The 284,182-nt window shown below is 39.8% G+C and overlaps 4 protein-coding genes across 10 annotated transcripts; 2 read left to right on the top strand and 2 right to left on the bottom strand.

The window, feature by feature from the left end:
• The first annotated feature begins 34,489 nt into the window (after positions 1 to 34,489).
• On the top strand, positions 34,490 to 51,716 carry PDX1 (pancreatic and duodenal homeobox 1). Its single transcript, XM_063304453.1, has 2 exons — positions 34,490 to 34,987; positions 50,775 to 51,716. The coding sequence occupies exons 1-2, from the start codon at positions 34,567 to 34,569 to the stop codon at positions 51,161 to 51,163; spliced, it is 810 nt and encodes a 269-aa protein (XP_063160523.1). The 5' UTR covers positions 34,490 to 34,566; the 3' UTR covers positions 51,164 to 51,716.
• A 19,520-nt stretch (positions 51,717 to 71,236) lies between these two features.
• Positions 71,237 to 89,896, bottom strand: CDX2 (caudal type homeobox 2). The gene is made up of 3 exons (XM_063305739.1): positions 88,917 to 89,896; positions 78,695 to 78,840; positions 71,237 to 71,908 (listed from the first exon to the last, which is right to left on the bottom strand). The coding sequence occupies exons 1-3, from the start codon at positions 89,413 to 89,415 to the stop codon at positions 71,708 to 71,710; spliced, it is 846 nt and encodes a 281-aa protein (XP_063161809.1). The 5' UTR covers positions 89,416 to 89,896; the 3' UTR covers positions 71,237 to 71,707.
• A 28,915-nt stretch (positions 89,897 to 118,811) lies between these two features.
• Positions 118,812 to 199,516, bottom strand: FLT3 (fms related receptor tyrosine kinase 3). The gene is made up of 25 exons (XM_063305737.1): positions 199,390 to 199,516; positions 198,807 to 199,047; positions 174,079 to 174,200; positions 166,068 to 166,276; positions 164,530 to 164,645; positions 157,391 to 157,505; positions 156,046 to 156,188; positions 152,633 to 152,772; positions 150,962 to 151,115; positions 149,166 to 149,331; positions 141,818 to 141,924; positions 139,988 to 140,096; positions 138,595 to 138,770; positions 137,778 to 137,863; positions 137,557 to 137,689; positions 137,363 to 137,467; positions 131,698 to 131,808; positions 130,567 to 130,720; positions 129,557 to 129,678; positions 128,430 to 128,554; positions 127,123 to 127,245; positions 125,562 to 125,673; positions 124,771 to 124,870; positions 121,679 to 121,784; positions 118,812 to 120,126 (listed from the first exon to the last, which is right to left on the bottom strand). The coding sequence occupies exons 2-25, from the start codon at positions 198,859 to 198,861 to the stop codon at positions 119,995 to 119,997; spliced, it is 3,021 nt and encodes a 1,006-aa protein (XP_063161807.1). The 5' UTR covers positions 198,862 to 199,047; positions 199,390 to 199,516; the 3' UTR covers positions 118,812 to 119,994.
• Positions 199,517 to 204,165: 4,649 nt separating this feature from the next.
• PAN3 (poly(A) specific ribonuclease subunit PAN3) lies at positions 204,166 to 276,964 on the top strand. Of its 7 annotated transcripts, none has more exons than XM_063305730.1 (19): positions 204,166 to 204,935; positions 220,437 to 220,558; positions 226,512 to 226,578; positions 228,672 to 228,742; positions 236,681 to 236,842; positions 244,567 to 244,717; positions 247,124 to 247,371; positions 248,395 to 248,499; positions 251,068 to 251,125; positions 253,816 to 253,977; positions 254,291 to 254,407; positions 254,500 to 254,601; positions 258,754 to 258,919; positions 259,707 to 259,794; positions 267,470 to 267,609; positions 269,087 to 269,216; positions 270,861 to 270,925; positions 271,803 to 271,941; positions 273,571 to 276,964. In XM_063305730.1, the coding sequence occupies exons 1-19, from the start codon at positions 204,497 to 204,499 to the stop codon at positions 273,709 to 273,711; spliced, it is 2,673 nt and encodes an 890-aa protein (XP_063161800.1). In that variant the 5' UTR covers positions 204,166 to 204,496; the 3' UTR covers positions 273,712 to 276,964. The 7 variants fall into 7 exon arrangements, with proteins under 7 accessions (XP_063161800.1, XP_063161804.1, XP_063161801.1 ...); XM_063305734.1 differs by lacking the exon at positions 273,571 to 276,964 and adding an exon at positions 271,317 to 271,411 and having other exon boundaries at positions 271,803 to 271,925; XM_063305736.1 differs by lacking the exon at positions 204,166 to 204,935 and adding an exon at positions 233,666 to 233,684.
• Positions 276,965 to 284,182: the final 7,218 nt, after the last annotated feature.

Below are 284,182 nucleotides of genomic sequence, written 5' to 3'. Positions count from 1 at the left end.
AGGTCCCCGGGCATCCAGACCAGAGAGTATCCCTCTCCCTTTTTGATGCAGTGCCCAATGGGTAGAGGGAGGAAGGGGGAATGGAGGGTGACTCTGTGCCATCAGTACCTTCTCTGCTTTTAACTAGCAGTATGTATGGATATGCTGAGCCCATAGAAGACTCAGGGTGGAGAACATCACTCTTGGGAAACTATGAGCATATCTAGCAGCAGTGAAAATTGGGTCTAGGTCTCCATCCAAATAATCACTGGCTATGCAGATTTCAGGAGGCTAATATCAAGTTCCCCACCCCCACCCTCACCCCAGTCTGCTTTTTGCAATATCTCTCCTGATGAAGGTACCTGAAGATCTCAGAAGCCTGCACGTGTTACCTGTCTTTTTTTTTTTTTTTGGAATATGCCTCAGAAAGATATCCACCTAGACAACTCCAGAACCTGGGGGCTCATCTTTTCTCACCTGGGAATTCTTCTCTTGTGTCCTTTGTTGAGTGGCTAGAGTGTGGATGCAGAGAGGCCAACCTTAGTTTAACTTTCCCTTGCTCTGTCCTGCCCTGCGCTTTTCCACCATTAAATCTGGACCTGCGGTGTCAGGGGGTCAGCCGATAATAAAATGTGGCATTTTTGAAACTGCTCGGCCATGTGAAAAGGGCTGTAATTGATCAGATTCATTCTGTGAAGCACATTGAGGGGTGGGGTGTCTGTGTATGTGTGTGCGCACACGCGTGCAAGAGAAAGAGAGGGGGGTGTTCTTGTAGAAGCTTTAAAAGAAATTGCACTTTGCATCGAGAGTCTCCCTTTCTGGGATCGGAAGGCAGCCCGCCTGGCTTCTGTATTTATTACCCCCCCCCATCCTTTTCTCCACGCCACTTCGCCACCCCATTGCCTGCACACCCACATTGCCTCCAGGCATTGTGAGCTTTCTGACCTGATAAACTCGCTTGGCTGGCATCAAATAGTCCAGCTTTGACCGGTCCCCATTTAAATATGTGAATTAGTCATGAAGCATGAGACAGCTTTGGTGAACTTGCGAAAGTCTTGCGTCTTCACAGAAGAAGGGAATTGGGCAAGGGAGGGAGGGGGAGGCCAGGGTGGGAGAAACAGACCCTATTTCCCTCCTCCTGCACAGCAGAATGGGGAAGGAAGGATCTCAGAAGTTCCCCTAGAATCCTAGAATTGTGCATTACACAGGTCTCTTTGGTTTAATCTTTGTCCATCATCTTTGGGCTTGTTACCATACCACAATCTTCTGAGGCAGATTGTTCTTGATGGCCCTCCGAAGGATTAGGGGTGTTATGAGAGAGACCATGAGGGACTCAACAGAAGTGCCATTTAAAGAGGGCAGAGGGGAGAATCACACCCCACTCCTCAAGTTCATACTTTAACCAGGCCAGTTACGTTTCTAAAGAGGAGCACCTAGGTCTCTATGTGGCCTACCCCTTCTAACCAGTGAAATGGGCAAGGTAGGAACAGATCAGAGACACACTACTCATTGCTTAAAGGAACACATTCACCAGTATGTTCTAGGTATGAAATACTGACTTGGGCACAAGTTCAAATTTTCTTTAGCTGTGAAAATTTTCTGAGTGGGCCTAAAATATTTTGCTGCTTTCTGTTCAGCTCCCTCACATCAAAATGCATACTGTAATGCCAAGGTGGATCAAGCTGGACATCTCTCCAGCTTGCAGTATTTGCCAGCTGACTATTGGTATTTTGACAGGATATGACCATTTTAGGTAATTTAATAAAATTCTGCTTTATTCCCTGGGAGAAGTATTTGCAGAGTTTTCTAACAGAGATTTTATTTTATTTTTATTTGTTTATTTGATTTCTATAGCCGCCCAGAGTCACTTGTTGAGATGGGTGGCTATAGAAATAGAATAAATAAATAAATAAAAATAAAATAAAATAAAATAAAATCTCTGTTAGAAAACTCTGCAAATACTTCTCCCAGGGAATAAAACAGAATTTTATTAAATTACCTAAAATGGTCATATCCTGTCAAAATACCAATAGTCAGCTGGCAAATATTGTCACCTTGCTCCACTTAATGAGATGGCTGGCCCTGAAGCTCTTATTTGGTGACCACAGCTCAGCAAACCACTACCAGCTTCACAACTACAACTTTAAAACCTACCCATTCTGTTGATCTGTTTGATAAAAAAGGATGATAAAAATAAATCGCGTCATAATCCATGAGAAGAAAATAGTGATTATATTCTTGGGATGATTCTGCTATAAGACCCATTTTTCAATATGGAAAAACACAGAGAACCATCAGCTAAACAAATGATTCAGGTCTGCACTAAACTACAAAAAACAAATTAAAGTTTAGGTTTAACCAAGCTAAATGTTATGCAAATGCATCCCTTAGGTCATTAACTGATCCAATTAAGCATGGCTGTGTGAACAAAGTCAGTGACTTTGGGCCAATCAACATCTCAGCCTAATCTAACTTCTAATGACCAGAAAATGAGGATATGCATTCTTTTTTTATCTATAAATGGTATTAAAAGTTTCACAAAGAACATAAAAACTAACACAAACCACTAAAGGGCAGAAGAAGCAAAGAAAGGAAGGAAGAAGAAAGAAAAAGTGCAGAAAGAAAGAATAAAAATAAATAGAAAGAAGCAGCTTCCGATTTCCTTTGCAGCAAACATAAGTCTGATTACAAAATCATCTCTTACTCTATGATTACAAAAAAAAGGCTATTTTTTTTCTATTATCCAGGGTTTTTTTTTCTAATCAGCAAAACCACAAGTCATAAATGCATTTTTCCCCCCATTTCATGCAAGAAATCTATAAGGGGTTTCCAGCCAGCCATAAATTTAGGTATTGTTTTTTTCTCTAATCAAAGAACTTAATTTAGCCATCTCTGCAAGTCCCACCATCTTCACCAACCTTTCCTCCATTGTGGGTAGTGTTGAACTTTTCCACTTTTGAGCATATAATAATCTGCAGTTGTCATATATAAAAATAAAGTTCCGTGACTTTTTTCTTGTTGCTTGTCCATTAGTCCCAAAAGAAGAGTCTCTGCTTTAAGCTGTACTTGAACCTTTAAAATCTTCTGAATTAATATATGTATGGAAATAAGGGTATACATTCCATTAAATGTATGTATGTATGTATGTATGTATGTATGTGTGTATGTGTGTGTGTGTGTATGTATGTGTGTGTATATATATATATATATATATATATATGAATTATACCCACTCTGGTCCTATTGTGAGTACATGTGTTTAAATGAGTCTTAATTTAGTCATGACCAAAATAAATTTCACCAATTCCAGTGGCTCTGCTTCAGCCTTTCCAAGTTGGCATCTCTCCAGGGAATGGAAACTGCAGTCCTGGCATACAGTATCTGAAGAGCGCCAGCCAAAGAAAAGATGGTTTCATTTAAAATGTTGGGAGTCTGGATCCAACTGCATTTATTTTATAATTTACAGATGCCAACTCATACAATTGCTCTCAAATATGCTGACTTTTTCCAATACAATTATTTCTCTTTATTGCACATACAGATACAAAGATGAAATCTGAAATGTCACAATAATTCTATGGCAAGAGTTAATCCAAAGATGATGGGATGTCCTTCAGTCATGTGATATATTTGATGCCTCTTTTCTCCAGATATTGAAGCCTAGAGAATGTACTCTAGGACAATGATGCTGATCCAGAGCCAGCAACACACCTAGATGTCTACATTGTGCCCACATTCACACCAAACAGCCCCATCACAACAAGTACACATACAAGATTAGAGGGGCTTTTACATGCTGTTCCTCCAATGTGATATACTGTATGTCATCATCTGTAGCAATGTCCCTTTGGAGTCTACATAGGACAAACATTCTACCAAAAAAAAATAAATGGACACAAGTTTGACATCAGGACTCAAAACAAGGACAAAATAGTATCAGAGCATTTCAGCCTCCCAGGACACTTCACAGCAGACCTGAACGTGATTGTTTTGGAAAGGCAGGACTACCAAGCAAGAACTTGTTGAACTCGTATATGTCAAAAGGTTTCAGGCAATCTCAGAAGGTCTCAACAAACACATGGCTTTTGAGCACATTACAATAGTTAATTGGTAAAGGCATTTCTAATCTTTCTCAAATGTCAACTACTTCTACAAAACCAACCTTTCTTCCCCTCCCTTTCCCCCACTTCACTCCAATTTAAATCCTACACCTGTTTAGCCACTCTGTGCATCAGCTGCAGCTCACAAAAGTTTGTGCATTTTTAATAAAATTTGTTAGTCAGAAAAGTTGCTACTAAACTCCTGATGTTTTGAGCCCTGGTACTTAACTATCCAAAGGTACAGGTGGAAGTATATGTCTATAGACCTATAAACCAGGGTTTCTCAACCAGGGTTCCGTGGCACCCTAGGGTTCCACAAGAGGTCACTGAGGGTTCCTTGGGAGATCACAATTATTTTAAAAAAAATTCAAATTCAGGCAACTTGACATTAAAGAGGTAAGTTGCATTCTTTATTTTCAGTTTAAGAACACTGTTAGTGCATGTATACAGGCCTACCCGTGAAGCGAATAATGGATTTGTAACCTCTGGCCTATATTTGAGCCTGAACGTGCAGGGGTTCCTCAAGGTCTGAAAAAATATTTCAAGGGTTCCTCGGGGGTCAAAAGGTTGGGAAAGGCTGCTATAAAGCTAACACTGTAGGCAGTTCCCAGCCTTTTTTACTGTCTCCAGAGTTCACTTCCCAAAGTGCAACACTGAAATTCAGTTACAAGGCTGGAAGTTTGATGGTCAAACATGAAACATGGAAAATGTATCTTGATTTATTCTTGCATTTATAACTTACCTTTTCTGCTGAGAGCTCCAGGATGTTTTATCTGCACATTGTTAATCCTGCGGGAATGACTGGTGTTGGTGATTTCCATCTGGGTCTCCCCAGTCCCGGCCTGACCTTTGTGTCACGATACTGCAGAGCTGCCCATTAGTTTAAACACATCTCTTTTTCTTTAAATCTTATCTTGCCCCATGAAAAAAATCCCATCCCTGCCCCCACTTCATGTATCTCATGCCCTTCTGCAGCCCTTGGAGGCTGAAAATATTACAGACTGAAAAGTGTAATCCTTATCCTAGAAAGATTGCCCACACCTATTTTAAAAACACTTGGCACACTTTGCAAGCTCGTTTTTTTGTGCAAACCCCATTAGAACTGATGGTGCAGTAGTATGGTAGACCAACTGTATGCTTCCTGTGGAATTCCCTGGAGCTTGTGCTGGAGGGAAAACATTTTAGCATACTGTCTCCAGAGTGGCAAAACTATTTTCACAAGAAGGCATGGAGACAGTTGGTTTGCAGCAAGCACTCCTTATAACTAAAATGGGCAGGCTGGCATCCAGTGACATCTAGTGGATTACTTCCTTATTGGCTGAGCCCCTCTTCTACTGAGAAAAAGTGTTAACAAGGATTTTATTTGATTTTGTGTTCGCCAGGTTCAGCTGGATGTTGCTTTGATTAAGCACTTAATTGTACAAGAGGAGAAAGAGAAAAAAAAACCTGTCTCCTTTTCAGCTAGCGTTCTGTTTCAGACCGGGTTAGCTAAAAGTTTCTGGAAAGCAAGCTCACAAGCTGGACCTAAAACTGAGGGCCTTCCATTATTTTTTTTTTCATGAGGTAGACTGGATCAGATTAGGGAACTCCCATTTAGCTATCATAGCTGACAGCTACAGTATTTATCACTAGGGATGAAGAACATGTGGCTTTCTGCTCCTGGTGGTATAAATCAATCTGGCCGGCGGTGAAAGATTCTGGGAACTGAAATTTTGTATCTGGGATCCATTCCTGATCTAGTTTTCAGTTTAACTTGATTTTTTAAAATAGAGAAAACACTGCAGGGAGGCAAATGTCAAGTCATTTACAAAATCAGACTTCTCCAGTTTGGTATCTTCCAGATTTGATAGACTGCAATTCTGATTCTCCCCATCCAGTTTGGATATGCTAGCTGAGGGCTGTTGTCCAGCACATCCGCAGGGCCCCACATCAGAAAATTATGTACTAGAATTACAATATTCAGTCTGATTTCTGTTCTTTATAAATTCCACAGAGCAATCTAATCTAAGCAAATCTAAGCATGTAAGTCTGAGAATTTTTTTAAGGGATGCAGACCAATTGGGCAAGATCAGAATCAGGATTTGTGCTATTACAGTATAATAGTACCCCCTTTTAGGGGGAGATGGGTGGTGATAGAAATGTGAATAATAAATAAATAAATAAATAAATAATGCCACAGGCTCAAATTATCCTACTTGGGACACATTATGCAAAGACCTGGTTCTCTAGAGAAGCTCTAATGCTGGGAAAGGTGGAAAGAAATAGGATGACCAGCAGCAAAATGGATGTAGTCAGTGGCAGTGGTGATGGGTGCACTGCTGGAAAACCTGAAGGACTAGTTTAGAGACGGATCATCACGGAGAAAATTGACCTATGTGGTTGCTAGCAGTCAACACTGACTTGATGGCACTTAAGCAATCAATCAATAAAATAACATGTATGTTTATTTATTAGCTGAATTTCTATCCCACTTTTCCTTTAGAATCTCAAGGTGTTCCCTCATCTGTTTTTTCCCATAGCCACCACTCTGTCGGGTATTGGGTTGATAACTTCTATGGATGAAGGTGGACTAGACTCTGGATCTCTCTAGTCCTAGTCTAACATCTTAACCACTATTCCACAATGGTTCACTTGTAATTAAGACCGGTTCAGTTCAAGACAGCTTGCTTCCAAGTATATATGCACAGAACTGCAGCCTAAGGAGAAAAATGAATGGCTGATGAATGAATGACATCCTTATCCATAAAGAAATAAAAAATTGGAATACATTACATGCATACATACTGTACATACATACATAAAAGGTAAAGGTTTCCCTTGACGTAAAGTCCAGTCGTGTCCAACTCTAGGGGGTGGTGCTCATCTCCGTTTCTAAGCCTTGGAGCCGGCGTTGTCCATAAGGACCCGTCCGTGGTCATGTGGCCAGCATGATGACACGGAACACCGTTACCTTCCCGCCGAAGCGGTACCTATTGATCTACTCACATTTGCATGTTTTCGAACTGCTAGGTGAGCAGGAGCTGGGACTAGCAACGGGAGCTCACCCCGCCGTGCGGTTTCGAACTGCCGACCTTCCGATCAGCAGCTCAGCGGTTTAACCTGCAGCGCCACCGCGTCCCTCTACATACATACATACATACCCTGTTTATTACCTTTATCTCATCCTCGCCTAATTATTTTCTTCTTCTCTTTTCCATCCCCATCGCCATCCCCATGAACCTACATTTAGATTGTTATTGCTTCAGCCAAGACTCAATCTCTCTCTCTCTCTCTCTCCTGACAGAGGAAGCTGTCTTCTACTGAATCACACCACCGGATCACTTTGCCTACTGTTGTACAATAGAGTATGACTATCAGTTGCTCCAGGGTAAGCATCTGAGGTAGGACTTTTCCAGCCTAACTGGACAGGCCAGGGATTAAACTTCAGATCTTCTGCATGCAAATATGTATTTTAACTCAAGCTGCACTTGATCCCCCTCTCCGCTTCTTATATACCAATGTGAAAAAAATATCTGAGTTTGGATTCAAAATGTCACCATCTACTGTGGCTAGCAGTCTGTAGAAAACCCCAAAGTTTGTTGATGAATCCAAAGGAAAAAAACTGAGCCACCTCTCCTCCACTAAAGACTGAAGGAGACTCAACAGAAACTGGTAAACGTGAATGTGCTCAAGTGTTGCACAAAAACCACGATGATGAAACAGAAAATTAGGAGAGAAGGAAGCATTGAATGGAGTATCTGGGGAAAGGGCAAGTCTAGTTTGGCCAGAATGCTGAATCCATTTTGTGGCAGGACTCATTGGCTGCAGGAGTTGTTCTTGCTATAGGGACGGTTGTCTATGAATTTTGGGACAATAATTACAATGTATTAGTCTCTAACTACCAAAAACTTAATCCATGGAAAGCCAAATAGCCCCAAAGCAGATGTCCTCTCTGCCAGCTTCTCTGCTCATAATCTATTGGCACTTATTATACATGACATTGTGCCACTGCGGTTAAATTGATGGACTAAGAGCAAGGAGATCCACCTACCTCACAAATTTGTTGTAGGGGAAATAAAGAAGGCAGTAGAATATAATAGGATGATTTGAGTTTCTCAAGGAAAGATGAGGTATAAATCCAATAAACAAATACATGCCCTCTATTAATGCGTTGTTATGACTTGGTAGTTTATTTCTAATATCAAACCTTAAAGTCCTCATTTTCAGTGCAGTCTGTCACATTAGTTAGGCAGTGATATCATCGGTGTCATACAATAGCAATTTTTAAGGACCTGACAGAGTGTCACACAGAAGAAACTGAAGGCCTGCTGTCTATCAGCCCAGAGTGGAGGAAATGAAGCAATGTTTTTAAATTATTAGGCGGATGGATTCTTTGAATATTAGGAAAAAATTCCCAACAATAAAAGCAGTTTGATAGTGGAATCAATTTCTCAGCGATATGAGGGGCTCCTCTGCTCTGGTAATGTTCAGGCAAAGGCTGGATAGCAACCTGCTGGGGATGCTTTAATCTGGATTCCTGCAATGAGCAAAGGGCTGGACTTGACAACCCAAATACACTCTCCAGCTAATTGAAGGTGATCCTATCAGTGATTGCCTGACAAACGCTTGGCCTGGTTGGGTTATTACAGATAAGCAACAATACAACAAGGAGCCCAATGCTTACTCAGAAGTAAATCCCATTTAATTTTTTGGCACTTACTTCCAGGTAAGTTTATATAGGATGACACCCAAGTTAGATAAATCATTTGGCTTGACAAAGGCAAGCCAAATAAGTATGCAACTTTTTCTTAGATGATTCACATGAGTGCCAAAGAATATTGCTAAGGCTGTTGATGTCTCTGACACATCACTGACATATTGGCACTATGTCACTTGTAATTCTACCTTTATAATCATTTTTGCAAATTTTGCTGCCAGGGAAAGCACAGCTAAGGCAAGAATGTAGAAGAGTGACCCTAAAAATTGTGAAGTTACACCGCCCCCTGTCAGTTTATTTCTGCTATGGCAGCAGAATGATAACAGATGCACAGAGGTCCCCTTTCTTTACATTAGTTTTGAAGTTAATAAGCAAACCTTGAGGACGAACCAGGCTTCTAATGGAATGAACATGTATCCATGATTTGTAATGAAGGTAATTTTATTAATGTCTTTCAGTGCAATATAGATGCATGGACACAATCATAATTTGTAAAAGCATGCTGTTATTAAATAGTTGGGAAAGAAATTTACATTCAGCCTCAGATTAAATGTGCAACATGTAATTTGGCTGTTCTGAATTGCAATTCATAGCATTCCAGAGCTGAAAGGGACCGTTTGGGCCATCAATTTCATCTATGCAATGATGGAATCCAAATTAAAATATCCCTGACAAATGTCTGCCCATCATCTCCAGAAATTCAGCCAAAACTATGACAAAGAGAAGAAAAAACACATATATTCCCCAACAGAAGTATATAATAATCAAATATACAAAACATGTTTTGTTGACATGCAAATTAACAAGGATTATCTCAACCAATTTGTAGTAGGCCCTCCAGAAAAGAGGAAGTGTGGGAGAAACATTCTCTTTCTAATTCTGGAAGGTTAGGTGTGGAATAGCAAAGGAAAGATGAAGGAATTCTAGGATATCACATTGACCTGAGAATCAGCTAAAAGTAACTATTAAAGGCTCAGACATATTTGAAGGTGAACTGGTGCCATCTCATTCATTTTCCTCCAATCCCCTTGAGAGTGGAGTAACTAAAAGGGATTTTACCTGAGGGACTGTCTCATCCCCATTACATCGGCCCGCCCCACCCATTCATCCAGAGAGGGCATGTTATGGATAAGAGAATTTCATCTGGTGGGGTCCAGGAAGCAGGCTTTCTCTGTGGTGGCCCCCGCTCTCTGGAATATCTTGCCCCCGGAGGTGAGGCAGGTCCCTTCTCTCCTGACCTTCCAGAAGGCCCTGAAGACCTGGTTTTGTCGTCTTGCCTGGGGTGGGAAAGGGAATAACCATTCTTGGAGATGGCTCGCACCCTACAGTCCCTCCCACCAGCCTGGATTTTACATTTCTCTTGGATTTTATTTATTTATTGGGTTTTATTATAATTGTTTTATGTGATTTTAATGTTTATGTTCTATGGGGAATTTTATTGTAAACCGCCCAGAGTCCCTCTTCTGGGAGAGATGGGCGGTGGCTAAATATGAGTAATAAATAAATAAATAAATAAAATAAAAGAGAGAAAATTTTGCAGTGGATTTGATTTGGGCATTCTGTCTGCAAAGGCCCTTACTAGGGTAAAATGTGGCTGGCTGGTTTATGGCTCAGTGTGTTGGGTAACTCCAGGCAACATAACTGGTTTAATATTCAGTATATTATAAAAATGCAACAAAACATTTAATTGAGTAGATCATGGTTCAGTTATTTCATGGGTTAGAATGCTACTGTGTGAACACTGCTGAAGAGTGCTCTCCAAGAACAGCCCCCCAGAGAGTTAACCTGGGTTTGTTATAGATAAAACTAAATAACCATCAAAGAGATCACACTGGGAGAAGCAGATGTGGCAGAATATAACCCCAAGGGATAAAGTTGTATGTGCACAGGGGTAGGCAAACAAAAGCGCAAACAAAATCCCATACAACCATTGTGGCCACTGAATTCTGTGATGGGGCATATCTAAGCACAGCCTGAGCATTGGGGGATTTCAACAAATTAACAAACAAAATGAAAGGAGAAAAATAGGTATGCTGTGTGTGCATGAATTAAGAAATTAATATGTCTGATAAAGAAACATGTAGACTTCAGGGAAACAAGAATGATTTGTAAGGATAGAAAAAATATAGTGAATGATTTTGGTGTAAACTAGATTTAGATATCTTTCTTTTTCTTTTTTATTATCTCCTTTCTTTCTTTCTTTCTTTCTTTCTTTCTTTCTTTCTTTCTTTCTTTCTTCTTTCCTTCTTCCTTGTACTTTGAATACTGTCACTTACTTTGGAAAGGAATAGCATGCTGCAAATATATGAATGTATACTGTTTGCCCACAACCTGGAGAATCCTCTCTAGAACTACCCAACCATTATTAGAATCACATATTAGAGCACCATTTCTACAGGTGGCCAAACACAAATTTATCAGTCAACAGAAAAACTCAGTAACCCATGATATCTTACAAGCCTGAGTACAAGGCAGGCCACTGTTGATAGATCACAAGATTACTGTATGAATGAACTAAATGTGTGTATGACCATCATTGCAAGCTCTCCAATTTGTGTTTAATTAAGAATGTATTGAACTACAAGTCCAGCAGTTCTCAGCTAGCTTGGTCAAGGTGAGGGACCTTGGAATTGCAGTTCATCAGCATCTGAATGGTCATGGGTTTTCCATGCCTGCAGTACTTCTTAGCAAACACTTGGGTTTAAGAGTCATTATAGTCAACATGGCAAATGAAGAATTATGTTTAATATAGTTGTTTTGTTTCTTTGAAACTTAAACATGTTTTATTATATTAAATCATAACAACATTCCTTTAGGATGAAGGGAGTTCCCTGGTCTATTTGCAGAGGCAGCCAGGTGTCACCACTTGGCAAGCAATTTTTATCACAAGTGTACTGAATGCAGCATATTATCGGGATTTATCAGCCAAGACAGTGTCAGGTTTATAAATTAAAACTCAGACACAATAAATCATATGGTGCCCGAGGGTTGTCGTTCTTTTGATAAAAGTATTAGGAATATCCTTTGAAAAATGCATGGGTTATTGGGTTTTGGTTATGTTGACTGATTAATTTCTGCATGCATACATACCCAGCATGCTATTCCCTTCCAAAGTAAGTGACATTATTTTCTGATTATGAAACCTGCTTTTAAATTGCTGCACATATGCCCTTACTGCTTTAATAAAGGAAGTGGACATTGCACAGGAGCTTAAATGCTGATCTACGCCCTGTATTAGTCTGAGCATACTTACATGGTAAAGCACACACACCGAAATAATTAAATAATAGCATGTGATAAGAAAGATATCCTCTGCTTTCTGCTAGAGATAATACACTGAAAATAGAAATGTCATGACAGTTGCCCAAGAGCAGTGTTTCTCAATCTTGGCAACTTTAAGAGGTGTGGACTTCAACTCCCAGAATTCCCCCAGCTAGCTGAAGTCCACACCTCTTAAAGTTCCCAAGGTTGAGAAACACTGCTCAAGAGGGACACAGACAGACAGACTGAATGACTTCCTGGGCTGTCCTTCCGTCTGAGAGCATAAGGGAAATGGCAGTCTATTACTAGACAAGACTTTGGCAGAGCCAATCCTGCCATCATGGAAAAGAAGATAATAGGGCAGAATATGAAGGCTCTTGTCAAGCCCTACAAAGCTGGCAAAACCAAGGAAGCAAGAATGACCTGGTTTTTAGGAAGATGTGTTTATTGCTACTCTAGGATGAGTACAAAAGCTTGAAAACTGTAAGAGGAATGTCTCTACCTCAGAGTGAGTTAATTAAGGCACAGTCCCCTTGAAATTCTTTTTCCCACATCCCTCAGTAGCTAGACTATGATGCCTCTTCTGAGATAAACATTAAAACATCTCATCTCTCACTTTTCCACAATCTGTCATACTTCTCAGAGGTGAAAGAGGGGGAGGTTATCAGAGCTGGGATGCTTCTGAAAATGTCCTCTGTTGGAGAAAAGGTCCTCTGTTGGAGAAAATTTCAAAACTGGGTTTAGAAAAAAATCTACAAGTATCATTTGTATTACTTGGAGGAGATAATAAATCATTTTGCCATATCTGATCTGCAACCTATCAACAGTTGACAGCAGGTGATAACATTAATCCAACCTTGGTTGATCCCAGAAGCTAAGCAGGCTAAGCCGGGTTTAATCTTCTACTGAGAGATCATTAGGAAATCCCAGGGCTCTAGACTAGACTGGAATGTCAGAAAAGCATCCCAGAATAAGGCAATAGCAAGCCATTTGGGTATTGTTGCCAAGAAAACTACATGGATGTATACTAATTGCGAGTCAAGTTTGATTTGACTAAGTCTTCCTGAGAAACCTGGCTGACCTTGTTTGGGCTGAGAGACTAAACTTGCTTGGCTCTACTTCAAGGAAATCCCATGAATATAGGCTAGAATGGGATGCTGCTGCTGCTGCTGCTGCTGCTGCTGCTGCTGCTGCTGCTGATGATGATGATGATGATGATGATGATGATGGAAGAAGATAGTGGCAATAGCAAACAATTTCTGTATTGTTGCCAGGAAAATTGCAAGAACATGTTCATATAACCACCAGAAGCAAAGCTCAACCCAAGGGTATCTTAATCTTTTTTAAACCTATGACAAGCTTTTTCCATTTGTTGGGTTGAGTAGATTAAGAACTAGATTATGTCCTGTTAACTTTCTTCCAAATCTATATCTACTTCAAGCTGTTGTAACTAGTTTTATGCTTGGGGTAAGAGAAACAAATAGACCCTTAATAAAATCCCCTGCCATTGGCATGTATTAGTGCTGACATTCAGTTTGTAAAATAAGTTTATCTAGCTCTCTTTATGATACCAAATTTAAAGCTACAGAGAACAAACTGACACGCACCACCACTGTATCCATACTTTAGCTGAATGCTGTACAAAATCGACTTAAAAAAAGATTTAAATTTGATGTAGATGCTTCTTTGAAAAGTTTGGCACAGAGATTAGATCAGAGTAGACTACACTTTATTTATTTATTTATTTATTTATTTATTATTCAAATTTAATTACCACTCATCTCCCCCAAAAGAGGGACTCTGGGTGGTTCCCACTTTAATTTACATGTTATTTTGCAAAATAGTATTGAAGGCAATTCATAATGCATAATGTAAATAAGCAGAGCCTTGTGTTTTGAATACTCCAAAGATTTGTCAGCTCACACATCATCCCTATATAAAATTATTTCTCAAGGAGTACAAGTGTTCCTTGTAAACATCAGCAGCATCACAACATCAAAAAATGATGAACAAAAACACAACATGATCTGAAGTTATCTAAAGATTTATACTGGCAAAAGGTCTCACAATGTGGCCCTTGGCCAACAATTATTTTGCAAGCATACTTTTAGTCTAACTTAACCATGAATAATCAGGGTAATATAATCCCCCCATTTGATGTGAATATCAGAATTTGAACTCACTGAGTAGAAAATCTCATGTTATGTATTTAAATATATACTGAATCTTGATCTTCCATATAAGAAAGATACTATGTGCATTTTCAGGTGATGCAGTCACACAAGGGGATGGTACCATATACATTTTTTTCATGTCACCAGCATCCTTCATTGTCTCTGTTGTGTCACATTCTTAATCTATCTCTACCCTGTTAGAGAGCGCTAAGAACAAGTGCATGAGACTTGCTGGACTGGAGATGGAGAAGTCTTTTTCCTTCACTGAACTAAGAATGTTATCATTTATTCTAATATCTGCATCCCCTTTAACTTAACATGCAAATGCTGCATAAGTCCTTCAAAAGTCCTCCAGAGTCACTTGTTGAGATGGGCGGCTATAGAAATTAAATAAATAAAATAAAACAAAATAAATAAATAAAATTGCCAGCAGAACATTTCTTTCACCATAAAGAAGAAATTACTTCTGGTTTCACCCACCTGGCTTTCTGATTGCTTTTTCCAAGGCCTAAGTCCATAGATACTGTTAAGGTAGCAAGACTGCAGCATCAAACTGTTATTCTGAAAGTGTTGCAGTTCCACCCAAGCTTAATGTACATTTCTAGGGCAAAACAGTGATACTCTTCTATCACTCTATAAAAATATTTACAATTTACACACAAGGTGCACTAACAATTTAATGGAACATTATGGCTTTCTGTTTCAAGCTTGAGGGATTTCAGCGGACGGATCCTATACAAACCATCAATGCTTTATTTGCTTTTTTAATGCTCTGGGCTCTTTATAATATTTATCAGGGTATGGAAATTTATGTAAAAGCATCATAAGGCTGTTGGTTTACTCAGAACTTTGCCCCCATCAACTTCCTGTGCCTCCAAGTAGCTTCAGCCAGTCCCCAGCTTTGCAGTCCCCAGCTTTACCTCTCCTCCAATTGGTCCTGATCTTGGACTTTTGATTGAAACTTCTCTTCCTGCCCATAGATGGTACAACAAAATGCTTCTGGTAGACTCTGTACCTCACTTTGTTCTTTTTCTGCTCCTTGCCCCTAACTGGACCACTCCCCTCTGACAGCCCTCTGACTCACTCTTCTCTCTTTCCAAAGTATTTCCTTGTGACTGAAATTGGTAGGCATCACAACTGCAAATCTGAGGCAACCAAAGTAACACCAAAGAGTGTGCCCAAGTTTTTTTCCAATTTGATATTCCAAAAACAGGGAGGAAGAAAGACATGAAAAAAATATTACATTGTGTGAGGTTGCTGTTTTACTCTTGTTTTAATTTGCCCCCCCCACAAAAGCTATGAAATTGGAATATTGGAAATTGTAATGAAACGGAATTTGAATTTCCTCCCCTAAAATTTGATTGCAAAATGCTGAAATTTGGTGACATGGTTTTGTTTTTTTTCTGCAACAAGAAGTAAAGTAGGTGTATTAAATTTAACCCAACTATTTTACTAGCCAAGAAACAAATACTAAGACTTCACACCCCAAAAAGTAAAAAAAAAATAAGACCAAATATTTCAGCCCTCCAGGGGAATCCTCAGTCATTTGAAAAAAATGCAGTGCCCACCACACCACAACCCATAGCTTATAAACCACCATGGTTGGGTCCACACATCACTGTCGGGGAATTTCAACTCCCTGGTCCCTCAAAAGTCATCTCTAGCTGATCAGAGATTTACTTCACTTCCACTCACCTTGAAATTCTGAGGACTTGTTCCTCAACTGAGCCACCAGGGGTGGATCATGAGGAAGAAGCCTGGCACCGGGGTGAAGCAAGAGTTCCAGCCAATTTGAGAAAGGTTGCCCACATGTTGGCTGCAGCGTGTCAGATGAAAGGACCAGATTGGTAAGCATAGGCAAGGAGCAAGTGATATGAGTCATCATCGTGTTATGCAAATGATGTGAATTATCATGTGACATAACTGATACAGATTCCATAATTCATGTCTGTGCTGGTCATTGATCAAATAAAGATTGCTTATGTTGTCATAATTCATGTCATCTGCATGGGCAATGACATCATGATCCCATTGCATTATTGCCCAGAGTTGATTCTGAACTGGTGCAAAACCCCATATGACACTGCTCCTTGATCATAATCAAGCAAAACAAGTTTGGCTTAGTACAGTACATATGTGAACTTAATATAGAACTGAGGGAGAACCCTAATATTTTCTCATTTTTGCAGAAATCTAGTCTTGAAGCATTTCTGTTACCCTGCAGTATTTGTTTATATCAATATTTAGAGACCACTCACTTCTGAGAACTCAAGGCAGTTTCCATCAACCAAGATAACAACGAAAGAGATAAAACAGTACTTCAAACTGATCTAATTTAACTAAGACAGCATGTGTGTGTGTGTGTGTGTGTGTAGCCATAATATATAAGGGCAACGTTTCCCACGTTGGGCAGTAAGTGAAAAGAGGAATATTGCAATGTATGGGTAGTACTTTATTTACCACTGAAAACAGCCAGCTTTCAAATCTAGTTACTATTTTCTCAGACATGCAGTTATACAGACAGGCTTGACCTAGAGTAAATTAATATAAAAATATCTAAATATTATTCCAGAGATTGAAGTTTAATTCTTTCTCTCTTCTTCCACCAATTGCTTACCATAAAATTTAGTTCAGCCACTTGAATTGCTGCTGCTGTTATTCAGCTAATAAAATGGCATTGTTTAATTCTCAGAAATTCTCAAGAGTTCATTGTTGTAAATTGAAAGGCTTTGGGAAGATATTCTACTAGCCTTTTCCAAAGTAAGGAGACAGGCTCTGTTTTTGCCACTCATGAAAGAAGAGAAAGGGTTGCATATGTGTTCAGAATCAAAGTCCTGTCCTGACATTTTTCCCCTCTGGATTTGGCTCTGCAATATTCTCCTAAATCTAGCTAAATCTGATTGCATGATATGGAAGAGCAAAGTGCTGAGTCTTCACACATTTTTAAAATAAGGATTCCAGTCAAGCAGGTAGCAAATCATTTCAGATATTAATAGTTTGGCTTAACAGGCACTCTTTTTTTGTTTAGAAGCCAATCCCTCAGTTCAGACAGGAAGCAAAAAATGACCACATGAAAACCAGGCGCTGCTATATTATGATGTGAACTCCCACAACAGCAAAGACTATGAATGGATAAGAAGGTTCAAAAGGGAATTGTGATTGAGTGGTGGGGAAAAGAGGAAAATGGTTGTATCTATGATAATCTAGTTTTCCCCAAATAAATGTTGGGGTTAAATCTATCTGTTTGCTCAGATTTTTGATTCCCCATCTCAGATCTCCATTATGAATTTGGTCATTTTCTTTGGTCACATTGGAACCAAACATTGGTCATTTGGGGTTTTGCATAAACATTTCCTTGTTAACTCATTTTTTCTTAATGACAGCATTTATTTGAGATCTTAGCCAAAATATATGTAGATAGTATTATGATACATGCAATTAGCTACCTGATAAGGTCATGTAGCTAAAACAGAATGCAAACATGAAATGCTGTCATCATGCTGGTTATGACACACAGTCAATCAGTGTTATCTACATCATAATGACAGAAAACCAAATCAGAGTGAGGGCAATGCTTTTGTTCTTTCATTTTGCATAGGGGAAGATTTTGATTGAATTGTATTTTTCAGAGGAACCAATGGTGAAATATATCATCCACTTCCTTGAAGTATGTGAAACTTCTTTGCAAAATAAGTCTCCTCAGATTCTATTCATTTTGGTTCACATCTATTTTTATTCTTTTTTTTTCTTGGAAACCAATGTAACAATGGCATGGAAAAAGAAGAGAAGAAGATAAACACATCAGTTATATTTCATGGATTAAATTAACCATGCCATATAATTTATTACCTATGACTAATTAAGGGTAAGTAGGAGTCAGTAAGTAATGGGAACTCTCATAGTTCACAATCAACTGCCTGAAATTATCTGATTATACATTCTCCAGATGATTCCTAAATGCTTCTGTTTAAAATAAAGCTTAATCATGGAATGGAGGATTCAAACCCCAAATATGGAGGGATGTGAAATTTGGATCTACAGATGTATAGTATAAGCATGTTCTTTGTTCAGATGTATATTCTAGAAAGGAAAGGGAAAAGATTGGAACTGTTACACTTCCATTAGTTCAAAACAGTAAGATAGCCATGTGTCTTTCCTTCTCATTCTGTTGATTTATACTGCATCTTTGCACCAAAGGTCTTCTCTCATGGAACCCCCACTGCAGTCATCAAGTGATGTGTTTGTGAGCTGGCCCTGAGTCAAAACTACTTTGCCCATACTGCACCATTGGTGAAAACCATTCTATTTCCTTTTTCAAGCAATTACAAAATTTGTGTTCTATCAAAAGATACAGAGATAAGAGGCAACACAAGCCATTGCTATGACTTCCAGAATGCTATGCCATTTTAATTTATCCAATGCCCGGATACAAGGTTTAAAAAGAATACACAAAAGCTTTTTTCACCCTCCTGAGCATTTGTTGCTGTTAACTAGCTTCACATTCCCTTATCACCTGCTCATGCAGGCAGAATTAAACAGAATTAGCTGTAAATCGTATAAAATTCATGTACTTTTAAAGGAAACTGTTTGTTCTACTTAGAAATGCTCATTAGAGAGAGTGTCTCACATTAGGATACCAGCTAATGGTGCTCTCCTGGAGAAGAATCAATTTACTTTGCTTTTTATTGCCCTGTCTTTGTTTGTCTGGCTTGGCTATGTGTAATAGTCACTGTTGCAGTAAATGTGTCTCCATCAGCTCTACGCAGACCACATTTCAGAAAAACAGCTCAGGTGAAAGTAACACTGGATTTTACAGAATAAGCTCTCTTCGCAAGAACTTCTGATGGTGTCTATGTAGATACCATGGTGGTTGGCTGTCTTGAAGGGTAAAACAAACCCTACAAAGAAAATGAATTAGTTGATACCCGTCTGTGCCCCAAACCATCCTTTGGTCTTATAATGGGAATTTCATAGTATTCTCTTTCTTCAATCAGCGATGAACAACTTGTGACCCTTAGGCTGCATAGGAGTCCAATGCATTTTGTGTTCCTCTAAGGCTCTTCTACATTCCCCCTAATTTTGATGATAAATGATTTGAAAACAGTTTTGGACTTTCTGAAGTGATTGGAGTTAGCTTTATAGCTGCAGGGTGGTGGTGGTACAAATGGCTGGCTGGGGAATTCTGAGAGTTGAAATCCACACATCTTAAAATGGCCAAGATTGAGAAATATGCTATAGAATAATGCCTCCAGTTCCTAACCCTTGCAGGAGATCACAGTGAATGGTACTGAATGCTCCTTAGAGATTAAAAGGACCAGGAGAGCTATACTCTGTCCATCCAGGTGTTGTTGGAGGTCATCCATAAGATTAACCAATACCATTTCCCTTCCATCTTTGGGCCTGAACCCTGTCCATGATGAATCAAGTTAATTGATTTCTTCCAGACCCCCTGCAAATGCAGACCAACCATCTTCTTCAATGTCTTCCCAAAAAGGGAAGGTTGGAGACTCAGCAGAAGTTGTCTACTCACCCATCTTTCAAGCACTGATCACCTCCCAAATCTAACTACTCACCCTGTCTCAGATTTGGCCTAGGTTATGCTACAGAGGACTCTCCCTGCCTCTCTCATCACATCTGTAAAGCCACCCAAATTCATAATGATTCTCAGAAGCATACAAATGAAAGCGTAAGGAACAAGAAGGCGATGACCATGGAACCAACTAACTCCAAAAGGATAGCACAATCATTCACAGGGGACACTCAAAATTGATGAGCTCAAAAGAAACAAGAAGACATTGACACAGTTACTTCATTTTGTCTGATGATGCTAAGTCAAGATCTGAAAGGGTATAAGCAATTTTATCAATTAAGTATTTAGACAACCTATCACAGCAGTGTCTATTCTTTCCCAGGAAAGAATATTTTCCCAGGAAAGTACTTACTTGGTTACTTACTTCCTTTATTTTATTTCTAGACCAACCAACTTCAATTACCTCTGGGTGGCTTCTCAAAGTTAAAAATAAATAAATAAAAAACCAAATAAAACAACAAACTTTCAAGGGAACAAAACCATCCTTCCACATGCCCCTTTCAGTTCAAAGGAGCTTAACCATCTTAAACCATGACCTGAGGGAAAAACCATTTTTTTTAAAAGAATACTCGAAGGCAGGCAAAGTAGGGACCATACATATCTCTGAAGAAAGCTGTTCCAAAGGGCAAGTAAAGCATGTTCAGCAAACATGGCTCCTGAGCAATATTCCGCTGATGCAATAAGGGCAGATAAATACTGATTCTTTGCCATCCTTATCACCATAGTGTATGACCAAACATTGGCTTAAAGCTGTGGTTCGCTGTGTTGATTTCTTATCTTCCTCCACCATTTCTCTAGGTGTCACTTCTGTCAGTTCCTCTTCAAAAGTTCTGTAGTAAACCATGGAGCCCCTTGGAGCAAACTTATCCAATGCCCTTATGGCCTCCATAGCCCAGGATCAAGCAGGGACATGGTAAAACTGCTCGTCATACTCTAGGGCAAACCCCAGGCATGGAGGTTGATGTCTCCCAGCACCATCAGCCTGAGAAACACAGATGTCACCACAGTGTCCATGTGGAAATTTGTTGCTGCATATGGGGCCTAGAAGGATGGCCCATTGGGTCATATAATGCCACTGTCACATAACTGGTAATTTGTAATCCCCAGAATTCTCACAGCCATGAGGCCTGGAAACTCTGACAGTTGAAGTTCAATACATTTGGACAGCCCCAGTCTGGGGAAGATTGGTTTAGTCCCTTCAGATATTTATTTATTTATTAGAGTTATATTACTGCCCCTCTTCCCCAATGGGGGACTCTGGGCGGTTAACAATAAAAATGCATTTTCTTATATTGTATTTTTAAAACTTTTGTTAGCATTAGTGAAATGAGCAGCCATATTTAAGTAAATAATTAAACCAGGCTCAAAGTCATTAAGAGTCCCGATTTGGATCAAAATGAATCTAAATAAGGATCAGGGAGTGTTAGCACTATCCAGCAGCTCCCACAATCTGATGCAAGAAGGATGAACCCTGAACCTGGGCATATGTCTACCTCATATTACTTCCTGGAGATTGGAGGGTAAAGGCAGCAAGAAAGATCTGAAGGTCTATTTCCATCAAGGAATACACAGACTTCTGGAAGGCCAGGGGTGTGTGCACCTTCTGTCAGCTGGAGGTCTGTATCAGGCTTCAAGAGATGTACTCCAAAAGTGGATATGTCCAAAGCCTATTTTGGGAGGGGATTGGGAACTTTAAGTGTTGAAATGAGTACAACCATAAGCATCTCCTTAAACAATTCCTCAGGCCACAGAATGGATGCTAGAGGGCTGCAGCCCTTGAGCCTCACTTTCTACATCCTTATGGTAGACCCTGTGGTGGTCATGCTGCTGTGTATGGAATTATGGGGAAAATACCATGGGCCGTGGCTTTTTTGAAGAAAAGTCAACACTAGGAAACTTCTTCTGCCTGGGGATGATTGGGAATATAATCTAACCTACCTGGAGGTAGGCAAGTCCTGAGAGAAAATAATAGATTGTGTATCATAAAACCCATTATTGCATTTCTTTCAAAGGCAAGAATTCTGTAAATATTAAGATTGGGAGTGATAAGCTGAGATTCCACATCTTGGGTATGGCTCTCCAATTTTTGGAAACTGTCATTGTAATTTTGAACTGAACAGAGAAGAATAGTTAAAAACACAAAGGGTATTTATCTGTGTTTAATTTAATTGTATGTAAGATGAATTTTAGTTTTTCTTTTCCAGTCCTGCCCATTTTGAAGCATAGCTTCCAGCGTGCCATTTGAAGGCCAAAAGCAGCCTTTGGCCCAAAGTGTTGATCCTGGATGAAGACCCTCCTGTTTTGCCCTCCAGACATAGAGCTGGGCCAAGTTATTTTATTGCCTGAGATAAAGAATGAAACACCCAACTTTCTGCAATAACACATACAGAAGCTAATTGGAATGACAGCTTAATCTTACTTTAGCACTCTGAAAGATACCAGTTAACACTGGTGCACTGAGCAAGCTTTGTGGGAAGCACAGTAATGTCCACCAAGACCTTACTGCCTCCCCCACCCCCACCCCTCTACTGTCATCTGAGATGGTTGCCTCACTTTGACTTTGTGTAATGGTAGGGCTAGTCTTGTAAAGATTCCACTGAGATAAAATTGGTGACCTGGGCAGGTACCCCTGTCATGGGAATATCAAAATTGCTCCTGTGCCCAAGGCAACAGGAGAATAGAAAAAGAGGTTTGAATGATTAATTAGCATCATAGAGATAGGTGACTGCTGAGCTTTTGATCCTGGTTTTATTCCAGGAAATCCTTTCTCTCTCTCTGTTTCTCCCTGTGGAAAGAAAAGGGTTTTCTCAATAATCTAGATGTAACCATCTATCTCATTCCTAGTAATAGAATGGATTTTCACTGTCCTTACCCTAATTGCTTTATTACCCTTTTTGTTTATTTATTCATAAGGACTGCTGTTAAATGACTTGGGAGAGCAATTGCTTAATGGGTCAGTATTAAACCAAATGTTCAGTGGATTTTGTATGTTACTGAGAAGGAGAAGACCTGAAAGGAAATTCCTGTCCAGAGAAGAGGATTTGATGGGTCAAGGTAATGAATCTATATTTTGGAGAAGACATCCAGTCAATACCCATCTCCCACAATGTGATTATTATTTTTAATTTTATTTTTAGTGTTAACAGGTTGATTGGTTTGTTTAAAGCATTTATATTTCACTTTTTAAATATTTAACAAACCAGCAGGCCAAATATCTAAAACTTGTATCACAGTAATAAATGAAAGTCTTGTGATGTGGTCCAAATTCATTCCTTTCTTTCTCCTTCCTTCCTTCCTTCCTTCCTTCCTTCCTTCCTTCCTTCCTTCTTTCCTTCCCCTGCTTCCAAGGCAGTTTATAATATAATCAAAGTAACATCTACAATAATTCTAATAAATCATTACAATAGCAGCATAAGTCCACTGTCCACAGCAAAAGGAAGAGAATGGTCTTTACTGCTCTGCCAAAAGCAAGTAAGGTGGGACTCCCCCATTCCTCAGGGTGGGTTCCACAGTGTGGAGGCCACCACCCAGAACTTCATTCTTTTCACCTCATGTGGAATGGAGGAGACCCTCAGTAGTATATCCCAGGATGAACAATGGGAGATGGGCAGCAACAAATTTGATCAATCAATCAATCAATCAATAAATCTGGGCAAGAGAGATAAACTTGTAAGTCTACAATTAAGTTAAAACCAGCACCATGAACTGGGCCCAGAAGCTAACTGGAAATCAATGCAGCAATTGGAGGACTGGTGATCTGCTAATAAGCCTACTCCTCTCTATTAGTAGCCTGGATTACAGCTTCTGAATTGCTGTTATTAAATTGAGAAATATCTATACTGCCTTTCAGGGCCAACCAACATAATATACAATACTATACATCTGTTATTAGTAAAACAGCAATATGAAATGAAAATATAGCTCTATGGAGCCACTTCCATAAGCAGGTGGCTACTAGCAAAAAGACCTATCTTTGGTACTCACCAAGTTTAAAAGAACATTGCAGTGGCCAATTCCTGGCCAATTCATCATTAAAAAATTAAAATATCATAAAGATCTTCCACTGTAAAAGAAAAGTTTACAGTGGCATGTTAGATAAATATTTCTTCCCCCGGCCCTTTCACTACACTAATGCTCAGGTTCATTCAATTAATGTATTTGAGTGGTCAACAAATTCAGGACAGAGAAAACGAAATACATTTTCACAGAGCTCATTGTTACTGAGTTGTAACATAGCATAAAACTGTAGACTTTAATACAACTTTGGAGATGACTTGGTCCGACTTCCTGCTCAATGGAAGAGACAAGAGGGAATTGTGTGATGGGGATGAATACGTCAAATCATTCTGGTTGAGAATTCCAATACTTGTACAATAATGGAGTCCAAAGTCTTTGATTTTTGCTTCCTTATTAACATTCCTACTATGTGGCCCAAGTTGTGGAGATTCGAACTTCATTCATACTCCCTATATGACCAGATCAGGTCAACATATTTTTTTCATACTGGTTACTCACAGCCTTGGTCTTTGATACATTAATTTCAGATCTGTACTCCCAAGTTGCATCACAAAGACAGTCTAGCATTTGCTGAAAATCATTTGGGTTCTCAGTCAACAACACCTACATACAAATATATGTACCCTCACATCCCTACTAACAAACCTGTTTCATTCACCACAAACATTTCTTACATATTTATAAGGAAATACATACATTAGTACATTAAGTATATGACACAACCAAAGGGACATCACACATTCTTGTCTTACTCCATGCTCAGTATTGAACTGTTCATTAAGTACTACATTTATTCTCATTTATGATTTAATTCCATTATATGCCACTCTTACCACATTCAGCAACCTAGCTTCAACTCTATATTCATGCAAAACATTCCATAATCCAAACCTATTCACTTTATCATGTGCTTTCCCTAAATAAAAAGCTGTACAATAAGTTTTGTTTTTCACCTTCATTTCTCAGTAACTCACTGAAGAGCAAAAATCTGGTCTTTCTACCTGGCTTAAACCTGCTGGTTTAAAGCCACATTGTATTTCCCACATTTTATTCATTGTCACCTTTTGTACCTTTTGATCAGAATTCTGTCAAACACCTTCCCAAGCACAATTAACAGAATAATCCCCCTGTACCTTTTGCATTCATTCTTACTGCCTTTCCCTTTATAAAGGGAATGATACCAGCATTTTCCAATTGTCAAAAACACATGCAGTCTTCACACACATGAAGCATGGCCACTGCATAACAAAACCATATCCATATTTTGACATTCTCCAGTTACATCATCTATACTTGCAATTTTAGCCTTTTCCAACATTCTCATACCCTTTTAAAAAAAATTTCTTGGATATTAATGTAACATTCAATTCAGTTCCATTTCTCAATATATCACTATTCCCATAAAGATCTCAAGGTACTCCTGCTGGTTTCACTTCTCTTCAGTTTCATCCAAAATCACTGTTGAAAGGAGCAGTTTCTTCACCCACGTCCAAAATAACATCCATCAAAATTGCTCAGCAATTTTGCTTCCTCTTTAATCTTCACCATTCATTGCTCTCTTTGACTACATTCTTTGTGACTTTTTCTTTATATGCATGTTATACAATATTATGGTCACCCTAATTTTTAATGAAATCATTCTCTTATATGCGTTTTCTTTCTGCACAACCACTTTCCCATCATCATTCCAAAAAACATTCTTTTTCATACTTTCCATTCACATAACACCATACTTATCTGTGGCGCTCTATAACATTAATTGTTTACAATGTTTATATCCTGCTGCAATCAAAAACAAATCCCAGCATAAATTTTAGCCTCTGTTCCAAGCAATTTCCACATCCTTTCTCCTTATGTCCATTTTTTTTTCATTCTGCAGGGAGATTAATTTATCTTCAAAGCCTTTTTCATACAGGATTCATACCCTCACTTCCTATAGTAGCTCTTTAACTTTAATTTCTTTCACTTCTTTCCTTTTTCTTCCATATCCATTTTTTCCCCAAGATAGGCTCTTGACTCTGTCAAGAAATGCACTGTCCTACATGCAACTTTTCCTAAAGAGATATTCACCAAAGAATTATCATTCTCCTTCATTCTTGGGTTTTCAAATGGCCCAATAATATTTTCTGTACTCTCTCACTCATTCCCACCCATATATTAATGCTACCTATCAGTGTATTTCCCCTCTGGATTCCAAATCATTCAGAACATTGCATACTTTTTCACACACTCATATATAGTTCTTCCATTGTCACCATCACCATTCACTGCACCTATAATCAGCCTATGGATTTCTACAATCTAGATGACACTAATACATGCTTTCTGACATACACTGTAGCCCTATCATTCCTAAACCTACACCAATTCCTTCCCTGCATGTTTTCATCAAGTACACTCCATGAAATCAGACCACTTTCATTGAGATCTATTGAGTCCTTCCCCTCTCTTCTATTTTCACAGACATACCTATTTTTTTTTATTTCAATTCATTTGTTAATTCATGTTCTTAACCATTTACCCTTCTTTTATTCCAAGGTGCAATCTTGCTTATGTCACTGACACCACAAAAAGAACCCATAGATATTCCCCTCCATTGCCTATCATGGATCTGGTCAACTAATGTTTGCATTTTCATTAAGACCAAGAATAAACCTTAGTCATACTTGTAGCATATTCCGCATTCCCTGCCAACAATAAAAACAGTCAGTTCTGACAAATGTTGGGCAATATACTTGTACCACAAGTATCACCAGAGGCCAATGTTTACCCAAGCGTGATCATACTGGTTTATGCAATCTGGGGGTCTCTAATCTAGAGACTAACTTTGCAAGCCACTATACTGTTGTCTACATCCTACCAACAAGGAGTTAAGAACAGTGCACTGATATATTCTACCTATAAAGATCAGAATTGTGCATGCAATGGTTTTCCCTGTGACATTCTATGAAAGTAAAAATAGGAGTTTGAAGAAGCAGGATAGAAAAAGCATTGATGCTTTTGAACTTCAGTGTTGGAGAATATCATGGACAGCCAAAAAAACAAACAAATTGATCATCACACAAATCAACCCAGAGTTCTCATTCAAGGCACAAATGACCAGGCTCAAATTATCAATTTTTGGACACATTATATAAAGATCCAACTCCCTTGAAAAATCCAGAATGCTGAGAAAGGTGGAAGGAAAGAGAAGAAGAGGACGACCAGCAGCAAGGTGGATGGATTCAGTTACAGTGGTAATGGGTGCACCGTTGGAAGACCTGTAAGACTAGTTTAGGCACAGACTGTAATGAAGAAAATCTATGTGGTCACTAAAAGTTGCTACCAACTTGATGGCACATACTCAATAAATGAAAACTGATGTATTCAAGATGCACAGGGTATGGTCTGCCACAGAAAATGCTTTTTTTAATTGTTAGAATAGTGAAATACAACAGAAGAAAGCCTACTTTAAATAGTGGCGATAGACAATAAAATAAAACAAAAAGAAACATCTGCTTAACAAGGTTCCTCTTTTCCAGTGTTGTGCCAAATTGGTTTTTGCAGCTAGGAGCATATTGTAAGAATCCAACACACTTGTCCCAGTAATGGTCTGACTCATGCATCAATTGAAATGCAGAATTCAGATTTATTGAAGATGTGTACAGAAGAGAAGAAAAAGCCACGACTAAAGATTCCTGCTCAAACTACCTAATTAAAGCAAACAGGCAAGCCAGAACCCCCCTCCACATTCCTTCCCCCCTTGCACCAGCAGTCCGGCATTCCACTTCCAAGTATCTTCGGTTGATATGACCTTGACTCTCCTCATTAGCCCAAACATGATTCTTTCACACTCCTGTTGAATCCCCCCTCCCTTCTGGTGCTTGACACACGTTGGCTCAAACTGGCAGATGAACACGATCAAACGATCTATCAGTTCTTTGATCATGGATTCTGCCATACTGCCCCTCCTGAAAAAGATAACTAACATGATTAACATAAAATAAATGCAATAGTATAAAGAATAGTTAGAATTCCAGTTATTTAGGTTTGTTAGGACATTTTGCATAATTTTTTTTGAGAAGATCTGGAGCTTTAACATGACAACTATCCACCCATTTGTGGTCTGGGAAATGTTTCCACTGAATTAGATACTACAATTTGCCTCAATGTTTTCAGGCATCCAGGATTTCTTTTGCTTCAAAATGTTGTTCCCCATCAATCATCAGGGGGGCAGGGGGAAACTGCTCAGGATGCCATTGAGAAGTCTCTCGCACTTGTTTTAAAAGGCTGCAATGAAAAACAGGGTGGCTTCGTTCCAAATTCTTTGGAAGTTTTTATCTAACAGTTACAGGATTGATGATTTTTTCAATTTCAAATGGCCCCAGAAACTTTGGACCCAATTTCTTTGATTGTTGCAAGGATCGTAGGAACTTTGTGGACAAATATACTTTTTCTCCCACTTTAAACTCCCATTCAGGAGATCTTTTGCTGTCAGCGTATTTTTTATAACTTTCACGCACAGCAGCAAGGGTCTTTTGAATTATTGGCCACTTAGAACTTATTTGTTTCATCCAATCACTGGCAGAATGGGACTCAGATGGTCCAAATAATTTTCTGTTTTGGTAAAGACAACATTATACAATTCAGCTGCAAAAAACTTTAATACCAATTAACTCCTCAACAACTTCCCAAAATTAAAACTCTTAAAATTCTGACACATATATCTTAGTTAATTGTGATATTTTTTCATTTATGTTTTCTGGGATTATACCTCTAAAAAAATTTTTTTGCTTTCAGTTCAAATTTTATTTTAGGGTTTTCTGAATATTTTGATGTATTTCTTTCCAGTATTTTTGAGAGTTTTTTACATAACCACCACATGTGACAAAATGTTCCTTTTGTCATGACATTTCAAGCATTTATTGTTATATGATTTGTCTATCTTGCTAATTATTGACAGAGTTATATACCATCTATAAAACATACTGTACCAATTTTCCCTTAAATTATTGATTTTTCTTCTGTAACTTTTCCCATTGTTGGTACTGTGATTATTTTGCTGAAGTTTTCTATCCACATGATCATACGACTTTTGATTTGTCCCATCTCTGCATCATATTTCAGTAACAATTTATATATATCCTAATAGGTGATCTTGGTTTTGTGTAAAGGTTTTAAATTGTATCTTCTTTTTCAAAGTCCCTCCTTTTTTGAGATCACTTTTTATTCTTCCAGCAATAGAGGGGAATAGATCTACATGGGGATGGTTGCTATAGACCACTCCTCCCACACTTGGACTGTTTTAGATTCTTTTGCCATCTGGATTCTTTATTTTTACCTTTATTTATATTATTTATTATTGTATTTTTATACTGTGTATTTTATGGTTGTTGTTTTTAATCGATGGTTGTAAACCGCCCAGAGTCCCCTGATGGGAGGAGATGGGCAGGGACAAATTAGATAAATAAAAATAAAATAAATAAATAAATAAAATTTATAAATACATCAACCAAGGTAAATTCCTACTTTTGTTAAGCAGTTCTTGTTGTGTCTTTAGTCTGTTTCCTGAGTCTGGATATACCGTCTGAGAAGTTTTGGATTGATAGAGCCAATTAGTCCTGAGACAGAAATCCTCCTGTGTTTTCTTTGACAATTCTAATTCCACTGGTAAAAGAAAATTTGTTTTAGAAATTTTCAAAACAGAAGGAAATCTCAAAAGCAAATTTTCATGGATGGAGTGTACAGTTCTTGTACCCATTTAGTTGTGTGGTGGCCAAGAGATGTATGAATTTATCCTGTCTTTCACTGTACAATCATCTCCTCAGCTCTCTGAAGCCTCCTTAAGTAACTGCAACAGTTACTTAACAGTTTACCCACCATACAAATATGGGGCCTGAAGCTGAGAAAACTGTTGGCTACATTTTATATATACTTATCTGGAAGTATGTATCCCTGAGTTTGGGGGTGCTTACTTCGGTGCAGATGTAGTAAGTTGACTTCTGGGTAGACTTATAAAGGGTTGTTGAATAAGACATTTCTCATCTTACACCTCTTACTGGCTCCAAAGAATTCTTCCAAAAAATTTCATCTACAAAGTTTAATGTGAGAATATTATTCTTTAAACACACTCTATGTAAATATTAAGTGAATATTTTATAATCAGAATCAATATATGGCATCTGAAGATTTTGCAGGGAGTTAATATTCAACAGGTCTGACATGCATCATTATTTGGCAATATTAGACAACTGCTGATGTAACAAATAATCTTTGACAGTATCCAACAGATAACCTGCTGTATGAAAATTAGTTACAAATTATACCAACTCCAGCCATTTATTTTTATATCAACATTTAATGAACAAATTTCAGGAATTTTATTTCAGCTCTGTCATGTGTTAAGTCTGTTGCTACACCTGTGGTTTCGGTTTGATGACTAACATGAATGAGTGCCCCTTGTTGCTGCTTGCCAATCACCATCACTTGTGAACAGTACCATCAAGGAATGATTCATTCAGAATGAGCCAACATAGATCTCACATCACAGACAGAACTTTCACATCACATTAAAGCTATTGCTTTCCATAACATCTGTTTCTTACTTGTGAATGATTGAGTATGGGATAGCCAAATAATATTGTTTGCAAATGTGAGATGGGCTTTAGAATAAAGGAGAAGATTAGGGACCATCGAGTAACTAAAGGATGGCAAATAATACAGGATGTGTTGGAGAAGGGCTTGTAGTCCTCTTCTTCCCAAATATATTCACATACACTCTCTCCAAGAAACCAGATGCTATGTGGGAACCTCATGAGATGGGTTTAGTTTTAAGAGAAAAGTGCAATTAGATAAAGAGCGCAAAGTCAACATGAATAGTGTCTGAGTGAGAATTGAGTGCAAGCGAGCGAGCCCAGGTAAAGGAAATGATCTTTGTCCTTTGAGCAGCTTAACGCCCCCTCATAGCCTCGTCGCCAAGTCAACCAGTCCCAGCTGGGAAGAAGCAGATTATTTATCTCCAGAGGTCAACCTCTTTCAGGCTCCTAACTAATCAATGCACTCAATCCAGAGGTAGTCCTGCGGTATCCATCATACAAAGAACTCATTCACAGATGAGGTTCTACAATATCAGTTCATAGAAGGGGCCTACTCATACCACACAGAGCAACCCTTTCCTGTGTTGCAGTTTATCTCCCTCACCTCCCTCCTATCTTTGCCCAGATGCCATTTCCCCTGAGAAAATCACAAGTAATCTAGAGCTCTACCTTTAGCTATGCCCAAAGACGCATATATCCTCTGTTATCTATTCTCCATTCATCCATGAATCTCTTTATTGAGTACAGATATGATAGTAAAAGTTACTCTCATGAAATGAATGGACCTAAGATAGTTAAGATAAGATCCATTCATTTTAAAAGGGTCAACCTATAAATGATACCATAAAGAGGGATGTGTAAGAGCAGTATCTTTTTTATTCATATTGCAAGCAGCACTAAAAGACTTTAGTAATTTTGATAATATATGCCAGGAGAGTGATGCTGGAGAAATCCTTACCGTGTTCTGCAATTCCAAGGTATTGCATGGTATTCCATGGAAAACAGCTCTTCATTGAAGAAGAATATGTAATTACATTGAATCAATATGCAGGCTGTGGATTATGAATTGTAATCCAGCATATCTGGAAGATATCACCTCAGGCAGTCTGCTTCAGAATATTCTAATTTGTCTTTCTACTGATTTAGGGTTGAGTATCTGTCTGTTAATATTGGTAGTTTGATGCAGAACCTCCATGAAGAGGTTTTCTTTTTTATCTGTTTTTTTTATGATGCTCCTATTTCAAGTGTTGCACCTCCCAACAGTTTTGATCATACTGCATGTTGTATAGATTTAGTTTGGAGCAATAGGAGGAAGGGGATCATGAGTGAGGCAGCAGATTTCATGCTGGTACTGGTGCGAACTAAAGGTTGGATGGAGAATAGGGCTACTAGATGTAGGATGAAAAAAATCTGTAGGATGACTAGATAGAAGCAATAAATCCTGATAGATGCTATAATGTAGTGGTTACCTGGATTTCTGCAGCCCCCATTGACATTTTTAAAATGTATTGTTATTGAAAATTCTATTAATTATTTTACTGTTCTGTTATTGCTGTTTATTTGATTATGTGCCATCATAAGTTGGTGTTGACTCTTAGCAACCACACAGATAGACCTCTAGAATGATCTGTCCTAGCCTAGCCTTTCAGGTCTCCCAATGGTGCACTCATTGCCACTGTAATTAAGTCCATCAGTCTTGCTGCTGGTTGATCTCTTTCCTTCTACCATTCTCAGTATTTTAGATTTCTCAAGCCAAGTAGGTACAAAATATGACAATTTGAGCTTAGTTGATTGTGCCTTGAGTGAGAACTCTGGACTGATTTGTTTTATGAAGTTCTGTCAGATTAGTGCTAACCATCTGGTGGCAACAATGAGGGATTTCTGTTTAGCTTTGCTGACATCTAGGTGTCATCCAGATTTTTACACTCTGTATTTTGTAGTGTCTTCTAGAGCTATGCAACTATTATTGTGCCAATATAACAGTAATGATTATGGGCTTCATATTGCCTCAAGGGTGGCTAATTGATGCATAATTAAATGTGGAATTTATGGCCACTAAAAAATTGAATGGTTTTAAAAGGGTATTGGATAATTTCATGAAGGACAGGTCTACCAAGGGCCAGCATACTTCCAGCTGGGACAGCATGCCTCCAAAAACAATTTCTAAAAAAATTAATTTAATTTAATTTAATTTAATTTATGCCGCCTGACTCCAAACAACTCTGGTCAGCTCACAATACACAGTTGTAGGAGAACAAAGGGGGAGAGAGGTATGCTCCCACATTCCGATTGCAAGCACCCCAGCAGAATATGCTTGGCAAGTGTAGGAATCACAGTGCTGGAATAAGATGAGTTTTAGCCTGAACCAGCAGGGCCCTTCTTATAAGCAAGATGAGGGGAAGTCGCCTGGGACAGAATATATATGTATGTGCAGATGTATAAACGTGTGTGTGTGTGTGTGTGTTGTGTGTGTATCTATCTGGTGTACTCCATGCTATAAGAGCTATATAAAATACAGAAGGTATGTTTAATAACTCACAGTTTGCCAGTGTGAACCCAGTTCTATATCTTAATACAATAAATGAAAACTTAATTTAATAAAGAAAAGCTTAATTATATATATTATACACAATATTAATATATAATTATATTAATATTAATGAATTTAGTAACTGTACTAACACTAAGATAAATTACATTAATATATAAACATCAAATATCTTTTTTGAGCTATTTTACAACGTGACAGATTGCTACTTTCCAGAGGTATTTACCTGGTATCTGTTGCATGCTATGGAATATGCTGAAAAACAAAATTAACTTGCTTTGGCTGAGTGCAATGACTCCCATTTTGTCTTGCTTTAGTTCAGCATTATTTCTAAGCACGGCCTATGTGAAACGTTTTTGGAAACGTTCCTGTTCTGTTTGCAGGCTGAACTTCCTTGCTTGCAGGAACTGTGAAAAGGTGATAAGCAGCCAGTGGCCTTTCTAATCTCTGGCTGATAGAATTCACGCAGGTCAACAGGTTTCCCAGGCTAGAGGTTTAAAATTCAACAACCCTGGACACTTGTTGATTGAGTTAGAAACAGTACCTCCTGCCTTGTTCCATAATTTGACACCCCTCCCTGCCCTCTTCTCGGGTTTTTCTGTTGCTATTCAGAAATTGAGTTTTTGCCTTTTACACAAAGCAGATTTCTTTTCTAGCAACGCACAGCAACATTTATAATACCTATTAGCCACTAGGAACTTTGTTCAGATGGACAGGAGTCCAGGTAATCTTACATCATAATACACTTCCCAGACTTTGCAATGGCAAGAAAAGACTAGAGTAGCGTTTCTCAATCTCGGCAACTTTAAGAGGTGTGGACTTCAACTCCCAGAATTCCCCACCAGAGATATCATGCTGACTGGGGAATTCTGGGAGTTGAAGTCCACACCTCTTAAAGTTGCCGCGATTGAGAAACAGTGAGCTAGAGACTTGTTCAGCAAAAATGATCGGGCTTCGTCAAAGTCTGAGTGCACAACTAACACTCCGTGCAAATTTATTCAAAGTGCATGATGATGGTTTAATCTATGTCGCTATAGGAGTGGTGTTAGAAAGCCTGAAACCTCTTTTTCCTAAATCCATATACTGAATATAGCTATTCAGCCGCAAGTTGCCAGTTTCTTAAGTGTCCGGGGAACAGTAACTATTAATAAACACGCTGAATGATGAATAGGGGTAATGAGTTTTGTGTACGCTCACAGGGTTTCTAGCTTTAACTTTCGGTGCCCACCCAGGTTCCTGCGCTGACCTCCGCTGCTCCGCGGGCTCAGGTGAGCAGGGCCACGTGGTGCGGGAGCCGCACACACCGTGCTGTTCCGAAGCGGGAAGGCGGGAAGCTTCGCCGCGGGATCCTCGTCAAAAAATGAAAAAAAATAGTATCTGGTTACGAAGAAAGCGAAAGAAACGCCAAAGTTCCAAGCCTCAGAAGCGCTCCTTCTGATTGGGAGAGGGTCGCCCAATGGGATCCCGAGCCCGGTTCACGCGGACGGTCAGCGAGCCAATCGAGGAGCCCCCCGGGATGCCCCGGACCTGGGACTCCATCCGCTGCTCGGGCAGGTGAGGCAGCCTGTCAAAGGTGCGCCCCTCCACCTGCGCCCTGGGAACGTCCTCCGCGGGGCCCCGCTCGCCATGAACGCCGAAGAGCAGTATTACGCCTCCGGGAGCGGCCAACCGCTCTACAAGGAGCCGTGCGCCTTCCAGAGATCGCAGCCCCCGGATTACAACTCGAGCCCCCCCGCCTGCCTGTACATGGGCCGGCAGCAGCAACAGCAATCTGCCTACGCCAGTGTTTTGGGGGCCTTGGACCAGGGCAGCCCGCCGGACATTTCCCCTTACGAAGTGCCTCCCCTCTCAGAGGAGCCGGGCATTCCGCACCTCCACCCCCTTCCCCCCCACCATCCCGCTCAGCTGTCTCATCCGCAGCAGGAGGCGCTTCCCTTCGGAGAAGGGGCCGAGGCCGGGGTGCTGGAGCAGCCCAGAGCGCCGCTGCCCTTCCCTTGGATGAAATCGACCAAGTCGCACGCCTGGAAGGGACAGTGGGCTGGCACGGGTAAGGCGCCTTCCTCTTCTTTCTGCCTAGGGCCGAAGAAGAACGCCTCTCCTCGGTCCCACTCCCTTGCCTTTTGTGGAGACCAGCGCTTCGCCGTCTCCAAACCGGAGACTCCTTCGGATATCTTGGACTACAATTTCCACCATCCCCTGTCAGCGCCCCGGCTGCTGGCTGAGGATAAAAATGATTGTAATCCAGCATATCTGGAGAGCGCCCAGTTGGAAAAGGATGGCCAATCAAGGAATGGGCTTTCTCACTGGAGGGGGGGGGGGCTGGTGTCACCATACAAAAAACCCCAAAGCCAGTCGTGTTTTAGTTTAGAGTGTTTCTGCAAATCCAGTTCTCAACATTAGTGTAATGTGCAAACCTGGGGAATTGGGTCGAGTAAACTATGGGTAAATGTCACTTAAGCATGCATAAACCCATGGTGCAAATACAGCCACAGTTACAGCATGTTCCTTTGCCTGTTAATCCTGAAAGGATTCTGGTGAGCTGTTGAGAATTGCCCTGAGCTGAAGCTGGGAGGAATAGGTCAGAATGCCACTGAAATTTAATGAATGGTGCCTGAATGTAGGATACTGATGTTCCTATCCAGGGTCCTGGAACTCTCACAATTGAAATACAATTTCCATCATTCCCAGAAACTGGGAGTTGTAGTACAACTTATCTAGAAGGCTGGCACATTAGCTAATAATACAATCAAAAGATACTTCCTCTAAGTTCATTGAGGATCCCACATAAAGTAACACAAATCTGTATTTTCTCTGGATGTGAAATTGTGGAACAGCTTTGTGTGATCTGCTCTACAATAAATCTTTTTTGTTTACTCAGAAGTAAGTCCTATCTCTAAGCCACTTAAAATAGCATGTATTGAAATAGGGGAATGTTCTAGAAATGTAATAAATCAGTGATTGACTTTCCAGAGATTATCAGATCAAAAACATTGAATGCTGAAAAATTAAAATAAGGTTGCAGCTGTTTTTAAAGCACCCTGCCTTTCAAATGTTAAAGCAGTGCTCTGTGAAGTAACTTTAGGCTCTAAACAACTGGAGTTTGAGGATTTATTTAGAGGTGTACCACTTGAAACCTCACAGCCCTTTGCACCCAGAAAATCTTGGGTACGCTCCCAAAGAACTCATGAAACTTTGAAGAGAGAAACAGTTAACTGGAAAGTAGTTGTTTTGATTGTACAGGAGTTCAGTTTAATGAAAGAAATGAAATGGAATTTCCATTCTGATTCCATTCACTACTCTGCAGGCCACTTCGAGCGAAGGGCGTCGCTCAGCCTGGTAAAAATTGCGCACTTTGCTTTAGTAAACTTCTCTTCCTTCAAATTGTGGTAAACTCAGCCTGCTGCATTAGAGGATTCTCCTGTTGATTCTTTCGAGTGGGGCTCTGCTCTGTTGCACCCCAATTCTGTCTGCTTCACAGAATGAGGCTTTCTATTTCCTGGCTGAGACTGGGAAGACGCTTTACAATAACAACAGATTGATTTTCTTTCAGGGAGTGATTGGTCTTGGTGGGGAACCTAGTAGAGAATGTGCACCATCGTCATCATCATTGTTGTCATTGTCATTACCACTATTATCCGGTCTGGCTCTCAAAAGTTTTACTCGTGCATTTAGCAAAATGGCAGTAGCTTTCACTTCTCAGATGTAATTAGGACGTGGAAAAGGAATGCCTGCAATCTTAATTGTAATTGCTGCAGAAATATCAGCCTGAATAAACAGTGGGACTTATTTCTGAGCAGCCATGCTTAAGATACGTGGAATCCCAAACCCCAGCAGAGCATCCTGACCTCTTCCCAGAGTAAAGGCTTTTGGAAAAAGACTAGACCACATTAAACCTTACTTTTGTGGATATCTTTAGTCCCCATAGGAGCCCAATTAACTAATAAAAAGTCAAAGAATCAGATTTGTCATTTCAAACACTGGCACGTTTATTATGGCATCGGTTTCTTAGGGCCCACAGTTCACTTTCAGTGGCATCTGATGAAGGGAAGTGTAGTTCACAAACATATTATGATATTCATTTGTTAATTCTTTTTAAAAAGGCTCATGATTCTCCGGCATTTTTGTTTACGGGAAGACGAGTTAAAGCTCTGGAAAGAATAAATTAGGCTGGCAAGATCATAACTGAATATATTTCTGTAATGTAGTTAATTAACAGTGAAGGAAAGAGACTCTTAAGGAACTGCTGAGTTGGCACTATAAACCTGGAGTGGAGTCTCATGCTAAATCCACCCTTGGTCTATGGTGGTTTTCATATCCCACTTGTTTGGGATGCGTCTGTAAAGGACCTTTGGCTGGAGTTTGGGGAGACTTCTTGAGTCCTCTTTAGTGACAATTCACTGGGGTATGACTCCAAAGTAGTTCTGTAAAATGTTTGCCCTCCACCTGGGCCTTTGCTCACACTTTATTTTTTCAAAAGGGTAATAAGAATATTCGTATTTTATTCTCTTGATTTTTGAAATACTGTACCTCTTTGAAAGTACTGCATTTTAATTACACAGACTGAGAAATATTAAGCTTTTCAAGGTGGGAAAATTCAATTTCAAGCCCTCTCCTTAAGAGTGTTGTGTGTGACATCCATGACACTATATTTTGATTTAAAAACAACGGAGCCATTTGTAAGTGAATCCCTGTATTCAATTCCAAGAGACAGAATGGTTTTTAGCAGTCAATACAGCAATGGTTTCCATTTAAATTTGTATGACTCCAGGGACTTTGCTTTAACTGATTGTGTGGATAAAAACCCTGTTTCTAATTAAATTTCAGTGCAGGGTGGGGAAGGAGAAGGAGGAGGTTTTCTCACGTGGCTTTTGCTGTCCTGAGATGTGGATCAAATTTGCTACCTGTCCTGGAAAAGGACAGTGCCGAGGGCTCCGCTTTTCTGGCAGAAATGCGAGAGAAGCGGGGGTGGGAACTGGCCCGCAAGGCAGTTTCGCTGTCGTCTCTCGCTTCCAACCTACTGAAAGGCGAGCCGACCACATGGGAGGGCAGAACTGACTCCCCTCCTGCTCCAGCCGGGGGTAGAGAGGCCACGTTTGCTCAGCTTACTCGAACCCAGTTGCATACACCTGCGGAGGATCAGACGGAGTTGCTTCTCCAAGCCGGGATCTTCTCAGGGCCGCCGATAAGACCCCCACCGGACCGAAACATGAAGGGGCCTGTGGAGAAAGACTCTGTATTGATTTTACCTGAACCGATGAAGGTGGTGCCCGGATTCTGTGAAGACCGATGCGGAAATTGGGTTGAGTCTTCACACATTTGCTAAGGAATAACCCCCTTAAATACCAGGGAGCTGCCGCTGTAAATCGACAAAGGCTTGCGCCGTTGACAGAAGGGTCAGGATCCTACCTCTAGTGCACCTCGTATTCCCCAACCTTGTAGGCTGTTCTCTGTTAATGGAGAGAGACCCCGCTAATACCTTTGGGGCGCAAATTCAATATAGTGCAGAGAGATAAAGCCGCAGGCACTGACTTTCCACTGAATCCTACTGGAATATAGTCCCGTAAAACTAAAATGGACGGATGGATGGTCCATGCTCAGAAGACACTGATTCCAAACTTATTTGCATGAAAATGACACCGCCGGGTCTCCACTTAACTTCTAACGATAAAAAATTAAATATAGCTTTAACATCTGCACTTGTACACCTGTCTGTATTCGGGGTGAAATAATAAAAGACGTTGCTGCAAAAAGAACAGGATCCCTGAAACTGCATGTACACAACGCACGTTGTGCCCTCTGCTAGGAATCCAGAAGAGGGTAGCAAGAGGCTTTACCTGACCCTTCTGGGATCACAGATGCCAAGCTTCTTCGGACTGAGCAGTTTGGATGCTAATAGAGATGCTTATGCCCGCCGAAGCACCAGCTATTGTGACTATTTGAGCAGCATTGGATTAGGATCAACACTTATAGGATCAGAAGATCCGGCGGGACCTTGACATCTCATTCCCCCAAGACATCCATCTAGGAACTATATTCCTCTATTCCCAGTGGAAATCCCTGGGCTTATTTTAGGAAGAAGGCAGCTTGGAGATTTGGGTTTTTCATAAAAGGTCTGAAAGTGGAGCTGAGGTGAACTTTTGTAACCTGCATTCATTAAATACATGTGTACTTAAAACGAAATTAAACAACACCCTTTTATAATAAATCCCATTATATCCTCCAGGATTTCTCTTTCCTAATAATTCAACTGGATTGTGGTTATTTAAAGTCCAGCAAAAACTACTGTGGGAATGTGCCTTTACACTGTGCGGGTTGCTTTTAAGAAGGACTCCTGGGATCCACCAGGAAGTTCAACCATTTCCAGACGGATAATCCGAAGCAAAGCTGCCGCGCTTTGGTAAGGAGGACCGTTGTATAATTCTGGGCACAAGCTGTTATCCACCCAGGCTGATGAGCCGCAGCAAAAACAGCAATAACACCTTCTGCCTTCAGAAACTCCTGTGGCACCAGGAAAGCGGTTGCATGTATGAACTCACTAGCCTTCGCGGATCCCAGTCCCTCCTTTCGGATGCAAACTCTAACTGGCTTTAAAGTACATTGCGCAGCAACTTTTGGAATCAAGGCGCAGAGGCCTGGAGCGCAAGTGTCTGGAAACCACCTTGATGCGACGGACTGCCGAGCCCTTCTCTCCGCTTGGGGCTAGAAGCAAGCGGCACTCTTTCCTACGTCCCCCTTCAGTTCGCCGGAAGGAACCGGACTCGCGAGACAGGCTCGGAAAGAACCGCCGCCCAGCAGATCCTGCCTGACCCCGAATGAGCGTTTGCCCTGCGAGGAGCGCAAGATTCTGCGCTGTTTTTGCTGCCGGGAGCTCACCTGCTGAGGAGCGGGGGGAGTAGCCTTTCCTTCCCGACCCGGGGAGACTGAGCCGAGCGCCAGGAAGGGCAGCTGGGGAAGCGCGGATCGGTCTCCGGCAGCACAATGTTATCGCGCCCTGCGTCCTGCGCTCAGCGGGTCACGCCTTTCGGCAAATATTGCATTAAGGGCTTTGTAAGAGCAGATAGGAGAAATGGGGGCGGGGGGGGATACCTACATTTTCTTAGCCGGGAAACCGTTCAAGCAGACTTACCCTGTGGCCAGTTCAGGTCATTAGGAACCCAAATGGAATTATAATGGTGCTGGGGGTCGAAAGAGAGGGAATAACAATGCCGCCCCCCCAAAGCAAAAAAAAAAGAGATGCAAAATAACAAACGGACGAATAAATTTAAGTGTGCATGTGGGCCTATTTATATAGTTTTAAGTCGTATAGCAATATACGTTTTATACCAACAGTGGTGTTATTATTTTTAAATAAATAAGCTGAAATGCATTAAACTGTACAGCCACAACATAACTTTTGAAAAAAAAAAAACTTTCGTGGACTGAAATGAATTTTATGAGACGCGTTAAATTTGCTACATAGAATTGGATTTGCTGCAAGTGATAAACACGAAGTTCTAAGGACACTTAACTAGAAATAAATTCCCATTGAACTGAATGGAATTTCTTTTTGGGTAGTGGTAGCTTGTAACAAGAGCAGTTTAGGCGTATCTACTCGAGAGTAAGTCCCATTGTATTAAGTCCCACTGAGTCTTGGCCTGCAATTCTCTGTCCTTCCGAGATTGCGTCCCACTGGCTTCGGTGGGTCTTATTTTTAAGTAGGCTAAAAATTGCTGCACAGGACAGCTAGACCTGCAGTAGCAAGAGAGAAACAATGTGCAAAAATTTGGCTTAGCAATTGAAGCCAGGGCAGCTCTGATCTACAACCTGCCGAGCTACTTACCACAGCTTCAAAACTTAACCGACACCAAATTTTCCTCCCGAAAAGTTTTTGGATTGGAGATCCTTCAAAACTGCGGGACAAATGAGTGCCCACCACGCTATTTATGTCCCATTTCATAGTTTTCCTCCTGAGTTGAAGTACGTGATGCTGCCTGATGACGCAGCTTCTCCCTGGGATATTTAATGTTTTGGCACAAGTTGGTAGAAAAACATGGCCATGGGGACATTTTCGGCAATATTTCCCTCAAAATCTGTGGGACATTTTCATTCGCCTTGAGGATAATACAGGACACAATTCTGTATATGTCCCTACTCAGAAATAATCCCTCCCAAGAGTGTTTAAATTTGCATCTGTGTGTGCAAATGTTTGCACCTTGGGTTTTATGCCAGCACGACTTATCAAAGACAATCAAAACTTAAAACATCGCTGGGGTCAAACCCCATTGAAAGAAATGGGAGTTGAATCAGAGCATTCTTGCTGCACTCCCATTCACTTCAGTGGAACCTGAGCTGGATTATTTTTGCTGGATTGTGCCTAATATATGTAATCTGCCGACCTTGCTTTAATCACCTCATTTTAGCCACTATATTTTTAAATCTAACTGCTTCCACAATCATCCATAGGAAAGTGTGATAATGGATTATTCTTATTGTGGCTCCATTTGACAGATATGCATGCTTTCATATCACCAACCATTCTGTCTAAGGGCCGGGATTTAAAGAACTTCATTAAATGTGCTCCTGGGCTCAGGTTTTGCCCAGCAAGATTTCGAGCTCCAGTCCAGCCACATAATAACCTGATTTTTAAGACCTCCCCTTTATTTCTCAAAATACACAATGGGAGATTCCAAAGTCACACCAGGTTTATTCTGAAAGAGGCAAAATTAAAGTGACTGTGTCTGATGATGCTTTCAGCCCGAAATGGTGTTCCCATGACATTTCTCTTCTAAAAATATTACCTGTGAGACATTGGCTAAATGCTCAAATAACAAGATATTCTTATTCAATATAAGTTCAATATATAGCCGACTTGGAATGAGGGGGCATAAAAACTAGTCTTCAATTTTTAAAGAATTTCAAAAGCATTTCCATTCAAAATCTAATAGGCCAACAGATGGGGGCTGATTTTAAATAGTTCTGGATATTCATTTCAGATGTTAGCTCCTCATTTCATGTATCTGAAAACAAAATAATAAAATAATAAAAATAATAATTTAGATTTAATATAGCTGCCCATTCCAGTGGGCTCTGGACTGCTTACAAAATATAATACTAATTAAAACGATTAAAAACAGAAATAATATTAAACAAGACAGCCCAGACTAAAAATAACAAAACAAAGCATGATAGCACACACACACACACACAACCAACACATTAAACCCAGGTCTGGGTCCAAAGCCAGTTTTAAGGGCTTTTCAGAACCCTAGGAGAGAAGGGCACCATCTGTCTGGGGGAGGGAGGGTTCTGGTCCAGAGAGTGGGAGCTGTGAGAGAAAAGGGACACTTCCTTGGTCCTGTAAGATGACAGCCGTTTAATAGAGGGGACCAGGAGTACACCCACAACAGCAGATAGCCAGGTTGTATGCCATGAAGAGCTTTAAAGGAAACAATCAACACCTTGAATTGCACTCAGAAGCTAACTGGCAGCCAATGGAGCTCTTGTAGCAGCGGTGACGCATGGGCACACCAAGAGGTGCCCATTACTGCTTATGTCAGTGGCATTTTGAACCAGGTATAGATTCCGGGTGGTCTTCAAGGGCAGTCCCATGTAGAGTGCATTGCAGTAGTCCAATTGTGAGGTGACCAGGATGTGAGTGACTGCCTACTACAGGGTCCAAAATGTATGATGCAATCCAGGCCAATTGTTAAATAATAAATAAACAAATGCTCCCCCCCCCTTTTTTTTTTTGCAGAAAAATGGAAGCAATCAATAATTCAGGCAAAGAATTGAAACATTTAAAAAAAAAAGATCTATGTACTCTACAGACTGCACTGCTGGTGACTAAATCCTCTTAATAATATGTTTGTGTGTATGTGTGCATATGTGCATGCACCATCCATTACTTAAGATAATTTACAATAACTAAAACTAACAAACTCATTAAAAAAAGTGCAATAAAGAAAAGTTATATAATGAAAACAGGCAGGCATGGTAGCTGAAATAAAACCAATGATAACATTTATAAATTAACACTTGGGGGAAAATATGACTTGCCTTATTAGTGATTAGTGAAGATCACAAGAGAAGATGTCATCCATACCTCCCAAGTTGGGAATGTCTTAATGTAGAGCAGTGTCTCCCTTGCTGGCTGGGGAATTCTGGGAGTTGCAGTCCACACATCTTGAAGTTGCCAGGTTTGAAAAACATTGGTGTAGAGGTAGCCACTGAGGAGACCCTGCAGATTTAGTAATTCACTGGGCAGCATATTGCTCCCAGGCGATTTTGCTTAGGACTAAAGCCTTAATCAATCCTGCTAATTGTTGAATCCCATTTACAGAACAATCTTATGGGATCCTTGCTCAGAGGCTTACTCAGAAGAAACTGTATCTAGGATTTCAGCCTTGTTTAGCTAAAATACATTCTGAATTCATGGGGCTTAAATAATTAGTATGTTAGGGCTGCAATATAGTGACAAAACCAAAGCCCTATTATATTTGCACAGGCACTGGTGCAATATCTGATACTGAATTGTGGTGGTGAAGTGTGAGTCAGGGAAGGTGCATGAAGTTCACAATTGTTCAGAGAGAGTCTTCCCCAACTAGATGCTTTTCAGATATTTATAGCTACAATGACTATTATTCTTGAATAGTTGCCTTACAGACTAAGGCATACTCCAAAACATCTAAAGGATACCAGATTGTGGAAGTCAGTTCTAAAAAATAAAAATGATGGAGTAGTCTCAGAAGCCTAGAGGGGAACACGATGAAGCAAAAGAATCACAGAATAATCCAGAAAATGAAAAACAAACATGTTAGGGACGTGCTGCTGGGTGAAATAATTTGGCAAATGAACCTTAACTAAATGGATTTTAAATAACATTGTGATTTATTTGAAAATATGCAAAGGTCAAACAGTGTGTTCAATTACACTTTGTAAAAAATTCAACACCTTTTAAAATCACCTCCAACTTACAAGCCAGCTCTAGTCAGGTACAGCATCCCAGAGTGCTAATGAAATAACATATTTCCCATCCAGCATCTAATGAAATTCAGCACCCATTTAGTCCAGGAAAATCTGGCTAAGGTTGTGCTGGGTCATTTTTCAAGTAACAGGTATTTTGTCATGTAATGAATGAAGCAGAATTCCTATCCTATCCAAATCAATGGCTCTGCTGTAAAGGTTTTGGAGCAGGACAACCACAATAAGGGGCAGTGTGTGTTTTATCTAGCCCTATTAATCAAAGCTACAGTGCATTTATATCTGTTTCCAATAGGAAGCGGTAAATGTGCGGTATACATTTCCAATTGCCATGAACACATGATCATTTCAGTGGCCAACCAGCTACCAAATTGCACTCAGAAACATTCAGCTCTGCTTTTATGAGAGGTTAACTCATCTCAAGGAGAGCCAATGTGGGTGAGGTAGTTCAGGTGTTGAATTAGGAGCTGGGAGACCTGGGCTTTCATCTGCCCTGGACAATAGAAATGTGTTGAGTTACTTTGGCCAATCATTCTCTCTCATTCTCTCTACTTTGTAGAGTTGTTGTTGTGGGTAAAAATAGGAGGAGGGAGGTCTTTGTAAGCCACCCAAAGTTCCTGAATAAAAGGTGGGATAGAAATCAAATAAATAAACAAACAACCCCCAACATACTGTTGGTGTGGTAAGCATGCCTACCATTTATAGCTTTAATATTATACAACATACGTGAGCCAGCCATTTCCATACAAACAAGCCCATCATGTCATTCACCTTCAGAGTAGCAAACATTATGTGAAGCACCAAAAAAGGAGTAAGAAATAGTAAAGCAATCAATGCAAAGTTAAATATCTAAAATTAGTTTATGCTGACACTATTCATTGTGTCATTCCCTCCCTTTCTATCTTAGAAACCATCTTTGCTTCCCCCGTTACCATGCCCTGATTCATACATCGCCATTTGTTCTTAGCTAACGATCTCCTGGCTTTGTGGGGTTGGCACAAACACTGCACAAATAACACCAGTCTTCCCCAGCTGGTGCCTGTATTTCTGATTTTTATTTATTCAGTTTGGAAGCCACTCATCTTCCAAATTAGCTGAGATGGTCATATTGATCAGAATGACATTCAAGTGCATGGAAATGAAATGAAATCCAACCGCATCTGTTGGTTTAATAATGAAAATAGCTACCTTCCGAACTGTTGTTGTTGTTGTTGTTACCAGTTACAGTCACAGTCACAGTCTTTTAACAGAGCAGGAAGAACACTTGTCGAAGGACATACAGGTATCTTGCAACACTTAGATTTGGGCTTCCAGCAGTGGCATCAGTGCAAAGGGAAATGCATATTTGTAGCTTTTTGTTGCATTTGTTGTTTAAAACTAGAGGAGGCATTAACTGGTATTTAAGAAGGTAGAATCATTTCCTAATGAAATTTCGATTACGGTGCAGAAAATGTTACTCTGTGTTCAGTGGGGCTTCTCTCAAAGGTTCCTGTGAACATTTCTATGTCACTGTGCCCAGTCAGGCTGGGCAAAATATATGTATATAAGTGCTTTCTTGGTATAGAGCCCTTTATGTGAATTATAGAAAAGAAACAGCACAACATATTATGGCCTGTTAAGTCATTCATTCATTCATTCATTCATTCATTCATTCATTCATTCATTCATTCATTCATATATATATGAATGACTTAAATGGTCATAATATGTTGTATTGTTTCTTTTCTATAATTCACATAAAGGGGCTCTGTACCAAGAAAGCACTTGAAGGAAAAGCCGAATGTCCAGTAGTGGTCCTTAATTATATGTACAAGTATAAAAATAGTATGACAGTGAGGATAATACATAAGTAGCTAGATAAAAGCTTCACAATCACATTGCGAGAGAGTAAAATCCATTTTCCACAAGGAACACCTAATAATGTGCTGATAATTCTGAAAAGCCTTTGATATCAGGTAGCAGAAGCACTGTATTTTTTTTTTCTGTACTAATCCCAATGGTGCCTGCACTTCAGTGATTTTTCCAGCCCAGCCTAGGTCAATCCATGTACTGCTTTGAACTCTTTCAAGAAAATACAACACAAAATAGAATAATATTGCTTGGTAGGGGAATACATGTGCCTGTGGGTGTGTTTCTGTGTCATGGAGGGAAGGAAATGGGAAGTGTTAATTCCATACTTCGCAATTATTTATTAAAATACAGTTTTAAACCAACCTTAAAAAAAATCCAAATTCAATAAATTAACATTCCATTTAACAACTTCTACTTTTGCAAATTTCAGTGCACAATCTTGCTGTTTTATGTCCAGAATTTGTCCATCAATTTATTTCCTCAAGATCTGTGAATCTTTCTGCCTTAATTGTATGTCCAAAGCTGACAACCAACTTAGATTTATTTTGATGATGGAAAAATATGTGTGTTTTCTTCCAATATATTTGGATGGTTTTAACATCTGTATAAGCAAGTGTTTTGTAAAAATTCCTATTCTTGAATTCACTTATGTAAAGCTTATAAATGAGAGCTCTAGGATAATGTTTTAAAGGAAAATGGGTCTGTGCTCTAATTATATGAATAGGCTGTGATGTAGATTATTTTTTCCAGCATAAATGTTCTGATTGATACTCAAAAATATTTGAAACCCATGAGTTATTCATAGATATTTTCTTGAAAACTGTTGATTGAAAAACTATTTTCCATATATGAAGTATTGGCGAATTATTGTTTTTCACATTATTTTAGGTCGAGGTATGGTATATCCCAAAAAAGTCTAATTCTTTTAAATTTAATGGATCGCAGCAGAGGTATGTTTAATTTTTATGTCCTGTTCATTCCAGTGGGACAGAAAACTGTTTAAAATATAGACTGCTGTGTGAATTCATAACAGCATCAAGTGATCAAAACCAGAATAAGTTGCAACTGTTTCAAGCTACTAGTCATGTTTGAGAAATAGTGTGAAGCAATCAAAATTTCCTGAGGAGTAAGCGTTACACCCGATTTATTAATTTATCCATATATGGCGGCACCTCCCACGATTCTGGGTGGATCAATTAAACTTACATCGCATAGCATACGTATTTCAACTTGTTCAAACGCATCACGAGGTCGCTGAATTAAATAAAACAACACCTCTATGATGCGGTTGCTTGCTTCCAGCACGGTCTGCGCTGCGTTTTGAAACGGTAACAGAGAAGGGGCCGTGGCCCAAACCGTGGGAGCGGCCAGGCTGCTGCAAGGTGCGAGGCCGCTACCGAGGAGGCCTGTTTCCAAGATCCCTTTTCCTGTACTCAATAGGATCAACAGGGTTTCCTCGCTAATTGATCAGATTCAGGCCGAAAATGAAACTCAGGTTTGCCGGCCAGTCCTTTCCGTTCGTGGCTTCATTGCGTGCGCGTTTCTTGTTCATTGTTTAAACGCTGGAGAATTTTTTGGCGGTGGTGGAGGGAATCTATTGTTCCGATAAATAAAATATATTTTAGTTAACTCCGTTGGTTTACGATCGCCGCGGCACCTATAACGCGGCGATGGCGAGCGGCTTGAAGAGTCTGAAGCGGAAGGCTGCCATCCCATGCCCCTCTAGCGGTGTTTCTCAATCTTGGCAATTTTAAGATGGGTGGACGCCAACTCCCGGAATTCCCCAGCCAGCATATGTAAACCCCACTGAATTCAGCAGCAATTACTTCTGGGCAGACACGCATAAGGACGCGTTGCCCAAACTCAGAAAGAGTTCCGGGCCAGAGAACCTCTAAGCTGACTTTGCCCCTCGTTTGTAGGATTCGGTCTGGCAGAAAAACTTAGCCCTCAAAAGAAAAAAAAATTAAAGGGGAAAATTAGGCGCAAAAAAGCTCCGGTTTGCGCCCTGTGTGGGTTGTCCTGGGGGCAAATGGTTTTTTGCCTCCGTATTAGTCTCTTGTAGCAAAGCCAGCAAACCAACTACAAGCTCGTTAGTTCATCCACCAACAGCAAGACGAAAATACGTGCTATTAAAGACCCCGAAAGCTTATGCCAAAATGAATCTGGTGTCCTTCGAGGTGTGATAAGATTTTTGGTGTCTTGTAAAGAGATGCTCTGCCCGGCGAGAAGACAAATCAACTCAAATATATGCATACAAAATTGGAAAGCTATGTAGCTTTCCTAATATAACAGGAGGATATTTAATAACGGTGCATCTGGATTTAAAGAGAAAGTGGGAGAGAAAGTGGTGGCGGAAGAACTGAACAGGAAAACAAACAAAAAACACCGGAGATAATGGCATTAAATATTAAAACAAGGAGCAAAATTGGAAAAATAGTTTTAATTACAAAAGGATTTAATGCATGGCAGCGATATATTTTTTTGAAAGGTTCCAATACGGCATCTTACTAAGGAATTCTGTGCAGGTTTTCTCGGATATAAGCTCTTGAATTCTTAATATAAATATCCCGCGGCGCTCCCCCCCCCCCCACGTCAATTTAGGGAAGTTTCTTTTACTCAGCAACCTGTATTCGTTTTGCTTATGTGTATTCCCGTTCAACCGACGTGGTAGAGCCGACCTGAAATACAGTTAGCAAATGGATTCATTTTCCCCAACAGGACTGTGTGAAGGCCAACCGCTATGCACTATTGTACTCCAGGATGTATCACTGAGGTATTTATGGGAAGGCAGCCGGCAAGCCAAGGTTAAGCACGGCGTCGGAATCCAGCCTCCGCCTGGCGTCAGAAGGAGAATGTGAAGCGGCTTTGCGCTTTCATCTCGGGCGCAACGCAAAACGACTTTTTTCGTTAGGGTGCCTCCGATCTGCAAATGAGACAGTGACTAGTGAGACACGGATCTACCTGAGGTCCAGGGGGCCTTAATCCCAAGGAAGCGTGACCAGAAGCATGTCACTGCAGCTACATGATTTCTCCTTGAAGAGGAACACTCTTTCTTTATTACATTTTTATGACATATATAAACCCTGGCCATAATGCAAGCACAAACCCGCTGTCTCCCATCTTGGTTTTTTTCCTTCACTATTAACCCGGGGTGAAAGAAATGTGTAAAGATTGTTCAGGCTTATCTAAATATGCCCATGTTCATGTACCTGGAGACCAAATGACATTAATCTTCCCAAACGGAGAACGGGGGAAGACTTGGAATAGGAAGAGTCGAACGGGAAGAATCCCCAAGAAATCCTAGGTGAGAAAGTGAGAAACGTTTCCAAAACTGTGTGGTCATAACGGGTTTTGGTGTGAGAAATTCAGGTGGTCAGAACTCTGCTGAACGGGCAGGGCGGGAGAAGAGGATGGAATAGTTAAATAATGGTCAGGTATGAAGGGAAGGTGGAATAAGTGGGAGAGGAAAGGAGGAGGGGGGAGGGGGAGTTGTTTCCAGGGCAAAGAGGCAAGCAGAACTATGGAATTTTTTATGTGGATCCTTTCCTGATTTAGACCAAGGACCCTTCAAAGCATAACAGCTCTGGGATGAAAGTGAAAGATGCCCATAGACATCCCAAATGGGAAATTTTTTTAATATAGAACCAGTTACCGGCACCAGTGTTTCTTTCGCACCCTCAGAAAAACTCTGAAGTTGGAAAGATGGGATGGGGAAGGGAGATGGTTGCTAAAATCATACAAGGAAGCCCCCCCTAATTCTACATTTCGTTGCAAGAGTGAAATGCATTGTATCTTGTATCTTCTGTTTATGGGCACTGGAAGATTGGAAGGGGTTCCACGGAGCAACTAATCCAGCGAATACCTGCTTGGAGGGTGAGGGTGTGTTTTAGGCAAATAACGATCTTCCCCTCTATCGGTTTCTTACAAATAGAAATACAAAGTTAATTGAAGCCGCTGCCCCGAATACCAGGGTATTTTCTGCTCGGAAAGACTGTCAAGCAGTTGGGAGTGGATGCTATTTTTATCCAGCAAGGAGGAATTTTATTCAAGGACCAAGTTATCATCTTCCTATATAAATAAAATCTATTTTGATTTAGTTGCATAACATTATTGCAAAAACAAATTAAGCTGAAAACACAGTACCAGTGCTCAAACACACACACACTCTATTTTATAGATATAGATACAATTTAATCATTAATTGGTGAAAAAGTTATCTAAGTTCTCAGAAAGAAACATATGATAACCTAATAGCTCTGCAAAGCAGGATCTGGATTTGTTTCTGAAGCGTGCTACTGAATTTGTCAAGTCCCTAGACGTCATGCTTTTATTAAAACTACAGGGGATGTTGAAGTTGCATCAGGCAAGATGGTTAGAAATGGGGGTGGGGGGGAAGTATCTAATTTTTGAGCCATAATTGTACAGGCAACCATTTTAGATGGCCTGATAGATTCAGTTCTGTTCCCCCCAAAGGATGAAGACCTTCTTAAGTCAAGCTTAACTCCTGATGACTCCATGAACACATCTATGAAGTTTTCTTGGCAACAGTATAGAAGCATTTTTTCAGCTTCCCAGTCTAGTCTACCATTTAGATTTTCCTAGTGGTATCCCATCCAAGTAACTGACCCAATCAGACCCTAGTTAGTTTTTCATGATCGAACGAGGTTAGCTAGGTGCTGCATAGAGCTAGGCTTAATCCAGTGTTTCGCAACCTTGTCAACTTTAAGATGGGTGGACTTCAACTCCCAGGATACTGCTGGCTAGGGAATTCTGGGAGTTGAAGTCCACTCGTCTTAAAGTTGCCAAGGTTGAGAAACACGGGCTTAATCAGTCAGCTAGATAGCTTCTCCTTTCGACTATAGAGCGCTGGTCTTGTGAGTGCCTTCTTGTCTTCTCGAACGATTGCAAACAAACCGGAGCTAGGGGGTCCAGAGGCGTTTCTTGTATTGCCCTCAAGTTTCTAGTCCTTAAGACCCATCCCGCGCTCTCGCAGCCCGGCGGTGCTGATTCTCGCTCTTCCCTAGGTGGCGCGTACGTGGTGGAACCCGAGGAGAACAAGAGGACCCGGACGGCCTATACGCGGGCGCAGCTGCTGGAGCTGGAGAAGGAGTTCCTCTTCAACAAGTACATCTCCAGGCCCCGCCGGGTGGAGCTGGCCGTCATGCTGAACTTGACCGAGAGGCACATCAAGATCTGGTTCCAGAACCGGAGGATGAAGTGGAAGAAGGAGGAGGATAAGAAGCGGGGCGCGGGCGGCGGCGTGGGCAGCCAGGAGCCCGAGCAGGACTGCGCCGTGTCCTCGGGGGAAGTCCCCGGGAAAGAGGAAGGGCCGGAAGACGAGCCCCGCGTCGCCAAGCTGCTCCTCCCCGTCAGCCCCACCGTCTCTCCCCGGCGGCCCCCGGAGACGCGGTGAAGGGCGGGAAGTCCCGGACAGCCCCTCGAGGGCCGGAGCGCCCCCGGGGGAGCCTTCGCGCCTCTCGAGCGACTCTGCAGCGTCTTCGGAGGGGGTGGCCGCGAGGAGGAAGACCTGTGCATTGGACTACAACTCCCATGAAAAGTGAAGCTCATGGGACTTGTAGTCCAACCCATCCGGAGAGCACCAGGTTGGAGAAGGCTGAGGGAAGCGGAACAAGAGCTGCCCTCCTTCCAATTTCTCTGTACTTTGTCCCCCCCCCCCCCATTTTAATCCAAATCTCGGGGTTTTTTAAAGTTTATTTTCAAGGCTTGCAAAGCTGGATAATTAAATGATCCTCCCATGTGATGAATATTCAGCCACTGACAGAATTGGGGAAGTGGGAGGAAAGAGTCACCAGTATTTAGCCCTTCTGATTTCACTTACATGTTGGAGATAAAATTATATTTCCTGGGTAGCCCATATGCCCACTAGGCTACCTGGGTCACCTTTAATTTTTAAAAATTCTTCTAATTAAAAACAAAATGGGAAACAAGCACGTTGCAAAGCAAAACCTCAAGGGTCATCTTGATTTCCAGCAATGCCTGAATGCCAGAGAGGCCTTCTCAGGAAATAAAGTGGTCAATGGCTGCAACCTGGGAAACTGGAGGAGATCTTGGGGAGAAAGCCCACCACTTCCCCTTCAGTTAAATCAGGGTTTTGTGACTCAACGTATCTCTGTGGCCATTTTATGAGACTGTGAAACGAAAGAGAGAAAGGCCTTTCAACTAAAGCTGCAATTCAATATGCACTGACTTGGGAGTCTGTTTCACTCAGAGGGCAGAGGTGTCTGCAGGGTGTGGTGAAAGAAAGTCAAAACGTGGGGCTTTGATGGTGCAGTCTGAACCTCTGCCTGCTTGTGTGCATGGCGTATTAAAAACCAAAAAGGTGGATCTTCAATTCCATGGTTGTGGCTGCCATCTTGGCTCTTTTCATCATATCCTGTGGACACACCTGAGGTAGATATGCATAAAATCATATTATCTTGGAGAGTGCTTAGGGTTATAGGAAATGTAGGCAAAGTGGAAAGGTATTAGGACTGGCAGTCTTCACTTCCATGGAGACTCCTCAGGGCTGACAATGGGAACTTTTCAGGGTGGTGGCAGCATTAATGGGCCTGCTTCCTATCCTGATTGGGGTGGGTGGGCCACCAACTTGGGCATCATCCCCACATCCTCCTACTTGCAGCTTGAAAATTCCTTATGGACATGTCCCTGTGACATTGCCTTCATCTCATCCCAGCCATAGCTAAGGCCACCTAACCATATTTAGCTTATGAGATACTAAAGTGGCAATTCCCATCTTTTCCTGATACGACACATGGTTTCTCACACTTCAGCAATGGCCATAGTGATGCGGCAGAGGTGTACTCAGCCCTCATTGGCTCCTACCCTTTTCACTCCTGGTGGTGGACGTGGGGTTTCATTTGCTGAAGAGAAAAGAGGGCTCAGCCTTGCGCTTCTCCTTTAGTGAACGATTCCATCAAAAAGGTCACTATTTCTAGGCCACATACATGAGCCTTCTGGTATTTGTTCCCTTTTGGAAAGTGATGGGTGCTGCAGTTCTTTTTATTGCTATTTGGCAGTGGAAACAGCAGACAGGAAGAGCTACAGCGCCGGAGGTGGGGGGGGCATGGCCAGAGAGGTGGGGCGTCCAGCTGCCAGGGCCTGCCAGCTGTTTTAAGGAGAGAGAGGAATACAGAGTGAGAGAGAGTGTGACAGAATGAGCAAACGTGCAAGAACAAGAGAGCAAGGGGGAGGTATCCACAGAGGCATCAGAGAACAAATATGGTGGCCATAAGCATGGGATCAAGCCCCGCCCTTTTTTACAGTCATTCAATGGCATGAGAGTGGCTGCCTGCAGAACCTGCCTAGAGAGGATCTACTATATGTATGAGAGTGAATTACAGAACGAAACTGTGTGAAAGAGAGCAGGAGAGAGTGCAAAAAGGCATGAATGAGTGCAAGGAAGGGCAAGTTTGCAGGAGTGAGAAAGCAAGAAAGGAGAGAGAGATTGAGTGACTGGGCAGCAGTGCAAGAAGGGCAGAGTGAGAGTGAGTGTGAGAGAGGCAATCGGTGGCTCACGCTTGAGGTGGGTGGGGGCTTTCTAGGGACATAAGAGAGACTTTTACCAAGAAGTGGAGCCCCTGCCCACCCTGCTGATCAGGCTCTTATGGATAGGTAAACCCATGAGTCTAGCCACATGCCAAAACTCACCTCCTTCCTCAGCCCCATCCTCACCCCTAACAGCGTTGTCTAACTTGTACCATATTAAAGCGGGAAGGGTAGCACCACTTACTGGCCTCAGTACTAAGACCTCATTACTAGAGACAGAGCAAATGATGCCAGCGAACTTTCTGCTACCTCATGGACTGGAGGAAAGCACATTGAAGTGACAGGAGCTGTTCAGTTCGTTGGAAGACCCATTGGATTCACTTTCAAACAAGGACAGCCTGTATTGGCTTTTAAAAATCTAGGCACATCAACTAAGAAATACCCCTCGGTGGAATCAGAACCAGATCAACCATCGGCAAGGAGAGCTGGCAAGTGTGGACAGCAGTAATGGCCCTATGAAAAGCAGCAAATTCTTACTTGGTATTATCGGATTAGGAAGAGTCAATACAGAGTCAATTTGAAGGCAGTTTGAGCAAATCTTCAAATTGAACCAGCGTTCCAAATTGGGCTGTTGATTTGGTTTGAATAATCAGATCAAATTGGAAACTTCTGAATCAGTCCAATTATTCAGTGGCATTTGCTCCCAAAAATATTTTTTTTGAATTGAATGTTCTGGATTGAATTGATTTTTCAAATCAGATTAATTTGATGATCCATTCAACAAACCAAATCTATTAATTAAATCAGATTGATCTGATGATCTGACAATTCACATTAAGATCTGACCCTTCCTAGAGATTTGTAGCGTCATCCATCCATCATTGTGCCACAATGAACAAAAGAGAAGACAGATTTTATATCATCACAGAGATGGTTGGATGATGTTATAAGAGACTAGGGAGGAAATGGCCACAGAGATATGTTAGGGCTGCTGCTGATGGGGACTACAGGCTTCTTCAGTCTAAGTTCCTCATCCAAAAGTCCAACGCACTTGGAAGGCATCAGACTGAGGAGTTTGGGTGATAGGTAAGAGGATAGATGGCTTGTTTCATGGGAAGCAAACTCAGATGCTATGTGGGGATTATGGGTGTTGGAGTCAGATCATCTGGAGGGCTAAATTGAGAGAAACTGCTCCTGCTTTGGCTTGAGAATAAGAGGCGCTTGGATGGGGGAGCATCTGGCAACCTTTTGTAGGCCTGGGAAAGTGGAACATCAATGATGAGCTTGCTTCTGTTTTCTTAAATGGAGTGGGGACTCATTTACTTGTTATTTGACTGATTGTTATGAAATAGTCCCTCAAGAATCTTCTTCTGGAACAGGCCTCATTTGTCTGGGATGGAATTTTGCACCAAGGTCAGAAGTTTCCTTCATGAGCTTCAACCACATGGCTCTATCCAGTGGCTGCAGTGCTAAACACATTTCCTGAGAGCATGAATGAGCCCTGCTGAATGCAGTCATGCCATGCTTCCAAACAAATAAGCCAGGGGAGACCCTGCAAGCCTGATCTTTTTCACAGAGGACTGAGTCTCTAAAGATGAATTTCCTAGGACTTTTCTTCACTCGCATGTAAGGATGGGATAATCATGCCCTTTTTCAACTGTGACCTTGTTCTGGCGTTAGTCCTGACCCCCCACCCTTTTTTTTTTTTGCCATGGATACAATCAGAAAAGCTTTGCCAGCCACTCTGATGATGGCACAGTCCTGGGATCCCTGGAAGTTGGATTTCTTTTAGCCTAATGTGGGCACATCTCTCCCCTCCAGCCACTGGACACTGTCCTGGGACTTTCTGGTCCTTTCAAGCTGGCCTCTCCCTCTATAACAGGGTTTCTCAACCTTGACAGCTTGAAGTTGTGCTGATTCAGAAATTTTGGGAGTTGAAATCCACACATCTTCAAGTTGCCAAGGTTGAGAAACACTGCTCTATATGCTTAAGAAATCCAAGCCAATCCCACTGCCCTACCCAAAACCCCACCCACCCCCAATGCCTGCCATTTGTTAGGCATTGGATGCACATGCTTAAAAGTAGCCTGATTTAAAGCTGAAAGACGTGTGTGTATGTGTGTGTGTATGTATATGTATATATAGTGCAGGGGAAAAGGAGACTCCCTTCACACACTGTTGGCTGCTATATCAATCGTTCGTTACTTGATCTGTTTTTGGAGCTATCCATGCAAAACACTTTCACTTCAAACACTGCACCTCTTAAGGATCTTAAGATTGCAGGTATACCCGAGGCTGCTAAAGTATCTGGGCCATATTATTTTGTCATTACATGTTTCACTTGTATATATTGCCAAGTGAATGAAATGAGTATATCATATGCAAAATGCAATCTCTCAAAGTCTTTAAAACTGCCATTATTAATCGATTAAGGTTTTGTTCCCTAACTTGGCCCAAGTGTTCCAGTAGAGCATCTTCCCTATCTTCAAATTGGAATTATTCCACAGCATTAATTTCTTGTGCAATCCTGGATCAAAACTTAACCACTTGCCTATTAACAGCTGAATATCTTTAGCAGCTTTCAAGACTGAAAATGAAGATCCCTATTTACTATACTTGGTCCCCAAAACTTGGCAAAATTTCAGAGGGGTTACAGCTTAATTTCTAAATAGGACCAAAGAGAAGGATATTCAAAAAAGCTGTCAATCCACAAAGATGATGACAATGAGGATGAGGATGATATGCCATCAGGCTAGTGTTGACTCTTAACAACCAGATAGATAAAATGATAAACCTTCTCCAGGATGATTTGTCTCCTTATGCTGGTCAATGACTGAAATAAAGTTGATTGATTGATTGTCTCCAACCTGGTCCTTCAAGTCTTCCAACAGTATACTCATTGCCACTGTAATTAAGTCTGTCCACCTTGTTGCATGTTGTCTTCTTCTCTTTCTTTCCACATTTCCAACATTATAGACTTCTTGAGAGACCTAGATCTTTGCATAATGCGAATATGACAATTTCAGCCTTGTGGTTTGTGCCATTTGAGTGAGAAGTCTGGCTTGATTTGTTCCAAGATCCATTTGTTTGTTTTCTTGGCCTCCCATGGTATTCTCAGGAGTTTTCTCCAGTGCCAAAGTTCAAAACCACCAGTACTCTTTCTATCCTACTCCCTGAAAGTCCAACTTTCACTTCCATAGAGTACCACATGGAAAATCATTGCCTGCATAATTCTGATCATTTTAAGTATAGACATATCCCAGCATATGAATATTTTTCCAAGGCCTCTATTGCTACACTACAAAGTGCTAGTCTGTGGGCTTTCTTCCATGTGCTCTTCCCATCTTTAATTTGTCTCCCCAGTCTTTTTCCCCCTCCACCTATTGTTTCTACCATTCTTGTCTGCACTACTCACTCAACCTTCATTCACCTTAGACCAATGTTTCTCAACCTTGGCAACGTTAAGATGTGTGGACTTCAACTCTCAGAATTCCCCAGCCAGCATGGGGAAACTACTTCTGAAAAACCTTGCCAAGAAAACTGCAGGGATGTGTCCAGGCAGTCTCCAAGAACCGAACAAGATTGAACAGATTTTTAAAAAAATCCCTCAAGTCCCTCACAGAGAATCAAGAAATGACACCTTTGACCAGTATGGAGTTGAAATCTGATGTATTCACATGTTACAGAAGTTTTTCTCCCCACAGCCTTCATATTGATGGATGGAAGGATGGAACCAACCCTGTTGTAGTCATGCCTCTTGCCATCCAAATGCGTCTGGAGGACACCAGCTTGATTTTTTTTTAACGAAACCAGCAAGACTTTGCATCATCATTTCTAATTCCTTTTTTTCTTTCTTGTTTGACACATGGACTCCACTCCCTATTCATTCTCATGGAAAGGTGTTACAGCTGGGTGGGAGAGGTGCCAAATAAGTCAATTTATGTTGGGAATACATCAACCCATTGCAACTTGCTTGGAAAGCTGCATTCCCACTGCCCAAGGCAGCTGGTGGTTTGACCAGCTATATTTTTGCAAGTGAAAAGGGGACAGGCTCAGCTGGGCTGAAGTTTATAGGAACAGAAGCCATCTGCTCAGAACAGTTCTCCCCAGATGTCCTGCAAATGGTTTGGACCATGCTGTCATCATCCCCAATCCAAAGTGATTCTGAGAAGTAGGAGGTATAGTACACACTGGAGAGAATTAGCCTAGAATATATTTTATTGCTACAAACTTTATTTTAATAGTTGGTATTTAAAGCATACAAACACTTGCTTTGAATTCTTCTAAAGAAGTCCTACCTGCTACATTCACACAATGTATTCAGCAGGGCTGAGTTTGCTTTCTAATTTGCTTGGATTTGGGTTTCACATTGCACTGAACCATAATATATCCAAAAGAGATGGGTCTGTAGAACTCACTGAGACATAGACAAAGGGACAAAAATGAAAACTATCTCAACTTTTCACATAGGGCAGATGGAACCACAGAACCTGGTTTAACAAGTTGTATGAAGGAGGTAACTGAACTAAAATTAGCCAACCTCGTTTTAGCTTAGCATGTTGTACAAAAGCACGCTGAATCAGTGTGTTATGCAGAACCAGAAAAATTGGGTTAACTTTTTAAGTCATAGTTAAACTGACCATGAGTGGGAACAGAGGAACAGAGGAACTTGTGGGAACAGAGCCAGTGAGCTCAGTGGAGCTTGCTGCTAGGGAAATGGTTGAAGGATTGTGATCTCATGCACTAAAAAAGGAAGGAAATGGCTAAAAGAATGACCCAGCCACTTCCTCTTGCAACCTGGAAGCTGTGTTTATTTCTTTTCTCCCTACATTCCTTCATTCTTTCTGGGACATACTCCCAAGGAAGAGTAAACATTGCCATCTACTGGTGATGTTTCACAATAGCCACATCTGAATATTTAGCCTAAAGACAAGAAACAAAACATAGGAGATAGTCTCACTCAGACTGACTTTTTCTTCATATATCATCATATAAAATCATATTCAGCTATGCTTGGGTCACACAACATAGTTGAATAATGGATGGTTCAATATAGATCATCACATGGTGCATAGTCCAACATTGGAACCCAACTTTGGAACAATATAATCCAAGATATGGTTACCGTATCTGGGCTGCAAAACTCTGGATGACCACTTGATGGCAGTAGTTGTAGTAGATTCTTCATTGTGGTTATTAGATGGCAGCATTTTCTTCAGCTCTATCTAGTGGTCATCTGGATTTCTGTGACTCAGATATGGTAGCTCTAGCCTGAAGGCAACTGATTTACATGGCATTAAAAGAGGAGTAATCAATTTGTAGACCTTTTTGGATATCAGGAAGGTGAAAGTGATGGAGTGGATGTGGATTCAGCAGGGTTTCTAATGTTCACATATATTCAATCCTATGCTCAGTGAATCTCAGCAGTGGCAGCACCTTGCCCACCTTGTCAGGCTTAGTTAGTACTTGGCTGGGAGACCACTAGGGAAGACTAGGCCTGAAGGCCAGACTAGGAAGTAAAAAAACATCCTAGAAGAAGGCAGCAGCAAACTGTGCAGCACTTCTGTACTGATGCCAAGAAGGCTGCGTGGTTGCATCCATGAAGTCATCAGGAATCACTCTCAGTCCAGGAGCTTCTTCTTTATGATCTACCAGTAGGCAGGAATCAATAGTGAGTTCACTGTTGCTTTGGACCATTAAGGATGCCCTAGCTTAAGCTTTGGTTCAGACCTTGGGGAAGCCTACTAATACTAAAATGTCGTTGTACCAAAGAATCAGAAGAAAGGATACGATATGATGGCATGCTGCTTTCCATGGAAGTGGATGGATTTAGTGTAAATGCCATAATGATGTCACCCTGAAATGCAGGCTGCCCCCAGTTCCTATCTGCTTTTTCTGCACCATGTTTTCTGAATTAATCATGGGGCAATTAGGTTAAGGGAGTTTCCAGTGGTTGCAAACGTGCACACACACACACACACACGTGTGCGCAGAAGACAGAGAGCACGATAGAATTCCACAGCCCTCAATATCCATTTTAGCAAAACTTTATTAACAATGTAATGATTTTTCATGGTTGATTTTTTTTTTTAGCATTACCTTTCCCCTGGATGAATCTTGGGGATACACCAACTCTGAATTTGGACAAAGTTTTCTTTTTATTTCCCCAGCAGGTTATGAGTTGTTCTCCAATGTATTTTTAAACAATTATTTTTGTTGCAGAATACTGAAATCATGGTACACATCATGTGCACCAGTCATGGTACTCATAATCAGAATACGTTTTGTTAAAAATCTCCTGATTACTGGACAAGGACATTTAAACCTTCTATTTTCATAAAACAATATATTTCAAAAATTAGTTGAAAACTCATAGAAAAGAATGAATGAATAAAGTAATCTTAAGGCTGTGTTCATTTACAGAGAGATCATATATGATTGTATACAGAAATAGCTATACATAATCCATAATCAGTGCAATTTATTTAGAAAAATAACTCTCTTTCCTTTCTGCTATGATCACAAATCATGTGCTGATACTGGCTTCAGTTTTAATTTCAGGTATGAGAAACTGTACCAATATCTGAAGAAAAAAAGATAAAATCGTTAAATCAGTTATTTTTCAATGTATCATTCCAAGTTGCAAAAACCTGTACGATCAACTAGAGTCACAGAAATTCTGGAAACTTCCCTTGACTTAAAAAAATGGCATCAAGAGCTGAGGGCGTTTTCAAGATCATCCATCATAGGAATCCTGCACTTAATGGGATGTTACCAAGGAACTTTTCAGGTTAATGTGGGCCATCCAACTTATCCCTCTTGATTCTCTATCATGGTGATACATCTTCTGTAAACATAGTAGAAGAAATAGTAAAACTAGAGACAAAATTATCTAGTCCAGGGAAAAGCAGTATCATGATTGCAGGCACTGATAATGTTCCTATGGATGCTTTCTATGGCACCAGCCAGGCTCCCAGTCACTAAAAAAATAACAAGATATAAGATATAAGATAAAGCTGGAATCCTGCAAAACAAAACTAAACAGGATTTGACATCATCTTTACTTACAAGAATGACCACATAAGACTTTCTCAGAAATAAAAATTGGGGAAGCAGCTGCAGTCCAGTGCTTCGTTTGGACATGGATCCACTTCCATGCCAGGAAGCTAAAGGTACAGGTACAGATAATTTTTCCACTTGGCCTTCTGGTGAATCGACATTTTCCCCTAGCCAGGCAACCATGGCAGTAATTCTGTGACTAGAACTGGCTTTTCTAGCAGCCCTGCTCTCTAAAGTCCAAAAGTGCCCTCCATCAGGAAAATCTGCCTCAGTTCTAGTCTGCTTCAGAACTGAACTGTAAGCAGATATGAATATGATTTGGCAAGGTCAGTGGGGAAGAAGAATGTAGTGCACACAAAGAGAGCCAGCAAGACAAAGAACACAACGTCACTCACTCAATTTTGAAATGAATCAGAAGCAAAGGGAAATGTTCATACATAGGTTGCTCCTAGCATTTATCCTGTACATATCACTAGGTGGCACTAGATCTAAGCCTAAGGCTGGAGTCTAAAGCATAATTAATTGAGAGCAACTACCTTGGGAATCAGTCTGCCTTCCATCTTCACCTGCAGCCTTCTGCTAATCCTTGCCACTGACTGGATTCACACTTCACATTAGGCAAGAGTGTGTTTTGTTTGTTTTCAGTTAGGGCATTGTAGGGACTCACCCATCGCAGCTTATAAACCAGTGTTTCTCAACCTGGGCAACTTTAAGATGTGTGGACTTCAACTCCCTGAATTCCCCAGCCAGCATGGGGAATGGCTGGGGAATTCTGGGAGTTGAAGTCCATACATCCTAGAGTTGCCAAGGTTGAGAAAAACTGTAATAAACAATGGCTTATATTATGCCTTACATAATGTGTGAATACAGCACTTCCATCAATCCATCTGAGTTGGATGAAAAAGAGTAGGGTGTTATGTATTTTCTTACATGATTAGTACTAAAAAATAATAAAGATATAGAGCTGGAGGCCATTAATGTATCGATAGAATTTCTCTCGGGTGTTCATAGTAAATAGAGTGCCACCTTCCTACTCTGATGTCATCCTTCCTGTAAACTATGGCAATGTCTTTGGGAGAAGAAATCGGGTGTTCTACTCTTCCAAATGGACTCATCTCTTCTGATACTACTGCAGGGGCAGTAGACAAGTGTGTTTTCTGAACCGTGGAGAAGGGGAGGGGGAGACTTGGCTCCAGTTGGAAGCTCTGAACAGTTTCCTGTGACTATGATAAAAAGCGTGATGTGGCATGAGTCAGCCCTATCATGTGCTGGCCTAACATCTTGAACCATCTACTCAGCCTAGCCTGCATTGGTCCAGTGATTAATCCCATCTGCCCCACAGATGGACAAGGAGCCTTATAAAACCTGGTGACAGATGGACAGAAGGGGTGGAAGTTTTGGTTGCCGCAGACGTGCATCTAAGTCTTGTCCTGAGAGTTTCAGAAGTAGAAGGTAAGAGCCCTTCTTACAAATTAATGTTGAGCTATTGTTTCTAACTTCCAAATCAACCCAAAAGCCACGGAAACACTCCCACTGGAGTTTCCTTGAAGTAAAAGGACCAGAAGAGTTAACAAAAGCTTCTGACATCAAAGAGCACCTGGAAGATGACTAAAGAGGCTAGAAATGCTTCCAGTGAACAAGACCCTGGGGTCTTCGAAGCTCACCATATCTGTTGCTGTCGTGTGCTCTTTCTCTGATTGCCTGACCTTTCCCCCTTCAATGTTGTCCCTGCCCTCCCTCCTGCTCTAAGGACTGGAAGTGATTGGGTACCTCTTGTTATTTGCCCTGTCTTTTCGCATTGGGGTAAAGGAGCTGGGATAGTGTGCTAATTGTACCAGATGATATATATATTCCATGACACTAATTGTTTCCAGTACAAGGGGTCAATAGATTGTAAATGGCCAGCTGGAGGAAGAAGGGCACTTCTAAAGAAGGGGAAGTCACTTCTGTTAATTAAGCAGAATTGAATGGATGGTCACTTCCATTGCAGATAGGATTAGAAATTATTTGTAATGGATAACCATCCAGGGCTAGACTAAAAAGGATAAGGTGGGGCCTTGCACTGGACACACAGGGAGACAGGCTCCCTCCATGAAGGAGAGAGTGTAAATCTCACCATTCCACACATTTTCTTTTTTTCTTTTTGGTAACTGAAGTGCAAAAGTGTTATTTATGAGCACAATTTGCTCAAGGGTACTTGTAAATTTTTTCAAATCAACAGACTCTTTAAAACAAAAAATCAACACATTTAGCACAATCAACCTAATACTCACAGAATTTTTACTTTTTGTTGCAATATGTAAACGAATACAACTGTTGTTGCTTTTGTCTATTTGCTACAAGAAATGAACACCCAACCATGATTTAAGACTTAACATAAACTATACAACAACCAGATACTGAAGCATATCCACCAATCATGTTAAGACAAGGTATGAACACAGCCTCAGTCTAATCTGGTTCTCAATTTTTCTAATTCCTGCTGTCGGCCAAACTGATACATGCAGGTAACATGCTTGCATACTTGCTTAACAAAAAGAATATTTACAATTCATTTAAAAATCCCACTGCTATCTCTAGGGAATTGATTACATCTCTAGGGGTTGATTCAGGACTAGTCCCTCCATTAATTTTTCTGGTTAGTTTGGTTTGCTTTTACCATGATCAGATTTGTAGTATGCAGCCCAATTCTTAAAATTTTTGTTAAGTCTGAGTCCCTTGTTGTACCCATATATTGACATTAAACAATGCCATGGTTTATTTAAGCATGGCTTACTGAAAAGCAACAATGGCTAGTTCTCAGAACAAACCAGAATGGCAAGGTTATTTGGCAAAGTGTACAATGTGTGATTTCAGCCATTGTCTTTCACACTTCTCGGTTTTGATTTCCCTTGATTCCAGAACATACTGTGATATTGGAAGAATTTTCATTGTTATTGCTGGAGCATGAAAAGAAAGTGGTGTACGAACAGAGGTTATACTAGACAATGAGAAATGGACTGGCGCAATGGTGGGCAAATTTTTACCTGATGAGTGTCGCATTCCCATGGCGTAATCTGCTAGGGCCCCATGCCAGTACAGCAAAAGCAACTAGGGTTACCCATTCTCTCTTTCTCAACCTTTAGTTTTGACTCTTCCAGCCAACCAGCAGATTGCAAGGGGAGCAGTGAATGACTCTTAACTGCAGAAATGAGGTAGAAGGCCAGATAAAATTAAATCAAAACTATATATGGCCCTAGGACCACCCCTTGATGCAGGGAACTGTTTATTAAGATCTTAATTGCTTGGAATCTGCTGTATATACTGAATATTATACTAAGCTGCTGGAAATTATATCTATAAAAAAAAATTCTCCAAATAGGTGCTTGTTGAAAAAAAAACCACACACGTGATAAATAATTCTTACAGCATGGAGATAAATACTATCATCTTAGGTCTAGAGATTACACTGGGATGAAAGGTACAGAAATAATAGCTGGTAAAAAAAAATTGGCATCATTTCAGAAATGTGATGTTTTCTGCAGTAAAGGCAGCCAGATTGCATCTGGCATGCACCTGTGCAAAAAAGGACACTTGTACACAACTCTGGGTTTATAACTGTGAAAGGTAGCCCTAACAGAGTTCCTTAAGCAGCACGTCTCTGTTCCCAGGTGACACAAAAAGGCCAGGAATGAAAATGCCTGGCGTCTTGGGATAAGAAAGCAATCACATCCATATACCCTAAATCTGTTAGTACTCAGCATACCAGTTATGTGACATTAACTGGAAAGAGAGAATCCTGTGTCCCTAGCAACAAAAGGAAGGGAGTTTGTAGAAAGCAAATAAGTTCTGGGCCTCTGCAACAGATGCACCTTCCTTGTGCAGTAAATCATTTCTGAAAAGATTCTTAATTCATCCTCTTGCAGGGCCTGCAGCAATTGCAGAACTGATTTTGCAGATGAGCCAAGAATAGCTGAAGGTGCTGCCTGAAGCATGCTTGTTCTATGAAGGGAAATTCCATGGAACTTTCTGTCAGATCTTTATCCTGAGTCGTTATGCTTAAAATATGCCAGACAAGGACTTTTAATGAAACTTCCTGCTTTCAAGTCTGTTGGTTTCAACCTTGTTCTATGCGTGTTTATCCAAGAAGCAAACCTGACTGGGTTTGGTTGGTCTTATTTCTTGGGAGGTGTTGGACTGTAGTCTTCTGAGGGGTAACTTGTAAACAAGAATTCAAGAAAAAGATCTAACTGGTTAGACTCAAATATGCAAAACCCAGGTTGTTAAAGGGCAATCGGTGCATTCACACAACATTCTGTGACCTAACAAATATATTATGGGTTAAAGTGATGGTCTAGTTCACACAGCTCACTAAAAGCCAAGCTACACAATCTCATTGTAGCCTAGTTTAACATACTGTGCAAACCCAGAATATGAATCCTGGATGAGAAAACATGGAGAGAAAGGGAATCTCTGCATTGTTAAAGTTGAGTAGCCCCCGGGGGAAAATGGCTTCCAGGACTGCTGCCCTTTCACAATCACACTAAACTATGGTTTGCTTAATTATATCCTGCTGAATAAATCACCATGTGCTAAGTTTAGCCATTATGCTTACATAATAGACTAGATCAGTGTTTTTCAACCTCAGCTGGTTTAAGATGTGTGGACTTCTACTCCCAGAATTCCCCAGCCAGCAATGCAGAAGTCCACACATCTTAAACCAGCTGTGGTTGAGAAAAACTGGACTAGATCAAAGGATAGGTCCCCACAGCATACCAAACCATAATGGGGCTTGCTTGGTTCTGGCTTAGCCCAGCCACTGTATCTTTAAAACCATGGTCTATCTCTGACCGAATGGGGAGTCAGTGGGAAAAGCCAAGCTATAGTTTAGCTCCATTCTGTTTTACCTGTCCGGCTTTTCTGATCTCTTCCTGCACAGCCGAACTGGGGCCTGGGGTGGTGGAATGGAAGCGGCTGTTTTGTTGATTGGCTAATTGGTCGGTCGGTCGGTTGGTTCGTTCTTCTTCTCACTGCGAATTCTGCTGCTGGTAGGACAATGCTGACTTTTGAACCTCTAACCACTAAACAAACAGACCTTGCGCTTCGCTCCACAATCCAAACACGCTTTATTGACCGCCGTTCCCTAGCAACGGAGGTATTTGGGGTTTCCTCCATTGCCTGCCTGGCGGCCACGGGTCGGGGACAAGGGCGGTTCCCAGCGCGGCCGGGCAGGATGGGTCCTTCGGAGAAAGCATTCCCACCGCCGCACCACTCGCCCGCCGCGTCTTTCCAGCTATTACGTTATGGTTACTCGCTTCTTAAAGAGGTCCCTGGGCTCCGGGCTGCCCGGAGGGAACTGAGGGGAAAAGGAGCGCTTGTCGATTTTTTCTTTCCTGAACAGTCCCAGATTCCGCTGACTGGCCCTTCCTGCTTGAAGGGGTGCGTAGGGAACAGACGAGAGACCGGGTGAGTGGCAGTTAGGGTGTCGGACGCCCGTTCAGCTCCCCGGTTAGCTAGCAAGCCCGCTGGGTTACTTTGTCCAGGAACGCTAAAAGGAAGAATGCCCATGTTCCCGAGCCCTTTGGGCCCCTTCGAGGAAAAACAAGATCTAAATCTAAAAAGTAAATAATACGGTGACTGATACCCAATTGTGCTACTAAGAAGAACAACTTCTCCAGCTGAATTTTTGTTTTCCAAATTGGGCGGGGGAGATCCTTTTGCAATACTGTAACGCAGTGTTTCTCAACCTTGGCAACTTTTAAGATGTGTGGACTTCAACTACCAGCATTCCCCAGCCATTCCCCATGCTGGCTCGGGAATTCAGGGAGTTGAAGTCCACACATCTTAAAGTTGCCAAGGTTGAGAACCACAGCTGTAATGTCATAAGCATATCTTTGAATGCATTCTGTGTCATACATCTGTGCAATATTAATGTAACGGAATTGTTGATTAATAAAAGTTTGCAGAACCTGCCTGTGCAAATTTATCTGCTGTCAATCAAAACCCCTGGGCATCATATTTTATCACTAGTGTGGGTAAAAAAGGGTCAAGAGCCAAGCTTCATATATTTGCCACCTATTAGCAGCAGGTTAAACCCATAAAATGAACATATGGGCAGATCCTTCTGGCTCTTTTCTTGGATCAGCTGTGGTTGATGGAGGAGCAGTTCAGCTTTCCTGTATTTCAAAACTCAGCTTGAAAAAAAGAGAACTCTAATCCTAGCTCAGCCCCAGAATGGTCAGTTCTACCATTTGGAAGAAGCAGCTGTTGCTTAGATTTTGTTAGGGCATCATATTCATCTGTCTTTAATCGGGCTACAGACCTGTGGGTTGCAAAAATTCAGATGACCAGGAGATACAGAAAATGCTCTGGATTTTTGCAGCCTAGATCTTTAATATATTATGTTTCACTTTTCCTGTTTTACTGCTAGACAGAGAGGACAAGAGGCTTGCAGGATATTCTGCCTCAGGGGCCAAAATAATTTAGACGACTTTGAATGTGCTTTGACTTGGGCAGAGAATAGGTAGGTTGTAGCTAGATCAAAACACAGCCTAAGTCTCTTCAGAGGACAATAACAGTAGCCTCAGGAGTTGTAATGAACATTTGAGGAGAAGTGAGTTACACATTTGAAAAATAAAATAAAAACCTAATCTGAGCCACTAGCATTTTTAACAACTTCATTGTATGTTACTTTGAAGTCTAATACAATGGGGAAAAAATCAGGCTGGGGAAGATCAGAGCATATACCTTTTTCTTAGGAAAAATAGAGTCCAGCTTATTATTGTAAGTTGTGATTAATAGGATTTAGGACTGAATGCAGCTTCCAAAGCCTTGCGTATGGCCCTGGAACTCTTCTAAAAGTTGGCACTGATAAGTAATGTACAGGCAGTGATAATGGTAATAGTATTTGGTTTAGGTTTAATTTAGTTTACATTGGCTAGTTTTTGTTCTGTCTCTACCTACTTTTGAAATACACCATGCAGGCCCAGAAACCTGCTTTGACTAGTGGAGCCTCACAGTCTCTCCACCAGAAGTAGAGATCTCAGGGCTTCAGGAGGTAACTTAGATAAAGAAGTTGCTACCTTGAATCTTTGTCAAAGGAAAATGTCCCTTCTGTGCTTTGCACAACCATAATGCAGAATGTTGTACTTGAATCTCACTCCAGTGTGAAAGGAGGATCAGGTTTCCTTCATACAAGGATAAAAAAAAAATAAATAAATAAAAAATCAGAACATGAAATTCTAGTACAAGAAGATCTATCAGCATTTAAATCTTGAGACATACAATTAATTTACAATTTGAAATTTTTAAACAGCTAGGATGCATCTCTGCTTGACAAGTCTAGCAACAGGGATAGGTTCATCAGTTAGTGTTGTAATTCTGGGTGACATTTTCCCCCTGGAAATGTTGATCCTGAGCTAATAAAAGGACTCTGCAATCTCCCATTATTTAAGTTACTATTCTTGTTGTTGTCAGAAAAGACTTATTCAAATCAAAACATTTTTTTCATTTTTTGTCAAAAAGGTTTGATTATTTATTTATTTTATTTTATTTGTCAGATTTGTCACTGCCCATCTCCTCCCACCAGAGGGACTATTATGACAATGTATGTACTGATTTGCCAAATGGTAAAGCATTTGGCCTGCTGCTCATGTGGGTTTTTAAATATTACCTTATTTTTCATCATACTTGGTTTCTATCCAGGATTCCTGTTTTTCTAAAAAGAATCTAGCACAGAATCTAGCTATGATTATTGATGAAAATAATAATTAAAGTCTTTCAAGAATGCCAACATAATTAAGCTAGGTTACTGTCTAAGAGAGAAAATCCTATTTGATTAATATTTTTAAACTGCATTATTCAGATACAGTCTAAGTGATGTTAAGAATCTCTATCCACTTTACACGGAGAAAGTAACTGTGATTTTTCTTCTGAGTACCCAGATTTCCTTGAATGAATTTTCACAGAATCATGCTGCTGATTTGTTCAGAAGAAAAGGGAAGCAAGTATTAGTGTTTACATACTTAAACTCATTTCCAACTGTTTAAACAGCTGGAATTTAGGGATGTCACTAGAAAGAATTTAACCAAGAGAACCTAGATGGTTTCTCGTAACATCTAGATCTCATACTTGTGAGGAAGGGTTTTTTGCAATAAAACCTTAAATCCTTTAAGATACCTTAAAGCACTTTTACTAGAAATCATTTCCACTGAAATCACTGAAGCTGGTTTCAATTTAAGATGTAGACATAATCTTTAAGGTATTGCTGTATTTTCCCCCTTTCTACCATTCATGAAGTTTCAAAAAGCAGTATTTCCTTTTCCCCCCCTGCACTATAGAGCCTTTCTTCTAAGCTCCATCTACTTTTCTCTACAGCATATTTCCAGCTAGGTGTCCTCCAGGTGTGTTGGGTGATAATGACCATCAATACCTGCCAACATGGGAAGTCTTCCTCAGTTCTTAAGGCTGTTTTCTGAAAGTCTTTCAGACTTTCAAGAGGAATGATATTTAAATGCTGATGAGCTCTATCTTGGAAATTACACATGTGACCAAGAGGGTACTTGTGTATGGACACCACATAACAATATATATGCATGGGGTAAATAGTGTATGCCACATTCAGTGAACTCCAGCTGAGCATTAGATGTTAGGACTGAATTATATCTGTTACTCAAATTATATTTGGATAAGGATGGAATGCCACCCCACTTCATTTCAGATAGACCCATAGCCATTCCTGTTCTTTTTGGAGGATGTTGTTCATCTTGGCTAATTATCCAACTTCCTATTTCCTCCACCTTGTACTGGTCACTGACTCTAATAAAGTATTCATTCTTATTCCCTCCATCTTTTCCTCTTTGGGCAGTAATTAATCATATCTGTAAAACAAGGAAATAGATAATCAAGTATGTGTCTCTTTAATTCAAAGGCCAAAGCTATATTTATCCAACCTATCCAATATTTCCATTGCCTTCTGCTTGTCCCTCCCCAACCTCACAACCATATGGCATACAAGGAATCTGCACTGGGAGTAGAGCTAACAGACCTGGCCTGTAAAACTATGGACAACTACTAGAAGGCAGCAAAGAGGTACAGAACCCTCTTAATGCTTTGCTTCTATCTAACTGCCATTTGGAGTCTTGCAGCCCTGATCTGGTAGCCCAAATTAGGAGGTTTGGTGAAAGGGAAATTCCAAGGACTTGTGCTTTTTCATGGAAACTCGCTGAAAACTCCCCACACAATGTATGACAGATTCCATAATGCTTTTACCATAGAAGGGGCAAGTGGTTATTCTTAGTAGGTCTCTATCTATGTATCTATCTCTCATCTATGCTTTTATAAACCCAGTCATATAAACAAAACAATACAGTTTACATGTAGCTCTGTGGTTCTCAGCTGTGTCCATCTGAAGCTACATCTGAAATTCTGAGTTAAATAGAACAATAGGACTATAGTTCTCTACTTGCAGCCTATTGAAATGCATAGGTCCTAGCAAAAAGGGCAAATGGTTTCACTTCCATGAAGTTTGCTTGAGCCCAGAAAAAGTTTTCCTGGATTGTTTGTGCTTTTCACAAAATGAATTCTGCATGTTTTATTTGAAAGTCAGCTGAAACATGTAAAATTAAGAAGAGCACACCATTCTAGCTCTAAGGTAAGAGAGCTTGGATATGTATTCAATTTATAAATTGTTTCATTTATTATTAATCTATGTGGCCCAGGTGATTTTTTTTAAAGGAAACTTATCTTCAAGTAAATGGATGACAATCAAGGTAAATGGACTCCCCTGCACTTTCTCTGACCTCTCAGCTCCCAAATGAGACCCAAAAGATTCTAGTCAGCAGATTAGGGGACAAATGGAAAAAAGAGAAATCAATATCATTGGCAGATGCCAATCCACCAACATGGGCACCAGTGGATACAAATTAATGTGCCATGGATTGCAGCCTTTTGAGTTTGGTTCTGCACATTCCAAATTGGACAGACTTTTGCATGAGCATGCAAAAGTTAGGTTGCAAATGTTCTTTGGGCTCCCCTCTTGAAGTCCTATAAAATTATGAAAAACCTCCCCTTATTCTTATAAAGGACTTTTTTCTTATCAGACTAAACAGAGTTCCATTCCAAACTTGGATTAAGACTGGGATGCTAAACCCCAGTCAGGAGTCCTCTAACTATGTTAGATTTTAATAACCTGCAGCCAGTAGTACCAGGTCTGAGAAATCTAGTTTTCTCACTTGCAATTTAAATCAGTTCCAGAATGACCTGGTAGTAACCTCTGTATTCCCCCTTCTTGAGCACAAAACATTGGCATTCTTTGCTCAAGTCCATATGTTGCAAAATCTGCTCTCCTTTGTAAAAGAACTAGCTTCTGCTGTGTAATCCATCACAGAATCAAAGCCTGTAGATGTTGATGCAAGTTGGTGTAACAGACTAGGTTTGAACAGCCATTGGAATATTTTGGGAACAGCTGCCTGTATCTTAGGAGTGGCAAAAAATATAATTCAGCAGTCAATGTCCTCAAAATATTTTCCCCATCCCCCAAATATGGACAATATGTTTTGTTAACCAGCCAAGGCAGTAAGGAGTCAGGAGGGTATGTGAGTGACAGTGATAGTATAACAGGGACTAAATGATGCTCAAGATCACAAGTAAGGAAAAGCTCAGTGTGAATCTTATTGTCAAGATGATTATCTTGAAAATATTTTCTATTGAAAAAAATCTCATAAAAAATAGATTTCTTTCTGTCCATAGTGTGTTGCTTACACCAGACATAGGGAGATGGCAGGCAGGAAACTGGACATAGTATCACTTGTTTATAAGCTTGTTTCGAATAAACAACCATCCAGTGACTTGCTTCAGAGAATCTCAGCAGCTTCCTTTTTTTGCTCTTTCCTGCCTGCTGGGAGATGAATGGTTCTCCTTTCCAGTGTATTTAGGATACCAGAAAAACAAAGTAAATATGGTTTAATTTCTTCTTTTTCCCATTAACATTTATCATTAGTCCAACAACATTGGTAATTAAAAAACAAAAACAAGAACAACAAGCAGGCATTCCAGGCCCAATTCCCTGAGAAAAGGTGTTTTTCATTGCAAAGATCAGTGTCAGTTATGTGGTATCTATGGCAGCGTCCGGGAGATGATGAAGAAACAAATTAAGGAAAATCAACTCCCTTCCCTCCCCTGCCCCATCCAAACTTGGGTGGCCCACAGTATATTTTATACAAATGGGCAGAAAACCCCAGAGTGTGATGCTGTTCAGTGCAGTCCATCCTAGTGCAGGACATGGAGAGTCACCACTTGCCTCATCGGTGGCTTTCTTCCCCATGGGCTGGCTGGTGTGTGGCAGGCTGTCTCCTCCTCCTCCTTATCGAATGCAGGAACTCTTTAGTGGCTCAGTCTTTCCTTGCAACTGCTGTCACTGTGCAACAGTTGGGGTCAAGCCAGTAGCACCCAAAACGCCTCCACTGGGGCCAGAGCCAGTTGTCCCTGCCTGCATGGAGGAGACAGGACTCATGGGTTCAGATCCACTGTGCGCTCCCCCAGGCTGAGATTGTTGTAACTTCTTCTTGTTGATCTTCCTTTCTTTTGCTCGCCTATTCTGAAACCAGATTTTCACCTGGGGAGAAAGACAGAATTAGTCCCAATAACAGGGAGCTAGATATTTTCAACTTCACAATCCAGTTTGCAACCTAGAATCCCTGGTGATCTTCGAGTACTGACCAGGCCCAACCTTATTACTTGCCATCCAGACAAGGTCAGTGAGATGCCACCAACTGTCAGGGCAGAGATTCATGTCCACCTTGACTAATACTGCTTTGGATGGATTGTACTCAAGTCGGTGAGTCTGGGCACAACTATATTCCCAACAATCCTATGCAAACTTACCCATAGAGCACAACAGGATTTACTCTGAGTAAATATACAAATGGGATTGGATTAGAAAAGCAAAGCTCTTCCCCCTATCCTCTTCTGAGTGGAGATTTGCAGAAAGAGGGTGGACTCATAATAAATTCCTGAGAATCTAAGCAGAAAGATAATTTACTTTTAGGAGGAAGGAGAAGACCAACTTGTTTTCTTATAGGGAACACATTTATACCTTTTGCTGTAAAATTAGAATTAGAATTTTGTCTATAAATGTAAAGTATCTCCATTTCTCAATCTGGTCAAATGGGAGAGTGTTCAACATTATGCAACATGGCTGGCTGGGGAGTTCTGGGTCTTGAAGTCCATACATCTTAAAGATGCTGAGGTTGAGAAACACTGTTTTAGTGCATTGTGTGAACTAGGCCCTCAGGTTAACTATGGTATGGTATATTGTTTGGGCAAAGCATGTTATATGGCACAGCAAATGTGTGTTGTTGACAGGAGTTCAGCACCATCCCACTGTATCAAAAAGTATAGTGAATCCTGTTTCTAAAAACATTCAGAACATAGTCTTCCACATGCCCTTAAACTTTCCATAACAATTAAACTTAAGTTTAACTGGGTTCATCTAAATTGTGCCCTGTCATCATAAAAAGCTTGGCCCATAATTCCAGAGGATCCTAGCCACTAGGCATGTGAGTCCCCAGATTCGATAGCAAATGCAGCAGAATTTGATTATATAGAAATCTTAATAGTTGTTTAATCAAGTGGTCTAAGCTAGGGAACAGACTACTAGAAACTCCGTACCAAATGAAGATGATATATGATAATATCATCTTTAAAAAATAGGTAACAAACGGGCTGTTCCAAAATACATGTAAGGAAAAACCTAGGCACATCTTTATACCAAAATCTGAAAATGTTGATCACAGCAATGTAGCTAGTATTAAATCATGCTTTTGTTCCATCCAGCTTAGTACTGTCCCATATAGATTCTCCAGGGTTACAGACAGGAGACTTTCTTAGCTTTACAGAACCTGAGAGTCTCTCCATGCAAAGCCTGGCTTTTAGCACTGAGCTATGATTCCTGCCTACTTAAGCACTGCCAGACGTAACCCAAGATACTGAGGATGCAAATACAGCCTGTATGTACATCTTTATAAGAGTCAGTGCCATCAACCCAGTGAAACTTGCTTCAGAACAATTACACACAGCATAACTAGAATGTCTAGGTGATCAAGATCTTAATTCAACCTACACAATTTATGAATCACAAAGCTCACTGCACAATACACTGGAACACATAGTGCATGTGTTATCTGTGACTGCCTAAACAAGTGATTTCAAAACATATAGTAGGCTTCATCGACCTATAAGACAGTAGAAAGCACTCTGCTAAAATTTTAGCATGACCAAAAAAGGAACATGGTGCCCCCCAACGCTTTTATTTCATCACATTACAAAAAGGGGCACAGCGTTACTCACAAAGATAGTGCTTGCTGCCGTTCAACTAAAGCTGGGTTTCAAGTTCTCCACTACTATACAACAAACCAAAATGCTTCCAAGATTGGTTTGCATACAAAACATTCTTTGTCCACTGGACAACTACAGCAATGCCACCATACAATAGGCATAGGGAGCTTTCTTACTTGCAGGGAAAGCTCCTGCAGGTTTACGACTGAACAGAGTGTGCATTGCACATTTAATTTGAATTTAGAATGGTTTATTTGCAGTGGCAATTGCATCAAAGTAGAAAGTTGGGCCCTTTTCCCTTTTTGCAGAGCAGGAGTCAGTATTCAGGAGGCAGAAAGAGAAAAAGTCAGATAAGAATGAGTTCTAGAGGACAGACTGAAGTAAAGTATATAATTGATTTATATCCAAAATTCAACAGTAGTAGCAGCAAAAAGCTGGAGAGCATTAGAAACTGATTTTTTAAAATAATTCTCATCAAAACACCTGCTTTTGGTGGTGGGGGGGGGGAGAAGCAAAGCTACTAGTCACGTGGGAGCTGACTCAGAACAAATGCATCTCCAGGAATGCCAAGGACACCAAGGGCAAGGGTGGTTCTCAGAAGTTTGAAATAGAAGTCTATTGGACTTTGAAAATGAAGGTGTGTGTGTTTTGCAATAACAAGCAAGCAAGCAAAGGATATGCTAAGATGTCTTCGCTGATAACTGGAAGGGGATAAACAAAATCCCACTTCTGGCAGTGTTGCTATACAAAACTGGCCAATAACTCACTTTGTACAATAGATGCACTTGCACGCTTGGATTTAAGCCTTCTCAAATCTAAATGCAAACATTTAGGCATGCCTAGATTCCATGGAGATCAAAGGGACCTTAAGTCCATTCCCATCCAGTAAGATCTTTCCTTGTGATATTTAGCACTTGGGGGCATTCAAAATACTTTGCATGCATTTTTTAAAATGATCCTGATAATTTTTTTTATTTTTAATTTGCACCCCAATTACAGGAGGGAGGATAAGCAAGAATAATAGCTTGCCCCACTAGTTTATGGGAAAAGTGAAAATTGAACCAGGAATTTTCTGGCTTACTGCTTATATACTTTAAATTATTACACTACTTTGTACCATATAAGCTGCTCAAAGCACTTTTGACGTAATATGGAAATGAATGCCTCTTCTGGCTTATACAGAGCATACTTTTTTGACACTGAGTTCACAGAACCAATCCCTCACATTTCTGGGATGACAGAAGAACCACCCAAGATCAGAGATATATTTAGATTATCTTTGCATGAAATGAGGGAGAGCGACAGACACAATCTTTAAACATTTAATGTGTTTTTAAATTGCCCATGGTGTACTAAGAGTTTTAATCCATACAGTTTCTTTTTTAAGTTTCATGTTTTTCTCGGTCTAATGGCATCAGTAGGAAATAGATGAAGACTGCAAAGCACAACCCATTTATCATTGTCCTCATGCAAAACCTATCCACAGGACAGGAAGAAAGTGAAACAGACTGGTTCTAGGTAGGCATGGAATGAGACATGGCTCATATACTTGCTCCTTATTTATTCAACCTATACACTGAATATATATTGAGGGAGGATGGACTGGAAGAAGATGAATGTGGTTTTAAAACTGGAGGAAGAAACATCAATAACCTTCACTGTGCAGAAGAGCTGAAAATGCAAATGATCTGCAAACTCTAATAATGAAAGTCAAGAAGCACAGTGAAAAAAAAGGGGGCTACAATTAAATAGAAAGAAGATCAAGTTAATGACAAAAGGTACAACAACCAACTTTAGAACTGGCAGTAAAGATACTGAAGTGGTAGATGGCTTCTGATTTTTAGAATCAACTATTAACAGTAAAGGAACCAGCAGCCAACAATACTCACAGACTAGCACTTGGTAGAGGAAAGATCTATCTTAGAAAAGATATTCAGATGCTGTAATGCCTACAAAAAATCAGAATCATGCAATGGTTTTCCTTATGATGCTCTATGGAAGCAAAAGCTGGACTTTGAAGAAGCAAGACAGAAAGAATATTGACGCTTCTGAACTTTGAAGTTGGAGGAGACTCTTGAGAATACCGTGGATAGCCAAGAAACAAACAAATGGATCACAGGACAAATCACTCCAAGGTTCTCACTCAAATGGCACAAACGACCAGGTTCATATTATCATTATGGAGCTCTCTTGGGAAGTCTGTAATGCTGGGAAAGGTGGAAGGAAAGAGAAGAAGAGGATGATCAGCAGCAAGGTGGATGGATTCAGTTCCAGTGGCAATGAGTACACCATTGGAAGACCTGAAGGGGCTGGTGGGGACAGATAATCCCAGAGAAGAGCTATCTATGTTAAGAGTCAACACCAACTTGATGATAGATTATCCATCCATCCATCCATCCACGGATGGCAGGTTTTATTAAACTTCCTATACCTTCTTCTTGGGCCATAATTCAAGTCCTGGTATAAGATGAAGAAAACCCAGTTTATAAAAACAAATTATTCCACAGTAAAAACAAAGTAAAAACTAAAGGCTGAGACAGTGGCAATTATTACTGCTCTAAATTACAGGGATTTCTTCTTCTTTCCTCTTGATGTTATTCCCCAAAACCAGATCTGCTGAGAAGGTAGTAATAATGCCAACAGTGGCTCTGAACTGATGAAGAATTAATCCGGCATACATTTAAAGGGACATGTATATCAACTGACTCCATATGAATCAGTCTGAAAGTTGCAACAAGTTCTGGGTTATGGCTTGTAAAGTTTTGATTAAAATACCCAACTCATTTATTTTTAAATTTCTTTGGCCTGCAGTATAAAAGTTGTAAACCTTTAAGCTCGTTAAACACTTGAAAAGCAGCCCTGCTGTTTGCTACAGTACATTAAATCTTCAGCCTGCAGCCCTTAGACCCCTCCTTTTTTTCTGTGGCCTCCAGATCTTGCCACCAACATTTAATGGCAACCCGCAATCAGAACAGCCTTTTCCCACTAATTTTCATTTGTTACCAAAGGAAATAAGTTGCATAAGCCATCAGTTTGGCATAGCAGATACAAGTAAAATTTTAATCACCCCCCTCTCTCAAAACAGGCAAAAAAAAAAAGGAAAATGCAGGTAGACAATCTCACTTCCCTGTAGTTGTGCAATATCATTGTATCATTCCCCACTTTGATCCTTGGCCATTAAAAAGTGCAAAAATGAAAAAGATACAGAATACCATTCCAGATACAGAAAGATCACCATGTCCTGAAATGCCAGGAGGTGGATAGTTCAGGCGGAAGATTTTTGTAATTCCTCATGATCTATTTTCAAAATTAACTTTGGGAAACAGCATATTCTGCTTGGATACTGATAGTGAGATGTCTGCATACATAGCACTTTTGTTGTTATCATGTGGATACTGACAAGAATAGATAGAATGCAAAACTAGGAAAAGGATAGCTCTGACAATAAATGCAGCTGACAAAGTTGATGAAAAAAAAATGTGGGTATGCTCCAGAAATGTTTAACTCTCCCAATTTAAATTTGGTATCTGAAACCATCCCCTAAATTGTGGTATTTCAATGAGGAGATAAACAGAAATCTCAACATTATAGCTTAGAATGAGAATCTTTTCATAGCTGGAAGTCACACTTAGTATTTTTTGGTGTCCAAGGGCAGGATGATGCAAAGTGAGTAGAGACAAAGATTTTGGAGCGTGGGGGTCTTTGAGTTTTTTTGGGGGAAGATTAGGGTTCCCCCTTCCTCCTTTCATTAGATTAAGATTATTTTAAGGTATGTCCTACAGTCTTGGAAAGTTTATCACTTTGCATGGCAAGAACTATGCCACCAATTTCTAGTATATGGTGATCAAAAGTGGCTTTAGGAGCTACAGTAATGGAGCTTGGAGTCCATTGTAGCCCTTCTCTCTTCCAGGTGCAGTTTAGGGGTTTAATGACTCTGAAATGAATTACTGGACACATCTTGCTAAACCGTATTGAGTGAAACTAGGACTGAAAAGATCCTGATACAAATCCTTAGCTATGAAACTCGATATATCAGTATCCCCTCCCTATAACTCTTCAACACACCAGGAGAGTGCCAGATTAAGAAAGATGCATTAGGCAAACGTGGTCCTTTTAGTAACTCTTAGCATAGCCCAACTTTTGGGATTGTGGCAATGAAATGGGAGAGTTTTGCAGACGGCCTTAAGCTTCTGGGTGGAAAGGCAGGATATGAAAGATAAATAGCCTTTTCATCACCTATCTCTGCCACGAAATTTAATGCTACTCTCACCACCTCTGTCCGAAATTATAGCTGAAAGGAGATTTTCGTGGATAAAAAGCAGCCTCCTCATAATCAAGCCTGGTGACTTTTTGAGTAAGTTCACATATTTTTCAGCATCTGGAGGCCACCAGGTTAGGAAGGCTGTTGAAACCAAGCACTAATTCATTGTGCAAGAATCCTAGCTTTTCCACTTAGTTCATACTCAACAAGAGTAACAGTGTAACTTATTTATTTAATTAATTTTCTATCCTGCCTTTATTATTTTTATAAATAACTCAAGGTGGCAAACATACCTAATGCTCCTTCCTCCTCCTATTTTCCCCACAACAACCACCCTGTGAGGTGAGTTGGGCTGAGTCCTGGGTCTCTGACAAATATTCCTATCTGATAAACCTGTTTCATTTTTACAGGAAGGGCAAGAGCTCAGTAGCAGAGCTACTTTGCATAACAGATGCATTCCTGAAATTTCCACCACAGATTGGATAGAACTGTTTTCCAAAACTCTGGACAGCTGTCTATCATCCTACAGTGATCCTGAGTAAGTTAAAGGGGTGTCTTCTTCCATTCCTAAAACACAGTAGGTTTCATACTGGAAGGGACTTTAATTCACACCTTCTTAAAAGGCAGGTGGCCCATTTAATACAAACACTTTGGCGAATTATGATTTATTGGCCATTGTATCCTTGGCTAAAGATAATATATTTATCACTGTAAGCTAAGACCAAGAAGATTGACTGGGGGAATGGAGGGAGGTTGAGTACGGAGTGGGGAGGCTTGGAAATGTTACATAGAGCAAAGTCTTACTTGTCTTTCTGACAATCCCAGTGTGGCTGCCAGTTCAGCTTTTCTCCGAATGGTGATGTACCGGCTATAGTGAAACTCCTTCTCCAACTCCAGTCGCTGGTGGTCTGTGTAGACCACACGGTACTTGTCTTTCGTCCTGGTTTTCACTGGGAAGAGAGAGACAAGTCAGTTAAAAAAGCACACAAGCAGCATCAGTTTTTAAACACACAGTCTGAAGACAGATATAGCCAGAGGGTAGACCATATGTAAAGTGCCAAGTAGCTTCTAGCAATCAGAGTGGGAAAATCTCCTTTAGAATACAATCCAATTCAAAGTAAGATTTAGATTTCTGCTCCCAAAACTCGGCTGTTGATTATTTTCACCACCTTCCATCCCAACAACAGTTATTGAAGGTTCCTCCTTTTTCTTACCAGTTTAAACTTTCTAAACCCTCAAAAGTCTCACTAGGAGAGGAAGTGATTTTCAAACAATGCATGCTTGTAAAAAGCAAGCAGCTGCTGGATTTATGGCCCCAAACCAAACACACATCTACACAAGCCAGTGTTTGTGTATGTGTTGAAGGGTGGGTTGCACTTTGATTTGTGGGTATATATTGTAACTGGGCCTGTTATGATCAATGCTTAGAATTAAAAGCAATTTCTCCCTGAAAATGTGTTTAGGAATGCAGCTTTCCATATGTGTGATATGTAGTCCTAACAAATAAGCATCCTTAAGTAATTCTGAATTTAATGAAAGATACTTAAGTGTATGTTAATTCATTCACAAGATATCCTTGAGACCCAATCCAGGAGGACTTTCTCCTGTATGCATAAGACCCATTGAAATAAAATGATTTGCACATGGGAGCCTGGTAATTCATTGTAACAGTGCCTGGGCACAATCCTGCTAAGTTATATTTGTAGTGTAGAATATGTCAAACAGCCAGTAATTCAAAATGATATCAATTTACATTAAAACTTTTTTTCAACTTAGAATGAAGTCCTAAGAGATGCAGTATGATTTATTTCCAAGTCAATTTGTATAGAGGATTTGTATTTCTTTGGGTTCAAGTTCTGATTTTCAGGGCAAATTCCAATCAGGGTATGGCAAACTTAATTACCATATATACATGGGTAAACATAATGTTAGCCAAATATGGTATCTTTTGGGTGAAGATAGTCTTTTATAGTTACCTCCAATCTGGAAACCTTGGGTTAGACTAGTTTAACAAGCTATATTTGACAACTGTCCAGAAAACTGCAGTTAGATGAGAACACAGATGAGAGATTGTCAGCTTTGAACTAGGAATCTAGAAGCATATCAAACCAATTCTTGCACAACTGTATTAATTCTTGCTCCATTTTTTGGCACAGGTTGAAGTGCTGTTATTAGTCTTTAAAGTCCTTCATAGCTTAGGTTTAGGATATTTGGAGAATTCAAAAAACTCTCCACTTCTGTATTAATCTTGCCTATTCACCAAACTCATCCCTGGTTTTTTTTCCAGATTAGAACTCCCCCTTGATGTGCCATCCAGCTGTGTTGGTTTGCCTGGAGTCAGGTGAAGATTTACAATTTTCTCTAATCTTGAAAAAAATGAATTTGCTTAATTGTGGCACTAATTCCTATTCTGTTTGTTTATTCTTACAGATCCTTGCATTAGTAATGAGTAACATTAACATTTTGACATTAATTCTTGCACAAGTTGCCCAGAAAAAATACTATTTGACAGGTGGTTTCTAGGTGAAATAATAATAGTAGTAGCAGTAGCAGAAGTAATGATGAAATAAAATGATTGATGGTGCTTCCCCCACTCATGCCAATGGCCATAAAATCTTCACTTCTAATCATTCTGCCACAGCTGGGGGTATCCACACCACTCATAGAAAAAGGACTGATTGTCTTGGACAATCTGCCTATCTGGGTGGTGTGTCAGGTCCTTACTCCAGTTGATCTTAAATAATCTAAAATCTTTCATTTCAGTACTGTCACTTAGAGATGCAGCATCAAGAAGCAATTTCAGTTCACTGGAAGAACTGAAGAAGACCAAGAAATAAAAAACTGGAAGGTGGGACACTTGGAAGTTCTTCCTAGAACTTTCTTTCCCAGCCTGGTGATCCAGCCATTTGAACTTGATGTATTTGGACAACAGCAGCACCAGTTACCCTAACAGAGTTTTCCATTAAAGATTCTTCTCTCTCTTTGTGTGAGATTGTTGAGTCTGAAACCCTTCCTGGCTCTCTCTTTTTAAATCAAAACTGGCTCAAATCCTTTGGAGAAGCCAGCTTGCCGATCCCTTCTCAGCCTTTTCTTCTACCCCGGGCCTTTTAGCACCGTTTGTTAAGAAAAGGTTGTCCGATAGGAAAGGAAAGAATCGCGGGATGACCAGATGCCGACCCGTGGTTCCCCGCTAACTCCACCACCGCAGCCTCGAGCTTCTGCTCCTGTTTTGGGTCCCCGGATTCTCTTGCAGCGTTTCTTTCCCCTCCGCTTCCCCCCTCCCCGCCCAACCAAGATCAGAGGGCCCCCCGCCGGGCGGTCCTGTCCGTTCAGGCCGAGGCTGGCTCGACGGGACCGATAAAGCCAGGCCTCAAAGCGCCGTTGGTGCAGCCCCGCCGAGCCGAGCGGGCGCCTCGGGGGACCTGCGGCCGAGCTGAGGAAGGGCCGCCGCAGCGCCTTCCTGCGCGCCGCGAGAGCCGCCCGATCAAAGGGCCGGCTCCCCGCATAGCAGCCCCGCGGCGCTTGGCTCAGGCGGCGCTATCGTTCCACCCCCCCGCCGCCCCGGTTTTCGGGGAGCTGGGCAAGGAAGGAGCGCGGAGGCCAGCACCTTGGGACAGCTGGGAGCGATTCCTCTCGAAGAAGAAGCAAGAACTGCGCGTCGAATGGAAGATGTTTTCCTGGACGTCGAATTACGGAGACTGGGGGCGCTTTTTTAGTAAAAGAGGGAGAAAGGCAATTGCACCCGCTCTGGCGCGACACGTGGTGGCCCCCTCCCTGCAGGGTACAGTCCACGATTTAAAATAGTTGGCTCTATATTTTTCATTCAAGACATTAATACAGGTTGTTTAAAACAGCGTGACCCCAAGAGTTATGCCATTATTTTGGTTTCCACGCGCTCTCCTTTGCTGAGCCCCTGACTTCTATGGATCAAAATAATGCAGTAAAAAGGATTTTTCCAAGGTGGGGGAAATTGAAGCCCCATTTGTTAAGATCCCATCCCATTTTAGCCAAATTGTCTGAAAATTAGGGATTAAGGAGATGGTCCCAAAATGTGATCTGCTCCTCTGCACCCCCTGTGATTTAAACCATAAGGGGGGACAGCCTGTTCTATCCCACCCCCTCTCCTTTTTCTGGTAGGTAAATTTCTTGAACACTGAATTACCAGAATTTTTATATCTATAAAATAATGACTCTAAATATGGGCAAATCATACTTCCTTGCACCACCGAAAAGCTTCAGTCTTGATGAAATCAGCATAGTTTTTGACAGGATCATTGTCCACATTAAAACAACTGAGGAATTATAGGATCAATACGAACACATTCATAAAAATCATGAGGTGCATTTGGCACTTGATCTCTCTGTAGAAGAGGCTTGAAAGACAAATGATTTCTGGCTATACAAGAGTATAGGCTGCTACTTTTGAATGGGCATGTTTGCTTTCTTTTTATTTAAATAAATAAAGGCCGTTGTGCTTTTTAAACACCAGCACATAGCAAGCCCCAACTGAACAGATCCTGCTATTTTTCACTGGTGGTAGGGCAGACTCTTAGCCTTTGGATTATTTTGCCTGATAGGATGGAATACACTGAGGAGGGAAGGAAAAATCAACACGAACTAGGACTGGAGAACATGAGGACCTCAAGGTATTGTTGGACTTCAGGCCTCATTATCTTGGGCAGTTGATCAGGCCAGAAGTTGTTGAGGTAAACTCAAATCAGTCCATTTCTGGAAGATCAGAATTTTGCTTTAACAAGAGAGATAAACAGATTGAGAAGATAGATATCCATTCAGACAAAGAGAGGAAGAAATCAACTGGGTTGCAGAGTGAATCCAAAACAAACTAACTTTGTTAGGGTTTCTCAAACATTTCAGTAGAAGATTGAAGATAAAGACAAATTCTAGGAGCCCCTTCTGCAGTGGATTGGTATCTATGTGTTTACACTTAAAAGTAAACAGTCCATTTTACATGGATTTCTTTTCTTTTTTCTTTTCTTTAGCACAATCCTATGAACGCTTATTGGGAAACAAATTTCAAAGGGATCAAGTGAGTTTTCATTCCATAGAAATAGGTGTGGTAGTTGTTAGTGCCACAACAATCTCGTTCTCTTTCGGTTTGTTTGACTATTCAGAGCTAGGACTCATTAAATACTTTCATTTTAAAGGATAAAATATTTTAAAACTATAAAAACTATATTTTTAAATACAAAGTATAGGAGATACACACAATATACAATATCCATACATCTGATTACAGCAAACAAACATATATACAGAACTTGTTTTGTATGTGGGTATAGATATGCATTTGTGTACGTCATACACAATAGGATGCCTTCCAGTTTCAGGACCCTTAAGGAGAACCACTGTATGATTTGTAGGGGATGACTCTATAAAAATCAAGCAGTTCATTCTGCTAGGAGTCTGGAGGGACATGGATCCCCTTCCTCTGATGATCTGCTAAAGAGCATTTTGTGATCTACCCAGAACCTCTACAGTCATGGCACCCCCTTCTTCTGCCTAAAAAAAGTGGGGGGCAGGTCTGGAAAGGGCATGATATATTTCAGTATTGACTGTGAAAGTCTGTCTTCTGCTTTCTTCCATTCTCTTCTTTTCCGGGGAGGGAAAAATAGAAAACAATGGCAAGGAAAGGTGTAGATCAAAGCGAGATGAGTTTCCTCCCCCAGCAGTGGGGGAAGTGGGGTTGGGGATGACCAGAAGGAGAGTCTGGGCTCCAAGCAGGGCCACCGTTATCATCACAAAGGGCGCCTGGACCTCCCCCTTGGCCACCTTTTGTGTAGCATCTGCCATCACTACTGTCCTAAGTGCACTTGCTATAGGAGTCCTACCAATCTGGGTGGTAGACCCTCCCCAAAATAAGGGGATATGCTAGAGGCCTTCTATGCCAGGCTTCCAACATTTGCCTTCTTTCCATGCCACCCAGCTTGCCTTCGCCTGAGAGGAAAATCCCAGCCCATCCAGTGGAACAGAAGTTTTACTCATTCTCACTTTGCCAAGGACGCCTTCCTGGACTGGATGCCATGGGCTTTGGAAGGGAAGTGATCCCAGTTCAGGCTGGGCACCCCCGCCCCCCAAGATGGGGGAGATGGGAAATGTAGGAGGAAGTGAATCATAATTACAGTAATAAGAATTAGTTCCACAATGCCTTTCAAAGGTGCAAAGGTGTTCGGGGAACATCAGTGGGGAAGGTACCGAAGTCATAATGTCGAAGTTCACCCACTTGCTAATAGATCAGGTCTAGGGAGGAAACACTCTCGGCGGAGCAGGTAGGCACAGAAATATTTCATTTTTGCCTCTAAAGGGCTTCCCTTCCCTGGAAGGGAAATCCAGAAGAACAAAAGTTGCAACTGGACTGAACTTGAGAAAAACTGAGAGACAAGCAATAGAGGGATGAAACAAGAACCGGTCCCTGGACTCCAGCGTGCTCGGGACTGCGGCCAGAGGCAACAACAGATTCCAAATTGGAGGTTTGGTCAAGTGTCTGGTTGTTCCGTTCCTCCTGCGAGGCAAGATCATTCAAGAGTGGCCTGGCAAGGGCAGAGGGTGAGGCGGCTTTCCCAGGCCTGGTGGCCAGATCCGCAGCTGGGAAGCGGCAGACGGGAGATTCTCCGGTCTCAGCGGCCTTGGAGAGCCCCCGGTACGTTAGTCCGAGAGCCTCCTTCCCAAGAGTCGGAGCAAGGACAACAACGACAACAACATCAAGGCTGCCAGCAGGGCGCCCTGCAAGATGCAAAAGCAGCGGCCGGAGCGGCGGTGGGAATATAAAGGCATGCTCTCAAAGTGTCAGAAACCAATAGAAAGCTAACTGCGCAGTCGCCGATGATTTATTGGACTGTAATTGGTTATAAAAAATCTTTTAAGTGGCTGTAACCAGGCCTCCAGGCTTTGCTTCCCCCGAAGTCCGCCATCAACTACACCGAACGTAGCGCTCGGACAATCGCCCCTACACAGCCTTCCCTTGCGTAAAGGTAAAGGGACGGGGGAGAGGGCTTGCAGTCGGTCTCAGGGTACGCAGGCCTCCTTCTGTGTAACCCAAGCTTTCATTCGCTTCAGCGGCAAGCCTGGGCCTGAGCGGGGAAGTCTTCTCAACGTGGCACAGACCATCTTTTGGACAAAAGATACTTCGTGGCTGGGGGGGGGGGGGCTTTCTCCTCTACGCTACCTTCTGTACGCAAAGAAAGACAGGTATTGCTGGAAGAATATTTCGGCAGAGCGATTGCCGTCCCCTGGTCCAAGGTGGATAGAGCCAAAGCTTATGGTGTGATGGATTACAATCCCCATCATCCGTAGCCAGGGGTATCAGTGGGCAGGGACGATGAACACTACAGTCGACCGAGAACGAGGGATCCTCCGACTGAAAAAGCCCGCGCGCTGGTTGAGATCCACGTGCCGGTAGACTTCAGCGGCTCCTCCGGCCGTTTAACCTCGGGGAAGTTCCTGCGCGCAAACCTCGCGGGCGTTTCGCGGGGAACGGCGACCGAATCCCATCCCAGCCGTTTCGGGAGACTCCCTTCAGCGGATGCTACTCTTGGCTTCATCTCGAGATAGGTTCTGCAGGAAGGTTGGCAGCCAAAGAATGAAAACGCCATCGGAATCGGGGGAACTGGTTCCGTGGGTCTCTCGCCTTGCAGCGATTTCTACATTGCATGCTCCGAATCTTTCAGAAAGAGTAGTTCAGCCGTTTTATTTATGCTTCTTTAGTTTAAATGCTTAGGAAGACAGGATCAATGTGGCATTTTGATCGTCTGCGCATTGTATCCGCACTCAAAAGGTTTTTATTCCTCGCCCCCCGAAAATACATGGACCTTCTGTTGAAGCAGTGCTGCCTGCCTGTGTGTGTGTGTATGCGCACACACTCATACCTACGTATAGAGACATATATCTTTTTAGTCAGAATCTCGAGCTCATTGGAACTATATACAGTAACTGGCTCTCCCAGTCCCGGGTGCTTAAAAAAAACAACGGTCTGCGTGCATTGGCAGGAGTAAATCCTGCGGATTTCTAAAACACGGGTCCAGGTTTATGCAAAAAGTAGGGATTAAACCGGTTCCAATCTCAATGGAATCCAGATATTAGATTTGGATACTGCATTTAATATTAATTCTGGATTGGACTGCCCGAAAGAGAATCCCTTATCTTCCGATTCTAAATTGCAATTTGTCTCTAAGCAAGTTATGGTGATTTACGACCCTAGCTTTGCAGCCTACATGGCTTATTTCCGTGTACGCGAATTTAGCATCTTTCTTTTAATACCGAAAATGGAATGCCATATCAGAATATTCGTGCCCCCCACACACAATATTTTGGCCCTCACCCTATCCCAGCTCTAGAATTACGCCAAAGTCTATCTAGCGAGCCCCTCCCACTGCAAAATCCACATCTGGAGATGTGGGGATGGAACAATTCAGCTGAAGCAGAGATCTCTGAAAGTGATTTCTCGTGTCTCTGTGGCAGGCCCCGGGCGTGGTCTTCAGTCGCTCTCCAGGTGTCCCGCGTCCAAACGTCTTAAGTGAGAAACCGTCTAGGCCTTCCTGCTCCAGGGTTTGATCCTTGCTTCCGGAAGGATAACCTGCGCTGTCTATCGAAACCTCGACAGATCGCCCGCCGCTTCTGGCTCGGCGTTCTTGGCAGTCCTCGACGGGCCCCGCACCGACGTTTCTTTCAGGCTTGTTCAGCCTGCTCCCACACTGTCACCTTCCACCGCTTCTGGACTACAGCCCTTCTACTCACATAGATGCCCCTGGCCGGAGTCTATGGACTCTGTAGTCCGGTGGCTTTGAAGGACCAACGGCCAGAGGAAGTCCAGCCTCGGCTTCCCCGTTTTCCATATCCACCGTTGTTCCTCCGGCCCTCTTTCAGATCCGGAGCGCCACTACCCCTTCCAGGGCAAATGTTGTCTTTATAACAAAATCCACTGTGAAAAGAAGGCAAGTCGCTGCCTACGGCGAGAAAGGGAAAGGGACCTGCCGAGACCCCCGAGCTTCGTTTAGGTGCTTGCTAAGACTGGCCCAGCTAAGCGGTTGTTGCGCGGATCCTAATAGTGCGAGCTCATGAAGTGCTTGGAATTCCGTCAAGCTTCCAGAACGCGCCCTGCTGATGCCAAGGGGCATTGGATGAAGCCGGAAGTCACGCATTGCCACTTCAGCTCTTGAGCCTTTCGAAGCTGAAGCGCCTGGAAGATGTTCTCTTCGGTGCAACGCGCTAGCTTTGCTGAGGGCACGCGTGAATCAGTTTAATTGGCTTGGGCAGAATACAGCTCCGGTAGCTTATCCCAGTCTGGATCTGCCGTTTTTTAGGAGAGGCCGGAAACGGCCAGCGGAGTAAGCCAACTCCATAGCCTTTGGCGAAGCTGAAAGGGTTGGGGGAGGTCGACAGATTAGGTGATGACAGCAGACTCATCCACACTAATCCAGGTTTGTTAGGCGTACTAGCCGACCTACTGCAGCATCAGGGCCAGCTATGGTCGAACGAGGCGTGAATTCCCCACCACCCGGCCCAATAGGGAACGCTGCACTGGGGCTGGCCGAGGCCTCCAAAACAGCCAGAAAGCGATCCATGGATCTCCCCGCCGGGAAGCATTTTCCAATCTTTCGAGTTTAGGATCTGCTCTGGTAGAAAAGGAGGATGGGTAGCAGGCAGGACAACTCTGGGAAAGGCGGGATCCTATTCCTCCTTTCCATGCGAGTCTCTGACCAGCGCTCTGATTTCGTGGACTCTGGGGTGTGAGCAGCAGTTCATCCTCAAATTCCAAAAAAAAAAAAGAGAGATCCCTTTTCTGATTATTCTCCGTCCCTTTCCCCGTTTTTGTTTTTTGCTGAACTTGTGTCCGGTCAGACAGCTTAGCCTAAAGAACCGGATCTGTAAAACCGGCAAAAGCAGCGAACTGCTGCATGCGCCCTCCAGATCTGCAAGGGAGCGCTGTCTGTAAGCTCGGCACCTTCTGTGAGAAATCAGACGAAGCTTGAGTTCAGTGGGAGTTATTCCCAGGGCAGTGCGAAAAGCTTTGCGGGCAAAATTGCCGGGTGAAATCTCCCGATCAAATCCTGCTTGAGGCAATTCGATCAATAAAGCGAAAGGGCGGGGACAACGTCCTCAGGAGTAACCCCAGGATCGGGGCTCTTCATAGCAGAGATTCTAGGCACAAATATCCTTAGTAGAGCCTTCTTCCCGTTCTTCTCACTCATTCTACGTCAAGGCATTTTCCTCCCCCCACTCCTCCCCGCTTTTGAAATCAGTGGTTCAACAAACGGCGACTGTGTGTAAGGAAACCCAAATAATGGAAATTAAATTATTCTTTCACTGAGCTCAACTGCCCTGAATGATAAAACACAAACGCACATACCCACGAGTCCATCCGACTTCAAACCCTGAATGGTAGTTTGGAAGGAGCCCCTCCACGTGGGAGGGTCGAGGCCAGAGCCCTTTATCCCCCCCCTCCCGGAAAGGAAGGGCTGGCCGGGAGTTGCGAGGTTCTTGGGCAGGATCACTTTCTTTTAAGTAGGGGGTGTCAAGGAAGCTGGGCGCTAAAAGCAAACGCGCGCACGCGCGACGCACAGACGGTCGAACCTTCCGACTGGCCGCGGCGACGGTCGCCCCGCCGCATCCTTGATTTCCTGCCAAGCAGGTTCCGGACAGTTGGCCCTTTTTCTCTTTATGCGGGAGAACTGGGTCAGCACAGCTTGTGTCGCCAAAGGAAAGCCGGCGGCTGACCGTCTTTTTCTTAAAGCGACGGGCCCCGAAGCCGGTGGTTCCGGATCAGAATCGCCGCACTAGTGGAAGCCCTGGTACTTACCTCTCGCAGCGATCAGCTCAGCCCCTGCTGGCTCTCTTCGCCTTTCCTTTCAGACTTGGAAATCAGAAGCGTCCCTGCCAGAGGGCCTCGGAGCTGGTGCAGAGTGCCCTTGGCAAGGCGCCGCTGCGCGACCGAAGGCGAGGCCCAGGCGGGCGCCCGGCACCTCTCCTCGGAACGCCTCACCCCCCAGCCTGCCAGCCCTTTCCGCCTTACCGGGTCCCCCCGCCGTGGGTTTCCTCATCCAGTCGCAGAAGTTCCGCCGCTGGCCGCCAGGGGAGAGACGATCCGAGCCGGGCGGCGGGTTGAGAGGCTGCATCAGTCCCGCGGAAGGGGGGACCCCGCAGGGGGGCGCCGGAGGTCCCTGGGAGGGATGGTGCGGGTGCGGGAGGTAGTCTCCGGCGGGGCTGTAGGCCAAGCCGCCTGGGGTGGGTCCGTGCAGGGCGCTGGCGGCCGCCGTCCCCGGGGCGCCCCCCTGCCCATAGCCGTTCCAGTCGTCGCGCAGGGGCGCGCCGTAGGCGGCTGGCCAGGGCGACCCGGGCGACTGAGCGTTGTCCAGTCCGATCGCGGCGGGCACATGGTAGGCGCCGTAGTCCGGGTACTGCGGAGCGCCCACGAAGTTCTGCGCGGCGGTCAAGTTGAACCCCCCTGCATGGCGCACGGAACCGGGGTACATGGAGGGGGTCTCTTTCTCCAGCAGGTAGCTCACGTACATGGTGGCCCGAGGCGAGCGGCGCTTCTCCGCATACTGCTGCGGGCGGAGGCTGGGAGGGAGGGCGGCGGACCGGCGGCGGGGACAGGCTGCGCCGGGCTGGGCTGCGGCTGCCGGGCCTTGCGGCTGCGGCTTCCCCCGGACGCAGAGACGCGGCGCGCCGGCTCCGGAGGCTCAGGCGACGGTTACCATTGCGCGCTCGGGAAGATGAGCGATTCTTGAGGCGGCTCTCTTGGAAATGGCCAGGCCAGGCCCACGACCCGAGGCAGGTGACGTGGAGGGAGGGAGGAGGGAGGAGGGAGGGAGGGAGGGAAGGAGGGGAAAGGGGAGCCGAGAGAGAAAGAGGCAGGCGGGCAGGCACCGGGGCCGTCGCGCTGCTCCTCGCCCCCCAAGGAAGATTTGCATTTAAAAGGATAAGGGAGAGGACAGCGACCCGACCACAGCAACATGTTCAAGCATTTATTGTTTAAGAGCTTCCTTCTTCCATTGCAACCTGGTGCACTTTAACCTCCAATCACAGGTTCAAAGGACTGAATCCGAAGGACTTGCAAAAGAGAAAGCAACTGGGGGCGGGGGGGGGGGTTAAAGGAGGGTAAGGTGGGAATGGGAACCCAGGACAGCAGGGAGGTCTGGGAAGAGCGTATGCAGGACGCGCGCGTGTGTAGATGTGCGTGTGCACGGGTGGCATTTGGGAAAAAAAACAACGAAGATATTGAGGGAGACCGAGGGATTGGGAGAGAGAGAAAACCCCGCAAAACCGAACACCCTCTTGAAAAGAATTTGAAGAGGGAATCTGTCAGACTACCTAACCCACATCTCATTGCTTTCCAAGGGAAAGTTCGCCAACGCCTATTCGCGACTTCAAACGGGGCTTGCTTAGAGGCTTGCAGACGGTTCCTCTTCCCCTCTTAAAAAGTGCTTCTTCTAATTTTAAAGCCATTTGCTCATTAATAATCATTTGCCAGAATCATCCCAGAGAAGGAGAAAGTGAAGCGTTCACATCCAATAAAAAACACCCGAAAAGTGAATTTCGAACATAAAAGGCTCGTCTTAATTACTTTAGGGGGTTGTCGTACGTCAAGAAAGATTTTTTTCTCCTCTTATCGGGCTGCAGAAACCCTGTAAGAAAGTCCTCGGATTAACAAGAAAAACTGAGGCTCGTTCTAGTGCATGGAAAATGGGGAAAAGTTTCCATCTGAGGGCAGAGCTGATTTATCCGGAGGAGAGCCTGCCTAGGTTGCTGTGCGTGTGTACAGATGCCAATATCTCTCGCGCATCTCCTGCACGATGCCCGAGACGGGGTGAAAAGTTAATGCATAAAAGCAACCAGTGAATCTGGTTAGGTACTGGCGGGAGGGGCGGGGGAGAGAGAAACGGGGGAGGGGGCTTGGCGCATCTTCAAAGGGCGAAGCCGGTCTGCTCCAGGAAGCCCTGGAGGGCGGACAGAGCATTCTCATATCAAAGTCACATTTTCTATCTCTGCCGAGACGCTGCGATTCGGATCCGACGACCAGGTCAGGGAGTTAACCAGATTCATCAGGCCAGAGAAGCACCAGGCAGTCTCAGTCAGTCCACACACAGGCAGGCACCCCACCACACTGCGCTGACGGAAAGGATCGCACCCTTCCACAGCCTTTAACTTGGTTGGTGCATGCAGGAAATGAAGGAGGTCTTGGGAACGGCTTGGGAAGCGTGGTTTCTGTTTTACTGGAAATCGTTCCATTAATTTTTTTTTTTTAATAAAAAAATGGAAAATTATGTTGGTCTGTGGTATATATTAATCTGTGTGGTCTTTTATATTTAGAATTAAATATGAAAAAAATTGAAACCAGCCAGCACGTATCCTGCAAAGCACTTTGGGATAAACTGACTAGTTATTAATTCAACTGACTAGGTATTTAATTTAAAAACTAGCTTTTTTTTTTTTTTGCTCTTTACAGTTTCTCTTCCTCCCCCCCTCCCCTTTTTTTAATCCTTCAGTCTAAGTGACAGGAGATCAAGATTGATGCTGTTGCCTTGATCTCTGATGCTGTATATGAAATACCATCCAACGGACAATGTTACGTATGGATGGGTTTAGAGAAGAAAGAAAATGAATAGATTTATCAAATCTTGCTTTATGGGGAGGGAAAATATATAAAACAATCATATCTATCAATGGAAAAACAACACATACACACAGATGTTGCACACCTCATCGTAGCGGGAAAAAATATTAATGGGACCCAGTTCCAGGCAAAATTATTTATACAGTAATTCTGAATGGGTTTTAAGCTGAAAAGCGAAGAGCTGATGTTGATAATATTTATTGTTAGATCACCCACCCAACTTTATACACTTTGCATAACAATCTAGATATGCCTTTTGATTATTTGATGATAAAGATGATGTGATTTATGGGAAAGACAGAGAAGAATTTTCTTCTCTCATAAATTACATGCCAGAAAATTACACTTTTTGTATTGATTTTTGTAGCAGAGATTCCCTTGATTTTTGTGGAACTGCCTCAAATGGCCCTACTTTGCCATAAAGGCACCATCCAGATGTCTTTAAAGTAAAATAAGTAATACTGAAAATCAATATTAATATTCAATCAATATTAACTATTGATTGAAAAAGGAATGTCTCCCCGCCTTTGATTTTTTTTCCAGATGGTTTCTATATAAATGCACATTGGATTATGAAAAGAGCAACGATGAACCCAACAATAGTCTTCCTTTCAGCCCAAGTAAAGGCTACCTGCAATTTTAAACGAACACACTGAAGACAATAAAAGGCAGAGCCTACCCTCTGTGCCAGGCAGCCCCTACTGGTTTGAAGAGGGCTGCTCCAATGAACTGGAACAGTTGCTTGAATGAAGAAAGCCGGGAGTCGCTTTTATTTCAATGAAGGGTCGTGAGATGCCAAATGCCACAGAGGGCAGCTGGAGACCCCAAAGAAGCCTGGTTCCAAGACCTGCTGGTCACTGAGCACAAACTAGGATACCTTAGATCACTTTTCTTTACTGTTGCTCCTCCCCTCAAACCTTCTCTTCTTCTCCTTTCTCCCTCTTTTTAAGTGCTTTTTTTGTTTTTAATCCGTTCAATCGTGTCCGATTCTTGGAGACTGCCTGGACAAGTCCCTGCAGTTTTCTTGGCAAGGTTTTCAGACGTGGTTGGCTATTGCCTCCTTCCTAGGCAGGGCCGCAACTAGCGTCTGTGTCACCTGGGGCAAACATGGATTCCACGCCCATTTTGGCACCCCACCAGCGCTCATTTTGGCACCCCCCCCAGTGGGGTGCCCGGGGCACATGCCCTGCTTGCCCCCCCTCCCCCAGTTGCAGCCCTGTTCCTAGGGCTGAGAGAGAGTGACTGGCCCAAGGTCACCCAGCTGGCTTCATGCCCAAGGTGGGACTAGAACTCACGGTCTCCAGCCTGGTGCCTTAACCACTACCCCAAACTGGCTAAGTGCTAGTAAGATGCATCAAATAAGATAAACCCTAAATAGCAAAACTGGGTGGGGGAAGCTACAACACTGTTTGAAAAGCTCATTCTCCAGAGCACTACCTCAACCCTGGTGCCCTCTAGATATGTTGGAGTACAAGTTCCATTATCCTTTGCCAGCCATTTGGAGGACAGTGGTTTGGGGAAGGAATTTGGGGATATAGACCAGGGCTCTGGGGAAAGCAAGGTTGGTCCATCAGGACTGCCTGTGTTCAGACAACAAGCTAAATAATGGTTGGCTTGGTCATGATAAACTGGGCTAGCATGCACAGAAGGCGTAACCCAGAGTCTATAACCCTAGTGCTGGATTTCTGCAACCAGAATGTTAGTTGCATGAACCCAACCACTGGGGGCCACTTGACAGTAATGGGGGACTTCCTGGCCTCCAGATGTCTCCACTCAAAGGCTGAGTTTAATTGGCTACACCTTCCCATGCTGCTCTGAGACTGCATTCTCACAACATGCTTCTCTTGTTGACAAAGTGATGTTTTCTTCTGACTTCAGGTAGTAATCATTAAATAACCAATGGTGCTAGGTTCACATAAAATGCTAAAGCCATTCTCTCCCCAAAAGCATAGCCACAGCTGAAACTAAACAAGCTAACTTGTTGTGGGAAGAAATATTTCCCTGTCCTGCTCATGCCTCTTGGGCCAACACAGCTAAGGTTACCTTTCAGGACTTTTCCCCAGAGGATGTTTTAGGGTGTGTCACCACTTTGAGTTTTTTTCCAAAAAATTCCAATAGTTTCATAGAGAATGCAGTGCTGCTGAGCAGTTTCATCAAGCTACACTTCTTGGGGGAGTGGTTAAGCCTAGTCGGAAAGGCACTTCAGCCTGCAGTGGAGAAGGGCACTCAGAGTCTTTAAGTCGGTTCTCCCCTGCCTCTTGCTTTCCAGATATGCAGGACATCAATTCCCATCATTCTTAGCCAGCTTGTCTGGATTGGTGGGAGCTGAGGTCCTACACATCTGAAGGGTGAATTGGGGAAGGCTGCATTAAGTGGAAATGGAACCTACCTGATAGTATGATCATGAAGGAAAGACAGGCAAAGAAAGAAGTAGGATTGCCAATTGCAGGTGGGGCCTGTGAAAAAGATCCTGACTTTTGCTTTCTGTACAGCAGACTAGCCCACCAACCCCCCTTTTAGAGGCTGAAGTCCAAAACATCCGATGGACACCAGATTGTCTATCCGGATTTGCTATCCTATATAGCAAAACCGTCAGATTCCCAAGTTTTGTTACCCATCACCCACATTTTAATGATAAAATGTCATGAATAGCCTTGCAAAGTATTCATAAACATAAAAAGCAAAACCTCTCATGCCTGCCATGTGCAGACCAGACTGAAACACCAGTCACAATTTTCTTCCTTTTTCTATTTGGTTTTTCCTCCTAAATTTTTTGCTATTTTGTTGGATGATGGAGGGATCTTAGAAACTTTTTTTTTTTTTTTAAAAGAGCAGTTTGAAATCTCCTTCCTAACAATATTGCCTTATTACCTCTTGGCAGAAAGGTGGGATCCAAATCCAGCAGAGAACAATCACTACAAGAGATTGTTGGGTACGAAAGTGAGTGCTTACAGCTGTCCTGCTGATTTAAGTCGGGTCTGGAGTTCCCAGAGCAATTCCTGCATGGTGGGACAGAGCCCCTGGCCCAGCTGAGCCAAATGCTTGCAAAAGGAAAGTAGGGTGCACTGCCACTTCAAGGAGGAGTCTTGGTAGGAACCTAAAGCCCAGAGTCCAAACAAAATGGTTTTGCACTCTGTCTTATTGCCTAGGTGGGAGCAAATCCAGAGCACTTTTGAATAAATATCTGTAGAGGATTGGATTGTGTGTCTCTCCCACCAAGGAATGAAAGCAATCTCTCATTCGGAAGCTGCCCACAAGACAGCAGGTACTGCCCTCCTGGGTGTAGCTCAGGAAGAAAGGAAAAAAGAGAAAGAGGGAAGAGAAGAAAGCAGGACAATTTGTTTTCCTTGATGAAAGGGGGAAACCTTAGGGCTTTCTTCTAACTCCCCATCAACACATCACCCCCCACCCCCATCCCCGCCCTCAAGACCAAAGGCCAAGTCTTGCAATCGGTTTTCCCCGATAAGCTGGAGCAGAGCAGGTCTTAGTGTCCATGCACTGGATGATGCAATAAAGGAGAAAGCAAGGTAATTAGACTGGCAGGGACAGATTGTGTTAGAAAAGTCCCCACATGCTCTGGGCAATTGCATGTGAGGAATCCCAATGCAAGGCAATTCAGTGTCTCTGTGGGTGCACACACACAACACACGCACACACACATTTTCTACTTCTATAATGGGGGGAATTTTGGAACATGGGGGTGAAAGGAGACACTAACTTATGCTCCTGTGTACACTGAAGTCAATCTACTCAGAGAAAATTTTGGATTCCACGAGGTTTATTTCTAGTTAAGGGGGTTACAGGATGTCAGCCTGATTTCAAGCCAATTTGCACAGGCCTTTTCTGCCTATTTAGACATGCCAGGACTTCCCCCCCCCACCCCCACACACAGAGGCAATAGCTAATCTTCTGACCTGAAATCTATGGTGTGTGGATTAAGTAAGGGCGAGGAAGAAGAAAATGTATTTTGGGAATAGTTCACACATTACACTCAGCCAAAATGCTGTTTGCTTGTTGGTGACTTAGTGATAATGGGAATTCAGATAGTGTGGCATAAGCCAAAGCTCAGGGTGAACCCAGCCAATTATGGCTTTTTCAGTAAACCAGGGTTAAATGAACCGCTCCCCCATTCCCTATATATACAGCTGTTCAGTATTTCAGAGCTTAAAAAAGACTTAAAAGAAACCAAACAAATAATGAGGGTGAGATTTTACTTGGCTAAACTTCTTTTACACCTTTTTATCAGGACCTTTCTTTCAAGCTGCTCAAGGTAGAATTCATGTTTTTTTCTCCCTTGTTTACCCTTGTAACAACCCTCTGTAGAACTTGCTCAGCCAAGCAGCTTCTTGGCTGATTGAAACCTTGAACTTTCATCTGCCCTGACCAAGTCCTGCCTTCTAACTGCAATGATGCCATGCTGGACCATGCTTTACTTTAGGACTCCAGTGCTGAGCACTCATACCTGCTCAAGAGAATTCCTTTGAAATCAGGGAGGGTCTCCTCCACTCCCTCCTCCCTGAAAAAAATTAGGTGGTTTAATCTGGTTGCATCATTGGGTCACAACTGCGGTCTACAAGCAATGCTAAGATTTGCCGTGGAGAGTGGCCCAGTGAAAAACATTATGGACAGTATGTAACCTGTCACTTATTTCCCATCTCCTTGTTGTTAACTTCAGGCCAGGAGAGAGGGGTTGCATTCACAAATTGCTTTTACTGGGTTGGAGCCCACTTTGAGTGAAGCCACTGAAATCAATGGAGCTTGCACTCTAGAAAGTGTGCTTAGCAGCCTTCTTCACTGTGGTCTCCACTTTCAGACGTGCTGTGTTTCAGCACTTGTATTCTGGGGAAAGCCTTTGTAATATACTCAGTTGGAAAAGGGAGCCTAATAAATACTAAATTATTTTGAATTTCCCTCTTTGACATCAGATTCACTTAATATGCTAAACTATAAGCTGGCTTGCTTGTTTAAATTAAAGCTTAGCTTGCACAAACCCAGCAAACCTAGCAACTCTGATTCTGAAAACTGTATTCAATAAACCATGATTCAGTGGTTGTGTGAACCCAGCCTCTCTCTCTGTCCTATCATCTCTTGGGACAGAAGATGATATGACATTGGAGAACCTGCTCACACAGACTGAGAGTGGACGTACTGTATATCCTGTAGTTAGGGTCAAGTTCAAATACCATCACAGCCATAAGGCTTACTAGTTGACCTAGGACATACAGTAAAGCCTGGATCAACCTCTCTACCCAAAGGGGAGATCACACTGCAAAACCTGCAATCTTTGTGGGTTTAAGTTCTATGAATATATTTCAGGCTGTAAAGAGAGCAGAATAGAATAACTTTTCCAGAAGTACAATTCTGCATATCTAAAGCAGCTGCATTTACTACTAGCTCGACCATTTGCAGTGATACTTCACAGTAGTTTTGATTATTTTGGATTGAGATCCTCTTTTCCTTCTTCCTTCCTTCTCAGTTCAAAAAGATTTTTCTAGTTTCCCTCCAAAGGCCCTCCATAACACTGAGCATTGTTAAAGTAGGAAAGACCCAGATGTGTGGGGTCCTTGGTGCTCTCTGAGCTGAATGCACTGCTGGTGTTACCTAGTTGGGTAACAAAATGTCTGCAAGCAAACAACCAAGCTCAGCACCAAGGACTCCACAGTTCAATCCTGAGCTACAGATATTCTCTTCTATTGGACCAAGATGTGTGTTAACACACTCCAGGGATGTCTGCTGGTTATAGTAAAAAAAAAAAAAAGTCAAGATGGTGACCACGATGGTGTAATCATCAACACACATTAAAAATGAGCAGAGCTTTGATTGTGTCTTCATGGCCACCATCTTGACTATTTTGACAATATCTATGGACACTCCTGTCACACTGCTGGACTAAGAAGAAAATAACTAAGGGGAACAAAGGCAAGTATTTACTGTGAACCACCCAGAGTCCCCCATATGAGGGAGATGGGAGGTGATAAAAATAAGATAAATAAATAAATAAAATAAAGTATGCCAAGATATTCCTTTCAACTGGTCAAGCCTTTAACAGCAAGAACCCTACCATTCTTTTCAGGAAAGTTGGGAGGTGGATAGTAACAGAAGGTAATAAGAAGATCTATCTGGTGTCCTCCAGAAGCATAGGATGCCAGCCATCACTGTTTAAGGATTTCAGGAATTATTCCAACTTACTGGAAAGGCATAGTTTGTCTGGTGTACATTATCACCATCTTTATTACCTGTTGCCTTTTCATTTTTCTTTGCTTTGTTTTTGTCCAGACTTAGGTCAAGGTTTCAGAAAGTATTCCTTCAGTCAATACATTCCTGTGTCTGCACTCTGGATTGTGCTATTTTTAATCTATTTATGTAGTGACTACAAATCTTAAGTCCTTGTGAAGTAAAATGGTCCATGGGGTCCCTCAAAATTATTCAGGCCTGTAAATTTGGGACTGAGATATTGATTAAATGAAACTACCTTTCCTCACATTCTCTTCCTCTCTTTCTCACATTCTTTTTAGACTGTGTGTCGCTGAAGGCGGGGATTTTTTATTTAAGCAATTCTGTCAGGCATTTATGAAGTAATGGTGCTGAATATGTTGATGAATATATGAACAGTTGGAAATACCGTTAAGATCACCTCCAAATTCCCCCCAAGAAATCAGCCAAACAAACAAATAAATAAATAAAATCTTGGTTCTGTCTTATTTCATCATCACTCCACCCAGTGTAGCCTCCAGTCACTTAGAAAATTGTTCTACTGTTTACCCTTGATTATGGGACATCAGGCTGGTGTCAGCTCTTAGTGGCCACATCCATACACTTTCTCCATGATGATCTGTCCCTAAACCGATCCTTCAAGTCTTCCAATGGTGCACTCATCACCACTGTAACTGGGTCCCTCCACCTTGCTCCTGGACATCATCTTCTCCTTTTTCCTTCTACCTTTCCCAGCATTAGAGCCTTTTCCAGAGATCTGGGTCTTCGTATAATGTGTCCCAAGTAGGATAATTTGAGCCTGGTTGGTTTTGCCTCAGATGAGAATTCTGCTTGACTTGTTCTGTGATCCATTTGTTTGTTTTCTTGGCTGTCTATATCCAACAGCTATCAAAAAGTTGCCTAATTTATCATGCCCTTAATTCTGACATAAAGTTACAATCTGAAACATGCTTGAGTGTAAACTCCACTGAACTCTAAGGATGTATGCATAGACGCCCTGATGTTTATCCATCTGTCTTTGATTAAAGATGCTTGGCATGGAATATTCAAACAAAGCAACTGAAGTTATACTTGTAGTGGTCTTAACCCCAGGCATATGCATAGCCTGGTTTAAAAAGTGGATTTTTGATATTTCTCCAGAAAGATAGAAATGGGATCTAGATGGGACACATGATTTAATGATCAAACAAAAACATGAGAAATCTCCCAGTTGCATATACTGAATTTCACAGAAAAGGATTCTGAGTAAATCACACTTGCCTGCTACTTTATTTACCCTCCCAATGCAGTTCTAGACATACATGCCAACATTTATGCATGTATAAGGCAACACAGTTTACATTTTTTTTGCGGGGGGGGAGAGCTAAGTACAATAATTGTTAGCTAATTATTAATACATCTACATAAAACCAACATTTCTATAGTAGTGCCCTGCCACTTGAAGTGATTAGAACAAATGTTAGCAAATACATTGAACAGAACTGACTGCTGCTGCTATTACTGTAGAAGTCAAGGCCTTAACTTTGGTTTTCTCCATTGTGTATTAACAAGAACGAAAATAAATAAATAAATAAATAAATAAATGCACTGTTTAATTCTGAAGACCAACTGAAACCATTCCTTTCGTGATTAAGCCACTGAAGTTGCAAAATTGTACACAGTTACCTGGGAATAAAACCTCCTGAACTAAGATTGTTTAATGGGCTAGAAACCAGGAGACTGAGAGAGCCTTAGGCACGAAAGCCGGCTGGGTGACCTTGGGCCAGTCACTCTCTCAGCCCAACCCACCTCACAGGGTTGTTGTGGTGGGGTAAATAGGAGGAGGAAGGAGTGTTAGGGAGTCCGCTGCCTTGAGTTATTTATAAAAATAATAAAGGCAGGATGGAAAATAAATAAATAAAAAAAAGTTCGCTCATTCATAAGGACAGTTTCTTCAGCAGAAACCTCACTGCCTTCAATGCTGTTTCCCAATGACAACCCACGCCATGCTGAAACAGCCTGCTCCCCTTCTGATGAGCAGCTGCTTTTATAACAAGGCTGTGACATTTAGGGCAGGGTTTGCAACCCTAGTGCCTTCCAGATGTGTGGAATGCACATCCTATTCTCAAAAGAAAGATGACAAGGAGATCTGTAATTCCAATTTCTTTAAGAGGGGAGCAAGATTGGAGAAGGCTGCTCCAGAGTCTACCATAACCTAAAGGCATTGCTATGACTGGATTGTGGGTGATGGGTGGGGGAGGGGAAGTAATTAAAAAACTTTACACTAAATGTACCAATTTAGCAGAAGTGTGGATTTCCTTCCTTCCTTCCTTCCTTCCTTCCTTCCTTCCTTCCTTCCTTCCTTCCTCCCTCCCTCCCTCCCTCCCTCCCTCCCTCCCTCCCTCCCTCTCTCTCTCTTTTCCTGGACCCAGGCAGTTGTGAATAACAGCAGGAATGTTTATTACTGCTCACTTCCTGAGCCTCCTGGGCTAAGGGGGTCAGGACAACATAGGCCTCCCCACTTAATATAAAATGGGGCCAGCTTAGCCTTGCAAACGAACCCAGGCCGGGTAGGCAAAGCACAACCTAAAGGGTGTTTACTTTGTGCAGCCACCCTTTCCTTCCCAAAATCTGGATGGCAAATGAGAGATAAACAGTCCCAACCTTTCAGTTTAGGTCAAGAGTGAAACTGATAGTAATGACTGGAAGCCCCTTATGGACTTTTTTGTGTAAAAAAGAAAATGATTTTGTGACTTACGGTTTTGATGACTAGAAAGAATGAGTTATAGAAAGAAGGGAATTATGATGCGATCTTAGAGAGGTTTGATTAGAATTGTATGTATAACTGCCAAGAGGAAGATCGGAAGCCATTTCTTTATATTTCTTTTCATGTTTTCTGTTCTGTTCTTTTTCTTTTTCCTATCTCCTTTTTTCTTTGTCTATTTTTCCTTTCTTCTTTTTTCTATTTCACATTTACAATACCTTTTTCTTTGAATGTACTTCTTATTATATATGTAAAATGTTTTAAATAAAAACTATTTTTTATTTAAAATAGACGAATAAAACTGATACTTGTGCTACATATAGTCATTCTGTGGTTTTAATGCATTCATTTGTGGAGTCCTTGGTGCTCTCTGAGCCTTGTTGTTTTCTTGCACTGGTGGAACTGGTGGGGGTGTTGTTCTCTCCTTGGGAGTTCTTTGATTGGTTCCCAACACCAACACAAGCAGGGCAAGCCACGGTGTATAAACCGAGAGCAAGGCCCACTCCCTCCTCTCACTGAAGATGTTGCCTAGTCTGGCAATGAAACGTCTGCAAGAAAACAACAAGGCTCAGAGAGCACCAAGGACTCCACAGTTCAACGCTGAGCTACAAATATTCACTTCAATTGGCATTCATTGTCTGAGCCTGAGTGGCAGAGAAGAAGTTCTGCCCTGTTGTAGGTTCTTTGCACCTTGAACATGTGCTGGAAACATTTTTTCAAATGGTCTGGTGGGATTTTGTTTAGGGAGGCTAGCAGAATTTTTTGAGGGTATCCTTTCATTCATTTCCTTTCATTTCCATACTTTTTCTATCCCCTTAATAGTGTTGGAATATCAGTCCAAGAGCACAGTTTAATGAATGCTTCTTTGGAAGTAAGTCCCACTGTATTCTTAGGGCAAAATCTGTGGATCAACTATCCAAAGTTGCATCTCAACATTACCATCCTGTAAATTATTATTATTATTTATTTAAATTTATTGGGCACCAAACTCCAATGTGAGAACAGGATTGTCCAGCCTTGGGACCTATTAAACTAACTGCAGCTGACCTCTTATATAGATATAGTGAGTTTGAGCATCGGGTCCAAATTATGAAGGGTTCACATGTAGCCAGATTTAGCAATATTCTAGAATAGAAATAGATTAAAAAAAATTATCTGGAGCCTTGAGGAGCAGAACACAAACTTGCAATTTATACCAATAGTTGTTCAGATGAGTAATTCTTTCCATTCCATTTGTGGAAATGTTTTCGAACCCAAGGAACTAATCACTGGGCTTCATGCAATGAGGCATTCCTGCATTTGGAAGGAGCTTCTCCATGGGTTTTTACAACACAATAAGCATGAATGCTCCCACTGTGGTTTATTTAATAAAGCATGGTTCTATGTGCTGTGTGAATGCTGCCAGTTGTATTTCAATAGATACAAGTAGGAGAAAGGCCAAGGGTATATGTCATTTCCTTCCACAGAACCATTATTCTCAGTCATTCATGTCAGGGAGTCATAGGGGATGTAGTGTTGGACTAGGAGTGGGGAAAACAAGGTTCAAGTTCAACTCAGCCATGAAAGTTCATCTGATACTTACTTTCTCTCAGTCAAATCTACCTCATAGGTTTATTTTTGTGGGATGACACTGGAAGGAGTACCATTTACTTGGAGGAAAGATAGGCAACAAATTATAATCAAAGACAGAAGAAATATCCCTGTTTAATATATTGTACTGGACTCTCCCTTCCTGGGAGAATAATGGTTCGGTGGAAGGAAATAACATGCACACTTGGCCTTTCTCCTACTTGTATCCATCACTCCAAATCCCTATTGTAAACAAACGAAGGCTTGTAAAATTACAAAGATAGAGATGGTAGAGAAAATGAACAAAGAAAATGGCTATCTTGAAACAGACTGGGTGCGGACCAGAGAAGGAATTTCCTAGTGCAACTTATAATTAGCTTATGGAATTCACCACCATGAGATATGGAAGTGGTTGCCACCTCTGACGGGCAGGACTGAACGGATTCACAAAGGATGTGGTTGGATTGCAGTTCTTACTATCCAAGCTAAAATTGAACATCCTTGTTCAGGAATAGGATGCCTGTAAATACTAGGTGCTGGGGTCAAATAAACAGAGGAATAGTTATTGTACAATAATCCTCTGGGTGAGCTGGCTTTTAGATCCCCTCTTTGGAAAGAGAGCTCTCTTGAGAGATCTTCTAATGCTCCATTTCATGTTGTGCCTACTGCAGCCAACTTGGTAGGATTATGGTACTCGACCTACAAGGTGGGGCTGGCTTGCCACCTTGGGAATAAAGTGAAGGAATGTACCTGAGTTGTGAAAACACGGTGCTGGGCAGGGAAAAATCAAGGCCTTTCAGCCAGCAGGCAAAACTACTTGACTACTACTGATTGGTTGTCTTCCCATGACAGATACACTGAACATCCAATGAGCCAACCACATTTTAACCTAGTGCATTGAAGGGAACCCAGTGGGGGTGAGTGGACAGTTTATGGCTCAGGGTGGTGAAGCACGATTAAGCTAATCATGGATAAGAATCTCTTGGATATATAATTTTATTAAGAATTTTGTTTATAATAGTAAAATCTAATGCAAACTAAACTTAAACAGAAGAAAATAGAAAGAATAAAAGGTGCAAAGAAAAAGAAAAAAAGAAAGAAAAAAGTAAGAATAATAAAGAGTAAAGAAATATATAAAGAAGCAACTTCCAACCTTTATCACAACAAATATAAACAAATTTATTGACTCTTCACCCCTCTAAGGTTACAAACAATTATCTCTTCAACCAATATCCCATCCCTTATCTATAGACTAATCCATAAAGCATCATCTTTTCAGTCCTGGTGTCAGCAGAAAGTCCATAAAGGATTGCCAGAAATAACAACATATCTTGTTTTAACCTTGATCAAATAAACCAATTTTATATTCCTTCCTTTTACTTCTAACAGTCTTAATCTTTAGTTCATTCAAATATTGTTGTAGGATTTAATTTCCCATTGCCCAGCATTCTTCAAGGCTTTAACAAGCCTCTTTTGTAAATCCAATAGGAAAAAATTGTCCAGATCATGGATAAGAGTCTCATGTGAATACAACTATTACATGAGTGGAAACGTGGGTGCCTAAAGGGCTGGTGGCCACATATCCAAGTGTAGCTGGGGTTGATCTTTGATAGCTTTGATGCTGGGAAATGGGTGTTGTTTAACTCTTCCCTACTGGCAATTTATGCATTTCCTTTCAGAGGTTGTTCTACCACCAAGAGAAACAACCTGGGCTCACTGTAGTCAATTTGAAGCCAAAAGGATAACTTCAACATTGAATTAAGCTGGTCCCCAAATTTTCAATTAGATTGTTCACTGCTTGTTAGCTATTATTTATAAAGTTCTTTATGGGAGAGGAGACACTTTCTAGGTTCTTTAAACTATTGCACCAACCTGCCCCTCCCCCAAAACACCCCAACAACCCACTTCTCAAGACACTCAAGGGAGCTTCACTTTTACCGCAGCAAATATTTTTGCCCTCAGGAAATCTCATTCAGAAGCACACATAGGAACACGCTCACACAAGGCATTGTGCAATCTAGAAAGCCTAAACCAAAGAAGAGGCAGTAAAATGGCCCATATATATATATATATATATATATATATATATATATATATATATATATATATATATATATATATTTCCCCCTTAGATCTATGTAGAGATATAACTAGAAGCTAACACCTTTCCCCTTTAGTGTAACTATCTTCATTCAGGCAAACCTGGGGGAAATAAAAAGGGCTTTTGAATTTGAAAAATGTTTCTAGCCCTCATAAATGATGACAAGCAAGGCTACCTTAAGAATTCTTGTTAATACCATTACAGTTTCTGTCTTTTTAAACCAAAATCTTTCTACATCTTTATTCATCTTATTTATACAAATCAAAACAAGCAGAGTTTGTCATTCTTTTAAAAGAGATGAAATTTTAATTCTTACAGCTGCAAAGGAAGAGGTAGTTGATATATGACCTTTCCCACTTCTCTGAGATGTCTTTAGACCTACCTCTTGGCTTCCTTCCTTCCTTCCATCCATTAATGAGCCATGCTTTCTTCAATGGGTGAGAATGTACTTTAAAATCTGAAACTCCCAATTACAGGAATAAGTGTTTCAAGTTGAATTAAATTATTGAATTCAATGAAATATGAACTGAATTAAATTGTGACATGTATGACAAGGAAATAGGCTCAGATGGGTTTTAACTGGTTTTGTTTGTTTTTGTGCCTTTGACTCAGTTTTTGTCTATTGGCAACTGCCTGGACAAGTCCCTGAAGTTTTCTTGGCAAGGTTTTTCAGAAGTGGTTTGCCATTGCTGCCTTTCTAGGGCTGAGAGAGAGTGACTGGCCCAAGGTCACCCAGCTGGCTTCATGCCTAGGGCAGGACTAGAACTCACCACCTCCTGGTTTCTAGCTTGATGCCTTCACCACCACACCAAACTGGCTCATACAAGCTTCTAGGCAAGGCTTAAAGTCTTATTTTGAATATATGTTCAGAAAGCAGAGTTCCCAAAAGGCTGGTTTGTGAGCCTGTGTGTGGTGTGAACCTAGCATGTGTACTTAGCTTTGGCTCAAAAAAATTGTACAAACCCAGGCAGTGGGGTTAATTGAATAAACCATGGTTCAACTAACCATGGGTTAGCATGGTGTTCAAATATGTTCCTTAGCCTGGATTCCAAGCTTCTTTAATAAAAGTCACGGAAGGAACATTTCTCTCCCCTTTTTCTTTAGAAGCTCCTGTTTTCCAATGGACATAGCTGAAATGTGGGTTGTCCATGATGCCTCAGAGAGGCCTTTTGGGACAAGAGAGGCAAGGAGGAGAAGAAGACCTTATTTCCTTGAAGTTACCTCATGTATCTAAGTTTGTGACCCTCTTCCTGATACTCATTCTACTTTGCTGTTGTCTCCTCCAGCAATATGGAAAGGTGATTTTCCCATATCAGTGTGGTATAGGGGTTAAGACAGAGTTTCTCAACCTGGGCCACTTTAAGATGTGTGGACTGCAACTCCCAGAATTCCCCAGCCAGCATTCTGAGAGCCAGCATTCTGGGAGTTGAAGTCTTAAACTGGCCCAGGTTGAGAAACCCTGGATTAAGGAGTGGGTCTGGCACTGGAAAGACAGAGGTTCAAGTCCATCTTCAGCCACAAAAGTTCACTAGCTAGCTTCAGTGAGCCAACCTACCTCAAAGGGTTGTTATTGTGTGGAAAAAGGGAAGGGAACAGCATTATGCCTGCTGCCTTGAACTCCTGAACAAAAGGCAGGATATTAATCTAGTAAATAATTAAATTAACCCTCAATAGACAGTGTTTACCCATCATGCTAAAAGCTGGGTTAACAGTCCTCTAAAATAAACCTTATTGGGACTGAATGTAATGACTTCGTTCACACAATGTGCTAAAAGGAAGCCTGGGTTCCCACGAGGCCCTCACAAACTACCCGACTCCATTTTAGCTTATCTCGCATGCTCTGTGAATCTGGCCAGAGTGAAACCAAGAGGAAAATATGTTGTATGTGGGATTTGCATTTATCAGATCCAGATCATCCCCTTTCATTCCCCGTGGCTGCTTGGCTCCTGCTAGAAGTGCCTCCAATCTTCCCTCAGCGATGTTATTTGCAAGTTCTTCTTTTTTTAAAAAAAACCCCACTCTCTGCATGCCTTTGGTGGCCAAGCAGGAGGAGGAGGAAAAGCAAAGGAGGGACCCTGTGGGAGAGCAACCTGTGGAATTTATGGCTCCCCTTAAGCACAGGCCTGATAAGAAGTTAAAAAGCATCTTGGGCCTTTTCAAGCTAGCTACCCCGGAGGCTTTGATGTAGATTATGTTGCAGAATAAGCCAATACTGTTATCCTGGGGATGATATTGGGATGGTCGAAATACACGCTTCTGAGATCCCAGGGCCAGTTTATCGAGCAGTGAACCAAATTGGCTGGAAAAGCTGCAGAGCTGGCACAGTTGGGCATGAATGAGTGATCTCTAAACAACTGCTTTACAAAGAAATGTGTCTGGTCCAGGTGAGGGTGTCCAGGGAAGGTGAGGCTGTGTTACAGTAGCTCACTTCTCTTCATGTTCTCTTCAGAGACCGAATGCCCTCCCCTCAACTCATTGGAATTTACAGTATATAAAGGCTGACAACATACTTTGGCTACATGATGCAAACAGAGGATGGATTAGAAAAAAAAGTCTGCTTGGGAAGACTGATGAAAATAGAAGAAATGGAAGTCAATGGATAAAATTGATGGAGAGGGAGGCATGAAATTAGTTGACATAAGATCTAGTGATGACCATCAATTTAAATGTCTTTAAAGTTGGGGGAGAGGTTCTAAAAATTCATAGAGGATTGATTCATAGATTGATAAATCAGTGCTCTTAGTCCCAGTGGCTTCTCATAATCCTCTGTAAATTGCAGATAAATGCTTTGTGGTGATACCATCTTCAAGTTCTGCTTGCTGGAGGACTCTGATGGGCTAGAAGCAAAACGGATGAGGAGTTGCGGGATCAGGGACAGGATATCTGCAGTTCTCCAGATGTTGGACTACAATTCCATTGGAAGGGCTGCGTGAACCCATTGGATAATTCTTAGCTGTATTCACATAGGACGCTTAACCTGCTCGGGTAAAGCTATAGTAGCTGCATTTGCAGTAAAATACTGATGTTCTTTCATGTGAAGCTTGATTAGCTTTTGGGCCGTGGGGTGGTAATGGTAGTGTGTTGTATAAACCTAGCCTATTTGGTCAGTCCATGTTAATGCATTGCACAAAGAGAGAAAATACGATAATTTATTTTATGAATTAAAGATCAGATGGAATTGAAATGTTGCAAAAATGAGCCTCAGATAATTCATTTCTATTCCAAGTTTTGTTTGTTTGATTCATAGATTGATAAATCAGTGCTCTTAGTCATTGTGGCTTTTCATGATCCTCTGTAAGCCGCAGATAAATGCTATGTGGTGATAACCAAGTCTGCAACATGTTTGACTTCTTCTGCGGTTTGTGAAATGTAAGGTGATTAATGAAAAGCATAAACATTCATGTTTACCTTGATTGTACATTCACTTTACAACAAATTCAAGTTCCTTTTTCTGATTCAAATGGATGTTTAGTTTATAATTTCATAATGGCAACACTAGCAAGCTGTAACTCTCTAAGGTTCTATCAGCCTTGCCATCCCTGTGTAAAAACAAAACTTGGAAGAGAAATGAATTATTTGAGGTTCATTTTCATAACATTTCAATTCCATCTGATCTTTAATGCCTGGTCAAAGATCCACATCTAACTAGAAATTAGAGTCTGAGAGCTGCTTCCCCCAGGGTAGGTGCCTCCCTCCAAGAAAGATGTTCCAGGTTATTTCCTTTGGTTTTATGACATCCTGGGCCTAAACTCATTTCCCAGGAAGGAAATCCTATTGATGTCCGCTGAACTCATTTTGAATGATGGATACACAAGGAGGGAGCACAACTCAATAGCCAAGTCTTAGGAGCTGAAATGGTAGCATCTCAACACTGCTGTGCCACAGGCAGGAGAATATCGTGATAGGAAGTTTGGTATTATCTCAAGGCAGTTTGGATAACTCCTCTAAGTTATAAACTCCCTGCAAACAGAAAGCCAGCACAGTAGGCAACTAGGAGGCATTTATAGTAATTCCCAACTCCCAGGATGGTTGCAATTTATTTATTTTTATTTATAATATAATGTAAATTTTGCCTTTTTTGCACTATGTACTCAAGGCTGCTAAGAAGAGGCATAAATGAAAACAGTACCAGAAAGAACATAGAAGCAGAAATGTTAACCCTAGGAAGAATGAATAAAAATGAGTGTGTGTGTGTGTGTCAGCTGAAGAACATGTGCTTCTGGAAGGATGATCCCCAATGCTACCAATGGAAAACCAATCAGCTCCTATTCTTTTTTTTCCTTACAGATTTTTCTGCTATTGGAAAAAAGAAGAATCTGTGGGAAAATATGCATGACTTTTTTATGGGTTAAACTTCTTGTCAGATTCTGTGGAAGAGGCTGTCCCAGTGCACAATAAAAACAACTTATTAATAACAATAAATTATCTTAGGTTTCGCTAAGCATCTCTAGGAATAAGAGGAAGAGCCACTAGAAAGAGTCTTGCTCCTGCTAAAAGTGCCTCAGATGTTGGTGGAATGAGGAGAGGTGTTTTTCAGGGGATCTAGGCAGACTTTATGTAAAGCTTACATTATATCAGTCCATAATATAACCTTTGTTGTGTTAGGACAGAAGCATGAAACCAAGTAAAAGAGACAACTTTGATGGCAGTTTACTATTTGCTGTCATCACTAATGGAGAGTCCTGCTATTAAGAAACTGTTGGTGGCTTTCTCTTTCTCCTGAAGATACCTGGAGAAATCTTCTCCCCGCAACTTTTTTGCTCAGCTTTAAATTATGTAAGATACATGAAGCAAGATCAAAACATGACTGTAATGAAAAAAATGTACATAAGGTTGTAAAATAAAAGAAAGTATAGCTGAGATTTTCTACAAAACCAAGACATTTTATAACTTCTGTCACTTGCGTTTACGTCACAAGACTTCTAGTTTTTGACTAGGTTCATAAATGGCTTCCTTAGTCAAGGCTTGCTGAATAAATCACAATTATCAGAGTTAGCATAGGTCGAGTCTTAAGCCAAAAACAAACAAGTCACAGTTTGCCTTAGTATGATCTGCAACTCAGGTCCATGTTATTTGTTTGTGAATTTGAGCAATCTGTGTCTGTTAAAAGTTCCATTGAATTTCATGGGATGAAAAAGTAAAGTCAAGCTCAATTCCTGCTGACTTCATGGATATGGCTCTTCCAGGTTTTTTGGAAGTAGTTCAGAAGTGGTTTGGTGGTGCTTTCTTCCAGCAAATGATAGACCCTGCCATCTCACATATCTGGAAGGCCGCAGGTTGAAAAAAAGCTGCTATTTAGGACCCTTGGAAGATGTATAGAACCCAGTTGCCTAGGGTAAGGAGAGATCCTATTTTTATAAACTCATTTTAAAATATTATCTATAAAATGCCTGCCTAGATAGATGGATGGATATTAACCCCTCCTGTTGCAAGAATAACTTCTATCAGTGTAAAAAGAAGAAGCAATTTGTCTTTTCTCTTGCATGTTTTCAAAATCTCTTTTCTATGAAATTATGTCAGAACTCAGATCTCCCACCTGCTTTGCATTCAAAGCATTGGATAGACTGAATCCCTCCTAGGAAGTGATCCTTTTTCCAAGGTTCCCTGAGGACCCATTACCAAACAGGCATTTGAATCTGATATATGCTATCCAAAAAAAAAAAAAAAAAAGGTTTCTGTTGTGGCTTAGCTATATCATCAGTTCTCCAATTAATTTCAAATAATCATTTCAGAGTTGACGTGCGTCTTTCTCTTTTGCCTCCTGAACTGTTTTTTTCACTTGTGGAAAACATAACATGGCATTTTACAGCTCAATCGTGGGTAATAAACACAATGGTAAACATAGGTGGAGTACTAACTGCATGGAAATCTGTGGAGGAAAAAAAAACCTAAGTTGCTGCCAAGATCCAGAGGGATTATCTGCCTCTTCCCAGGAGCCTGCGGTTTTTCTCCAAAATTCCTTATTGGGAAGGGCTGCTCTAGAACCTTCACCTTTAAAACGCTTTTTTCTACATTTATTAAACCTTCACCCGCAGGACTACTTCCTGGATTTGACTCTATTCTGAAGTTTGTGCTGCAAAGTCTCAAACATTTTCTTGACTCGAGAAAGAGACTTCTTTTTCTTCTTTCTTTTCATATCGCTAAATATGTTTATTTATTTATTATTCACATTTCTATCACCGCCCATCTCCCCCTAAAAGAAAAATGTTCCCCATTTTTCTTTTCTCTAGATGGTGCTTCTGAGTTGAGTTGCTTGTTGAAGATGATGGAAGCAGCTACTGCTGATCTTCTTTTCTGTTGCACATATTTCCATGATTCTGTAGTCTTCCTGGCTCTTATATTTCTAATAATAAAAGGCCAAAGGGAGGAGTTTCAATACGATGTCTAATCTTGAGATTGACATTAAGGATGGCAAGAAGGTGCAGAGATGTTTGGACAATGAAAAAATTCACAGTAGGGTTGTGCAAGGTCTTAAAGTGGTGCTTCACACTGACGAAGGCTTGGTGGAAGCACCTTAATGAAGAGAAGCTTCTCTCTGCTTCTAGGCCATGGAATGGCTGTGCCACTTCACTTTGCTTCAAAAAGGCAGTTTCTGCACAGGAATCACTTTTCTAGAAGTGAGGCAGCCAGTTCAGGTTGATTGGCCTTGCCTTAATACTTCCAGGTATTTCTTATGCTTCTAGAAAAGTAATTTTACTTAAGGTACAGCACATTCTCTGTGAAAGGTTCCCTGTGCAAGCACCGAGTCATGTCTGACCCTTTGGGGGGACGATGCTTTCACTACTTTTTCTTGGCAGACTACAGAGTAGGGTGGTCTGCCATTGTCTTCTCCAGTTGTCACCTTCCCCAGCAAGCTGGGTGCTCATTTTACTGACCTCGAAAGGATGGAAGGCTGAGTCGACCTGAGCCAGCTACCCAAGGATCCAGCTTCCGCTGGGATTGAACTCGGGTCATGGGGAGAGTTTCAGTTGTAATGCTGCCGCCTGCCACTCTGCGCCACTCGAGGATGTATTTGTATTTGGTAAACGTTCTCTGTGCACAGCCTTAGTTCATACATACGCCTTGGCAACTTTGTAATTAAAGAAATGTAGAATTACCATATTCCCCCAATGAGGATTTCATTAAAATTCTCTTCCCTTTTGAAATAAATTCCTAAAGCAATTTCTCTTTGGAGAACAGTAGAAAACAGCATAGGACAATGCTTCTGCAGAACACCAGTGCAATATATTAACGTATTTTTGTTCCTATTTGATCCCTTATTTCAAATTCACTGTCTTAAGCTTTTTGCAGTTGGTGGAATTAATGTTCTTCCCTACTGGTTACACTGGACTGCAGGTTGTAGCAACTTGTTTGAGTGAGTATCTCTTAATGAAACAACCCCCCCCCCCCAATCTTAGGAAGAAAGCCTTTTGCCTAGTCGTAGTCATCTGTCTCATGGGCTACAGTTTTGCCTGCAGGATTTATTCCGTACAGAATAGAATTCCAAGAAGGACTGCCCCCACCTTCTTGAAATGGAGGGACCTACTGTAAACACAGCTTTCCTAATTAATTAAATAATAATAAAAAGAACTAAAGATCAAGGATGGCAAACCTGCAGCTCTTCAGTCATTTGGTACTATGATACCTAATATCCTCCTCAGCTGAAGATGTTGGGTGTTAGGGAGTCCATCATGGCCAAAAGATGCCATGTGAGGGAGGATGGGTGGTAGGTTGCAGAAGGCTGCGCCAAAGTATGGGGCATTTTCAAGATGCTATCACTTTCCTCCCCATATTGTTAGGTTGTTTGAACCAAAAGATCAATTCCATTTTTAGCTGACCCACCATCCTCCCACATGTCATATTACTACACCTGGCTAACAGCATTTAAATATTCTAAAGTCTGCAGTCCTATATCCCTTTACTCGGGAACAAGTTCTATTGTAAATGGCTTTAAAATTCAAATTCATTTCTGTTCTTTTAGAGATGAACATGGAAATTGGTGAAGAATTATTTGCTAGCATTCATAAAGCTGGCAGTGAGAACTGGACCAATTTTTCACTTTCCTAATTTTCATAGCTCATCTGAATTATTAATATATAATCTGCAATTTTGGTAAATGAACGGGAGTTGTTATGCTTTGAATTCCCCACCTCCAGCCAGCTCTTTAAAATTATCTTTGGAGTAGAAAGGGATATACAAAATGTTGATTTTTCTACTAAGCTTCCAACAACTACAAACTTAAAAAAAACAAAAAACCCCACCTATCAAAAATGATCCTACAGCACCACCTTGTGCTTAATTTTGTAAAACCAAGTGAGACAGATATGGTCCTCCTCCCCTTGTGGCAAAGTCAAGCACCGAAGAGGTCTAATTAATTCAAGTCTCCTGCTGCATGAATCGGTCGGATAAGAAGTATTAGGAACAGCTGGGATTCGAATCCTTGTGCTACCGTCTAATCTTCCAGGGATTAGATTCTTCAAGGGGATTTCTCTCTCTAGAACAGGGAGGGGAAAGACTTGATTCTCTGGATGTTAGTCATAGAATCAAAGAGTTGATGGTGGGCAGTTAGGCCCTGAACTCTTAACACGCCTGCTCAGTACAGAAGTTCAGATTAAAACGTCTCTGACAGATGGCTGGTCAAATTCTGCCTGAACACACCCAGAGATTATGAGTTCTCTCTCTCTTTCAGTTACCAGTTCCACTGTCAATATTTTTTTGTGCCTTCAAGTCAGTGTTGACTCCTGGAGACTGCCTGTACGAGTCCCTGCAGTTTTGTTGCAAAGTTTCAGAAGTGGTTTGCCAGTTCCTTCTTCCTAGGATGAGAGAGGATGACTGGCCCAAAGTCACCCAGCTGGCTTTGTGCCTAAGGCAGGAGTAGAACTCAGTCTCCTGGTTTTTATCCTGGTGCCTCAACCACTACACCAAACTGGCTAAAACTGTTATGGGCAGGGGATACCCAAGCAATCAGGGTAGAGAGTCAATCATGTGACTGGCCAATGTTGGAAGCTGCTCTGCAAGGTTCTATAGGCATGTCTGTTTGCTTTTATATACTTCTAAAGGCCCTACAATGGCTTTCAGAAATTCCTCACCTAATCTGTGGGTACAGAAATTAGGTGAATGATTTGTCTGAATTCTGAAGGCAAGGAAGAATTCTCCACCAATTTCTTAAGGACAGGATTTCCTTCTTAATGGTGACAGTAGCAGCTATTGAAAAAGTCCCATGTGAAAAGTTTCCATGTGATGTTTTCTCTCTGAACAAAACATTGATTTTTGGTGATACAGCCTCCTCTCCCTTATGACTTGAACAAAGATCAAAACAGTTGCATTAAGTTTCTGAAACCTTAAAGCATCTGTTGTGCTCCATAAAGCCACCCAAGATCCTGCTGAAAAAGGGCTGAAAGTTTCAGGTCTCACCATAATATAATGGCATCAGTGGCCATACCCATGCAACCTTTGGTAGACATATATCTTCATGAAACCATCTTTCCTACCAGCTGTAAAGTCTGTGCCATATGTCATAACTGCCTGAGTGCTGCTTAGGCATAACTGCAAGTCAAAATACAACTGACAATTGCAGTGTTCCATAGCTTATTATTAACCAACATGAATAGGAATTGGAGGAAGCTTTCAGAGGAAGCACAGTAGTGTGGGGAATTCAATACAAAAGGGATACATATCTTTTTTTTTTAAATGTCTCCTTTTTAGGACATATAGACTATCATATGTGGGCTGCACAAATACAGATGGCTGCTAGATAGCAGTAAAGAGTTAGGATTTTCTGTGTCACTTTTTTACCATCTAGTGCGGTGTTTCTCAACTGCTGGGGAATTCTGGGAGTTGAAGTCCAGACATCTTAAAGCTGCCAAGGTTGAGAAACACTGACCTAGCAGTTTTCTAAGTTTTGCAGGCCAGATATAATATGCCTAATACCAGGCTCATCCTCAGTTCTTGCTAACTGTAGCACAAAGATGCCACGCTAACCATGTCTAAAGGGTGAGTCAACACCATGTTGTCATCCCCAGCCCATTATGGAGGCAATTTCAATTTGTGTTTAGCTGCTCCAGTTTTAAAGGAGTGTTTTCCCTCTTCTCCCAGTACAAATCTTGCCAGGGACATGACCTACAACACTTTATCAATGAGTTGGTGATGAGGTACTTACAAGTTTGGATATGCCCAGCTCCTATTGGCCATGTTAGGCTGCTGCAGGCATGCCCCCTTCCCTCTGGGCACTGGGCACTGACCCCCGGCCATTTTGGCTTCAGCTGCAGGGAAGACCAGGCCTCTGGTTTTTGCAAAAGCATCTGCCTGGGGAGCGTTAGCCAGGCATTATGCGGCTGCTCGCATACCCGCTTTTCTGAAAGTGCGGTCAGACTGACTTTTAAACTCAGATTTAATGCACATTTGAAAGATCTGTGTTTTACAAACAGGAATAATGCTGTCACAAACAAGTGCATTGAAGTTGTTCCACTGTTTCACTAAGAAGGAGTTTTGAGTGTCCATATTTGTTGCTCTTTTTATTACTTGAGGGAGCACTGTTTTTGCGTTCTCCATGGGCTACTTCCCGGTGCCATTATTTGTGGTAAGTTGCTTGCAGTGCTGCTCTTCCCTTCTTTATTGTTCCCTTCCACTTCACTCTACATCGCTCAGTGGTGCCTGTTACCTAAATGGCAGGTTGCATATGCAAGGGAGTGGGGCACAATAGAGCAGCCTAGGTGAACCTTGCCACCAGCCCATTATGCTTGTGACCAGTTGTTTGGGGCATTTCTGATCAAAGGCACAGTATAAAAAGAAATGGGTAACTAGAAATGTGGGATGCTCTGATTTTGATAGTACACTTGTGAGTCTGAGTCCTGAGAACTTCATGAGATCTGTTGCATGGTCCAGCAGAGGCCCTGTTTGCCACTTGGAATAGAGAGGTGGCTGGGGCCTTGGACAGGATCGCGCCTGTGCGACCTCTCTTACCCCATCGAACCCGAAACTCCCCGTGGTTCACGGAGGAGCTGAGTGTTCTGAAGAGGATTAAGAGACGTCCAGAGCACCACTGGAGGAAGTCAAAGACCAAATCGCCGAACACTGGTTAGAGCTGCTATTAAGGCCTGCCTGGTGGCGATAAGAGTGGCAAAGCACCAATACTTCTCTGCCCTTATCGCATCCACGGCCCTGTTTAAAATCACTTGATCCCTTTGGGGGACGGTGGGCCTAGTGAGCCACCTACAGGGCCATGTGGAGGGAGGGGTTGTTTCCATCTGTCTTTAAGGAGGTGTTGGTACAGGCCCTCCTCAAGGAACCATTGCTGGACCCTACTGTATTGGACAATTTTCATCCAGTCTCCCACCTCCCCTTTTTGGGGAAAGTGGTTGAGAAAGTGGTGGCATTACAGCTCCAGAGGGTTTTGGATAAAACGGATTATCTAGACCCCTTGCAGTCAGGTTTCAGGCCCGGATATGGGATGGAAACAGCACTGGTTGCACTTACGGATGATCTCTGGCGGGAGCAGGATGGTGGCAGTGCATCCATCCTTGTTCTTCTTGATCTCTCAGCGGCTTTCGATACCATCGACCATGGTATCCTTTTGGGGCAGCTCAGGGAGTTGGGGGTGGGCAGCGTGGTTTTGAGCTGGTTCACCTCCTTCCTCCAGGGCCGGTCCCAGTCGGTGGTGATGGGGGGGAGAGATCCAACCCTCGACCCCTCCATTGTGGGGTGCCACAGGGTTTGGTTCTCTCTCCTCTCCTATTCAACATCTACATGAAACGGCTGGGTGAGATCATCCGTCACCACAGGATGAGGTATCATCAGTATGCTGATGATACTCAATTGTATATCTCCATCCCAGGTGAAGTAAGTGATGCTGTGGCTGCCCTTTCCAGGTGCCTGGAGGCTGTGGGGGCCTGGATGGGGAACAACAGGCTTCAGCTGAATCCTGGTAAGACGGAGTGGCTGTGGGTTAAGGGCTCTTCCGTATCGGGACTTGGTCATCTTTGGCTCTGGATGGGGCTGCACTGCCCCAGACAGACCTGGTGCATAACTTGGGGGTCTTCTTGGACTCACAGCTCCTGCTCAAAAAGCAGGTGGCAGCTGTGGACAGAAGGGCCTTTGCGCAGCTTTGTGTTGTGCACCAGTTACGCCCCTTCCTGGACCGGGAAGCCCTTCAAACAGTCATTCATGCTCTTGTTATCTCCCATATTGACTACTGCAATGTGTTCTACATGGGGCTACCCTTGAAGAGTATCCGGAAGCTTCAGCTGGTCCAGAATGCAGCCGCGCGGGCTATTTGTGGTGCACATATAACACCCTTGCTACGCGAGCTGCATGGGGTACCAGTTTGCTTCTGGGTCCAATTCAAGGTGTTGGTTATCACCTTTAAAGCCCTACATGGCATGGGGCCAGGTTACCTGTGGGACCGCCTCTTCTCTGTTACATCTACCTGCCCCACCTGATCTTGCAGAGAGGGCATGCTGAGGACACCGTCAGTAAGAGAATTCCGTCTGGTGGGGTCCAGGAGGCAGGCCTTCTCTGCAGTAGCACCTGCCCTTTGGAACATCTTGCCCCTGGAGGTGAGGCTAGCCCCATCGCTCCTGGCCTTTCGGAGAAACTTGAAGACCTGGCTCTGCCAGCTGGCCTGGGGAGGAGAGGAGTCATGCCTAGGGTTGGCTAGTGCCTTGAAGTACCCCTTCCACGCAAAGACTGAATGAGATACAGCCATCTGGACTTTATTTTATTAATAATATGTTATTTTATAATGTATTTTATATATTTATTGTTTTAATGAGTATTTTGTTGTAAACCGCCCAGAGTCTCTCCAGTGGGAGGAGATGGGCGGTGACAAATTTGATAGATAAATAAATAAATAAACTTCCTGAGAACCTCTCTGCCCTTTGGATTCACAAGATCTGATGGCAAAACTTGGTCAGCCACTACATGCTACCATATTAACCATCTGGTCCTTGACCCAATTTGGATACTATGGAAATAATCTGAACAGTCCATGGTCAGTTCAGTGATGGAAGATTCCTTTTAGTGAAATCTTTGGATCTAGCATGTACGTGAGCAAATCTCCAAGATCATAATCTTCCTATGGTCACTGTGGTTTTTCATTCCTCCTCCAATTGTTTTTCAGAGAATGTGACAAAGAAGCCACAATAAAAAATCACCTTTATTTTCAATGTACATTTTCAGCCTACATTTCAGAAAGTCTATACAAACGTATTAGCTTGTTAAAAACTATGTACTACTTTTCTGTAAAATGTGTACAATTGAAAGAGTCAAAATATCAAAAGCATAGATAATAATTAGATTGACAAGATAAAATTAGCACAAAGCAGCAGCAATATCTCTGTAAAACTGTAAAAAAGAATAGGTCATCAGAATAAAATGATCATCTCTGCCCAAAATAAAGAAAGAACAGATCTGAACATATTTAATATAACAGTGGGAACTGAGAATTTAAAATAATTTCACACAATACCTATTAAAGGATTTAGAATTAAGCTATTTGATCATAATGAATATCTGAAGCCACATATGACAAATCGATGATAACAAGTGGTATATTATAGAGACATACAGAGGCATCATAGCAAGCTCCCATTCAGAAATCCACAGAGTAATTTCTGCATCCTGCTACATATAATTGGCCCTTCATGAACATCTGCACTTCACAGAGACAACAGTAGCATCAGAAGAAAGCCAGTCATTTAATTCAGGTATGACTTACACTGAGGCTAGAATACATGCATACGGCCAGTTGTCTGTAGATATGCCGGAGTATCCAACAGCAACCTGTCATTCTGTCATCAAGAATCAAAGAGGAATCATCCTTTGATTTATATTCCAGCCTCAATGTTGATTATGATGAAATTAAATTTAAAAAATAATTTATAAATTTGCCCTAATCCCCAAACTATTTTCAAAGGTGAGGTCTGAAATCTGGAATTGAAATTGCCATAAAAATTTAAAGAAGATAGCATCTTTTGATTTTGGCAGGCATCAGATACGAAATATAAGGTATATAAAAGCACATACTGAAAGCAACTGCATGTCAACTATAAGAGATAGTTAAATATTACAGTAATGCAGTTGCCCACTCCTGTCACATGTTGCCACACGTTAATTACCAAGTATAAACATTGTAATAAATTTTGAAGTCTGATATCAATTCATACTGAATATTCATTCAATCAATGATTTAAATACTGAAAAAGTTATCAAAACTCCATAATACTGAAGATAACTGTAGAGAACAAATTGGCTTTAGTGGTCAACAAATATTTTAGGATTTGATTATTCCTCCCAGGGTTCTCAGTTGTCAAATGGCTGTTCCCATTTGGCTAGAATATCCCTGATCATCTGCTGCTGGCTCAGTAGAGCAGATGTTTACTTTAGGATAACAGCAGAATCGATTACTTGTGTGGTGTGAATGCGGCCATTATGAGTCACCTATCAAATCATGTCATATTTTAACTATGAAATATAAAGCAGCTAAGTTCTACTGATTTTACAGTATTAACTCTGGATCAAGTCCATTGGAGACTATAGGCGACTGGACAATCTAAGTTAGCATCTTTGATTCTCTTTCTTTTCTATTATGCTCCCGAACTCAACAAGTCTTTTGTAGATTTTTTGCTGCCCAGCCTTTTATTTAGAGAGACAGAGAGGGTGTATCACTTTGTACACCCCCCTGCTTTCTTTGTTCTGTGTTCAGCATTCCCAGAGCTTTTCTTGGTGCTCTTGGAGAATACCTGTCCCCTGCTTCTCGTCAAACAAAAGTGGCCAAGGAGTTAGATCTGTTGTAAGGCATTTCTGTGGTCTAAACCTTAGTTCCCCAAATCTTCCACCAACCTATCTGCTCCACCTGACTTACAGCTGGCATGCCAAAAACAAAGCACCATCCTCCACCATTTTTATAATTGGTAATTAAGCTTCTGGGCCTGATATGGACTTACAGCATATCATTCTTACAAAATAAAAAGGGTGGGTGGCTAAAGAAGGAAGAACAGGTGGTGAGAAGTACGTTGGAGGTCTTGGAAAGGATGGTAAGAAGCATCCTAACCAGGTTGCCTTCAATAGGTGCTTTGTGATCGGCCACATCTGCCATAGCAGTTACTGTATTTTGTAATAGTGCCTGCAGTTTGCTCTCAAAATCCTAAACATATTTTGACCCCAAAAGTTTGGGTTCCCTTGTTTCGATTTCACTTGAAATTTTCTTGCATTCCTCCCCAAATACTGTTTTTCTGGATTTTACCAGTCTCGGTAACAATACATAAAGAGCTCCAGTTTTTTTTGCTTGATAACACCTTTTACTTATCTTTAACTTTGCTATGAAATAGTATTAAAGAAGCATGTGGCCTGCAGGCAGGTTCACAAATAATCTACCAAGTTCACTGTTTCCATTAATATCCACACCTGGATGCCTGTCCTTCTTACAGCTGACATAACCCTTTGGATTAGGATATAATGTAGTTGCAATTAGTTGAACTGTGTGAGTTAAGATCAGGCTATAATACATTCATGTTTGGGAATTTCAGTTACAAATATATGTATATATTTTTACTCTTTGCCTCTGCTTGAAATACAGAGATCTGGAATGTTGACCTTGACTTTAGTTATGCATGCAATTTTGAAAGAAATTCAACAACATGTGAGCCAACCACTCTTTAAAAATTAGGGTTGTATAAAAATGATCCATCTTATTGATGAAACTGAAGAAAGAGACTTGAGCTAAATTTCAGTTGAGAAACAAAAGGTGGATAGAATTGATTTGAGAAATTCAATGGCAGTAGCAGCAAATCTTTTAGGGGAGGCAAAGTAATCTTGTTTTGATTTCTGCAGCTTATATGGCTTATTTTGTAAAGAAAAAAAAGTCTGCTTTATTATTCCCTTGCAGTATCTTCATCCAACAGAGGAATCGTGAACTGCAGTGACTCTGCTTCTCTCCTCCCATGTGGATTGCACTTGGAACTGGAAACATGCTTAGAGGTATCAGTATTATCTGTCTGACATGCCTAAATTATAGGATGTGAACATAAACAGCAGAATTAACACCAACATTACCAGTGCAACAATATTATACAGCTCCAATACTTTCAGTATTTTACATGTTTTTCTTGACGAGGTGTAGGTGAATTATATGACCAGTGTGAAGAAGTCCCATGGCACCTAAAAAACTAGCCCATGTGTTGTGGTAGAAGGCTTTTGTGAAGCAAAGCCTAATTTTTCTTCTGGTCCCTCATCTTTATTCTCACCTACTGGACAGGTCACTCCCGGTGCAACCTTTTCTGATGCAAATATAGGCAATATGTTGTCATGGAATTAAATAGTTAACCAGTTGCTCCTTGATGCAGGATCATTGGGGGTTGCTCAGATTTAGGAGATGACCTCTTCCATGGACTAAGGATGAGGGGAATGAAATGTAAGGGAGAATCAAAAGAATCCTACAATTGGGAGGGACAGGGAAAGCAGTAGTCTAGGCTCATACCACATCAATCCCTGGTTTCTGTTAATCATGGTTTGTTGAATATGTAGAAATAGCTGGGCTTACACCCCACAAAACCATAAACTACCGACACACAATATGTGGACCTCCATAATAGGTCCCAGAAACCCTCTCTACTGGCCATGCTAGGTAAAACTGCAGACAGCTATAGTTTACCAACTACATCTAAACCAAGTATTTGATTACATATTGCGCATTCAGGCAAAATGTACTAACTGCAATTGCTGGGTTCATGCAACTAACCAAAACTAAACAGACTATATTATGACCTAGCATAATGCATGAATATAGTTATTTGACTGCTGGCTCTCCCTCTCTGACAAGCTGCTATGGCCTCTACTAGCATTTCAGCCATGTCTGCCTAGCTGAACCTGTGCATTTTATGCAACCTGTGCATAAAAAAACAGTTTAGGTTCTAATGTCTTCCTATCAAAGAAAATCAGTATTTATTTTAAAAATGGTAATAAGTTTTAGAAGAAAATTAAAATGAACGTCTGTACCACAAGCATGCCCAAATTCCTGTTCCCTGGCTATCAGGTGTTTTGAAAGTAGAAAGAATGAGTATTGTAGTGAGACGTTAGCTAGGGAAATGCTGGTTAGCCAGGTGACAATGTTAGGCTTGCTTACTGCTCCAACATCATCTCCCATTCCCTACATGGGAACTATTGGAAGAGATGCTTAGATTGCCTTGTCTCCCAAACCATGGAACAGAGAAAGCTTCTGAACTCCCAATGTCAACCAAGAAGATGGAAAAAGATGGAAAAAGAAAGAAAGAAAGAAAGAAAGAAAAAGAAGGAAGGAAGGAAGGAAGGAAGGAAGGAAGGAAGGAAGGAAGGAAGGAAGGAAGGAAGGAAGGAAGGGTCAATTATAATTCATCCTGGGACCTTAACAGCTGGAGAAAAGGTCAGATTCATAGCATCCTTCATACTGAAAACAGATTACTCTTTCTGAAGAATAGAATCAGCAGCAAGGACATTGTTCATAGTCCCTTGCCTTTTGTACTAATAAATAGAGTGCAAACCTAGAACAGAAAAAGAAATGTGTTTGCAAGGCTCACTTACTGCTGTTTCTGCCTCAGCCAGCTGGCATGCCAGAAGGGAAAGCAGCTGCGAAAAGGATGGTCTTTTTCTGGAGTCCAAAGCCCAGCAGGAACACAGTACTAAGTATCTGCAAAAACAACATAAAAGGACTAAAGGGGGTAAAATACAGAACTATTTCCCCAACATTTTCTATAGGATAAGACCAACGAGACATATATACATCACATATATTGTGGGTATTATGCAGAGTTAACAGAACCTAAGATACGAAGATCTATATCAGACAGCATTAAGATACTGCTTACAAATACCAAGCAGAAAACTGCAAATTAATATTTTGGGGAGATGGGCAGTGATAGAAATCTGAAAAATAAATAAATAAATAAATTCTGTAACAAGTATGACTAGTTAGGACCTGCTGTTCTCCAACTGTTGATGGACTACTATCCCATCACCCCTGGTAATTGGATATGGTGGTTGGGATTGAGTTGGATCTGAGTACTATCTGGAGGAGCATAGGTTACCCTTTTTTGATCTAAGCATATCTATAATCTTAAGAATTTCCTCTCTGGTTCAGTTGTCTTGGTTGTATCTTGCAAATATATATGTCCTACATCTATTTCTACAAAATCTGTATTAGGTATTTTTATCTTGTGCAGATTATGGTTTAAATCCCAAGCAAGCTGGAAGCTCCACTGGATCCCCTGTCATTTCAGAAGTAACACTGTGCACAAGTTGGTTTTTTTCCCAAACAGAATTGCTATACTAAAATCATCCCTTAACAAATGCAGCATAACATGTGTATATTTGGATTCTAATACAATCAAGTGCCAGACACCAATGCAAAGTACTGCAAATGTGGGATAATTTAAAATTCACACATGTTCATTGAGTGTGGTTGTGGTACAAGCACAGATTATAATATCACAATAATTGGAGAAATGGGGTTGCTTTTCCCCTTTCTGGCTGCTGTTTTTAGAATTCCAGCAACTGCAGAAACACTCATGTAGCTGTGCAGAGATGAACATTTAAAAAAGAAAGATAGTAATAATACTGATAGCTGTACGGCCTCTAAAAATACTTCCTGGTTTTCTGCCTGCAAAACCTTTCCACTACTGGGGAAAAGAAAAGGTGTGTGTGTGTGGGGGGGGGGCGTTATTGCAAATCAAGTTCCCTAGCTTTAAAACATTTTCACCTGTCAGAACTATAATAATGCTAGATTGGAATATATTGAATTCATAAGCATCCAGAAATTGCAACTGACCAAAAAACAGAACAAAACCCCCACAAATAAACAAAAATGTCACAGAAGTCATTTGGTTGAAAAACGGAATTTGGAGGAAGAAACAGCACCAGGTAAATAATTTACTGTTTACCATAAAAATAACTAAATGTTACAGTACCAGGAAAAAAGCTAGCATAAATTGACCTTGCTGGTATGATGCTGAAAAGGAAGGAAAATCTTTTAAAAAAAATCTTGCCTATTTTATCCCTGTTCTTTTTGCCTGGGCTACTGAGGGAGACGCGGTGGCGCTGCGGGTTAAACCGCTGAGCTGTCGATCGGAAGGTCGGCGGTTCGAAACCGCGTGGCGGGGTGAGCTCCCGTTGCTCGTCCCAGCTCCTGCACACCAAGCAGTTCGAAAACATGCAAATGTGAGTAGATTAATTGGTACCGCTTCAGCGGGAAGGTAACGGCGTTCCGTGAGTCATGCTGGCCACATGACCCGGAAGTGTCCTATGGACAACGCCGGCTCCAAGGCTTTGAAACGGAGATGAGCACCGCCCCCTAGAGTCGGACACGACTGGACTTTACGTCAAGGGAAACCTTTACCTTTACTACTGAGGGAGAACTGCAAAACCTACAAAATAGCATTCCCTTTAGAAGACCTAATGCTCAAGAGCCAAGAGGAAGGATGAGGTAATTGTCCCCCAAGGAGTAAACAGAATCAGAGTGTCTCTATCTTTCTCTGGACACATCCAAACAGCCTCCTTACCCAGGGTGAAAACAGACATTTCCAGAGGACATGGAGATATGCAGCTGACTGTTGCATCTCATTGTCCACTGGCACTTGAGACAGCCAAAGGATGGCTTTAAGTGCTCCATTCTAGAAGTGGTGTTTTTGCTCTTATCCTACCTCCAAAGATGCATGCAGTGCATTGATGCTCATGGGGAAAGTGGCTTGAAATGAAATGTTCCATGTCAGCAAACTTGTGGATTCAATTGGTTCTGTTGATTTCTTGTGGAACCACCACCTTCTATCTGGCCTCTGACTTGTTCTCCCACCCCTCATTCCTCTTTTGGCTATGAAGGAGATTGGAGTTCTGGCTTTTTAAATGGGGGAAAGCCATTCAACTGGTCAACCTAGAGAGTGCAAAGCCTTGATTAGCCTCTCACTGGCTTAATGTTTGTAACTGGACACTTAATTGAAAGGCCTTGTCTCTTTTACCACTGCAGGGAATGTCCTTCCTAGTGGTTGTTGCTTCTAGGAGCCTTGGTTTCTTACTTCTTCTCCTCATGCCATCTTGTTAGAGTAGTTTACAGCCCCAGTACTGAACCTCACAGCTTTCTCAACCTTAAATTCTTCAACAGCACGTACCCAGTGGCTGTACAAATCTACTGCTAAAAGGTATACAAGCCTCTTTGCTGCCATCTAGAAGTCACTAAACTCCAGGATGGGAGGGGAGCATGGCAAAGCAACTGTTCGTATGTGGCCTCTGTCTCTCTCATATTTAGTTCTACATCATATTTCAACCAGAAATAAATCAGCTCAGCTTTCTAACACGGAGGATATTGTGGGAACAGAAAGGTCCATATCTGCAGTCAAAGTGATGCAGGACCCTTGTGTAGAAGCACCCTTAGAGAAAAGTTTTATTTTTTTTTCCCAACATGGGCTGATCACCCCCATCCCCTTTTATGGCCAACAGATTAGTTTTCTTGGCTGTGTGTCTACTGCACAAGTGAATCTACCTGTTTCCAAAAGTAGTCCAAGAAAGTCACAGATAACAGGTAGCCAAAAGTGTAGTTAGAAACAAAGGAAATGAGCAAGTGCCACGTGCTTCCCTACATTATGCCCTGGGCAGTCCCACCCTTACCATTTATACCCAGAACGTACATTTCTTCTGTAGCATAAAATGGACGGTCCATCTTAAATCCACTTCGAATAAGCTTGTAGAATTTCTCATTAACTTGTATTCCAGGATAAGGATTGACACCTGAAGAAAAAAAGTGGCAAAGCAAAGAATTAATATTTGAAGTAAGCTTCATTGAAGAAGTTTTCTTAATCTGAATAACCTTGCAGGGATGTCTGCAGGGTGTGGCCAAAAAAGTTGAAATGTAGCCATGGTAGTCCAATTGAAGCTTTGCCTGCTTTTTATACATGTTACGTGCCATTTTGACTTTTCTGACCATGTCCTGCAGATGTTCTGTAACCTGGGCAGCAAAACAAGGGCCCACACAGAGATACAGATGCTCAAAGTCCTCCTTAGATATTTAGAAAAATAACTATTCAATGATATATTAAAAGCAAAAGAAATGGAAAACCGAAAATAGCCTAACAAAGACTTGTGGTTTCCAAGAGCTTCTGCAGAACATTCGTGGCCACTGAATAAAGGATAAAAAGGAATGATTTAAAAAAAGATGTCTCTGCTTAAAAGTATTATAGAGAGAACACACATCTTGAAGTTGAAAACCCACGTGCACACACCCCTTCTATGCTAATGGGCAATTTACAGAAGAATAAGGAATGGAAATTTGCCTCTCTGCCCCCCCATTCCCCACTTCGGAACCACACTAGCCAGAAAGAGCATTATAAGGACATTGCTCCAGATTAGTTAGATCTCTGAATGAAACATAGCCCTGTTAGATCCCTAACTGGAGAACTAGGGAACATATTCCAGAACCTACCAAGAGAGAATATTTCCCAGAGTAAGATTCCGTAAGACCAGACATCACTTTTAATTGTGTATATTCCTTCAAATAAACTTTCAGGGGACATCCATTTGACAGGTAAACGGGCCTGGTCAATAGAAGCATGGAGAAGAGAGAGGTCATTTCTGTACCAAAGTGTTCTTATATAGGGAGAATAACTGCAAAAAGTACATTGTTATCAAACAGCTTATCCCCTGAGGTACAATCAGCCCCCTTTTGGGCATTCCTTCAGATGGTAAAAATACTCTTGGTTAGATGGGCATTTGGGCACTAATATTCCTGTTGGACTGTCTTTGGAGGTTGGGATTCCAGATTTTGAACTGAGTTTTTATAATTAAATACCCTTAAAATGTGAGGTGGTGACCCAACCCTATTGGCCTCTAAGAGATACTTCCTAACACTTTTTAGCTTTTAGGCTTTCATTGAAGCCAAGTACCCCTTCCCCTGATTTGTACACTCTAATTTCTCCCAATCACCAAAAAAGCTATGGTCACAAATAATCTCCCTCAGGACTATACGCCTTGCATCTGATGAAGTGGACTGTGATCCACAAAAACTTGCACAATAATAAATATGGTAGTCTTTAAGGAGCCATAAGATTCTGAAATGTGTATGTGGTTGGTATTACTCAGGGATGGAGAATCTGTAGACCTCAGAGGTTTCTGAACTGTAACTTCTAACATCTTTCACCATGTTGTTGGTGAATTGCAGTTCAGCCACCACTTCCCTCTTTCTGATTTCTTAACATGACAGAAAACCAGGGCTGCTTCTAACTTGAGTAATCTCCAGTAAGAAAAATTAAACTATTTTGCTTTCTCATTGCGTATATCTGTGGTAAAATACATTTGTGCATGTGTGTAAAGCAGATATGGCAGTCTACATACAGCATTACAATTTCTGACATGGAAGTGCTTTCCATATTAAAAATCTCCTTCAATTTTTACATACATAAGTTCCAGGGAATGAAATAACATGCACAAGAGAATGCCAGATGGTTGGATACGACAGGAGGAGAGATCTGCAACTCTCCTCCCACGGATATCTGGTTGACCTCTATGGGACACAGGATCTTGGACATGATGAACAGAGCTCTTCTTTAGCAGTTGCAAGATAATTAAAAACAAGCAGCAATCTATATTTTTGTACAGCCAATTTGGTGTGGTGGTTTAAGGCGCCAGGCTAGAAATTGGGAGACTGTGAGCTCTAGTCCCGCCTTAGGCACAAAGCCAGCTGGGTGACCTTGAGCCAGTCACTCTCTCTGCCCTAGGAAGCAGGCAATGGCAAACCACTTCTGAAACCTTGCCAAGAAAACTGCAGGGACTTGTCTAGGCAGTCGCTAGGAGGCAAAAACTGACTTGAAAGCACACATACCACATTTCTATCCAGCAAGTCAACTGAAGTTGGAAAAGGTGTTTGCCATATTATCACCCTTCCAAATCCAGATTTGGCTGCGTAAGATATTAACAGTAATTTCTTTTTTACTTTCCGATCTTTTGCAGAAAACATTGGGAAGTATCTACAATAAGCATCAACTTACATTTCCTCTGACAACATAGTTTGAATCATTCACTATATCCCTGGCAAGTCCGAAGTCACATATTTTTGCCACTTTCCCATGGGTGACTAGTATATTCCTGGCTGCAAGATCTCTGTGAACACACTGTCGAGAGAGAAGTGTTGCACAAAGATCAGAATTTAATTCTCTGATTGCTTTTTTTAAAAAAAGTCTTTTTTCCCACTGAAATGATACAGTATGCTGAAAGTCATTAAATAAAGCACAGTAAGTTTTTTTTATGAAGTGTCAGAAGTAATTGCCTAAATGAAATAGAATATTTTTACTATGGTGAGTAATGAGCATAATGTGAAACTTTAAATATAACAACACAGAGAGCAAAGGATTAAAACAAGACATTACAGACAAAATCTAAAGTGGCTGTGAATACAGACATTTCTTTGAGTGATTTTAGCAATGCTTCTTCAGATGTAAGAAAGGACAGTTAACAGCTGGAACTGTGTTTCAATATAAACTATCGGTCTCCAAGAAACCAGGCTGATTCATTTTTTTCCCTACACTAAGCAAGGAAAGGGGCAAGTGAGACTGATGTATGTAGCACTCAGTTATTCTCCGTTAAACACATAAACATAGAATGCCTATTGCTTGGAAGTAGGATTTATGCATTTATTTAGTAATTTAAGCACTCTATAAAGCAGTGTTTCTCAGCCTTGGCAACTTTAAGATGTGTGGACATCTCAAATTAATAAATTCATCCACACATCTTAAAGTTGCTGAAGTTGAGAAACACTGCTATAAAATATACAGTGAATATTACATGCCCAGAAAGCATACAATATACAGAAGTGAAATACTATAAATTAAATGTGACTTTAAGCACACTTTTAATCTCATTACAAGTCCCGTCCCAGTCCAAACTGACAAGAACACTTTTACCCCATGAATATTTCACTGGAAAACCTCCCTCTTCCCATATAACCTCTTTGTCCAATTTTGATTTGGATGAATTGCCTTTCAGATAGTGCCATGCAAACATTTTTTGAATTTGAAAATCAAATTGCACACTGATGATGTTACCTAGTTGGGTAATGAAATGTCTGCAAGCTCAGAGAGCACCAAAAACTCCACATAAAAATCTGTGCCCTGAATAGCAATAGTATATACTTGTATAAGTGAGATTTTTCTTTCCCAGAAAAATTCTAATACTAATAACTCTAGTGTTCAACAGCATTGAGCTAGAACATCTAACTAGAGATAAAAGGGATTTAGATGGTAGAGTATATTTTTCTAATCGTTATTGTTCAGCACTATTTTTCACACAGCAATCTTACTGATTTTGATTCCAGAAACTCCATTCCTTTGGCAACTTGATATGAGAAGCAGAGGAGATCTTCAAAAGTCAATACATTGAGGCCCTCTTCAACATCCAGTCTCCTATTCACATATTTTATTTCATCTACAAATGAAAAATGGTGATTGGCTGATTTCTCAAGAACAAAGCTGGATAACTGTGTTTTTAATTTTGTTATGCGGCCTCCAGAACCCTTCACTTGCAATATATCACATTCCTTCCTGTATCTTCACATATTAGTAACCAACGTTGCAAAGAAAAAACTGTTAGGTAAGCACATGTGCTAGTGACAGGCTAAAACAGAAAGCATAGAACATACAGTAGAATAGCATCTGATCCTGTTCAGAAGCAGACAATGTTTTGGCAGACACCAACTTATTGATGGCTAAGACTCACAAGGCTGTGACATAATGGAGATGTGGCGCTGGGATTTTTAGCTTGCTTTCCCCCCTTTTTTATGAGTTGGGGTTTCATCTTCACATGAACAGGCACATTATTCTTTTGTGGGGGCAGGAGATTGCTGCTGCATCATAGCATTTGAAGGGTTGGGAAGAGCACAAAAATAGGGTTCAGGGCTTGCACGTGATTTTCGAACTTCCTGTTTCAGATAAACACCACTCCACTCTATATGTCTGTTAAGATTAAAATCAGCCATACCATTCTTCCTATTTTGAAGTTTTTAAGAGAAAAAAAAAAGGGAAAGAGAAAATCAAGGGATGCCGATGAACCTAAGAAAGAGAAAAGAGGATACCTCTGGTCCTTGTTCTCTGTTGTAATAAAAATCAGGATCATTGATTTTGTTAAGACCACATCTAGCCCCCTGCTCAGTGCAGACATCAAAATTAAAGCAGATGGCTGTGCTTGATTATGTCACCTTCAGATTTCTTCAGTGTGACACCTCTTTAGGTACTTGAAAAGTCCTACCATGTACCAACTCAGTCTTTTCTTTTCAAGGCTTCTGAAGGAAAATGGTCCACTCCAGCTTTTACCGATTCTATTGCTAAGATTATTTATGAAATGAATAATCTTATTATTAGCACCCTATCTCATTGCCAAATATCTCTTTGCCCAACTCTAATTTCTACAGGAAATTTTATAACCTCTTACCTTCCTCTGAAAGCAGGGCAATTCCATATGTTTTAGAGGTCACATCTAAGTCTTGTTTTGCATGTGAGTGATCGATTTGGCCAACTGGTATGGATGACCCATTTGTTGGTATAATTCCATTTCTGGAAAAAATGGGTATGTGTTTTTAAAAAAAGAACACTTACTTGTTATAGCAAGTAATAGAACAGTAAGGACAAACACAACCTCATTATGAAATAATAAATTGAAATTGAAACTCTGATAATGGATTGTCTTTGTAAATAAACTTTGGGTGTAGCCATGCTTAATCAAAATGCTATCTACTGCAACATGGAATTCACTATTATTGCATTCATTTTAAGTGACCAAATCCTTAAATGAGGATCTGCATGACTGAGAAGCTCACAGAAAGTTCCCAGGCTTCTTCTAGACTGAGGAGTCAATTGACCAGCCAGATGCCTCATTTGGATACAAAACATCAGTATTTAAAACTTAGCTTAGTCTGAGTAAAGTGTTATTGAGGGAGATTTTCAGTTTATTTCAACCACTTTATCATTCTTTAGTTTGCCAGTGCTTACAGTTTTCTTTGTTGTCTGTCTGAATCATACTGTCACCTGTTGGGCCACATTCTTGCTTCAACTTATGTCCAAAGGCCTTCAACTACTGCATCTTCAAAATACATCTTTAAAAAGTACATCGCTTCATAAAAAAATATTCCCATCTTTTATATTTCACTGAGCTTGTAGGGCAAATGGGTTATATGGGTTTGGAAGTAACACTCATTGTCACCAGCAATTTTTTATGATGCACAATGAATCTTTTGATTTTTCATATTGTTTTGTTAAAGCTGAACATATAAAATAGGAATTACGTGAGATATGAAATGGTGTTACCATGACTGATCAAGCCACACAATGCAGAAATGCCAACCCATCTTTGAACTTGCATAGTTCCTTCCTCTATGCATAGTGTGGATAGCTGTTCCTCCCTTGTTCTTTACTTGCCACAATTAACCCATGACTGGTCTTTACCTTGAATTGATCTGTCTTCGAAAATTGTGATAAAAACTGAAATTGTACTGGCTGAAGACTTCAGTCCATGTTTTGTGAAAGGTGTCTCTTTTGCTTCGTAAGTAGTTCAGGAGGTCCCCATGGCAACAATATTCAAAAATTAAGTAAACTGGCCCTAAAAATACATATTTAATAAATAAGCAAGCATCTTTTACTTAGTGTATTTACTATACATCATACTGAAAAAGAAAATAAACATTTGTTGGATGTAGGAAAAAGGAAATGAAGAATGTTAGAAGCTTTCATCTCAAATCAGATGATTTCCCCATCTGCTGTATTTATTCCATGAGACTACAAGTCTCTGAATTCCTATTGTAAGTCATGCTGGCTAGGAATTCTAGGAATTGTAGCAAAACATCTGGGTGACACCAGATTGAAGAAAGATGCAGTATTCTTACTTGTGGCCCACAACTCTTTTCACTTTGCAGTTCTGATCCAGTTTAAGAGAATTCTCTGTTTATATGTCCAACGTACCTCTCCTGAGACTGCTGTTCCTAAAAACTTCCAGATCCTGCAAACACAGCTCTGCAGGATATTCCAGAGAGGTTTTTTATTCACCTGCCATTTAATATGCTATCTGGAGGTATCAAATAGTAAAAAACAATATATCTCTGGATTGTGGCAGGGGTCTCAAAACTTTTCAAGCTGATGGGCACCCTTTGAATTTTGAAAGCATGTAATGATGTTCTCTCAAATGACTGTGGGGGCGGGATGTCCCCATTCCCAAAATAGCTACTATGGTGAATACTGCTCATCAAAAAAAAAACCTAATTTAACAGAAGTCATGCTGGTGTGGTTGTTCCTTGCCATCCCTTCTAACTATCCAAGATGTTTTCTATCACTCTAGTTTACCTTTGCATTTTCTTTTCCTGACCAGTTAGGCACACTTCCAAACCATGTACTGGGCTGCAACCATTTTGATTTTCTCAAAACATATATGGGGCTTGTGATATCTAGAACCATTCTTGGAAATAAAAGTATGCTAAAGTAGGTGGCTATGAACACACAGTTGCCTATAAGTGTTATGCCAAGGACCTCAAATATATGACTTAATACTCTAGCTGTTAGCACATTTCAGAAATACAGACTCACCTGACTTGGTACATGCTCCTAGCAGATTCACAATGTTTTCATGACTTCCAATATGAATCATCATTTTGAGTTCAGACATTAGAGCATCTTTTTCCAAAGAGTCATATTTTTCTGCAAAGGTAACATGACAGATAGCAACTATACAGAAATTTTTTTGAAGAAAAATCAACATGTACAGACTGAAACACATCAGAAATAATTTTATTAACAGAATTATTAACCCAATCAAATATTCCACTTGAAGCAGGGAATGAGAGTGAACAAGCAAAAGATGGTGGTAGTTTTTACAGCAGCGCCTTGTCCCTCCCCCCCCCTTTCATTCTCTCTCTCTCTCTGTCTCTGTCTCTTAAATGTATGCAGTAGAACAGAAATTTTTCATTGGGATGTACTTAAAAAACACTAAAAGTGTTTTTATAATTTTTTATATATAATTGTTTATAAGATGCAAACATGCTACAGACTTGGAAAGGGATGTGTCTAGTCACTCATGAGCCGGCAGTACGAGTTAGTGGTTGACAGCCATGACTGCTGCACAATTCATTGCATTAGGATTTGATGACAAACTGCTTCCAGCAAAAGACAGTGATGTAAAACAAATCTACAGATTTCTTTTTATGCTAAATAGTCTAATTCTCCCATCATCTACTTCAGCTCCATGTATGGTGCAGGAATCTTTATGGCATGGAACAAGTTGGCATCATCCTCCTTGTTGGATTTTTTCCCCTTGCTCCTATTTGCAAAAATTGCACATAGAAAAGCATCCATTTGTAAAGTATACCAAAAGAATTGTATTAAAACTAGCCATGCTTAAGTAAAAAGAACATTTAGAAAAATGGTGTAAAAAGACAGTGTTCACTGAGATGGCTGCATTTTTTTAAAAAAAGCATATAATAACTGAATACTGAGGAGCATACAGAAAAGTCACACACAGCAAGTAAAAACAATTATGGAATGTTAGGTTAATATATGTGCATACTGACATGGACCAGATTTACCTTGAGCCACATTACTCCAGTGAGTTTCGTGAAGAAAATCTATGTGGTTGCTAAGAGTCAACACTGAGTTGATGGCACATAATCAATCACTCTAGTGAGTTAGAAGTTAACGTATTTCAACATACCCTTCATATTGGCTATGTGTGTGCATCATATTTATCCAACAACCAAACCATGTTTTTTGAGTTCACGTGACATATTGAACTATGGTTTGACTATATACGTTGGGTTAACATATCATAATGGACCAAAATGTTGTTGGCTAGATTGTAGTTCAATCTGTGGCATAGACATAACTACTCTAATCTCTGTTCCTCATTCCTTTCAACCTTAGAAGGAATTTATAATGCTCAAATATCAGAAAGCTAACCCTTGCATCAATGCTGTAGTATGTACTGCAGCATTGATACAAGGGCAGAAGACTCCACTGCCTCCAAAAACCAGACTCAAGAGAGAGATGGCATGATAGTTTTCCAGAAGAGGGAGCTATTGGTTATCAATTGTGCTTGAGAACCACCTTCTAATTGCTTAGAAGGGGATCTAGCAATTTGCTGACTCAGCTTGTTGTCAAGTGAAATGAGGCACCAGTGAAGTTTCGTCTAATCCTTCTAGTCTTCAGATACTGTTGTTTCAGTGGCATGGTTCACACATCATGCTCAGCTAAAATAAGACTTTGTTGTGAGATTTATGAAGCCATGGCTTTATTCTGTCAAACATGGTTAAGCAGAGTGTGTGAAGCTAGCCGGACTGACATTGCAGGAGGACAGCCATGTTAGCCAATGAGATCAATAGACAAATCAATAGAGTCAGATTAATTCTCGGGGGGAACCTATTAAGAGAAAGACCACAAAAACAGAATAACAGAACCCCACTGGTTGTCACTTACAGCTCACAGCTCAAACCACTCAAACACATTATTAATAAGCTACAACCTACATTGGACAATAACTGCATCTCCTCAAGCACTAGGTGGTAGGCCCACACTTGTATATAGACAATTACTCAATCTGAAGCAAATTCTCATACAAAACAAAACAAAACAAAACAAAACAAAACAAAACAAAACAAAACAGGACAATGTTGCTAATATGGGAACCAGAGTCTGAAACAAACCCAGATGTCTACTTTGCATCCACATTTATACCAAGAGCACCATCAGAGGCCCCAAAAACTACACACAGAAGATTAGAAGCACCTTCCCATGTTCTTCCTCTAATCAGATTTTTGCTATCATCTCCCAGCAATGTGTCTCTGGATTCTATATAGGACAAACTGGAAAATGTGGATCAAAAGACTAATGGACACAAGTTAGACATCAAGACTCAAATCAAGGATGAAGTAATATCAGAACATTTCAGTTTCCCAGGACATTCCACAGCAGACCTCAAAGTAACCATTTTGGTTAAAAAAAAAAAACATTTTAACAAGCATGATTGAGTAAGACATTGCTGAACTCACATACATCCAGACTATCTCAGAAGGTCTCAAGAAACACAATAGGTTTTTAACACATTACAATTGTTAATTGATAAGGTACTTGTAATCTGTCTAATGTAACCTGCATCTGCATACCCAAACTATATTCCTTTCCCTTCTCCCCCACCCTGCTTTATTCTAATATTTATTTATTTATTTATTTATTTATTATTCAAATGTAATTACCCCCCATCTCCCCCAAGAGAGGGACTCTGGGCGGTTTACAATAGAATCAAACTATGATCGTAAATGTTAAAATCTTTTAAAACCAGACACATTACAATTATTATAAAATGCAATAAATAAATATAAAATCCAAGGGGGTATAACATTCCAAGCTGGTGGGAGGGACTCTAGGGTGCGAGCCACCCCCAAGAATGGTTACCCACTTTCCTGACCCAGGCAAGACGGCAGAACCAAGTCTTCAGGGCCTTCCGGAAGGTCAGGAGTGAAGGGGTCTGCCTCACCACTGGGGGCAAGATGTTCCAAAGGGCGGGGGCCACTGCAGAGAAGGCTCATTTCCTGGACCCCACCAGATGAAATTCTCTTACAGACGGGGTCCATAACATGCCCTCTCTGGATGATCAGGTGGGGCAGGCCGATGTAATGGGGAAGAGACGGTCCCTCAGGTAACCTGGCCCCATGCCATGTAGGGCTTTAAAGGTGATAACTAACACCTTGAATTGGACCCAGAAGCAAACTGGCATCCAGTGCAGTTCGTGCAGCAAAGGTGTTATATGTGCCAACCTAGAGGCACCAAAAATGGCCTGCGCGGCTGCATTCTGGACCAGCTGAAGCTTCCGGATACTCTTCAAGGGCAGCCCCATGTAGAGTGCATTGCAGTATATATGGGAGATGACCAGGGCATGAGTGACTGTTCGGAGGGCTTCTTGTTCGAGGAACAGGCGTAACTGGCTCACAACCTGAAGTTGCGCAAAGGCCCTCCTGGCCACAACTGCCACCTGCTCTTTGAGCAGGAGTCGTTAGTCCAGGAGAACCCCTAGATTACACACTGAGTCTGTCTGGGGCAGTGCAACCCCATCCAGAACTAAAGATGACAATTTCCCAGAAGATGAGGCACCATCAATCCACAGCCACTCCATCTTACCAGGGTTCAGTTGAAGCCTGTTGTTCCCCATCCAGACCCCCACAGCCCCCAGGCACTGAGAAAGGGCAGTCACTGCATCACTTACCTCACCCGGGATGGAGATGTATAATTGGGTATCATCAGCATACTGATGATACCTCATCCCGTGGTGATGGATGATTTCACCCAGTGGTTTCATGTAGATGTTAGATAAGAGAAGAGAGAGAACTGAACCCTGCAGCACCCCACAATAGAGGGGTTGAGGATCAGATCTCTCCTCTCCTATCACCACCAACTGGGACCGGCCCTGGAGGAAGGAGGTGAACCAGCACAGAACTATGCCGCTCACTCCCAACTCCCTGAGCTATCCCAATAGGATACCATGGTCGATGGTATCAAAAGCTGCTGAGAGGTCAAGGAGAGCAAGGATGGATGCACTGCCTCCATCCTGCTCCCGCCAGAGATCATCCATAAGTGTGATCAATGCAGTTTCTGTCCCATATCCTGGCCTGAAACCTGACTGAAAGGGGTCCAGATAATCTGTTTCATCCAGGATCCTCTGGAGTTGCAGTGCCACCATGTTCTCAACCACCTTCCCCAAAAAGGGGAGGTGGAGACTGGATGAAAATTGTCTAGCACAGTTGGGTCCAGTGATGGCTTCTTGAGGAGGGGGTGCACCAGCGCCTCTTTAAAGGCAGCTGGGAACACCCCCTCACTCAAGGATGTATTTACCATCACTTGGACCCAACCACATGTCACCTCCCGGGCTGCCTTCACCAGCCAGGAGGGCCATGGATCTAAATGACAGGTGGTGACATTCACAATCTGGAGGATCCTGTCCATTTCCTTGGGTCCAACAGGATCAAACTGCTCCCAAATAACAAGGCTAAAATGTTCCCTCGGCATCTCCTCAGACCCTGCTTCACATGTGGAGTCCAACTTGGAATGGATCTGAGTGATTTTATCCTGCAGATGCTCAGAAAACTCTTCTGCATGGCCCTGTAGGTGGGTCACTGGGCTCACCTTCCCCAAAAGGGTATGTGTGATCTTAAATAGGGCCGTCGGACAGCAATCTGCGGATGCAATAAGATCAGAGAAATATGCCGTTTTGCCGCTCTTACTGCCACAAGGTAGGCCTTAATAGCAGCTCTAGCTTGTGTTCGATCAGTTTTGGTCTTTGTCTTCCTCCAGCGGTGCTCTAGATGTCTCTTAAGCCTCTTCAAAACCCTCAGCTCCTCCGTGAACCATGGGGAGTGTCAGGTTGGATGAGGCAAGAGAGGCCGCACAGGTGCGATCCTGTCCAAGGCCCCGGCCACCTCCCTATTCCAGGCAGCAGACAGGGCCTCTGCTGAACCATGCAGCAGATTTATTTAATTTAAATCCTACATCAGTTTAGAGACTCCATGCATCTGATGAAGTGAGATGTAGCTCACAAAGGTTTATGCCGTTTAATAAATTTTGGTGCTCTGGAAAAGTTGCTACCAGATTTCTCCTGATTTTCAGTAAGATTAAACAACTGATCTTAACAAAGCAGGCTAAGTGACAGGCCAAGCTAACAGACAAATCACCAGCTTATGCCGACCACTCCTTATTTCTTTCTTGGCAGCAAACTGTAGTTGTTTGTCTCAATGGTACTTCCCCAACATTAATTCCACACTGATTTGAAAGCAAGCTCCCCATAAAAGCATGAATGGACAGGTATCTTTACAGCAGCCTTCCCTAGTCTGGTCCCCCTCCAAATGTGAGGCTTCAGCCCTCAGTATCCTCATCAGTGCTGTGTTGGCTGGAGAATCCTAGGAATAAAAGTCCATACATGTGAAATGGGCCTCATGTTAGAGAAAGCTTCTTTACAGCATGGTTAGGGAATCTGCAGGTTGCATGTTTGTAGAAACAGCGGTCCTTACAACCCCAGAGATTTCTGCCACTTTTTCCATTTAGTGGCTGATAATTTTAAAACATAAGTCAGCATTCCCAATTTGATTCCCAGCAAATCTCTTGGATTTCAGATTTCATAATTCCTGGGAGCTGAAGCCTGGGGTGATGGGAGAAAACCAGGTTGGAAAAGGCTGATACAAAGTGACTACGTTCTCCTTAAACTTTAGGCTACCTTTAAGCATTTTGACAGCAACTTGGATGGATACTCCAGCTTCGCTAATTTCATATGCAGTAGCATTCATGACTTTCCCAAAGGCACCAGAGCCTAGTACTTGCCCTATAAAAAAGAAAGTATTCTCCTTATTTTACAATTTGTGTCTGTTTATTTCATGATTAGCTTCATGAAGGGTACCATGGACAGCTCACCGAATTTCAGATTTTCTCTGGGAAACTCCCACTTCAGATCATACTCCAAATTACTGAAATTAATGTAGATGTATTCATTGTCAGAAGGGCCAACCATTTGTATCATCTGCAGTTGTCTTTCATATCTAAATTGCTAGAGGGAATGGGAAATTGTGAATGGTAAAAGTGACACACAAAGTGGGAGAGAAGAAATGAATAAAGGGTGTCAATCTGGCTGTTACCTTTTTATAGTTTCGGCAAGTTAATATGCACAACCCAACGATAATTGGAAAACAGACTCCAAATGCTGCATACAGCAAAACATTATCTGGCAAAACAAATTTAAAACATGCAATTTGAAAAACAGTTGAATTATTAAAGGGGGAAGCAAATGTTCACTTAGAATACTTTTTGACAAAATTAACTGTAGAGTATCAAAGCTTCCCAGGGTAGAACTGGAAAACTTCAAGGTGCTACAAGACTCTTAAGGGAGTTACAAATATAGCATATTCATTAATTTTTATATACCAAGCCTTTACGTCTTGAAGACCAACATAGCCCACCCCCCAATGGAAAGCTAAGAGGAATTGTTCGTAAAAAGAGCAAAGAATCAAAGTAAGCCTAAAATGGCCATAAATGAGACTGATCTGTAACTCTTGTGATTTACCTGCCTCTGGAGAATGACATACCAGAGGGTTTCTTGTGAGCAAACATGTGAACTACATTCATGGCAATTTTTTCAGCCTCAGATCCCCATTGGTAAAAGAGAAACTGTGCTCTTAGACTCACTGCAAATGCAGACCACAGAAAGATCATAGTGAAGAAGGGAAAGTCAAAATCCAACCATCCGAGTGTGGTCTTCCACGGGACAGATTTGGGAGCAAAAGAACTTGGATGGGCTAAATTTCTTAGACTCAATTGTTTATTTTAAGTTAAAGGGTTGGCCAGGAATAATGCAAAATTGCCTCAACATGCTACTTTTAGATTCTAATATCCAATTCTCTCCATAATATTTCACAATATCCTCAGTAGTCCCAACTGTGTGTAGTTATACAGTACCTTTTGGTTCAACAAAATATGTATCACAAGAAAAGCCAACCGAATTCTTTGCACAGCATTCAATTAAATGTCCAGTTTGTAAGTTCTTTGTATTTAAAGTGCTGCTTGAGATCCAGGATCCAAATATTTTTCCTTTATGTTTTTCATTTGAAGTTCCACCTGTGATTTCAGTGCAACTGAAAGGAAGAAAAATCTGTTTACATTTTCTGCTGCTCATGCAAAGTACTAAAAAGTCAATGGTACAGTAAAATATAAGTGGTAACTTCTGGGGAATCTGCAGAGGGAATTAAAAAAAATCAGGATGGCAGCTCAGTGTGAAGCCCTTTTTGCATATATCACATGGTTGTGAGACCATCTTGACTTACTTGGCATTCCCCCTCCGCCTGCAAAAATGTCCCCGAGAGCTTCAGATAATCATATACTTTAGCACTAGGTATGAAGGAATGGCATAAGCTGCCAACATTTTTTTAGTTACAGCTTCTTTATATTTAGCAGATCTTCTTTGGAATACATACTATGGTTAGGGTATTGGCTCACAGGAAGGGAGTTCTCAGATTCCATCTGATTACTCACCACTATGCTAGAAGTGAGATAACATGTTAACCAATCTTAGTGCACATTCTGCCCCACACTAACATCTTTTTCATAGATTTTTGTTAGGGTATCCCATCTATCGGAGGGAAGATAATGAGAAGACCTTAATTTCAGCAGTCCATTTTTGATTGTCCACACCCCAAGTGACTTTGCTGACATTGCTTACATGCTTTAAAAGACAACCAACCTTGCAATTTGCATTGTAAGGTTGGTCTTCTTTTAAAGCATGTAAGTAATATCATTACATTTGCAGGATCCGAATTGTTTTGAAAGGAATTGGTTAGCGCAGCCTTCCCCTGCTTGTCAGTTTGCAGAACTGCTGACACTGTAGCTACCAGAATTGTATTTGATGGGTGCATGGGAAGACTGCAGGATAGGAACTGGGGTGATTGTAACCCTATTTGCAGCAGGAAGAATAAAATGAGCAGCATTCTGGATAATGGTAAGCTGGGGCTCCATTTTTGTTATTAAGACTGATTTGCAGCTGGAACTGTCTGTATGTGTTCACTTTCTCTGAAGTTCTCAATTCAAGGTTTAGGGCAAGATGGTAACTTTTCTGTATAATTTATTAAGAGAAATATTTTGAGTGACCTGCCATGGAACTGAGAATCCATTTGTCTGACCCAATGAGGCCAATCAGATGCTTTTATTCCTGCAGCACTTTGTTCATATGGTTTATTTTAAAAAACAATTATGTCAATACTATAATTTCACAATGATCTGTAACTATATCACAGTGAATCAGTGGAGATCCAACCACTCACATCAATGGAAAGGTTCAAAGTAAATTTTTATTTACTTGGTATGTTTTCTGAAACATTCCCTCCAGATCCACAATGATGCAGGATTGCTTTCAGCAATGCAAGATAACTGATTAAGTGTTGAGCTCATTTTTACTTTAGGCTTGCCTGCAAAGATAACAGCAACAATGACAGATAGTTTAGTAATGCAATTTTGCAAACATTGCCAGAACAGCTTCCCTACATCTTAAGCCTCTTCTGTTTTAACTAGTTCTGATTACAAACACATTTATCTGAAGCAGGTTCTATGGATCACAAGGCAATTGACTTCAAGGAAAGTACTGTATATTTAGAGCTGAACCTAGCACAGAATAAAAGATATCATGCAACAGTATTCATTTTTATCTTTTACCCAGATTCTTCTGTTTTTAGCCTTGTTCTGCCTTGCCTTGTCTTACCAGCTGTCTGTTACTTTGTTCAACTCACTATAGTGGTATTTGATTCAGGCCATGCTGATCAGGTGAAACATTATTCCAAACAGGATGGATGCAGATACAGAGGAAGGCTTCAGGGTCATAAATCTATAGCATCAATAATCAAACCAATAATAAGCTAGTCAATCTAGCAATTGATGCATTTAGGTAGGTTCTACCCCTCTTTGTTATCTATTCTAGCTTTTCCCAACTTGATGTCCTCCAGATATGGTAGTTCATTGCTCCCTTAGTTTCAGCTAAATAGCCAGTGACTAATGGTTAAGAATAATAGAGCTTTACCTTGAGAACATTACATTAGCAAAGCCTAGTCTGTCCTTTCAAAGTCCCAGACATTTGTCTTGCAGTACAGCTGCATGAGAGTCCTTCACTGAAGATGCATGATACTCTACCATCATGTTTAGACTTTACACAAAAAAGTAGTTTTATATCTTATGTTCTCACTATTGCAGCCTATATACAAATGAGACATCAACCCCCCACCCCTGTATCACAGAAAGACTGCACAACATCAGTGCTTGATGAATATTTTTAAATCAGAAATCACAAATATATAAAGATGCCATTGCTCTGTCTAGCCCACATCTCTAGTTTCTCAGACACAAGATTTTTCTCTATCCAGTTTGGAAATGCTGGGGATGCCTCTTTAAATCTTGCATATGCGTGCCTAGCAGCAGGTTGTTAACCATTGAACTATGACCCTTCCCTGCCAGAAGAAGTGTTCTGAAATTTCCATATCCACTGCAGACTACATTTCCATCCCTGTATAGATGTTCAGATAATTAAAGACATCATTTAGATATGGTTAACTCAGTATTTCTCAACCTTGGCAACTTTAAGACGAGTGGACTTCAACTCCCAGAATTCTGGGAGAATTCTGGGGAATTCTGGGAGTTGAAGTCCACCCGGCTGGAAGTTGCCAAGGTTGAGAAATACTGGATTAACTATTTCAAGTACAAAACTACATATTCTAAAGGCTTTATTGAGAAAGGTGGACTGTCATTCACAGATAAGATAAACAGGACTGGATGAAACGCACAGAAGTAAGTGAGGTCAAGTAGACTGGTTTTATATCTTTGGCTGGTAAAAAGACATTTTTTTAAAATTTAGGAAGGCATTTCACCCATGTTGAATATGCTATAACTGGTTTTAACTGGTTGCTTTGATCAAGGTAACTGATGTTGTACTTGCATTATTTTTAATGTTGTTTTCATTATGAACAGCACTTCATTCATTTCCTACTATCATGCAGCTTAGTCCCAACACATTTTAAGAGTGACAAAATGAAGAAGACCACTGTAAGCGATTCAGTGGAAAAGATGGGTATAAATTAAACTTGTCAGTAAACATAGCATGGTACTGAACATTGACTGATCTTGTTTCTTAAAACATACTCACTTTTCACATAGAGTCTTAATGTCCTCTTTACAAGCACATCACTATTCTCTGCATAGAACAAATATTCCCCTGGTTGGTGTTTATGGTCACAGAAACTTGCAGAGATGCTGTTTCATAAAGGAAGGAAGAAAGGATCATTCAAGTGTAGATTCAGGTGTATTCTTTACTGAAAGGCTCTATGGTGAGTCTTCTTTTAAGCTACCCAGGTTACTGTCAAAGAATAAAAACCACAAAATAACATCGCAACCAAGCAACATTGTACTTCCATGAAGGGAGGAGAAGCAGCACCTTCACCACGGCATCTGAAACTCTGGAAATAACTCATAGAAGAAATTCTTTTCTTTTTTCTTTTCTTTCTCAATAAGGAAAAGATGCTTCCTAAGCTCTACAAATGGCCAACCATACGGACTTTTAGGAAATCAGCCACAGGTACAATATTACATTTGTATATGGTCATGTATTTGGCCCTTCCTCAAATATCACAGAATACAAAAAAGTGTTTTTCTACTCTGCAGAAACCTCCCAATCCCCCAATTCTGCAAGTTTGCTTTATGATTTGATCTGAAGCAGAGCACAGATGGTTTTTTTGGATTTGGAGATCACTAATATGCTTTTCCCTCCCCTTATGATGCCAGAAAAAAGTTTCTCAGCTAAGAACGCTCCTCCTCCTCCTCTTCTGCAGGATGAAGCTCTCTTCATTAAAGGTTATGGACCATAATACGTGCTGTGCACCAGTTACACCCCTTCCTGGATCGGGAAGCTCTTTGAACAGTCACTCATACCCTTGTTATCTCTCATATAGACTATTGCAATGCACTCTACATGGGGCTACCCTTGAAAAGTATCCGGAAGCTTCAGCTGGCCCAGAATGCAGCCGCACAAGCTGTTTTTGGTGCCCCTAGAAGGGCACATATAACACCGTTGCTGCACAAGCTGCACTGGGTGCCAGTTTGCTTCCAGGTCCAATTCAAGGTGTTGGTTACCACCTTTAAAGCCCTACATGGCATGGGGCCAGGTTACCTGAGGGACCGCCTCTTCCCCATTACATCAGCCCATCGTGCAGAGAGGGCATGCTGCGGACCCCTTCTCTAAGACAACTTCATTTGGCAGGGTCCAGGAGGCAGACCTTCTCTGCAGTAGCTCCCGCCCTGTGGAACATGCTGCCCCAGGAGGTGAGATTGGCTCCATTGCTCCTGGCCTTTCAGAGGAGTCTGAAGACCTGGTTCTGCCACCTCGCTTGGGGTGGAGAGGGGAATAGATCTACATGGGGATGGCTGCTATAGACCACTCCTCCCACACTTGGACTGTTTTAGATTCTTTCACCACTTGGACTTTTTAACTTTACTCTTATTTATATTATTTATCATTGTAATTTTATACTGTATATTTTATGATTGTTGTTTTAATTGATTATTGTAAACCACCCAGAGTCCCCCGATGGAAGAGATGGGCGGGGACAAATTGGTAAATAAAATAAAATAAAATAAAATAAAATAAAATAAAATAAAATAAAATAAAATAAAATAAAATAAAATAAAATAAAATAAAATAAAATAAAATAAAATAAAATAAAAAATCTACTATACTGCTGAAGTGCAGGTTGGTAGATAGATGTTTTTTACCTTCCCAGGCTGGGGCTAAGAGGGAGTGACTGGCCCAAAGCTACCCATCAACATCTGTGCCTAAGGGAGGACTAGAAGCTGGGATTCTGTGTTCCTACTCCAGCACACTGGCTCTCAAGCACACATAGTTATTATATTTCTGATAAATAGGTCAGTTGTTTATATGAACAAAGAACAGGATGGATAGGTAGGTAGGTAGGTAGATACTATAACCCTATCTCTAACACTTTAAAAACTGTAATAGCACAAAAAGCTAAGATTTGGATCCATCAAGGACAACCTCTCATGTCCAGCTTTGATCAGGAGGGTGAGAGTCTATAGCACCACTATCAGAGTAAGCTGAGTCCCAACATAGCAGGGGTCAAGAACCTTCAGCTCTTGGATCAAATAAGGCCTTCCATGTCTTTCAGTCTGGATCTCCAAACTCTGTTTTTTTCTTCATTTGTTCCTGCTCTGTAGTTACTCCATGAACTACAAAGCTTGTACAAAATGAAGATAAAAGAAAATGCCTTGGTGCATTTTTTTCTGTTTTGTGGTCACTCATTTGGTATCCTAAATATAGGTACATCCATTGTTCTGCCTATATTTGGCTTTGACTCTGCTTGTAGCTACAAAAGATTTCAAGGGAAGCAATGAAGACTTCCTCAACAGAAGAAATGTTCTTAGCTCCTATTTTGCAAAAACAGGATTACAAAGAGTTTGAATTCCACATTTGGTCTGCACCAGCCATATAGGCCCTCAAAATATAGGTAAATGGATGGAGTGAAAGAACTTGCAGTTTCTTCTTCACCTGGTCTCAGATTTACTGCTGTTTGGGAAATCTCAGATCAAATCTCATATTGCTCAAACAGAAAATTCTTACCTCCAGGTGTCAACTTCATCTCAAAAACACAGACTGTATCTTAATTATCTTCCCTCCATTGTGCTGAACTCATGCAGGGCAGAAGCAAATGATGTTGGCCATTGGCACAGCACAAGGAGCAAGCAAGAACAAATAGCTCAAAGGAGATAAAACTGGGGCAGGCAGAAGTCTCAGGATCAATTTATCGACAGCTGGAAATGTACAAGTTGGACTCCCTTCCTTCCTCACTCTCCCTATCAGGCAACAAGACGGTCACACAGACTAACCACTGATTACACACCAAACAACCACTGATCTAGGAGTCTTTATTATAGTTATTTACAGCATCACTGGAACAGCCTCACAACCCCAAAATTATATCTTGCCATTAAGTCTTGCTGCAAAACATGATTTACACACCCTTATCCTGCTGTTGTCCATATTAGGAAACACCCAGCAGCCTCAAAATAAAATAGGAGAGTCAGAAGAAGATGTTATTATGCTAGCCCAGTGGCAGCTCTTTCAATTTCCACAGCAAGGGCTGGTTTCCACTATAGCTAGGAAAGATTCTCAATGGTATATGACATGTTCCTTGGGGGTCAAAAGAAAGAACACAAATGCAATGGGATTCTCAGCAGGGAGAATCTGTTACTTGCAGATCAACAGTTTTCAAAGAGAAGAGGTATCTGTAGACTCTCGCCTCTTATGAAGCCTCTGCTCACAATTGATAGTAGGGAAATAATAAAAAATCCACACACCTCGGGGGAATCTCACTGTGTATGTCTTTTTTGTTTTCTACCTGGGATTGTGTATACCTAAGACTGTCTGCACCTAAGATTTTCTTAAAATGTAGATGACAAATGTGATGGAACAACAATTTGGATCTGGCTGCAGTTTCATCAAAACTCTTATTGGTGGGACTTCAGTGATATTGAACAGAAATCTGCAAGAAGATATTCATAAACTCTACCAATATTTAAGCAGAGGATTAAAGCTGTGGGTCCATACATTTTCTAAACGATTATAATAAGAGGAAATGAGCATATCAGAAGTAACTATGTTTGCACCAAATAAGTCAAAATTTGCTTAATGATTACATTTTCCTTGGGAATCAAAGCACATTACATGTGATATGGGATACATAAAATCATTTTTCAAAAAAAAAGAATAGAACATTCTTTTAAAAGCCCTATCTCTGAAGGCAAAATCACTAGCACAAATTGGCTTCTTCTTGCATCACTAGCTTGGCAGCCATAGGCAACCAGAAATGCATGCAGGTGAGTAAGGAACGCAGAGTTCCATCCTTCCGCTGTGCAAAGAAAACAATGGGCTGCTCAGAAGAAGCATATTTCTCCATGACAGTCATAGAAACATGTTGCTCCATCTTCTCCTATCCTCCAGCTGAATAGTTAAAAAAAAATCTTTAAGAGTTTATTTACAGTGTTGTAAGTAGAAAACAAAAACAATATTCATACATAGATTTCAGTTTCATAAGACTGATTCGGTCTGGAAAATTAAACCAACTTCTGCTGAAAAATAAAGGAAGATTTGTAGTATCAATATCAATAGGTTTTGCTTTATGGTTGATTGAAGAAGTGAAAGTGAATAAAGAAGGAACAGAAAACCAAAAGGTACCAAGAACATTTTGTGGAAAAGCTTAGAGGAAGTAGTAGGTGGAGTGGAATCAAAGGACTAAAAAAGAAAAGAGAAAAAGATTCAGTGAGGAATTTATCTATTTTCAAATATAGAGATTCTCCTCACTGCATTATGCTTGTTTGCAAAGCCTTGCTCCTCCTTTTTCATCAGAGCAAAGAATTAGAACAGCTGTTCAACTTTTTGTTTCTTACTATAAATTTGCTAAAGTTTCTACTCTCTAGTTTCTTTTTTGCATGAGAGAGAAGTTGTTGTTCCTTTTCCCCCCCTGGATATTGCTGCTAATTCTGAACAGAGAAATGGCAGGGCTGATCCCTGTTTTGTTTAAACAACTATCCTATACAAATCAAGATAAAAAATTAGAAACAGAACCAAAAAGGATTTGAGAGGGACAAAAAAGTAACTACTATCAATTATCATACTGATGAGCCAGCAATAGAACACAACAGCTAAAATAACTAATGCAACTTAAGGCTCCATTAACAAAATAATCAGATCAGGCATAGTTCCATCCAATTGTCTGCTGGCCAGGCCAGTTCTGGGGGATGCTTTTTAAGGACTAAAGCAGTCTAGAGAAAGAAGACAAGGTGATGAATTATTTGGAAACCAGATCCTATAAGGTTTGGTGGAAGGAGTTACATAATGTTTAACTTGGAGAACATAAGCTTAAGGGGAGACCTGACAGTTCTCTTAAAATATCTGAATCATTGTTGTGTAGAAGATGAAGCAGACTTAATCTTTTTTGCTTTAGAGGGCAGGATTAAAAGTAATATAGAAACTGTAGGAAATAAATATCAGCCCCGACTTAGGAGAATCTTCTTAAGAGCCGTTTGGAATAAACTACAAGTTCAGGGATGGGCAACCATGGGTTGCATGCACCTTCCCTGTCCCATTTATGGCCCCAGAGCTTCCCCAAATAATGCTACCAAATGGTAGATTTGGGGCAATTTGGTTCCTTTCTATTTTTACAAACGTAAGGATGGAAATAGATGTGTTTGAACTTTGGAGAGGCAAAATGCATCCATTTCCATCCTTAATTTCCCCAACTCTGTCAAAAACAGGCAAAACTTTCCAGCCCTGCTCACTTGGTGATGCCACTGTGTCCTGCAGCCCTTGGCACTTGTAAAATAATTTTACAAGTGTGGTTTCCAGGATAGGTAGGTTGACAATCTCTCCTTAACTCTCAGCAGAGGCTGGATGGCCACCTATCAGGGAGACTGTAGTTATCCTTCAACCTTTGCTCTGATGAAGGTCATTGGACTTCCCATTGGATCTTCACAGACTCTTTCTAGTTACAAATCTATTTTTTTATATTCAAAGCAAGTCAGGACAGATTGCATAGCACCATAACATTTTATTTTTTTTTCTTATTCCATGCATATCTGCAAGAATGTATTTTACAACTTTTTCCCACTTGTACCTCACCAGGCACAGACATGCCCTGGCTACATCTTTTTTCTGCTGTATTCCCATTACACCACCTTCATTTAATCCTCAGCCCATTGGTGATACAGGGTTAAGTTGTTCTTGGCTTTAAAGTGGTATTCCCCCATTTACTAACAGCATCCAAAGGCTTCATCAAGATGCACGAAATCTATTAGGATTTGTCACTTATTATCTTGGAGGAAAGTCACTGGATTGCCTTGAAACACAGGGAATAGAGACTGTTGATGGGACAGCAAATTTCATGATGTCATAGTTTCCTACTGATTCAAGGATGGATGGATAGCCTTACAACTCAGCAGTGGGGAAAGGCCTTTAGATTTAAATTCTTTAAACAACATCAAGTGAATTTAAGTTTTAAGCTCAGGTCTACAGGCTCTGTGATTATGTTAACTGGGATATGGATAAACAGTTTGCTTTTACTAGCTGCTTAGAATGTTCTAGGAGTTAGCAATTATGAAATAGCAGTGAGCATTTATTTTGAGTCAAAATAAATGTAAGGCTAGTGACATCCACATCATGCATACACATGGTGACCAAGTCAAAAAAGAAGGGTCAGCACATGAAAAACTGAGGTTCCATAGTCTGTTTCAAGTAAAAAATGCTCTGAAATAGTTCTTTAAATAAACAAAATGCTTTCAGGGTACAGGAACCCACAAAGCTGTATAGGGGCACCATGCACTTTCAAGGTCTGTTACACACAGACCTACCAGCTTCCTCCTTATGTTTGAAAAAAGCTGGGGGAAAGAGGACAACATTTATTTTTCTACTTTAGTGTTTGCAGCGTCATAGGAGCCAACACACTTCTCACTCAACTGGGGCCTTTTAGTATCCACCTTGATATCTTAACTAAAAATGATAGGATGATCCAAAATCACATATAACATCCATTATCTAGAAGTTAGATGTACAGGAACCACAAAAAACCAATACAGTCTTAAGTACATCTCAGACTCTGCATCAGCACATAGCATGACTGGACAGCTCCACAGTGAGGTCTATCATCAATAGTGCTGCTACTGCTGCACCACCAGTGCAGACCCAGGGTCCTGCATCGCTCAGGGTCCCCCTCATTCAATGCCACGGGCTTTAAAAAGTTCATAAAAATATTGCCCTGCTGGTCCTCATTACTGCTTGATGGAAGGAGGGAGAAGGGGGAAGAAGAGACAGAAAATTAATTACAGCAGAGAGGAATTAAAAAGAAAATAAGCTGAAGAGACATATGTGGGTCTTCTCAAAAGGCATTGCCCTCAGTAGCATCCTGTTCTATACCTCAGTTTTAAAGACGGACTGGTTCTGGGAGCTGCCATTGTAATTTCTCACACGCTGACCTGGAGTGGCATTAAGGCATACTGGGAAACTCATCAATATGTCCCCCAGGAATAAAAAGAGGTCTTTCATTAATTTTTAAGTCTGAAGATTATACCCCAAGGGAGAAGGCTGAACCCAACCAAAGTGAAGCACCTTCAAATCAGATTGATGCTTAAATTTTTACAAAAAAACCTGTGCAACTCCAATATGCTGAATTATGAGCTGAAGTATCCAAATCTCTCTGCTGCATTCCGAAGAAATCGTTGCACATTCTCCAATTCTGACAAGGCACTGATAGAGTGTACTATGTTAGTTCTCTGTCATTAACTTTTTAATTTAATTGAAGTAACAATAGATTGTGGCATTATAGGTACAGAAAATATACAACAAATAAGTAGCATCATTTTAAGCATTTTATCAGAAGTAGAGAAGGGTGCAAAAATGCATAGCATAAAAACAATCAATGCAAGTGAATTACCTATAAGCGTCTGTGTAAGTTTGCTGACATGGAAATGACATTTGGGAAAATATCCAAATGCATCTAATTGGTGGGTAGGCTTTAAGTTTAACTTCAAGGCAAGTATCTTCCTCTGTACCAACTTCAAAATCTTCCTTTCCATTGGTTATATTGATAAACCCTTTATCTGTTAAAAGATACATCAGCATTATGTGGCAGCATTCAATATTCATTTGAAGGATTTGGACATAAGCACCTTTTATATTAAATTACTATTGAATGGATGGCAGACTTTTGTTCTGATAAGGTCCCAAATATGAGAATATAGTGTAGGAAAACTTCTCCTAGATCATGTTTTTCTAATCTGGCTGCGTATTCTCACAATGGCCTATCAGATTCTCCCAGGAAGACTAGAGGCTGATCTTTAAGGTGATAACATTCCCTTGTCATACTGTATATTCCTTGGCAACTGAGATGCAGAGGATAAAAGTTCCACTTAACTCATGGTTAATAGCCATTAGTTGCCATTTCCTTCTTAGAACCATTTGTCTATCTTTCTCCAACAAAGATGGTGTTCTGTGGATGGGTTGGATTACAGTTTTCATAATCATCCAATAAGCCTGGTCCTTGCCAGCATCTGCTACTTTTACTGGAAGTGCTATCTTTGAACCTAATATCTTCTGAATACAAAGTCTTGAAACTAACAGAGTTAGTAAACCTTGCAATCAGAGCGTAGTAACATATTCAAACTATTTTGACTTTCCTATCTTTTGATCAATAGCTCCTTCTATCCTATCAAAGACTATTTTTGCAAAAAGAATTTTCCTTCTGTGCAGAAAAAAAAAATAGATTAAAAAGACTTGCTGTGCAATTATATGATTCCCTGAATAGGATTCAGATTATCTAAATGTAATATGAGACAAACAGCTCTAGTGTAATAAAATTTCCATTCTCCTAAATAGTTTATGAGACTGGAAATACCCTGCACATTTCCTTGCTTATTTTTCCTCCCTTTTCAGTACTACCAAATACTTATTTTTTAATTTTTTTCTTTATTTATTTTCTATCCTGCCTTTATTATTTTTATAAATAACTCAAGGCAGAGAACATACCTAATACTCCTTCCTCCTCCTATTTTCCCCACAGCAACATTCCTGTGAGGTGAGTTGGGCTGAGAGAGAGGGACTGGCCCAGGGTCACCCAGCCGGCTTTCATACCTAAGGTGGGACTAGAACTCTCAGTCTCCTAGTGTCTAGCCCAGCACCTTAACCACTAGACCAAACTGGCTCTCAATATCCATTTGCACTGAGAATAATACTGACAATAATTAGTTCAAACTGGAGTTTCCAACACTACTTTGAGCTTCCATTACAACTGAAATTAACCATGGTTAAATATATCATGTGACTATCTGGTAAGCCTAGAAAAGAATGGAGAGGCTGTCTGAAGCAGCATGTTCCAAACCTTTTAAATTTTAATTGGAATGTTTGAGGGATAAGCCATGAGCCACAAGTAATCACAGAATCAATTTTTCAGTTGCCAATTTCTGATGGAAAAACAAGGAAATTAGGCTCATTATACCTTTGTGTAGACTTAGAGGACCTTAATTGGCCAATACTCTCCCACCAAAGTAACACACAAAAGCTTCAAGAGGAAAATTGGCCACAATCACTGGCCTGAATTTATGAGATACAGTATTTGGAGGGGCATGTGTTTTGACTTAGCTTCACTTTCATCATTCTATAGGAAAAAAACATATATTTTTATCCTATATAATATTTCTATTGCATATATCAACATAGGTAAATGTGTCTTACCTAAAATTCTAACTACAGCAGTTTTCTTGGCAGCAATTTCCTTAGAAGAACAGGTGTAATGACCGTGACTATGCTGTTCCACAGATGACATAAATGCATACAGAGTCTTAACCCAAGATGAACTCACTATCCGTCTTCCTTCAAGTACCATATTCTAAATGTTTAAATAAAGATTAGAATGTAAGAGCTGATAGCATTTATCCATGGTGGACCTACACAGAGTTTCACCGCTGGGGGATATGGTAGTGGTATCTTGTTTCACCTATTTTATTACTTACTAATGTGCCCTGTAAGGCACTGTGGGGCTGTATTGAGAATACGTGGTAAGAGAAGGCCCAGAAAACTTGAGTAATAAGTGGCTGATAGCTTGAATAGAAATGATAAGGAGATAGATTAGCTAGAACACTACTTGCCCAGGGAAGTGGGGGAAAAGAAAACAAGAACCAGTGCTTACACATTTATTTGTATTTCCTAAGGACAGGGGGGAAATCTAAGAAATATGATGGAAAAAGTAGAACTTGTTTTAATATATGAAGACATTCATAGCCAGAATATATCAGTTCACTCACTGAAATCAGCCCCAATCCAGCCTGTTAAAAATCATGAACTGTACCATGTGTTTTGTTCAGAGACAGGCACGGACAAAGGAGCCCAAAACGTGATTTCTATTCACAAGTAGGGAAGTGTGGATCAACATGAATTAGCTTGGTATTCTGTTTTGCAAAGCATATTGTCACTCTAGCAGGTTTGTATTTGGATTGTCATGAATTATCCAGACATAGACTAGCTGGCCAATTTAAGGGTGGGCAAGGGGTAGGAAATTATTTACGTGGAAGGGACGCAGTGGCGCTGCGGGTTAAACCGCTGAGCTGTCGATCGGAAGGTCGGCGGTTCGAAACCGCGCGGCGGGGTGAGCTCCCGTTGCTCGTCCCAGCTTCTGCACACCAAGCAGTTCGAAAACATGCAAATGTGAGTAGATTAATTGGTACCGCTTCGGCGGGAAGGTAACGGCGTTCCGTGAGTCATGCTGGCCACATGACCCGGAAGTGTCCTATGGACAACGCCGGCTCCAAGGCTTTGAAACGGAGATGAGCACCGCCCCCTAGAGTCGGACACGACTGGACTTTACGTCAAGGGAAACCTTTACCTTTACCTTTAGACTAGCTGGCCAATTTAAGGGTGGGCAAGGGGTAGGAAATTATTTACGTGGAAAATGAATTGTTTGCTTTCTTTTCAAAGCAAAATCAATTTGCATACTCAGAGAAATGTCTTTTTCTTTCTTTTCACTGCAAAACAACCCTCCATAGTCATAGTGGACTTAGCTTTTCTATAGAGATCCCTTTACCGTACTTTCTGAAATAATTATGGAACAATTTAACATTATGGGCTAAGAACTGAACTAACCTTTGAGAAGAACTCCAGTGTAATGTGAGAAAGGAGGTCATTGAAAGAAACGAACAAGTTAAGAACTCTGGACACCTCAAATGTTTCATAAATAAGTAGGGCCGTCACTATATTTCATAACAAATCGAACTGGGTAACTTATCTGAATTACAAAATATGGGAAATGAAAAATGCTAAAATCATATATTCTATTCAAATTAGTATTTAATATAATCAGTCAAAGGTATTAGTAGTGACTATCACAAGAAAATGGACCCATTTTATTACCTTTTTTAATTGCTTGTTTTCAAAATGCCACTTATTTCCAAACTGAGAAGTGCTGTAATTGGCTCTGCATCTTAAGAACAGTGGATCTCCAACTCTGAGAAACAGTTCCTGCACAGGGCTTTCAGATATTCCACTAAGATCTGTAATGGGACCAAACAACACAAACCAAAATGGTACATCTTGTACAACTTCTGCTACTATTACTTCTGCACCACCAGTGTAAATAATACAACAAAGGCTTGTTTTTCTATGGGGAGGCATTAGAGTTCTTGTTTTTTTAATTATAATTTTTAATTATTAATTAGTAATTGTTCAAGATATAATTAAGACACATAGTATGGAATATAAGACTGACAGAATACAAGTCTAATGTGAAACTGGTGAGTCAGGAGAGGCAAAAGATGAGCTGGATGTTCCATGTGGCTCATAAGTTGTGAATTGCCTGCCTTTGATTGAAACTGTAAAAATGTATTTGTCCCCCGTAGTTTACGTGAACATTTCTAAGCTCAAGCATTTAAAATTGGTACACTTTTATATCAAGACCCCTTTCCTCATATTTAAAATTAAAAGTGTAATTAAATCTACCAATATTAAAAATTAATTTGTGGTGCTTATGAAGGCTCGGCTAGGACAAGTAAAACCCATAAAGATCAATAAGCCTTATTGATAGGCAAGGTTTTCCCCTTTAGCTTTTTAATATGTGTGTAACTGGGTGTAGGACTGCAGCATACTAGGCAAATAAAGAAACAACATTAATTCACCAAAACCTTAAAATTATTTCCCCAGTTCATACAGATATATATATTAGAACATTTAAAACATGCATTATAGCACCTTGCACATATACCAGTCTAATACATACCGATATACTGTAAATGTTACAAACAGTATGTTCAGTGCTGCTTACTTCCAGTAAAAGGGTTAGGGTTAAGGTCAGAGTTAAATTGCACTGGTATTGTTTAAGCAAGATCTGTAGCTCATTTTTGAGCTTGTGCATCTGAATCTGATTAAATACTTAAGCTAAAACAACCAACAGTACCTACCAGCCTTCCTCAGCTATAACAACAACAACAACAACATAGAACACCATCAGCACTGACAAAATCACCATCAGTCAATTGCAAAAGGCAGCTTTACTTGGAACAGCTTGCATCTTGCGACGATACCTTTAACATAATTAAACAACAACATCTGCCCATCCTAGGTCCTTGGGAAGGACCTGATAGGTAGATAAAAATGTCAAATCCAGTCTAAACATCTGGATGACTGTGTGACCAACCATAATATAAATTATACTGGTATTAATATAATAATATAAGACTATGTATTAATGTAGGGACGCGGTGGCGCTGCAGGTTAAACCGCTGAGCTGTCGATCGGAAGGTCGGCGGTTCGAAACTGCGCGGCGGGGTGAGCTCCCGTTGTTAATCCCAGCTCCTGCTCACCTAGCAGTTCGAAAACATGCCAATGTGAGTAGATCAATAGGTACCACTTCTGTGGGAAGGTAACGGCGTTCCGAGTCGTCATGCTGGCCACATGACCCAGAAGTGTCTATGACAACGCCGGCTCCAAGGCTTAGAAACGAAGATGAGCACCACCCCCTAGAGTCGGATTCGACTGGACTTTACGTCAAGGGAAACCTTTATCTTTACCTTTATGTATTAATGTAATATATTAATATCTATTAATAATAATATAATTAGTATATAAACAACAACATAACACAGTTACATAAACAATGACATAACACAGTCGCCAAAATGATTCACTGGAACATCTGTAAAAATTATAATTTGCCAGTAACAAAAAATTGGTGGGAAGATATAGTTAAAAAATTAATCGAAAAATAAGGTTAAAATATTGTGGAATTTCCAAATACAAACTGATAAAGTCTTGGCTCATAACAGACCAGATTTAACTGTGGCAATACCACGGGATAGTAGAATAGAAGACAAAGGATTGGAGAAGATCACAAAACATGAAGATCTGAAAATCAAAGTTGAAAGATTATGGCATAAACCAGCAGCGGTGGTCCCAGTGGTTATTGGCACACTAGGTGCCATTCCAGAAAACCTTGGATGGCACTTAGAAAATCTGCACATTGACAAAATTCCCATCTGTCAATTACAAAGGCCACACTGCTTGGATCCGCACATATACTACACAGATCCTTTATGACATCCTATGTTCTTGAGAAGAACTCGATGCGAATGAAGGCCAACACCAGTTAAAGAATTGGCAGCTGTGATTTCACACTGTTGTGTATAATATAAATTATATTTATATGCCGCCCAACTCAGCGATTCTGGGCGGGTTGTGTGTCATGAGTGCCGTTGAGCTGAAGACATCAGCGCAATGGCACACATGACAATAACAAGGAAACAGGGGAAGGGGCTCAAGATAAGTAGCCATCAACTTACAAAGACTAAAGGACAAGAGACAATGGCTAAGCGGATCGCGAGGCACACCCAAGCTGTTAGCGCTAGCGCAATGGAGATCGCCCAGCTGACAGCAATCACCGGAGGAATAGGGAAACCGATGATGGGCGATCCCGGAGCGCCAGCGGGGCCTCGCAACCCCTCACCTACCGGCAAGACAGCGGGTTGGACAAAGGGGGGTGACGTAACCACGAGTGAGGGGGCGCTGACCGGCGCGGGGTATTTAAACCCCGCACCGGCGCGCTCCTGTCACTCTCAGCTTTTTTCTATCACTGTATCTACACTGCGAATAAACCAGAGCCTGCTTCATCGGAATCAGCGTCTGTGTATTACTCGGAGGTAGGCAGCGCATGACATAAAGCTGAGAGTCATAAACTCAGCCTCGCCGAGCCCCACCGGATGAAACGAGCCGCGGGAGGAGTAGACGGCGAGAAGACCAGGAACGATGAGGCCGGCGCGACGCGGACAAGGGGGGCAACCCGCACGGCAAGAAGCAGAGGAGGACCGATCGAGGCCAGAGGCACCGCGGACTCCCGGAGCCATGGACGCCCACCCGGCCCAACCCGAGCCTCAGCTCCAACCCCAAGGGGAGATGGCGACGGAGGCAACCCGGCCACGGGAGGGAGCAACATACCTCCCGAGACCAGCGAAGAACCCCGCGCCCCACATCGCACCCCAGCCACGGGCGACACTGTTGTGTATAATATAAATTATATTTATATGCAGCCCAACTCAGCGATTCTGGACGGGTTGTGCCTCCAATCCAGTTATATTTGGATTTCAGCTTTGCATATTGGGAAAAACTTCTGAATACTTCACTGAGTGAAATAGTAATGGCAATCCTCTGCCTACATGCCGGGAGAAGTAATTCTTTCTATGCTGAAGCTTATTCTTGACCTTAGGAACCTGATTGCAGTTAACACAAATGAAGGAGCAATATATCCTAAGGCAGACACAGTTGTACTATAGTATTACCTATTGTATAAAGCTCTGTGCATACTTTGCCCAGCTTATTAGTTGCACAGCACCATACATGTGGCTCGAATAACAAGTACTCTTCTTTTAAGCGAAGTTGTGCTTTCTGCATTATCTTCAGGTCTCCAGAAACAAATCTGCACCTATAAATCAAAACAGCAATAGGTAAATCTAAATAAATCACACATTGATGATGATAATCTCCTTCATACTTTTTTAATATAACAAAAAATATACCAGCGCAGGGAATGATATTCCACTGCTTACAGATCATAGATAGGGAAGTCTATTTTGCTTCCTAATTACAGATTAATTATCACAATTTAAGAATGGAAAAAAGTAACTATATATGAATAGTTTAGTGACTGGTAAGTTAAAATAGGAACTGTGCTTCATCACTGAATAGCTGCAGCTGTGTTTCAACATGCCCATAGTTACAGTGAGGTACATGAGGTTGTGATAATTGTGAAATACTTCTGTTTTATTGTAAACTGCTGAGAGACTCCAGTAGCCAGTGATATATAAACTGAATCATCATCATCATCATCAATAATAATAAAGGGGCTCATTCACCAAAGATCTCATACATCAATCCTTATTTGACCACTAAAGACTCTTAGTTGTTTGGTTCTGTTCCTAGAACATTTACAAGTTCCTCTATCCTAGACTGAGCTACACAAAATCTAAAGCAGGTGTTATCTGGGCATTTAAATGTAGAACCAAATATAAGGGGAAGTTGGCTCAAGCATTTTCAGAAACTCAGTTCCTAAGTTTTCTTAAACATTCTCGAAGCAATGAAAGTTTTCCTAAAAGAGTGATTATCCATATTACTCTCAGAGCCATTTCACATGGCAAGAAACTTTTAGGGAGGGAGGAGCATCATGTGGCAAGCTCAGTGGATGGGTATGGAATTTAGCAGAAATGTCAGAGCATATGCAATAGCATACTGTCAACCTACCTCTGTGGACACATGACATCTTCTGTCTGTGGGAAGATGCCTGAATATAGTTACATGCCAGTCTGGTCTAGTGGTTAAGGCAGAGGGCTAGAAACCGGGAGACTGAGAGTTCTAGTCCCACCTTAGGCCTGAAAGCTGGCTGGGTGACCTTGGGCCCGTTATTCTCTTTCAGCCCAACCCACCTCACAGGATTGTTGTTGTGGGGAAAACAGGAGGAGGAAGGAGTATTAGCTAAGTTGGCCGCCTTGAGTTATTTATAAAAATAATAAAGGCAGGATAGGAAATAAATAAATAAATAAATGTACATAAATAATGCAAAAATTGAGTGAGAGTTCCAGAAAAGAAAAAGAAAGAAGGAAGAGAAGTCAATAGTTTGGAGTCGCTTACCTGTCATCAGGAACCTGGCAAGAGAACCATTCAAGAACTGGTGTAGGATGTCCTTCTGATATGCACCTCACACTTTCATCGCCATGTTTTATAAAATATGGTTTTCTTGGGCTTCCTATTGAAAAGGATGCATATGGTGCTTTTTATGTATGTATGCATCTTACTCATTTTTCTATGCTGATATTGACAAAACGTAAAGATTTTGTCCCTGCTAAATACATGTTACCAAAGTTACTAATCTGCTTTTCCCACAAAAAGAGTAGTCTATACAACCATAAGTTGAAGAATGTTAAAAATTAGACACGTGCATAATTTATTACTAGTTAAGGCTGAAGGACTCGTCCCTGGGGGAGCTGGGGCTGTTGACAACCGACAGGAAGCTCTGGCGTGGGCTGGTCCATGAAGTCACGAAGAGTCGGAAGCGACTGAACGAAGAAGCAACAACAAAGGCTGAAGGAATCAGCCCTCGCTTGACTAAAACTATAGATTAAAAGTGGCATGATTCAATTTGAGTCTGCAATCTGCAGTTGGATTTGATTCAAATCATTTTGAGATTTGATTTGAAAAAAATGTTTTGCCAGAATATAAATGCTTGCAGCTATTTCATTTTTGTTTTTGGCAGGATGGAATACAATTAGCAAGAATGAGGAACCTTCATAGGACAATAATCCTGCCACAATTTAGCTGATTATTATCAGGGGATTCATTGCAGTGATTTTTAAAAATACCTGCCCCCGCCCCCTCTTTCCTAAGACATGGATAGCAGGGACGACTTGACTAAAATTATAGATAAAAAGTGGCATGATTCAGGTCAGCATACCAGCCTCTATACTGCTCACAAATCAATGAAGAAAATGTATTCAGTTCGAAAACTATTTAAAAAGTTGTTTTCTACTGTTTTCTGGGCAGCCAGGATTTATTTGACTGAAGAATGAGTACAGATTTGCCATTATGGTGTGATGCAGCTTGTTGCCTCTCATCACAAGGTTTTGTGGGGTGCCATCAGGGTTGCCATGGCTGATTGGCAAATTCTTCAGTGGGCAAAATATATTTAATATATTCAGGGCAAGACTGGGACTTGAGTTTGCAGGTTGGTGCACCTTAGTCTCTTCTGGTAATTGGTTTTCAGGTGCTCAAAGGCTGGCATAGCTGTTTGTTAACCTTGGACCTTGAATTACTGGCAGGACTCAATTGTTTCCAAATTGAGGCTTGCTTTCAATAATCCACATTCGTTATCAGAAGGAGTAGCTTGGCACAATGAGATATTGTAAACACCAGGCTGCTCCCACGTGTAGCGTAGGGAAGAAGTGAGCTGAACTTATGGTTGTGTTGGCAGCACCAGCACAAGACAATAGAATATTCCACTGGTACAAGGGGGAGAGAGACAGAGAGAGAAGAAAGGTTTATGGCTGGCCATATGAAAGAAGGTGAGAGCAGGGAAACCAATTAAAGGCCAAAGCAAAGTAAGTCATGCAGCTCCAGAGGAGTTCTGATAGGTACGGAGTTGGCTGAAGTGATAAAACTCATTGGCTGCTTAATTAGTGTCAGGGTGTCCACCACACCCTCCATCATAGATAATTGCACATCGATTATAACCCCAGAAAGAGCAGAAATGCCACTGAAATTGTAAAGCGCTTGAGAACATGAGAAAAGACTGCTGGATCAGTCCTAGACTCATCTAGCCAGCGTTCATCTAGGAAACCCCACAAATAAACCTCAAGGCTGCCCTCCTTTCCCATTGTTGTGTCCAGTCATCATTGACAGATTTGTCCTCTAGGAATTTATCTAGACCCCTTTTGAAGACATCTAAACTAGCAACACCTTATCTTGTGGCAGTATATTCAACAGGTTGATTACAAATTGTGTAAAGAAATATTTCCTGTTATCAGTCTTAAATCTTCTATTAATCATTTTAATTGGATGACCTTTACTTGAAGATGAAGCAATACTTCTATTTTCCCTTTCCTTACTATGTGTAATTCTATAAACCTTAATCATATTTCCTTGTAATCTCTAAGCTAAACAGCTCCAACTATTGCATTCTGTCTTCATACGGAGGTTCAAGCCCTCTGGTCATTTGGGTTGCCTCTCCATATCTTTCTACCTTTACAAAACATCTTTGCTTCTATCATGCCCATATACTTCTTCATACATTGCCTTTTGTTACTTCAACTTCTCAGCTCTCACTTTTTGAGGATCTCATCAATCCCGTCCAAGCATGACTTTCTAGGGCTTCCCCTTGGGTGTATTTGCTTTGTAATTCAAATCTCATTCATTCTCTCTATATGACCAAACCACCATGTATTTCTTTCATGCTGTCCTCTTGCTTCTGCATTTAGCTGAGCATTCAGCATCCATTCATTACTGAGCCTACCTCTTCTTATTTTACCATTCCCAATGCATGCATGCATCCATCCATCCATCTGCTTCTCCCATCATTTCTTTGAATCTGTCAAGTTCAATTTATTGAACCTGAGAGTTTTCCCCCCTCAGTATGCATTCCAGTGTCTACTTATTTTGGTATCCATGTCTTCTGATATGTGCACTTACAGTTCAATTTGCCTAATCTATATTGTTTTTACAAATCATTCTCTCTAAAATAATACATTTTGTACATTATTTTCATGAACATTTTTATGCAGGTCAGCACAATACACTTTTTCTAAAAGCAAGAAATTAGCACTGCTATGAAAAAATTAAGAGAACTGTGAATTTTGAATGATAACCAAACTTTAACTTGAGTATTAGTTAAAAAGTAGAACATTAGATAAATTAGTATCCAACATTAACCACATTTCTTCCCTCCCTCTCTGCTAAAGATCCTGCTTTTTAAACAATTATTGGCCATGCTGGGAGGGAGAAATACAGATGTGATACAGATACTTTTTCTCAGTGAAGATAATTGGCTGTGTTTAGTCACGCAGGTACAAATTTAATAAATAAATATGAATAAATGTATAAGCTGCAGTATAAACAAGTCATTTGATTAAATAGCCTTCTGAGTAACTGAAGAAGTCAGGAACCTTTTAAGAACAATTTCAGGCTTCATCTCAATCAAGAAACAATAGTTAACAGTTCAGAATAAATCAAGATACTAAGCCATAGAACGAAGTTGTCTTCACAGCCCAGTCTGTTCCAGTTGTTAACCATGATTTCCAAATGGAGTTCATTGGAAACCATAGTTAATAGGGCAGCTTCCTTCTTTGTTTGCCAGCTTGTGCAAAGGGTGAATCAAAGTGCCTAGGCATGTTGCAAAGAGGACCTTCATCTCAGTTTCTCATTTGGATGTGTGGAGTAGGGGGGATCAAATTGTAGTGTTCAATTTCTATCAAGAGCAGAACTGTGTAAGACTATTACTATGTCCTAATTCTTATTTCAGCAGACTTCCCCAAACTGCACCCCCAGATGCACTAGAGGGCCAATTGCTATGCTGGCCAGGAATTGTGGAAGTGCTGTTCCAACAGATCTGGAGGGAGCCTTATAGCACATCTTAGATTACTGAAAGTAAATTGTATGATCTTCATGTTTATTTTATCTAGCTTAACATTTCAGTTTAAAGTAATGCCTTGGAAGGAAGTGGGGAGTTGGAGCTTAGAGGAAGAGAATCCATGCATCCCCCCACTACCCACCTCAGTTACCCCACTCATCAATGCTTATGTGATGGTAGTTTTTCCGCTAGTGCAATCTGCTCTGCCAAACTCTTCAAAGTTTAAAATAACAGACATTTTTTCTCCCTGATGGATCTGCACTGCATCTGTCTTGGCCCTTGGAGTCAATTGCACATGGTCTGATTTCAGCAAGGGTCTTTCATGTCTTTATCTTCAAGTTTTGGAGATAAGGGCCATTTTGTGCAAGGAGTCCTGCTCTGGGTATCAATAGTTTTGTGTTCCCTGTTTTTTTCCCCCCCCTTTCCTGAATAGTGTAAAAGCTGGAAAGACCATAGAAAAATGTCAGCAGATGAACAGGGATAATTTCTGATTCAAAAACTAAAGTCTTCCAGTTGAGTTCAGCTCCTTGTGAGTTCATGAACATGTAGCTTTCTTGGCAACAGTATAAAAGTGTTTTGCATTGCCCCCACCCCCACCCCAATTTCCTGGTCCAGCCTACAGCCCTGAGATTTTCTGGTAGATTTTCTCCAATTCTAACAAGGCCCAGACCTGCTTAGGTTTTGGAAATCAGCCAAAGTCAGCTAGATGCTGCCATCTAGATGGGCAACTCCCCTAGAATTTCAATATTAGCCTTTTGCTCCCTGATTCTTATATTCTTAAATATAAGCTCCTGCCCAATTAGCTGACTCTCTTGTCATTTTTAAAAAGCGGAAACAATGTTAATAATTTTTTTTAATTGCCTCATTTTTTTACAATAAGGACTGAAAAGACAGCAAAGTTCCATGAGCTACTATTTTTACACAAGTTACCAATTTGTCAAGTACAAAACAGGGGTGGGGAGGGGAAAAACCTATGTTTAGAATTAAGGAACAACAAGTTGTTCTTTTGTTTTCAGTACAGAGTTTGCTCATACAAAAGCACCATTCTTGGTTATCTTCATTTTATCAGCCTAATTTAAGTGGCATGGTGGCTTTTGGCACTGTTGCTAGGGTCAAACAACTGGGAATCAGAAACTCTGGTTGACAGATCACAGCTCATTCAGAGAACTACCAGTCAATCCTGTGATTCAGGGAGGCTTAGAAGTGTCCCAGCACCACCAGCATGTCAGTTTGATATTTTAAACTTCGGGGAGACATGAATTGACTCAAAGCATTTCAGAGCTTTTCCTTAAGAAGTTTGTAACTGCTCTAGCTTTAAAGTGATGAGCAGCATGGGGAAATAGCCCACAATAATAGAACTATCATGGAAGGTGGATAATAAATAAAAGGAAAGGAGAAAGTTTTCAAGGGGACTGAATCCAAAACAGTTTAATGTTTCAAAGTTAGGCACAACCATATGTTCATCATTTCTACCCTTTTATCCCTCTTTTGAATATCAGTCAGAATAACCCTTGTCTACGGAGCTATTAATGTATTATCCAAGAAAAGGACATGCCAAAGGGGATGCAATTTATCTAATTTATATGTAGACACCCAAATGTAGAAATAATGATTATAATGAAGTAGAAATGTAATACATGCCATCTTGATAGAGAAGACTATGAGCAAGTGACAGGCTCATGCACAATTACTTTTTGGTGCCCAGCTAGGATCCTACACTCCTCTACTCCTCTTGAAAGTGTCCAATCTAAATTCCTAAGGGCTATATTCCAGGTAGCCCCTTGCTTTCCACATGTAGTATCAAGGAGGAGGCAGCGCTGTCTAAAGTTGAAACAGGTGCATGGACCTGTATCATAGCACATTGGTTGAAGTTACTGTTCTTTCCCACAGGTTTGAGTCCTTTCCTTAATGAGGACAATTACAAATCAATATGGTTCAGGACAATCTCACAAAAACTTCAACATTTCGGCTTTTCAAGGGAGGTGTTCCTAATGATGGGTTATGAGCGTGCACTCAGTGCACTTAAACATTATCAAAGACCTGGAAGCCCAGGAACCAGTCTGCTTTACCTAAGAATGTTTGTTTGAGCAGTCAAGCCCCTTTTTACAAACCAGCAAGATACTTATACTGCATAACTGTTTCCAAATTCCAAAAAGCACCAGCTTTATCACACTTCAATGCTCTCCCCATAGCAGTTTTGGAGGGCTAATACAAGAAAGTCCCTTATGAGATGAAACTGTGGACAAGGGGCTGCTGAAACTACAGCTCATGCCCTGCTATACTGTACCCCCTATAAGGTCTCAATCACCCGCCTTATAATTCTTTACCTGGTAAAACACCCGGGAAATTCTGATCTTTTTTACATACAGTTGTTTTTATCAGATCGGTATGATTCAGTCTCCTTGAACGTACCTAAATTTAGTAATACTGCCTGTAAAATTAGGCAGACTTTTATTACCCACTGATGAGCCCACAACCAATTTTAATTTTATCTTGTTTTGTTTTTACTTTATTTTTATTCTTAATGTGTTTTTGTTTGTAATTCTGGTCAGTGATTGTAATAAAAATATTCATATTCATATTCCATATGAGTAGATATGCAAGTGACAGGTACAGAATGTGTGTTCTGTTTCATCTGCTGCCCAGGAGGTAACTGTAAATGATGGGAAACTTCAAAGCCTCTGTTCTCTTCTATTTTCTTTAACTTTGACCTGGAGTGCTTTCAGGCTGATAGCACCTAAGTGCTACCAGTCCAAAGGCACTGTGGAGGTCTGCCTTTATCTTGCAGAAAGAAAAATGAACAAGCAGTGGGAAAAGGTATTCGCAAATCTAGTGGTAAAATTTCATGAATGATGCAGGATGGTTACACAATAAAAACCTTTGGTGGGACCCTTGGACTGAACAGCTCTTCAAACAGGGAACAGTTCCCAGACAACCTTTCAGAAGGTTTTCTGCCTGTGTGTGTTCTATTTTTTTTTAAAGGATGAAGATACCTATAACTATATAACAAGTTCCTACAGAAAAAATGCATAGTAAATACACAGAATAAAACACGAATATTCATAACTAAAAACTATAGTTTACATAAACTATAAAGTATATTTGGCTGCATCATATTCTGAAATTTATCATTGCAAAAGTTGATAAATAATAACAAGCTTTACATCATCAATCTGTTGAGCTTGAACAAAATCAGTTAACTTTACAAGCCATGCTAATGCCTATATTTTCCAATACTAACCATAAATTTAAGTCTGTTTTTTGCTTTCCAGTGCTTGGCTATTAATATTTAGCCACTCTTAGTAAAATTAATACAACCTATAAATCTACAAATTCTGTATTTTCAAATAGCAAGAAAAATAACATTAGGCTACCCTAGCCATTGATAACTTGTCCTTTGCTAATTATAACATGACATTATTCCAGAATAAATTAATCTTTATATATGACTAAAATATGAGGAGAATCTACTCTAAATGAAGTCTCCAACAATAACATGAGAATCATGGTACATTTTATTGATTTTATATGGTATTAAATAAACAGTTTTAAAGACTTTTGTTAGGTTTGCACTTAAAAGGTTTTAGCTGGGAAGGTGTTCTGTTTGTAAAGAGAGACATGAAATCACCCAGCCTCCATGGGTCATACTTACTTCTTATATAGAATGTAAATACTATAGTGAAGTTGCTGGTTTCAGTTGTAATTAACAGTGTGTGATTTCCCCCCTGAGTTTCTTTGATCCTTGGGAACTCCACTGAAATGACATGCCTGTTGAGACAGAAAACAAGACTTCCTTTATAACATAATTATGAAGAAACTTCAGTGGGAGGAAGTAGGCCAACACGACAACAAACAGAAAGGAAACAAAACCTTGCATTCAGACCAGATAAACCATTTCACGAATCATCCTAAGGAATTACAGTAGGTTAGCCAGAGTGGCTTCTCTTCTCTACTTACACTTCTCTGGAAGTTCCTGAATTCTCCTGCACCTCCAAACAATAGTGGCTTCTTGCTCATCCCCAGAAGAGGAAGGGGTCATGCTTTTAGTTTCAATATGCAACACCATTTGGAAAGACTGGCAGACTGACACAAGCAGCATAGTTCTAACTGCAGGTTAACACTTAGCAGAGTCTATTTCTGTGATTTTTAGCAGATAACTCAAAGTGGTTTGTCAGAGATTAGACACCACATTCTTTAACTCACTCACCTCAAGTTTATTTTGTTTGCAGTCCATGGAAGAGCTAATGGCAATGTACTTGGTGCTTCTCCCTCCCCTCCCCCCTCCCTTCCATTTTATCTAGCAACTGGCCCAGGTTCAGCCAGTGAACATGGCTGACTGAGAGTTAAATCTATTCCTACCTAGCAATGATGTCACTTGTAATGTAGGACATGATCTCTGAGAGGCTCTCCCAATGGAATACAGTAGTAGGCTAAATGGCATATAGTTAACAGATGTTACTGTTATTTATAAGTTAAGGGTGCAGTCTTATGTTGTTTGGGAAGACATCCAGGGACATATGAATATTTTGGGAGGATTCCCCTTTTGAATTCTGGACAAGGAAATTTGATCTCCAATTTCTTCCATTAGCCTCTGAATCCTCTTCCAGCAATGGAGCTTTGATGTCAGAGAAAGAAAGGGGTATATGAAACTTGGGAATTAGAATGTTGCATTGAAAGATTAGGTGAGGATTTGGATCCATAGGAATCCAAAACTTTCTGGCTCTTCAACTCTGCCCAGTATAATAGTAGGAATTAAGGGAGGACCAGTTGCTTGCAGTGGAAAATTAGGGACCCTTCCCTCCTTCCCATTCACTGATGAAGCATAGTGCTCTGCCTTCAATTCTGCTCTGCCAGCATGAATTAGGACAAATGAGGGGAACAGACATGGAGTATTAGGAAAAGTTAAGAAGGATTCAGTGTTGAATATTAGAGCTATATGTCAAAGAAGGGACTTGCAAGAGAACTCCTGACTCAGGAGTAGTGTTACTTCTGAAGAGGCAAGCAACTATCCAGTTGCCCACATCTTTAATAATACAAATTACTAAGAAGGAAATTCATGTACACAAAAAATTGCAGCTGCTCATTTGAGCTTTTGCTGGAGGTTCATGTGATTATCAGTTTCCTGAAGTGGAACAAATATTATTTTTTGCTCTTCCTTTTTTTAATTTGTTTTGTCTGTTCTTTGCTTACCGCTTCTCCAAATCCAGAGAGGAATTACACTTGGTCTGGATCTCTTTAAAAACCCAATGGCAGATGATGTCCTCTGAAATATTTAATATTGCTTTTAATCTGACATTTTCAAGCACACCAACTTCTATAACTTTTGTTGTTTCATAGACATTGTCAACATTTTGAGTACTCAAGGAACACTGGAGATCTTCAGCATTATCTTGCATCTGCTTTGTAAGAGATAGAAAATAAATGTTTATTGTACTGGACTATTTAAGATCCATCTTACTTTTAGAGAAATAACATTTAAAGATAGTTTGCATACAGATTTGATTTCAGTTCTGTCATTTCCAGTTAAACTGATTGCATGAAAGAATCTCTGGCAAAGATCTGGGAAGCTACTGCCAATAAGGGTAGCTGACACTGAACTGTATCAGTGAAAATTCTGAATTAGAACAAAGCGGATCAAAGGCAACCAGAGACTGAAAACATTTTCAATCTCTTGGGGCTATTGTACAATTTCATGCATGGGCCAAAGTGTCTTCCCTTCCCCCTTTCCCAAATAAATTAGATCTTTTCCTCTCTCCCTCCCTCCCCCCCCCCCCCATACAGAAAGAGAGAGATTAGACATTTTGATCAGGAAGTGAAGGCTGAGGACACCTTTTGGGGATCTGGTAAATGCTGTGAGAAGAAACCCTTGGAGAAGAAATGTTGAAATAGGCTAATAATCTGACTTTGTACAAAGCAATTTCAAATGCTTAATTTATCAGAAGATGCAAACAAAATTCCTCAGCAAAGGATCGTTACCTTGTTGTGGTGCTGGAGCTTGAGCACCTCAGTGATGCCATGAGCTAAACCGTGAAGGGCCACCCAAGATGGGAAAGTCATGACAGAGAGGTCAGACTAAATGCGATCCCTGGGGAAGGTAATGGCAACCCACCCCAGTATTCTTGCCGTGAAAACTAAATGGATCAGTACAACCAGAGATATGTCGGTATACCATCGGAAGATGAGACCCCCAGGTCGGAAGATGGTCAAAATGCTACTGGGGAGGAACAGAGGATGAGTTCAACTAGCCCCAGACGTGATGACGCAGCTAGCTCAAAGCCGAAAGGACGGCTAGCGGCCGACGGTGCTGGTGGCGAATGGCGAATCCGATGTTCTAAGGATCAACACACCATTGGAACCTGGAATGTAAGATCTATGAGCCAGGGCAAATTGGATGTGGTTATTGGTGAGATGTCAAGATTAAAGATAGACATTTTGGGCGTCAGTGAACTGAAATGGACTGGAATGGGCCACTTCACATCAAATGACCACCAGATCTACTACTGTGGACAAGAGGACCACAGAAGGAATGGAGTAGCCTTCATAATTAAAAGAAAAGTGGCTAGAGCAGTGCTCGGATACAATCCAAAAAATGATAGAATGATCTCAATTCGAATTCAGGGCAAGCCATCTAACATCACAGTGATCCAAATATACGCCCCAACCACAGATGCTGAAGAAGCTGAAGTAGAGCAGTTCTATGAGGATCTGCAGCACCTACTGGACAACACGCATAAAAGAGATGTTATTTTCATCACAGGAGACTGTAATGCTAAGGTGGGCAGTCAAATGACACCTGGAATTACAGGTAAGTATGGCCTGAGAGAACAAAACGAAGCAGGACATAGGCTGATAGAATTTTGCCAATACAACTCACCCTGCATAACAAACACTCTCTTCCAACAACCTAAGAGACGGACTTATACATGGACTTCACCAGATGGACAACACCGAAATCAGATTGACTACATCCTTTGCAGCCAAAGGTGGCGGACATCTATACAGTCGGTAAAAACAAGACCTGGAGCTGACTGTAGTTCCGATCACAAACTTCTTCTTGCACAATTTAGGATCAGACTAAAGAGATTAGGGAAGGCCCACAGATCAGCTAGATATGAGCTCACTAATATTCCTAAGGAATATGCAGTGGAGGTGAAGAATCTATTTAAGGGACTGGACTTAGTAGATAGGGTCCCGGAAGAACTCTGGACAGAAGTTTGCAACATTGATCAGGAGGTGGCAACAAAATACATCCCAAAGAAAGAGAAAACCAAGAAGGCAAAATGGCTGTCTGCTGAGACACTAGAAGTAGCCCAAGAAAGAAGGAAAGCAAAAGGCAACATTGATAGGGGGAGATATGCCCAATTAAATGCAAAATTCCAGAGGTTAGCCAGAAGAGATAAGGAATTATTTTTAAACAAGCAATGCGCGGAAGTGGAAGAAGACAATAGAATAGGAAGGACAAGAGACCTCTTCCAGAAAATTAGAAACATTGGAGGTAAATTCCAGGCAAAAATGGGTATGATCAAAAACAAAGATGGAATATACAGAAGACCTGTATAGGAAGGATAACAATATTGGGGATAGCTTTGACGGTGTGGTCAGTGAGCTAGAGCCAGACATCCTGAAGAGTGAGGTTGAATGGGCCTTAAGAAGCATTGCTAATAACAAGGCAGCAGGAGACAACAGCATCCCAGCTGAACTGTTCAAAATCTTGCAAGATGATGCTGTTAAGGTAATACATGCTATATGCCAGCAAATTTGGAAAACACAAGAATGGCCACCAGATTGGAAAAAATCAACTTATATCCCCATACCAAAAAAGGGAAACACTAAAGAATGTTCAAACTATCGAACAGTGGCACTCATTTCACATGCCAGTAAGGTAATGCTCAAGATCCTGCAAGGTAGACTTCAGCAATTCATGGAGCGAGAATTGCCAGATGTACAAGCTGGGTTTAGAAAAGGCAGAGGAACTCAGGACCAAATTGCCAATATCCGCTGGATAATGGAAAAAGCCAGGGAGTTTCAGAAAAACATCTCTTTCTGTTTTATTGACTATTCTAAAGCCTTTGATTGTGTGGACCATAACAAATTGTGGCAAGTTCTTAGTGGTATGGAGATACCAAGTCATCTTGTATGCCTCCTGAAGAATCTGTATAACAACCAAGTAGCAACAGTAAGAACAGACCACGGAACAACGGACTGGTTTAAGATTGGGAAAGGAGTATGGCAGGGCTGTATACTCTCACCCTACCTATTCAACTTGTATGCAGAACACATCATGCGACATGCTGGGCTTGAGGAATCCAAGGCTGGAGTTAAAATCACTGGAAAAAACATTAACAATCTCAGATATGCAGATGATACCACTTGGATGGCTGAAAGCGAGAGGAACTGAGGAACCTTACGATGAAGCTGAAAGAAGAAAGTGCAAAAGCTGGCTTGCAGCTAAACCTCAAAAAAACCAAGATTATGGCAACCAGCTTGATTGATAACTGGCAAATAGAGGGAGAAAATGTAGAAGCAGTGAAAGACTTTGTATTCCTAGGTGCAAAGATTACTGCAGATGCTGACTGCAGTCAGGAAATCAGAAGACGCTTCATCCTTGGGAGAAGAGCAATGACAAATCTCAATAAAATAGTTAAGAGCAGAGACATCAACAAAGGTCCGCATAGTTAAAGCAATGGTGTTCCCCGTAGTAACATATGGCTGTGAGAGCTGGACCATAAGGAAGGCTGAGAGAAGGAAGATCGATGCTTTTGAACTGTGGTGTTGGAGGAAAATTCTGAGAGTGCCTTGGACTGCAAGAAGATCAAACCAGTCCATCCTCCAGGAAATCAAGCCAGACTGTTCACTTGAGGGAATGATATTAAAGGCAAAACTGAAATACTTTGGCCACATAATGAGAAGACAGGACACCCTGGAGAAGATGCTGATGCTAGGGAGAGTGGAAGGCAAAAGGAAGAGGGGCTGACCAAGGGCAAGATGGATGGGTGAAATTCTAGAGGTGACGGACTCATCCCTGGGGGAGCTGGGGGTGTCGATGACTGACAGGAAGCTCTGGCATGGGCTGGTCCATGAAGTCACGAAGAGTCGGAAGCGACTAAACGAATAAACAACAACAACAAACATTTTAATTAAAGTTAGTCAAATTCTGATTTTGCTTGGATCCTATTCATCTTGGAAGCACAGCTGACAAACTGTCACTCAAAGCCAGTTATGGTACTCATTAAGAAAAGGGTTGAGCACACCAAAGTTAAATCAAATTTTCCATTGATATGTCTTAATACAGTTCCTTGCAATGCTACATCTCTGACCACTAAATGATGTAAATATACTACTAGACAATATGAACAAAGCGTCTAGAGTGACCAAAAATACTGATTATGCAGCAGACTGGAGGGATAATGATGAAGGAGATGCAACAAGGAGAAGGGAGGCATATAGAAGAGCCACATCAGGACATTAGGATAGACAGTTAGCAAACTATGGCAGGAAGAATGAACAAAAGACTGAATGAGTTTGGGAAGAGGAACACCTGAAACACGGCAGAAATGTGGAAGAAAGAAAAAGCAAGGTATGGTTTCTATTTTAGCATGAAAAAGGAAGCAAAGTATTGCACAAAGAATTGGGTTTGAAGAGGTAGAGCATTAAAAGATATAAGATTTATGATTTCCTGAACTAGTGTGAATCAGTAGAGTGTGCAGTTTTATTTTCAGCAAACAAGAGGAAAAGAACATAAATTTATAAAGGATGAAGCCAAACAACACTTCTGTTCTTTTCCATATGTATTCAGCCACATTAGACCATAGTTAAGATACTGAATGGAGTCAGTAAGTCAGGGGTACTCCTGGGAGAGATGAACAAATATGTTAAGAGGGGATAATAGCACAAATGAAAGGTGGTAACCACTGCAGAGAGTGGTGGGGTGGTTAAGGCACCAGGTTAGAAACCAGGAGATTGTGAGTTTTAGTCCTGCCTTAGACATGAAGCCAGTTTGGTGACCTTGGAAGAAGGCAATGGCAAACCACTTCCAAAATTTTGCCAAGAAAACTGCAGGGACTTGTCCAGGCAGCCACCAGGAGTCAAGGGTGACTTGACGGCACTCACATGCACACAGAAACCTCACTGCAAAATCTTAAGTACAGGTAGAGAGGTTAGGTCAATGTTTTTGAGAAAGTCACTCAACCAAAGGCATGGAAGTCAGGAAGCAAAAGGAGGCAATGAGTATTTGTTGTTGTTTATTCATTCAGTCGCTTCCAACTCTTCGTGACTTCATGGACCAGCCCATGCCAGAGCTTCCTGTTGGTCGTCAACACCCCCAGCTCCCCCAGGGAAGAGTCCATCACCTCTAGAATATCATCTATCCATCTTGCCCTTGGTTGGCCTCTCTTCCTTTTGCCCTCCACTTTCCCTAGCATCATCTTCTTCTCCAGGGTGTCCTGTCTTCTCATTATGTGGCCAAAGTATTTCAGTTTTGCCTTTAATATCATTCCCTCAAGTGAGCAGTCTGGCTTCATTTCCTGGAGTATGGACTGGTTTGATCTTCTTGCAGTCCAAGGCACTCTCAGAATTTTCCTCCAACACCACCGTTCAAAAGCATCTGTCTGCCTTCTCTCAGCCTTCCTTATGGTCCAGCTCTCACAGCCATATGTTACTACGGGGAACACCATTGCTTTAACTATGCGGACCTTTGTTGTCAGTGTGATGTCTCTGCTCTTAACTATTTTATCGAGATTTGTCATTGCTCTTCTCCCAAGGATTAAACGTCTTCTGATTTCCTGATTGCAGTCAGCATCTGCAGTAATCTTTGCACCTAGAAATACAAAGTCTTTCACTGCTTCTACATTTTCTCCCTCTATTTGCCAGTTATCAGTCAAGCTGGTTGCCATAATCTTGGTTTTTTTGAGGTTTAGCTGCAAGCCAGCTTTTGCACTTTCTTCTTTCAGCTTCATCATAAGGCTCCTCAGTTCCTCTTCGCTTTCAGCCATCCAAGTGGTATCATCTGCATATCTGAGATTGTTAATGTTTCTTCCAGAGATTTTAACTCCAGCCTTGGATTCCTCAAGCCCAGCACGTTGCATGATGTGTTCTGTGTACAAGTTGAATAGGTAGGGTGAGAGTATACAACCCTGCCGTACTCCTTTCCCAATCTTAAACCAGTCCGTTGTTCCGTGGTCTGTTCTTACCGTTGCTACTTGGTCGTTATGCAGATTCCTCAGGAGGCAGACAAGATGACTTGGTATCCCCATACTGCTAAGAACTTGCCACAATTTGTTATGGTCCACACAGTCAAAGGCTTTAGAATAGTCAATAAAACAGAAAGATATGTTTTTCTGAAACTCCCTGGCTTTTTCCATGATCCAGCGGATATTGGCAATTTGGTCCCTAGTTCCTCTGCCTTTTCTAAACCCAGCTTGTACTCTTGCTTCATGAATTGCTGAAGTCTACCTTGCAGGATCTTGAGCATTACCTTACTGGCATGTGAAATGAATGCCACTGTTCGATAGCAATGAGTATTAAGAGTGGAATATCACAAAAAGGTAAGATAAAGATTGCTCAGAAGGAAGTCCACAAGAGAGAGTAGAAACAGATGAGCTGCCAGTGAGAAAAAGATGAAGGAATATCAACTTTACAGCTAAGATGAGCTATTTTCGTGTCTTTTATCAGTTGCTGAAAAGACATTTGAATGCATAGCTTATGATAGGAATACTTCAAAGGTCAGCACTCCAGACAGCTGCCTGATTATAAAACCAGCCTGGGCTACACAGAATTAAAGGCCTGAAGGAGAATGAAAGTTCCCTCTCCAAATATTATAAAGATAAAATAATATCTGACATCCAGTTTTATAGTACTTCGACAGGTAGTGATTGAAGAGCCATCAGAGCTTGATCCCCATTCACAGAAAAAGCAAGAGCAGTGAAAAGGAATGGGCAAGGGAAAATACAAAGCCACATTTATAAGTTAGCAAAGAAATAAGCATTTTGGAAGGGCTGGGTGGATAAGGTGGGAACTAGCAGATCTCAGGCCAGAGATGGTCATTATGGTAATGTACAACAACTCTTCTGGCTTCAAAACCATCAAGCATCACATCAAGCATCGGTTCATTTGGAAGGGAAGATGAAGCCACGTGTTAAAATCTCTGATAGTATACGTGTTTCTGAAATTTTTGCATTAGCAATGTGCAATCAACCATTGTGTAGGGCTTCATTCTTGTCTGTAGTAAAGATTCAGATCTAACTGAGCTCTGCCCAAGAGTTTTCAGCCAAGTCAAATTGCAGAGTACAACTAAATCATGAAAGGTCAGGAGGCCTGAGATTTACTCCCAATCCAGGTTGTGAAGCCTGACAATCTGAGTAGTTTCTCCCTACACCAACTACTATGGGAGGAGAGCCATTGCTTAAGGATCAAGGATTAGCATGATGGCAATTACCCCTCTGGAAACCCATTAATCATTTGTCTCCATACCAATGCCTTGCTTCTATATCAGAGCCAAGGGGCAAGCCAGATGAGCCAAGAGAGGGGACAGAATCTACTGGTGATAAAAGCCTGACACATTGTCCCCTAGAGAAAAGGATCTGGTATATACAGTGAAAAAATTTATGGAGCTGGTATTTGTGGAACTGCAGTTGTTTTGGTGGCTTTGGAAGACAGAAGACAGAGAAAGAAACTAGTGGCAGAAGAAGACACCACCCAAAACAGCATTTCTCTACCCAAGCCTCAAGAAGGTAGAGTCCATATCCAATGGAATAATGCAAATAGTTCCGGCTACTTCCCCTTGGAAAGGTGCAGGAATGGGCAATCAAAATATTGAAGGGCTGGATAGTTTTCACAATGAAGTAATATTGAAAGTTGAGATTCTTCAGCTTACTGGATCAGTGAAACTGAATAGCGGCAGATCCAACACACGTGAAAGCAAGAATGAATGTCTGTAATTATAGCAAGTAAATCACATCCAGACAAGGTTGCAGTGCCCATCAGAGGGCTTTAAGTGGCAGGTAAGCCCATTTCATGTAGAATACAGTATTTATTTCAGTGGTTAGCTACTTCAGCTGAGAATTAAAGATTATATTCAATAACAGGGACACTATGTCTTCAGTATCAGCTGATGGGGAACACAAACAGGAAGATACTACCAGACTCCTCCTATGGCCCAGAGTTTGGTCTAATCCAGTATTTTTGTAATCATATATTCCTTTACCTTGAGAGAAGGTGAAGAATCCCAATTTCCTGAAACATTGCTGTTTTGCTTGATTAAAAAGCAAGTTATCTCAAATGTACTTTGGCTTATCACACCAGTGGATATCACTGTAAGGATCAGAGCTGCCAAAAAAGAAAACAAAAAATGCAGAGTGAAATCCAAAAGTAAACATGACAAATGTTTTGGGTTTTTTTTTCTTCCCACCATCCCTTTTCCCATTCAATTGTATCTCTCAGTTAATAAGTTCCTGGGTAAGTAAAGTAGATATCTATAACAGATTACAAAACTTTCAGATGCATTTTAATAATTATAAAATGCCTATCCAGGCTCAATCTGTATCTCCCAAGATATATAATTCACTGTCTCTGGAGTTGTCTTTGTCCTCATTCTCCATCTTTAGAATAGCAATTCATGGGAACTTACAGTTGAATGACCGTCTGCTCATTGCAAGAATCCAGATTAAATCCTCCCCAACTATATCCAGCCACCATTGAAAACATCTGGCAAAGGACAGCCTCAACTAGAACCGTTTTTTTTTACTGTTATGAAGTCTTTCCACCATTTTAGACAGAATTTGCTTCTATGTTGTATATACGAAGATGGTAGAAAACAAGTAATATCATTCTTTGGTTTGTTACAGATACTATACATACTTGAAGAATGTTGTCATATCCACCCTTAAAACTTTACATTTGTCTCTGTTAAATTTAATTCTGCTATTGTCAGGCCACTTTTCTAACCATTAAGATAATTCTGAATTGAATGTACTATATATTTTTGTGTTATTTGCAAATGTGATAAATACTTGGCCCAGACTGAAACCTGCAGTATCTCACTTAATACATCCCTCCCATTTGTGATTTATTCAACAATCATGATCAAGCAAACCATAGTTCAGTGAAAGTGTGAACCTGGCCATAATAGATGACTGTAAGGAAACAAGCTATTTAGATAAAAATTGCTGGTAAAATTTCATGTATCCATTCAAAATTATAATAGTAGCTGAGGTGCAGATTGTTTACCATAATGCTATATTCTCTATGGATGACAGATCATTTTTAGGAACTTCAAAACTCAAAAATTATTTTATGAAAAGAAAGCCAGCAGCTTAGTGAGAAGGCTGGATATCACCTCTTCTGAGAGAGGGAGGGAGGGAGGGATAATCAATAATGTGCATCCTCAGCCCAAGATGATAAAATGATTTGGGCCAAGAATACTATAATCAGAGGCAGAGTTGCACTTAAGGTAAATCTGAACCACCAACCCTACCATAACCTATAATGCTGGACTTAAGGCTGAAGGACAATAATCTCCTTTCACAGCCCTCCCAGCTCTTTCTCTCTATTGCTTCTTCTAGTATGCCTTGCCCCTCTCTTTCCCTCCCTTCTTTAAGCCTGAAAAGGGTAAACAAATGAAGACTACCAATAGCACTGTGAACTTTTCAGCACTGCTTCGAATAACATCTTTTCTTAAAAACAATGCCTCCTGCACTCATGTCTTGCTTGTATCCTCACCTCTTTTGTGAAATTCAAACTTCGGTGTGAAACTCCAATTCCCTTTATTCTCATAGATTCAGAGTGACTCTCCATTGTTCGATTGTCCTTCATCTAGGGTAGTTTTCCACATACTGCCTGCTTTAAATCTTGAGCACTAGCCTATGACATGACACGTTTTTAAACAACTTCTCCATGCTTTTAGGCCTGTATTTATTGTAGTTGATTTCACTTATTCCAGTAGACCACCCATTTTGACACAAATTGTTCTGGAAAACATGATGTCTATTGACTTCATTACAGGTGCCACAAATGTCATCTCTTTTCTAAGAATAGACTACTGAGTGGAGTGGAGTCTAGTATTTTTGAACTGTCTCCTTAGCTGGTAGAAAGCCTAGATCGATGGAAAACTTGCCCATTTGATGAGGATAGACTATAGATAGATAGACAGACAGACAGACAGAATGGTGTTTCAGTCTGCATGAGATAGAAGTATCAGTGTTTGGGAAGTAGATTCAATAAAAGATAAGCCAGCCTTCATCGGGAGTACTAAATCCAGAAATTAAGCTAAGAGTAATGGAAGTAATTACAAACACAGAGCAGTATGAACAGAGCAATGATTCAGTTTTAGAGATTTAAGTCTCTTTTCCAGCCAGTATTTTATTAATATTTATGGTCAAAAATAAAATGGTGTGGGATACAGAGGAATATAAAAGTATTGGGAAGTTAGCTGAAGGTAATGCAAAGATGCTTGATGAAATAAAGAAGCAAAAATACTAGTCAAATATTAGCAACAAAAGAGAAAGGTAGATAACAAATAGGAGATAATAAAAGGAGATGTCCTTCATGGAAGTGAGAATAAAAACTGAACAAACAGAAAACAGGGTTAAAGGTAGGCCTAGACCCCTCAGATGCTTTAGACCAGGGTTCCTCAACCTTGGCAACTCTAAGCTGTGTGGACTTCAACTCCTAGAATTCCCCAGCCAGCACTGGGGAATTCTGGGAGTTGAAGTCCACACAGCTTAGAGTTGCCAAGGTTGACGAACCCTGCTTTAGACTATAAACCTCACCACCCTTGATCACTGATAGTGCTGCCAGATAGGTAGAAATTGTATTCTGAAAAGTTTGGAGGGCACCAGGTTGGAGAAGACTAAGATAACTTAAGAAATTGAAGAAAGATATAGAAGAAAGATGAAATTAAGAAGAACTATTACCACTACTACTAGATAAGGAAAAAGAACACTCAGAATGATAGGAATGAATCCAAAAAAAGTACCCAAAGTGAAAGAAAATAATAAAGAATGGAATGAAGTAGAAACATTATTATTGTAGTCTCAGAAATGGAATAAAAGTTGAATGACAAATAAGGATGGAAAATGGCTAATGTGATTTGTCAAAAAAGAAAAAAAAAAGCACAAAAGGGTGGTGCATTCCTGCACTAGTCTCTCTTTCCAGTATGCAAGGCTGCAGGTGTGGTTGCCAATATTAGACAGGTCTAGAAGAGATATAAATAAAAAACAGCCAGCAAAAAGATTATCGAGTACGGGACTGAAACTAGACGGCAGTCTAAAAAGGAGGGAATGCATTTGTTTTAAATTTCACATGGCACACAACAAATAGAAGTTACATGGGATAGAGCAGAGACTGATAAATGTAAAAAAAAAAATTGAAGCTAATCTAGGAGCTAGGAAACAATAAAAAGGATGGCTGTACAGGGAAAAGGAGGTAAGGTCTCCAAAGCTGCACTTTCATTGACATGGGCATCTTGATTATTCCCCTTTTAATATCTCTAGTTCCAAAATGAGTTGCAGCCAATTTAAGATTAGGCCCTCGAGCTATGAATCTCAGAAGATCCAGTCCCTGTTCTTCTGTCTAAGTCAGCGTTTCTCAACCATGGCAACTTAAAGACGTGTAGACTTCAACTCTAAGTCCACATGTCTTAAAGTTGCCAAGGTTGAGAAACACTGGTCCAACTCAACCTCTACCTGGCCTGAGAGGACAGGTGCCCTGAATTCATTTGAGTTCTGACGCTGGAGAAACATTTAGTTCAAATCTGGGATTGATAGCTTTTATATTTTCAGAGCTGGGGCTGTCAGTCATTATTCTTTGTCATGGAATGTTATATGAGACCTCACCAACAATACTCACCACTGACTAGTGCATTCATTCTAAAAATCAGAACCTTGAGGTTGACTCTAAATTACAAATCTATGGCTGAAGAATTTGGGTTAAGTTTTGGACTGGAGACTTGAAGAACCTGAAGGTTTACAAACCACTCTTTGTGACATTTTGATTGGGTCTTAATAAAGATTTTACTCAATTGTGGATTTTGGTCTTTTTCATGGACTTAACATAGCTATGATTTTGTTTAAGTTGTTAGCCCCTTTGAGTATGATTATCATGACATGACTGAACAGATTAAAAAAAATCATGAAAAAGTGGTAGATAGATGATGATCTAGTTAAATCAATGATATTAAGTTAGTCATCACTAATGCGAGTCACATTGATTTCAGTGAGTATACTCCAAGTAGAACTAAATCTGGATCTAACCTAACAGAACTAGATACTTGAAAGAGCACATGACTGTTGATTTCCAACAAGTTCAGAGTTTCTCTCACACCTGTCCCCTGACCTAATCTTATTTCCTGTCTCATTCTCTACTTTGCATAAGTAGAATAGTGCCAGAACAAGCATTTTCCAATCTGCATTTCAATAAATCTAAACAGTATCATGCTAATGCAGGAAAGAAACCAGAACTTAAACTAAATATGTGTTCCACCTGATATAAGTTGTCACCAACATAAGTGGGAAATGAAAAATGAATATGTATTGTGTATATAAACTTCTTGCATCAGTATTTTTAAAATAGGTTATGTTTACATTTAACCAACTTTTTTTTGCAATACATTTGTTTCTTTGGACTTACATAGTTCTGCAAATCAGGAACAGCTAAACTTTATTTTCTTGTTTCTCAAATGCACTGAACGAGTGTTCAGTTTTCTTACAAAAAAACTGAACAAAAACAACCTCACATTTCCAAGAGATCCTTGCTCGCTTCAAATCCAATATAAAACTTTTCCAAACCTAATGCCTTTCAAGTATGTTGGTCTTCAATCTTGTAGAAAATAAATTTGGAGATATATTATTTACATCTGGATTAATAAACAGTGGCCAAAATTACTCACCATGGAATGTGAGTTCCCAACTGCTGTGGGAAATATTCACTGTAGGGTTCTTAATGCAGTATTTTTTAGCATTTCCCTAGTCCCATTCAATTCAATGGGATTTGGACAGAAGAATATTCTTACGGATTGTGCCTAGGAATGTTGAACAAACCCACCTGGATTCTTTTCAAATGATACAGTGTGATCTGCCTGAACAGAAATAATCACAAATGGACACGTACTGCAATTCATAGATTCTACTAGTTTCATTTTCAAAATATTTATCAGCTCATGAATTGCATGTGTGTGTGTAATATTTGAGAAAGTTACATACAAAATATACAAAGTGGAGCAAGATTCAGGCAAAAATGCAAATGTGTGAAAAAACTTGCCTAGGAATTGGATATATTAGAGAAAAACATCATCAAAATATTAGACGTTGGTTATGAAATTCACAAATATGATTTTTTTAAAAAATAAATGAAACAAAAATTGATTCAAAGCATGAACAATGAGTGACACTGGCACTATTAAGTAGGCTGATTACATATCCTTAATTGTATCCTTTAAAAAAATTAGTATGCATTTATATGTTATTAAACCTTCTTTTTCCAAATTCAAACTAACTGCCAAATTCTATACACACACTTCAGTTTGAATTAATACGTATAAATATGTAAAAGATATGTACAAATGTATAAAATATTTTGCATATACATTGAAAATGTGGCTGGATCACAATCCAAACCAGAATCAAATGAGTAACTCAGTTGTAGAAAACATGCATGTCATACAGAAGGTACCAAATTCACTTCCTGGCAGCTGCTGAATTGTGTAGATAATGCTAAGCTAGATGTGCCAATTGTCTATGTCAATGCACAGCATCCTCCTATATATTCATATGTTCAAAGCTATTCCATAGGCAGTATATCAAAATGGGCTGTTTCAGCTTGTAAATTAATTTATTTGGTAAAATGCTGAAACACATGAAAATGCTTTAAAAAAAAAAAAAAATCAAGATGCTTTATTTAAAAGGAGATCTAGCAGCCAAAAGGCCATTTTTGTGTGTGTTGATGAGAACGAGAGATCAATAATACGATCCTATACGATCTAACCAGATATTATGTTCAATAAGACTTCTTGTCAAGAAAATACGCTACAGAATCAGCAAGATTGGATCACATAATGATTGTTTTCTCAAGTCACTTTACCAAAGTCACAGTTTTCTGATCAAATCACTATACAGGTTCCAAATATCCATGAATTTGAGAAAGAATTTTTGAATATGATTTATATATTTATTATTTATAAAATTTGTTTCATGCTGTTTTGGTAAGATCTGAAACAGCATTTACCTCAATTACCCAATGCAATAGTAACCGTCAATAGACATTAAAACATGATTAAAAACAATAATCAAATTCAACTTCCTAGTAATTAATGAGCAACCTTTTAAATGTAGATAGAATAACCAAAGGGAAAATACATACACACACACACAGTATAGTTTGAGAATACATAGAACATGACATTTCATATATTCAAGTAAATTAACTATACAGTATTCATAATGCCTTAGGATGTGTGTCACCCATTCTAATGGATTTGAGGAAGTGTCTTGTTCTATCAATGAAAAGTTGTAAGTTTAAGATGGCAGAAAATGTCTACTGCTTTGGTAATTGTTTGAAAGTTCATTTATTTGTGTGTGTATTTGCAGCTTTGTAAAATATCTTTATATGTTAATTTCTATCACTTAATTATATTTGAAATAGGTTAAGATATTTAACAGGTAAATTTAAACAAGAAAAAGGCAGGTTATACAGTTTAAAACATTTTAACTTAATATAATTACAGTAAGCTCCTAAGAGAATAACTATTACTTCTTAGAAAAGGATTTTGAATAGATGCCAGATGATGTTGATGCTGATTTTTTGTATTAAACCAAGCAGAAGTTCAGGACTGTTTAGCTAAAGATATACCAAGTAATCCCAAGAAACTGAGAAAGCAGCAAGCAGGCTCGGCTTCAATAGGTGGACTAATATGGAATGCCAGAATCCATGGGCATCCTCAGGGGGCATCAAAAAAGCCAAGATGACTTTACTGCATGTGGTGGACATGTAAAAAAAGCCTCTACATGGTACAATGCAGAAAATTTTGGAATTTAAATCTGAAATGAAACCACAATTTTTCTTACTAGGTATAATTTTGGAAAAAATCAACAAGAAACATCACAATTTAATGAGATACATACAGTGGTGAGAATAAATTTTGCCCAATACTGGAAGAAAGATACAATCCCCATAATATCTGATCGGGAACTTAAACTTGGAGAAAATGCAGCAATGGCAAAATTAACAGTATATATTCATAATGGAAGTTTAAGGAAACTTAACGGAGAATGGTTCCCATACATACTATGCATCATGCAGCATAGTAAATATAATCAATTACAGTCTGGCTTTTAAGGTGGCCTAAATGTTTATAAATATTGTAAATTAACAGATGCACCAAAAGTGGGAAGCTAGAAATCTAATAGTCTGTTTCTTTTTTCTTTCTTTTTCTTTTTTCTGTATCTATTGGTATCCTAAACACTGTCAAACTTGCTTCGTTTTATCTTCTCTTTTCCTTTTCAATAGGTATAAACAACATTAAGCAACAATATGGTAGTGATCTTAATATTAAGTAATTAACTCAAGACCGAAATATTTATTGCGTAACAAACACTTTGATACAACTTGCAGTGGTTCTTTATTGTTGTATTCAATTCTGGATGAAGAAGCCAAATATTTTTATGCTTATTAACACTGACATTTTAAACCATAATTAAGATTGATAATATTTCTTTCTTTTATTGAATCCTCAATGGCTTAAACTATTTACAGTAAACATTAGAGTGTTAATAATTTTTCATCAACATTGTATAAATACCACGGTATCCGAACAACATAATGTACTATGTAAGTTTTACAACAATATAATAATAATAATAAAAAAGTCAAGATGACAGCAGTGATCATGTGACTGAAACCCCATCAGTTTCTGTCTTGATTTTTTTAACACCCCTGCCAGAACATATGTGGGATATTGCTTTTTGCCAGGAACAGCATCTTCTATTTCTTCTGTTTAAAAGTAAGTTGTTGGATGTAGATAAGCCGCATTACTAGAGTCAAGCCTTTATCCCCTCCTCTGTGAGTTTCTTGCAATATTTTCATGGGCGAATATTTACGATGGGACAACTGCCAAAATTCAGTTTGAAGAAACAAATCTCAAGAACATTTCTTAATACAGACTTGTTATTAATACATCTATTCTTTGCTAAATCATCTTCCCTGGTACATATAGGAATGTCATATGTGTGTTTGTGCTTCTATTTATATTCATTCATTCTCTGGCAGCCCCAAGCAGCCTATATGTTGATCCCCTCCTATTTTACCTCCACCACTACTTTGTGTAGTGGCACCCAGTGAGCCCCACTGTCTGATGGGTATATGAACCTCAGTGCCAGAATCCCAATCTAGCACTTTAATCGTTTTAACATTGAATTATGTGTACTGTATTTCATTTTTCCACTTGGAGTAAACTCATGCAGGTACTGACTAGATCCTGACTGGATTATGCAAAAAGCTCTGTTTGCATTTTTAGAATGCTTTTGTATTTTTCACATAAACCTCACAATAGTTTATAAAAAATAGATACCATCAACCTGTTAGGAATACATTTTGGGGGGGGTAAGTATTCTGCAAAGCTGTATTTATATGAAGCAACAGCTGAAAATGTCTAATGTTGAAAAATAAACCTATACAATTTTGTCAAAGGCTGACTGTATATGTGAAAATTCAGCTATAGCTTTTTGTGTAAGAGTTCTGCTATCCCTAAGCTTTATTACTCCTCCCCTCTGCCATTTATTGCTTGCTGAGGATATCTTCTTTTTCCAGCTTTTATGTATGGCTCAATATTACCACTGATTAAGTTTCGGGATCTTTTTATATATTGTAGGAGAGACCAATATATTCATTGATAAAAAAATTTGATATGCACAGAAGCAATGCTGTTATTAACCCAACTGAAGTTTTACAAAATAATTGAAAGCTTTTGATTGTCAAATAATTCTTAATAATGCAAAATGGTTAGAAGCCAGAAAAAGAAAAGCAGAAGGAAGGAAAAAAATATGTTTGATCTTTAAGCCATGTTTGCACCAAGCTACTTGATTAGATTTGCCTGGTGAAAGTGCTTTTTAAAACACAATTTCTGTTGTTCGTTTGCAATCTGTAGTGGTGTTCTTTCTTTTCTGACATTTTTTCAGGGTTTCTTCTTTGGTGGGAAAGATTTTGAGAAATGTTAGTTTAATGCTAGTAATAGTACCACTGTAAAGCCTAATGACAGCAGAATGTCTTAAGTTCACACACCACAGACTAATAGAAGATTTTTCCACTTCTGATAGAAGTCATTCATTCCTAGTAAGCTGATTTCATTCCTAAAGATGTTCAGTCATAGGTCAGAGTTAAGAGTTTGGGAGCAGGAAAAGTGTATTTATCCAGTTTGAGTTCTAATTTCAAAAGGAAGGACTCATAGCTGAGGGACATCTAGAAATGCAGTCAATCTAGAAGTTAAAATCAAACTTGTCCAAGCCTTAAGTGAGTTTTTAAAGGGCAAACAGAAGCAAACAGAAGTCAGGGTTTAACTATTAGGAAGGTCTATCTTGCAGTCAAGTTTCAAGACAGTCTGTGCCAGTCACAGTTTGCTTCTGGCAAACATCTGATCTCAGATATAGAACTTTATACCAATGTTTTAGCTATCCCACCTTTACCCAGATAGTGCTCATCAAGCATGATCTGGCTGCATAGTTACCCAAGTATATGGAGTGACCATTTAGAGCTTTATTCTTAAGTTGCTCCCCCTTGAAACCAAGCATGTCAACCTTTCTGTAACAAGACCTCAAGAACATCAGACACCCAATGACCTCTGGTTATTTGCCACTGGCAATAGGTGTATGAAAAACTGACTCTCCATAGAAGTTTTTATGTAGAAATAAAAATGAAGCACCAATAATGTTTCAAAAATTGATAAAATGATACAACTTGTCATTTCAGGATGCACTGGACTTCCCCTCTGAAATGAAAAAATAGTTTTGACCACTGACTTACTGACTTGCCTTTTTCACCCATCAGTCAAGAAACAAAAAAAAAGTCATAATAATGAAGGACCAAAAGAATTGCCTGGCGTTTGTACTAGAAATCATATTATTGCACATTAATGTCCCTCTGCAGGCAATATGATGTCTTTGGCAAGTCCACAAGAACTGGCAGTCAGAAATATTAGGCTGGGGAAAATCTAATTTATGCTATTCTACTAATTAAAGGGTAGATGAAGTGAATTCATCCTCCTCCCTGCAGTCCCTGTTCCAGCTCAAAATCTATTGAGAGGAGTTGGGAACTGTGATAAAGTACATTTTGATGAAGTGTAAAGAACTGCAAGAAGGAATGAGAAAAATAGAAAACTCTACCCTGCAACAAGTCAATGTCCACTCTGAAAATGATGTATTTCACCCCATTGAGATTAAGGGGTATTATATGGTAATATTAAAATTGAATACAATAACAAATACAGGCTCTAGTCCATTGATGACAATAAACATTTACAGCCAGATGCTAATTTATTCAACAAAAGAATTTCAATATGTTGAAATATATTTCATGATATAAGATTTAGAAAAGAAATTCCTCACTTCATGATTTGTTTGTAACAATGAAAAACAGGTTACTTTTCAAAAATATAAAGATAATATCTTTTAAACAATTGCAGTCAAATTAGCATTCCCTTTTATGGCATATTATGCACTGTCATTATGATGTATAATTGGCCTTAAAATTACTGTCAGAGGCATTTACAGTACAAAATGAAAATACAGGTAGTAGATGGTTCTTCATACTTTTTATAGAATGGTAGATTTTTAATTCATACAGATGTGCTTAATATCACTATTCCATTGATTATGATATATGTTTTCTTCTTAAACCTTTTGTCCATCCCAAAAACATTGGGAATTTTGGCTTAAAGAAATGTCTGATTATCCCATTCAATTTTCTATTGCTTTTATGGCATACTTCCCCTGTTGTTCCACCCAGTCTAGAGATATTTACATGCCACAAACTAGTTGCTGTGCTTAAGCTTTCTGGCTATAAAACTGTAAATTAGAGACTACAAAGATCAAAAGCAATGAAGAAAATATTACACATTGATAGCACACTACAAGAGAGAGTCAAAAGCTTCCTCTATGACATGCTATTTGCTATGTGCATAGACAGACTGCACGTACAGACAGCAAATCTGTTTCTTTTTCTCTGCAGCCAAATCCCATGAATTTTATAGTACATATGTATCATCTGAGTACAACGTATACTTGCAACACAAGTTCTTCTCCATTTGCAGCTAAATCTCCTTTAATGTAAAGACTAAAAAAAAGAAAAGCTTCATAGAAAAAAGGATTAAATTTAGGCCTAGTGATCCCTAGAACAGGCTCAATAAAATTAATAGGTTTTAAATTATTTCAATCTAAAGATAACTAGTATTGGATCTGAGCTTTTGCAAAACAGTATATGCGTATGTGCTTGGGAAACTAATGAAATTCAGGATTGAACTTGCCTCTTTCTCTGGATGTTTTCAGACCTACAATTTCTGACAATTACTCAATGCCTGAACATGTTTTGATATGTACTGTTGGTTTTAGAAAAGGATATCCTTTTGAAGTGGCATAGTCACAAGTGTTTTAAAAGAAGAAGAAAATAATTACCATCTCAGTTTCAAGACTTCTTGGAATATGAAAGTCACATCACAGAGATTCCTTTTAAATTTATTTTTGCCTTATTTAAATACAGCTTGCAGCACATACATGTACATAATGGTACAAAGCAAAAGCAACCATTGCCTTCATGCGATATTTTGAGCTTATCAGCACATTATAGCATTACCAGCAAAACAGTTTAGTTGCTTTTTGGCCTCGCAACCCTGAGTTTTGGTCAGTCTTGCCAAGAGAGTAAAGCTATAGCTAAATCATATCAACTGCTACTGTTCTACTACAACTACCACTACTGTTTAACACCTATTTTACTGCAATAGAGTGCTGAGGGGTGTACAGAAGACAGAAATGATTATTACCCCTCTCAGGGGGTTGGCATATTCTATATCAGGCAAACAAAACATTCGTGAGAATAAGAAATTTAAGGTGGTAATGAAAAGTTGGATAAGATAAAGAGTTGGCAGGTACTGGAGAGCTCTGTAAATATACAATAGATGAACATAGTTCAAGAAACAGAATTTCCAAAAAATACTGTTTATGGCAGCAGAAACAACAACAACAAAATCTTGTAACATCTTTAAGACTGATACATTTATTACTGCATAATTTTTTGTGGATCATTGTCCACAAGAATCCACAAAAGCTTATGCAATGATACATTTATACACCTTTTGGATTCCACACAGGAACAGTCATTAAACTGATTTGGAGGAAAATGGGCTTATGGAAAATGGAAAATAGCATTAATTTGTTTGCTTGTTAGATCTTGCCTTTCACTCAGGAGTTCTGGGCAACATATATTGTACTCCTTCCTTCCTTCCATTTTTTTTTTTTACTACCATCATGTGAGAGTGCATGAGTGGCCCAAAGCCAATGAGTTTCCTTGGTTGAGGGTAGATTTGAATCTGGGTTTCCCAGTGTCAATCCAATAGCTTAACCAATATACCATACTGGCTGTCATGACTGCAAAGGAGAAAAGACATGTGTGGAAAACGATTGAAGCATAACAGATTTTATGGAGTTTTTACATTGACCCCAGCTTTGCAAGTGAAATAAGGCAACTGCCTTTCAGTGAATTAATTAGAGGCTTAGCACTCATTTTTGGCCTTCTCCCATTCTGAATAGCCTTCTAAAAAAAGGACTGATAATATTGCAATAATGCTCATATACAGTACTTATCTATAATTTCATCCTTTATCCGTTTGAAAAACATTTTTTTCCAAAGGCCAAAAGTGCTTAAGGGATTTGAGAAGTTTTTCCAGTAGCATCATGGAAATTACTGTCATGTACAACTTCAAATTTCTACTTCAAACTTGCAGAAATATTCAAGTCCAGCACCCTAATATTTTTGTTTGAAGCAAAAAATGTTGAACCAAAAGAGAATTCCTGTAGATACTTATACTGGGCAATCTATGCTATTTATACGTATTTTTACGAATGGGAACTCATAAAAGGACAACTTCTTGAGGCCCATGAATTTATGGAAATATATAAAGAAATGGGATTGTTAGGATTTTTCCCCCTGAAAACATTATCTGTCTTTAATAACTTAATGAAAAGCAGAAATTCAATAGATTAGTGTTTCCCCTGCCCTTCTGTATCTGCACTTTGATTATGTGCTGTCAACTCAGTGTTGACTCTTAGTGATTCCATAGATAGATTTTCTCCAGGAACATCTGTCCCCAGCCTGGTCCTTCAGGTCTTGTATCTGCACTGCACACCTACATAATGCCGTACAGATGTGGAGAAAGAACAAAAGGAAATCTCATCTCCTAACATAAAACTGATTACCCTCGGCCCATTCCTGCAGCATTAATGTATTCAGAATACCAACAAAGTAGATGTGGGTAGGGGGGAATGTTTTGGCTTTTTCTGGACTTGTCTGGAGGCTTCAGGGATAAAAAGACTGACTTACATCTTGTCATGCGCTGCCTACCTCTGAATAACGTTCAGACACTGGTTTGCAAAGCAGGCTCTGGTTTATTTCAGGGTAGGTACAACGTTGGTAGAAAAAAGCTGAGAGTGACAGGAGCGCGCCGGTGCGGGGTTTAAATACCCCGCGCCGGTCAGCGCCCCCTCGCTCTCGGTCACGTCACCCCCCTTTGTCCCATGCGTTGCCCTGCCATTGGTTGAGGGTTTCCAGGATCGCCCATCCTCAGGTTTTCATTCTTCTGCTGATTGCTTTCAGCTGGGCGATCCCCGTTGTATTGCCGCTGATGGCTTGGGTGGCTCCGTGATCCGTTTAGCTATTGTTTGTTAGCCGTTAGTCGTTGTGGGTTGATGGCTACTTAACTTGTACCCCTTCACCTATTTCCTTGTCATTGTCATGAGTGCCATTGCGCTGATGACTTTAGCTCAACGGCACTCATGACATACTGCCCCCTTTCCGAATAGTGTTCTCCCCCGGGTTTCTGGGTTTTCCCCATGGAGCTGTCAAAATGCCACATTTTTTTTTTTTTTTTTTTTTTTTTTTTAAATTCCCGCCGGAGTAGTTGTCGCCCCTCCCTTTGCTCCTCCCTCTACCACGTGCCTTCCCAGGGTGTGTCCATGGTGCGCATGCTCGGGTTCTGACCTGGCGTGCGCATGCTCCAGCCACACCCTGTTTGTTTGGCTCAGTTCGGCGAGGCGAGAGGCGTGGCTGGTCGGGTGCTTCTCAGCTCCAGGTAGGGCCCTTCTTTTCTTATTTAGAGTGCGTCGCCTTTGTTGTGTCTCTTGGGCGTTGCCCCCAGGTTGCCCTGTTGACTTGCTTGCCACTCCCCCGCGGCCGGGGGGCGGGGGGAGGGTGCTGGCGATCGTTTGTCACCACCCCGTGGGCCCGGGGCGGGGGGAGTGAGTCCCGGGGGGGGGAAGGTCCACCCAAGTCGCGGGCTTGGGGGGGGCCCTTTCCCTTGGGGCACGGGAGGCGGGGGGAGGCCTGCGGGGGGGGGTTTGGTTTTGCTGACCTTGGTTGCGGTTTGTCGGGGTATGCCCGGTGAAATGCTCTGGTCAGGTCAGGCGCGTTAACGTTATGCGCCGCCACCCATTCAGGGTGGGGGAAGTGTTTCCACCTGACCAGGTAGTGTAGGGTTCCTCGTTGTTTGCGGGAGTCGAGGATGTCCCTTATCTCGAAGTGGTGTTGCCCGTCGATCATAAGCGGTGCGGGCTGTGGCGTGCTTGGGTGCCATCGGGAGGTGGTTGCCGGTTTTAGGAGGCTGGTGTGGAACACCGGGTGGAGCCTCCGGAGGTTGTGTGGCAGGTCCAGGCGTATTGCTACCGGGTTCACTATTTGCGTGACTCGGAACGGCCCGATGTACTTAGGCCCCAGTTTTTTCGAGGGTTGGGTTGACTTTAGGAACTTGGTGGAGAGATAGGCCATATCCCCCGCCTGGAACGTCGGTTGTAGGCGCCGGTGCTTGTCGGCCTGCTCTTTGTAAGCAGCCTGTGCCTCCTTTAGCGCCGCCGTGATTACTGGCCATGCTTCCGCGATCTTCCGTCCCCAGTCGCTGGCGTCCACCTGGGGTTCCGGGGGTTGAGGTAGCTCCGGGATGGGGACGAAGTCGCGCCCCGAGACTACTTCGAACGGGGTTTTCCCCGTGCTCGTGTGGACGGCGTTATTGTATGCGACTTCGGCGAACGGGAGCAGTTCAGCCCAGTCGTCTTGGTGGTAGTTCGTATATGATCGTATAAATTGCTCTAAGGTGGCATTAAGAACCTCAGTGGCTCCGTCCGTCTGCGGATGCCAAGCCGTAGACAGGGCCTGTTGGGTCCCCGTCAGCTTCAGGAAGGCCCGCCAGAATTTGGAGGTGAACTGTGTGCCCCTGTCGGTCACCACACGTGCGGGACATCCGTGTAGCCTGTACACGTGGATGAGGAAGAGTTTGGCTAGTTGTTGCGAGGATGGGACCGACGTGCAGGGGATGAAGTGGGCCTGCTTTGAGAAGTAGTCCTTCACCACCCAAATGGCCGTTTTCTTCTGGCTGGGTGGGAGGTCCACTATAAAATCCATAGAGATTTCCTCCCATGGGCGGGAGGGTTCTGCCACCCGTTGCAGTAGCCCCGCGGGTTTGCCTGGTGCCCGTTTGGCCCTAGCGCACGTTGGGCAGGACGCCACGTAGGTTTTTACGTCTCGCCTGAGCGCGGGCCACCAGAATTGGCGCCGCGTTAGGTGTAGGGTCTTGAGGAACCCAAAGTGTCCCGCTTGCTTGGCGTCGTGTGACCTATGCAAGATCGCCTGGCGTTGCGAGTCCGGGACGTAGATTCTGCCTTCCCCCCATGCCAGGTCTTGCGCCATTGTTACCTTGTCGGGGTTTGCCAGGAACCAGGGGTCGGTTTTGAGGGCGGCGGCGAGGTCCGTGCGCATTCCCCCTGGTAGTTGCGGTTGCCTTCTTTCCGTCGCCGGTTGTCCCGCCGTCGGCTGCGCCGTAGCGTCGAGCTGCCTCCGTGCGCCGCTTCGGGTGGTCACGGCCATCCCCAGTTGCGAGGCGGATAGGACCGTCCCAATGGTGTCTGGGGCGGGCTCTTCGTCTTGGGGCAGCCGGGAGAGGGCGTCGGCCAGAAAGTTCTTCTTTCCCGGCATGAACTTCAGCTGGAAATCAAAGCGGCTGAAGAATTGGGCCCATCGGACCTGTTTTGGGCTAAGGCGTCTAGGCGTTCGTAGGGCCTCGAGGTTCCGGTGGTCCGTCCAGACCTCGAATGGTTGGGTGGCTCCCTCGAGTAGGTGACGCCATGTCTCTAGTGCCGATTTCACCGCGAAGGCTTCTTTCTCCCAGACGTGCCATCGCCTCTCTGTCTCGGAGAACTTCCTTGACAGGTAGGCGCATGGTTTCAGGAGCCCCGTGGAGTCTTTTTGTAGCAGGATGGCTCCCAGGGAGAAGTCTGAGGCGTCGGCTTGGACCACGAACGGCCGTTCTGGGTCCGGGTGCGCGAGGATTGGCTCCGTCGTGAACAGCGCTTTCAGCTTGTCGAATGCGGTCTGGCACGCGGGAGTCCAATTCAGCACTGTGCCTGGGTTCTTGGCGCGTCGGGTGTCCCCCACCCCTTTGGTTTTGAGGAGGTCCGTTAAGGGGAGGGCTATCTCAGCGAACCCCCGGGCGAAGGACCTGTAGAAATTCGCGAATCCCAGGAAGCTCTGTAGTTGCCGTCTGTTGCGGGGCCGCTCCCAGTTTAGCACCGCTTCGACTTTTGCGGGGTCCATTTCGATGCCGTCCCCGGAGATTCGATACCCCAAATAGTCTAGGCGCTCTTTGTGAAACTCGCACTTTGTGGGCTTTGCATAGAGCTGCGCCCTTCTGAGCTTGTCGAGGACTTGCCTGACTAAGGTTACGTGTTCCTCGTATGTTTTTGTGTAAATGAGGACGTCGTCGATGTAGACCAGGACCCCTTTAAACAGATGTTCATGCAGTACCTCATTGATGAGCTGCATGAACACCCCAGGGGCCCCCGCGAGTCCGAAGGGCAGTACCTTGTACTGGAACGCGCCTAGGGGGCAGTTAAACGCCGTCTTCCATTCGTCCCCCTCCCTGATTCGGATGCGATAGTACGCCTCGCGCAGGTCCAATTTGGAAAAGACTTTGCCCGTGGACAGGTGGGCGAGCATGTCCTTCACCAGGGGTAAGGGGTATTTGTTGGACAGGGAAGCCGCGTTTAGGCCCCGGTAGTCGGTACAGAGCCGTAGGGTCCCGTCTTTCTTCTCCCGGAATAAGACGGGGGCTCCGACCGGTGAGCATGCTGGCTCTATGAATCCCCTGTCTAGGTTTTTATCGATGAACTCCCGGAGGGTTGCCATCTCCTTCGGGGTCATCGAATAGATCTTTGGTCTAGGTAGGGGGACGTCGGGCAGTAGGTCGATCCGGCAATCCGTCTTGCGGTGGGGGGGTAGTTGGTCTGCCTCTGCCTCTCCGAAGACCTCGGAGAAGTCGGCGTATTGTTCCGGTAGGTCTGCTGTGGTAGCGGCGTTGTCTTGTGTGGTCGCCTCCGCTCGTCCTACCGTGGGGTTGCTTTCGCCAGCTGGTACTGGTGCTCGATACTCGCCGTCGCCGAATGTGAAGGTGCGGGTCGCCCAGTTGATCCGCGGGTTGTTTTTCGCGAGCCATGGCATCCCCAGGACTGCAATGGGCCGTCCGATGGGCGTGACTACGAACGACGTGCGCTCGGTGTGAGTGCCCATTTGCAGGGTGACCGGCTCGGTTTGTAGCGTGGCTGGTTTCCCTCCCGCTGTAGAGCCGTCCAGCTGGTGGAATGCCAGCGGCGTGGGGAGGGGGAAGCAGCGGAGGTCGAGTTTGGCGACTAGGTCGGGGTGGATGAGGTTTTTTGAGCACCCCGAGTCCACTAGTGCCGCGGCCGTGGTGGCTCCGTTGCCGGCAGAGAGTTGAATTGCTGCCAATATTACGGAGCTTTTGTCGTTTCGTTGAGGTGGTCCGCGTTGCTGTCCCACCGCCTGCCTCGCCACGCGTCTCAGAGCAAGCGGGGAGCATTTCCCACCGGCTGGTCGGGGTCGGTATTGTCCTCTTCCCCCCAGTAAGTGTCCCAGCCCTCTTCCGGTGTCGCTGTGGCCACGGTCATTCGGCGGTGAGGGGGCGGCCCCGGGTTGGGTGGTTTGGGGCTAATTTTCGGGGCGGGCTTGGGCGCGCTGGTCGGCGGTCGGTTGGCGAAGCAATCCGCCGTCTTGTGCCCTAATTTGCCACACCTCCCGCAGGGCTCCCGGTTGAACTTCTTTTTTGGGTATATGGGGCCGGCCATCCCCCCGTGTGGTGCGGGTACCTTTTTCCCGACATAGTTTGTGTCTTCCGTGGTTGTCATCAGGAAGGTGCGGTGCGCGTGTTCGGCTTTTCCCGCGAGGTGGATCCACCCGTGTAACGTTTCTGGGTCGTCGCGGTAGAGGGCCCATTGGAGAACGTCGCGGTTGAGCCCCCTTTTGAAGATTTCCAGCAGGGTGGTCTCAGACCAGTCGCAGACCTTTCCCGCGAGGGCTTTGAACTCCAGGGCGTAGTCAGGGACCGTGCGTGTGCCCTGTTTAAGTCTCTGGAGTGCGCTTTTCGCCCGTACTTTAGCTAGGGGGTCTTCGAAGTAGGTTTTCATCTCTTTGATGAAAGCAGGGAAGGTGGCGAGGGCGGGGGAGCTGGACTCGTACAGTTGGACGTACCAGTCCGCCGCCCTGTCTTGGAGTTTGATCGCCACGGCGGCGATCTTGTCGGCCTCGGAGTCATAGGAGTGTCCGTGCCTCCCCATGAACTCCCTAGCGTTGGTCACGAAAAACGAGAGTTTTGAGGGGGTCCCATCGAAGAAGATGGGGAAGTCCTTTGGGGCCCGGGCGTTTTGTGCGGCCCCGCCTCTCGCTTCCCGGGGTGTGGTGTCGGCCGCCTGTGCCGTCTGCTGGCTCTCCGCTGGCCCGTGTGTGTTCGGTGCTTCGCTCGGGGTGTGGGCTTGTGCGGGGACATCGTTGGGTGGCGCGGGGGGCATGAGCGCCTGGAGCATGGTCCGGAGTTCCGTCAGCTGAGCCCGCATGGCCGCGAGTTCAGCTCGTGCCTCCTCGTCCACAGCCCGCTCCGCCGCTGGGGCCGGTTCCGTTGGCGCGTCCTCGGGGGTGGGTTGCCGGTGGGGTTCATCGTCCCTCCGCCGCGGGTCCGCTTCCTCCTCCGTCTGATGGGTGTCTCCGTCGTCCTCCTCCGTGTCGAGCATCGTGGGGCTGTCGCTCCACGCCCGTTGCTGGGGTGCGATGTGGGGCGCGGGGTCCTCCGCTGGTTTCGGAAGTCGTGCTGCTCCCTCCCGCGGTCGGGTTGCCTCCGTCGCCATCTCCCCTTGGGGTTGGAGCTGAGGCTCGGGTCGGGTGGGGTGGGCGTCCATGGCTCCGGGAGTCCGCGGTGCCTCTGGCCTCGGTCGGTCCTCCTCTGTCTCTTGCCGCGCGGCTCGCCCTCCTTGCCCGCGTCGTTCCGGCCTCATCTTGCTGGTCTTCTCGCCGTCTACTCCTCCCGCGGCTCGTTGTCGTCCGGTGGGGCTCGGCGAGGCTGAGTTTATGACTCTCAGCTTTATGTCATGCGCTGCCTACCTCTGAATAACGTTCAGACACTGGTTTGCAAAGCAGGCTCTGGTTTATTTCAGGGTAGGTACAACGTTGGTAGAAAAAAGCTGAGAGTGACAGGAGCGCGCCGGTGCGGGGTTTAAATACCCCGCGCCGGTCAGCGCCCCCTCGCTCTCGGTCACGTCACCCCCCTTTGTCCCATGCGTTGCCCTGCCATTGGTTGAGGGTTTCCAGGATCGCCCATCCTCAGGTTTTCATTCTTCTGCTGATTGCTTTCAGCTGGGCGATCCCCGTTGTATTGCCGCTGATGGCTTGGGTGGCTCCGTGATCCGTTTAGCTATTGTTTGTTAGCCGTTAGTCGTTGTGGGTTGATGGCTACTTAACTTGTACCCCTTCACCTATTTCCTTGTCATTGTCATGAGTGCCATTGCGCTGATGACTTTAGCTCAACGGCACTCATGACACATCTTGCAGAAGTTTTCTGTTCTGGAAGTGTCATGGGAGAACAACATGATTACCCACAGTCACTTAAAAATTGCAGTACTTGGCAGCAAAACATGGCCCATGCCTGTCCCTAAATCCTAGCAATCTTTCCCAGAAACATTTTGGAATAATCAAGGCTTTCCAAATGTTTTATAGGACAGCTATGTTACTAGAGGGCTGTCAATTCTGATCACTAGGAGCCATGCAATTCTGGTCACTAATATACACATGTTGACTTAGAGGGCGATCCCTTTTGTGTTGCAGGGCCCTAAGATAGGGCAGACTTCATTCTGATAAATAATTTAGAGATTTTTTTTTTAATCCATTCAATTGTGTCTGATTCTCAGAGACTGCCTGGACAAGTCCCTGCAGTTTTCTGGGCAAGGTTTTTCAGAAGTGGTTTGCCATTGCCTCCTTCCTAGGGCTGAGAGAAAGTGACTGGCCCAAGGTCACCCAGTTTCCTTTGTGCCCAAGGTGCAACTAGAATTCACAGTCTCCCAGTTTCTAATCCAGTGCCTTAACCACTACACCAAACTGGCTCTATTTAGAAATACTACTCCTTTTAAAAAGAAGTGTTAATTGGTGGACCTTTCTCATATTAACTTTGGTCAAGAGTTCAAAGCTCAAGTTTGTGTTAGGAAAAACTTCCCAATGTTCAGAGTAGCTCAAATACTGAACCAATCACTAAACTTGGAGAATATACAGCAATGGCAAAACTAGCAGTTTTTACAACAGAAGCTTAACCAAATTCAACCGTATATGTCATATTACACAACAGTGCAAACCTAAGATATTTAAATAGCATTTCTAAGGAAAAAAAATAGACGGAAGGACCTAACAAGAAATTAGAAACAGTTCCTAATGCTTACAAATATATTAATTGTAATTAACAGTTGAGGTACAATGGGAGGAAATGGTATAATTTGCAAGCAAGTAGTTTCTTAATAATGTTTTTATTGATTTTATTCTTTTTCCTTTTCTTTTTTTGTATATTAATAGCCATTTAAAAAAATAACTTACTGCATGTTATAATTTTATTTTATGATTCACATTGTGTTGCTTTTGACAACTGTATTTTATGTAGAGTTTAATAGTGATTTTCAGGATTTTAAATTAGTGAGCCCCAATCACTTATTGGAATACTGGAAAATTATGACATTTGTAAATCCCTTGTTTATGCACCTGATTTTATTCCCTCTTTTTTCTTTTCCTTCTATTTATATATATATTATCTATATCTATGTACCTATATCTATATCTATCAATCACATTGGGAAATGATGGGTTCTCCTTGCTTGGTATACTCAAACAGGGGCTAAATAGGGGCTTGTCAACTATGGATTATTACACTGAGAAAAGGGTGTTGGCATTCAGTGAACGTGGGCTGATCTCAGAAAAGCTAAGCAGCGTTTGACTCAATTAATACTTGAATGGGACACCACCCAGAAATTCCAGTCTGTAAACTAGACTGAGAAGAAGAGGAAGGAGAAGAAGGAGGAGAAGAGGGAGGAGGAGGTGGAGGAGGAAGAAAAAATCCTGGAAGAAAGCAATGATTAACTGCTTCTGTACTGTTGCCAAACAAACACACACACACACACACACACACCTGGACATGCTCATGTAATTACCAGGAGTCCAGTTAAACCTGAAGGAGTCTTTCCCTTTATCAGTTAGGCAAAGGATTAGACTCAATAACTGAAAAGGACCTTTCAGCTGTATGATTCTAAGACTCATGGTACGAGCTTTAGTCATGAAACAATTAGGATTGTAACATTATGGCCGAGAGCAACACTGCACTAATTTGTTTCATTTTGGCTTTGCACACTGTGTAAACTCAGCCATTGTGGTTTGTAAACCATAATCTATACCTTGGTATGTGTGAACCCAACAAACTGTAGCTTATTTCATAGACCACGGTTAAAACAAATTACATCTTAGAATGATATACATATCCAGTCAATGATTATGGGGCTATGTGGAATGGGTTTCAGCAGAGAATAGCCACTATCCACTCTCAGATATATTTTCATGGATTTCATTCTACAAAATATTCCTCCAAGATAGATTCATGCATAACCAGTCTTAGAATGAGTAATACATTATATTACGCTATGGTTTGAATAATATGATTTATTGAGTAATTCGTAATTGTTTGGGTTCATACAATATGCTAAGTCAGAAACCATGGTTTACAAACCACAGTGGCAAAATTCACACAAACCAAAATCCCAATACATTATGCAGTTCTACCAGCCCAGTCTTACTGTGGCTTCATAATACATTGGCTCTGAGGTTAGCCTATCAAACTTTCAAGATCAAAGGTGTGGCTTCCATTCACAATTAAACCCTGCCATCTTTCATTCTACGGGAAAGAATTCTGTTTTAACTTCTCAGTTTTTGCATTCATGGATCATGTTAATCCTTACTTTGCTTTAGCTATGGCCTGTTCAACAAGATGTAGAGAAACTAGTCATTCTTATAGATGAGCAAAGTTATGCCATGTTTGGATAACTCAGTCCGTTTTCTTCCTTGCTTTAGCATCTCTTGACTTTTCCTTATGTAGACTTGTTAGAGACCCAGGATGTAAAAGAACCAAGAAGTAAGCCAGGAAATCATAAACAAACCATGCATTTCTGCTTGCACGTCACATTAACTTACAGATGTGGACTATATTTGCATATCACACTGAAATGTAAGATTGGCTTAGCAGTAAATTCAATTATTTCCACCTGAAGGCTCTGCCTGTAAGTATGGCTAACAGGACTTACGTAGACAAGCTTAACACAATATTTAAACAAAAGAATCTGATTTTATCCATCTGAAAGAAACCAGACGAAAAACATGTAGCGTGATGTCTTCATTCTCTGAGTTTTTCTAGATGAATGAATCTAGGGTCTTACATCTGCATGTAGTGCTAAGATTGGCTAACCAAGAAACGAACAACTCATTAATCATGTACCCCTCTGGGACGAACTGGCAAGTGTACTCTGGTATGTTTGCCAGTGTATCTGCCTTATAATTTAGTACGATGTGCAGACTGGAATGTATATAGTAAGCCAGTGAAAAACCACGGATTCAAACTTCTGTTCAGGAAGTCTCCCCACACATTACACTAAGCCCCAAATGAGTACCATTACTGTATGGTTTTTCATAGTGGATGAATAAAACTTCTCAGTGAGAACAGAATCTAAAGCACAATAAACACTTGTGAAATTGAAGTCCTAGATATGAAACTTTATAAACATGGCTAAAAAGCAAAGGAAATTGCACACTTTAGAGTATTTTGAATCTCTAACATCTTTAAAACAAGTTGCTGAAATCAGCATGGACCAAAGAACCAATTAAATTACAAGACAAGTAAGTAAAATAGTGAGCTTGAGTATTTGAATTTACAATACATAAGAAAAAGAGCAACTACATAAAGAGCTGTATTTTAATTTGCAACGTATTGTAGTAGGAAATGTTGGCCCTGCTGTACTTTTCCCCAACAGCATTTTGATTGGACCTTTGGGTTTTCAAACAAGAAAACAGACTTAGTTTCAATAAGATTTATTTCAGACTATACCGATCAAAGGACAGTGAGGATCCTAAGCATGCTTACAAGCGAATACGTCCCATTGAACTCTATGGAACAGATGTGCTCAGGGCTGTGTTGGATGAGAAATCATAAATCAAACCTTGACCATTTTAAAGTCCAGCACACAATTGCTGGTGGGAATACCCTGCTGCTGCATTTATTGTACAGTAGAATGGCTGAACCATGCAAACTGAAAACCAAAGCTAGCCCCTAAGACATTATAATGTGGATCAGCAAATAAGGGCATAAAAGAGAAGATATTCCAGTTGCTGAACTCTTAAAAATCATGACACATCCTGTCATCATTACCAGGGATATTATTTCAGCCCTAGAGGCAAATATATTCACCTAAATCTTGAAAAATATACTTTCTTATTAACAAGGTTAAGGATGAAAACAAGCAAAGTTAAGGCAATCTTGTTCCTTGTAACGAAGGTTGATGAGAGTTTAACTATGCTATAGGTTCATTTAGATCTGACTGGACTTTCACTCAGAATTGATGGTTTTCCCCTAAATATTAATATGAATAATATTAAACATATTTGGCAAGATGCACAGAAACTGAAATATAAGTCTTGCCCTTTGTTCAGCTGAATAAAAAGGAGGATGAAATAAAAAAGTATTAAAAATACAGTTTAAGTTTTATGAAGACAGTGTCACTGTATAACATATTCAATTAGCTGACAGCCAAAGTTGTAGTAGTAACTAGGCAAAAATACCTAACCCACTGATACAATAATCATCCTTATAATAAAGATCCACAATCATGACTTCATCAACATACATTAATTTTATCCTTGGCAAACATACTCAACTCTATCCCAAGAACAGATTCCATTTACTGTACATTTGGATCTCTGTGCTTTCTGATAGCTTTCAAATCTCCCAGATCAGAAAAGGTTGATCGAATAAAACCCATCTCCTCACTTCTTTTACATCCCATCAACAATTTTTACTCCTCTTTATAGCAAGACATTTCTGAAACTTTATACAAGCAGCCTGCTCTTTTAGGAAAGGGAAACAGAAAAGGCCACAAAAAGAACACCAAAACCAAGGATGCATGGTGCAAAATCAAATAGAAATGAAGAGAAATGAAGCAAGAATAACAATCAGAGTAGGAGAGACTAAATAGAGAAAAATGTTTAGGACAAAACTATAGAATCTGGATGAGCAAGGGAAGAAGAGCCATGAGTGCAGATGTCAGTGTGTATGCTTACCAAGCATCTGCAGCTGACTTCTGCTGACTGAACTACTTAAGTGGTGCCCTCTCATCGCAGCTGTTGGTGCAAGACTTCCTTGCTTGAATGAAATGTTGTTTCTAGAGCTCACAGTCTCTATGTGCAGGTGGTTCTCTTGGGAATCCGTCACAACTGCTCAGCCTCTGGACTGTAAAACCACTTCTTCAAATCTGAAGATCTGAGAGAAATAGCTGTTTGAGGAGGGGTTTGGGAGCTCTTCCTGCAACAGCAACAACAACAACAACAACAACAACAACAACACATTAAAAAAAATTCCTACAGTAGTTTCATGTGTAAAATGTATGTTAACTACCAGCAAAGCGAACTCATTCTTCCTATTCAGTACGGTTTTGTCTTACCATTTTTGTGAGGATGAAAAGTTTTGATTCATGCAGAAAAGTCTTTTAAGCTCTTCGGTGTCCTTACAAGGTGAGCTTTATTTTTCAGCCCCATCCCCTCTCCCCTTTTATTCCAAAAGGGCAGAAATATTCACTATTTAAGAATTAACCATACAGGCCCAGTTCTTTTTAGCAACAAACTTGGCGAGTGCTGGAATCCTCACCCCAGTAGAGGGCTCTCAGACATTAGAAGCATAAGATTTATTGGGTTGGGCTTTAGAAACCCAGTCAAGCAGTGAGTTTCACTGCTTCTGATTCAGACTCTGACACCAAACACTTCAGGTCCATGCCAATCACTAAAAAAAGGAAAGAGTAATTGCTAATAAAACATTTGCTGTTATTTCATCATGAGACCCAAAATTAGCTTTTTGAGACTACTGCCTCGTTTTCTTCAATGGTAGAAGTGGTTCTTCTAATTTATTTATTTTTTTATTTATTATTCAAATTTAATTACCACCCATCTCCCCCAAAAGAGGAGGGATGATAAACTACCAGCATGAATGCACCTAAGTCACACTAAAGTTATCAGAATCCTGAAGAATTACCTGTATTATATATAAAACAATGATGGTAGGACGTGAGTCTCTCAGAGTATTCAAAATTCTTTGGATATACCAGAAAAAGTAGATTCAAACTTACTAATTATTAATAAGTAATTTGAAAGGTTGTTATTCTTTTTAAAATCCTATTTGGAGTAGCCAGGGATTTCCAGTCTGGGATGTTCTGCATGTCAATCATGTAAACCACCATGCAAATATCACCCTTCAGAAAAGCTGCTAGGCTTGAGAACTTTCTGTCCCAGGGAGCCCCTTATGGCTGTACCTCTCCAAACCCTAGAAAGCTAGCAAAGACAATGACTAGATTCACAATAATGTGGCTTGTTTGGTATGAGGTTGGAATCATGTGACCCCAGTCATTTGTAGCTTATTCCATAAATCAGGGTTTCTCAACCAGGGTTCCATGGCACCCTAGGGTTCAGCAAGAGGTCACCAGGGGTTCCCTGGGAGATCACAATTTATTTAAAAAAATATTTCAAATTCAGTCAACTTCAGATTAAAGAGGTATGTTTCATTCTTTATTTTTAATTTAAGAAGATTGTTAATGCATATATACAGGCCTACACATGAAACAAATATAATAATTTTGAAACGTCTGGCCTATATTTGAGCCTGAATGTGCAGGGGTTCCCTGAGACCTGAAAAATATTTCAAGGGTTCCTCCAGGGTCCAAAGGTGCAGAAAGGCTGCCATAAATCATGTACCTTCCCCAGAACCCTATCTATGGTTCTCAAAGCACCCATGGAGGGGGAAGGGGGTTGACCTATTGGGAGTAGATGGATGCTCTAACCTTCTAGAAATTAATGCATTCATTTCACCCCTTAACTTCTTCAAAATTCCCACCCATTAAACCATTTATTTCTGTTGTGGAATTTTAAAAAATACAGCTGTGACAAAGTTGCAACTCCTGACCTAATATGATGTTGAACCAGGGCAATAGTAGACTTCCCTTACCTGGAGCATTTCACATTGTTGGAACTATAACTCTTGGTATTCTCAACCAGCCTGCTGACTAAAAATCCTGAGAGTTGTAGTCTCATGCACATCTGGAAGGCTTCAGGTGAATAAAGGATGTATAAGCATACCTACACTGTTCTCTGATCATTTTTTTCTCATTATCTGGGTATCTGTTTTCTCATGATACAGTTTTGGTTATTTTGGACAATTGTTTTGAATTAATTTCAATGTGTGTCTGTATATACATTCAAATTGAGCTTCAGTAAGCCATGGGAAAGGAGTATATTAGGCCCAAAAGCTGCCAGAAATGTTTATATAAATAAATATTCAATTTTTCTTCACTTCAGGGTGTGACACTGGCATCATTTTTTGGTATCTAAGAAGAGCTGATAAATTCAATTATATGGCACATACACTAACGTGTGAGAAACTAGCTGAATTAAATTAACCCCAGCGTTTATACACAGAGACAAAGAAATCTGTCTATATACAAATTTGGTCTAAATTCCAAAGTCCAGTTAAATTGAGGTACTTGAAATGAAACTTCCTTTGTCACTTTGATTTAAGCAGAGCTGAGCACATTTCCATTCTAGTCTAACTGGACTATAGATTAGGCACTAAGGCTTTCATTCTCTACTGTGTTGAGTGCATTTACATATATGTTTAGAGGTGGCAGGTTGGGGGAGAAGAGAATAAATAGATGCAGACTATGTTTGATACATATTTGGCATTCCCCACCACAACCTCTAGACATTACCTCCTCTGATCACAATTCCTTAAGACTATCAGAATGGTTCCACACCATTTTAAGATGGGAAGTGTCAATGACTGGTATAAATCCTAAAATGGGATTAACATTGTTTTTAAAAGGGAAGCCCACTTCCCTCCCAAATCCAGGGAAACAAGAAATACCACCGATGTGTGTGACATGGTCCCTTCGCTGCAATCCTTGCCACTAAGGCTGCCCACCCTTGTGTTACCTGGGTACTAACTTATAAATATACACAGGAAATCATTCCAGGAGCTTTGCATTGGTGTAGCATGTCTATGTTCATTATCAGAAAGTGCCTGATCAATGTGCTTTGATACAAATGGTTAAAATAACACACAAAAGAAATGCTAGGGATTCTGGCAAAGAAAATGGACACATAAGCCTGCTTATACCTATATTTATTTCTATAGCACTATCTGTATGGAAAATGATTTGAAAACTACAACCTAGCACCTGGGAATACCAACCCTGTGCTAAATCACTAAATAATTCATAGATGACCTGATTCTGGGTCCGGGTTTTGTGTGTAGCAGAGCAGATCCTTTGTTGCAATCTACTGAAAGTCAGCCCTTGACACAGTGGGGAACCTGGTGCTTGGGAGTAGATTACTTGGAGAACAACCTTCTCTGGGATATATCTTCATAAACTTCAGAATCTTGAGAATCTTTTAGTGCCCCTTCAAACAAAGAAAGCCAGTTGGCTATACCTTGGCAATCTCAGATGTGGAATAGCTTTCCCAAGAGTCTCACCTGGCACTTGTTTTATAATATGTTCAACTTCAAGACCTTTTCAGTCAGCAGCCTTTGATTGATTGAAAAGTGGGAGATAATTATTTTAAAACTTGTACTCTTGTCTGATCTGTGGTATTGTATATTTGTGCCAATTTGGGGAGAGAATATGATGCATTTTAGTATCTTATTATATATTGTATTTTATTGTTTTTGCGCTGCCCAGACTTAAATTGATTTTCTAGACCTACACAATGTTGTAGACATCTGTTGTATTCATATAAGGTCAACCAGGTTGCACACAATAAATAGAAAAGGGTATTTCTTCCAGGGACAATATTGCTGTTCTGTCCACGTCACAGCTACATTTTAAAGAGCAACAGAACAATGTATAAAAGGTAACTGGAACATTAAGAATTGCATTTCAGCAACTTTCTTCTTGTTCTATTCAGTATTTCAGAATATCCAAGACCCTGAAGATGCCAAAATATTAATGTGACTGAAGAACCTTCCTTCATATTTGGCTATTTTTTCATTTATTGGGAGATACTTTATTTTTGAATTGGTATTATTGATTTTATATTCTTCATCCCAAAGGATTTGTTTCATGTTTCTGAATTGACTAAAATAATGTTAATTATTAATTATGTATATAATTGGTTTGATGGTTCTCCTTAATTATATTTAGATGAATTTATTTGATGGGCTGTTATTAATATAACTACTTTGGCCACATAATGAGAAGACAGGACACCCTAGAGAAGATGCTGATGCTAGGGAGAGCGGAAGGCAAAAGGAAAAGGGGCTGACCAAGGGCAAGGTGGATGGATGATATTCTAGAGGTGACGGACTCGTCCCTGGGGGAGCTGACGACCGACAGGAAGCTCTGGCGTGGGCTGGTCCATGAAGTCACAAAGAGTCAGAAGCGACTGAATGAATAAACAACAACTCATGAATGCATTTATTATATTGAGATGTAACATTTAGAAAGGCAGTACAGTATATGTGTGTTGATTTTGGTCATTTCATGCATTACACGTGTACCCACCATGTTTTACTAAAAGACAAGATGCATTCTTTTTCTGAGAATCCACTCAGGACCTAGCAACCTATCTCAGGCAAATATGTATAGTTAAATCCACATGCTCTAAATGCACCAGCCTGAAAAAGGGTAGCCCAAGAGTTAAGTATTTAAAGTTATAGAATGATGGAGAGGGAAAGTGATATTCAGCTTTCCCTTACCTGTCATTTCCTTATTTCAAATGAGTATTTTCCTGTTAACCCTTTTTACCCAGGCTTCCAGAATTGTATCTATGCCTCCCATATTCTTCAACTAACCCAAACATATACACCCACTTTTTTATATAGTATATTAACTGATCCTACTGTAAGACTGTTCGTTGATAAACCATACTTGTAAAGTGAAAACAAAACAAAAGCTTCCAAGCGAAGGCAATGTTCAGAACGACTATAGGAGTGAAGGATGGTTTTTAAATGTTACATTTAAAAGGATGGTTACATTTAATTTTGAGCAGGCTGTACAGGATGGCATTGCGAGGTACGTATGTGCAAGCAAGCCCCACTGTTCGCCATCAGATTTATTTCCATATAAACCTGAAGAGGACTGCACTGTTACAGAACGAAGGGCACGATTTAAGTGAATGCGTGTGTGTCCATAATACAGATATACAGACACGCACACTCATCTATACACCCAGGCAGTTGCACACACAGGAAAAGGTTTAGGAAAGGCAGTGCGCTTCCTTCCCCTCCACGAAAGACAAAAGTACACGGAGTTTGCCGCAACCACACTCCCCTTCCCGGGCTCCAGCCGCCCCTCCCGCCGGGGTTGGGCCTAGCCTCCATCAGCCCCTTCGCCTGCTCCGGGCCTGGATTACCCAGAGGGCCTCGCTGTGGCGCAGGCGCACTGAGGAGACAGCTCAGGAAGAGGAAAATGGAATAAACAATCCCGCCGTTGCCGCTGCCACCGGGACCCTTCAGCGCCTGACGGAAGGCCCCGGTCTTTCCCCGCTCTCCTTTAGCCTCCTCTCCCCCGGCGGGCTTGCTTGACCCCTTTAAGAGAAGCACAAGCGCCCTCCCCTTTCCTCCCTCGTTCCCGGAACTCGGGCAGTGACAGCGGCGGCCGTGGGACGGCTGCTGCGCCCTCTCCCCGCCTGCCTCCCATGGTGCGGCGGTGGCCGGCAGCGGCCGTGCCTTCTGAGGCGGCCTCGCTGCTGCTGTAGCAGCCGTCGCCGCCATGAACAGTGGCGGCCTCCCCTGCTCCGCTCCGGTGGCTCCCGCCGCGGCGGTGGTAGGGCCGCCCCCCGGGCCAGGGGTTCCGGCGGCGGTGGCGGCCCCCGGCGGGCTGAAGCTCAAGTTCTGCCGCTACTACGCGAAGGACAAGACGTGCTTTTACGGCGAGGAATGCCAGTTCCTGCACGAGGAGCCCGGCGGAGCTTCCGCCGCCTGTCCCGGCCCTCCGCCGCCGGTCGCCCTCGGTGGGCTTCCGCTTGGGCTCCCTCCTGGCCCCGCTGCTCCTTCCGTCGCCGTGGCCGCCTCGTCGGGGCACGGCGGTAGCGGTGGCTATCCGGGGCACGGGGCAGCGGCGCCGGGAGCGGGGCCTAAGAAACCGTCTGAGCTGGTGGGAGGAGGCGGAGGAGCAGGCGGCGCGGGGCTGGACGGACCCCGGCTAGCCAGTGAGTGTGGGTCGAGGGAGAGCCGCCGGCGGGCGAGTGGGGCGGCAGGAAGAGAAAAAGGCTTGGGGTGGGCCTCTGATCTCAGGCCTGAGCTGCGCGGTTTCCTTCCAGAGGAAGCTGAGATGTCAGAAGCGTCTTTCGGAGATGGTTAGATGCTCCGGAAGAGGGTGGGTGGGGGTGGCTTGATAGGGTGGTTTCCTTGGGTTTTGAAGGGAATTGAAACCTGCAGAGTTTAAAGTAAAACATTTGAAAGGAGTAAGGGAGAGGCTGCTAATATTGGCCCCTTCTCCTCCCTCCCCGTGGAAAATTCTGATTGGGAGATGAACTTGCGCCAGCCTGTCAAAAAATAGTAAAAAGGGGTGTGGTGAGGGTTGTGTGCATATAGGTATATATTGTTTATTGCTTATGTATATAGCTACAAAGGTTATGTGGAGGCTAAGGATGTTCATACAGGGTCGTATGAATGGAGATTTAAAAGTATAACCCACCACTGATGTTGGTGAAAATAATCTTCATAGCACTGAGATAATTTATTAGCCCAAAGCCATGTATAATCTGTAGACCCCTATCTTTTACCAACTGCATCCGTGAGATTTTTTAATTTTTCCCTTTAAGTATCTGCTTCTAGTATAATATGAAGTTCTTTGTATTGGACAGTGGTAAAACACTGCTTGAGAGAAGCCTAAATTGATTTGGCTCATCTCCGACCCCAATTAGGAAAGCACTAAAATATTCTGATTATTTAAGATGCAGGACATAACAGTCCAAAATATTTGTTGAGAAAATAGAGCTGAATTGTCAGCAGTATACAAAAAATCAACAGCATTTGTTGGAGATCTTTTGAAGTCTGGCTTGACAACTTGTTGGGCCTTTTCTGTAGATTATTTTGCTTTCCTCATTACAGCTTCTAATGGAGCTCTACTTTTTATTAGTTAAATACTTTAATGTAGAACAGCTGTCCACTGTAACAGGAAGAAAGTTTATTATATGTATACAATAAAGCTGCTTTTTCAAACTTCCAGATGGGTAGGTGCATTAGTTTGTTGTAAAAACAAGAGAGCTTTAGTATGTATTTCCTGGTGTGTATTGCACACAGAAGAAAATATTGGTATAAACCCTTTATTTTTTGTTTAGATTTTTTTTTTAATTAAAAGGATCTTAAAGGGACAATGTGTGAAAATAATTGTTGCTGTCAAATCAGGAAAAGGCAGATTTGTTAATCTAATAAATTTACAGTTTCTGGAATTCCTCAATTTAAAAGACCTGTTAAAATAAGAGAACTATTGTAGTAGCTAGTTAAGAGAATGAGCTTCAGACTAGGACATCCTTTAAATGTTGCTTCTGCTATGATGAACTCATTAGATGTATTTTAAACACTTGACTGCAAAACTGGTTTAAGATTGCTGGATATGAATTAGGGCAGTTTAATAATTGTTTGCTTTTAACATGACTAGAATGTACAGTATATTGTTGCTTAGATGACTACAAAAGCTATGAAAAAAAATAATATGGATCACAAAATTCTCTATTCTGTTGTCCCATTTCCTGCTAGTATCACATATTGGATTCAGCTGTGTGTTTGCTAGGGAAAACTTGGTCTTACAAATAATCATTAGGTGTATTCATGACAATACACTTGCAGGATTCAAAAGGAATGTTAATCCTAAATAGCATATGCCCCGTAAATATTTTTTCAAGAAATTTGTAAGTTTTTATCAGAAAAAAATATTAACACATTGGGGTATACCTTTTAGTCAAGTTTCTGAGGCTAAACTGAAAGCTTTAAAAGTATCAAAATGTCTCAGGTAGCATGTATGAGCCTAAAAACATGACTGCTTGCTGTCTGTTAAATAGATTTTTTGAACACTCAAGTATGCAACAGGCTGGCTAAAAGAATAATTAGTAATGCACACAAATCTCTCAGCCTATTGCTTTTTGTAGAGCAATGTTTCCTGACTTGGTGGCTTCCAGGTGTGTTAGTCTGGAAGTCCCATTGAAAGAGTGCTGTAGATAAAGGCCCTTCCCATGATAATCTCTATTTTAGATAGCAGGGCAGTATTTTGTTTTTGAATTGACTAACAGACTAGTCTCATACAACGCTTTATAGCACAAGATGCCTTATGCAGTTCCTTCAAGTACAGCACTGGATTGTCTTGTCCTTTAAAAAAAAAGTCTGGTCATGATAGTCATACTCAGCCAGTCACATTTTGTAGACTTATTGTCAAAGCATGTGGGACCTTTCTATAGTTATATTCAACAAACTGGAAGAAAGCTATGATGATGATGATGATGATGATGATGATGATGATGATGATGGTGTCATCATACCTCAAATAATTGGATACGTGTTTTAAATGAGTATGTGGAAGGAGGGGGAAATAGGATTTATTTATGACTACAATTATAAATAGCTCAATTAAATAATAGGAAGGAAAAGATTGGAAAAAACTGATCCTTAGAAGAATTTATCATTAAATGCTGCTCTGATTAATTTAAATAAAAGAATACACAAGACTGGAATAAAATTATTACATTTAATTCTACATTTTAGCTTTGATCAAATACTCAGTGAAGCAGATTTAAGAAAAGGTGGTATGGGGGGGCAAAGCTATGAATGCCATTTTTTCTGTTCTAGCCTCTTTCTCTACGGCCTGCCAATCTTCTGCTGCCTCTGTTAAGGAACAGAGAGTATTTAAGTTACAGTGCTGACAGAATCAAGGCTTTTCAGTGATATGGAAGTTCTTTGTAGGAAGAGCCAAACTTTGCAACAAGCTATGACAACTTTTTTGACTCCCCATAAAATGAGAATTCCACAGTCAGAACAAATCATATGGTCTGTTCCAAGTGGTATTGTTTTGAGTGTTTTGCCTATCCTAAGTGCAGCAGTTGGTCAGTTTGTGGCTTGTGGTTGACTGCTTTTTTGCCAGCTGAGCTAACATACAGCAACAGCGAATAGTCATATTCCTGGTGCTGTTGGCTTAGATTAAATGGAATGATGTGGCAGGGGAGTGTTGAGCAGAAAGCAGTTAAGTACTTGGCTAGACACAATATAAAGACTGCTTGCAGATTCTTGCCAGCCAGTTTGCCTGCTAAATTATTACTGATTTTCAAATTTTCTTTGCTATGGGGAAGTTAGACTTCATGTGGTGTTTGGTTTTGTGGCTAGCAGTCATGTAGGAAAGTATGTGTGTTGCATGTGTGTGGTGCTGTACTTTATTTTGCTGGCAGAGAGTGCAGAAGGATCTGTGTGCGCACCACTGTCTTTCACAAAACTGTTGCTAAAGCTGTTGAGGTTGTATAAATGTACAGTGGGGTTTTTTTTGTTCGCTTTGGCCTTTGAGGTGTATCTAAAGTACATTTAAGAATGCCTTGGGAGTGTTGGTGAGTTTGTTCTTATCCATCTGTGCCCATAATCTGTTGTTTAACTTTTTCTGACTTGAGCTCAGTTTGTAGTTACGTGTCTATGACTGTTTCTGTTACGGATTTTTCAGAATGTAGTTTTCTTGCTGGTTGTAGAACAGCATACATTTACCATTGTGCTGTGTATATTATATGCTGTAATGCAAGTATTAGAAGCTTAGTATTTGGTTGTACTAAAAAAAGATTTTAACATTTTTTAAAACATAAAAATATTAAGGAAGAGCATTTATTTATTTATTTTTATTTATTAATCAAATTTGTATAGCTGTCCATCTCACAGAAAACTGACTCTGGGTAGCTTACAACAATCATAAAAGCATACTGGCCAGCTGGACTTCTCTTCTGAACCTGCTGTGTTAAAATTAAGTGCCTTTAAATTGCTAGAGTAAATGCTAATGAAAAGTATGTAAATAAATCCCTCTCTTTGCTCTTGAGTTGCAGAGGATTTATTTAACTATCTGAAGATGTAATCTTTCTACTGAAATCTCTGGAAGGGTGAGGTTTGATTCAGTCTACTAAATACAATCTATTGGAAAGCTTTCAAATATGTTTTAAAATCCCTTCAGTCAATTCTTCTGCAAGTTGGTTGGCTGGTAGTGGGCAGCATGGACTGCCACCCTATCTAATCTTGCAACACTTTGGCAAAAACAAGGAACAAGGGGCTCATAACAAGTTTACATTGGTTCCTATAGCCAAGGTACTCAAAGCATTTCATTTTTTTCTCACAAAACTATTCAAATTATTTTGACCAGTCTGAATATTGTCAACTCAGACCATTCCAATGGACCATTTTTACAGCATCTATCTTGTTTGTGCAAAAACTCATTTTCTGATTTACGCAGAAAATCTGATTAAGATAACTAGTTGAAAAAATAATAGAAAGGTCCTCATAACATTTCTGAATGTGACTTAAATGGGGTTAGGGCAATCTAAAGCATGTGTTTTAGACCAATTATGCAGATTGCAAGGAAACTTGAGTCCCAGTAGAAAAGATAGAAGTGCATCTGCTAAACTAATATGTCACAGACTGGAAAAAGCAGTGCAGGAAGTAAAGTAATCATCATTCTGCATGGACAAGCATTTGGGTCACTCTAGCTTATGTTTCTTCTACCATTTGTGAGGAAATAACAGGCACATCATTTGTGGTTCTTTATATGTAAAGGTCTTCAAACATTTTATGGCTTTGTACAGTTTTGGGAAGAGTGATTTAATTCACTTGTAATTCCTAACTTTAAAAATGACTGGAATTAGCTGTTGAAAAAATTTATAATTACCTGAATGGAAGAATGTAAATAGAAAATGTGTACAGTATGCCCACTAGTTACATGGTACAGTAGGGCCCATATTCTGCAGCACTTAAACAGTTCATTTATCCACATATCCAAAATGATTTTCAGAAAGTAAAAATAGGCATACCTGGTATGAGAGATGCAGATTTTCTGTGGGCTATTTTGAAACAGGTTTATCCGTAATATGGTAACCAGACATATTTAGTCCCATGTTGTCTGGGGATGACAGAAATAGTAATTTAGCACATCTGGAGTGCACTTAACTGAGTAAACTGTTTGGAAGATTTCTAGAGATAGCAACACAACAATCCTGTGTATATCTACTCAGAATAAGTCCTACTATGAATGTAGGCTACATTATACAGTAGAGCTATGCTGCCTAAGGCTTCAGGATTGCATGTGATTGTATCCTGCAGTCTTAACTATTTCCCCATAGATGTTCACTTCAACAATAAACATGATACAAGATTTGGAGACTGTACCATCTCTTTGCATCTATGAGCTGTTTTGACCATGAGAACAAATGGAGAGGAATGGATAAGGGGAAGGGTCCTCACAAGTTCTCCCTTTGTCTGTTTCTGGCCTAGCCTGTTGTTAGTTAAATGAATCTATGTTTAAAATACAAGAGAACTTCCTATCTCTCTGTTCCCCCCAGTCCCTTCAAGATGTAATGTAGATAGAAGTGAAGCATTTAATCCTCATGTACTTCTTGTACTTCACTGTTTGTTAATAGCTGGGCTAAGCTCATGTTTTCAATCCAAGAAAATTAAATTATGAATATTCACTTTTTTCCGCCCTTCAAATGAGGTGCTCTACTGCTTAATTACTCTGGGTTATTTCTACTTATGTTCAGTAGCACATCCTATAATAAGGGCTCTGGCTAAATTCAAATATTCAACAGGTTTATTTTGCCTGAACTAGCTTCCAAGTTGTGTGTTCCTGGTGAACCAGGAGTAAAGTATTATAAAAATGTGCAGAGATCCCAGGATTGGCAGAGTAAGCATAGAGAAGCAAGATACCTAAATAGGATTTGTTTTTGTTATTTAATGGATTATTATTAGTGTATTATTTCATCTTTTCACTTTTGGCAAACATCTATAAACAACAAAGATGTGGCCTGCACAAGGGTGTGTGAAAGATGTGGGCTGCCCAAGGCACTCCTTATTTTCAAATGCCAGGATAGGGAAGAAGGCTGTATCATATGATGGCATTCTTAGAAACCTGTGGATTATGACAAACTGTGGAAATGCAAAGACTTTCTGAAGCTGAGGGGCAAAGAGCGTTAGCAGGCCAAAATTGGAAAGCCCATGCATATATCTCAGGATACGTAAATGGCTATGTCCTTGTCCATGTCAGGGAATTGAGATAGCTGAGAGATGTTAGGGACAAATTAACAAAAACTTACCATCCAGATCCATATAAGCTCTACTATGTGTCTAATGTAAAGAATGTGCTCTTTAAGAATGCAGGATGGCACAAACATCTCAGTCCATGTAAGTCAAATACTTGATATAGAGAAGCTTCTTAAAAATAATGGAATAGAATTGTAAAATGAAGTTACAGTTGCTTTCCTTCTGCTGTCTCTGTCTCAATGCGCTGAAACAAGCAACACTTCAAGAAAACCTGACTTTGGATTAGGTAATAGCCAAAGTACATGGGTAGGAATCCCTAATGGGAATAGAAAAATGCACTTTGCAAATAAAAAGCTTCCATTTTCAGAGTTAGGTAAAGTTTTTGTTTTACCTGCAAAAACAAATCACACCAGAGGCCATTTCCCCCCCAAGGAGATGAAAGGCCTGGCCAGGGCTTTAGAGGTGCAAATGGAGGGAGAACTATTGAAGATGGAAGTTTCTCCTCTCAAAGGAAGGAGTAATGGTCAAGGTCAGAAAAGGCTAGAAAAGGAGCCAAAAATAAGCCAGAAGGCAGGTAGGGTGTGTGAGTGAGAGAGATGCATTATAGGAAAGAGAAGGAGATGTCTCAAAGAAGCCTTACTTCCAGAGCTACTAAAGAGGGTGGTGATTTGAACTCTGGCCGGTGGAGCAACTGTTCCAGTGTTCAGAAATAAATATTTCTTTGTTGATATTGATATAAGCTGCAAAAAGCAGATAATAGTAGCAAATTAAAAAAACATATAAGCTTGAAAGGAATTAGGAAGGTTGTAATAAAATGAAGACTAGTGATGAAGAGACAGTTGCTTTGCATGTAAGGATGCACTGTACTCTTCCAGATTTAGGTTCCAGTTTACTATGTGTTACACAGTCAGAAAGAGACATAGAGTTGAATGTGTTGATGGGGATTGCTCAGTAACAAGTAAGAATGGAGATCTCCTGTTGAAAGGAAGAGTATTAGAAACTGGATTTTTCAGAGTTATTCCCCTGAGAGTTGTGAATTCTTTGGTAATGGAAAACCACCTCACCTCCCAGATCTAGCAGAGCAGTGTAAAGGGAGAAATTGCACTGAGTCTTGGAATAGAAAACTAGGTTGTAGGGATATACAGCAAATTAGGTAGATGCAAAGGAAGAACTGACTATAAATCTCATAATTGCAAACAACACATATGCCAATCATAACTTTGTGTTGATGAATCACATAGTACAAAAGTAGTGAAAATATTGAAAAATGGGAAATGTAGCACAACAGCAATGTTTAGTGGGTAGGAAAATCAATACTCACCTCTGTTTCCTTCCTGTTGGGTCAAAAGGCAAAAGCAGCATTTTGTAATTTTCTTGGATGAAGCATCTCATTTTTATATATATCTGATAAGGCATAAAGTGAAAGTGATCAGCAAATTCAGATACTTTGTGGCTTATGTAGAAAATAAATTGGGAAGCCACATATTTTCTATTCTGATAATGGAACAGAGTTTATGAATGGACAGATATCTGATTATATAAAGGAAAATGGGATTATTCATGGGAGAACTGTTCCCTTTGCATCAGGAATAGATTAAAAGAAAGAATAAACGTTTTTTGTTGGATATGTGCAAAACTGTGTTAGTTGACTGAACCTTGATCAAAAATGATTTCAACAGCCAACAGTCACCAACAGGAGCTATCCACTAAAGCTATGAAAAACACACCTTATGAACTGTGCTTCAACAGAAAATCAATTTACAGCTAAATCAATTTGGATCTTAAAAGAGTAACTTGTGTTCCCCAAAAGAAAAGGAACCTGTAGTGTGTATCATGGTTGATTAGCATCTAGCATGAAGGGGTACAGGATCCTAGATCTGTCCACTGCAAGATTAAAGTGGTGTGTCTTACTTTGATGAGCGAGTAAGGCCACCTAAGAGTAAAATGTCAGGCTCTGAACCCAGCAGCTATCAGCAGACAATACTATAACAGCAATTTCCAATCTCTAGTTTCAAACTAACCAGCTTGATTGATAACTGGCAAATAGAGGGAGAAAATGTAGAAGCAGTGAAAGACTTTGTAGTCCTAGGTGCAAAGATTACTGCAGATGCTGACTGCAGTCAGGAAATCAGAAGACGCTTAATCCTTGGGAGAAGAGCAATGACAAATCTTGATAAAATAGTTAAGAGCAGAGACATCACACTGACAACAAAGGTCCGCATAGTTAAAGCAATGGTGTTCCCCGTAGTAACATATGGCTGCGAGAGCTGAACCATAAGGCTGAGAGAAGGAAGATCAATGCTTTTGAACTGTGGTGTTGGAGGAAAATTCTGAGAGTGCCTTGGACTGCAAGAAGATCAAACCAGTCCACACTCCAGGAAATGAAGCCAGACTGCTCACTTGAGGGAATATTAAAGGCAAAACTGAAATATTTTGGCCACATAATGAGAAGACAGGACACCCTGGAGAAGATGCTGATGCTAGGGAGAGTGGAAGGCAAAAGGAAGAGGGGCCGACCAAGGGCAAGATGGATGATATTCTAGAGGTGACGGACTCGTCCCTGGGGGAGCTGGGGGTGTTGACGACCGACAGGAAGCTCTGGCGTGGGCTGGTCCATGAAGTCACGAAGAGTCGGAAGCGACTAAACGAATAAACAACAGTTTCAAACTGGCATCATATTTTCAGAAGGGGAATTACAGGAATCAGCTAAGGTGGTGCTGACTGCAGAAATGGAATTGTAATTACAGTAGCAGCTGAACATGAGCTCCAGTTAAGGCATTCTCGGAGACCTAACAAACGTGGGGTCAGGCTCTCACAGGTGGGTAAGAGGGAGAGAGTGGAGGAACTAAAGACATGGGGAGATCTCTAAAAACTGCCAGCTCATGAATCCAAGAAATTGAAAGAAGCAGCAAGGGAAGGTTTAGAAACTCTTTACAAAAATAACTGTGAGAAATTACACTGAGGCCGAGAGAGAAAGAGGTATATTTCTAGATACAAATAATCAGCAGATGGGACATGTAGCTGCAGGCTTATCAAAGAAATGGATTCTTAGCTAGTCATGTAAACAGGCTTGGAAAAAGACATTCAGAAGCTTCATTAAGAGTCCATCTTAATGAACTCAAAGGAGGTTTGGAGTGTTCCTATCTGAGTTCTCAAGATTCTGTACTTCAACCCTGAATTCTCAGCATTAAAACTTAAGTCCACGTGAATCTTGCTTTACTAGTTGTGTTCTGCGGTTAAGGAGTTTGACAATAACACTTGACAGTTTGTGAAACTATCTGCAACAAGAAAGCCAACTGAGTGTAAATGGATCTGTAAGAACAAACACAATGCATATGGGGAAATTCAGTGCTTCAAAGCCAGAGTAGTAGCCAAGGGATATTCTCAGAAATATGGAGAGAGCTATTATGAGATTGTGAAAATACTTTAATTAAGGCTCTCTTGAGCATAGTGCCAGAGGCATGGAAATTGACCATCTGGATGTAAAGACTGCTTTCGTATTTGGAGAATTAGAGGAAGAAATTTACATGGAATAGGTTTCAGGGTTCATTCAAGCTGGCAAGTAGAGGCTTGTGTACAAACTACAGAAAAGCCTTTATGGATTAAAATGGGCTGCCAAGGCTTTCAGAGAGAAACTAAATCAAATGTTGCTGAAAAGGGAATTAAGTAATGCAAAGTTGACCCTTGCCTCTGATCAAGATTTAAAAATAAATGGACTTTATCTTGACATATGTTCATGGTTTAATAATTTGTTATGAAGGCAGACTAGATTGTAAGGAGATTGTGGAGTACCTGAACAGGGAATTGTGGTGAAGGAGATTGGCGACACGTCTTACTTTGAAGTACGAATTGAACAAGAGGAGGAAAGACGTTATCTCCTTAACTAGAAACATATGATTATAAGGCATTTTAGAATGCCTAAGGCTGACTGAATATATTTACACACTTATAGAGGCTAATATTCTAAAGGAAAGAACAGTGAACAACTTGATAACAGTGGTTAGCAAGATGCTGTATGTATCAATAACTAGACCAGACACTTCTACAGCAGTGTGAATTCTATGCAGAAAATTCTGAGTGCCAACCTAAAATGAGTGGACTATAGTCAAGAGTCTGGGCAAATACCTCAAGGGCACCACTGATTTAAGTTAAAACTGTCAGCAAGCAGCAGCCCTGAATTACCTGAATATATGAATGCAGATTGGGCTGAAGTTAGGGCTAACTGCACCTCTGTAAATAGTACCTGTTCCTCTGTGGTGGTGAAGAAATAATTTGGACTGGCAGAAAACAAACTGCTGTAGTGTTGTCCTCCACCAGGGCCAAGTTCATTTCAGGTATTAAAGCCAGTTGCAAAGTCATGTGGATTTACAAATTTCTGAACAACTGTGGAGTTACTGACTCCATAGTAATTACTGAAGACAACAAAAATTGTACAGTATTTAGTTGTCACAGGAAGGAAAGATTAATTCAACAGTAAATGACATTGATATCCAACGAGTCTGCGTCTATGGAGGATTTATTAATGTGCAGTACTGTCCTATGGAACAAAAGGTAGCCGATATGCTGACCAGGCCACTGCACTGAAATTGGTTCCAAATGTTTGAGAGAAGATGGGCCTCATGAGTGGATGCTAAAGAAGGGGTGTTGGTGATTGTATCATCTCTTTGCACCTATGAGCTGTTTTAATCCCTAGGGCAAATGGCAAAACATAGATAAGGGGAAGACTTTCATTTGTTTGCTTGTTTGTTTGTTTTAGAAAATTAATCTAGCCATCTATCGTACATATAAATTCTGGGTGGTTAATGACAATAAAAAACAATATAATAAAACCTCTATAAATGAAGCAGAAACCAGAATTAAAGTAATCGTAATTCAGTGGCCAAGGCACTGTATAACAGACCTAACCACACAAACCACACCTATATTGGCCTTATCTAAAATCCGAACCCAGCACCTGGGAGAAAAGCCAGGTCTTCACAGCCTACTGAAAGGCCAGGAGGGACAGGACCCTATGGATATCAGAGGGGAGGCTATTCCATAATCTGTGCCCTGACAGAAGAAGGCATTGGGTCCGTAATATGACATTGTTTAATACAGGGGACCGGAGTGCATCCTCCCTGTTGCACCTGGTAGGACAGCAGAGACCCTCAGAGATAGGTGGTCTTACAAGTCACCTGGTGCTGTGCCATGCAGAGCTTTAAAGCTGATAACTAGCACTTTGAATTGCACATACTATTCCTCTGTTTTTCACCTGGCCTACTGTTAGTTAAATGAATTGCTGTGTTTAAAAGAGAAAAGGAGCTTCCTTTCTGTCTTCATCTCTCTCTGCTGCTTCTCTGTTCAAGATGTACAGTAGTTTAAATAGAAGTGAGGCATATAAATCTTTTTGTTGTTTATTCGTTCAGTCGCTTCTGACTCTTCGTGACTTTGATGGGAAACTATAGTTAGTTTAGAATTGGGGCAATTTTGTTTGCTTGTTGTTTATTCATTTAGTCACTTCCGACTCTTCGTGACTTCATGGACCAGCCCACGCCAGAGCTTCCTGTCGGTTGTCAACACCCCCAGCTCCCCCAGGGACGAGTCTGTCACCTCTAGAATATCATCTATCCATCTTGCCCTTGGTCAGCCCCTCTTCCTTTTGCCTTCCACTCTCCCTAGCATCAGCATCTTCTCCAGGGTGTCCTGTCTTCTCATTATGTGGCCAAAGTATTTCAGTTTTGCCTTTAATATCATTCCCTCAAGTGAGTAGTCTGGCTTTATTTCCTGGAGTGTGGACTGGTTTGATCTTCTTGTACTCCAAGGCACTCTCAGAATTTTCCTCCAACACCACAGTTCAAAAGCATCGATCTTCCTTCTCTCAGCCTTCCTTATGGTCCAGCTCTCGCAGCCATATGTTACTACTGGGAATACCATTGCTTCAACTATGCGGACCTTTGTTGTCAGTGTGATGTCTCTGCTCTTAACTCTTTTATTGAGATTTGTCATTGCTCTTCTCCCAAGGATGAAGCGTCTTCTGATTTCCTGACTGCAGTCAGCATCTGCAGTAATCTTTGCACCTAGAAATACAAAGTCTTTCACTGCTTCTACATTTTCTCCCTCTATTTGCCAGTTATCAATCAAGCTGGTTGCCATAATCTTGGTTTTTTTCAGGTTTAGCTGCAAGCCAGTTTTTGCACTTTTTTCTTTCACCATCATAAGGCTCCTCAGTTCCTTTTCGCTTTCAGCCATTTTATTGAAATAGAATGAATGTCTTCTACATTCATTGATACCTGGGCTAAGCTCATAATCAACTATGAATATTTCCTTTTTCCCAAATAGGATGCTCTGCTACTTAATTATTGAGTATTCTATCATATGCCTGAATGTAACATTCAGGAGCATACTCTCTAACAAGGGTTCCTGCTGAATTCAAATTTTCAACAGAGAGAATATTAAAAGTATGACTGCAGAGTACTCATTGGCTATGATTAATTCTGTTAAGCATAAAGTAAACCAAAATTAGTTTTTATACTGATCGCCATCCAGCAGTTTTTGGAGTGTAGTCTCAGTTCCTGGGACTTTTCTGTCAAGTGTGTCAAAGACTACGGTAGTCTAAGGTGTTTAACCATAAGTTATATGGATATATCTAAGTTGTATATTATTGCTTTTAACACTTTAAGAAAATATGTGTTCTTTTCCTTCAATGTTTTAAAAGTCTGCTTGAAGCGAGGAATGACTTTGAATCAATGTAACTTTAGCCCCTAAAATGCTAGAAATGTAAATGCAGTAAACGATTAAAATATTAAAGATAATGGAATCTCTCATTACTTGGTGAATTACTACAATCCTGAATGTGGCCACTCATGGTATAAAATGTTTTGTTGTAATTTAAACAACATTTTATGTGATAGATAAAATTCTAAATGAGAAACAGTAAGACCAGGATATAATGGTTAAAAAAAAGTGGAATTTGTATTGGAAGTTATTTAATTTGTGTACTGTTTCTGAGAAAATTTGCTATTTGCTATTCGTATCTTATACAGTTAAAGTTATTTTGATTTCACACAGCTGAAAAGCAATAATTGTCAGTGCTTTATCTAATGTTGAGAGTAATTATTGGTGATATTTAGAATATTCAAGATCTTTCTTTTCATAAACATGTAATGAATGACAGAAGCCAGAAGATGTAACATTCTTGTTTGGTGTACTGAGTCATTTGAATGATCTTCTGGGTACAAATACACAGTATTTTTTTCTATATAAAAATAGGGAAGTATAAGCCCCACATAATTTATGCTATATTAAGCTAAAAAACCCTTTAGTTGTAATCTATTTAAAAATAGAGATTTTAAGCACTAATAGCAAATAATACGGTTCACTGAATTTCCCCTTTTGATCTCCTTATCAGACTGTGGTTTGTGGAAAATGTTTGTTTCCATTTTTGGAAACTAAATACACATGTCCAGTATATTTTCATCAGGTAGAATAATTTTGCCCTTTAATTGAAACAAATGTGAAAAATATGTATAAGTTAACTTTTTTGCGGAACTAAACATTCAAAACTGTTTATGAAATCTACATAGTTTGGAAAATAAACAAATATACTATATATAAATGGGCTTTCTTGTATAGTTTGCAATACTTATCTCTAGCCAATGATAATTCTTCACTCTACATATGAAACTGTAACTAGATTTTGGGTTTACATTATCCTTTCATTGTCCCCACCCCCCACCCCCCACCCCCCACCCCATTATCTGAATTTGAAGATCCCATATCTATTTGAACATAACTCTCAATGTAGATGGCAGCATCTAGTTGACCTTGGCTGATCTGGAAACAGCTGTGTAGGGTAAGATCTGCTTAAAACCTGAATGAGAAACCAGCGGGAAATCACAGGGCTGTAGACTAGTGTCATGAATACTGATGGTGAGCAGGAGGGGCCCCCTATCCAGGGGGAAAAACACATGCATAGTTTAGAGGCTTTGAACTTTCCTTCAAAGAAACTCAGAGCAGACCCGCCTTGAGTTTGGGGTTTATCTGTCTGGGTTTCCCATGGTCTTTCAGTTTGGCAGGATTTTCTGTCTACTAGAGTAGTTCAATAAACACTAGAGACCAAGATACTGTCTCAGCGTGGCTCTTCGCTCTGAGATAGGACAACTAGGCTGTAAAGTTAAAAAAGAAATCCTAGGAGAGAGAGTTATCTAACCATTTTTGAATTGTTGCCAAGAAGACAATCTGGATACGTTTATGTAGTTACCAGGAGTTGAGCTTGATTTGAAGGAGACTTAGTTTTTTTTTCTTTACTTTAAGCAAAGGTAAAATTACCCAACTGAGCAAAGCAGCACTGAGTAGAAATAAAACATCTCTGACACTTCTGCCTATACTTTCAATGCCAATTTTACTCTACTGTTTTCATCATTAGGTCTTTTTTTTTTTTAATCAGAAGGTTTGAGTCAGAGGTCTAATCAGGAAATCTGCTCTTACAGTCCTCATTACTGCTGGGGCCTACAGCTAATAACAGACTGGTGAAAAAGAAATTTCTATCTACCACTCCTAGTCTGAATCCCCTCTTGTCATTGGTAGAGAGCAGTAGCCTTTACACCCATACTAGTGAGAGGCACCATCTAGCCTACAGACTACTACATCCACTACAATATGCAGTAGGCATCATTTCTTTCATCAGTCTCCATTCTTTCTTTAGAGAAGCACTTCTGTGCTTTTTTAACAGTCTCAGCAGGTGGTTTTGATTGCATGAGTTTTCAGGGAATACTTCCTATCTGCTTGCCACCAGCTACATTTTGTTCTTACTTACTGTCTCTTTAATAATAATAATAGGAAGAAATGCTCTTCAATACATAATGAAATGTGCATTGCAATTGGTGATCTTGGAAGCACTTAAGACTATTTAATCCGATATAACACTGAGCAGTTTCTTATCTCTCACTTCTTTTGACTGCTAATTTTATACTTCTGTTTCTACCTCCCTCTTGAAGTATGTAGACCCCATCTACTTAAGCTCAATTGATAATTAAACAAAGACTTGTAATTTGGATTCTGGACATACACATACCTTTGCCCTCCTCTTCATTGTTAGAGCTACTTATTCCTTAGGGTTAGGGAGGAAGTGTGAGAGAGATACTAATGTTCAGCTAACTACATTTCTGTTTAAACCTCGTTGTTCATGCTGTGTTTACTGATATTACCAGTTATATTCCATTTCCAATTTTTTGGTCTCTCTGCTATCTATAAATCAGAGGCTTGGTATGTGATTCTGTTACTGTGATGAACAGGTATAATTTGCTGGTAGAAGGTCTTTCTATATTTCTCACTTGGTGGGAGGGTTCTGTAGATATCTCTTGAAACATAAATTTGTATGTTGTAAATTTGTATGCTATTGGAGGAAAAAGATCAGCAAAATTGATAGCCTTTAAAACACTTTTTTCTCCTTTTACCTCTAGTTCCAGGTATAGATGGGAGTGCCCTGGCTGAAGCTAGTCTTACAGACTCCTATTTCAGCACCAGCTTTGTTGGAGTCAATGGATTTGGAAGTCCTGCAGAAACGAAGTATCCTATGATGCAGGTAATGAGTCATTTGATAGAGTATCTACTGTAGGTCTGTTGCTGATTGAAATTATTTCTGCGGTTTTTTCTAAAGTTATTACTATAGTAGTAATAAATGAATTCTAACATAGATTAGAAACCCTACTTCAATAATACAAATAGCACTCTTTTGAAGAAAAAGTTTGCTGCCACTTTTAGGACAACGTAGGGAATGTGACGAAGATGTTGCTTGTTTGGATTTAGTTGGTATACCTGTAACGATCATGAGAATAAGATAGCCATGGTAACCTAGTAAACCACTTGGCAGTGTGCTTTTTTTTTTGGAAATTATATAACATCTTCAGTTAATGCAAAATTTGACTGTTAAAATTTTCATTAGCTTAAGTAGGTGGTACTCTAACTCCTGGAAGATAACCTTTTTGTTTACAAACCTGCCTGTCCGTTGAGATTTTTGGGAATGTCTTTTTCTGAGTACTATTATATAAAAGTTATTTATTTAATAGGTTGCCCGACTCTCATGACTCTGGGTGGCTTATAACTAGGAATATGAATATATATAAGATACAACAGACCAGAAGAGTAAAGCAATCATAGTAAATCATATATACTTGCCAAGGAAAATGTTTCTGTGGCGATAAATTGAGCCTGGAAAGCAATCTTAGACACTTCTCAATGCCAAGACATTTTAAAATATTTGCATTGCTTCTACTTTTTGCATTTTCTATTGGTTCTTCTCTGTTTTTATTATTCATTTGACCAAATTGTATTGTGTGCTGGATACTGCCATAGTAAGACATGCAAGGGTTTATCCAGTCCAATTTTTTTTAAAACATAATTTTTATCAAGAATTTTAATTACAGTAGTAAAAACTAATACAAACTAAAGTTAGAGAAAGAGAAGTGAATGAAAGAAAGAAAGAATAAAAAGTGCAGGAAAAAAGAAAAAGAAAAAGAAGAAAAAATATAATAAAGAAAAGAAATATATAAAGAAGTGACTTCTAAACTTCATCACAACAAGTATAAACAAATTTAATAACTCTTCACCCCCTATAAGGTTTCAGACAGATATCTCTTCATCCCATATCCCATCCCTTATCTATAAGCAAATCCATAAAACATCAATATCCATAAAACATCATTTCAATCCTGGTGTTAGCAAAAAGTCCATAAAGGTTGCCAGAACATTGCAAAAAAAAAAAGTCATATTTTAACCTTGATCAAATAAATCAACTTTATATTTCTTCCTTTTACTCTTAACAGTCTTAATCTTTAATTCAATCAAATATTGTAGGATTTAAGTTCTCTTCAATTCTTCTTCATCCCATTGCACAGATTTCTTCAAGGCTTTAACAATCCTTGTTTATAGATCCAATAAGAAAACATTTTCTAGGTCAATTGAAGAGAATATTTGTAGCTCAGGGTTGAACTGTGGAGTCCTTGAGCTCTCCGAGCCTTTTAGTTTTCTTGCAGACATTTCATTGCCAGACTAGGCAACATCTTCAGTGCGAAAAGGGAGTGGGGTTTGCTCTCTGTTTATATACCATGGCTTGCACTGCTTGTGTTGGCAGGGGTGTTGTTCTATCCTTGGGAGTTCTTTGATTGGGCTGTTGTTTGCTGCTTGGTTGATTGACTGAGTTAATAGTTCCTTGATTAGGTTATTGTGTACTGTTTGATTTCTTGTCTGGTCTTAATCCTGGTGTTAATCTTTGCATAACAATGTTATGATTGCTGGCGAGGTGGTGTTCTGGTCTTTTTGTTTCCTTTTTAGCTTTTTTACCTAGAGGTAAACAACATTTACATACCATTCAAAAGAGACAACAAAAAAGCTAAAAAAACCCACTCCCTTTTCGCACTGAAGATGTTCCCTAGTCTGGTAATGAAACCTCTGCAAGAAAACTACAAAGCTTAGAGAGCACCAAGGACTCCACATTTTCTGGAGCATTCTCTTGGTTTATCATTTGCTTTTCCCTTTTAAAGATAAAATTTGTTCACATTTCACATTCCCTCATTAACATCTTTTAGACATAGTCTATCCATAGAGGCAGACACCATTATTAACAGTGTTGCTATTGTAGTTACTAAATTCTACCACCATTCTTCAAAGATCTCCTTAATATTTCTGATGTTATAAGGTTTTGTGTCATTTTATAAGTCCCAGTATTAACTGACATCAAGAACAGGCTTAATTTTTTTTTCTTCTGCTTAGAATCTTTAGTCTCCTCTAGTATCCAGTTTCTAAAATCATCATTTATCTTTTGTTATGGGTTGCAGTAGTCAGGATAGCCAAAATAAGTCTGTTTCCCATGAAAAGTTGTTTTTTTTTATAGTTCCAAAATCTTAGAGTAAAAGTCCATATTCCAAATTTATCTGGACCCTTAAACCATTTATAACTTTCTTAGATCAAAATCTTATTTAGCTTTTTGCTGCTTATATCATTTTTTAAAGTTCTTAAGCTTGTAATTTTTCTTTTGTTCAGAGCTGAAGATAAACTCACCCGATGAAGACTTTTCATACTTGTCTTTCCAGAGGTCTCTAATAGCTTTAAGATGGTTAATAGGCAATTTCCAAAAGTGATTAGAAAGTGAGGTTTGCAAACTTAGTGTCCTTTAAAAGGCTCTCCTGCAGTTGTGAGCAAGATGGCTATTTAATTTTCCCTAAGAGGAGACATCTGAAAGAGCATTAAGTTATAAGAGTAGTTAAAGCAATACTGAAATTGAAGTAGACTTAGAAATATATTTATTTTTTTAATACTGTGCTTTTTACTAGAGGAAAGTCCTTAACCTTTGTTAAGAAATACTCTACTTTTTAAATATACAGTATGTACTAAATATTCTAACAACTCCAGATATTTGAAATACTTGGCTTTGAGCTTTTGTGTCGTTTCTGTGAAACCTGGTATAGTGAGTTGGATTTCTTTATTAGGTCCTGTATTTATGTTGAAAGATTTTCCATTTATAAAATGGGTCCAAATCTCTGCATAATACTGAGTGCTAAAGTAATAACCATATTTATTTTAAAATAAAACATGGATCCTAATTTGCTAGACATAATATTTGAGAGCAGCAAAATGTAATTGGCAAATGCAGTTTGACTTCAGTAGCTTTAATTTGTGCATGTGCTGAAATTTTTAGCTGGTAATAAAAGACATGATTTGTCACTCCCATGTGATGAAAAGTTATAATATTTGGAACCTTTCAGCTTAGGATAAGATGTTAAGTAAGGGAGGTATGATACAGATGCATATACCTGTGCACAATATGAAGAAAGTGGATATGGATTCCCACTACCCATAGACTCTGCTTCAATAAAATTGAATTATAATTTATTTAAACTACAGAATTTGCTAACATGAAGTGTTAGCCAGCAATTTGGATTGCCTTAAAAGATTAGATGACACAAAGCTACCTACTGATAGAATTGTCTGAGTCAAATGCTCTGTGGGCCTTGGAAGCTAAGCAGGATCAGACTTGGGTGGTGCTTAGATGAGAAACTTCCAGAAGTACCACGGCTATTGGATATATTGAGAAGTTAAAAAAAAAAAAAAAAAAAAAATCTCTGAAGGAGATCAGTGGCAAAGTACTTCTGTGCTACTTCCAAGGAAATGATGTGGACATGTCTACGAAGTCATAATAAGTGAAGCTTGACTTGAAAGGAATTTTATCAATATAAACTTTACATCTAAATTATGTTTGTAATACTGTCCTAAAAGTGAGTGTGTTCCAGTATGTATAATTGCCACAATTATTTTCCAGCAAAAATCCTTTAGATTTTTGTAATGTGTTACTGGACTTCAAGTATGTTTACACAACCTTTTTAGCTAATTAAAATCTCTGAATAAATATATACACTGGTGAGTATTAGAGGTTTTAGCTAGCTACTAAATTCCTCCTGTATTCCAGGGGCTCTCAACCTTTGGGATGCCATCATCCCGATATACCTAATGTATGTGACTCCCACCTGAATAGCAATGTTAATGACAGTGAAAGTGGCGGAGGGAACATGTTTTTTTCCCCAGCAGCTACCCAAAGTGGTAGGCTTGGTACCGCATATTCTTCCCAGCTCTGTGAAGGTACTCTTACCTGGGCTCGCCCGTCTCCTCCCTTTTAGCCCTCCTCTTTGCAAGCAGCAAGTTCCTCCTTACAGCTCTGCAGATACTGTGCTTCATGCTCCTGGCTTTCATCCCTTCTGGCCATCCAGAAATTTGTAATCCCCCCTCCAAAAAAAATTGTTCACAACTCCTTAAAGGGTCCACAGTCTGAGAATCTATGCTCCAGTTTTGTTTTTTTTAATATATATATAATGAGATCAGCTTTTGGTACATGGTTAAATAACTCTTTGGTAATGGGAGGTGCTAGCAAGAATCACTTGTGCCTTTATCACCTCAGTTAGACTAGTTTAATTCACTCTCTGAACATTATTCAGGAGCTCAGTTGATGCAAAATGATAAGGGGTGAGATACAGATCAAGCTCTCTGTTGTGGGAACTACATTGATTGTCAATTTGCTCCTGGTACATTTCAGTGCTTAGGCCTTGCATATCTTCCAGCTAAAATCTGGCCACCATTAGGTTCTAGCAGAGAAAGTGTTGCAAGTCCCCACCTGCTGGATGGTAAATCAGGCAAGGGCATTCACTGTTAACTGTTTTCCTCTTTGGAACAGTTTGTCCCCAAGGACTTTTTCCCTGATGATATTCAGGAAGCTGTTAAAGTGCAGAGCTTTCAGGGACTGAAAAGTGTAAGGTGAATTATGAAGTTTCCCCCAGAAATTCAAAGGAGGATTTCATTTGTTATCATTATTAGTTCAGTATGGACACTTCATTTATTTGTTTGATTACTGTATTTTTCTTACATTTATTCTGTTGTACTGCATTTATTTTAAGCTGCATAGAATCTCCTATAATTGAGTTGATTTCTCATGAAGATGAAAAGGGAAAGGAGGGGGAAAGCGTATTCAGACCTGCAAGATTCTGTTACCATACTCTTATAATAAAAATAGTAGCTTGCATGATTTTGTCTCCTAGTCTGATCTACCTTGAAGGGCTAACACAAGCCCTGTGGCGTCTCTGAGCTAAATCATGCAAATGTGGGAGAGTGGCTAACAGAGGAGAGAGAGAAAATTCAGGAAGATCTAAACAGGCGTGAGCTGTGGGCTTAAGTGACTGGATAGAATTTGACAGGGAAGTATGTAAGGATCTGCATCTGGATTGGAAAAATGAAAGGCGCACATATAAAGTTGGGGAGACCTGGCTTGTAAGTGCTAAAGCATCTGGATGCTGTTGTCAGCTACAAGTTAAATATGAGCATTATTATGCAGCTGCTAACAAAGCAAAGGCTATCTTGGGGTGCAATAGAAGCCTAGAGTCCAGTTCACAGGAAGTAATTATTCTACTGTACTCTGCCTAGGTTAGATCCCACTAGGAATACAGTGTCCACTTCTGGACACAACTGTTCAGAAAGGACTGACAAATACCAGGATGGTGAGCAGCCTGCAGCCAAATCCTGTGAGAAACAGTTACAGGATCTGGGTATGTTTAAACTATAGAAGAGATAACTGAAGGGAGATATGATAGTAGTTTTCATTATCTGGTGGGTTATCACATACTGTAGATAAAGGAGCAGACTTACTCTTTATTGCCGCAGCCAGGAGGCTAAAACTACAAGGAAGTAGGTTCAGGTTAGACATCAGGAAGAACTTTTTGAATGTATGAGCTGTCAGAAAGTAGAACAGGCTACTACCTGAAGTAGTGAGTTCTTCCCAAGAGGTCTTCAAGCAGGCTGGATGATAAACTGTCAGAGATGCTGTAAAGAATCCTGCACTGAGCAGGTTTTGGAGGAGATGACCTCTAAGATCCCTTCTGACTCTGTGATTCTATGAGCATTAATCCATGTTAATCCATTCTGAGTTATAGACATTTGGAGGCAAATGGTCTTAATAGCTTAATTCACTATACAATTCTATTTTTCACTTTCTGCAGAGGATGACAAATAGCAGCAGTTCACCTAGCCTTCTTAATGACAGTGCCAAGCCATATGCAGGCCATGGTAAGAAAGCTTTAAAATTATATTAAAGCTATTTTATAGAAAAAATACATGTGGTTTAGATCCTCATTATTTCAATAATGCATACATTTCATATTACTTTATTACAAATGGTCTTAGGATTAATTTGAAATGGTGATTTGACTTTTTTTAATGTTGTTACTCTGCAATTTAAATCAGCAGATTAAGCATTTTAAGACTTTGGGATGAAAGGGTGGGATATTTTAGGATGAAAGCTGGAACAGGGATTCATTGCCACTTTTAGTGCACCAGAGAGTATAGGATTGGTTAGGGAAATTGCTGTATCTACGTTCTTAAGATGGTCCTAAATTAGACACTTGTGTACACTTTGCATTTAAGGGCTGTATAATTAAATCTTCAATTTACTTATTTCTTAGCATCTTTCTTTAATGTTTTTTGTTACCACCAACACTCCCCTGCATTTTGGTGATTTAAATAATTTAGAAGGGAAGTTTTGTGTCATGAACATTCCTTATCTTATCATTATATGGAGATATATTATGGGTATAATTAGTTTTATCTAAAATCCTTCAAAGCAGTCATCTATGATAAACATAGCTAATAACAGGAGTTGGATTAAATTCTAAAGTTGCACTGATTCTTCAGAAAACATGCTGAAAACCAACACCCAGATAAACTATCACAGACTCTTGAGCAATTTTCCTGATTTTTGTAAAATAAAAAAAATCTTAGAAGAGTAATTAGACATTGTCACCAATTTACCATTTTATTTACAACTTCTTGGCTACAATCTAAGGAGGATATTATTTATATAATGTTAGCTTATATGCTGATACTTGGTAACTTTCTGAAATAGATTTAAAAAGTAATTTGATGCCACAAAGAATTCCCAGTGGACTCATCAAATCATCACTCAGATGTTTTGGAACCTGCTGTGCTTGATAGGAGGTTAAAATAATACGGAAGTAATGTCTTTTTTAAAATAACTGAAGTAGTTACCATTTTATAGTGGTCAGCATGCTCAGTAAATTAAGAAGGAATTAGGGAATTAGTCTTAGTTGGAGAGTTGAACCTTTGTCTTATACCTTTAGAATATTTGTTTAGCAATAACTGATTTTCCATCAATAATCACATCTTTAATTATGGAGACCGATCTAATTTTGTTAGAAAAAAATCTTGTTTTACTTCTAGGTTTTTTTCCATTATCACCTACCTCTGCAGTACTTAAAAACAAACAAAAACCACTAAGCCTTTACTTCTTTCTGCAATTTATATGCTGCTTAATTCCAAAAAGTCTCTGAGTGGTTTACAGCAAAAGAAAAGCATTAAAAAATATGAATTTTTAAACCCAATGACAGTTTCCTAGCTCTTGACACACCGCAGAAAACAGTCCTAACAGTAACATGTGGTTTGTTTGGGCTTATGTAGCTTGTTGTGTGAACTAGTTGTGTTTTGTGACTCAGTAATTGCCATAAATTATGGCCAGTATGTACAATATTACTGTGATAGAGAAAGTATTCATTTTTTGGGAAGGCGAGGACCATAGTAAGTGAGATAATAATGCAGAATGGTTAGGGCCACATGATAATTTATGGACTTTGAGAAGGGGGACTTGGGATTTTTTTTTTTAATGTAAAACTCTTTTAGGACTTTCACTACTTTTTTGGGGGGGGGGCTGTTTCCAGTTTCTAAATGTAAGAAAATCACTCCATTGATTTTTCCCAATTGTGACAAGGGGTTTCAGAGGTGCAACCCCTCCCCCTCCTGATTCTGTAGAATACATGCAGTCCTAGAAATTTCTAGTTGTCTGCTCTTGATGTGTGACTATAGCCAAATGTGGCTTATTCAATAAACCACCTTTATGAAAACCACAGCTTAGTGTGACACACACACACAAAGCACCTGATAATGATTTTCAAAAGGTGTTATCAGATATTATTGTGAAGATATAAATATGTGGTATAGGATTCAGCTCTAAGGAGGAAAGTCTTTAAGTATGAATAAACTTGCTTTTTGAATCCTGGTTCTGTTTGCAAAATTTTAATACAGTATTGAAATAAATTCATTTTGTAAAATGTACATCTCTGTGTCTTTTTATAAAACCTGTTTTGCAGATCCTCTTACTTCACCTGGTTCAAGCTTGTTTAATGACTTTGCGGCCCTCAGCTTATCTCAAAGGAGAAAAGTAAGTATCACCAAACTTCATAATTTCTGTAGCTAAATAATGAAAAAGATTATAGTGCACTGTGTGCATGCACAGCTTTTGAAACCAGCATTAAGCAAATTTGTGAACTTTATATTGTAATGTAGTTACTCAATTATTTATAATTAGAGTACTCAGAGAAGGTTTCTTCAACATGATGCCCTATCCCTCGTAAACATTCAGTATGAATTTTCATACTGTAATTAATATTACTGCTGTATGATGATACAATTGTCTTTAAATAAGTGTCCAGAAACCTTCCCATAAAATAACTTGAATTCACTGGGGAGAAATTTTTATGCAATAGAACTTATACCCATAGGCTTAAAAATATGCACACTATATACTGAATTGATTCCAGGTTAGCCCCAAAATACAGTATACTTCCATAGTTTCAGAATGTTAATCCTTTTCTCAGAATTTCTGTTTCTTTCATAAAATTACCTGTTCAAATATTAAATGTTTCCAAACTTACAAAGTAGTTATTTCCAGATGTGTGTATTTTCTTTTTAATTTGACAATATGCCTAAAATGAGTTGATAGATTAACTATTTTTTAAATCTTTATCAAAATACTGGAACTAGTCCTGAGGGTTTTAATATTAAACAATGCCTCTTTCTTGATCCTTAAAGGATTGTAGCAAATTTTAAGTGTAGTAAATTACTAGAGATTCTTCTTAGTCATAGGAATGTTCACTACATTATACTAGTACTTTTTTTTTGGCTGATGTTAAACAAGAATTTCAGTAAAGAAATGGTTGCCCTTTTTCTAAAGCAAACCTTAGCAAAACGTATACCATTAGCCATAATTTAATTTGTTGATCAGTGTTTTTATCAGGTTCAAAAGAAACAATCCTTTAATACAGAAATTGTTGGTCTGATAGGGAAAAACACATAACACAGTTGTACAAATCTAAGAAGCTGAAGATTTCTACATTTACTTTTGCCCAGGACTTAATGCACTTTTATTGTCCAACTCTATTGCCTGATTAATTTGAATTTTGTAGGGTTTTGAGGTATTGCAAAAATTAGCCTATTTTTTGTCAAACTGCAGTTGGTAAAAATGCAAATACCTGTTTTTAGACAATAGTAATGTATTGTGCTTTTGAAGTCTCTGTGAAAGCTTCTAGTTACATTCAAGATCTGTATCTGCACTTGTATTCCATCCAGGAATGTGCTGAGGCATATAATAACTACTTTCCAAAGGAAATTGTGTATTTTCATGTGTCATTGCAACACTTCCAAAAATGCATTGATGTTCAAATGGTTCTGGAAATGTCACACAAGTAGAGATGCTGGTTCTGACAAGATTATAACTCCACCAACAATCTTGCATGCTCGCAGAGGTATTTGCATAGTTCCCATTAGATACAAAAACTTAATCCCCATGCTGCATCTGACCAAAGGTTATAAACTTCCCTTGAAAAGACTGTTTCTTCTAGTATCACGTTGTCTTGTGCAAATTATGCCTTCAAATTAATTGAAAAGTACAGCATACATTTTCGGAATAAAATTCAGTAAACAAAGTTAAATAACACACACATAATATAAAAGCCAGGATTTTTAATTAGTTTAATTACTTGCATTTATCTCACTTGAAATTGTGTCTCAGTATATAAATGACTTTTCTATAATACTTCGAGAAACTATCTAGTAAACATTATATACAAATGAAAAATGTGGTATGAGTCCAGTTAATGCAGTAAAAATATAAGCAGGAATATATTACACACATCACCATTATACTAAATAAGATTTTTAGGCAAACTAGTTCTGAATGTTATGATCAGTTATGGCTTAAGAATTCTAAGCAAACAACTAAAGAAAATAATCTTACCTAAATTTGGAGATAGATAAAAGGGAGAGATTAAGGAAGAATCTCCTTCACATAGGTCTCCTGAATATACATGGTTGGTTTTCACCTATAATTACAACTGTTTCTCCTGAGTCATGCTATCTGGGGGATTAAGTCATCTATTAATACTGGGGTTACTGGCATGACACCACTAGGTTATCTCTCTTCTATCACAATTATTAGGAAGATAATCTCCATGAATGTTCTTCCAGCTACCTGAGAATTATTGAACTTTTCAACATTACTTGGGACGAAATCAATCTACCTTGCTTCCCTGGAGTGATTACTATCATCATTTACTTTTTAAAAAAATGATTATGTGCCATCAAGTAGTATTCAGCTCCTAGCAGCCACATATATATTCTCCATGATGATCTATCCCTAGCCTGTTCTTTCAAGTATCCCAACAGTGCACTCATTGCCACTGTAATTGAGTCTGTCCACCTTGCTGCTGGTCATCCTCCTCTTTCCTTACACCTTTCCCAGCATTAGAGCTTTTTCCAGAGAGCTGAGTCTTTGCATTATGTGTCCGAAGTAGGATAATTTGAGCCTGGTCATTTGTGCCTCAAGTGAGAAATCTGGGTTGATTTGTTTGTTTTTTGTTTCCTGGCTGTCCATGGTATTCTCAGGAGTCTTCTCTAACACCAAAGTTCAAAGGCATCAATATTCTTTCTATCCTGCTTCTTTAAAGTCCAGCTTTTGCTTCCGTAGAGTGTCACAGGGAATACAGTGGCTTGCATGATTCTAATCTGTGTTGATATAGATCCATCATGGCATTTGAATATCTTTTCCAAGGCCTTTATAACTGCTCTACCAAGTGCTAATCTGCGGCATATTTCTTGACTGTTTTTCCTTTAATTGATAGTTGATCCTAAAAGCAGAAGCTATCCACTGCTTTAATATCTTCATTGTCAGTTCTAAGGCTGGTTGTTCTACCTGTTGTCATTAGTTTGGTCTTTATATTTAATTTTAGTTCAATTTTTTTCACTGTGCTCTTTGACTTTTAGTACTAGGGCTTGCAGATCCTTTGCATTTTTGGCTATATTTTTTAATCTGCATCCATATACCACTCCAATCTAAAAAACTCTGTTTGGTATACAGGAACATAATTTACCATTAAAATGTTTACACAGCCATAACAACATAAATTAAATAGCTACTTATATATCCTCACTACAGGTCAAATGCCTGCTAAAATAAAATAATTTTTAGTGCCTTCTAAAAAGTCAAGAGAGATGGGGCCAGACATACCTCAGGGAATAGTGTGTTCTATAATGTGAGATCTCTAATATTCCCTATTGAATACTGACTGCCACTGGAACTGGATAACTTTTAGTGAACCAAAATGTTTTGTCTCCTACCCAATTGTTTTGTTTTTATCTATTTGTTAGGTTTGTAAGTTAAGCAATCGGGTCAGCAGATGTAGGATCTTTTATTTTAACTGTTACAGTTGGTACTGCTTTCTCTGTACTAATCAGTATGCTTTTGACCCCTCTAAAGGATACAGTACTTGTGCCCCTTAGAACAAACAGTCCTCAAACATTGTAACAAGTTGAGAAATGAAGATTCAGGAGAATGAATGGTACTTCTATTTTGTTTACACAGATGAAAATAATGAGTAGCTAAACAAAAAATCTCAGCTTGCCAAAGGTCATGATAGCAGTTTTACACCTTCAGTGTTAGTACATATTTGAGTCTAATGATCTTCACTGTTAGAAAGCTATATTAAGGGACTAAGGACTTTTTAAGATGATTGCCATTTCTTCACCATGATAATGACACTCTGGATCAGGTTCTTATTCTCAATATAGTCTGGCCCACCCACAGGCCCAACAAATGCAGTCTAGAGATCCTGATTTCAGAATTGTGTTTAATGGGATGGGCTTCTTTGGATAGGACCCACACTGTGTATTTTTCTCCAATTTCATTAATTAACATGATAATGGCCAAAACTAGGAGAGTGCTATTGCATCTTCCTAACGTTCTGATGACTTTGGTAATCATTGTTCCCCTTATTATTTCTTATCCAGTCACTTTCCCAAATCTCAAAACTTAGCAAAACGATAGGATTTCATATTCAAATTGTCCAGAGTTTCATTTATCACTTGGTGGAAACTTGCCTTGTCTTTTTCCCTATTTCTGTTTTTCTAGTCTCCTTCCATAATTTTAATATCAATTTTTTTTAGACCCAGCAAAAAGAAACAAACACTATATCCTTCAGCACATACAGTCATATGAAAAAGAAAGCATTCCCTCTTTGAGTTCTGTAGTTTTACGTATCAGGAGATAATTAAAAAAAATGACACGATGTAGTAGGTCATATCTTGTTGTTCATCTGAGGTTGTATTTACCTAATTTTAAGACCTGGTAAGGTCTAAAATTTAAGACCAGATGATTTTTATTATGTCCTGATATGTAAAACCATAGAACTCAAAGAGGGTGTACTTCCTTTTTCACGCAACTGTTTATTGTGAGGGAAGGACACACTCCTATCATAAAAGTTTAATTGTAGTAGATTCTGGATACATGTCTGATCTAGCATAGAATCCAAACATGTGAATTTTCAGATGATCTCTCAAAAAACCATGATTAAAAGTAAGCATTCTGCTATTCTACAAAGTTTATTTTGAAAATTGTACTGCAATATTATCCAGTGTTTATTATATTTAAATATCAGTTTATCAGTCCATCTTGTCTATATGCAGCTTTAAAATATCTGTGTTCTGTTTGGCAAAGGATTAAAATATGGAAAAATCTGGACATCAATTGAATGACTGAATTCTAATGGAAATCTTATTTCTAGTTCAGTCTGAAAATTTTGAGAACCTTCAGTAATAATTTAAGCAAATGATTGTGCTGTGAAGAGACAAACAAAATTCAACAGTTTCCAGTAGAATATTTTCAAATCTAAATAATAAGTAGCCTAGACAATTACGCTTTCATGTAAGATTGCTCTGGTGGATTGGGTTCTTTTTTTAAAACAAAAACACTGCAGATTTGAGAAGGTGAAGAATAGCTATTTATGTCACTCAATTATGTTCTTTTTCCTAGGCGGAATTGCTCATATAAGGTACACCTTGCTTTTTAAGTTGATGAATGACCGGTTGAGAATGTAATCTTAAGGGGAAAAATGGATGGGAAGGTTATATTTTCATACCCTTCTGTTCGTAGCTTTAAAAAGACACAGTATATAGAACAATCTGTTGTAAGGCAGAATTTTTAACTATCCTTGACTTTATGATATAAAATGAAATTTCATTAAGGACTACTTGATTGAGAACATACTTTAAGTCAAACTAATCTTGAAGATGTGGGTATGTGTGGTGCCCTAGTGTAAGGTGTTTTAGTTGTTGATTTTTTTATTGTTGTTTTCAACTTGCTCACTGCCCTGAATCATATGTTGAGTGGGAAGTCATATACATCATATCAATAAATAATATGGTGATATAGTTTCTGAAATTCTTCCTAATACTACTCTAAAATGTAGTCTGTGGTGCAAGAATTATACTAACTTGTATGCCTAGAATGATACTACGTACTTAATTTCTGTAATAAGCTTAGTATGGCATTTCTAAGTACCCTTTAATATATTTGTAGTTTTTAATATAAGAATAAAATTTCTCCATATAAGAAAGTATGTGGCAGGTATAGATGAACACTTAGGTAAGTAATTCTCAGTACTTAAACCATAGAACATGCACTGTTCTGATGTGCAAAAGAGAACGGTGCTTTGTATTTTCCTATTCTTTGTTCTGACAACTGGAAATTTTTCTTTTATTCTTTATCATGAATTATTCATGAATCCCTGGCCTATTTTCAGACTATTAGCTGGTAAAAACTGTACACCTGGGTTAATGAAAGCCATGGTATCCCTCTTGTTATATTCAGAGTAAAGTACCAACTGCAAGGCTATAGCAGAGACAAATTTAATAAATACACATAGGTTTGTATATAATGTATTAACATGTTTAGGGGCATATTGTGTATGTGAGTCTGTGTGCATATACATGCACAGACATACACAATGACAGGAGAGAGTTTTTTAGAGGGAAAAACTTCAGGCTTTAATCCCCATTGCTTTATGTGTAAATAAAAGTGAACAGCAAAATATTTATTTTTTTTAAATACCATAGGGTGGATAAGTACATCTTTACTGAATAGAGCAGATAAAGAAGTGGATAAATGAAATTGCTCCCAGTCTTTTGTCATCCAGAAGAATCTTAAAGAGGAAGTAGAATCATTTATTTAGGGCTTGTTTTTACTTCAAATACAAATAGTCACTCCCTGAAATTACATCAGTGAGTGAGGGATGATCAACAAGCATCTGAGACTTTATGTCTTAAATTTGGGTCCTCGTTTAGATGAATTGGGAATTTCTCTGGTGACATAAACATTTGTGGGTCATTTGTTATGTGGATGGGTATTATAGACAGTCTGAGGTTCACAATTTGATACTCTTAAAACTCAAGAAGGTCATCTTCCCTGTTACCAAGGATCTAGCTTCTGGGTAACTTCTTCATTAGCAGAGTCTACTTTTGCAAAAGGATTGTTTGAGAACTTGCACTTCTTTGTTATGAAGGGAGTGCACTTGAACCTCTTAAACTAATATAATAAGCTAGTAAACAATTAATTTTTGATTATATTAGCAGCACAGGAATTGTCTTTTGTTCCCATCTTTGTATCTACGTTTCTATTGGTGTCCTTGGCATCCATTCCTCTGGTCTCTTTGGCATGCATTTATAGTATAAAACAATTATCTTTTACATATAGTTGATTTTAGTCTTGTAACTTCTTTTTGATTTCTATTTGAATCATGTGAACCAAGACATGTTTTAGCAATTTATGCTTTTACATTAAAAAGAGCCACAGTTAAGATTAAGGAGGTACTATGAAATTACCTCTAGCCCTTTGTAATAGGCCATTTTGCAGTTTCTTTCCATTTAGAATGGGCTCTCCATGTTTTAATCTTTAATCTTTAAGTTGCTTTTATGTTACTGTACGGTGTATAGGCCATCACTTGCCACAAGACTTGCATTTTGTTTCATTTTGTTTGTCAAACATCTAGATTTGGTTCTAGAGGAAGGTATGCTTTATATACATTTCTTTGTTTCTTTTTGCTGGATTTCCCCTACATTTTTGTAGGGGAAATGTTTCTATGGTGCAGGATCATAATTGGCTGACTGAATGTTACACTTTGAAAGTTCAAACTATATTAATCCTGGATAAATTTTTAAAAAGTATATCATAAGTTTTATGATCTGACACTGCACTATTCTGTAGATTACTTTTTATATTTAAGTATTTTTGTACAGCAAACGATACTTCAATTTTACAAGCATTATTTGGTATTTAAAGTGCGATTCCAAATTTACAACTGTTTGATTACCAAAATGTTATCAGCTGCTAGCAGACATTGATATAGTAAGATACCGTGTGAGTTTTTAGAATTCTTTGAAAGCTAAGTTGCTGCTAAAGCAAGTTTGCATAAATGGACAGTTTTGTACTTTTTTAAAAAGCTTATCCATGGGCTTTCAAATGACTTGAAATTTAAAACATTACAGATTCTAAAGATGTTTTACTTGAATGCATGTTTCAATGCTCAGTCCTTTTCAATTCTGGAAACCTTCAGGATTTCATAAAATTTCATAATTCATTGTCCTGGTTAAAAGTATATGAAATGCAATATGAAAAGCATTTAGGTTTGCTAATAATGAAATTTTATTTTGTAAGAACATTATAAAGACAAAGCTCTACTTCTCTGAATTAGAATGCAAACAATACAGGTGGACTTAAAATACTGCTTTTTGCTGCTGTCCTGAATATATTTGTTTCGAATTCAAACAGTCTTACTTTGAGTACATAATATACTGGATTATATTACAGGTTGTTCAGTTCTTGCTTATACTTGCCCTATGAACTTCCTTTTTTAAGCCATAGCAGTTAAGACTGAAGCAAATCATCTTAGAAATTTTACTTGCAAATTGTTTCCTATTCCACCAATCAAACCAAAGATATGTATCTGAGGGATACTGGGAGTGCCCTGGTTTTTTTCCTTCTTTTCCATAGCCAAGAAAGTATCGACTGGGGATGCTGGAGGAGAGGATAGTTCCGGTGGGATCAAAGGCACGGAAATCAAAGAACACTATTGGCTGCTTGGCTGACAGGTGTAAAACAGGAGTACCCATCAATATGGTTTGGTGGAACAGAGTCACAGAAAACAATTTACAGGTAAAATTACTTTTTCCTAGTCACTTTAATTAATTTGGGGTACTTTTTATTTTTGGAAAATGCTGAGGTCAGGTACATGCAGTGAAATTGAAATTTGATCAAAACCTTCACAAATAAAACCAATAAATGAGAATGAGTTACTTAATCTGTCAACTAAAAGCTTCTAGTTTGAATGGTAAGAATAATAGAATTTTAAAACCCTTAGAAGTCATACACTGTTTTCTTTAAATTAGATGATATTCTAGTGAAAATTAACCATTTAAGAAAAATGTTAATGAACAACTTTAATATACTGTTTGTTTTAGTTTTCCTTGTCTGGCTTATTCTGAAAAGAAGCCAGAGTCTCTGGTATGTGCAACATGACATAGGATGTTCATTGCCACCCCAAGTTTCTTTGTTGTCTCCAATCATTTGTAGCTAAACTATAATAGACGCAGTAAATTACACAGATTATCTACTGCATATCTCATAATGCAGCGGTTAGTGAGTCATAATAGTCTGAAATCTTTCCAAAGAAATCAAGCTTTTAGAAAAGAGAAATCATACAGAATGCAAATATATTTTTCATCTCAGTCGCAACATATGGGGAAACAAATACCTCATATGTTAAATTTATAAATTTAATATCCTGTTACAGTTTTTCCTTAATATAACGGATTTATAGGTATGTGCAAAACTCTCCTATTCAGGTATAATATGATTTCTCTAAAAAATTTAGAGAATTTTTTTAGTTCCTGAACTGGTGGGTTTTTCATGTCCCTTTGCTTTCAGTAACCTTTTATTGCACTAATGACGATGCTGATGAAAGGAAAAGATCTTTGAGATGTTCTGCTCTTAGCAGCCTTTCAAGGTCATTATCTTCCTAAGGTAACAGCAATAAAAAGTATAACGATGTCATACTTGGGAGTTAATGCATGAGGACGTAGATTGGTATTCTGCTGCTGCAAAGGAACAGAAAAGCCTGCATTTGTCTCTAAGGTAAAACAACTATGAATCAAATATTTTACAAAATTAGCATGTGAATAAGAAGTATTATTCAATGGTAGGAGTCTGCATTACTTTTGCAATATCATTTTATGTAGCAATTACAATCCCAAAAGGATGCATTTTGTGTCCCGGAGAAGTGCTATTTATAAAGGACAAGTGAATGTTTCACAAAAGCAGTTTTTTTTATTTTGCATCTTGAAAAAGAGAGATTGAGAGACTTGGAAGGACCTTAAGAATCTTAGTTTTAATTTAATATTTCAATATTTGCTTTAAGCAGAAGAGGTGGAATTGCAGAATTTTAGAATAGTTGAGAACTCAGTGAATAAATAAGTTACTCTATGAATTTTTGTTACTGTAATAATTTCTTCAGATGAATATGCAGGTTCTTCCTCTTAAATTTAGAATATTTCATAGTCTTAGCTTTAGAGGAAACAAAATATCAAGCATGTAAATAAAGATTTAAGAGTGAAGGTCTTAAAGTAAGTAAAGTAGTAACTCAAGGTAGATTATAAAACTCCTGTTTATCACCATTCACATGTTTATCATTTGGGGGAGGGGAAAATAGTATTACGGTTTTGGATAAATCTTACAGTTTTCTTTTATAATGCAAGAGTAAACTTTAATATAGACTGTTGCTTAATGAAGGTGTGGTAGATTTTTGTTGTTGTCCCTTAATGACTTGACCTGCATACACTCTCCTTTTAGTTCAACAGTGAACTGAAGTTGAGCCTGTTTTCTGTAGATAATGCTATACAATTTTGGTTTGTACATGTTGGCAGTACTAGAACTTTGTTATTCAGTAAGGAAGGATGGCTTTCTATTTATTTTGCCATATTTCTTACTTACTTTTCTGAATGATACATATCTCAGTCCAGAGAAGCTGTCTTGTACGTGCACAGAGTAGTCGCTATAACATTTTAAATGATTTTGCAGAAAAAATCAGCCCACTGAAGGTTATTCTTCTTTTCCTGTCAGGCAGTCCAAGTTGTCTTTTTTACATGTAGATGCTGGCTTGCAATACTGTATTTCAGCATAGTAATATTCTTTCTTTCATTGCCTAATAGAATGTGGAAAAATACAATAACCGAATCATGATGTATTTTTTAGGGAAGTAAAATGTTAACATTTCTGTTCCTCACCCTTGCAGAAGAAGCTCAAAAGGCTACATATATAGCTCAGAGTGGCGCACCCTCCCCTCAATAATTGCCCAGTGAGGTACATTAAGTTGAAGGGAAGTAACTGGTTCAAGGTAACTCAGTGATCTCACAAACAAATGGCTGTCCTTATATCAAACTGTAGTGGCCACTATATGATTCTGGTTACAATCTCAACAGATTCCTTCAGCTGCATGTGCTGGTTGGGGGACATGAAAGTCCAAACTACAGGTAGTCCTCGCTTAACAACCACAGTTGGGACTGGACTTTCGATTGCTAAGTCATTAAGCAAATCCGACCCAATTTTATGACCTTTGTTGCAGTGGTCATTAAGTGAATCACTGTGGATGTTAGGCAAACCACATGGTCATTAAGCAAATCACATGGTTCCCCATTGATTTTGCTTGCCAGAAGCTGGCCGGGAAGGTCGAAAATGGTGATCATGAAACCATGGGACGCTGCGACGGTCATAAATGCGAACCAGTTGCCAAGTGCCCAAATTGTGATCGCGTGACTGCGGGGACACTGCAACAGTTGTAAGTGAGAGGACCGGTTGCAAGTTGGGTTTTTCAGCACCATCGTAAATCCGGACCATCACTAAACAAATAGTTATTAAGTGAGGACTACCTATATTTGAAAAGACCCAGGTTGCTACCCCTGGTCTTTTATGTAACAAATGCTTAAATAGTTTGCTGAAATACTGCCTTTAGTTTGTGAACCAGAGAAGGGGAAGAAAAAAAGCCACGTTGGTGCTGCTTTTTCCTTTAAACATTGTTATTCTGTCTTTCAGCTATATTGAAGTCTTTCAATACAGTTTACAGGCTGAAATTATAAAATGATTGAATATGGAGTACAGTTAATATGATAGCATAAAGCATTTAAAATCAAAGCAAGATTTTAAAAAACTCAAGTCAAGCCTCACTTCTGTTCACGTAAGGGCATAATAGAAAATCCAGGTCCTTAAGACCCATTTTTTTTCACTCAAAGAGAGAACCGTGTATTCCTACTATGTTATGGTATTCCATGTGAAAAAGGACCACCACAAAAGAGAATGCCACAAGTTTATTTGAGAAGAAAAGTTCAACAGTTACATCTCATGTATAATTAAATGATGTGTAAGGAAGTAGTAGTAGGACGCGGTGGTGCTGCGGGTTAAACCGCTGAGCTGCTGAGCTTGCCGATCAGAAGGTCGGCGGTTCTAATCCACGTGATGGGGTGAGCTCCCGTTGCTAGTCCCAGCTCCTGCCAACCTAGTAGTTTGAAAACATGCAAATGTGAGTAGATTAATAGGTACCACTTCAGCGGGCAGGTAACAGCGTTCCATGTAGTCATGTCAGCCACATGACCACAGAAGTGTCTACAGACAAACGCCGGCTCTTCAGCTTTGAAATGGAGATGAGCACCGCCCCCTAGAGTCAGACATGCCTGGACTTAATGTCAAGGGAAACCTTTACCTTTACCTTTAAGGAAATAGTAGTGTTACTGTTCTGGGCAGTAAAATAAAATCTGTAATGTCCAAAGGAATAATAAGTTTTGCTTGGGTGACAGATATTTGTAGCATGCAGGTATTAATCACTGATTTTTTTATTTTAGATCTTTTATCCTGCCTTTATTATTTTTATAAATAACTCAAGGTGGGGAACATTTCTAATACTCCTTCCTCTTCCTATTTTCCCAACAACAGGAACCCTGAGAGGTGAATTGGGCTGAGAGAGTGTGCCTGGCCCAAAGTCACCCAGCCGGCTTTCATGCCTAAGGCGGGACTAGTTCTCACAGTCTCCTGGCTTCTAGCCTGTTGCCTTAACCATTAGAACAAACTGGTTCTTTGGTTGGTATTGCAGATGGGGACAACATTGGACATGAGAAACAGTTGGCCATATCAGCCAGAAAGGGGTTTTGATATGTATGAAAGAAAAATAATGTGTGTTCAGTTAGCCAGATTAATTTTAATACTATACAAAGCAATGTTAATTTAATACATCTAGAGGCAATTTAAGGAAGGATGGTAGTGACTGGACGTTTATAAGCTTCCCATCTGCAGTGTAAACCTGTCAAAGACTAAGGTGTACAGTCCATATTATGCAGATTTATGGCACTGGAAGACAAGGCTATCTCTTCTCATCCCATTTTTATGAAAGTGTGCCATTCAATTTTTACCATTCTTTTAATTTCGTTATATGGTAGAAATGGGTGGGAAGTAAACTACACCTGATTTAACGCATAAAGAAATGAAGCAGAATTCTGAGAATCATAAGGGAAGCAAGGATGAAAAACTATGTTTGTTGCTGCGATGTACTTGGGCCCTAACTGTTCTGGAAAATGAGATATAAAAGTTACAATGAGACCACTATGTGAATATCTTTAATCAGCCATCTTAATATGTTCTAATCAGGACTATATTATGCTTGATATTTTGTTCATAAGGCCAGGGAAGTTTTATAAATGTGATGTTCGTTGGATCTTGATTTAACAGTTTTTGTGTTTCTAATAATATTTTATCATATTTTCCATGGTTCATATTTGAGCTGCTTTCATTACTGCATTTTTAAATACGTGGTTTTGTATCCCTTTTTCCCTTTTACTTTGTACATATTTGTATGTGATTAGCATTTCTTTCCAAGATTTGTTGTATTTGAAAATAACAATTGCTTGTGTCATGATGCTTCAATAAAACTAAGTATGATGGTTCCCAGTTTCTTGATAGGACGGAATGTATTGTGCCATCTTGTTTTGTCAAAATGTTAGGGATGAAAAATATTGGATTTGGGTCAGATTTCTGTAAAAATGCTGTGTTTCTTTAGGGAGAGATACAAGGAGAAGACAACTATGATGGTAGATGTTGCATGCAAAGATATAGAACAGACTATTGGTCTTGGAAAAGTAATGCTCAAGAAGTAGCTGTAATAACAGTTGCAATAAATACTGTATCTTGTGGATTATGGCATAATAAATGCTATGACATTTCAGATGTGACAAGGTTTTTTTGACATTATTAACAAAAATAAACAAGTTTTAGCCTGCGTTAAACAGATTCCGTTTCAACAAAGTATTCAGAACCCTGTATGATGACAAAATTGAATTTCATATACTAAATCATTTTTCTCAAACTAAGGTCACGCCATCAACTCTGTGGCAATTATTTTTTTTGTTGATCAGGTCAGCTCTAAGTGGGAGCACTGTCAAAACTCATTGCAATTTGCATTGGGTTTGCCCATACAAAAGAAGGCAGCAAAGCCTGGAGTGAATTTTGAAAGATAAGTAAACTTGTGGTACTTTGGGTGGCAGATGGTTTCCTACTGGTTAGTGACTTTCAGCAAGCTATGTAGCAGTATATCCATGGTCTGTAGAAGTGTACATGTTAGTGAAGTTCAGTATTTTTGTCCATTATTTTAAGTTTACAGCTTTTCAAAATGAGAATGGCTTTACTGAGTAGTAAGAGAATAGCTAAATATATCTAATTTAAGGGTAGTGCTAATAAAAGTAAGCCAAAGACAGTTACGATGAAAGCTACATATCTTTTAGCAAGTATCATATTTATTTCTTGCCCACCTCTATCTTCAGTAAAATTACTAGCTTTATTCATGAGGGCCTCACACAGATTCATTTGTGCAATTGTAGTATCACAAAATTTGAGACTATCTCAAATGATTCACTCTCAAAGGCCTCCATTGTTGTGATTTTTTCTGCAGTTTATTAAATCGTTTTACTTCTCAGTTATGTGGTAAATGAGAAGCTTATTATTTAAGCTTCCTTTTTCTTATTTTATGAAAAGTCAACCAATACAATTTTGAATAATTGTATAACAATAAATTAAAATGTCTTAAGAAATCTTTATAGGAAAATTTTCAATTTAATGTACCATTTGGGGAGGAAAGGGTTCTGTTAAATCCAAATATGCATTATTTACATAATTTATGTCATTTGCACTTGACATTTTTACATATATTTTTACATCATTTTCATAATTAAATAGAGATTTTTACATAATTTGTACAAATTTATGCACTTGCAGAATTGCATTATTACACAAATGATATAAATTAACAAAATGGTTGGGGAAAAAATAAACCGTCCAGGCTGCTTCAGAAACAGTAGATTTTGTCCTTTGTTTGAGGGTGAAGTCCAAATTAAAATTTTGTCTATTGCATCTAAAGTCCACTGAGTGGAGGGTCAGAAAATTGAAGTTTCACTGTAATTAGATAATAGCCTGAACTGTATCATCATTAAAAAAAAAAGGTGGGGGGAATCTCCTTTAATTATTGAACCTGGATTAAAAAAAAAGGCAAATTTAAAAAAATGAAACATTTATCAGTAATCCGCTCTATGTTAATATACTTTAATTTGATTAGAATTTCTTAATTTTTAAGTATGATATTAATAATTGTATTAGTTTTAGTATTTTATCCAAGAAGCTCGTAAGTGCATTCTAATCTTGCTAGAGCTATACAAGGAATGTTTTGTTGAGAGATTCTGATTTGCCCAGCATTAGGTACTGAATTATATAACCATATCAAGAATCAAACTGATATTTGCCAATCCGTTATAATAGTTGAACTGTATCTTACTTTAAACTCAGTAATGTTCCAAACATTATCCAAATGTTTATCTTCGTATTTAAAATTATAGGAAATAAAAATGCTTATCCAAATTTGCATTATTTACTGTATGTAATTTATGTCACTTGGACTTGACATTTTTACATATATTTTACATCATTTTCATAATTACATAAATGAGATTTTTACATAATTTGTACAAATTTATGTCATTTGCAGAATTTCATTATTACACAAATGATGTAAATTAACAAAATATAAATATTTTTATTTCCTATAATTTTAATTAGGAAGGTTTTGCTAATTGATGTTGGGTGGGTATTATAATTGTTTATTTCTTATTTCATTATTTTATATCTATTGATTGCTATGTTCTGTTATGTTAAGGTTTTTATATTTTATTTTGTTGTTTTAAGTTTTACTTTTACTGCCCTTCTGTTTTTTCCATTAGATAATGTGTAAAGTGTAGTTGATAACTGGTCTCTGACCATAAATAAAATTGTAATAACTGACTAAATATGAAGCTTTTTGAAATAATTCTACAGTTTAGTTCTCTAAAATATTTGTTTATATGGACAGGCTGCCATCAGCACAATAAGTTGATGCATATTCAAATGTAATTGACCCATGTGTATTGCAAACTTGCAAATCTTAAATTATAAAGGAAGTTATATGGGGATCTGTTTTTCAATAGGCTTGTTATGGTGAAAGAGTACTTAGACCCAGTTAGGAAGAAAATGCCTAGCTTAATTGAATGCTTGCTTTTTTTTTTCCTTTGTCATGTCATATTACAAACCAGCACAGCTTTGAAAAGTTATGGTTAGAGAGCAGTTAAAAGGAGAATAGTATATAAAGTCCACATTAACTTCACTGGACTAATTTTAGTTCTTTGGATCCTGGCATTTGATTCTTAACTGTATGCTGAAATTTTGAAATATTATATTTTGGGGTTTTAATTCCATTGATTTATTTAGTAGACAAGTCTGTCTTCACATTTAACACATGATATGTTCTGATTTTTAAACAGGCGCCAAATCCCACTGCAAGTGAGTTTATTCCTAAAGGAGGTTCAAACTCCCGGCTTGGTAATATGTCACAGTCAAATATCTCTGCCTTCTCTCAAGCCTTGTTCTCTCATCCTTCCATGGGAAATCCTGCAAATCCTGGGTTAGCTCCAGGTAAGTTTAGAGTAATTTGTTTGCTCTTTATTAATACTCATAATAGCATGCGAGTTGATAAGTAGTAGTAACTTAGTCAATCTTGTGTTGTAGGAATTGATTATTATAATAATAATCTTGGCTATGTGAATTGTAATTTCATGTGGCTCCAATCACTTTGTGACCTTATACAAATTGCTTTATTTTAAGAGTAATTGTTAAAAGTTTCTGGTAATTATTTGGCATTAGTAAGTTATGCAAATACCATTATTTAATTGTTCCAGGCTCTAAAAAGAAATTACTAAATTTTCCTAAGCAGAAACTGTAGTGAAGGCCATTAAAGAGTGGGTTGGGACACAAACCTATGCAAAAGTGTAGATAATAGCTTCCTAACAAAATAATACATTAACAAAGCAGTATAGAAGTCTGGATTCTGGGTTGTTTGATTACAAAATCAATAAATGTTCATCAGCTGTTCCTGACTTTCATATCAAAGTTAGGGTAGTTTGCAATAAATTTTACTCATCATAAATCTCTATCTCCATCAACTATCATTCCAAAATTTTGCAGATTTTATAACTAGAATTATAGGAGTTGGGAAGCTTTAAATGTCTGAATCAAGATTCTGATTCAGAAGCTAAGTTGTATTGAACAGCTTTCAAATAATTCCAAGGTGAATCACTGAACTGAGGTCTGAACCCAATCTTATGATTTAGTCCCGCATCCCATATTGGGGCCAAGAGGGAGGGAGGCTTTCTTTCAGTTGGTCAGGCCATTTTGCCTTCTAGACTTAAACACTTTTGACTACACCTATAATTAGCTGGCTTTTTCTGTTGGTAAGATTGGACTTGGAATCACATGAGACACGTGATATGCTGGGCTGTGGTCCCTCCTTTGAATATTCTTTCCTACTTGAAAGTAGATCTTGCTGAATAATGTTTCTATGTAGTTGTTCTGTGTAGATATCTATAGCCGTAGACACCTCCTAAATTTACAAGATGTGTTGCTCTCAGATTTGGAGAAGAGATTTGTATAGAAACACCTTTAAGTTTTCATAAGTCTCTAGTTCTCACATGTAGTTGAATGCACTGGTCCAGGCTATAGAAATGGAATAATCTTTCATGCTGCAAGATATATGCAAGACAATTAAATTGTCTTTAATTCATAGACAATTTATCTTGAACTTTGGTTTCAACTAGCTTGCAATATTGGTATTTGTAAAGGTTTATTTTGAGACAGTCTCCTTTAAAGGGGTTGGTTAGAATGTCAGAGAGATCCAAGTTAAAGACCATGTTAGGCTATCGAAGCTTATGGAGTGACTTCAGTCACCGCCTTTGAGTCCAATCATATGTTGTTTAGGAATAAAATGGGAAGAAACAGTACTGTGTGTGTACCATCTTGAGGGCCTGAAGAAAAAGTGGAGTGTAAATCTAACAAATAATGAAAAGTGTATCTTGAGCAAGCAAAGTTTGCCACAGCTACAGTATATTGTAAAGTTGCCTGCAGTTGAGGGGGTATAAAATCGCACAGATATATGAGTCTTTAAGTTATGTGGCTTGAGCAAGAAATATAACCTGGAGGAGTAAAACTAAACCTAAAGCTCTAATCTTTAGAAATTCTTCTGAAATTATTCCTCCCAGAGGAAATTTATCATATAAATCTAACTGGATGATGATGATTGCATTCATTGGTCTGTGTAGCCAAGATAATCTTAACTTGGCATTCTTCACTCTGGTAGTTGTTCTGCAAGGTCAGAGATCCTTCTAATGTCATAGATACTATGGATAGAACCTGAATTTCGTTCATATAAAGGATTGTTTTACCAAGTCTTTTTTCCCTGAAGACAATGCCTCATAATATTGAATAAAAGAGGTCAATAAACTTTTTATTTGTGCTTTAATTTTGTCATATTTCTTACTCATACTTACTATAATTAAGATACTTCATTTCCTTATGGATATTATTGGGGACGTAAACACTCACTGATGAGGATGATGCATTGCAGACAATGCTGGAATGTTCTGTTCCTCCCCCAGACCCTACCAAATCTGGTCATTGTCATTTTGGAGGCATTTTGATGTGATATAGAGGGAGAAAATAATGTTCTGGAGTTGTCTGGAATGGGATATTCCCAAATTGGTGAGTTTTGCACATCGCTAGGTTTACTGTAAGGTTGCGGCATTGATCTCAGTATGCAACCTTGAGGGTATGTCAATCAACGTATTTGTGGTTAACAATTTTATTTGAATACTGAATGTAGACTGAGGTTTGGAACACTTTCAAACATCTTGCTTGATCTATCCGAAGTTCTTTTTTTAAAAAAAAAGATCTGTAAGAGAATTCATAATTTCTCAAGCCTTAGAGTTCATGCTGGAACATATTCCTGCTTTACCAGCAAGTCTTTTTTCTCCCTTTTATTTGCACAAGGAATGTCACTGTCAGCAGGATCTTCACCCCTTCACTCTCCTAAAATCACTCCTCACACATCTCCTGCTCCTAGACGAAGAAGTCATACACCAAACCCAGCAAATTATATGGTGCCTACTAGTGCCTCTACACCAGTTACTAATGCTGTCTCGCAGCCCCCAGCTACTGGCCAAGTGATTCAGAAAGAAACTGTGGGTGGAACAACCTATTTCTATACTGACGCGACTCCAGCACCTCTAACTGGAATGGTAAAGTTTAGCTTTAGTTGTGATGGTACTAGTCAGCAAAAAAAGATTAACTGTTATTTACAGTATTGAATTGTTATTAAGTATCCCTTCCTCATATTTAAATTATCTCTTTTGTTCTCCATATTTTATTAGGAAATATGGAAAGGAAAAATTAGATGCACTCAGATATCATGATAAACCATGTTTGCTTTAAGTTAATTCTCTGCATGGTAAGCCAGTGTTATCATGGTAATTAAACAGTTACTATAGCTTCCTCCCAAAATAGTCTGATGTTTTTATAGTTCTTGTCCCAAAGAACAGATGGGAAGAAGCTATAGCTCAGTGACAAAGCTCTGGTGGCAAGGGATCAGGTATCTTACTGAAATTTTTGAGAGCTGTTGGAGCCAGCTGGAGCAGATGTCAGTGGCTAGATATACCAATCATCAAACTCAATAGAAAGGATTTCTTTATTTTCAGTAGAATTGCTCCTAAATAACTAAAATTCAACAAGGAGAGTAAGCTATTTATTTTTTAGATACAGGGCTACCTGATGCCTCAGGTTTGCCTGGGAGAGATTGCAAATGCAGTTCCATTACATTTCTACTTTAAGCGGAGCTGGTTGCTTAAAGAACTTAAAGTGGAATCAACAATTTAATTAAAAGTTCATTGCTCGAGGCTTGGGTTTTTAATTTTTTTAAAATTAAATTAACTATTTTTGCAAAATAATGGTGCAAAAAAATAAGCAAGTCTGAGATACATTAATGGGGACAAAAGATTCGGAGTCAGAAAATAGCCAGGTTAATGTTGGCAAATTATAATGGAAGAATGGTAACAGTATGTTAGAATACTTTGTAGAATGGATGTTGCCGGAGTCAGCCATTCAGTATAAAACTCAAGCCTAGTTTAAAAAGCTGTATAATATCTAAGAAGCTCATATGTTTATGGTACTGCCTTAAATGTATTCAGAAGATTTTTAAAGATTTAATAGCTCTGTTAATTTTTCAACTTCTGAAAGTTGTCTGTTTCCTAATTGACTTTCAATAGGTATTCCCAAATTATCATATTTACCCTCCAACTGCACCTCATGTTGCTTATATGCAGCCAAAAGCTAATGCACCTTCCTTCTTCATGGCTGATGAACTCAGACAGGTAAATTCTTTTTAAAATATAAAAATAAGTAATAGATTTTATTCATAAAATGTCTGTACAACTTTTCCTTTAAATTTTGCAAAAAACTGTATTCAGCACATTGTAAAACTAAGTTCTGCATTTGTGAGAAGTACAGTACATGCACAAGCATACTCTACGTGACCTTCAGGTGCTATGTGAGGACTATTAATGGCATTGTTTATTTATTTAACAATACTGGACTATGGCAAAGATTCATATTCTTGCCATTTTTAGTCCTTCTGACTAGACTTCATAATAAGAAAAACTGTGAGTACTCCAGACTTAAAGATTTGGATTTTGTAGGTGATACTGCACTTCTGGCAGAAACCTGGGAATGCTTATAGGACATGATTGCCAATTTGAAAAAAGAAGTTGGTAAAATCAGCCTGAGGATAAATAATGACTATATGAAAGTCATGCAGGTCAGAAATCCCCAAGGGAACATGCGGTTAATTGTTGGACACCAATCCATTGAGGAAGTACAGAAATTCACCTGTCTAGGCAGTTGTACTATCAAATGATAGAGAAATTGAGAATTAACTGCATAGAAATGCATAATCAGTGTTGCGATGATTGCACCCAGTTTGGTCTACATCAGTAGTTAAAAATCAACAAAGATCTAATTTTACAAAGCCATTAATCTGCCAGTAGGAAGCAAAACTTGGGAAATCATCATATGGCTAGCACAAAAGCTCAGTGTATTCTGCTTGCCCTGCCTATGAAAAATCCTTGTCAGTTACCGAAACCATACTTCTAATGCTAAGATTCTAGGAAGTGGTTCCTGCAAATTACAAGACATTGTGAAGGGTTGCAAATTACGTTTTGCTGGACATTCTGTCTCTGCTGGATAACAGTTACCCAAGGACTGCCACGTGCTGGATACCACCCAGAGGGGAGAGGAAGAGAGGCAGACCCATCAAGACTTGGCGAAAAACATTTAAAGAAAACTTGGAATCACACGCGAAGAAGCAGAAACCATTACAGCTGACCAAAATTGTTGCAGAGACTTGTTACCCAGTGTGCTGGAAAGCATAGGAGGACCTAAGTCTAAATTCCCAGATAGGACTTAGTTACTTCCATGGAATGACAGCATCAATACAATACAAACAAGTTATCATACAGAATAACATGGTGTATTTAAGACTCTGTCTAAGCTGGAATCCCATAATACTTTCTTTGAGCAAGTCCCATTGAATTGAATATGACTTGCTCAATAAACTTGTATAGGATTGCAATGTCAGTCATTAAGTCTCAGTGAGTACTTGTAATGGTACCTTTGTATGGTTACCAGACATGTTTGACAAAGTAACAACACATATATGACTATACTACCAACTATAGGCACTGTCAAATTAAGCAGGGCATTTCCCTTCCATTGCCTTTCTTCCTCTTGATATGATACGGCACCTTTATCTTGAGACAGGCAGTTATTATAAGACAGTGTGTGTTAGTTTAGCTAACATATATATTTGAATGTTGTATGAAGAATCTTGAGGTCTGCTTTAAGTCCACAGGCCAGAATTTGTGTAACAATATGGTAGAAAAAAAAGCTGATCATGCCTCAAAGTTGTGGTGTAATTGTAAGGAAAGCAAGCCATAACTACAATGGAACGTTTGAGCAAGCCAGTTGTGAGGGAGACAGAACAGCAGGTTCTTCCCGAACTGTTGAATATTTTGGAGTATTATATTTAATACATATAAAGTATAGATGTTGATAAACTAGAAAGAATACAAAAAATCATTTATTTGTAAGGCTGTGCAACTGCATATTTTTCTGGGATCTCATCATGCCCTCTACAGTTCTAATGCATTCCGAGGAAAAGTCTCATTTGGCTTAAAGAGTTCCAGACAGGTGTTGTGTGAGTACCCCCACTTGATCTGAAGCATCTTCTTGCTTTGGAATCAGAAGCCATGGTTATTTGAGGTCTAGTGAAGCTTTGTAAATACACCTGCAAAAGTTTCTAGCCTGCTTCTTACTTATAAAAATAGGCTGCTACTTCCAAAATCCTACTGACTTACCCATATGCAAGGATTTGCTTATGATGATCAAAAGAGAATTAAATAGAGGACTGGTCTAATGACCATGGTATGTTGAAACTCTGAATCATCACTGAGAAGAGAAGGCTAAAAGAATTGCCTGAGGATAGCGAGAGACAGCTATAAAAATGCAAGGACAAAAATGCTAATATTGAATTGCAGCATGAAAAATCTGGGATGGAAGACCATTTTAATTGTAAGAGTTATTTGCTTTAATTGTAAGACATACTTGCTGAAGAGCAGTCTTGAAGCTTTCTTGATAGGACTAGGTAGAGTCAGTTCTTGAACAGAAGAATTGGCAATTAGGTATGTCCAACAACCATATTTAAAAGTTCACAGCTCTCAAAATAGTTTACTTTGGGTAAGCTTTCCGTTTTTGTAGAGGAGTCAGCCCAGATAAAACAGAAAAATACATTAGTTTATTTTTACAATTTGCCATAACTGCATTAAAAAAACAACAACATGAATTTTATACCTTATCTGTAAGAGCGTAAAATGTTTCCTTTACAGGAGCTGATCAACAGACACTTAATTACAATGGCTCAGATAGATCAAGCAGACATGCCTGGTAAGTATCTAAAAATCCTGAATTTTAACTTGTGCTTGTGAAGTGTATTTATGCTTGCTTTCAGCTTAGTAACTCTACTAAATTTTTATACACACACACACACACACACACTATATATATACAAATACATATACATATACATATACAATTCTGTTCTGTGTATATATGTGTGTGTGTGTGTGTGTGTGTACACTTACCAGTAGTTCTTGACTTACGACCACAATTGGGACTGGGACTTCCATTGCTAAGTGATGCAGTTGTTAAGTGAGTCATGCCCAATGCGGCATTTTTGCCACGGTCGTTAAGTGAATCACATGGTTCCCCATTGATTTTGCTTGTCAGGAGCTGGCCAGGAAGGTTGCAAATGGCAATCACGTAACCCAGGGACATTGCAACCTTCGTAAATACATGCCAGTTGCCAAGCACCTGAATTTTGATCATGTGACTGTGGGGATGTTGCAGTGGTCGTTAGCGCAAGGACCAGTTGTAAGTCAGTTTTTCCAGCGCTGCCCTAACTTTGAATGGTCGTTAAATGAATGGTCATAAGTCGAGGACTACCTGTATATCTATGTATCTACACACAAACACACAGCCATATACACCCACACACACCATACACTTATTAAAGACACATTAAATCTGCATTAACCTAGAACAGTTGTTTTTCTTAGCAGTTGTCCCACATGCTTGCAGGGTCCACGTGTTAATGTAATTGAGAGCTGTATTGAGTATAATTGGGCTGGCTTTGTATATGAGGTCCTCTCTGTATTGAAACTTAATATAATTATTTCTTTACTATCATATTTTCTTTCTTTCCACAGATGCAAATTTTGTTTTTCTTTAAGCCCAATTCTTAATACAAAATGTTTGATTTTATCAGTGAATTAACATTCCCCTTTATTTAGAATACTTCTTAATTAATAGCCATAGGAAGGGTTTCCAGTTGGAGGTGGAGGGTACCTTTCTATATGCATCTGGCTCTACACTGCAAGTGTGATATGCCTATTAAATATGAATACTATATATAGGTTTTATAAGTGTTTACATGAATGATATGTTCTTTGTGGAAGAATATGCTTTTATATCTTCTGCTTATTGCATTTGGTTTAGAGTACATCAGTTGCAGGAATCACATATGCGTGGTTCCCAAATCATTATGATAACTTTCTGAGACATTTAAAGAAGTATATTTCAATTTGGTTTAATATTTTCAGCACGAGAAGATACCTTGAATGTAAAACAAATGTCTTATCTGCTCGTTTGTAAGCATAACATTTATTTGTAGCTTCTTTGGCTGCTGCTTTGGTTATTTCCACATGTGCAGTAGAATTTTGGATTGTTCCTTTTCTCAGAGAAATTTCAAAAATAGTATTGAATGGAGTAGGAGGCCAGCTTTTTGAAGTAAAATAGCCAAAATGTCAGTGCAAATGTACCAGAAGAAGTTTTCTGGACTGTAGTTTTACGAAGACAAAAATCAACAAAATGTATGACCTGCAGAATTGATCTGCTTCTCCATAGCAGATAGATTGATACAGTACTTGTTTAGACCAGTACAGCAGTTGGATTTCTTCAGGTATTAGCTTGAGCTTCTTCTGTGATAAAAAAGCTAACAATTACAAAGCTGATAGCAAGAGCTAAACTCCAGAATCTTTCTAATGAAGAAAATGTCTGCTTGTCATGGAACTACTAGTACCCTACTCTCATAGTAGTGCAGGCAGCCACTGTCCTTGTATTATACTCTGACTTGCAATAAAGCAGGGGTGAAAATCTTGTTTGATGATGATCTAGGACTACGCTTAACGTTTTAGGACACAGAGGCTGCAAAATGTTTGACGCCAGATATCTGTGGGCTGGAGTGGGTGTTAAGGGGACTTCTTTAGTCCACGATATGCCTTTTTTAGACTGTATACTATAGCTTGTCCGTTTTCCACCTTAAAAAGCAAGAAACTGATGTCATGGCCAGAGTTGGCTCCAAATGCTACAGGTTGCCCATAACTGTGTCAAAGAGTTCCGTTTTTGGATGCATTGTGGCAACCGCCTGTCTTGAATCCTTGTAAAGTACAGAAAATGCTTCAAGTATTATGCAAGGTCAGGGACTGCATCGTGATGTGGCTGCTGGCTCTTCTTTTGAACTTAAAGGACAGGGTAGCACAACTGGTATTATCCAGGAAGGGACAGGGAATGGGGTAAGGAGATTGAGGAAAGCACGATTTTTATAGCATTTCCACAAGTAACACATTCGTAAGGTTTATGCTGTTCTGGTTCAATACATTAGTGTTCTGCAAGTCATTAAACAAGGCAAGTTAAGCTTATTTTAAGCTTTTACAGATAATTCTGTCCTAAAAATTTATTTTGTACAACACTGATGATTTTTGGCTATTTGTCCTAAAACTTTTCCCTTGTGATTAACAATGATCACATACATCTTTTTCTGCCTATGTATAAAATAGCTAATCAGGATCATAGTATTTGTAGTAGGGTACTATTTTATTTCAGACCTTCCTAAGGCAAATGTCTTTATTATGAGCAAAGTGTATATTATTTGCATCAAAACTGTCATTTTAAACTTCTAACTTTGCCACAATCCTCTAAACACGTGTGTGCATCTAATTGATCTTCTCTGTGCCTGTAATAACTGTTTTCTTAATAATTTTAAGTAGTGTCTAATGTATTTCTGTAAACTGGTTTAGCTGTCCCAACAGAAGTTGACAGCTACCACAGCCTTTTCCCTTTAGAACCACTGCCACCACCCAATCGGATACAGAAAACAAGCAACTTTGGGTACATAACATCATGCTACAAAGCTGTAAATAGCAAAGATGATCTGCCATATTGCCTTCGGAGGATACATGGTGAGGGAAATCCTAAGTTGTCATCTTTTAAAATTTCAATGGTACAGATAATTAAACCTAAAACATTTGTGCATTTCTTTGTATAAATCACAAATTGGATTTCAAATTGAATCATTCCTTTAAAATTCCTTTAAAATAAGGAATAGGAATTTGGCCCTAATAACAATCCATAGAATAGGATATGAAGAAATAAATATGTTTTGTTTTGGTGTGTCTCTGTTGGTGGCAGCTCAGATTTTGGAACAGATGTGAACGTTCCATTAGAAGTTAATGAATGCTTGGTGTATGAAAGTTTTATTTTTTCTTTCCTCAGGTTTTCGTCTTGTTAATACAAAATGTATGGTATTAGTGGACATGTGGAAAAAAATCCAGCATTCAAATATAATAACATTGCGAGAAGTATTCACCACTAAAGCATTTGGAGAGCATTGTAAGTTTCTCATTTTAAGATGTTGGCCAATCATATCAGAAAACTTGCATCAGTTGCCTATCTAACTCTCACCTTGGTCTCTCTTTGAAAAGCTCTTGTGTTTGCATATGATTTCCATGCTGGAGGAGAGACTATGATGAGCAGGCATTTCAATGATCCTAGTGCTGATGCCTACTTCACAAAAAGGAAGTGGGGTAAGGCAAATATATATATATATATATATATACACAAACATATATTGTACTACAGAAATATTATAAAATCGTTATTAGAGTTTCATTAACACATTTAATTGTATATAATTTTTTCTTAAAAATATCAGGAATACCAAAACTATTTGAGAGGGCCCTTGGTCCATTTGTTGTTTTGAGAGCATACTGTCAGTTCTCTTACAAAATGGCTTTGATGAAAGAGAGTTTACTCAGTTACAAAATGTCTCCTGTGGTGGATGGAGCCAGTCATAAAACACTGGAGTAACCAGAAGGAAAAAAGGTCTAGTTGCCTTCTAAAGATTCCAGGATGCTCTTTTTAACTCTCATTTTATATTTTGTTCTGGAGAAGGAGAGCATCCTTCTAAATGAGAAATGCATTGCAGTTGTTTCCAATGTTTATTTTCTAATGTAAGCAAGGCCCACTGTACTTCTTGGAAATAAATATTATGCAAGAGTCTGGTGCTTCACTTTACCTGCCACAGTCTCATTTTATTTTTTAATCCAAAAGATTTAATATAAAAATCAGGTGGTCTAAGAGACCTTATAAATAGCAAAGGCGATGTTCTTAAGTACCATATGGGGGATTCCAGACAACTAGTTCAGTGAGATGTTCAAAAGGCACCACTATTTTAATTTTATCTGATAACTGCTGCTTACTGTTCCTTAATTCACTCCAAATTGGTCTTACTCATTTTGGACTTTCAGAAATGCTTGCTTTGTAATGGAATGAACATCCTCAGTTCTGAGAGCCAGTTTGGTCCAGTAGTTAAGGTGCTGGGCTAGACACCAGAAAGTCTGTGAGTTCTAGTCCCGCCTTAGGCACAAAGCTGGCTGGGTGACCCTGGGCCAGTCACTCTCTCTCAGCCGAACTCGGTGCAATGTAGACTAGCCTCCTCATGGTGCACCCTGGGCAATGTGGCTTGTCATGGCTAAATAGTCTACACATCTGGCTGCTGGACCTCACAAGGATTTCCCAGCAAGAAAAAGCAGCATGAACATTGAACTGCTATGCCATACAATTAAAAAAAAAAATAATCCTCAGTTCTGCTAAGAACTAAGAACAAATTATTGTAATGTTGTACCTAAAATCTTTTAAATTTCTGTTATTCCTTTAGTGTGCATAATCTTGATCCTTCTGTTTTTTCATTTATCCAAATCCTACAGTGCTATAAGATAAAATTTTGTTTAGTTATAACACTTCTAAAATAATTTCTCAAAAACCAACTTGCATAAAAATAGGCCAGAAGTAAACTGGTATATTTCATGCTAGATGGTGCACTGTTTATTCTAATGTATATGAGGTAGAACATTTAGGGGACAGATTAATGTTTCGAGTAGGTGTCTTCTTAGTGGCAATTTGATAGAACTTATAATAGTAGAACATGAATTTTTAAAAGGCATAGGAATATCTGTGAAACTAAGGGATAAGCTTATGAAAATGCATTACCTAAAGCTATGAAACAAAAAATTAATTCTTTGGGTGCTTCAACTTATACTTTGCAGTTTTAGGGTATATTTAAACTATTTCTCTGTAATTTTAACAGGAGTCTCTTGATATAATGCATTCTGTGCTCGGTGAACTAATAATTTAAGAAACTTTTTTTTGTTAATTTGGCATTTGGCAGTTGAAAGACCAGAACTGTGGTTACATAGCTGTTTTCACATATTAAATTCTGCTGTCACACTGTGGTTAGTCTTTTTTTGTTTTGCCATGTCACTTGCTAACACATTTCAGAATTTTATGGTTGAGGATGTGGTATAAAGTTTTATTTTGACAGATGAATCAAGGATGTCACATTGAATTTATTTCTGAACTGAACACCTGTGAACTATTTGATTGCTTTCTAGTTGAACTCTAAACATGTTCCAGTTTACCTCATTCTGCCTGAAGCCTGAGCTTTGGTTGAACCTAATTCAAACTTACAGTGATCCTTTTAAAAAATGGCAGTTTGGCATATTTGTATTAAAAGGCTTGACTTAAGTGGCATTGAAGCATTAAAAAGTAAAGTGCTTTTTAAACCAATTATAAATCTTGATGACATAGTTCAACATACCCATGCAGTTTTCTTGGTAGGATAGATATATGACTTGCCAATAACTTTTTCTGGGCTTTTTTTCACCTGACTTTTCCAGCCAGCCTATGGCCCTGAACTTTCCAGATGGTATCCTACCTAACCTGCAAATAAATAGTTCGTTTCCTTAACTGAAATTACTTAGTGTTGAAGTTAGGGTGGAGAAATGTTTTAAATTGAAATCACTTATCAAAATGTAAAAGATTGAATTTTCCCAAAAATTTACCTTGCTTGTGTTTTAAAATATAACATAACAACGCCATAAACTATAAAGCACAATATGCAACCCAAACATGAAAATAAAACAAAACAAAAAGTTAAGACTGGTAATACACTGTCAGTCTCACCTTAGCAATATGATCAACAGTCCCATGCTGTTAACTTCCCTTGAACACAACAACCCTCATTGGTTAGAGGGTTGCATGTGTTCAACAAGAGCAAGCCACTATCTGGGGGTGGACGTGGAGGACGGGAAGGGAAAGAAGCAGGGAAATAAAACATTTACTATGTTTCCACAAAACAAAAACATTTTATAGGCTAAATTATACCACGTACTTTTGATTTCACAATACAAATTATGTTTGGTTTCGCCTGAGTACGTTGCACTTTTATTGCAGAATAAAAATCAAGTTCTTTTTCAGGAAATGCTGTTTCTGAACCTACTTCAGAAATGTGTACATTATCTTTTTAAAGCACTCTGTAATATACTTTCGAGGTTTGCTGAAAAAAAAAAGCGCTAAAAGAAAGTTGCAGGAGGAAGGATTCTACTAGTTTGCAGCACAAGCTACTTTTACTATACATCAAATATAAATGGTTTTGAAAAGTGGGAAATGGAATGGCCAGAAGAATTGCTTACAAAAAGTTATCTTTTAACAGAATAATCCTAAAAGGTCTCTTGAGAACATGAGCGACAACTAAGTCTCTGAACTGCAACTCACATCATTTTGAGTAACTCTGATAATTTTCATGATGCAAAGGGTCATACCATCAGTTTTTCTCTTCAGAAATCTTACTGTATTAATCTATTACGCTATAAGTTTGAGAATTTTTGAGAATACTTGAAAGAGAATGATACATACCTACCTTTTGAGGGTAAGCAAGATTGCGCAAACTGCAGAAAAGAAATAAGAAATACTAAGAAATAAGATAAAATGAAATGAAGGCATGAGATAAAAGAAAACATGGTTAAATCAAATTTACACTAATGCCATTCCCTGTACCTGTCTATGCTTTTTGGTTATTGTGAAATATTTTTGCTTCCACCATGTTCATCCATCATCATACATTGCCTTTTGATCTTTAATGTACTCAACCTCTCTTTTTTAGGAATCTTATGAGTTCTGTCCAAATATGACTTCCTCAGTCTTCCCCTTCTTTTTAAATATTTCACTCTTCCTTCTTTGTTTTGTTATTCAGCCATAATTCATTCTGTTTATATGATCAATCAATCTTGATGGATGACTTTCGTACTTATTACTCATGTAGCACCCATTGATTCTTGGTCCTATTCCTACTTGTTTTACTACACTTGCTTTTTAAATACCCATTCCTATTGTATTCAACATTTATGTTTCTCCTGGTATACCAACTCTTATTTCCATAAGACAAAGAGGGCAGAAACAAAAATAATGATACTTACAATAAATTAACTTTGACCATGAGACAGATATTCTAAGAAGAAAAATATGCAACATTCCAAAGGCATTCAGTCATATCTCTAATGGATTTAGAAATTCTGGGATGTATTTTTTTCTTATACATGCCATGCAATTAGTGTTGATTAATTTGGAGTCTCTCTTTATGGAAAAGCAGAACAAAAACACAGCTTATCCCAGATGATGTCATCTACCAGTAATAGTGCTTTATTTGTATACATGGGATGTTTTATCAGTATACATGTTTTTGCTGCTTTCTTAAACTTAAGAGTTGTGCTTAGTAAATGATAAAGGTCCTTATAATTCATCAGCCTCTTTCATAAAGTAGACAACAGAAACTTTTTTTTTCACCTCGAGATTTTTTGTTTGTTTGTTTGTTTGTTTTGTACTGTTAATTCTGCCAATAGGTCAGCATGATGGACCTCTGCCCCGGCAACATGCAGGATTGCTACCTGAGTCCCTGATTTGGGCCTATATTGTGCAGCTTAGCTCTGCATTGCGGACTATTCACACAGCAGGATTGGCCTGTCGAGTAATGGATCCCACAAAGATTCTGGTAACTGGCAAAACAAGGTAAGACATTTCCTATAATATTGTTGGTAAAGAAGGCTCCAATTATGATATCCCCCTAATATCTTTTCAGAATTGCTTCTTTCTCTCCACTACCAGCTTTGCTACCTGAAAATTAGCCATTTGCACCTAAAATAAGCATACAGTCCTTCACGTTCATCCTAATTAGTGGCTCAGCACAGAAGATGACATGAGGCTAACTTAATTTATATCTAATTCTAACTGCGATATATTCCAAGCCTATGGATGTAAATTCCTTAGTACTGAGTACCATTTGTTACCAAGTAGGTATGCCTACAATTGCAGTCTTAGTCTAATAATCTTGAGTATCAAATGATACAACATTTGTAGGCTTTTGCTTTAAGAAATACTTTGATCTCTGAAGCTGTGTCAGTGGTAGTACTTAGCATGAAATCTTCATAAACAGCATGGCAAGCATAATTGGGAGAATATACATAAACTGACAGAATGTACATTATTTCTAATGTTGATTGCCTAGGCAGTGTACAACATTCTGTGACATAATTGGTTCTTGAATATCAAGAGAAAGAAAGTACAAAAAAACAACTTTCTATTGTGAGTTCCTTGCATACCTGTTCATACATATATTCTGTCCAGCTCACATGAATCACAAACCTGTGTACATCTTTACAATATGCTAATATTAATTTGCTAATGGTAATTGCTTAACCAAGAACTTTTGTGGAATTGGTGAAGAGATTGTAAAGTAGGTCTAACAGGGAAAAGAGAGTTTTAAAACTTTCTTTTTCTACAATGCGTTGTCCTGAAGGTTGAGAGTGAACTGCGTTGGAGTCTTTGATGTGTTAACATTTGATAACAGCCAAAATAATCCTTTGGCTCTAATGGCCCAATATCAGGTAAGATCTCAGTATTGTATCCTTTGTTCTATATTATTTGCTCACTGAATATTTGTTGATGGTTATCCTGAAGTAGACATCAAGAGACTTTAATCTTCCATGTAGTTTTTTTTTATGTATGAAGTCTCTTATTTCCCATATGTAGCTGCTTTGTTTTCTACTTGCTGCTGATAAACTTTTGGCAATGTTAATACATGAACTATCTTAATTGACATGTAGGTAATGTAAGGTTTTTATTGGTTTCAATTTGTAATTTTTGGCACTATTCTCAGTATAAACAGTCTTTTTTCAAAATCTCAAAAGCAAAAAGTTGACAGGTCCTACCTATAAGGAACGTATAATACTAAAGTAGAGTCTGTAAACCACCACAGAGGTTGAGACAAGCATGATAAGCAGATGTTAAAATTGATGAGAGGGGATATAATTTTTTTAAAGAGTTTATATCCTGTGGAGCAGCAAAAATAAGTTACTTGGCAGTGGTGAAGGTGAAAAATCATACTGAACCTTATAGATTATTTGGTGAAAATAAAAGCCTATAGAAAAGAGTGGGCAGAAATTATTTCCTATTTCTTTCTCCATTCCAACAGACCCATCCATAGTCTACCCAGAAGCCCTTTCAGAGGAATGGGGATGGGGAATAAAATGGGCTCTGTTGATAAGTAGGGATAAGATGGAAAATTAAGCTGTAGCTCTTTCTGTTAGTCCAGTGCAGTGTTTCTCAACCGTGGCAACTTTAAGATAGGTGGGTTCAACTCCCAGAATTCCCAGCTGCTGGCTGGGGAATTCTGGGAGTTAAAGCCCACCTATCTTAAAGTTGCCAAGGTTGAGAAATGCAGGTCCAGTGGAACGTACCTCTGTCAGGAATACTTGAGAGGCCTTTCATGATTGGGGGTGGGTGGGAAAGGAGGGAACAAGAAAATCATCTTCCTTGTACCTTTTCTGTAGCTTTTTCTGGGTTCTGGGTTCTATTTTTCACGATCACACCGACCATATCTAGATGCATGGGAACATACTTCATTGCTTCTTTTCATAGTAGGATGCCATACCTATCTAGAAATTGGAAATTAATAGTGTATGTATTGTGCTTTGTAGCAGATCTGCATGTTTTAACCCTTTTATAGAACAAAGAAATGGATATGTTTGCAGTTTTGATTTCTTGACTTTGGAAATTCAGTAAAAATGTGTGCAGTTATTCTTGGGTAGTATTATTTAACTATTTTCAATCTTAAACAAAAAGTGCTATTGAATCTTTCCAAATCTGAATGATATGAATTGGTCCCAGATTTTTACCTCTGTGAAAAGTGTTCATGCATGTCCTTGAATTTTACTTGATGAATACTGCACCAATGTTGTCGGTTTAAGGAGCAATATGTAATGGTGCTAAGCAAAAAATATTTCTAACATTGACATATATGAACTACTTTGCATTCGTCCCAGAAACTATTTTATAGCCTTTTTTTTAAAAAAAAAGCATAAATATGATACCGAATTTTTCTCAAATACATGTGATAGGAGAAGTGGACTTTCTTTCCTACCTTTTGGCTTTTATAGTACAAAAGGTCCCCGGTTTACGGACAACTCCTAGTTAAGAACGGACTGCCATAAAGCCTATTATATTAAAAATAATGAGATGGGCGGTGTATAAGTTAAATAAATAAATAAATAAATGAGAAGTACAATGTTTTGAGTTAAATACAGAATATTACTTTGTGTATTATAATGTTTAAGATGTTTTCGTGTATTTGGAAGTGTTTCTTAAGTTTTATATGCATAGAAAGGTAAAATATATACAAATACTAAGAAACATTTGACTAACTGATGTTAAATAACTGTTCTGACGTACATACAAATTCAACTTAAGGACAGTCTTAGGAATGGAACTTGTTCTTAAACTTACATGCTGTACATGTAAGTTATGTAAAAATCAAATTCTGTCTCCTGAAGTCCATTCTTCCTATTCAGTATTGCTCTCTCTAATGGTGTACTGTAATAGCTGTAATAGTCTCTCAATTTGGAAGCCAGATATGGGTCTGAAGAAAGAAAGAAACATAATCTCTCGACCATCCCCAAAAAAATACACCGATTAAAATGCTGAGATTCAGAGCTGATGACAAACCTCAGTCCAAGGTGTGAAAGCATTGCTGGGAAGGCATCAAGGTATTGGGCTAGGACTGGGAAGACTCAAGGTCGAGTCCAACCTTAGTCACAGAAATACACGTATTACAGGATTGTTTTTCTGGAGATAAATGAATGGTAATTCCTATGTAAGCTCTGGTGTGAGCTCTTTGACCAAAGAGGTATAATCCAGAGGCCTTCATTTAAGCACAATCTGTAACAAAGGCAGACACTTGGCAAGAACGTTCTGCAAGCACCTAAACAGGATATCTCTCATAATTTAGAGAGCCAGTGTATTTCAGTGTATGCCTGCTACACAGAAGAAAAAGCAGGTCATAAATCTAACAAATAAATTGCAGATTTTTTATTTTGTACAAAATTTGTGAAACAGTCCGAGTGTTTGCATTGTAAAGGGTCCCTGTTCACATCACTGACATCCCACATCAGTTCCTAATGAAATAGTGCTAATTGTGTGACATTAAGGCTAAGTGGATTATATGCAGTAGCTTTGATACAACCTGTTCTTCTTGGTTTAGGAATATCATCAAGGGTATTCAGTTATTAATCTTTTGAAGGGCAAAAGTGAATTTCCACCTTTCTAGTCACTTAAACCGCTGAGCTGCTGAGCTTGCCGATCGGAAGGTCGGTTTGAATCCGCGTGACGGGGTGAGCTCCCGTTGCTAGTCCCAGCTCCTGCCAACCTAGCAGTTTGAAAACATGCAAATGTGAGTAGATTAATAGGTACCGCTTCGGCAGGCAGGTAATGGTGTTCCATGTAGTCATGCCAGCCACATGACCACGGAAGTGTCTATGGACAAACGCCGGCTCTTCGGCTTTGAAACGGAGATGAGCACCGCCCCCTAGAGTCAGACACGACTGGACTTAATGTCAAGGGAAACCTTTACCTAGTCACTTTTTAGGAATTGTGAGCATTGTGTTTCTATAACATTACCTGTTCCTGGCAGCCTGAGGAATTATAATAATATAAGGGAGAGGTAGGCATACTAATTTTTTTTTTTACAGTTTCACCATTTTAATAATGGGGATTATATAGTTCTCTAATAGTTGTCCTAGCTAGATTGCAGAATTTTTGATAGAGTGATTGTTCAACTAAACATTTAGCCTAGTTGCAGCACCATAAAAAGCCATAATAGAAAGGTAGCCTTAAGGAAAAAGAAACATCCATGCTGTTTAAATTATCTTTAAAATAATGCAAAGGCACAATATTTGAGAGAAGCTTTTAATTTCCCATACACTTTGTGAGATACAAAACAAATTTGGAGAGAGGAAAGAAAAATGGTTGGTTTTGAACACGTGGAGTCTGCATTTATTTATATTCTTAAATTGAAATACAGGAGGAATTATGAACAATCATCTCTGTGAAATACATGAATTTCACCTGAACCATCCCCAAAATATTGTACATGCCAGACCACAAGGAAAATTGAGCCCAAAAAGACTTGCCAGTGCCCACAAAATATTTATTAGACCACTGTCAAAAGCAGGTTGAAGTTCTTTGACTTCAGGTAGCCTTTCTTTTAGCCTGCCTTTAAGATTTGTTACAGTAGAATCCAGTAACTGAGTCTACTCTAAAACTCTTTTCATCACCTGGAATATTTCTGCTGGATAGCTACCTAAAGATAAAGCTTGTAGCAAAATGAATTTTCCTAATTAAAGTATGCCATATGGTAAAATGGAAACAAATCTGAGTTACAGCTAATTTTTTAAAATTAAGATTGGAGTTGCTCTTTGAGTGAGATGGGTGGTGACTAAATTTGAAATATAAATAAATAAAGTTGAAACTTACAATTCTGGAAAAGTCAAGGGGACTTTACATATTACAGGTGTCCTTGGTTAACAACCATTCATTCAGCAACCACTCAAACTTGCGACAGTGCTGAATGAGTGGTACTTACAACCAGTCCTCAAAGTTCTGGCTGTTGCAGTGCCCCTGCAGTCACTGATTGCGAACTGGGCGTTTGGCAACAAGCCCAGATTTCCAACCATTGCAGCGTCCCATGATCACATGATCATGATTTGCAACCTTCCCTGCCAAGTCAGTGGGGAAGCTGGCAGGAAGTTGGAAGTCATGGTCACATGAGGTCCTCATTTAACGACCTGCATAGTCCTCACTTAGTAACTAGGAGCTGCCAAAACTGTTGCTAAGTAGCATGGCCATGTGACATGCTTTACGACCACATCGCTTAGCAACAGAAATTGTCCCAATTACTGTCGTTAAGTGAGGACTGCCTGTATTTGGAGTTCACTTGGCCATATAAAGGTATTGCCTTGATAATGAAATTTGGACTGCATAATGCTTGATATCCTAGTTTCTACTCAGTTGTTTCAGCTTTCCTCCAGGCCAAAAATACCCTGTGTAGTACTTAAGAATTACACTGATTTTCTGGAATGATGTCTGAATGTTTCTTTTGTGCCTATAGCATTTGGAAATTTAAAATTCTAACTGTTCATTTAAAAGCTAGTGTTCAGAAGCAGGCCAAGTTACAGGTAACCATGAAAATGCCAGCTAAGCAAGACCATTAGAAATTTGAAGGCAGCTTATGCTAAATTTCCTGAATTCTTCATCATCATGTATAATAAATGCCTGTGGAATTATTTTATCCCCAAATCATTATGGTTTGGTTTTGTTTCATGAGAGAAGACAAAGCTAAAAATGAAACGTAGTTCTTAGATTATTGAGTAACTAGTATACAGTATACACTCTTACTCCTATCAATCATCATTCAGTAATACTTTCATTTTGAAATTGATGTTGCTCATTTAATCAGACTTAGACGTTACACAACACATACATTCCTGAGAGTGTTTTATTTGCCCAAAACAATCCCAGTATGCTTTATTCTCTTGCACATTTAATTAGGAAAGGATAGAAATGAAGGGCCATAAGAAAAACATGCATTGTTTCTTGCAGTCTATTTTTCATAGTCTGTTTCAGCCACATGAATAAAGACTGTCATACTGTAAATGGACATAAATAGAACCATAGATAGAATCAGAGGAGAAAACAAGCATTGAAAGGAAGAAACGTAATTGAGGGGGAAATAAAAGAATGCAACAAAAAGGAAAAATATGTGGAGGTAAGAAACAAGCAGTGTGAAGGAAAACTGGGAGGTTACTGAAGCATATTTTGCATCATAAACATCAAAGTGGGTTACAGCATTAACAGAATGGGAGCATGTTGTATTTCTACATTTACTAAGTCTGTCTGCATTTGATACGACTTTAAATTGCACAAAGTTCATTTTAATGTAGCATCATTGAATATATGAGCAAGGTATGGAATTCTGCAGTTCAGTGATTATGATTACATAATTTTTCACTTAATGAAAATGAATAAAGTATCACATGAAACTGCAAAAATTGTAAGCAGAAGCACTGAACTTCATATAGTATACTTAGAAAATTGCAATGGAGAACCTTTTGAACATTCAAATGCACTTGGGATGTTTGGTACTCTTCATTCTTCAGTAGAAGTATTTTTAGATAGATCAGCACAGTGGTTGCAGTCACACATTGTGCTAAGCCACAGTTAGTTTGTTAAACACAGTTCCTGTGGCCTGGTACAGACTAATCCATGAATGATGGTTTACAAGCTACAATGGCTGAATTCACACATCAGGTTAACTCAGAACAAAACAAATCCCTTTTTATCATGATGTGTGAACCCAGCCACTATATTCAGAATAAATCATTGTGTTTCTTTTGAGAGTTTGTCTTTATTTAAAAGGGTAATGTTACTAGGAATACATCATGATTAGTTGACAGACATGATGTTAATGTTTTATTTGATGATCATTGTTAGCGTACAAACAGTTTAGAAGTAATAACTTTAATGGGTCATCCTAATCCTAAATTTGCATTCAAGATTTTGTGTATCTATGGTACTTTCAAAGCCTATACAATGCCTTCGAAAGAGGTGGTTTGCAATGAGTGAAAGTGCATATAGAGCACGCCTCTTGCATTATTAAAGCAGCCATATTATTTGCAACATTTACAGAGCTGCTTTGGAGGTTGCTGCACATGCATGTGGAGGCAGACAGAACAGTTTTGAAATAACCATGCTACTCTTGAAACAATGTGGTTCTCTGAACAAGTCAGAAAGAAATTGTTTATACATGCACCCATGCTCTGAATATGAGTACTATTGTTTATTTTAAAAATGTCTATATTGGCTGTCTTGCTATGCAGTTCCAGACAAGGTTTAATGTAATTACTTTGTCTTTGCATCCCTTGCTATTGAATTCTTAGGACAATATTGTGCAACTAATATTTAATAATTTTAAAAAGCTGAATATTTCAGGTAAATTGGAATTTTTTTAAAAAATGGGCTTTGTGTTTGGGGGTGTAAGGGTTCTGGTTTATAATTGAACAGGAGGTCTCTGGAGGGCAAATCTCTCTAATTTCCACTCTTTAAAAAAAAAAGGGGTTAAATCACATCACCAAAATTCAACCAAATTTCAGAGGCATGACTTTAAGCCATTTGGGAGACTATTTAAAACTGGAAATTGAAAGATCCGTTTATCTGATCAACTCTCAAAAGCTTCCATCTTTATTTCTACTTAAATTATCCCTTGACCCAATAAGACTAAAACAAAAAATCCCCCAGTCCCTTTGGGAGTGGCTACATTCATCTGATGGGATTTCAGATGGCTATCTAATTAGTTTATAGGCTTTGATCCTAAGTTTGATTTTGGGAAGAGAATGGAATTTTCTTTTTTGCTATATTCACCTTCCCCATATCTTTTGGAACTCCCTGAAATTCTCCTATTAAGGATACGCTTTCAAAAGGCTTCAAAAATATTGGAGTCGTACAGAAGTCAAAGGAAGGTTTGATAGAAATAATCAGCATTTAAGGAAGAACATATTCAGATTTAAACTGTATTCATTAGGTAAATCTTAAAAAATAATTTTGGTTATGCAGACAATCTTCGAAGGAAAAAAAAACAAAATCCCCCCCCCCTTTTAAAAAGGTATTTAGTGATTAACAGTCTTAGAGTAATACCTATACAGTAAGACCTATATAGTTTAAGGGAGAAAAATGTGTTTAACTGTTCTAGTGCTAAATAATCATCAATGTTCAAACTACTTTACAGGTATTGCTAATTATTGGGTATAGAAGGGCTTACTTACTTACTGTGTGTTTAGCCGGAAAACTGACAATTACCATGCTTGGTTACTTCTCAAAATGGAGATCATAACTCTCTGAATTACAAGTTGCTAACTGATGAACAATACTTGCCAAAAGTTAATGAAGAAAATCTGGTAAGAAGAAAATCTTTCCACAGAGATGGAAATTGGGTTAGGGAAAGTAAGACAGCAGAACCCATTATTTAGTAAATATCCAATAGTATTTATTAAAATTACCTATGAGATAAAGTGAGTGGTTTATTATGCACCTTTTCCCGTTTTGATAATTACGATTTATCTATCATTTGTATATAAGATAACTTATAGTTATCTTATACTTATCTTAAAGTGTTAAGAAAATGTGCAGTGTATTTCAGACCCAGGTGAATGTATGTATCTTGTTTTGTTTTAGCAAGCAGACTTGATCTCCCTTGGGAAGGTCGTGCTGGCTTTGGCTTGCAATTCTTTGGCAGGAATTCAGAGAGAGAATTTGCAGAAAGCAATGGAACTGGTGACAATCAACTATTCCTCTGATTTGAAGAATCTTATTTTGTAAGCTACTTTGAAACTGTCAGAAAGAAAACCTGATTATACAATGATAAGATATTGATGTGGGGTGGGGGGATCCTCAAATATGTGTGCATGTTCTGCTGTATTATGGTTATTTTGACATCAGAAAAGCATAGCTATGATAAGAATTCTTCATGGTCCTATGAAGATTTGTAGATACAGAAGAATCCCTTTGAGGAGTTGTAGGAACAAAGCTTATTCACCCAACCAATAAGGAAAAATAAAGTCAACTTTTAATTAACATAAATCAGTATTTTTAAAACACACGTATGCATACACTCTCCTTAACTCTAAATTTTGGCAGTCTACAGCCATTTGCATGTTTGCTGCTGGACCTGTGTATAGTACAGTGTACTAAATTATTAATGCAAGATTTAGGTTCAAATTCCAGTTTAGTCTGAAGCTCACTGGGTGGCTTTGGGCAATTAGTCACTTACTCTCAGCCTAATCTGCCTCACAAATCTGTTTTAAGAATAAAAGAGCCAGACACATTGTTTAAGATCCTTGGAAAGTGAGCGTAGAATAAGATGAAAATTATAATATTGCGGACACATTTATAATAGCATTATAATCTCATCTCAGAATGATCCTACAGAAATGCTGATACATTACAGAAGCTTGGTTGAAAGCAGCTGCATCATTTACTGGCAATATAAAGAAGCTATGTGTTCCTTCTGAAAGTTTAATTGTAAATATTTTCCAATATGAAACTCAATAAATTGTTGCTGTAGTACTACGGCCTAGCTATATATAAAATAGATTTTATGTTTTGTTTGTATACCATACTCGTAATGGTAACAGTGCAATGTAGTAAACTGTAATTGATACTTGATAAAATGTTTTAACACAATTAATTTGGAATTCAAATGTGGTAAGAAACTTTGATCATATTTAAATTTAATACCAAAACAAGCATGTTAAATTAAAAAAGGGATACCAGGGCTGTGCTCTCTGCCAGTTGAAGACATTTATAAAAATTGTGATTGACCTTGGCTGTTTAAGTTTAGTTCATTAATCTACAGCAGGGCAACATTTTTCAGCCTGGGGACTGTACTGCAGCTTTTTGTTTTACTAACAGTTATGCCTGATCACATTGTAACATCACCTGGTAGGTAGCACCAAAATATTTTGGCTTGTTATCTGAAGGAAGGGAATAGAAGGTAGAAATGGATATATTTTGTATTAGAGATTTAATAATCAGTTTCCTTCTTTTTGACGGTTGAATTAGCCAAACGTCCTATTGCTGTATGGCAGTAACCAGCCATTTAGTTACTGAATTTCAGCAATGTCATGGGGAGGGCATTCTGGGCGTTCACACAAAATCTTTGTTTGCCTATGACCGATCTGTCGGCTGTACTTGACTCCCTATTTATAATTTATAGAGGAACAAATACTTTCATTGACAAGGATTTTCCTTAGAAGCCCAGTTATAATAATTTTTAGGAATTTCTTTTGATAGATATTTGCTGACTGACCAAAACAGGCTTCGAAGTGTAAATGATATCATGCCTATGATTGGTGCAAGATTCTATACTCAGTTGGATGCTGCTCAAATGAGGAACGATGTTATAGAAGAAGATCTTGCAAAGGTAAAACACCTTACTGTACCATACTGTACACTGCAGACTTCAATCCATAGTCAGTTTTTTTTTCATACCCTGGCTATAGACAAATGGATGTAGCTTGTTTCAGGGCATTTTCAGCTTATCATAGGTATTCAGATTTTCTCCTATTAGTTACAAAGTCAGCTGAGAAAATATAATATTTTGGGAGCTGATAAATGGGTTTCCAATCTCTGTTCCTATATACAGCCTTGCTGGATTAGGCCAGTGGTCTTTCTGGTACAGTATCCTGTTCGTACAGTGGCCACTTAGGTGGATACGAAAACCACAAGTAGGACATCAGTGTGCTGCTATTTTATGTTTTGCAGTAATATATTCAGAAGAGTATAGTCTCAGATAATGGGTATAATACATAGCCATCATTACAAATAAGTATTTATTTATTTATTTAGCAAATTTAGCAAAGTAGCTATGAATTGCTTTATCCTTGATGAATTTGTGTCATGTGCCCATCCAAGTTATGGCCATAATTGCCCTTTGGGATAGCAGCTCAGTAGTTTTAGCTGTGTGCTGTGTGAAAAAGTACTCCCTTTTATATGGCTAGTTTTCTTAGATGTCAGATTCTAATACAATGATAGAATGAGGGGAAAAAATCCTTTTTCTTGCTGTCCACTCCATATATACTTCTAAATACTTCAGTCATTTCTCTCTCTTTTTTCCTGGTCTAAAGAGCCAGTAATGGTTGTAACTTATTCTTATGGATAGGGTTATAATTTTAGTACTCATATTCTGCATAATACTCAAGTAAGGTTACTCAATAAATTGTTTTAAAGCTCTTAGGATATTTGTATTTTTATTTCATTTTCTAATGAGCCCCAATATCTGCTTTTGCAGAGGAATTGCATACTTATCAACACATTGAGACCCTCATAGCTTTGATTTTCTTGACTAGCCCTCTGCATACATTATGTAGCATTTTAGGAACAGTTACAGTCCCCTACATCACTGGTGCCAGTGTGCACCACATTTGCTAATTTCCCTAGCGCACTCTACCGGATTGTCTATATTTGCATTTTAATCACCATGAACTTGAAAGATCAGTCCATTTACTCTGTGAGCTCTTGCCCCAGTCATATCCTTCGCACAAGGATTACCTGTTCATCCTCCAAGGAATATCCCCTCAACTGGATCACCTCTTTGTTCACTGGAACTGTGCCCTCTACCTCCATGACACGTCATGTTCTGTGACGATGGAAGAACTGTCATCTTTACAATAGGATACAGGTGTCATGGTTTGTCTTGCCTACATATTACTCTAACTCACTTTTTGTAGGGTTCAGGAAATTATTGCACCAAGAATATGATCATATCTTATCTCGCGTACACATGTGTGAATTCAGTCATAATCTATGCTGCCGTTTATCATTGTAGCTGGTATTAGCATTGGAAGAGTTTCAGATTACCAGCTAAATGATTTAACAGCACAGGGAAGGAAGGACTTTGCTCCCTTGGTAAACTTGAATAGGTACCTAACTTTATATCTTGACACTTTGACATTGGGCTGAAATATTTAGATATTGGGGCTTCTTTTAATCTGTAGCATTTTGATGATTGTTGCTGCTGCTGTTATTGTTCCTCAAGCCAATTTGTCTCTTAAATCTTGTTTTACAGGAGGTTCAGAATGGAAGATTATTTCGTCTTCTTGCAAAATTGGGAACAATCAATGAAAGGCCAGAGTAAGGAATTCAGAATTTTCTGCATTACATTGTAAAAATGGCACTACAGGGAGAACCCAAATATTCATGTGGATGCAGTTGCAAAGTATATCAGGCTCTGAAAAGATGAGCTAGGTTATTTTTCATCATTTTTATAATATCCCCACCAAAACTTTCTGGTATATGATTTTCATGTACACACCCACACACCATGTATATATGTATCACTCATGGCCTGGATGGACAATCACATCTTGATTTGAGGTTTGTCTGAAAGCTGAAAATAATTAGTGCAAGGTGATACTTTATAGAATTTTAACGATTTCCTGCATTTCATGAGACTTGTAACTATTTTAAACTCCAAACTGTTAGTTTCTTTTTGGGAAGGTATTTCAGTTTTTTCTCCCAACAGCAGCAAACAGCCTCCAAGTGCATACAGTGGTACAGTGCCAATTCTGGAGACTGGGAAAAATTGATATTTATAGAGAATGCATTCTCCCGGACACTGTAAGTCTGACTGCAGTAATGAATGATACTGAACGTGAAATTATGTAATAGAATATTTCATGTTGAATGCTGGAAATTACAGAATTACCACATAGCAACCTCTATGATATATCTGTCAAAGTTACCAGATTGTTTCATTGAGAGAAAAAATACGGAGCTTGACTAATTTAAAATTAATTTTAAATCAGTAAATGTTAGGAATCTGATCAAATTGAGGAAGTCCCCGTAATCCCGTAATAATAAATATATAAATGATGCTATAGGCATAATGAGCTTTTGCTCCCTTTTTTCTTAAAAATAAATATAACACATATAAATAAATACATGTAGCCTGAGCTGTGTGGGTGCCTGTCGTGTTAATGAGAAACATAAACATTCTGTTTTATGATAGGTTCCAGAAGGATCCGACATGGTCAGAAACTGGAGACAGGTATCTCCTGAAGCTCTTTAGGGATCATCTTTTCCATCAGGTGACAGAAGCGGGTACTCCTTGGATAGACCTCAGTCACATTATCTCTTGTCTTAACAAGGTGAGCTAGAACTATAGTATTTTTCACTCGCTGCAACTTCACTGTAAATTCACTGTATTGTGTTTCTTCCTCACTTTCTTCCTCCCCTTGCAAGCAAATTTCTCTTAAAATGCATAAAATTGTCATTGTTTTTTGCAGTCACATGACTCTATGGTGGCACTTTAAGTTGTCATATGAATGGTTCCTCAGTTGGGTGCTACAGGTGAGAGACCTGTTTCAGAAAAAGCACCAAAGATTAGTTTAGCAATAAGGAATTTCAGGTAGATAAACCTCAGTATCACACACTGTCCTTTATTCCTGTAGCATGGCCACAAGAAACATTTTAATTTTAAAATAACTGTGGTTTATTTCATTTTACATAAGTATTGTTAATTTAAACCAGTATTTATTGAAACAAATTCTGATGAAACCATGATTCAAAACAACAGTTTGTTTATTATTTAATAATGCAATACAGGAAACTACAACAGAGGGAACAAAAGATAAACAGTGGTTATACTGTGAGGCATAAAAACCACCTGGATATATTATGCTGATTAAAGAGGGAAAAAGGCTAATATAAAAAAGAGAGAGAAAAGAGCCATATGTCACTATAAAACTAATTCAGTTGTTAAGCTTATAATTAAATCTAGACCATATGGAAATATGTTGCTCCATGCTCTGATCGTTAGAACACAAACACTTTTAAATAATAGGTAACAAACTATATCCTGAACCCCATTCTTTAAAATAAGAACAATACGTTTTTTTTCCAATTCTATAAAATTATCCTTTTTGCTGTGTCCAGACTTATTAGAGACAAAGCTCTTCATTCAACATTTTAGGAATATAGCTGAACATCACATTCAGGTCTTTATCTGTAATGTTTATCTCCAAAATTGTATTGACATAAATGATAATTTGAAACTAAAATGAAGCTATAGCTGGACAAGACAAGAATGGGTTTCCTGAACTGGAGATCCACTCATCCCTAGCCCATTAATACTCAGAGATTTCTATGGAAGACACTCCTCCCTGCCAAGAATTGCTGTTATGGCATGTGGTACATAAAATAACTCATGTGTTAAATAAATATTTAATTTTGGTTTTATGTTCAATAAAAAATTATATAGATAAAAAGGCTCTTTAAAAATGGAAGGGATGGGAAACATACAAAAATGCAATTGTAGTCATTTTACTAAAAACATGAACCCCATACTCTTAAGGACAAAGTTGCTAAGAGTACATTTAATTGGGTAGTCCCTGTGTTTTCTAAATGTTTTATGTTGTGGTCTACTGTTGCAGAAAGTTTGAGAAACACTGGCCTAAACATTTTGCTGAGTTGAAATTTGTATTTTCTATAATATTTGACCTGCAATGTTAGATGTTTTTCTTTTTTTCTCCCATTGGTTTTGGGTGCTGAGTCACTTTTTTTAAAATGATATTTTCATGATAACCATTGGTCAAAAACAGGTGAGTTTCAGGAAAGTGACGTAGATACAGACTGTGGATGTCAATGGAGAATAATGACTATTGTCTTAACAGGAATGCTAGGATGAATGAAGAAAATTTTGTTCTTTTGCATGCCAAAATTACTGATTAAGCTCTATTATACAAATAGGCCTGACATCATCTCCACTTTAATTTCAGTTAGATGCTGGTGTGCCAGAAAAAATAAGCCTCATTTCCAGAGATGAGAAGAGTGTCCTTGTGGTGGCATATAGTGACCTAAAACGCTGTTTTGAAAATACTTTCCAAGAACTGATTGCAGCCACGAACGGCCAGTTGTAGTACTTGCGGAAAGCATGCAGGACATTGCTGAGGAGCAGAACCAAGAGCAAATTGCACTACAACGGATTGTCATCATCTCATTTCATATTTTGGGAAACAAAACACCACGAGATGTTGCACTTCGGTCAGGTGCACTGTTACTTGAAGGGAAGAATTCGCTTACCCTGGAGCCCTGGCTGCCATTAGAGGCTTTATCTGTGAAGAATTTATTTTAAAGGAACACATCAGGGGCATGATGTTCCTGCTTTTATTTTTTTTTCCACTTGTATATGCACTAATTTTAATTTTTAAAGACTATCTGATCCCTGATGTTTTGCCACATTGGATACTTACTAAGGGAATCTCTTTGCAAAGACATTTCTGGGATTTTTTTTTTTCTTTTTTTCTTTTTTTGCCACTGAATATACTGCAGTTTATTGGTTTTGATATTATTTGCACCCCAAATACTATAAAGGACCAGGTAAATAATTTCATAGAAATTGTGTTCTGTAAATTACAGTGTAGCTTGTAACCTCTGTAAAACTGTATGATATGCCATCCACTGTTTGATTAATTAATCAAACGAGAAGATGAATATTTAAAAACAAAACAAAAACAACAACAAAAAAAATCAAGTAAAATATCTCAGAAACATCATATATAAAATCCCTTTTATTTGGCTGAAGCTTTGTCAAAGCAAACAGCACCATTTGAGTTGTGTACTTTCCGGGGTAAACCCAATTTGTTCTAAACACAACCAGCGCCTTTTAAATAAAATACCTGTTTCTATATTTTCCTGCTAATCAGATACATTTACATTTATGCAATTTTTAATAGACTTTTTAAAAAGTAATTGTTGCAGTCCTGAGAGTTCAGGAATGTATTCCTTTAAGTTACCTATAGTACCCTCTTTTGTATAAAGTTCTGTTCTTTGAACCACAGCTTTATTATGGTACTTTACACTGGATACAGATACAGAGACACTGTTCAGAAGATTAAGTACACACAGCAGTTGTCTGGCATCGAGAGCTTTTGAAGTTTTATAGTCTGATTCTGGAGGAATGATGGTCTGCTGTGCCTTTGCAGTCACTGCTTAGCCCAAAGTAATATTACCATTGATAATACTCAACACATGAATATTCAGTCTTCAAGTCTGGATTTCTCCCCCCCTTAATTAACTTTCCAATACTGGACCCACTGTTGTCTGCAAGCTTGGGTATTCAAGGGAATTTATAGTAGAACATCTACACTTTGATACTGATGACTGCCAAATATATAGGACTATTTTTTTTCCTTTCTCAAAGCAGTAGTGAAGACTGTATATCGGCATCCTTTACCCAGCACTGAATATTTAATAGCACTGGGTGCTTACCATGAAGAAAATATGGAAACTTTCTCCAAAAGGTGTCAGAACTGATTCAAAGCACTTGCAACTGATGTTACTGGCATCCATTTTATTCTTGATATTTGTAATTTCAGATAAATTTTTAATAATTCTCTCCAGTTTTATAAGCTTTAATGATGACACTCCTACTTTAGATTTATCTCAAGAAAACAGTGCTCTTCATAATGAAGACTTTGGAAAACAAAGGCCACCTTTAACACCTTTACTTAAACATAATGGACCCTGATACTGGTAGTATCAATTGATGAGATGAAATAAATAAAAGCCAATTATTTTAATCTGGCAGAAAATCAAACTATAATGTTTATTATTCAGAAGATAACAGTTGCCATAACATTATTTTTTAATATCATAAGGAACAGGGACTTTAAAATATGAATATGGCAAACCAGTCTTTTATCATTAGTTCATGTATTTGATGAAGAGCAGCTGTCTTTTTATATGTTTTTGAAAATCATATTGTAATTCTTTTGTACAAAAAGAAGTAGTAATTGTATTCTAGGAGAAATATTGAATGCTTTATTTATAAGCGGGCTGAGGCTTCTTTTTTCCCACTATTGTGTTTCATTTTGGTTTTCTTTATGAAAGGGGATCATCTCTTCAGTTGCAGGAATTGGAAAGTTTTCAACAGATTATTTTGTGGACCAATATTTCAGGAAAAGCAAAGGCAGGGGTAAAGCAGGGCTTCAGTCTTATCCTCATTGTATAAGCAAGGCCCACCTCATAAAGACAAGTTGCATTTTGCAAACCTTTGTCAGCACATGGTATCCATTCCTTGGCCCCAGTAATCTCAGGACTTGTTTTAAAGTAAATTTTACAAAATGAAAAGTGCAGAGAGCCAATAAGTTTCCATATGTAAATGTTACCTAGAAATAATTGCTGTTGGGTGATGCATAGAACGTGGAATTTTGTTTTGTTTTGGTTTTTTTGTGCGGTCCATGTTTTTGAATTTTCTACTTGGTGTTTTTTGGGGGGAGAATCCTTCCACTCCAGTACAATTCCAGTTAGAAGGCTGTCCAGTATGTTCCATTAATAGGAAGAGTTATGTATGTAATCTCTAAAACAGAATAACAATTTTAGAAAGGCAATGCCTATTTTTTCCACACAGGGAAACAATTCTGACCTTCCTATTTTTACAGTACAAAGCACAGAATGGACAACCTTTGAAATCATGTGATACTAGTTTAAATTGTCCTGTTTTAGATTGCTTGTTTGGGTTTTTGTTTCTGCTACACTGTAAATATTTTGGGGGGTATATAATGTGATTTTTTTTTCATTTTGCCCTTGTCCCAGCAAAATTCTAGCTGTGAGCATCTTCCCCTAAAAAGCACCAGTATGTTACATTCTGATGTCATGATCCCACTATGTGTTACCTTTTAATCCTGTTTTTCATTCTTTTCACATGTACAGCAGTATTTTTAATAAAGAATACCAGAAATAATATGGCTTCCTTTGAGCAAGCAAAGATATGGATATTGTGTTCTACTTCTTGCATTAATGGGTATTTTCTTTTGATCTTACATACTCCACTGTAGGGATTGGCTACACAACACATTACTTGAAAAGACACATTGCCTATTTGAAGTACAGATGCTTTCGTCTGAAAATAAAAATGTAATTTTTTTGCTCATGTTCAAGCAGTAGAATATACATGTATTCTGCTTGTATCAACCAAGTGCACACTTCAGAGTAATCAGAGCTTTCTGAAAAATTATTTTAAAGTAAATTCCTATTGTTTAAACTCCCTGTCACCTTTAACAAAATGTTGGTAATTTGTTGTTCAAAAAATTATAATTGAATTTTATGAAATTTTCTATTACTTGAACTGTTGATCTGCAAAAATAAAGCATGGTGAAGGCCTCTGTACCTGCACAGTCCCTGTAATGTTTATGTAAAGTGTAAAAACTCATAAACTTTGTACTAACTACACAACAATGTCAAATTTTTTCTTGTATAAGTTTATCTGGATTCTTGATTCCTTAATGCAGATCTTGCCTTAGAAAATTTATTCAACAGATTAAAATAAAAGCTGCAGCAAGTTTGCTTGGTGCCCTTTTTCAGACATAAACAGGCAGGAAAAAATTAATAAGCTAATTTTTAAAAATGTATACTGATCCATCACATAATGACCCAGAATACATGTGTAATTTCCCTGTTTAAGTCCACTAAGTATGGGAAATGGAAAAAATGTGTCTTAAGTTAAATTAGGAGAGATTGGCTGTTCTTGCTGTAAGCTTGGCGTAGAATTTGCAGTTCCCTGTCCAGTTAGGATCATGAGTTGGAGACCATGAGTTCTAGTTCCCTGTCAGGCACAGAAGTGTAAGTTCCTAACTTTGGGTGAGACAGACCAACCACTTCATGTGGTGGTGGTTGTGAAGAAAATAAGAGGAGGGAGCGTTATGTATACTGCTTTGAGTTGTACAAAATAAAGTTGGGATATAAATCAAATAAATAAGAGAACAATGGATCCTAAATTCTAAATCTTCTGAAGTAGATTCTTTTTATGCTCAGTGTAACAGGGACCCAAAATAAGACTTAGGGCAGGGTTTTTCAAACTATCTTCCCCAGAACTCTATGGTTCTGCTAAAACTTGAAGAGGTTCCAGGAGAGACTAAGAGCAAATTATTGCAGTTATTATTAACCAAGATGCAGCCAGTTTTATATCACTAGAGCTTTGCCTCTTGATCAAGAGTTCCAGAATTTTTTTTTAAACTAACAGGTTCTGCAGCTTGAAGAAATCTGAAAACCCCAACTTAGAGTTTATTTCTGCCTAATGTGAATGCTGTGAGAATATAAAAGTGTACTTTCATGTTAAGCGATAAATGTTTTGTGTCAGTTTCCTATATTTGTACATATATTGTAAATATATGACAGATGATCTCTGGGATTTTGCGGGGGAGTGAGAGAAAAAAAGATTTTTGATCTAATTCAGTATTTTAAAGTTGAACTGAGGCAGCTGGTAGACTGTTTTTTTCCCCTGTTTTTTGATACTTAAGACTCCATCGAACCAAGATATTTTGTGGCAGGAGATAATATTACTGATTAATAAAAATACTGATAGTCATTGCAGTCCCAAGGACTCTGTGTTGGGGAAACAATCTTCAGTAGATTGTTACTGTATACAAATACAGAAAAGTAGGCAAAGATGGAGAACTGACTAACACACATAATGTCAATGTTGTAAAATTGTTTATCACTCTTCCAGTTTGTCAGATCTACCATCTTCTGCCCCACAGAGAAATGAGCTGATTATGACAGTTAAATCTAGATAAGCTGTTGAATTTCTCAACATATAAAAAGGCTTAGATCAATGGAGCATACATTTCTTGTAGCCAAAAGCCAACCTTTTGTTCAAAATATTTTTAGCTCCCAAGACCCACAGACAGGTATCCAAATGAAAACACTGAAAAAGGCTCCCAAACTGGCCTCACCCATCCAAGGTATGCTCTAGGGAACACATGTGCTGTGAGTTGTGCCTTCCTGCCTTAGACTAATGGTTCATAGTGATTTCAGCACCTGTGAAATTAGATATGGCCACTCTTTGGTTGAATAACTGAAAAATGTCTTTAGCTTGTAACTCTATTTACCGTTTCTTCTCTATAATTGACTAGAACCATGTATCTATATAGATTATAGTTTAGACTATAATAGAAGAGATACTGAGTCTGGGACAGCTCTGGAGTTCATGGCCTCCATGGCTATTCTAAGTCAACAAAGCCCCCAATACTTACCAATGGTCACAGATTAGATACGGCTTTTGTCTTGGGAAAATTGCAACATGATTTAGCATTGGAGGACATTGTCATGAATCCTAGATAGGCCATTCTCTGACTGCCTTCCAGCTTGCTGCTGTAACATACCTCCAGAGAAGACAAGGCCTACTCAGTCAGCCTGCTCAGTCAGACTTACAGACTTTAAGGAGTTCCTGAGGAAGCTTGGGGCTCTTCATGAGGACCTGGTGGGCAGTTGAGATGAGACCTTAGTCACAGCTTAGAATGGGCGGGTGGAGGGGGCCTTGGACTGCATTGCCCATATGCAGCATTTCCCTGTGCACTGATCCCAAGGTCCAGCTAGATGCTCCAAGGAAACACTGAAATAGGGGCCCCAAAATATCCATCGAAGGTATGTTCTGGGGAACACACGTGCTGTGAGTTGTGCCTTCTTGCCTTTTAATAATTCATAGTGATTTCAACAGCTGTGAAATGAGGCATGGCCACTCTGAAGCTCCAGAAGAGATGCCTGGAGAGCCATTGGAAGTAGATGAAGAGTGTATCTGATCAAAGATGGGTAAGAGCCCATGTTTGGGATTCTCTCTATCGATTATGGCAATAAGGATGGCAAAAAATCAGTATTGGTAGTTAGATCCATGCTTTTAGAGAGAGAAGGTAGTTTCTTCGGCCTTGAAGGAGGCTTGGACCCAACAATCCTGGATAATCACCCTGTTTCTATCATTCCCTTTTAATGGAAGGTTGTTGAGAATTTGATTGGTCCGCAGTTGGAGAAGATGCTGGAGGAAGCCAATTATCTGAATGTGGTGTAGATTGAAACTTGGTATAAAAATAGCTGGAACTGGAAAGAAACTGGTTTCAAGTTAAGGCAGATCTCTGCTTGTTTGATTTTGGAAATATTCTGATTATCAAAGTCATATGTTTGAGGCAAAGTTTTACAAGCAGATTTCCTTATCCACCATTATCATAGGAGGGTCCAAGCTCAGGTTTGAATTCAAGAACACCTTTAAAGAACCTTATTGTTGCTTTCAGTTCCTGGACTCATTGAATGGTAGCTATATATGCTGTCATGCCTATGTAAGAAGATATTTCTTCAGATCAGGGAGTTTCACAGTCCACAAATGAAGCTTGAGAGGTTTATGGCTTACTGTATTGTACCTGGGCATGATGCCTAAGTGACACTTTCTATAAATGGTGAACTTCTATAAAGTACCTTGTTTATACATTTGTTAAGCTGAAAAGTCTATTATGAATACAATACCCAACTGATACCTATCAAGTAGAAGTTGATAATATAGTAGAATGAGCTTTTCCTGAAAGAATCTGTATCCCAATGTGCTATCCACCTGACCTTATGAAGAAAACACACTTTTCTTCTGTGGATTAGAATTTTTGTTGATGCTTACAACCCTTGTTGGATGGAATGAAGTTTCTGATAATTTCTACCTTATGGTATTTTGGTGACAGCTGGATCTATGGATGGAGCTGTATATCTTGTTAGTTATAACTCGAGGGTGAGGGAGATTAAAGGCAGCTTTTCTCAGAAATCCTCTCAGAAATGGAGTGGTGCACATCCATCTGTGCTAGTTCATAGACTGAATAATTGACTTTCTATTGAAAGAAAAGACTAGTAACCATAGATTACTAGAGGCTAGTTTCTATAAATTATTACCATTGAAGTAAAGGACTTGCATGTTACTAAAACCAGTACAGAAGAAGATCAAAGTAGGATTAGTCAGAGATTACAGTGGCAATCCCAAATAGACTACAGCATTGCTTTATCAGTTAACAGATTTCTAAATGTCCAGATACTGAGCACCAGTGTTGTTGCACCAGAGTCATGTGAGACAAGGTAATGGCTCTCTAATGCACTTGGTTTCAATAAATGTTTGACAGAGTGCAACTGTCTGTTGCTCAAGCAAAAAGCAGTATTTAAGGCCTTCCACAGGGGTGTTTTAAAAATATGGGGAAGATTGGAAAAAAAGAAAGGATTTGGGGGATGTGAGAAACATATTCTTTAAGAGACATGGGATGATAGTCTTGATTCACTTAAAGAACTGGGTCAAAACACAATAGGAACACATAAAGTATTTCCCTTTTGGGATTTGTGTAAGATTCAAAAGTATATCATCTATCAAAACTCATGAGCTTCTGTGAGTTTATAAAAATTGAAATCTTTATAAACCCTCTGCAAGGCATTCAGACTGTATATTGAAAAAATGAACAGCATAGTGATAGAAACCGATCCTTACCATCCCTGGAGTGAATGCATTTCTAAAAGGCCTTTGCAGACCACTAAAGGTTGTAGTGAGGAAGCCTGTAACTACCTTTGGATCCCCTCAAAATACCTACATAAGGTTCTATAGAGGAGCAGGGTGTTGAGATTTAGAGTTGTGGGTGTGTCCTTGCCACATCCCTTTGTGAACTCTTCAGTATGCATGATAGATGGGGGCAGAGACTAAAAAAGGCTAGAAGGGGACAAATGATGTCCACATGGATGGAATTTCATTTATTTGCCTTCATGAAGACTATGGCAAACAACATGGATGTGTAACATACTTTGTGGATGCCCAACAAGGTTAGGGTTAGGATTAGCAGCTCTTGACAATTTTCTAGGCATGTATCATTAATTTATAATTTTTGAGAAAAGAACTATGTGTTCTGAAAAGTTCTGGAAGATTTTGGCTTCCTCATCAAAATGCTTTAATTCTTTTGCTTCAAAACATGACCAGTGATAAGACATTTCTGAAAAGATGGCTGGATTATTATCCCCTCGCGCATGCACATGTGCGCTCTCTCTCTCTCTCTCTCTCTCTCTCTCATCCATTCTCTTAAAGCTTGGAATGAGTTTTATTTCAAAAAATTAGAAAATGTACATAAAAATAGCTTTAAAAGGTTAAGGTGCAGGTATACATTATTTACATCCAGTTTTTGAAAGTCTCATTAGAAGCATTAGAACTTTTTTTTTAATTCCATTTATAACCAAAAGCCTAACTAAAGATTAACCTAAACCCAAAATGTTTAATCTCTCGTATCTTAAATAAATCGTACTTCAAATATTAGTACATCCTTTTATATTTGACATAGCACAAGGATCATAAGCTTATTGATTTTATAAAATGCTCCCAAATCCAAACACAGTTAACAATGCAATGCTGTGCACGTTTCCTCAGAAGTAAACTCCACTGGAGTTCAATGGAACTTCTTTCAAAATAATTGGGGTAGGACTTCAGCGAAGAACGGTTGGCTGACCCCAGTGAAGCAAATTGAAGCATAATCTAAGCTTCATTACTCTCAGTGGAATGTAAGCATGACTAACATGAGTGGCTTTGAAAGATGAACATCCCAGTGGTTCAATAAGGTAAAGGTAAAGGTTTCCCTTGACGTAAAGTCCAGTCGAATCCGACTCTAGGGGGCGGTGCTCATCTCCGTTTCTAAGCCTTGGAGCCGGCGTTGTCATAGACACTTCCGGGTCATGTGGCCAGCATGACGACTCGGAACGCCGTTACCTTCCCGCCGAAGCGGTACCTATTGATCGACTCACATTTGCATGTTTTCGAACTGCTAGGTGAGCAGGAGCTGGGACGAGCAGCGGGAGCTCACCCCGCCGCGCGGTTTCGAACCGCCGACCTTCCGATCGACAGCTCAGCGGTTTAACCCGCAGCGCCACCGCGTCCCTAGTGGTTCAATAATGAGCCAAAAAAAAAAAAATGGTTCACCACAATGCTACCTAACCTTTAATGCAAATGAACCTTGCAGGACAGTTTTAGCGCTAAATAAATGTTATAGCCGAAATAGCAGCAGGAACTTTCAGTTCAGTGGTACTGCAGAAAGAGCTTCCTTAGCCTTCCGGTTCCATAAGCGTTAGCTGCAACAGGATACTACTTTTATCCTCAATAAGCTAACCTAATCTTCCTATGTTGTCATTTGCTATTGGAGTATAAAATCTGAATATAATATAAGAAATATATATAGAATTGTCTGTTGCTATGTCAGGGTATCCTAAATTCTGCATTAAGGGAAGCTGAATTCTATAACCTGCAAAATTACTTTTTTAAACAGCAATGCTGTGCATATTTATTTAGCTTAATGTATACTACAGTATGTTTCTTTAGTTTATCCTAGAACTAAGAATTATGCAGCTGATTGAAGCTCAACCCTATCTATGGGCAATCCAGGTTAGTTCTGATCCATGGTGATTTTGAACTGCTACTTCAACGTTGCTTGTGAATGTTTTGAGCCCACTTCTAACTATAAGGAGAAGAAGAGTGTGTGTGTCTCTAATAGGGAGTGGAGTGTGTCAGAATGTTGTATATCATGTTCATGATGGCACTAATTAGCTGTGCTGCCCCAAACACTCAAAATATATTGCAGTTATCCCAATTTTTCCTTTTCCAGTTTCAGTGTCTTCGTTGGAGCCAAAATTTGATCACACTATATTTCAGTTCTGTGAGCTGGCACTTATTTCTAAAACAGATGAGTGCTACTGGCTTGACTGTGCCTCAATGCGGTGATTCTTGTGTCTTTGTGGATTCCACATATCCAAAGGGCTATAGTGTAATAACAAAATGTCCTAGCTCTTACATGACTGCCCCAGTATGTGGCTGCACATCTTACTTCAACAGTCTTTAACCTTGCTGTGTACTGGACTATTCACAGAAACCCTATTTAATACTTGCTCCTTGCCCCAGAACTGCAGTTGTGGGATTGGGGAGCAGGATCTTTAACATAGTTTGCATTTTTAACGAACTAAAATTCTCAAAATTATTCCTTGGATACAGGCCAGCAGTGGAGGGGAAACCATACTGGTTGAAGCAGTGCAAAAGTAATGCAGATGTTGTATATTTGGTTTTGGAGGCAGTGTAGATCATTCGATGTTAATTTTCTGTAGCCACTGTAGCTGTCCAACACTTTTGCTACTGTGGGCAAACAAGAAGAAGATGTCACTCTCCCCATTCCATATACAGATAACAGATTGGATTTCAGTATTGGTGGTGAGGTAACACTCTACGCCAGACCTGTAGGCAGCAGGTAAGGCTGCATGAATTACACTGCTCTGTCCTCAAAGTGACCCACTCATGAAGAAGAGTTGGAACTGCCAATGCTGGCCCTCAACAACTGCTAACATGAGGCAGTTGCTTCCCTCTGCCTAATGACAGGGCCAGCTGAATATTTGGTTGCACTACTTTTTCAAGTTCGTTTCTTCTTGTTCAAAAGCAGAAACTATCCCTAAGCCAGTGACTCTGTTTTCAGCTGACTGGGAATAGTACCTACTGAGCTATGCCTCTTCATCCAGAACAGTACCAGATTTGGTTTAAACGCTTGAAAAAATACAGTGAAATTGTTCCTTTTCCACCAA

Source organism: Candoia aspera, chromosome 5, assembly GCF_035149785.1.
Source record: "Candoia aspera isolate rCanAsp1 chromosome 5, rCanAsp1.hap2, whole genome shotgun sequence".
Lineage (NCBI taxonomy): Eukaryota > Metazoa > Chordata > Lepidosauria > Squamata > Boidae > Candoia > Candoia aspera.
This window is presented reverse-complemented; position numbering and strand designations above follow the sequence as displayed.

Bases quoted from the DNA above. Each gene is read 5' to 3' on its own strand.
- PAN3 (XM_063305730.1), top strand. From the start codon at position 204,497: ATGAACAGTGGCGGCCTCCCCTGCTCCGCTCCGGTGGCTCCCGCCGCG. The intron at 251,126-253,815 runs GTAAGTATCTAA...AAACTGGTTTAG, and splicing joins AGATCAAGCAGACATGCCTG to CTGTCCCAACAGAAGTTGAC. The intron at 258,920-259,706 runs GTAAGACATTTC...GTTGTCCTGAAG, and splicing joins CTGGTAACTGGCAAAACAAG to GTTGAGAGTGAACTGCGTTG.
- FLT3 (XM_063305737.1), bottom strand. From the start codon at position 198,861: ATGAGAGGGCACCACTTAAGTAGTTCAGTCAGCAGAAGTCAGCTGCAG. The intron at 164,646-166,067 runs GTAAGCAAAGAA...CTGTCTCAACAG, and splicing joins TCTCTGGATTTGGAGAAGCG to GCATGTCATTTCAGTGGAGT. The intron at 137,864-138,594 runs GTACTGTATAAC...TTGTTTTGCCAG, and splicing joins ATATTTTGTTGAACCAAAAG to ATAATGTTTTGCTGTATGCA.
- CDX2 (XM_063305739.1), bottom strand. From the start codon at position 89,415: ATGTACGTGAGCTACCTGCTGGAGAAAGAGACCCCCTCCATGTACCCC. The intron at 78,841-88,916 runs GTAAGGCGGAAA...CTCTCTTCCCAG, and splicing joins ACCCACGGCGGGGGGACCCG to TGAAAACCAGGACGAAAGAC. The intron at 71,909-78,694 runs GTAAGACTTTGC...CTTTCTCCCCAG, and splicing joins TGGGATTGTCAGAAAGACAA to GTGAAAATCTGGTTTCAGAA.
- PDX1 (XM_063304453.1), top strand. From the start codon at position 34,567: ATGAACGCCGAAGAGCAGTATTACGCCTCCGGGAGCGGCCAACCGCTC. The intron at 34,988-50,774 runs GTAAGGCGCCTT...GCTCTTCCCTAG, and splicing joins GGGACAGTGGGCTGGCACGG to GTGGCGCGTACGTGGTGGAA.